The following is a 244,322-nucleotide window of genomic DNA, read 5'->3' as shown; positions in this document are numbered from 1 at the left end:
TGATTATGTAGTAAACAAAATGAGTGAATTTTGCTACGGAAACAACATAATGCTTTATGGTCAACACATGGTGGACATAAGAAGCTACTAGTACAGGCAGAGAAAACATTCCTTACCGGAAGAAGTCTGTTGGTATCAAACATAGGTTTTATGTAAATAATATAAGAATGAAGGAAACAGCTCACTGAATAGAAGAAATGTTGAGTCTTCAGCAGGCACACAAATAAGAATGGAAACTTCACTAGCTTTCAGCAGATCAATCTTTCAATGAACTATGACACACACACACACACACACACACACACACACACACACACACACACACACCTCTGTACAGCTACATAGTGCTGGGACTGCAATTTGGCAGGTAGACTGGGGTGAGGGTCCATGTCAGGTGGGGTAGGTGGAGGGAGAAAGGAGGTGGGCAGTGGCGGGAAGTGGTTCAGGAAGAGTGGCTTATGGTTTGGAGGGAGAAGCAGGTGTAAATGTGATAAGAATGCAGGATAAAGAGGCAGAAAGTGTACGGGGTAGAACTCTGACACACGAGCACTAGAGCCGATAAGTTTGTGTAGTGCCTGATGACTGGATACAGAAAGGGGAGACTGTTGGGTAGAGGATGCAATGAGTTTGTGCCAGGAGAATTCACCAGCTTTTCTGAATTACATAGGTGGAAGATACACATGAACACATCATTTATTAATCCTCCATAAACCCATCTATGTACACACTATGTACACTCTCTAGCCATCAATCTCCCATTTGTCTCTTGTCACCTCTTCCTCAATCCACTCTTTCACATCATCATCATTGTATCCAGCACAAGCTCACCAGGCTCCAGTGCCAGTGTGTGACATTCATATTTGTGCTCCTGCTGATTTTTTTTGAAAATGAATAATGATGCACTTGTTAGCCCATTGCGGAGATTACCTTCTACTCCAGTTTGTAAAGGAAGCCGGTAATCAGGATCTCATGGGAGCTCAAAACACAGGTCTGTGTTACCTGCACTCTATGCTTACAGAACATAGAGGCGGAACTTGTTATCCCCTGCACCCCACCTCTCCATGCAGCAAATCCTGTCTACTCTCCCCACTCCTGCCACTTAGGAGATGCCAGGTTACATTTCGCGACTAATGCTGTTTCCAGAAGAACTGTGTAGTGGCTCTCACCACCAGGGTAGTGCATTATCATAAGTCGTATTTCTCTTCCCTCATCCTTACAGGAGGTGGTTCTCTCTTATACTGGGGACTTAGTGATCTTTCCATTCTTTCTAATCTTCCGTAATCTATCATTGTCTCCTCCCTTAGGAAGTAAGTATTAGTTCCAAAAGCTAGGATAGTTTATATTCACTACTGGCCATTAAAATTGCTACACCATGAAGATGATGTGCTACAGACGCAAAATTTAACCGACAGGAAGATGATGCTGTGATATGCAAATGATTAGCTTTTCAGATCATTCACACAAGGTTGGCGTCTGTGGCGACACCTACAACGTGCTGACATGAGAAAAGTTTCCAACCAGTTTCTCATACACGAACAGCAGTTGACTGGCGTTGCCTGGTGAATTGTTGTTGTGATGCCTTAAGTAAGGAGGAGAAATGCGTACCATCATGTTTCCGACTTTGATAAAGGTCAGATTGTAGCCTATCGTAATTGTGGTTTATCGTATCGCAACATTGCTGCTCGCGTTGGTCGAGATCCAGTGACTGTTAGCAGAATATGGAATTGGTGGGTTCAGGAGGGTAATACGGATCGCTGTGATGGATCCCAATGGCCTCATATCACTAGCAGTCGAGATGACAGGCATCTTATCCGCATGGCTGTAATGGATTGTGCGGCCATGTCTTGATCCCTGAGTCAACTGATGGGGACATTTGCAAGACAACCACCATCTGCACGAACAGTTCGATGACGTTTGCAGCAGCATGGACTATCAGCTCGGAGACCATGGCTGTCGTTACCCTTGACGCTGCATCACAGACAGGAGCGCCTGCGATGGTGTACTCAACGACGAACCTGGGTGCACAAATGGCAAAACGTCATTTTTTCGGATGAATCCAGGTTCACTTTACAGCATCATGATGGTCGCATCCGTGTTTGGCGACATCACGGTGAAAGCACATTGGAAGCGTGTATTCATCATCGCCATACTGGCGTGACACCCAGCCTGATGGTATGGGGTGCCTTTGGTTACATGTCTCGGTCACCTCTTGTTTGCATTGACGGCACTTTGAACAGTGGACGTTACATTTCAGATGTGTTACGACCTGTGGCTCTATCCTTCATTCTGTTGTTGTTGTGGTCTTCAGTCCTGAGACTGGTTTGATGCAGCTCTCCGTGCTACTCTATCCTGTGCAAGCTTCTTCGTCTTCCAGTACCTACTGCAACCTACATCCTTCTGAATCTGTTTAGTGTATTCATCTCTTGGTCTCCCTCTACGATTTTTACCCTCCACGCTGCCCTCCAATACTAAATTGGTGATCCCTTGATGCCTCGGAACATGTTCTACCAACCAATCCCTTCTTCTAGTCAAGTTGTGCCACAAACTTCTCTTCTCCCCAATCCTATTCAATACCTCCTCATTAGTTATATGATCTATCCATCTAATCTTCAGCATTCTTCTGTAGCACCACATTTCGAAAGTTTCTATTCTCTTCTTGTCCAAACTAGTTATCGTCCATGTTTCACTTCCATACATGGCTACGCTCCTTACAAATACTTTCAGAAACGACTTCCTGACACCTAAATCAATACTTGATGTTAACAAGTTTATCTTCTTCAGAAACGCTTTCCTTGCCATTTCCAGTCTACATTTTATATCCTCTCTACTTCGACCATCATCAGTTATTTTGCTCCCCAAATAGCAAAACTCCTTTACTACTTTAAGTGTCTCATTGCCTAATCTAATTCCCTCAGCATCACCCAACTTAATTCGACTATATTCCATCCTTCATTCTATCCCTGCGAAACCCTACAGTTCACAAGGATAATGCATGACTGCATGTTGCAGGTCCTGTACGGGCCTTTCTGGATACAGAAAATGTTCAACTGCTGCCCTGGCCAGCATGTTCTCCAGATCTCTCACCAATTGAAAACGTCTGGTCAGTGGTGGCTATAGCGTCCCCAGTGCTATATTACGAAAATACTTAAAAAACAGTATTTATAAATTGAATAATATATTTTTTATCATGTAGCCATAAAGTAATAATCTCTCTGTCCAAATTTCAAATGCAAAGAAATAATTTATGACAAAATGATCTAAAGAGACGACAAGATACGCTCTTTTAATTTTTTAGTCTTCTTGACTTCCTCTTTTGTCTTGAATGTGTATAGAGGGACATCTTGCGAGTGCTGGCAAATGTAAGCATATTTGTATGAGTTAAGCATGTAATATACTGATTTAATATTATTGTGCACTTTTAATTTGTAAGAGGTGATCCCGATTTCATGTCCGCCTTCCTTGAATTAACCTGCATTCAAGTAATTTACAGTTCAACAATCGCAGCGGCCGATGCAGCCAACGATGCCATTACGTGGCGATATTAACTTATGAAAAATTAGCGGAAGCGGAAAACTCGCCCGCTGTTAACATAATATTAATTTTTCTCCACAGCTGCCCGACGTTGCAGAAAATACTTAGCTTTAAGATTCTTATTTTCAGTACCATTGCCGAGACCAAGAGCCAGGACTCTGACTACAATACAATGGTTAATGGAGGTAAGAAAAATACTCTCGTGCGTGTGTGGGCCGCAATTTTAATTAATAACTAAAGATCTTATGCTTTAAAGTGAACTGACTAGCCGAGGAAATTAATATGAAAAGTTTATTACATTGTACAACTTATATGCTCATGTTTTAAGATTCAGCGAGTCTAACATTCATTAACGTAACAAATAATTTAAGATTAATATTGCTAAAATGGAGAACTTCAGGAAAGCATTTAAGCGTAAAATCAAAATTAAATGAAATATCATTTTTATTAAGGCCCACCACGTAAGTCGGCAACAATCAAAAAATAATAATAACAATAATAATATATATATTAAATTACGACGGCCGACGGACGCGAGATGGCCAAGCAACTGGCTCGTCACAATACGCCAGTCACTACTCTTGATGAACTGTGGTATCATGTTGAAGCTGCATGGGCAGCCGTACCTGTACACGCCATCCAAGCTCTGTTTGACTCAATGCCCAGGCATATCAAGGCCGTTGCTACAGCCAGAGGTGGTTGTTCTGGTTACTGATTTCTCAGGATCTATGCACCCAAATTGCGTGAAAATGTAATCACATGTCAGTTCTAGTATAATATATTTGTCCAATGAATACCCATTTATCATCTGCATTTCTTCTTGGTGTAGCAATTTTAATGGCCATTAGTGTACATGCATGTGTGCCTATCAGCAATACTGGAATTTCACCTGTTGAAAATAAGCACTGGCCACCAATTCTGTCTCACTTTTATAGTATTCTCAAGTGAACTTTTCTGGATATTGTCATAATTCAGTATTTTTTATTAAATAAAATATTTAAAAATTCATGTAATCACATTATTTCAGTAAACACTTACCAATAAATAATCTGTCTGGGCTTAAAAATATTGTCGGACCGAGAAATGTGGGAACTGCTGCAGACTAATGAGAAATTCTGAATTACTATGTGGTGCACAATATTTAATGTTTCCCTGTTGTGAATTTAATTTTATTCCAGACATATTGTTTGCTAATGTTACCATCTTATGAACTGAACAACAAAAATAACCCTGCTGGTATATTCTGTAATCTTGCCAAGGCTTTTAACTGTATAGACCATAAGATTTTGTTAGTCAAACTAAAATGGCATGGTTTTTAAGGTCTTCCACCTACGCAGATGGAGTCACTCTTTCACCATAATCATGTAGTGATAGGTGCAATTACTCTAGCACCAAAGAATACCTACATCTCCACCCAAGTTGGTTGCCTCAACATGAAAAATGTAAGTTGATAATGGTCTGTGAAAAGTTACATAAATGCTTTGTTGGAAATATTAGGCATGAACAACAGTTTTTTAGTAAAGGAGGAGTAGCAGTGGCCTGTTTCTAAGTAGCTGTCATTCTTCTAACAAACAAATATAAAGTAATCTATAAGTAATTGCCATAATTATCAGTTTGAATATGGTAGAGCTAGTCATATTTTGTTATTAACATACTTTACAGAAATAGCTAGCACTGGTTGCTTCTGCCTGGTATGTCTGTTAATATATAGCTTGACCTTCTGCACATTTCTGATGATGATTGGATCTATGGGATGTGATGTGTAAACCAATTAATAAAAGGTAACAATCGTAATACATTTTAACTTTTCCATCAGAATGTAAGAATGTTGTTAAATAAACATGATGGCTAGGTTCACAAACAGATCTCCCATGACATTTCCCCACATATCCCCAATCCTCCCACTACCCCCAAGAATCAGCTACAAAGAAGTGCCCCACTTGTCACTCAATACCTCCTCGGACTAGATCAACTGGACCAGATCCTTCATCAGGGCTTTGATTAGATATCAGCATGGTCTGAAATGAGGGGCATCCTCTTCAGGATCCTTTCCACCTTCCTGAAGTGGTGTTCCATCACCCACCCAACCTGTACAACTTCCTAGCCCATCCCTATACCACTCTCAATCCAAACCCCTTGCCACAGGGGTCATATCCTTGTGGAAGGCCCAGGTGCAAGACCTGCCCAATCCACCCACCCAGCACTTGCTATTCCATTCCTGTCATAAGATTATCCCACCTGTCATAGGCTGGGCCACCTGAGAAAGCAGCCATGTCATGTACCAGCTCTGCTGCATTCATTGCACAGCTTTTTTATATTGGTATAACTATCAGCCAGCTGTCCATGAGCAGAGTAGATTACCCTATCCCTATAGCACAACACGCAGCTGAACATAATATGCTTGATTTCCATGGCTTCTTCACTACCCGAGCCATCTGGATTCTCCTCTCCACCAACAGCTTTTCTGAACTGCACAGATGGGAGTCACATTTACAACACATTCTTCACTCCCAAAATTATCCCAGCCTCAACCTAAAGTACCTCCACTGTCCTATCATTTCCTTCCTGTACTGATCCCCTAATTGCTTCTTTGCTCCCTGCGTATCCAAGATTTGCAAGATGGAGGTTACTTCTTCCTTTATTAGCCAGAAACGTTCAACAACTTGACCTTTACTTAACCAACAAACATTGTTGTATTACAGTAAGTCAGAATATGCTGCATCGCCTTCTGAAAGAAACTTCTTGAACTTTCAGTGTTGAAGAGAAGAATGAGACCTCATAAAATTAATCAACTGCTCCAAGCTGTCCATTACTTCTTTCAGTGTAGCACTGAGTTTTCCACAAAGGGCAGTCTGATGAATTATACACTGATACGATATTAGACCTGGATTCTGATCCCTGATTTTCTTTACTGCACCTTTTTCTTTGCCAATCATTGCTGGGTCACCGTCAGTTGAAAGTGATACTAATTTATCAAAACGAATCTTGGAGTTATTAATAAATTTGTCAATAGCTTTGAATAAATCTTCTCCTCGGGTGTTACCTTTCAAAGGCAATATTGTGAGCAATTCTTCCCTGAATATCTTATTTTCAATGTCGAAAAATCTCACGAAAATATTATTTGTTCATCATCAACAATGTCACATTATTCGTCAAGTGCAATGGCGTAACATGGTGCCTCTTCCAAAAGTTCAAGCAGAGTGCTTTTAATATCAGTAGCTAAAATTTCCATTCTTTTTGTATTACTTCTTGCCGACATTGGAATACTTTGAATTGCAGCGAAAACATCCTTTTTTTCTTCAAAAAGTGCCGAGGCTACTTCAACATACATTCTTTCATTATTTGAAAATCTGAAAATGTTTTTTGGTGTTTACTAAGTGTCCAGCACACATGTAACGCTGCTTCTGCTGATTTTTCTTGCTCACTCATTCAGTGAAAACCAGCAATTTCGTGCGCTTTTTTTGTATGAAGTGAGATATTCCTGTAATTTAAATTTAAATTTTACTGTGATAAGTTTACAGAGCACTTATACATATCACATTTATACATTATCTAATAGAATTATATTACTTGTAGTTTTTCTTTACGAGCCTCAGTGCCAAGAGGAAAGTTTTTGTGGACCTGCTGATAAGTTGTTTCATAGTGTCGCTTTAAATTGCCACTTTTTAATAACAGCGACAGTTTTATTACATATTAAGCAAACTGGAACCATTTGAGGCCTATCAGACAGTGTAAGACAATATTGTTCATTTCATTCAGTCAAAAATCTCCTATTTTCAGTGTCTACTATGTATGTACGAAAAGGTTTTTCACACGACAAATTTTAAATAAATGAATAATTGCTCTGCGGCCTGCATGTGATTGACGAAATGAAGTAAAAACCGACTGTGCTCTCTTTGACTAAAACGACAGGTTCGGACTTGTTTAACAAATGAACGAGTAAGCAGTGACGCGTGGTGGGAGGCGCTACTCGCAGAGAAAAATAGAATGAAATGGATCAACTCAACTAAATGATTTGCTAATCTAGTCGACTAAATTTTTGTTTTTCAGACATGTTTAGTTACTAAATTACTCAGTAATCGACTAAATTACTAGCCTAGTCAAACGAGGCACCGTTTATTTAGCGGTCCGTATACGAACCGCGGTCCGCCTGCTGCCGATCTCTGGTCTAGTCCCTGCATGCCCCACCAGACAGGACAGCCCTGTTATCTCCTGCCACATGCACAGGGCTACTGCTAACCCTTCCCCCCTCCCCACCTCCCAACATTTATAATATCAGAGTTAGCTATTTTCTCTTTGAAATTTCAATCTACATTATGTACCCTTGTATTGACACCTGTAATTTGCGATTGAATGACTGGCATTAATTTATTCTGCTTTCAAAGTATTCAACCCCTGCCTTACATCATTATACCTAATATTGTACACATTTTCGAAAGATCCTAAATTTTCAATAAGTTCATATTCTACATTATTACATTTGTTCTCAATGAAGTTAACCTTTTCGATAAATCTTGAAAAGTGTCATTCTGTTTCTGACTAAGATCAGTAAACATATGATTTATATGAGTGGTCAAAGACTTTGTCAACTCATTCTTTAAATCTTCTATTAAATTCTCTACTTTATTACTTATAGCGTTGAACTCAGTCTTCAAAGCATCCATGCCTGCTCATAGATTACTAAATTCTTTGCTCTGACAGCCGACTTTGGCATTTAACAAACCTAAATTTGTCATTTGAATATTTAGAGTTTCACTCTGAGCATTTAAAGCTTCACTCTGGGTATTTAATTGAGAACTTAATGAGTTTAACTAATGACTCAGAGCTTTGATTAAATTTATCAACTCAGCCCATTCAGGCACTTCCTTGCTAATTTTCATGGCCATAGCTGGGTCTTGAGTTACCCCAACTTGTTGTATATTTTCCATACTTTTATATGCCTTAGCTCTTGTAAGTATTTAAAACTAACTTTAATATGATAATTACACAATAAAAGTTCACTCAACGGTATCTTGTACCACTTCGTACTAAAGTAATCAAATTTTGTTTCATGCTCACCCAGTGCAGAATTCACATTGCGTACGTGAGCAGATGTGGAGGCAGGTCTGTACTGGTGAACAGCAGCTGGTGTCAGCGGCGTCGGATGTAAGTTGGTTTCCGCGTCTGCCCCGTGATGTGTGTGAGAGTTGTATACTCGCCGCACTGGATCTTCTTGGTTGAAGCGTTCTATGTGTATTTCTTCTTAGAAAAATACATCAAAATCTTCTTTGGTGTTTTATCATTGTGAATTTTTCATTTCTTCACCGTTTTTCCATTTAAATTTTGCTCCATTGGATACTTGAACATATTCCAATTTCTCAGAGTAATTCCCTTGTCTTATTATGTTTGGTTGCTATGGCAACTCATAACAGCTACTTCTCTCATTTTTTACTTAAAATTCTGTTTCTCGGTCCTTTCACACAGTTCGCCATATTCTAATGACTTAAAATGTGAGTATGAATCTGGGTTATATTGGTTTATTCCCCAAAACCACCTTCCATTTCTTTATGAGGTGACTTACTTGGAACTTGCAGCCGCTTTTCTTTATTGGCTAGCCGGCTGCTGGAAACCCTATTGACTTCTTCTCCATCAAATAACGCTAGGTACAGGGATTTTTAGTGGTGTAATGGTTAGCATTTCTGCCTAGCAAGCACGAAGACCTGGGTTCGAGTCCCGGCCGCAACAAAAATTGTAATTCATTCCACGTGATCTGTGTTTACATTTAGTGACTTTGCTGTTTCCACTTCGTTTACTGCTCTCATATGTCAAATGAAAAGAAAAGTGATTTCTGTGGCTGGGAGCTATCAAGTGAATTAAAATGCATTCACATAATTATGGAAGGCTACTATATGTTGTTAGTTCCAGATTATATTTTATTTCCACCTTTCTGACAGTCAAGCATTAATCATCTTGCAAACCAATGAAGTTATTTTTGTTTCTTTGCTAAAGAAATTCACCTTTTATTTATCTTTTCTGCTGAAGCAGCCAGTTTGTTTCAAACGAAGTGTTTAATTCCACACTATTGGCTAGTTTCAACTGTTCACTGCATTTAAAGTGCACGTTTTCATCTCCTAGCACATATGGCATTGTGCTATAATAAAGAACCAAACATGAGATAATACAGTACTGGTACTCCAAGAAAATTTACATCCCAAAAGCCACACTGAAAAGCTTAATATTAGATCGAGGCCTAATTCATTGGGAATCTGGACATACGAATGTGCACTTTAACATGAATTATTCATTTCAGTATGGTGCAAGAAATGCCAACTCTCTTGGAGTATCCTCTGATGTCTTGTTTCTTTTATGACAGTATAAGATGTTTTAATGTTTTACACACACAAACCTACGGGCTTCCTAGGCCATCGTAACTGCGCAAGTGCGGGAATGCCTCTTATGTGGCATTCTCTGGCAACCACTGGAACAAATCTATTTGTAACAGATCTCAGGAAAATGTTGCGAATTGTAGTTTGAAAAGCGTTATTTTCAAAGTAAATTTCCTATTGTGCAAGATGAACTATGTGCAAGAATGTACGATGAATTTCTCAAATCACAGAGCATTTGACTCTCATTTCAAAATCAACTCTTTGATGACAAGCCATTTAGAGGAATTCCAAGTCCAGAAGATCAGAGATTTGTGTTGGTCTTAAACATTTCACTGGCACATTTATGTGATGTGTCTTAAAGTGTAAAAGGCGCAAAAAAGATCAACATTATATGTGAAAGCTTAGTTTCTCTTGTAGATTATTAATCTTCAGGACAAATATTATATATGAAATGTTCGCTTTTCCTATAGCAACACTACGTATATTAATTTAAACCATTAACTTTTCCTGTTTGTGTGTTTGCTCTACTTAACAGTGATGTTGCTGTTGGCTGACAACATCACGTGTCCTATGCTATGAATAGCCGCTGTCATTGGCTGGCGAGATCACGTGACGTGAGCTATGACTGGCTTACAAAAGCGCATCACAGTCTCGATTTCAATGCTTCGGAAAGTAACATGCTGTTTTTGGTGCAATTCGAATTTGTACTTTCGTTATACAAAAATATGCAGCGTATATGTTGTTGCATATCAACGAACTTTCCAAAACTTGGATTTTCCCCCTGAGTTTCGTTTTCTAAAGTGCCAGAAAATTCTAAGCCGCCATATAAAACCATAACCATTCAAGTTATTGATAAATTTTACAGTTCTGAGGGAACGTATAATGTCACTTAACATGGAAAAAGTGTATTTTCACCTGGGAGAAAGTGTTTCCCACCCAGGAGATAGTGTATTTTTAACCGGGAGATCCAGGAAAAACCTGGGAATTTTTTTTTCTTGTCGACATATACACCTGAATAAGCACAGAGCTGCATATAAACTCCATGGTTCTTCCTTACACTCTCACTAAAACACCTGTGGATTGCCCAATAGGTACTTGTCAGTGCCGTTTGTCCGCCGCGTCTACTTTCTTCCCGCGACTGATTTTAAACCTGCACACACAAACATGTGACACGCAGTAGGTAGGATTCTACCATCACACACTCATATCCAGAATATTGTGTATTCGAGACGGTAGAAGGCTGAGTGGTCCTAGAATTTACACAAAAATTCTTGAATCACTACAACCTTTATGGTGAGTAGCAATCTTATCTTTTTCTTAATTTGTTGATATTCAAACCTGCAGTTTCCGTTGTTTGATTTTTGCCTGTTGGAATTTATTGTGATATTGCAAAGGCCTTTGATTGTGTAGATCATAAAATTCTACTAGGTAAACTAATATGGTATGGCATCAAAGATATTCCACTACATGGATGGTATTTTATATTTACGATAGAATTCAGAGGGTCACATTAGAAAATGAGACAAGACAAATAAGATTAAATGTAAAGTGATAAATCGTTAAATATTGTGTGCCACAAAGGTCAGTACTTGAGTACTTGATCTGCTTCTGTGCTTGGTACACGGAAATGACCCGTGTAAATTATTTATCTGGGTCATTGGGAGACTCTTCTACAACTGTATTGTTTGCTGATGACAATGTATTGGTGAATGGCCCAAACACAATCAAACCAGACACAGCTAGGAAAATAATGTATCTGACTTACATTTGATTCATAGAACGCATCTTAAACCTAAATCTCACAAAAAAAAAGCATTATATGGAATTGCAAACAAACAAAAATAGCTTACAGGTACCAGAAGAATAGGTCAATGGCAATACATTAAAGGAGACTATAGCCCACATAATGATACAGAAGCATGGAGGGGATGAGGTTTGTGCATGTGTGGCAGCAGAGAGGGGGCAAACAAAGTCTATGTTGCCAAACTGTATTTCTGTAGAGAACAGTCAGGTTCATTTGCCTTTGGTACATCATATTATACGTTCAAATCCATGAGGGAATTGTGCATTTTAAAACCAATTTCAATCATTCGTCTATATGAGAGAAATCTTACTTGTAAGTCTTGAGGCTGTGTCCACTGCTCCACAACAATTTCTGTGTGATGTAGGAAGGCAAGAACAGCTGATACAGCTTTGTGAAGACAACAAGTACAATTTTTCTCAAAACAATGATTGTCTAACAACAAGATCATTGAAAATAGTTGCAATAATTGCCATTTATTGCAATTTGAACTATATAATAAGTAAAAATGAAGTACTTAGCAAAATAAACCTCAAACTCAAACCGAAATCATTATATTTGTTTGAGAATTGCTTCTACTGCATATAATTTTTTAAATGTGTGTAATGTGCATATGCGGGTGTGGTCCATTGCAGTTCAATGTAAATTATTATGTGTGAAAAAGAATTACTGGTAGCAAACAGTAGTGCAAAAGACTATTGTAAAAACAATCTTCTGTGAATTAACTCAACGGAATGCTGGCTGATAATGTCAAAAACCACAGATATCTTGACAGGTAACCCTCCCTTTCTTTTAAAGCATTTTTGAATTCATGTCATGAAAATGACACAGGTTTACAAGTCAAAATACTGGAGTTTTTGATGAATTTATCCAGCCGCATTCTCGCGAGTATGACAACAAGCTGAGAAAAGCTTAACTTCTACTTGGGCAATGTATTGAACATTATAGTCTGAATACTTTTTTTTTACCCACATAGCTTGTAACTTGCATGCAGATTAATTCTATCGGATTATTATGTGGGTAAATGCGAAACCATGTGACCACATTCACATGCAAGAAAGTCAAATTTGTACATTTTGTCACATGCCTTTTATAAATTAATGAGCTGCAGGAGTTCAGCACGAGCCTGGCTTGTATCATCTTGAATATTTTTATTTTTCAACCAGAGCACAATATCCCCTTTCCTTGGTGCTCATACTTGATCATTTCTCTGTAAGAGCTGAATGATAACTGGTAAGGTAATTGCAGTGATGGACTTCGAAGCTGGGTGTGGCAAGAATTGTGCAGTGAATCACTTCTTGAAAGTGACAGTGTTTATTTCCAAATGGTAGTCACTACTGTTTTTCTTACACCTAAATACAAGTTTACTCTCAGGAACCAAATCAGAAGAAGAGACAGCATGCAGAACGAGTATCCGAGAACATTATCCTAAGGGAACTTTAAAACTGTCAGTACTATCACTCATTTTCCAGCCGATATTCATGGAATGATTCTGATTCACCCATGTTTCATCCACGTAATACGCTGTAGAAATACCTCATCCTCTCGTATTGTGGATATTTATAATGAACATGGTTTGTGCTGCTTCTATGTCACTTCTTTCAATTAAAAACTCTCTTTTTAACATATTTGAAAACAATGTATTTTAAAAATCTTTGCATTGGTGAAGCACTAACTTTTAAGCCAATTTGCTCAGGTATAATTGTAACAAGTATTTGTGATGTTGGGTATTCCCTTCTTATATACATTTCAAACACGGAGCACTTTAAAACATCATTGTCAAAAACATCTGTTTGTGTTACAGGTGTCTTGCTATTTCAATGATTTTCAGGCGACACAAAAACAAATTTTCCTGAGGTTTCTACACCTCTGGCACTTTCGTTTATTCTTGCCAACATGTGCTTCTGCAGTTCGTTCTTGAGTCCTCAAAATGTCAAAAATGGACCTATCGCTTTCAGATTCACATTTGAAGAAGTTATTAATGCGGGACATAAGCCTCCTCGACCGCTTGTGAAGCATAGTTATCTACATGATTACCCTGCAATTCACAATTAAGTCCTGGCAGAGCATTCATTCATAGAATCATTTCAAGCTATTTCTCTACCGTTCTCCTCTCGAACAGTGCACAGGAAACATGAATGCTTTAATCTTTCCATGCAACCTCTAATTTCTCTTACTTTATGATGATGATCATTTTTCCCTATGTAGGAGGGTGCGAACAAATTATTTTCACACTCTGAGGAGAAAGTTGGTGACTGAAATTTCATGAGAAGGTCCAACTGCGACGAAAAACGCCCTTTTTTTTTATTTTATTTTTTATTTTATTTTTTTTTCCCCCCTCAATGTTTGACACCCCAATTCGCTTATCATATCCATGGTAGTCTCTCCCCTATTTCACAAAAATACAAAATCGGCTGTCCTCCTTCGAACTTTTTCAATCAATCCTATCTGCTGTGGATCCCACACATACTCCATAAGAGGGCGGAAAAGCATAGTGTAAGTAGTCTCTTTAGTAGGCCTGTTGCATTTTCTAAGTGTTCTACCAATAAATTGCAGTCTTTAGTTTGCTTTCCACACAATGTTATCCTTGTGATAGCTGCATTCTAAGTTGTTCGTAACTGTAATCCCTAAGTATTTAGTTGAATTTACAGCCTTCTGAATCGTGTATTTTATCCTGTAAACCAAATTCAGCAGTTACTTTTAGTACTCATGTGGATGACTTCTGACTTTTCATTATTTAGAGTCAATTACTACTTTTCTCACCACACGGATATCTTGTCTAAGTCATTTTGTAATTTGTTTTAATCTCTGATGACACAGCAAATCGCAGCATCATCTGCAAACAGTCTAAGAGGGCTGCTCACATTCCCTTCTAAATCGTTTATTAAATCAAGAACAGACGAGCACCTATAACAACTCCTTCCAAAGACCAGATATCAGTCCTGTTTTAATGATTTTCTATTGATTACTACATACAGTGATCTTTCTGACTGGAAATCATGAATCCAGTCGCACAACTAAGATGATACTCCATAGGCATGAAAAGTTGCTTGTGAAGAACTTCACATTTATTGCCGTTACATGACATTTTCATTTGGAAATTACATTAAACAGTTTACAGATACACATTCACAGCTATATTGCTAAAAGAAAGTAATATCGACATCTGAATGAATAATTCGCTCCCTCTGTGAATGAAACTGCACTGTCGCAAAATTCAGCAGTGCTGCATGTGGGAAAGAGATTCTCACAGTCTAGTTTGTAACTTGCGGCTAACCACTCGGAAAGAGAATGAATCTTATTGGCTGCTAGCAGTTAATAGTGAGGGATGCACAGAACAGCTGAAAACATGATGTGAACTGTAGTGTGAAATTCCTAGGAATCCAAACAGATGATAAATTAGGGTATCACTAACATGTGGGCTAGTCAACCAAAAAACTCAGTTTTGCCTGATTTTCGCTTGGTAATCTCTCACACTATGTTGACCTCACATACAGAACTGCTAGCATGATACTTTGTACACTCAGTACTGTCCTATAGCATAATCTTCTGGGGCAATTCAGATTAGGTGAAAACAGTAATTGTTTTGCAGCAGCTTTCAATAAGAATATTGTGTAAAGCTGATAAAAGTACTTCTTGTAAAAACTTCTCCAGAGATATAGGGATTCTTATACTTCCATACAAATATACTCTCTGTCATGATATTTGCTGTTAATAATGAAAGTGAATTTAGGTTTAACTCTTCAATTCACAAGCACACTACTAGAAGTAAAATTAATTTCTATATGAACTCCCCATCCCTTTCTAGATTCTGGAATGGAGTTTTATGTTGGAAAGGTCTGTTGCCAGTAGACATCAAGCCAGTGTAGTGTTCTGTGTAAAGTTACAGGGGTTTGAGAAAAATATGGAAACACCATGAGAAAATCATGCTTGAACATAAATGCAGATGCTAGCCAAGTCTGCAGGTTTCACTGTTGTATTTGACCACGAACACGATCTGTGCAATGTCCTCAGTACATTGCAAATGTTAGTCATGATCAGAACAGTGATCTGTGCAGTTGTGAGTGCATAATGTTGGAGCTAAATGAATTCGAATGTAGGAAAATTGTTGGTGCTCATATGGTGGGTCCTTCTGTAACCAAGGTAGGCGAAATGTTTGGTGTTTCTAGAGGCACCATATTAAAGATATATAAAGAGGATTGTGATGAATAATAAGAGAACAACAGCTGCAAAAGTCACTGCAGAACTGAGTGTCACACTTGTGAACCATCTCAGCACAAAAACAACATGAAGGGAGATCCAAAAAATAGGAAGTCGCAGGGTGAACTGGAATTCCAAAACCCACTCATCAGTGATGCAAATGCCTGTAACAGGAAAACATGGTGGCAAGCCATAAAACCTGTAATATGGAGCATTGGAAGAAAGTCATTTGGTCAGATGGGTCTTGTTATACACTTTTTCCATCTTATGGCTGAGTTTATGTCCTGATAATGAAATGTGTTGGGGGTTTGGTGATGATTTGGACAGCCATATCACAGTAATCTATGGACCCCATTGGTACTGTACATGGTCGGATTACTGCCAAGGATTATGTCACTATTTTGGCTGATCAGGTCCATCCTGTGGTACAAAGTATTTTTCCCAGTGGGGATGCTGTGCTACAAGACAATAGGGTCCCTGTTCACATAGCACTCATAATCCAGGACTGGTTTTGTGGGCACAAGGATGAATTGTCACATCTCCTCTGACCACCAATGTTACCAGAGGTCAATATTATTGAGTCTTTGTGGTCTACTTTGGAGAGAAAGGTGTGTGATCATGATCCATCTCCATCATCATTACCTGAACTTGGCACACTGACAGTTGGTGTTCACTTTTGTTGGTGGAGCCCAGATACAAAGTTAATAAACTTTACACAGAATCATTCTCAAGTGTTTGTTATATAACCCTAATTTATGCCATACTGCTTTACTCACAATTGAAAAGTAGTTAATATGGTAATTATACAGGTATAAATATAATTTGCAAAATACTGTTGCTAATAATAAAGTATACACAGAAGTGAACTCACCATTTTTTGTGCGTATGTGTGTGTAATATTTTAGGTGGTCAGGTCCACTAGCTTCACTGGTTTTCCGTGTACTTTTGTAGGTGAATGAAATTATGCTGTGGGGAACACACTTTATTGAATAGCTTTATGGGTTTAGAGCTGTTTGGGTTCAAATTGAGGTTTGATAGCTCTCTCCTGGTGACGATCATACTTATTGTAGATGTGTTTCTGTGGCACGTTTGTGGTGCAAAAACAAAAATGGTGTAAGTGTGGGAGAAGCATGGGACTTCTTCCTCATTGTGAGTGCACCAGAGAGCAGATATGGGGACCCTCCTGGCTTTTGCCTTATGGCCAAAGGAAAAGACTGGGAAATACCTTGGCTAGCAGTGGTTTCATGGAGATTTATGTAAGTAAATTGTTAACTGATGAGGTCTCTATTCTGCAGGTTATTTATACAACAGTTGTGCATGCCTTTTCTTCTGACTGGCAAATATGTCAGTCACTCGGTTGTTGAAGTTTGGAATATCACAGATTTCCTCCTTGTGAATGGAACAAACAGCCAGTGAGTTCAACCCTTTTTGGCCCATGGTATTCCTGAGGAAGGTTTAAATTCGTTTTATAATGCTGAAGCTGTACTTTGTTTCTGCTGTTGAAACGGTTGTAGCTAGTGCAATTTGCAAAGTTTTATCCACATGAGTAAGCAGTTCCTCAATGAAAAGTTCCAAAAGGAAAGTGAACAGATTTTAAACTGATGTAATGCCTTTACTGTTATTGGCAACACTGTGCCGACGCGAACTCTTCGAGTATTTGCTGCACTAAATAATTATAAAAAGCATTGTTGTTAAGCTATTTTTAAAGGTGTACAGGTGTTAAAATATAATATGTGTGTTGTTGAATTAGTGAAAGTGTTAGTGAAGTATAAAATAAGATTAAATGGGGTAAGAAGCGTATTTTTCTTCTCGAGCCTGTAACACGAATCCTAGGCCTAATTTCACGTGCGCGAATCGTAAGTAAGCAGTGAATTAAACTTATAGATAAACGTTTCCAGTTGGTATAAATATAATATAAGTGTTGTTACATTAGTTGAAGTGTTAGTGAAGTGTTAAAGAAGATAAAACAGGGTAAGAAGTTTATTTTCCTTCTCGCGCCTATAGCACGGATTTTAGGCTTAATTTCACGCGCGCGTATCGTAAGTAAACAGTGAGTTATATGTAATCACCAGTTTTTTTATTCAGTACTCTTTCAATTTATTTATATCTGCCTGAATAGTTTCTAGGGTCCTTTGTTTACGTTTTAGTCACTACTTAAGTCAGCTTATACGATTTCTGTTTTTACCATGAGTGAGAAGTGTGTGACATGCCGTAGGATCGTTAGTTCCGGGGTATGGTGTGATGGGTGCTGTAGTTTCTTTCATTGGGGCGAATGTAGTGGCGTGGGAAATGGGGACATAAATGAGGCTCACCAGTGGTATTGTAGAATCTGTAGTAGAGATAGGAAAATACTGGAACAGGAAGGGAAAATTGCAGCTCTTCAAGCTGACCTAGACAAGGCAAGGGAGGATCTGGACAGGTTAAAGATGGAGAAGGGTGAACAGAGGTGGGAAGTGGCAACAGGTAATAGGGGGAACAGGAAAAGGAGAGCATCAGACAGCTTTGTCATAAATCTTGAAAATAGATTTGACCTGTTGCCTCAGTCAGAATCGGATGAGCCTCATGTAGCTGAAGCTGTAGAAAGGGCACAACAAGCTTTCAAGGACTTGAAAAAGGTAGGGAAATTTGTAAAGAGAAAGAAAGTTCTGTTGTTAGGTAGTTCCCATGGTAGAGGTGTTGGCCAACTACTGCAGGAAAATCTAGGTCCAGAGTACCAGGTCACAAACTTTTTCAAGCCTAGTGCAGATCTGGGTCAGGTAACAGAGGATGTAGGTGCTTTATGCAAGGATTTCACAAAGGAGGATGCCGTGGTTATAGTGGGTGGTCCGGGAAATAGCATTGGCAGGGACTCTGAATATTCCATAGAGAGTGACCTGGTGAAGATAGCATCAGCAACGAAGCATACGAGTGTGGGATTTGTGTCTGTGTTGAGACGCCATGATCGGCCTCATTTGAACTCTTCCGTAGGGAGGGTGAACTTGGAGTTGGAGTGGCTGCTTAGGACGGATATAGGGTCCCATATTGGTTTGATTCCTGTGGATGCTATCAATAGGTGGGACTACACTAGGCATGGCCTTCACCTCAATAGGAAAGGGAAGGGAAAACTGTCTGGGTTGATTGCAGAAAACTTAAGGGGGGACATTGGCACAAGTGGTAAAATACCAGTGGTCACAGGTGTCAGAGGGATGCCATTTTTAGGATAGGGAAGGGGGAAAGAAAACGAGTTTTAAGAGAGATTGGCAGACACACTCAGTTTGAGAAAACAGATGAACAGAATTCAGATTTTATCATACAGCCTCCATTTAAACAGTATTTAACAGAAAGTAATCAGAAACGGCCAGTTCATCTTCGCCAAAGCAGTTACAATCCCATTAGTATGCAGTATCAGTTATCTTTATTACACCAGAACATTCCGGGACTTAGAAATAAAGTTGATGAACTACTCATTTGTATCGATGAAATGAATTCATCTAACCAAATTGACATAATCTGCCTCTCTGAACATCAAGTGACCACTGATATAGATATGTTAGACATTTCAGGATTTAAGCTAGCTTCCTACTTCTGCAGAGTGGATATGGATGGAGGAGGAGTTGCCACATTTATCAAAAACTGTCATAAATTCAAGAACATTGACATTAATAAATCCTGTTTAGAGCAGCATCTAGAAGCATGTGCGACAGAAGTAGAGTTCCATAACAGATCCTATATAATAATAACTATTTACCAAGCACCTGCAGGAAATTATAATCTATTCTTAGATTATCTAGAAGCTCTTTTGGGTTATTTAACAGGAAGAAACAAAGACATTTTGATTGCTGGTGACTTTAATACAGATTTTCTAATGCAATCTTCCAGTAAACATTCACTGCAATTAGTAATGTTGTCTTTCAATCTAACTCACACTGTAAACTTTCCAACTAGGATCACTAAATCCTCAAGGACAGCCATTGTTAACATTTTTATAGACAAATCAAAGGAATAAAATCATATCATAAAACCTGTTATAAATGGACTATCAGATCATAACACGCAGCTCCTTGTTTTAGATTTAAATTCTAAGCAGATTATCAAGACTGCTAAATCTGAGTACAGGAGAGTAGTCAATCAACCAAAAATTGAGTGTTTTAGAAAACTGCTCAAAGATATGAACTGGAAAGATGTTTATAGTGCTCATGACATGAATGAAAAATATAACACATTCATGAACAATGTCAGTACCATGTTTGAAAACTGTTTTCCTCTAAAAGTTACTCAAATTAAACAGAAGTCTATAATAAAACCATGGATTACACAAGGAATAAAGATTTCCTGTAAGACAAAAAAGAAAATGTATCTGTCGACCAAGAATAGCTCCAATGCTGATGATTTAGCTAAATACAAGGAATACTGTAAAACATTAAAAAAAGTAATTCAGACATCTAAACAAATGCACTACGAGAAGAAGATGGCAATGTCAGGGAACAAAATAAAAACAATATGGGATATAGTGAAAGAGCAGACTGGTAGAACCAGAAAGGAACAGGAGCAAATAGCACTAAGGGTAGACGACACATTAGTAACTGATGGGCATAGTGTGGCAAATCTATTTAACAAGTACTTTATATCCGTTACTGATAGAATGGGACTTTCAGGATCAGTAAATAATGCCCTTGATTATCTGAAACTAGCCTTCACAAATAGCTTCAAGTACATGAATATATCACTCACTTCACCAAAAGAAATAACACCCATAATAAAATCTTTAAAAACAAAGCATTCTAGTGGGTACGATGAAATATCAACAAAGTTAATTAAGGCATGTTCTTGTGAGCTTAGCACAATTCTAAGTTACTTGTGTAACCAGTCAATTATAACTGGGACATTTCCTGACTGGCTAAAATATGCAGATGTTAAGCCTCTATTTAAGAAAGAGGGTAAAGAGATACCATCAAACTACAGACCGATTTCACTTTTGCCAGTATTCTCAAAAATTTTAGAAAAAGTAATGTACAGGCAGCTGCTCAACCATCTGACCACAAATAACATATTATCAAGAACACGGTTTGGATTTCTGAAGGGTTCTGATATCAAGAAGGCTATTTACACCTACAGTGAAAATGTACTTAATTCATTAAATAACAAATTACAAGCAGCAGGTATTTTCTGTGATTTGTCAAAGGCATTTGATTGTGTGAACCACAACATCCTTTTAAGTAAATTAGAATTCTATGGTGTCACGGGCAGTGCTGCAAAATGGTTCAAGTCATACCTCACTAACAGGAAACGAAGGATGTCAGTGCAAGGGACTAGTGAATTAAGTCATCAGTAAAAAAAATGGAAATGTCGTGTGGCTAGGGCCTCCCGTCGGGTAGACCGTTCGCCTGGTGCAGGTCTTTCGATTCAATGCCACTTCGGCGACCTGCGCGTCGATGGGGATGAAACAATGATGATTAGGACAACACAACACCGAGTCCCTGAGCGGAGAAAATTTCCGACCCAGCCGGGAATCGAACCCGGGCCCTTAGGATTGATGGTCTGTCACGCTGACCACTCAGCTACCGGGGCGGACAAGTCATCAGTCATCATCAGAATGAGAAGAAATTACATGTGGTGTCCCACAGGGATCCATCTTAGGGCCATTGCTTTTTTTGTGTAAATTAATGATCTCTCATCAGTTACGCTGCCAGAAGCAGAGTTCGTTTTGTTTGCAGATGACACAAGTATTGCAATGAATAGTATGTCAAGTGTAGTTCTAGAAAGATCTGCTAATGGTATTTTCATGGATATTAATAAATGGTTTAAAGCCAACTCACTGACATTAAACTTCGAAAAGACTTACTATATGCAATTCAGAACCTGTAAGAGGTTTCCACCCAGCATATGCATAAAATACAAAGAAGAGCAGATAGAAGAGGTTGACAGTCTTAAATTCCTGGGATTACAACTTGATAATAAATTCAGTTGGGAAGAGCACACCACAGAACTGCAGAAACGCCTTAACAAATCTGTATTTGCAATTCGAGTGTTAGCAGACATAGGCGACATAAAAATGAAAAAGCTTGCATACTTTGCCTACTTTCATTCCATAATGTCATATGGTATAATATTTTGGGGTAACTCTTCAAGTCAAACAAAAGTTTTCAGAGTCCAAAAGTGGGTAATACGTATTATTTGTGGAGTAAATTCACGGATGTCCTGTAGAAACCTCTTCAAAGAACTGGGTATACTAACTACTGCCTCTCAGTATATTTACTCATTAATGAAATTTGTTCTAAATAATATATCTCTTTTTCCCAACAAACAGCTCAGTTCATACATACAATACCAGGAACAAAAATGATCTGCACAAGGACTTAAAAGCACTTACTTTAGTTCAAAAAGGGGTCCACTACTCAGGAACAATCATCTTCAATAATTTGCCAGTAAACATAAAAAATTTAATTATAAATAAAGATCAGTTTAAAAGGGGCCTGAAAGACTTACTAGTGGCCAACTCTTTCTACTCCATTGACGAATTTTTTAATAGAAACAAATGATGTATTGTATATATTCCTACTATTAGTATTGTTATTTCAGCTTAAAAAAAAAAATGACATGTTCCACATCCACGAGGATCTCCTCAGCACGGATCTATGGAACAAAAACTAATCTAATCTCTAATCTAATCTAAATGCGTCATTGTGATAAATCACTGACAGTTCATTTTTCAGTTTATTGTGGTAAATAAACAGATCATAACTTGATTTGAAAATGTATTGACTAAAGGGTCTGGGAAATGTTCTCTGAATGAAGCAAACTTTTTGGCTCAATGATTTCTAAACTACTAAATAAATGAGGGTTTGGGAATCTTCCTTGCAGTTGCATTTGCTGCGATATTACGTTCAGTGCTATATTTGGAACTTTTTTTTTTAAGAAACAAAACATTCATTGTCAGAAATTTGATACCTTGCAATGTTCCTTGTATTTCTGAAACAGCTGATTCAAACTGATGTAATGTATTGGAATTTGCACTCTGCATCTGAAGTGTGTGTACAAAATAACATCATGTTTCATAATCTCTTTAAAAAAATTTAGAGGAAACAAAAAGTCTGGATTGTGAAGTAAATCCCTCAAAGCAAATGATTCTCTTATTGTAATATCATTGCAAGTATCCTCTTCCACAATATTATCAAAACATTCCAATAAGTATAATATGTTTGCTTGAACATTATTTACAAATTGAGACTGGTAATTCCATCTAGTTGAATGAACTGAAGGAAGTCTCTTTGCCAAGTGTCTGTAACAACTCACTTCACTTAGGTGATGATGAGAAAAACATTGTAAATCCAGCAATATTTGCAAAGAACAACCTGACAGACTTTATGTTTTTACTACAAGCGTTCTGAATAACCAAATTCATTTGGTGCGCGTAACAGTGAACATACTTGGCATATGGGAAAATACTCTGCACTCTGTACACTACCATGGTTGCCGTTCATTACTGGGGTGCCACTGTATGCCTGAGCAGGAGTTTCTCGTGAACATTGAAAGGTTTCAGGCTTCCTTTTAGAACCTCACTAAGCCAACATGCTTCCCCATCATCATTTTCAAAAGAAAGGAATGTTTCAATAAGTTTCTTTTCCTTAATATACCACAGTGTAACGACAAATTGACAGTTGCGTTTAATGTCTGTTGTTTTGCTGCTTCCACAGACACAAAACTGGCAGCATTGATGTCTTTAATCATTTATTCAGTGTAAACTTGATACAGTCTAAAAGTTCATTTTGTGTAATGTGTGATGTATATTTGCAGATGGAAGTACTAGAACTGTTCAAGTGGTCTAGCACACTGACAAGATTTGCTAGAAGAGATAACAGATCTAAGAAATTACCACAGTTTGTTATCTCCCATTTTTCATTGTGAGCCCTTAGCACTAACTCAAAGAGTTCCTCAAAATATTAAGTACTGTACTATTCTGTCTAATATATGCATGTTCATAACGAATTCATTATATACCTGACTTGGCACTGAATGAGTCTGAGAACAGGTGCTAATGGTGCCAAAAATTGTGTATTTACAAGCATTTTCTAATTATAGTCCACTTTCCGGACGTTTCTTAATTTGTTAACTTAAATGCTTTAGATCCTTGCATCAACATTTGTCCATTATCTTTAATCACCAAGCAACACACTTTTGAAACAATCTAACTTTTGTTTCTCCTCGCTCGCTGTTAACCACAGTTTTTTGCACAACCGTGTATTGCAGAAAGTTGTGTTCTTCTTTCTATTGAGACATCACGAAATCTTTCGATTGATAGATGTCTCACTGTATGGTTTCTAGCTTAAAAGGCGTGTTTAGCTAACAATCTGCTTTATTAATTGTAAAATCATTGTAATAACACTCAAGTTTCAACTACACAGCTTTAGAATATGGGACACTACTGAGAGGTGGCATTGTTTGCTGTTTACAACATTTCCCATTGATGTATGGCTGTGGGGGGAATGTGGTAAGGCATGTGACTGTAGCTAATGGTAGGTGCTCCAGGCTCAAGCTGGCTGGCCCTAAACGCTGTGTGGACTTGCGTGGGCAAAGACAGGAGAATGGGAATGTAGTAGAGACAGCAGGCTTCTGTGGCTGCAAGGTAAGAGGGATATGCATGAGCTGGTCCATGTATGGTCCCACCCTATGTGGCCCAGATCTATGCTAGGGTGACAGCAAGGTAGAGAAATGGAAGCAGCTTGGTCACAACATTGTGCCTGCAGTTTCAGGATCCAGGGATGTGGAGGGAGCACAGGCTACCTTAAGGTAGCCCTTGGTTTTGGGTGTGGTGGGAAAACAGGTTTGTCACTATAGAAGGATACGCTGAGGTGAGGGATGAGACTAGAGTATCAACAACACCTGTCTGGCTACTTGTAGCAGTGGAAACTGGGCTGGATTATCTCTGCTTTCTGTCACTTATATTACACCAAAATCACATAATACGCAAACTGTTTGATGTAATACTGAAAATATACACAGAGTACAGTTATAGCACAAAATTTATGGTGACGCCAGGCCCCTTGGGCCCATAAGTAGGGCTGTTGATAAAATATTGATTATCAATATTTTTTCCAAGATACTGATATATATATATATATATATATATATATATATATATCAGCGATATTTTTTCCTTGATATATTTTTTTCATAATTTTAGGTAAATATTTGAAGTTGTTCTTTTGAAATTGTAGTAGAACATAATTTTACTTTCATTGTGTGAAGGAGTTTTACTCCCCCCCCCCCCCCCCCCCCCTGCGGGTCCGGGGGTTAGAATAGGCCCGAGGTATTCCTGCCTGTCGTAAGAGGCGACTACAAGGAGTCCCTCCCCCTCAAGGGGGTAGTTAGCACCTGCATCCAGAGACGGACGGTTCCACGACCTATATTTGCGGTCATTTTGGTTTTTCACTTCTTCTGGTTGCTTCCTTCCTTTGGTTGGTTCCTTCCTTTGGTTGGTTCCTTTCTTTGGTTGGTTCCTTTCTTTGTTCTTCTCCATCTCACTGTCTTACTTACTCTTTCCCTTGCCTTCTTCTCCTTGCCTTCTTCTCCTTGCCTTCTTCTCCTTGCCTTCTCTGGTCTCCGCCTCGGCGTTTGAGACAGTCTGTCCTTCCTCTCTCCCTTCTTTTTCCTCTTCTTCCTTCCTCCCTGTGCGTGCCTGAAGGCCGACCCATGCATTCGCACGCATAGCCGGTGACGGGGTAACGCGTAATTCCCCGCCCTTGGTAGACAAGTAAGGCACGCATGTACCCCCTGGTAAAGGCCAGGCCCAGGGAGGGGTGATTGCCTGAGCTGACACCTTCCGACCATGCCAATTGGTCCCTCCGTCTGTTTCTCGGGAGGTGTGACCTGAGGTGTAAACATTCACCTAAGGCGGGAGTGCCCTCTGAGAGGGTCCCCACAAGGAAGGAGCGCGCCATCGGAGACGCTGGCAATCATGGGGGATTCCTCCGCAATGGATTTCTCTTCTTCTTCTCTCTCGACTTCTGCCCAAAAACGGAAACTTGACCAGTCACCAGTGACAAAAGTACTACCGCCTGTCCCACAGTTCCTCGTAGTTTCTTGATCTGAGGATGGAAAGGATTTTTCCTCTGTCAACCTTTTCGTTATCCAGAAGGGCGTAGATGCCATAGCCGGATCTGTCAAGTCTTGTACCAGGTTGCGTAACGGTACCTTGTTACTAGAAACTGAGAGCACCTTTCAGGCACAAAAAATACTTCGGGCCTCACTCCTGTACACGTTCCCTGTCCGGGTGGAGGCTCACCGCACTTTGAATTCGTCTCGTGGTGTGGTATAAACTAGATCACTCGACGGATTGACTGACGAGGAGATTCAGTCTTTCCTCGCTGAGCAGGGCATGACGGCTGTCCATATGGTCATGAAAAAGGTCAACAATGACCTTGTACCGACCCAGACACTTTTCTTAACCTTTGGTAGTGTTCAGCTGCCGTCGCGCATCAAAGCGGGCTATGAGGTTATTTCTGTTCACCCCTATGTCCCGACACCTACGCGCTGCTACCAGTGTCAGTGTTTTAATCACACTCACCCCTCTTGTTCCAATGCGGCTAAATGTGTCACTTGTGGCAGGGATGCCCATGAGGGTGACTGTCCACCTCCGTCTCCTCGTTGTGTGAACTGTCAGGGTGACCATGCAGCGTCCTCCCGTGACTGTCCCATCTACAAGGAAGAATGCTGTATACAGGAAATTCGGGTCAAAGAGAAAGTGTCCACCTCGGCTGCTCGCAGGCTATTTGCTAGTAGGAAGCCCACGCTGCTCCCAGCGGGGAAATACAGTACTGTCCTTGCCTCTCCTCGGACTACCAGGGAGGTGGCGATGCAGACATGCGATCTGACGTTGAGCACTACGGTCGTCCGTTCGGCCAGTGCTATGAACGCCCGGTCGACGTCTCCTCTTCCTCCCGTCACCCCTCAGACACAAGCACCTTCATCAGCTTCTGCGAAGACGAAGACCCAGAAGTCAGATGCACGGGCCTTCAAGAAGGAACCGTCCCATGCAGACTTCCTACGTACCTCGAACTCCCAGCCATCGACCAGTACTTCCACTAAACGACCTTCCAAGAAGGCTCATAGGAAGCACAGTTCTCCCTCTACGCCACGGCACATTTCTTCTCCTGCGCCACCCAGCGGTTGCAGCCCCAGGCCGTCATCCGTTTCGCCTGGCCGCATTGCTGGTAGCCGAACATCTGGCCGTTCACTGGCGGAGGAAGCTCCCCCTCCCGGCCATCTTAACAAGATGGCCGATGAACCTATAGAACCAATGGACGATGACTGTCCGCCTACTGATAGCGGCGGCAGTGCTTGCTCGAAGCCAGGCCCTCAGCGGCCTTCGAGGTGACCCCTTCTTGCATCATCTTTTTCTTCTCACGATGGCACTTATTCACTGAAATATTCACAGCATTCGTTCCAACCGAGAGGACTTGAAGTTGCTGCTCCTATTGCACCGTCTGCTCGTCGTAGACCTCCAGGAAATGAAGCTACGCCCAATGTGATCAAATTGTCTTGGCACACTACACCTCTGTGCGTTTTGACCTACCCCCTGTGGCAGGTATTCCGGCTCATGGAGGGGTTATGTTGCTGGTCCGGGATGATACTTACTACAATCCCATCACATTGCACACCGGCCTGCAGGCAGTTGCCGTCCGAATTACTCTCCCCACTTTTACATTTTCCATTTGTACCGTTTACACTCCTTCGTCGTCTGCCGTTACCAGGGCAGACATGATGCAAATTATTGCTCAGCTACCTGGACCATTTTTGTTAACTGAGACTTCAATGCCCACCATCCCCTTTGGGGCTCTCCAGCATCCTGCCAAAGGGGCTCCCTGTTAGCAGACCTTTCCAACCAGCTCAATCTTGTCTGCCTCAATACTGGCGCCCCTACTTTTCTTTCAGACACATCTCACACCTATTCCCATTTAGACGTCTCTATATGTACTACCCAACTTGCATGCCGGTTTGAGTGGTATGCACTTTCTGATACATATTCGAGCGACCACTTCCCGTGTGTTATCCATCTCCTGCGTCATACCCCCTCTCCGTGCTCAACTAGTTGGAACATCTCCAAAGTAGACTGGGGGCTCTTCTCTTCCAGGGCGACCTTTCTGTATCAAACCTTCACAAGCTGCGATAGTCAGGTCGCACACCTCACGGAAGTCATTCTCACTGCTACTGAATATTCCATCCCTCACACTACTTCTTCTCCATGTCGCGTACCGGTCCCCTGGTGGACTGCAGCATGTAGAGACGCTTTATGTGCTCGTCGACGTGCTTTACGCACCTTTAAACGCCACCCTACGGTGGCGAATTGTATCAATTATAAGTGATTACGTGCACAGTGTCGTCTTATTATTAAAGAAAGCCAGCTGGGCTGCTTTCACAAGCACCTTCAACAGTTTTACTTCTTCTTCTGTTGTCTGGGGTAGCCTGCGCTGGCTATTTGGCACTAAGGTCCATGCACAAGTTTCTGGCTTGACGGTCCTGAATGACGTCCTTGTGGCCCCTGAGGATGTCTCCAATGCCTTTGGCCGCTTTTTCGCAGAGGTTTCGAGCTCCGCTCATTACCACCCTGCCTTCCTCCCCCAAAAACAGGCAGAGGAGGCTAGGCCACCTAACTTCCGCTCCTCGAATCGTGAAAGTTATAATGCCCCATTCACCATGCGGGAACTCGAAAATGCACTTGCCCAATCACGGTCCTCCGCTCCAGGGCCTGACTCTATTCATATTCAGATGCTGAAGAACCTTTCTCCTGTGGGTAAAGGTTTCCTTCTTCGTACTTATAATCGCATCTGGATTGAGGGACATGTTCCCGCATGCTGGCGCGAGTCTATTGTTGTACCGATTCCTAAGCCGGGGAAGGACAAGCACTTGCCTTCCAGTTATTGACCCATCTCGGTTACCAGCTGTGTCTGTAAGGTGATGGAGCGAATGGTTAACTCTCGTTTGGTTTGGCTGTGAATAACTTCTTGCGGAAGCGCCCAACCGCGGCTGTGTTCTTTGATTTGGAGAAGGCTTACGACACCTGTTGGAGGGTGGGCATTCTCTGCACCATGCCTTCGCGGTCGCCTCCCTCTTTTTATTCGTTCCTTTTTAATGGATCGACAGTTCAGGGTACGTGTGGGTTCTGTCCTGTCAGACGCCTTTCGCCAGGAGAATGGGGTGCCACAGGGCTCAGTTTTGAGCGTCGCTCTCTTCGCCATAGCGATCAATCCAATAATGGATTGCCTCCCAGCTGATGTATCAGGCTCCCTTTTCGTGGACGATTTTACCATCTGTTGCAGCGCGCAGCGTACATGTTTTCTGGAGCACTGTCTTCAGCATTCTCTTGACCGTCTTTACTCCTGGAGTGTCGCCAATGGCTTTCGTTTTTCTGCCGAGAAGATGGTCTGTATTAACTTCTGGCACTACAAAGAGTTTCTCCCACCGTCCTTACGACTCAGTCCTGTTGCTCACCCATTCGTGGAGACAACAAAATTTTTAGGTCTTACATTTGACAGGAAACTTAGCTGGTCTCCACATGTGTCATATTTGGCTGCCTGTTGTACCCGTTCTCTAAATGTCCTCCGTGTTCTCAGTGGTATGTTGTGGGGAGCGGATCGAACCGTCCTACTTCGCCTGTATCGGTCGATCGTCCGCTCCAAGCTGGATTATGGGAGCTTTGTATACTCCTCTGCACAGCCGTCCATCTTACGCCGCCTCAACTCCATACAACATCGGGGTTTACGTCTTGCGATCGGAGCGTTTTATACTTGTCCCGTCGAGAGTCTTCATGCTGAAGCCGGTGAATTGCCACTCACCTACCGGCGCGATATACTGCTTTGTTGGTATGCCTGTCGGCTACTGTCAATGCCCAACCACCCGTCTTATCATTCCTTTTTTGACGACTCTCTCGACCGTCAATACGGGTTGTATGTCTCTGCCCTGCGACCCCCTGGAGTTCGCTTTCATCGCCTCCTTCAACACCTTAATTTTTCACTCCCTGCAACCTTTAGAGTGGGCGAGAGCCACATGCCACATTGGCTCCAGGCTCAGGTTCGCGTTCACCTTGACCTCAGCTCACTCCCAAAGGAGGTTACCCCCGGTTCGGTATACCACTCCCGTTTTGTCGAACTTCATTCGAAGTTCATTAATATGACCTTCATTTATACAGATGGCTCTAAGACCAATGACAGGGTCGGGTGTTCTTTTATTGTCAGGGCACAAAGTTTCAAATACTGGCTCCATGGCCATTGTTCAGTCTTCACAGCTGAGCTCTTTGCCCTCTACCAGACTGTTCTTTACATCTGCCACCACCGACATTCTGCTTATGTCATCTGCTGCAATTCCCTGAGCGCCATCCAGAGCCTCAGTGATCCGTATCCGGTTCACCCTTTCGTGTACTGGATCCAACGCTCTCTTCAGCAGCTGGTGGATGACGGTTCTCTGGTCAGCTTTATGTGGGTTCCTGGCCATGTCGGTATCCCTGGGAACGAAGCTGCAGATGCCGCGGCCAAGGCTGCGGTCCTCCAGCCTCGGACAGCTTCTTGTTGTGTCCCTTCATCAGATTGTAGCAGGGTCATTTGTCGAAGCATTTTATCGCTGTGGCATGCCGATTGGGCTGCACTTACGGACAACAAGCTTCAGGCCTTGAAACCTCTTCCGGCGGTTTGGATGTCCTCCTCACACCCTTCTCGGCGGGAGGAGGTCGACTTGGCCCGGTTACAAATTGGACACTGCCGGTTCAGCCATCGCCATCTGCTGATGGCTGCGCCGGCGCCGTTCTGCCCATGTGGGCAACTGCTGATGATCCGCCACAGTTTAACATCCTGTCCGGCTTTTAATACACTGTGTCTTGATCTTGGCCTGCTGTATACTCTGGATGCCATTTTAGCGGATGACCCAGGAGCAGCTGCTCGCGTTCTTCGTTTTATCAACTTGACAAACCTGTCTAAGGACATTTGATTATGCTGTTTTTTTTTTTTTTATCCTATCCCTGTCAATCTGTCTTTATCGTGTTTTCCCTTTTAGTTGCTGTTTTAAACTTGTGCCTCGCGATGAATTCCTAACGTAGTCTAGGCGCTAATGACCACTGTAGTTGTGCGCCCTAAAACCACAAAAATAGAGAGAGAGAGAGAGAGAGAGAGAGAGAGAGAGAGAGAGAGAGAGTCTTACTACTTTTTGAGCTTCCATCACATCCAATCTTTCATTTTGATTGTGTGAAGCAAGTATATGTGGCGTGAAAGAAGTAGTAATCCGATTGCACTGGGGGTGGCAGTGTGAATGTAATAACAAGATTTCTGACGTGAAAAAATAGCCCACCAGTGATGTAAAAAATTGTTTTTTTAACGCCACTGGTGTGCTATTTCTTCACGTCGGCAGTCTTCAAAAACAATTGCTGCAAATTATGAACAAAAATCTAAATGATAAGATTTGTCTTACAGTGGGCGGTGAGGGGAAATGCTGACGGTAATTGGTGCTCGGTGCTACCAACAGAAACTGCAATGTTTGGCTTCACCATGTAATTTTGACACAGGTCACTGACATTGGCAGTAATGAAAAAATAGGAAGTCAACATGAAGTGTTCCGGACAAATCCGATGTGTCATGAAATGAACGACGGACCCAGCAGACACCTTTTATTGAGCCATTTACATACAGTTTCCATTATTAGCAAAGTGGTTATTGCCAACCGTGAATATACATTGTTTTCCTTTCAATTCATGCTATAAGGGGGATAGGCAGCCTGCTAGCTTGATGATGTACGTAATAAATCAGTACTTAAATATACAGTTCTAAGACTGGCAGTAAATTTACAATGTACAGCAGATATTTTTATACTCAAGTTCATCAATATTTTTTCTCTTGATAAATCAATACTTTTTTTCAATATATTGAGGGTTGATAATGATAGTTTTTTAAATATCGGATTCCCGATTTTTTAAAAATCTCAGCAGTTTTACCCATAAGAATGAGCTGCCCTTGACTTACCACTATTTTGTAGGAAGAATGGTATAAGATTCCCTTGATAAACCTAAAGGACCTGTATTTATTCATTCTGAGTTGACCAGAATCTGTCTTGAATGCCAACAGTTTTCCTACACTATTAGGCATGGCAATGTGTTGCATTTTTCATGCTTCCATATTTTTGTCCACCTCATGTCCATAATGGTGCTGTTTGAAGTATTAAATATGTGCAGTAATGTGTTCATTGTACATAAGTATTATAGTAGTTGTATTACATGTTTATTACCTTATAAATAAAAAAAGTTTTTTGCTTTAAATTCAGTGCATTAGTATTTGTAAAATGACTTTCATATAGTGTTCATTAAAAAATGACGATCATTCCACTTGGGACCTGGAATGGTACATTAGCTTATTTGTTTTAGTTGTAAATATTTGTCATGTATTGTTTTTCTGACACGTTCCACATCCTGGAGGACCTCATCACTACGAATCAATTGGAATGAAAGTAAATCTAATCTAATCTAATCTAAACAGCAGCTGATAGTAAAAGAGGAGGAACAGTGGCTTTTATCAATGCAGATTTTTTACATAATAATGTATAAAGTAATACAGAAGTAATGCATATTGTTATAAGTGTAAGTAGTTGATCCTTATCATAGTATGTTGTTGGTGTGCTTTACAAAAATACTTATAGCAGGGGGAATTTTTTCATCCGGGAAAAACCCGGGTTTTTCTTTACAATTCCGAGAATTTTTCATTGTTTTAGTTTTCAGTTAAATGTTTGTAATTTTGACTGGTAAGAACTGATACTCTAACAAAGGATATTACCGTATCCCGCTACTGCAGAATAACACTTCAACAATAAAACGCAAACGAGAGAAAAAACGAAAATAACTTAAATTGCAAAGGAAATGCGCCATATACAACAACGACACACTGCTCATGCAACCGTCTGCCAACAGCAAAATGTGTCAAAGGCTTTAGGAAGACTATGCAATGGTTCATAACAAAAAAAATTGCCTTCGATGAGCGTGAAGTCACAAATATTTACATTAGATTCATTTTAGAGTTACGAGCGGGCTCGTGCGCATGCGCAGTTGAGTCGCGTTTGAGTTGTAGATTCTCCCGCTTCTGGCTAAAGGAATGTGGCATAAGCTTGAATGTGGCTGTTGGCTGTGCAAGCAGTTAGATGCTACTGGGAAAAGGGGGCGCCAAATTCATATTCTTAAGGTAAAGAACTTGTTTCACAAAGCACCTAGCATCCAGCGCACGTTCATCTATCGATTATTCATATGATTCTGAAACGCTTTCCTGTTGGTTTTTGAACACATTTTAAGTTGATTTCTGAATGAATCATAAGTTGATTTTTGAATGCGTGATGTCTGTCAGGAGAATCCTCGTCGCACCTAGAAATAAACTTTCCGCAGACAAAAGGGGACGGGGCCATACGAGCTGAACGGAGTAAAGCCGAACGGATGAATGCCAATCGCTGTCTGGTTATGTGGTTGATTGGGTTTGCAAATGATCAGCTTTGTAATAATTACTAGCGAAATCTATAAATTCAGACTACCAGAATGGAAATAGACGACGCGAAAAATGTGTAGTACGAACACGTAATATCGCCTAACCGGAAAGTAATCGCGGGATAACTAAAGCTGTGATTGTGGCAGGGTTAGTGAAGTTAATCGGCGAACAAATTTTGACAATGGCAGGAATAGCTACAGAATTGGTGATGACAATAATGTTTGTTAGAACGAGGAATGAGAAGAAACAGGGACAACACACGAATTATGGAAGAATAAGACGATTCCAAATTTATATAAAAATTTCTTAATACTACTTTTCGATCTCATGCTTGAGAAACTGATGCGTATGAATGAAATGTGAAACTATTTCCTAACATAAAGCTTTTTGCTTGTAGTAGGCCTCATGGGCATTTGATATTGATACTTCGTGAATTATATTCTGTCTTGTTATAAAAATGGCCATTTGTGCCAAAACACTCTCGTTTATTTGGTGTGTGTTACAAAATTGCTGCAATATTAGAAAGGCCTATTTTGTTTTATCTAGCAGACATCAGACTTTTCAGAAAGATATGTACTGCAAGATGAACATATTTTTGAAAATTCGATTTTTTTAAATAATGACCCGGTTCACAAATATCGTAGATCCGGGGCTGATGCACAGAGTAGTCTGAGTTATAGTGGGTTGTCTCCACATGACCCGTGTTTACATTTAGTGATTTTGCTGTTTCCCCCTCGTTTACTCTCATGTCAAATGAAAAAAAAAACGGATATATGTGACTGGGAGCTATCAAATGAATTAAAATGCATTCACATAATTACGCAAGGCTAAAATATGTCATTAGTTTCAGATTTTATTTCCACTTTTCTGACAGTCAAGCATTAGGCTAATCTCCCTGCGGAACAATGAAGTAATTTTTGTCTGTTTGCTAAAGAATTTGACTTTTATAAACTTTTTCCGCAGAGGCAATGTATTTGAAACGAAATTCCACAGTACTGGCTAGTTTCAACTGTTCGCTGCATTTCAAGTGCACGTTTTCATCTTCTAGGACATATGGCATTTTGCCGTAATAAAGAACCAGACATGACATTATACAGTACTGGTGCTCAAAGAAAATTTGTATCCCGAAAACCTGGCATTTTGCCATAATAAAGAACCAGACATGACATTATACAGTACTGGTGCTCAAAGAAAATTTGTATCCCGAAAACCACACCAAAAAACTTAGTATCAGGTCGAGGTCTACTTCATTGGGAATCTGGACATACGAATGTGCACTTTAAGTACGCACTTCAAATGTGCACATTTTAGTATGGTTCACGAAATTGCGATGCTCTTGAAGTATCCTCTGATGTCTTGTTTCTTTTATTACATAATGTATGATCTTTTAATATTTTACACGTATGTACATACGGGCTTCCAACATCATGGTTGCTCCGCAAACGTGGTGTCGCCTATTACTACGCTCTCTGGCAACTGCTGAAACGAACCTATTTCTAACAGGTAGCGGGAAAGTACTTTGAATGGTGGTTTGAAAAGCTTTACTTTCAAAGTAAATATCCTCTTACGTAAGTTGAACTATGTGCGACAATGTACCATGAATTTATTAAATCGCAGAGCGTTTGACTCTCATTTAAAAATCAACTCTTTGAAGACGAGCCTTTTAGAAGAATTTCGAACCCTGAAGATCAGACATTTATGTCATTATTAAAAATTTTACCCTGAAGATCAGACATTTATGTCATTATTAAAAATTTTACTGGCACATTTGTGTGATATATCTTAACGCGCAAAAAAGTTCGACATTGTATGCGAAAGCTTATCGTCTCTTGCAGCTTATTAACCTTAGAGACCAATATTATATGTGAAAGCTTTGCTTTTATTGTAGCAACACTATGTATATTAATTTAAACTATTAACTTTCCCTGTTTGTGTGTTAATGCTACTTAACAGTGATGTTGCTGTTGGCTGACTACATCACGTGTCCTAGACTCTAAATATCCGCTGCCCATCGGCTGGCGAGAAGACGTGACATGAGCTATGACTGGCTTACAAACGCGCACCGCAGTCTCGATTTCAGTGATTCGGAAAGTAACATGCGGTGTTTGGTGGAATTCCAATGTATACGCAGAGTACATGTTGCTGCACATCAAAGGTGCCGGGAAAATCTACGCCCGTGTATAAAACCATCACCATTGAAAGGATTGATAAGGGAAAATATACTGTCACTTAACACGGAAAACGCTTGTTTTCACCCGGGAGAAAGTGTATTTTTAACAGGAAAATCCGGGAATTTTTTTCCATGTCCGCGTATACACCCTGTTATTGCCAGCAGTGGCCTCTTTTTTTTATAATATATAATCTGACATATTCTCACCTTTGTGATGGGATTTATGGATCACAGTGTCTGATAAATGAATGAATATTACAATCTGGATTTCAAACTAAGTCTTTGAAGGCCAGGCCTCCACGTACAACTGTATTGCTTTTGTGGTTATTGAGTCTTAAGATCAGTCATTCTAGCCATTGAAGGGATATTGCAGTATTTTCTACTAGTGTGCTGTAAACGTACGATTATGAAAGGTTTTTTTTCTAGTTCTATTTTTTAGGTATAGCATTTTGGAAATTAATCATTAATATTGCGTCTTCAACCTAAGATAGATATGTTTGAAGGTGTGCTTTTGGAAGAAGGGCTTCTTACACACAGGCAGTTTAAAGTGCTCATTCCAGAAAAAAGTTTCCCTATCCACTGATATTTATACACAGTTTTAAGACATGGAACACACAACAGTTCAAAATTCAGTTCGCCACCTCATACAAGCAGGGTGAATCCATTTCATAAGCCACGGCAACAGTAGAATCCTGTTCAATATATGAACAATTTGAACAGGCCTTCTTAAACAAATATTGATCACCACATATTCAAGCACATCTAAGACATGAAGTATTCAATCCAGAGAGTTACAATGCCAAGCAAGGAAGTCTTCAAAAATATTTTGAAAAGTGCATTGGAAAGATGTAGTATTGGGATAATCCATATCAGACAAAGACGTGACCATAATTTTAAAAGGCAGATTTCCAATTAGTATTTAGGAAAAGCTAATAACATCCAAAGACACTTTGGAAAACTTTTTATCTATGGTGAATTCACTTGATTTCATTCAAGAATACATGAAAAATATGAACGATAAACCGCAGTAATGGCCCGCAACATAACACAAACAACTACTACAGTGGTAGGAATCACACTGGAAATGGCAACGGTGTCACACCTACTGGTGAGCACAGGAATGACAGCGCGCTTCCACACAACCAGAAGAGTTAAAGATTTGTGCATCAAAATAAAAATTATAACCACCGATATCACCACAGGTATCAGAATAACAGACAATCGCAAAATCAGGGGTACTGCGGGCAAAACCAAAACCAAAACGGGAATCAGTGGGAGCTTAATTTTGGGGGCCACCGCAACAAATTTTTCATAGCTGCTTCCCAGCAGGCAAGAAAAGCAGAGTCAAGCCAGATATAATAACCAACCAATACAAATAGCTGAGGTTATTGACCAGCAACCTCAACAACAAAATCAGATGTCAAACTAAAAGCGGTCCTATCACTTAAATTTCCTCCTTGTAAAGTTAGGAGCCTTGTGTCACATAATAGGCGGTGCTACACAAATCTGGGTCCTAACCTTTTACTCTCAAACTAGTTAAATATGTAAGATAATGGGGCAACAAAAAGTATCTGACTGTGGGATCATACACAGGAGAACATGAATATGTCAAAACCAGAACAGACAATTTTTTAGTTTTGTATATTGTAAAATTGTGAACATCAAAGTTTCATGGCACGGAGTAGTGCAAGGATGAGTTAAAATTCTCTGCAAACAATTCCGTATGTGAAACTGCATGGACAAAATAACCAAGAAAAATGTACCTTCAGAATGGCAGAACAGACTGTCAAGGACACTTTAATATGATGATCTGCTACCAAAAAGAAACAAGTGAGGCTAGTTTATACAGGGTAGTGCTCAGCTTTGCTAAGCTGTGACAGGAAGAGACAAATGAAACAATAAACACAATATCATGGTATTGAAGGGATACTAGAAAACACAGACACAATTCATAAAACACTTGTACATTAGCAAATGTAGCAATTCCATAAACGTTCCCATCAGTTCTGCCACTAACAACACTGTGAAGTGGTATAGAAACTAATTGTTAGTGTGCATGTTGTAAATTTAAAACTGTTGTGTTTTAAATGTGCATGAGTGACTAAATGAATATATAACAAGTCATTCGTGTGTTTACTGTAAATATTAGGTTAGTGCAATGCATGAACTGTGAAAAATGAACTCCTATGGCAGCGAACAAACTAACTTTGGCTCATGCTTTGTGCTCTAACTAGCCTTGGACACATGCTTTACCAACCTTAGAAAAATGAACAACACAGCTTCACATGAACTTCTAAATAGTGATCCATAAACTAACTTCAACTGCACTTTATGAAGATAAACAGTCAATCAGCAATTAGTGTGTGTGTACCTTAGCGTTTTGCAGTAACTATCAAACAACTGATGCAGCTATTTTATCTTTCCCATATACAGTATCAGAAGCTGCTGAACAAGTTGGCAATACTTGCAACTGCTAGTTTCTCAACGAGGCTGCCGTAAGAGACAGGTGTCACAGCAAGCTGACAGCTATGTTAGTCAAGTGCTGGCGAGTGCAGATGTAAACACTCTGTCAGAAAGGGGCGGTGTGACTCCTGTGCCTTAATGCCGTGCCCAACTCTGGGATAGTGGAGTGGCAAAACACAATAACAAACCTTTGTAATTCCACCTACCAGCATAGCAACATGTCTACATGGCATTCTATAAATTCATATCATTGAAATTCTCATGCTCCACACTTACAACCATTGATCTTCAAAACATCACTAAAACTCTGTAAATCCATCCCATGATGAATGACTCTACATAACACTTTATATAATCAAAAACATTGAAATCCACAGAAAAAAAAGAGACTATAATCAAACAACAAAAATCTTTGAAATATACCAGTTTATATAAAACCTTTATCACTCTACCATATATCCTATATACTCTGATTTACTGCATTCCGATTTGTATAACTAATTTCATGTTTTATTTACCTATATATGTGCATATGTAATTATTTTTTTGTAACTGACATTTATGCAAAAATACTAAAACAACAGTTTGTGTGTACAAACAATTTTAAATGCTGAACATGTTGCTTGAACAACTATACAGCCAAAAATATGTCATTTTAAACTTTATGAAAAAGAATATAAACATTTCTCAAGTTATGTGATGAAGCCTTGAAGACAATTTATACAAATGAAATAGCTTCAAGCTTTTATGCGGGCAAATGAAGCATTACATGGACAGACTCCAATAATTTTGTGTAAATTTAAGGCCAATTCGCACTGGCCATCACGTCACATCACATCCCAGCCTGTCAAAACATTCTGCAATGCATTTTAAATGGAAGCATCCACACTGGCCATCCCATCACATCACATTATGGCAAGGCACTGACAAGGTTTCTCTGGAGGAACGTTTTGACAGCTGACGCCATCCACCTGTTGCTGATCACATGACCCACCAGCCATTTCCTCCCAATACACAGCCATAAGCCATTATTTCGTTTCATCATAATTCTTGTGGTTGATATCAGTTGTTTGTTGTTCATTATTTGCTATAAATTGTTTTGTTTCGTTATTTCTTTTGTTAAAATTCACAATAAATGATGAAAGATTAATGGAAGCAGTGAGACAGCAATCTGAATTTTAAGACATGAGCATACTGATTTACTTGCCCCCTACTACATTTATAAAGTGGCGTTTTATAGATGCCAGTTGTGTATTTAATATTTTACTATGGAATGGACTGCAACATGGCTGCAACTTGAAGTGAAAAATGTACTGCAGGTAGAATAAGATTGATTAGCACGTGAAATTTATTTGTACATTGTAAGGAATTTTTGGTGGTGTATACATATTGAAACATTCAGAAACTGCTAGTTGTTTGTTTAAATATGTATTTGTGCCAAGCCTATTTATTGTTAAGCAGCTCTCTGAATTGTGTGTGATACAGTTTTGCAAACATCAGTGATCAATATTTATGTGGTTTCACTAGCTACCCCAGTACAAATAAGGCACTTGACTTCTACTAAGAGCCAAATACAACATGTAAAGAAAACCTATATATCTTGAAGGGAAAGGTATTGAGGGAGGTATGAATAATTCACAAAAATTTGTACTAGACTAGCAACTAAAGTTAACCTTAAACTAAATTTCCACCTCATGTGATGGGAGCTCATAACAGTGTGTTCCTTTTAGTCATTCTGGATGTAGTTTGACATAACAAATGAAAAAATTGATGCTTTCACTTTCTAAAATATAGAATGCAGATTCCTCTTCCTCAAGCTCCTTGTTTTCATATGTGAATTTCCCCTTCTATACCACATAATGAAATTTTTTGAGACCCATACACTTTCTTTGTGTTGTTTTGCACCTCTATCTCTCTTCTCTCATATACAAGCTATCCCTTCAAGCTACAAACCATTTGCGTCCAATAAATATCCATGTTGTGCACTTCGCGCATAAGAGCAGTTGAAAATCATCTTGCAAAGATCACATTTCCCGCAAAGAGAACAGTTGGGGACAGTAATGTGAGATGAGATCACGTGACTTGAAATGATTTGACATGATGGACACTGTGAATACACCTTGACGTGACATTGCCACGATGGACAGTATGAATTGGTCTTTAATGTCAAAAAACAATGGGAGACACAAAAATGTGGACTTATCTATTTATTTACTGAAAATAACTTCAAGTCTAAATAACTTATATGAATTAATTTTGGGGGGAATGCACTATAGCTGCATTTCCTGCATATAATTAATAATCCTTCTTTTGTGTAGGCAGATGTGATGTAAGTCCTTAATAGGTGTGTGATACATGAAATTTTAATGCTTTATTGTTACAGCGAAGACCAATACAAGCTTAACGGATCATGGTATGGAGATGCTATGGCCGAATGCAATTAATATTATGCCAATTATTCATTTGCTACTTCGTACACTGTCCCTGAGATTAACTGCTGATCATCATGAAGCATTTTGCAAACTTGAATACAAGCATGGAACCTTAATTGGTCTGGCCACAGTCTCCAAGCTGTGATTCTGTTTCAGCCATAAATAACAGATATTGGGTCCCCAAAACTGATGCTGGCATGAAGATATGTAGTCTTTTCTAAAATTTATAGCATTTTTCTAGAAATCAGTTTGGTTATTAACAAAGATGCATCCAGCATCAACAATGTTCATCTGTTCCAGTTAATTTTAACAGTTTATTTTCCAGTGATTAGTTTCAATTTCTATTTAAAGTCAAATTATCATTCATTTTAGTAATCTTGCAAGAGCAGATGTGTCACCCTTCTCAAACCCAACAACCACCCCAGAGCTCATCCTATAACAAAATAGCTTGGAGCTTAATACAAGCTATTTAAATCTTTTCTCAGATCTGCAGAACTTTTCAGATGAAAGAGTGCTGTGTAGTTGTGCAAGATTCCCACAAACTTGGCTTTAATGTGTACTATGAGAGTTAGTAATAAATTTTTAATTATCACCTTAAAATTATTGAGTACATGATTATTTTTTCTCTGTTTGCACAAACATGTCTTCAATCATGATACAAATTGAAATCCCTGTGGTAAAGTACCATACTATGTTGACAGACGAGGCAAAATGGTGCAGCCTGTTGATACAGTAGTTTCTGGCAGCTGTGTAAATGTTGCAACTGTGTCAGGCTAAATGATGTGGCTAAAGAAATCACAAATGTTCAATATTCCATCTACCAGATGCATAATGAACATCTAGATGACAAACTTGTCTCATATTTTCTTGAGCATATCTGGAGTTGAAGTGGCTTTATAAGAGCAAGGTTATGTTGTAATAATATACTACTGAGCGGCAAATAACACAGGAAAGAAGAGAATTTAATTACCACTCTATCTGGCTTTCATAGATTTTCAAAAAGCATTTGACAGGGTGGACAGAGTCCATGGGAAATTGTGGCAAAAGATGGATATCCAGATCACATAATAAACTGTATCAAGAGTGTGTAAAATGAAACTTGTATCATACTTGATATCCCCAGTTACACAGAGGAAAAGATTTTAATAAAGCAAGGTGTGAGATGGGGGTGTATTTCATTGCCTACTCTTTTTAATATTTATATAGACAATGTCATCCTAAAATGGAAAGAAAGGGCAGCAGAAGGGATATACGAGAATAAACATATTAACAAACTATTGTATACTGACAACATTGTATTAATAGCAAATTCCAAAGACAAACTACAAAAATCAATCCATCTTTTACACTTAATTGGAAGGGATTATAGTTTTAAGATAGTAGTAAATAAAACTGACAATGCATTTCCATGGAAAGTATCCAGTGTGAAGCAAAATAGTAATCTACGATTAGATTTTGGAATAATTGGGAATAAATTCAGCATTACAGTTACCTAGGTAGCTATATTACTTTTATTGAAGATAAGGATGTAGTTACTAAATTACAAAGATATCAGAATATATGTGCTACTACAAGATGATGGTCTGGTCTTCTGTATGGCAGTGAATCCAGGGTAATGGAGAGGAAAGATTTTAGCCATTTCCAGGTGGCTGAAATGAAATTTTTATGAGCAGTCAAAGGATGCACTTTGTTGTACAGGACTCCTAATGAAAACATTAAACAAGAGCTGAATGTTTTTGCAGTAAATCACAATACAGAACAACATAAACAAAACTGGAAGGAACATCTGGACTGAATAGAAGAAACAAGAATCGCAGAGATGGCCTTACAACACAAAGTAAAGGAAAGATGACCAGTTAAAAGATGGAGTTGAGGCCACAAAAGTTTGAAAGACCAAATCTGTGAAAGGCAGAAGACGTGGAAGATCTGGAGTTAATGCATTCACTGCTGTTGCTATGTGATAGTGTAGTACACCCGTAGTTGTTAATAGGGGAGGCATACAAATGGAGCTTTCCTTAATAATCCAGAAATAACCACATACCTGGAGAGCAGGTGACCTTGCAGGTCAATGGTTAGTGTCCAGTCCCTGAAATTGAGGGTAGCTAAGTAAAAGCTGAAATGCTTAACTCCATTTTCAAATTTTCCTTTGCAAAGGAAAACCCAATAGAAATGCCCCGTACCATTGAAAAGATGAATGAAATAAGTATTAGTGTCACTGGTGTTTAGAAACAGCTAAAATCATTAAAATTGAATAAAGCACAAGGGGCCCTGATGGAAGCCATATCAAATTCTATACTGAATTTTCAGCTGAGTTAGCCCCTCTGCTAACTACATAATATCATAGAGCCTTCAAACAAAAAACTGTGCCCAGTTCCTGGAAAGAAGCACAGGTTACACCTGTCTACAAGAAGGGTAGCAGAAGTGAACCACATAAGTACCATCCCATATTCTTGAGATCATTTTGTTGCAGAATCTTGGAACATATTCTGAGCTCAAACATAATGGGGTATCTAACAGAATGATCTCCTCCATATTAAACAGCATGGACTCCGAAAACATAGATCATTGCAACCCACCATTCTCACATGACATACTGAAAGCTTTGGATCAAGGCAGTGAGGTAGATCCAGTTTTTCTTGATTTCCGAAAAGCATTTGAATCAGTTTCACACCTATGCTTATTGTCAAAAGTGCGATTGTATGAGGTATCAAGTGAAATTTGTGACTGGACCAAGAACTTTTTGGCAGGGAGGATACAGCACAGTATCTCGGATGACGAGTCATCGTCAGATACAAGGTCTGTTCAAAAAATTCCAGAACTTTGTTCACAAAATTTTTCTCCACTTGCTTTCTACCTGTTGTGCATGATCTTCGAAATACTCTCCTCCACAACTAATACACTGCTCCCAATGCCATTTCCACTTCCTGGTATGCATCTTGCTAGAACACGCGAAGTGCTGTTGTTAATCTTCGTCCATTCAACTGCGTTTTCAACTTTGGAAATTAAAAAAAAAAAGTCCACAAGGACCAAGTCTGGAGGTACAGAGGATGAGGCAGCACAGTGACCTTCTCACATTTTCTCATTGCAACACACACTATTAACAGTTTGTCCCTGTGGCACAAATTCTTGATGAACATTTGACTTGACATGACGAGCTTTATTTGGTCTTGCAGAACCTTTCGCGACTTATTGCAAAGAATGAAACTTGACCTGATGAGCTTTATTTGGTCTGGGAGAACCTTTTGTGACCCATTGTAAAGAATGAAACTTCGACTCTATATCATAACCGTAGACACACATCTCATCTCCATTATGAATCTCTTAGAAACATCTCATTCTCATTTCCATGATCCAAAGCTCTTCACAGATTGTGATATGAAGGTCCCTATGCACAATTTTGTTGACATTCTTGACAGGAGTGTCATCGATACACCTCGAAGGGAATCCTGAACAAGGGTCATACTTGTGTCTGGCCATTTTTAAACCATGTGAACCATTCGTAACGCTGAGTACAGTTTAACCACTCATCACAGTAGCCTTCCTGTGTCATCTGGTGTGTCTCTGTAAAGATTTTTCTTGAGTTTCATGCAAAATTTAAAGCAAATGCATTGGTCTTCTAACGTTGCCATCTCGAAACTTGGAAACTGTGCGACATAACATTCTACTCAACACAGTGCTGAACAATAACTAACAGGTATACAACAACAAAACATTTGGTAGTTATACATTAAACACAGGTGTGTGCAGAGATGACAACCTCATTTCAGTCCAGCTCTCCATTGGCACAAAATTGTGTATGTTCCACAATTTTTTGAACAGACCTCCTATAGAAGTAACTTCAGATGTGCCCCAGGGAAGTGTGTTGGGAGCCTTGCTTTTCATGTTGTATATTAACTGCCTTACTGTTCATGTTGTGCATTAGTTGCCTTGCAGACAATGTTAAAAGTAACCTCAGATGTTTTGCAGATGAAGCAGTTACCTATAATGAAATACTGTTTGAAAGAGGCTGCATAAATATTCAGACAGGTCTTGATAAGATTTCAAAGTGGTGCAAAGACTGACAGTTTACTTTGAATGTTCAGAAATGTTAAATTGTGCAGTTCGCAAAATGAAAAACTGTAGTATCCTATGACTATAATGTCAATGAGTCACTATTAGAGTCGGCCAACACATACAAATATCCGGGTTAACACTTTGTAGGGATATGAAATACAATGATCACATAGGCTCAGTCGTGGGTAAAGCAGGTTGTAGAATTTGGTTTATTGGTAGAATACTGGGGAAGTGCAATCAATATACAAAGGAGATTACTTGCAAATCACTCATGCAACTGGTTCTAGAAACTGCTCATGTGTTTGGGACCAGTGCTAAATAGGACTAACAGGGGGTATTGAATGCATGCAGAGAAGGGCAGCACAAATGGTCACATGTTTGCTTCACCCATAGGAGAGTGTTACAGAGATACTGAAAGAACTGAACTGGAAGATAGATGTAATTGATCCCAAGAAAGTGTGCTAACAAAGTTTCATGAACCAGCTTGATGACTCTAGGAATATACAAAAATCCCCTGCATATCGCTCACATAGGGATTGCATGGATAAGATAAGAATAATTATTGCACACACAGAGGCATTCAAACAAACATACACTCCTGGAAATTGAAATAAGAACACCGTGAATTCATTGTCCCAGGAAGGGGAAACTTTATTGACACATTCCTGGGGTCAGATACATCACATGATCACACTGACAGAACCACAGGCACATAGACACAGGCAACAGGGCATGCACAATGTCGGCACTAGTACAGTGTATATCCACCTTTCGCAGCAATGCAGGCTGCTATTCTCCCATGGAGACGATCGTAGAGATGCTGGATGTAGTCCTGTGGAACGGCTTGCCACGCCATTTCCACCTGGCGCCTCAGTTGGACCAGCGTTCGTGCTGGACGTGCAGACCGCATGAGGCGACGCTTCATCCAGTCCCAAACATGCTCAATGGGGGACAGATCCGGAGATCTTGCTGGCCAGGGTAGTTGACTTACACCTTCTAGAGCACGTTGGGTGGCACAGGATACATGCGGACATGCATTGTCCTGTTGGAACAGCAAGTTCCCTTGCCGGTCTAGGAATGGTAGAACGATGGGTTCGATGACGGTTTGGATGTACCGTGCACTATTCAGTGTCCCCTCGACGATCACCAGTGGTGTACGGCCAGTGTAGGAGATCGCTCCCCACACCATGATGCCGGGTGTTGGCCCTGTGTGCCTCGGTCGTATGCAGTCCTGATTGTGGCGCTCACCTGCACGGCGCCAAACACGCATACGACCATCATTGGCACCAAGGCAGAAGCGACTCTCATCGCTGAAGACGACACGTCTCCATTCGTCCCTCCATTCACGCCTGTCGCGACACCACTGGAGGCGGGCTGCACGATGTTGGGGCGTGAGCGGAAGACGGCCTAACGGTGTGCGGGACCGTAGCCCAGCCTCATGGAGACGGTTGCGAATGGTCCTCGCCGATACCCCAGGAGCAACAGTGTCCCTAATTTGCTGGGAAGTGGCGGTGCGGTCCCCTACGGCACTGCGTAGGATCCTACGGTCTTGGCGTGCATCCGTGCATCGCTGCGGTCCGGTCCCAGGTCGACGGGCACGTGCACCTTCCGCCGACCACTGGCGACAACATCGATGTACTGTGGAGACCTCACGCCCCACGTGTTGAGCAATTCGGCGGTACGTCCACCCGGCCTCCCGCATGCCCACTATACGCCCTCACTCAAAGTCCGTCAACTGCACATACGGTTCACGTCCACGCTGTCGCGGCATGCTACCAGTGTTAAAGACTGCGATGGAGCTCCGTATGCCACGGCAAACTGGCTGACACTGACGGCGGCAGTGCACAAATGCTGCGCAGCTAGCGCCATTCGACGGCCAACACCGCGGTTCCTGGTGTGTCCGCTGTGCCGTGCGTGTGATCATTGCTTGTACAGCCTTCTCGCAGTGTCCGGAGCAAGTATGGTGGGTCTGACACACCGGTGTCAATGTGTTCTTTTTTCCATTTCCAGGAGTGTATTTCCTACACTTCATAGTGTAACAGTATATTGTCCTCTAGCATTACTGTTCCTCAACAATAGTTGTCAACACCAGTATAATTTTTTTTAAGTTTGGACAGCTGCTTTTCTGAAAACTTTCATATAATTTGATTATGTTATATTTCAAGCAAAAATTTATGAAGAGGAATTACTGTATTTTTGATGTTACAATCGATAAGTACTAGCTCTGAATGTACAGTTAAAATTATTTTTTAAAGAAACATTTGAAATTATGAATTATTTGAAACGGGTAACCCATTTATGAAATAATAATTGAAATTACAAGAAATTCATGTGTCATGGAAAATTGTAAACCCTTTGGAAAATGGTTTATTACCACAGAGTGAAGTAGTAGTAAGCATGCCACTGATGTGATTGGACGTATTTTTTGTATTTTGGGCGAACAATGTAATTTCGGCTTTGCTAATGTGAAACTTCAAAAGACTGTATGATATACTAAAATGTGACAAAATACATTAACATAACAACAAAAATTCTGCAGGAACAATCTTCAAATTTATTTAGATCAATTCAATCATGAGGACCTAAAATGGGAGAATTTCAGACCCCTAGACAAGAAGAACTGGAACCAACTCTAAACAAAAAGCTATGTAAACTAGAAAGCTTATTGTAATATTTCCTCCTCTCAAATTTTTCATAAAAGACATTGCTTATTGTGGGCAATAACTGGAATTAGGAAGGAGGGTAGAGATTACAATACATGAATGGAACGGGAAGAGACCCTAATAACTGATACAATGGGATGTATCCTCTGCCATCCACCTCATGGTGGTTTGCAGAGTATAGATGTTGATGTGGATGTAGATGTAGTGCAGTGGAGGATCCATTTGTAGTGTTGCCACAAGTTCTGGACATCAGGGAATTTCAAACATGTTAGGGAAAGATCAGGGAAATTTGAAAAAATCTCATTTTTGTCTCAGCAGATGAAATGTTTCTTTACTTGAGATGTCATGCATCGTTGCTGGCTGGCCGCAGCTAACGTGCACTGCTTCCCTCATTCTTACTGCTTCTCCCCTTCCTACTACTCTCCTCAGCTTGCAGTCAGTGCTGCCACCATTTCTTGTTGCTACCCTAGCAGGTGCCGATGAGAGGCGGGGAGGCGTGAGGAGTGGTTTGATTGGGTCTGATTCTCAGAGATTATTGATGCAGCGGCTGGATATGGTGGTCATGTGTGCATAAGTTGTGTCAGAGTGACTGTGTGAATGTGTGTGTGCTCTCATTTTCTGACAAAGTCTATGGCCGATAGTTTAGTTCTGAGAATGTGATCGTCTTTTGTACGTGCCTGTCTGCAGCTCAGATGAGTGGCTGACCATCCTCATTAGTACTGATTCCCAGAGTATTTGCACAAGTTACTGTTGCATGGATTGATCACAGTAGTCTCATTTGATCAACAAGGTGTCTGTGACACATGAATAGCTGGCCACATGAGAGGATTTCTGCAATGGGCCAAAAACACAGGCCATTTCTGTGGGTATCCCTAAGGAATCGGGCCTGCCAATCTGAAGCCCGTTGCTTCACACTAATATGCAGGCCCTGCCTGTCAACCGAGCGAGGTGGCGCAGTGGTTAGCACACTGGACTCGCATTCATGAGGACGACGGTTCAATCCCGTCTCCAGCCATCCTGATTTGGTTTTCCGTGATTTCCCTAAATCGTTTCAGGCAAATGCTGGGATGGTTCCTTTGAAAGGGCACGACCGATTTCCTTCCCCATCCTTGCCTAACCCGAGCTTGCGCTCCGTCTCTAATGACCTCGTTGTCGACGGGACGTTTAACAACACTAACCTAACATAACCCTGCCTGTCAGATCTAGTCTCACGATCTGCCCGCAGGTTTGGTCTGTTTGTGAGTGGCATAATGCAGTGAATTTTCGTGGTATATCCATGGACACAGGACTGAGGTGCTCCTTGGCAGGCCGGAGGCCATGGATGATAGATATCTGGAATTGTGACTGTCTGCCACAAGTACATTGTACAGCGCTGAGTTTTGTAAACATTTTATTTATAGTAGTACATTTTGGCTCTTCGAAAGTAGTTTATGTCTTAGAAAGTATGGATGACAAGAAGAAGAACATTGTGGCAGTTGCTTGTGGTTCATATGCTACGTACCGTAATCATATATTTCTCAAAAGAAAAATCACACAATACCTGTAAAATAATGGACATAGCACAGTGAGTAATAACCGACAATAATGAACATAGTAGAACCAACATGTTATTGGCAGTAAGCTAAAGTGTTGGTTTATACACAACTCTTCCCTGCCTTGTACACTTCTTTCAAGAGGCCTTCTTTTTTCTGGGGTTATTTCTGAAATCAGTGAAGGTATTTTAAATGTCTTGCAACTCCAAGGAAGTGTGTATTTTTGTCACCAGATGTGTTCACTTTATTGAAATAAAATAATGACAGTGGTCTCAATGAAACACATATACCTTTTGGCTTGCTTTCGCCATCTAAAAACAGTTCATTACAAAAGATCTTGATGTCAGTACATAAGATTTCTGCTCACATGGAGGAGAAATACAGAAGTCTTTACATTCTTTTTTTTTTTTTTTTGTCCAGTTATGTCTTTACTTACTCTTGAGATCCCAGAATTTGTCATAAAAATTTGTCTGGAAATCAAGGAAATGTCAGGAAATTTCACTTGGGGAATCTTGTGGCAACGCTGTTTTGCCTCTTATGGGTGATTTTAAGAATTGCTCTTACCTGAAGGGTCATTGCAGTGATCCTCCATTCTGTCGAAAAATGAAATTTTCACCATGTTCTCTAAATAGTGGAAAAATCTTTGTTTCCAATATGTCCAGGTACACAATTAATTTAACTATCTTTTACTGAAAAAGGAATTGGTGACAAACCTTTCCTCAGGAAATACGGTATGTGGCTGCTGTGTGCTACATATACTTGCATTGTGCCAATTCACTTTCCCATTAAATGGAATGTGGCTTCATCATTGAACCCTACACATAAAAGCAAATTATTCTTTTGCATCTTCACATCTAGAATAAAACTGTAGAACTCTACATGTTTGTTGTTCATCACCACAGTTCTAAACAATATTGCCACTGCAAAACATGCCAGACAGACACATGAGGAATGGCAAACTCTTTTGCTGACACAACATATAGGCATCTCTAGACTACATGCATAGCAACGTCAAATGTGCTGTACATTTTGAAGGAACAGATGGAGGAAATCCTCACATAAACAACGAGTGTCCTGAAACTGCTTTGAACGTAGGTGGTGTTGTGCCATACTCTTAACAAAAATTATGTCACACAGTTCTAATTGAATTTCACCTGCACCTGTTGAAACAGAGAATGAAAAATGCTTTTGCCACCTCAGATTAAGGCACATTGATTAATGAACGAGCAAGAGAAATGAATGAGACCCGTACCAGTAACCATTTGAACAGGCAATTTACAACTGCCAGCAGGGTAATCTTTTAGCTGTGATGAATAAGTTAAAATATACCCGAAGTTTTTATCTTCCTTTGTTTACAAGATAAAGTCTTGTGAAGTTGGCTGAATAATTTTAAACACCCTGTATTGTAAATCTCTCCAAGTTTTATTCATAATAACATTTATTACTCTAGCTAAATACCTGAAGGTGATATTTATACACTGCTTGCTGGCCAAAGTGAACACAAATATTACATAAAAATCAGTATTATCTAAGTATTACACTGGAAAGAAGGATAGTACACTTTGTTCCACAAAGAAAGACAGGCAGGGAAACATACAGTTACTGTCTGTTATCAACAGCAATGAAAATCCATCATAGCTCATAAATGAGATTTTATCACATGTAAGCATTAAACAAAGTTTAACAAATAGTGACAATTGTATAATATTAATGATTGCTGATTCTCAAATAAAGTAACAACTATAGTCTGTTGCCCAAAGTAATTATGTAATATTACATAACAACTTCTTACAGCATTCTGTTCTCATTCAGTCAATTAAAAAAGAATCAATACAATGAAAATAAATACATACTAATTTATAACTATTGACTGAGTATTTTTCATATGGAATTTATCAGTGAGAGCTTCAGTACACCTCTCTCCTTTTTCACATAACTGCTTGCATCCAGTTTGACTAATTCAGTTTTTAGTCTGATGATACACAGTCATCATTCTCCGGGCTCATATGCAGATTTCCATATGTCCACCAAGCATACAGAAGAGTGAAATCTATAGAACATCATTAATGGTATAGGCAAATGTCCTATAACTGTCCATGCGCTTTTCCCATAAAAATCGTATCTATGATCCTTTGTGCCACTAGATTTTATTTCAAATGTCTGCATCATCCACAATGCAATATTGCACACTATCAAAAGTGTCACAACTTCACGTCCTGGCTTTTTCTGTCGAAGTGATCTAGTATTGCTACAGCGACGAAGACCATCAATGATGAATGGTGTTTGTATTAGCACTTGTAAGACCTGTAAGAAATAATAATTATAGACTATTCCAAGATGAAAATCAGGTTGATAATAATATAAAAGTAAAAATAAGGTAACATTACTGAGGAAAAGGATATTCATCATGTAACTACAGTAAAATAAAGGTAGAAAATAGCTTTTATTTACAGTGTGACAGTAGACTTCATTACCTGCGAAGTACAATATTTTTCTATCTCCATGGAACAAAAATAAAATGGAGTAATCGTCAGCCTGGAGACAGTTTGGACAGTGCATAATCACACTGATGAGCCAAAACATGACCACCTGCTTGTTTGTCCATCTTTGGAATAAAATACATCAGTGATGCTGTATATGAGGGATCCAAAGGTTTGTTGGTAGGTTTGTGGAGGTATGTGGCATTAGATGTCTACACACAGGTCACATAATTCATGTGTATAACGGGCCTCTGATTTGTGTATGCGGTGATGGTGCCCGATAGCAACTCAGATGGGTTCCATAGGATTTACATCAGGCAAATTTGGTCACCGAGGCATCAACGTGAGTTCACTATAATGCTCCTCAAATAATTGAGCATGGTTCTGGCTCTGAGACACTTACAATGATACTGCTGAAAGATGACATCTCCGTCAACAAAGACATCAAAGCATGAAGGGATACAACTGGTTTGCAGCTATCAACGTGTCTTTGATTACTGTGACAGGTCCCAAGCAAGTGCAGAAGAATGTGTCCCACGGCATAATACTGTTTCCACCAGCTGGTGTTTGTGGCGCGCTGCGCATTTCAAGCCACCGTTCACCTTTATTACAGCATTTGCAGGGATGACCATTGACCCAGTGTAGCAAAAATGTGATTCGCCGAAAGAGCCAGAACATTTCCACTGATCGACGTCAAATCCCAATGGTCCTGGGCCCAGTGCAGTCACAAATGACAATGTCATTGGGTCAACATGTGAACACACAGGGATGGTGTGCTACAGATCATGCTGTGGAGCTCCATATTCAAGTGTGCAATGAATAGTGTGCTCTGACACACTTGCACATGCACCAGGATTGTTTTCTTTCAACAGAGATGCCACACATCACCATCTATCCTACCTTACAGAATGGACAAGCCTCTGAACCCCATGTTCCGTGAAGAGGTGTTGACATCCAACCATTTATTGTCTAATAGTAGTTTCACTATCCTCCTATCTCCTTTCCATAGATGCTCATGACAATAGCACTTGAACATTAACCAGCTGCATTGATTTCAAGACACTCATTCACAGGCTCTGCGTAATCTGTCCTTTGTCAGAGTCATTTATTTCAATGGATTTTCCCATTTGCAAACCATATATTTGCTAGAATGGTCCCCAGTCTATGTCTGCTCCACTTAGATACTTTTCTAGAGCTTCTGTGAAGTTTGGAAGGTAGGAGACGAGGTACTGGCGGAATTAAAGCCGTGAGGATGGGGCGTGAGTCGTGCTTTGGTAGCTCAGTCGGTAGAGCACTTGTCCGCGAAAGGCAAAGGTCCCGAGTTCGAGTCTCGGTCCGGCACACAGTTTTAATCTGCCAGGAAGTTTTAGATACTTTTGTTACCACATCATGTGCCCACAATACCAACTAGCGGCATCCAATGTTGTGGTGGGCAACGGTCATAATGTTTTGGCTTATCAGTGTATAGTAGGTGCGGTCCTATCAGAGCTGAGATTCCTATTTGTTCCTTTACTTTGTGAACCATCAAACACAGTTTGCTATGTGGAAACTTGCAGTTTAACATGGAATATGAGCTGCGGTGCAAAATCAGTTTTCAAATATACAAGTTAATTTCTGGATTGCTAATTTGACACTCAACAAAGAAAATAAGTAAACTATTCCACTAATTAATTTTATTTCTATAACTAAATGCTTTACTAAAATCATGGAACACACTTGTGGAACACTTTTTCTAACTTGTCAACTTAGCTTGTTGTTTGGAAGACTGAATAAGCTATAGATCATTTTCTAGAATATTCTACCGACAAATCAAACCTTGAAGAATTTAGTAAGCCTGTTGGCACACATTCATCATTCAATTGTCTTCAAAATTAAGTTTTTGAGAAAGAGAATGAGGGTTCTGGAGGGTGGCTCCTGGCAGGAGAAAGATGGATCAATTGTTTGATGTTACATGTATTTCAAAGCAGCCTGTTTGAATAGGTAAGGAATGTAGCCATTTTTTCTTTTATATTAAAAGGGTGGAGCAATACATGACTAATTAATTGTGCACATGGTTTCAAAAATACTCCATTACATAAGAAAACATGATACTTTAAAGAGTATGATAACTTTTAAAATTTCCCTGCAATCTGAGTACCAGTATTTATATTGGAGTTCTGTATTGATGTTATCAGTATTCCTTGATAGGTACTTGTTTTATCAATTTGAGCGTTCTACAGTGCCTGTGATGATATTAGTTGGCTCCTATTTTTTCACCCACTCTGAGGAAAAATCTGTTGTGAGAGGGGATGCATCTGTTTATGTCGCTTATGTTAAATGTGCCACAGGTGTCCTTAGTTTGTGTCAAATGGAACCACTTCTCGACTGTTTCGTTTTGGTAGTCAAGAGTTGGGAGGTGGTCAGTGTTAACATTCTTCTGTTTTGTAATCCTTGTCTATCCATCTACAACCAACATTAGATGGAACAATGAAACATTGTGCAGAAGAGAAAATTATCATGTTGGATTTATCATCTGGTCCCAAGGAAAATAGAAACATCAATTAAAAAAAAACTAGATGGGCAGTATGATTATAAGTAAAATGGAAATTGTCATAAAACTGTCATTAGAGTTGATCTTGCCACATCTCACTTGTTCAGGCTCACTCATGGCCCTAATTGACTGGAACTTTCTTTTGGTAGATATTTATTGGGCCACAATGACACTTTGAAACCATAAATCTGTGGAACAATGAATATTATCTACCAGCTCATTAATATAAAATACAAGGCTCTCCAAACACTTCTGTGGAGCATGCCTGAAGTTACCTCTATGCCTGAAGTTACCTCTACTTCTGTTAATGACTCACCATTGAAGGTAGCATGGTGCAAGCTCCCCACCAAGAAATCCTCAATCCAATCACACATTTTTTGGTAGATTATACTTATGTTTACAAATATTGTTGTAGTATTGAGTCAGATGCTTCTTGGAAGTCAGGAAATACTGCATCTACTTAATTCCATTGATAAATGCCTTTCAGGGCCTTGTGAAATGAAAACTGCAAACAACTGTGTGTAATGCTCTTTATTTGGAAACACAACCGGTTTCATAGCTTAAAGTCACATCTTCAGGTGGATATACAAAGTACACCATATTAGACCTAAATGTGGGGATGGACTGAAGACATAACATTCAGTGTCCAAATAATAGTAAGCTGCCAAGTGAGCATCCTGTCAAATTGTAAATAGGCTGAACGGTGCGATGATCATCCCTCTAAAATTGAGTCGGAACCAAAATTCAGGGACAAGATCTCATCACACCAGACTAGCTAAAGCAACAATATGTTAGTACTGGATTTGCCTTTGTAAAGGAACTTTTGTTAACAGAGTTAAGCATTTCTGTGTTTGATTTGCTATCCTCAATTTCAGTTCACTACTAACATCCTTTACGTGTGACCTGAATTAATTCGTTGCGTTTTGTGAGAGATCTTTTGATAATATTCTGCTTTGGTAGTCATTGAAGGGTTCATGCATTATGCTGTTGATAGCCAAGTGTGTTTCACTCAGCACCTCTCTGTCTATAACTGTATGCTTTGTTTTCCATGTGTTATACAGTAATTGCTGCTTCTTTAGAAATTTCTTTACACTGACAATATACCATGGATATTCTGCCCCGGCATGATCCCTTCTACCAGGTGCTCAATCATCTGTTACTTTGCTGCCAAGGTAACAGAATTCTTCCACTTTATCTAAAATCTGATGCTTTTGATGTTAACTTCGTGACTAATTTCATATCTGCTATTTATCATAACTTCTGTCTTTTTTCTGTCCATATTTCTCAGTCCATATTCTGTGCTCATTAGGTTCTTCATATTATTCAACAGTTCCTGTAATTCTTCTTCACTTTCATTGAGACAGCATTGTCATTAGCAAATATTATCTTTGATATCAATTACCCTGGGTTTAATCCAAATCATAGGCCTTTCTTTTATTTCTGTCATTGCTCCTTTGATGTACAGGTTGAACAGTAAGCGGAGAAAAACTGCATCCCTGCTACAACCCTTTTCAATTCGTTCTCTTCTCTTTCCTGGTACTTGTACACAATGTATACTACCCATTTTGTGTCTAGTTGATAGCAATTTTATGGAGAATTAACAAAATTTTGCACAATTTCAGATTGTTGAATGCTTTTTGTAGGTCAACAAATCTTATGAAAAAGCCGTGGTTTTTCTGACAACTTGTCTCATTAACAGTTGTCAGGAATATGGATCCATGAGCTGTTAAACTGATCCTGCTATAGTTCTTGCATTTATCTGCTTTTGCTATCTTTGTAGCTAGGTAGATAATATTTTCCTGAGCTCTTGATAGTATTCATCTAATGTAGTATATTCTACATACTAACTTGAATAATTAGCATGTTGCAGACAGTATGCAATATTGTACTGTGTATATGCTCGCAATAATTCAATTCCACATGGTAGGCCAAAGTTTTAGAAGGTAACACTCTTTGATGATCATTATTATAGTATGTATTCTAAAACATAAAACACAACAAAAAGATCCAATTTACTCATTTTGTTGCAAATATTTAAATTATGTTGTATACATTTGTACATACTGCAAAATAAAGATGTGGTTCTTTAATTGCCATATTTGATTCATTTATGAAAAATATGTTGTGTTTAGCCTTTCATATTATGTTTCCCACAGAGAACTATTTTTATAATTCTGAAGATAATTGTCATTTAGAGTATCAAACATAAAAAAACAAAATACTTTACCCGAAGCAAGATGATGATACTAAAGACTATCTCACTGTATACGACAGATGGATAAAGGCTTAATATTGCATAGAAGAAATAAGCTGGCAAGCAGACTGCAAGCAGCAAATCATCTAGGAGTGATATAGGGTGTTCATTAACATCCAAAGTTATTATTTGCCAGTATGCAAACAAGACTGTAACTGTCATGAGAATCAGAATTGCAAATTCTGTCCACATATGTACATCCACTCCAATAGTCACATAATTTCTGAAACAATACAAAATACATAAATTATAGTCTCTTTAAACAGAAGAACAGGATTGAACTGTACAAACATCTCTTTTATATGTACTGTGTGGCACTTCACCATTATGGTGGTGGTGGTGGTGGTGGTGGTGGTAGTAGTGTTAGAGATACTAGTAGTAGTAGCAGTAGTATAAATAAAAGAGTTATTAAAAGAAAAATGGCACATTAACAAAGAATAGCATGTTTTTTGTGTAAAAAAATGCTTCGCTATTCTACTGAAGAAGGTTAGTTGTTTTAGCACTTACGAATCAGTGACTGCAACAAAAAATAGTATGATGCTCACGACAGAAGTTAAAAGCACTATCATTCCAGCAAAGAGTCCTTTATTTGCTGAATGACAGTCAACATGAATGGACAAATTACTGCTTTCAGGGTTCATCAAGAGCTTGCAGTGCCCTCCTGTCACTGTGCCGCATTGCCCTATGTTCTGCCAAATGATGTACAAAACACCAGCTGAAAAAAAGTAGACACTGTTTTGTGATTCTTTTAATGATACCTCCATCAGTGGTAACATTAACATCCAAAATGTAACTACAGTTAATTTTTATTTGAACTGATGTGATATGGGCAACAAAACTCTAGACTATACAGAAGAAACCAAATGAGGTGGTGGAGTAGTTAAGGTACTGCACTCAATATCAGGAGGTGCAGAGTTCAAATTTAGGTTTCCCATATTTTTTTAACTCTGTGAAAGGCAAATGCCCTGATGGTTATTTTTAAAAGAAAGCCTACAATCTATTATTTTCACCATCCTTACCCTGTCTGTGTTTCAGCTTGGTCCCTAAAGATCCACAGTTGACAATATGATTTCTTTTAGGGTGAAGCAAAGTTGGGCTAAGAAAAGTCCTTAACTCATCCAATATGATAATCTACAGAATGCTAAAATTTATTTAAAAAAATAATGGATACTGGATGGTAATTAACAATTAAGTAGATGGTAGCCTATTTTATAATGACTGAGATACATCAAAAGATGTTCTATTTGATAAATTAATTCACTTAAAGTATAGAAAAGATCAAATTCTGTCACTTATAATAAAAATTTTCATTGATATTTAATATTAAATGTTCAATGGGCTGTAAGAAATACGAGGGCCGTTCAGAAAGTAACCTCCGGTTGATTTAAAAAAATACACCAAGTTAAATAAAAATATTTTAATATCTTACAACTACATCTTTGCACTATTTTTCTACATAGTCTCCATAGCGATTGAGGCACTTATCGTATCTCTTCACAAGCTTTGAAATTCCTTCTGCATAAAAATCACCCACTTGTGCCTGGAGCCAGCCTGTGACTGCATCTTTGAGCTCTTCGTCGTCATCAAACCGCTGTGACCCGAGCCATTTCTTCAAATGCATGAAGAGGTGATAATCACTTGGCGCCAGGTCTGGGCTGTAAGGTGGATGGTTGATAACGTCCCACTTGAAGGACTCAAGAAGGGCCGTTGTTCTGCGAGCAGAGTGAGGACGGGCGTTATCGTGCAAAAAAACGATACCGGAAGTCATCATACCACGGCGTTTGTTCTGTATAGCCCGTCGTAACTTTTTTATTATTTCACAGTACACGTCTTGAGTAATGGTCGTACCATGTTCCATGAATTCAACCAACAACACCCCTTTGGCATCCCAAAACACCGTTGCCATCAGTTTTCTGGCAGAAAAATCTTGCGAGGCTTTTCTTGGTTTGGTAGGCGAATTTGAATGTGCCCACATCTTTGATTGTTCTTTTGTCTCAGGGTTCACGTACTTAATCCAGGTTTCGTCACCGGTCACGATTCTGTTTAACAATGGTTCTCCTTCGTCCTCGTAACGTGACAGAAAGTCTAATGCAGAGGCCATTCTTTGAGTTTTGTGGTGGTCGGTAAGAATTTTGGGCACCCATCGTGCACAGAACTTATGGTAACCCAATCTTCCTGTCACTATCTCGTACAAGAGAGTCTTAGAAATCTGTGGAAAACCAGTAGACAACTCCGACATTGAGAAATGTCGATTTTCACGAACTTTTGCATCAACTGTCTGAACGAGTTCGTCAGTCACCAATGATGGTCTACCACTCCTCTCTTCATCATGAACGTTTTCTCGTCCACTTTTAAATAAACGTACCCATTCACGGACAACTCCTTCACTCATAACTCTTGGTCCGTAAACAGCACAAAGCTCACGATGAATAGCTGCTGCAGAATATCCTTTGGCTGTAAAAAACCTTATGACAGCACGCACTTCACATTTGGCGGGGTTTTCTATTGCAGCACACATTTCAAACTGCCACAAAAACTAAACTAGCGCAGGTACGACGTTCACTCGACCACGGCTTGATGCCGACTGACCTGTTGAGTGCGTGAACGCACAGATGGCGTCGCTACTCCCCCCCCACAACCCGCACTGTGACCAATCGGAGGTTACTTTCTGAACCGCCCTCGTACATATGGAATAAATTAAACTTTGTGCTGATTTCTTGGTGATGCAGAAGCTGTAACTAAACCATGAAATGAAAGATGTAATCAAATTTGAGAAACACTTTATGGGTAACAATAATATATCTCTCATGAAACTAAATGTTACAGAGACATTTGTACCAAGGCCAGGAGTCGAATCCAGGTCGCCTACTCTCTAGGCAGCTGCGCTAACCATTACGTCATCCTGCGACAGTGGCTTTGTGTAACTGCACAGACTACCATAGCTTCTTCTTCTTCTCCTTCTTCTTCTTCTTCTCTCTCTCTCTCTCTCTCTCTCTCTCTCTCTCTCTCTCTCCTTTTTTTGTGCAAGAGTACTTATCTATGGGTTCCAAATTCATCTACATCTACATCCATACTCTGAAAGCCACCTGACGGTGTGTGGCGGAGGGTACCCTGAGTACCTCTATCGGTTCTCCCTTCTATTCCAGTCTCGTATTGTTCACGGAAAGAAGGATTGTCTGTATGCTTCTGTGTGGACTCTAATCTCTCTGATTTTATCCTCATGGTCTCTTCGCAAGATATACGTAGGAGGGAGCAATATACTGCTTGACTCTTCGGAGAAGGTATGTTCTCGAAACTTTAACAAAAACCCGTACCGAGCTACTGAACGTCTCTCCTGCAGAGTCTTCCACTCGAGTTTATCTATCATATCCGTAACACTTTCGCAATTACTAAATGATCCTGTAACGAAGCAGGCTACTCTCCATTGGATCTTCTCTATCTCTTCTATCAACCCTATCTGGTACGGATCCCACACTGCTGAGCAGTATTCAAGCAGTGGGCAAATAAGTGTACTGTAACCTACTTCCTTTGTTTTCGGATTGCATTTCCTTAGGATTCTTCCAATGAATGTCAGTCTGACATCTGCTTTACCGACGATCGACTTTATATGATCATTCCATTTTAAATCACTCCTAATGCGTACTCCCAGATAATTTATGGAATTAACTGCTTCCATTTGCTGACCTGCTATTTTGTAGCTAAATGATAAGGGATCTATCTTTCCATGTATTCGCAGCACATTACACTTGTCTACATTGAGATTCAATTGCCATTCCCTGCACCATGCGTCAGTTTGCCGCAGATCCTCCTGCATTTCAGTACTATTTTCCATTGTTACAACCTCTCGATACACCACAGCATCATCTGCAAAAAGCCTCAGTGAACTTCCGATGTCATCCACCAGGTCATTTATGTATATTGTGAATAGTAACGGTCCTATGACACTCCCCTGCGGCACACCCGAAATCACTCTCACTTCGGAAGACTTCTCTCCATTGAGAATGACATGCTGCATTCTGTAATCTAGGAACTCTTCAATGCAATCACACAACTGTTCTCATAGTCCATATGCTCTCACTTTGTTCATTAAACGACTGTGGGGAACTGTATCGAATGCCTTGCGGAAGTCAAGAAACACGGCATCTACCTGTGAACCCGTGTCTATGGCCCTCTGAGTCTCATGGACAAATAGCGCGAGCTGGGTTTCACATGACCGTCTTTTTCGAAACCAACGCTGATTCCTGCAGAGTAGATTTCTAGTCTCCAGAAAAGTCATTATACTCGAACATAATACGTGTTCCAAAATTCTACAACTGATCGACATTAGAGATATAGGTCTATAGTTCTGCACATCTGTTCGACGTCCCTTCTTGAAAACGGGGATGACCTGTGCCCTTTTCCAATCCTTTGGAACGCTACGCTCTTCTAGAGACCTACGGTACACCGCTGCAAGAAGGGGGGCAAGTTCCTTCGCGTACTCTGTGTAAAATCGAACTGGTATCCCATCAGGTCCAGCGACCTTTCCTCTTTTGAGCGATTTTAATTGTTTCTCTATCCCCCTGTTGTCTATTTCGATATCTACCATTTTGTCATCTGTGCGACAATCTAGAGAAGGAACTACAGTGCAGTCTTCCTCTGTAAAACAGCTTTGGAAAAAGACATTAAGTATTTCGGCCTTTAGTCTGTCATCCTCTGTTTCAGTACCATTTTGGTCACAGAGTGTCTGGACGTTTTGTTTTGATCCACCTACCGCTTTGACATAAGACCAAAATTTCTTAGGATTTTCTGCCAAGTCAGTACATAGAACTTTACTTTCGAATTCATTGAATGCCTCTCGCATAGCCCTCCTCACACTACATTTCGCTTCGCGTAATTTTTGTTTGACTGTAAGGCTTTGGCTATGTTGATGTTTGCTGTGAAGTTCCCTTTGCTTCCGCAGCAGCTTTCTAACTCTGTTGTTGTACCACGGTGGCTCTTTTCCATCTCTTACGATCTTGCTTGGCACATACTCATCTAACGCATATTGTACGATGGTTTTGAACTTTGTCCACTGATCCTCAACACTATCTGTACTTGAGACAAAACTTTTGTGTTGAGCCATCAGGTACTCTGTAATCTGTTTTTTGTCACTTTTGCTAAACAGAAAAATCTTCCTACCTTTTTTAATATTTCTATTTACGGCTGAAATCATTGATGCCGTAACCGCTTTATGATTGCTGATTCCCTGTTCTGCGTTAACTGTTTCAAATAGTTCGGGTCTGTTTGTCACCAGAAGGTCTAATATGTTATCGCCACGAGTCGGTTCTCTGTTTAACTGCTCAAGGTAGTTTTCAGATAAAGCACTTAAAAAAATTTCACTGGATTCTTTGTCCCTGCCACCCGTTATGAACGTTTGAGTCTCCCAGTCTCTTTTATTATCTCTATATGAGCACTTAATAAACACAAACCTGAAAGATGCTTTTTGCTGTATTTTAGTCTCATGTCAGAAACATACATAGGTGCACAGTTAACACGTCACAATAGTCTTTGACCAAAATTTGGCTACTTCCAAGTCCATTTCGGCCTCTAGATGGAGGTCTTCCGTAATGCAGGAAGATGGACACAGTCGACACTGAAACAGGTGATAGACAGTGTGGACTTCTCCAAAATCAAACTTAATATTGTTTTCTGTACTGTAGCCCCATCTTGCCAGATTACACCTTGATCTACCCAATCAAGATATTAGTCTATTGAAAGATTTCCAGGTCATTCATTCCTTGCCATGTCTGGGAGGCAGAGTTTCAGAAACTCTTTTCCAACCAGAGTTGCATCATTGCATTTTTGGCAGTGGTAGTAAGTACCTTTGATGTTCAGAGGAAACTCTTCCTTCACCTCAATCACTGCAAATGAAGTTTATGCACATACAGGGAATGGGTTTGTTCTTATTCCACTATCTTTCATTCCTTATTTGCCATGAGTAGATTTCAAACAACCTGTTATAATTCTGCAGGTATGACTGAGCACTTCTTCTACCTGTTTGGTATGTGATAAATTATACAGGACAAGTGCACTCTGCACCAGAATAGACTAATTTTAGTGCAGAGGTTCGGATGGTTTCAAGTGGACTGCCCAACTGTTATTGGCCAATTTCCTTAACAGATTGTTCCTGGTGGAAACTTTCAACTTGCAATTCATGCAGTGTCTCTTGAAAGTAAGAGACCTGTCCAGCATCACTCCTACATATTTTGGAGAGTTACAATGTTGTATCTCAACTCCTGACCATACTATCATCAACATATGAATAGCTTCCCTATCTCTTAACTGGAAAGCACACACTTGACTCTTTGAGAGGTTTAGTTTAAGCTGATTTGTGCTACAGTATCTTGGTAGATCTTCAAGGGCATTTGTTAGGGTGTTCTCCACTGATTCAAAGTCTGAGCTCTGGGTGGCAAGAGCAAGGTCATCAGGATACAAGAAACTTCTGGTTTTGGGGGCTATAGATTGGTCATTTGTATACATGTTGAATAGGATTGAAGCCAATATGCTTGCTTGGGGAAGACCATTTTTCTGTAGTCTCCATCGACTGCACTGCCCTTGAAAGTCAACGAAGAACCTGCTGTTTTGCAGAATTACTGCAATGAACTGCATTGCTGCAATGAACTGCATTGCTGCAATGGTCATACCGCATACCTCGAGTAATAGTAGTTCGTGATTGGCAGTGTCATAGGCCACTGAAGACTCAACAAATATCACCCCTGCCATCTTACAAGCTTTAAACCCATCTTCTATGAACTATGTAAGATTCAGCATTTGTCCAGTGCAGCTTTTACCAGGACGAAATCCAGCTTGTTGAGATATCAGCAGGGGGGTCAACTACAGGTAGGAGGTGATTTAAGATCATTCTTTCCAGCAGTTTGTATAGATGACGGAGTAATGAAACTGGTCTAAAATTCTTTGGATTTTTCCCTTTTTTACCAGGTTTCAGCAAAGCACTCACTCAACTCCTCCACATTTTTGGGATTTAACATTGCTCACGCAATTATGAAAGAGTTGCAGAATCTGTATCTTTGTTCATATATTATCTAAGCCAGCTGATTTTCCATTCTTACTTTGTTTAATAGCCTTATCAAATTCTTCCATGCTGAATGATGTTGAATGCAGGTTGGTCTCCTCCTCTGCACTTCTCGTTGCAATTAAGGCTCTTTGGATATTTGGATTGCCTTCCCGTTCAGCAGTAACTGATGTGCTATTTTATTGGCCGCAATATTATGGTGTACAGCAGTCATAGATGGATCAATTCATTACTTAGATGTTTTAGGAGTCTCCAAGCTTTATGACTGGCTCTTTTTAGATCCAAGTTTTCTGTAGTTGTTGTATGGCATAGCCAAGTCTTCACTCATCTGACAGTGATACATGATCTTTTCAGCAGAGCACATTGTTGATGGAAGTGTTATAAATTTAGCATGACTATCTTAACAGAAAGGAAAAATGTAGTTTCTGAAAAGAGGTCACTTAACTCATACATTCATAAATTCATCCATGATGTTCCATAAATCCCTTCATGGAGAGAGTATTTAGGAATGTCGAATGAGTTAAGTTAAGAGGCATACTCAGTCATTGCAAGCTACTTCTGCAAGGTACACTAACATCAGATCTATTGATACTGATAAGTACTGAAATACTTCTAAATTACTTTATATATGTTAATGAAAGTAATCCAGTTTTGAAAATATAACTTAACTGGATTGATAAAAAATATACTCACCAAGCAGCAGCAGGAGAACACATATATAAAGGTACTGAAATTTACAAGCTTCAGGAGCCAGTGGCTACATTTTCTTGCAGTAAGATTGACCAGGAAGGAAGAGGGGTGAAGCAAAAGGACTGGTGAGGTTTAGGAAATGAGGGGAGTTTGGAAACATTGCCCCCCCCCCCCCCCCCCCCACCCAGATGAGGGAGACTTGCCAGACAGAATGAGAAGGAAAGACTGATTGTTGGGGACTGCACTGGATGAGATTTGAAAACCTGAGAGCTTAAAGTTGGAGGATAGGGTGATACAGAATACAGTTATTACTAACATCACGCACTAGTTAATAAGAGTGGAAAGCTAAGTGCATTGTTTGTGATAGTGGTGGAGGGTGGAGAAAAATAAACACGTCAGCAAATAAACGAAACAGAAAAGTAAAAGGGAGTGAAGAAAGGAATAGTTACTGAGAAAGAGACCAAAGAAATTGTGGAGAGAATCAAGGACATGCTGTAATGTCAGCTTCCACCTGCATAGTTCTGAGAAACTGGTGTCTGGGGGAAACATGCACCAAGGTCACAACTGTCATGTTGTAGAGCATGCTCCAAAACAGCATATTTTGTGTTGCCAGTATATAACCTCTGCCTATGCCCATTCATCCTAACTGATAGCTTGATTGTGGTTGTACCAGTATAAAAGGCTGAATAATGTTTATGCAACAGGTGGTACACCTCAAGTGTTGTTTCTCAGGTAGCTCTCCCTTTGATAGTATATGTTTTTACAGTAACTGGGTTGGTATAGGTGGTTGTAGGAGGCTGCATGGAGCAAGTCTTACAGTGGGAACAGTCACAGGGGTAGGAGCAGTAGGGTAGGGGAATGGGTGCAGAAGGAACATAAGAGTCTGACAAGGATATTTCAGAGTCATGAAAAGTTATTCTGGTTGTGGCGGGTAAAATGCCAGATAGAATGGAGCTCATTTCAGAGCATGATCGTAGGAGCTTTGAGCAAGCTGTGAAGATAATCAAGGAGAAATTGGAAAATGGAATTAAAGTCCAGGGGAAGAAATAAAATTTTTAAGGTTTGCCAATGGCATCGTAATTCTTTCAGAGATAGAAAGGACATGGAAGAGCAGCTGAATGGAATGAATAGTGTCTTTACAAGTGATTATAAAATTAACATCAACAAAAGCAAAACAAGGATAACGGAATGTAGTCAAATTAAATCTGGTGATACTGAGTGAATTAGATTAGAAAGTGAGACTCTAAAAGTACTGAATAGTTTTGTTATTTGGTCAGCAAAATAATAGATATGGCCGAAACAGAGAGGATGTAAAATAGTGAAAGTGAGAAAATCATCTTTCAAAAATAGAAATTTTGTTAACATCTACTGTAGATTTAAGTGTTAGGGAAGCTTTGTTGGAGGTATTAGTCCAGAGTGTAACCTTATATGTATGTAAGTGAAATATGAATGATAAGCAATTCAGAGAGGAAAAAAATATGTAGAAGGTTTTGAAATATGATCCTCCAGTAGAGTGTTGAAAATTGGATGGGTGGACTGAATAATTGATGAGGAAGTACTTTTGGGGAAAAAGAAATTTGTAGCACTAAGGGAAGATATCAGTTAGTAGGACATATACTGAGGCACCAAGGAATTTCCAGTTTGGTAATGGTAGCAGGTATGGGAAGTAAAAACTGCAGAGAGAGGACAAGTCTTGAATACAATAAGCAAGTTCAAATGGATGTAACTTGCATTAGTTACACAGTGATGAAGATGCTTTCACAGGATACACTAGCATGAATAGCTGAATCAAATTAGTCTTCAGACTGAAGACCACTACAATAATAATGATTGTGAAGTGCAAAGTTCATTCTAAATTCGACCTTGATATAAACATATCTTTGACTTTTTTCAACCTATCTCATAGTGTAAGTTATAGAGCCAGTATTGCCTTGCGTATATCTACACTTGTTTGGAACTCAAACTGATCTTCCATGAGGTCAGCATCTACCAGTTTTTCTATTCTCTTTTAAAGAATTCATGTCAGGACTCTGCAGCCATGACTTTATTAAACTGATAGTTCATAATATTTACACTTGGTAGCCCCTTCCTTCTTTTGAACAGAATTATTACATTTTTCTGAGGGTACTTCACTTGTCTGATGTATCTTTCACTTTAGGTGAAATAAGATTGTTTTGGTTGGCTTTCCCAAGGATGCCAACAACTCTGAGGAAATGTTATATACTTTGTTCGACTTAGGTCTTTCAGAGCTCTATCAAATTCTTCATGTAGTATCCCATCTCATCTTTATTTACTTCCTAATCTGCTTCCACTTTTCAGTCTTCCCTTCTTTGCGTAGCACAAGCTTACCATGTCACCTCTTAATGTCTGTCTTCTACAAATATCTCTATAATTTTCTTGTATTCTACACCTATCTTTCCCATAGGCACTCATGCTTGTACAGTCTTGCTTTTCGCATTCAGACATTCCTACTTTGCCAGGCAGTCTCATTTTTATACACCTATATTTCCTTTGGCCTGCTCCATTTGCTGCATTTTTTTTATTTTTTATTTTCTTGTGTTAACTAGATTCATTGTTAAATTTCCTGTTAAGTTAGAAGCATGTGCTAGTCTGGGACTTGAACCTGAGACCTTTGCCTTTTGTGGGTAAGTGCTGTACCATCCATACACAACTCACAACTCAACCTCACAGACTTACTTCTGCCAGTACCTCATCTCCTACCTTCAAAACTTCACAGAAGTTCTTCTGCATAACTTAAGGGACTGGCACTTCTGCAAGAAAGGCTACTGCAGAGAAATGGCTTAACCATAGCCTTGGGGATTGTTTCCAGAATGAATTTTTCATTCTGGAGTGGAGTGTCCACTTATATGAAACTTCCTGGCAGATTGAAACTGTTTGCGTGCTGGACTGGGACTTGAACCTATCATACCAGCTCAAACACTGCTGCAGAGTAAAAACTTCATCCTAGATTCAATATCTTGTGCATTTCTACTGGGTATCGTTTTTTGTTTATTTGATCATATGTTGGATTTACTATTTTGTCTCTAAATGCTATCCATTCATTCCCTGTTTTTTCCCTTATCCTCATTTAAATAAATCATTGCTTAATGCTCCCTTTGAAATTTTTAACAGCCTCTGGTTCTTTTAACTTGTCTATGTCCCAAATCCTTCATATCTTACCTATCTGCATATGCGACCCTCGTAGTATTTTGAAGTTTAAAATCTGGCTACAAAATCTCTGTTATACAGCTATGTAATCTAATTGAGACCTTCTGGTGGCTCCAGTTCTCTTCCACATATACAACCTTCTTTCATGATTTTTAAACCTAGTATCTGTGATGCTCAAATTGTGCTTGGTGCAAAATTCTACCAGGTTGCTTCCCTTTTCATTCCTCTCCCACAGTCCATGCTGTCCTACTATTTTTCCTTCTCATCCTTTCCCATTATCGAATTTCAGCCCCCATCATAGTTAAATTATCCTCTCCTTTAACTATCTGAATAATTTCTTTCACTACATCATACGTTCTTTCAATTTCTTCCTTGCTACTGAGGTAGGTGTTGGCTTCATTTCTATCTTGACTAGTATAATGCATTCACTATGCTGCTCGTAATAGCTTACTTTCATTCTTATTTTCTTAGTCAATATACAGGGTGGCGCACGAATGTATTACCAATTGTTTCTTTCACAATTTACCGCGCACATTAGATATTCTGTTGGGATCTCTACAGCAGTATCAGCAGAGCTTGGAAAAAAAAAAAATGAGTTACGAAATGATGTGTAATTCACAATACTGCTGCTAGGAGACTAGTAAGCAGCAATGGCTGACAACGGAAGACTGACGACACAGCAATGATCGGAAATTGTGTTACTTTTTCATGAAATAAAAAGCCTTGTTGTGACTCAGAGGCGTTTTTAACAACAGTTTAACACACGATGGGTCCCTTGCAAGAAGACCATCCACAGGTTGTACAATAAATTTGTACAGGAAGGAACAGTATTGGAAGCAAAGCGACCTCGGCCTAAGCCTGTTTGTTTGCTGGAGAATATTGAAGCGGTACGAGTTGCTGTACAGAGAAGTCCCGGGAAATTGTGTAGAAAGGCAGCAGTGCAACTGGGAATATCCAGACGCTCTGTTCAATGCATTCTTAAAAGTGACCTCCATATGTACCCATACAAGATGACCTGTGCACAGAAGTTCACTGAAGAACACAAGCAGCAGAGACTACTGTTTGCTCAGTGGGCGGAGGGTAGGGGAGATACTCTCAACAACGTTTGGTTTTCAGATGAGGCACATTTTCATTTAGACGGTGTGGTTAACAAACAAAATGTATGCTTTTGGGCCACTGAAAACCCACAAGTTCTTCATGACCGACAATATTATGCTCCGAGGATTACAGCGTGGGCAGCAATTTCCAGTCACGGACTTGTTGGACCCTTTTTCTTTGAAGAAACTGTCAACATCGAGCTTTATTTGAGCATGCTTCACAATATCTTCATTGAACAGCTTCTTGCTACTGCCTTGCCCTTCAACATGCAGTGGTTCTTGCAAGATGGAGCAAGGCCACATACTGCAAACACTGTGTTGGAATTTTTACACGAGCATTTCGACATGCAGATCATTTCACTCAGGTTTGCAGGTCACTTCAATGACGGACAAAATTGGCCCCCCAATAGTCCTGACCTCAAACCATGTGACTTTTTTCTTTGGGGGTACCTAAAGGAAAAAATTTTCTCGAATTGTCCACGTGATTTAATGGAGTTCAGAAGATTTATTCTTCAAGCTTGCAGTGAAATTGCGGAAGACATGTGCCGTAGGGTAATCACTAACTTCAGTGTTAGTTTAAAGGAAGTTAGGAAACGAAATGGTGGACATATTGAGCATGTGCTGAGTTAGAACAAATCTCCATGGACGGCTCTACATTGTAGTATATGTTCCTTTCAGATTGTATTGACAATAAAGTTTATATTCAAAAACAAAATGGTAACACATTTCATGCGCCACCCTGTATATCATTCTTGCAACTGCAAGTTCAAAACTTCTTTCAGAATAAGCAGCAGATAACAAAGTAAAATTAATCACCAAGAGGTAATAAATTCAAATTCATAATATCACGTATCTAACAGGTAACTCAAAACAACATATTAGTTATGCATTGACAAAAATATGTTTGTATACTGCATTCCGTTAGAGAAATTAAAATTCAGGTATTTTAAATAATTATGTGAAAAAATGCACTGTCCAATCACATTAATGTGACCAACTGACAAAATCGCGAATAATCACCTTTTGCAGCATGGACCACTATGAGACATGCAGAAAGACATCATTGAGATTCTGAAAGGTACTGACAAGAAGCCAAGCCGACAACAGTGGTGTGGCCAGCTGTGCTAGGTTTCTCAGTTGAGAGTCCATTGTGTGAACATCCTAACCAAGGTGGTCCCACAGAATCGTGATTGGGTTTAAATCTGGGAAAGTTGGTGGTCAGGAGAGTACAGTAAACTCATACTGGTGCTCTCCGAACCACGCATGTACACTGGGAGCTGTGTGAAACATTACACTGTCCTGCTGTTAGACACCATTGTGCTGGGGAAAAACAAACTGCATTTATGGGTGATCATGGTCCCCAAGAATACTTGTGTTGATTCATTGTCCCTCCCAGAAGATGAGATCACACAGGGAATGCTATGAAGACATTCCCCAGACCACAATGCACACAGGGTGTTTGCTTCCAGGCATTTCATGCTGTACACACCACTGGCCATCTGTGTGGTGGAGCATAAACCGTGATTTATCTGAAAAGGCCTCCTGTTACCTCTCAGATGATGTCCAGTTGTGATACTGGCATGCAAATTCCAGCCTTCGTTGCCAATAAACAGCAATCACTGTAGGTGCATGAACGAGGCATCTGCTGCAGAGGCCAAAGCTCAGCAATGTTCACTGAATGGTAGTTGAGGAGACACTGTTGGCAGGTCTTTGGTTCATGTGGGTGGTCAGTTGCTTGACAGTTGCACATCTATTCAGCCATAAACATCTCTGCAGCCATCATTTAGCCCTATCATCTGTGGCCTGTGGTGCACCACAGTTGCTTTGGATAGTGCCATTTTGCCATGCATGGTATGCTTTAACCACTGTGGCACACAAACGGTTTACAAACACAGCCATTTTGGAAATGCTTCCACCCTTGGCTCCAAAGGCAATGATCATGCCCATTTGGACTTTAAATAAATCCCTTAATTTCCACATTATGACACAACTGCATTATTTTCCATGTCCCCTCGTCACGCTAGTGCTGCTGCCTGCCATCTGTGAGTGTTTATTGCATGTTGACATTGAACATAGGTGATAGACACATTAATACAACTGTACCAAGTATCTATTAATGTTATGCCATTAATATTAACTACACAAATAGTACTCACCAATAAGAATACTGTACTCAATTGAGAAAGGGTATAAATACGGAGAAACATTTTGGTAAATGATTGACATTCCAGTATAATTTGAACAATAAGGGTCGATGAAAGTGTTAACACCACTGTTATTGCTGGATTCCAGAGACGCATCTGAAAAATAGCAGGTATTACAGGAAAAGTTAAAATCAACAGAAAAAGTAATAGGTAACAAATTGATTGTGTGTTCAAGGAATGTAGAGTTTACTAATTAAAGTAACATGCTTATTGAAGTCATATACCATCTTACCTTCTTTATTGTTGGACTCTCTGTTTTTGACACAATTTTTAGTACTGAAATTTAAAACCTGACAATTATTTGATATGGGGAGGAGTAAGTGTTTAACATCCTGTTGATGATGGAGTACTTACAGAATGCTGAATTAGGAGTTATTTTTGAAAAGACAAATATACGGGTCAAAAACTATACTTACAGTTTCTTCTCAATCAAATTTTTTCACCATATACAAATATAACAAATATGGGTGAGTCAAATTAAAGTTAAAATATTTTTAACCATCTCCCTCAATAAAGACTCTCCATGGCATATGAACTTCATCAATATTTGTCTCTTTTTCATGGCAACTATCCATGCACCATAAAGTTTGTCTTCATCAGAATGGAATGACTTTTCCCTTATTGCTTCTTTGAGGAACTGTTATAGTCCAATTCACAAATGATGGTGGCCCACAGAGGTCGAGACATGGACAGTGATTGCAGTGTTGTGGTTCTAAGTGAAAGTTGTGGTACTCACATATATGAGCTTTGTTCTTGAAGAGAAAAGAGTATTTCCTGCAAACTATGTTCTTTGCATACTTACATAGAATTTGTCACTTACCACCATCATCAGCTACAACAGCTCACTGAATAACTCACTACAATCACATCAAATGCTCACACTGGCTACAATGTTCACACAAGATGGGTGAAGCATTTTGAGCATAGTAACACAAGCATATATTACGAGGAGGCAGTAGTCACCATCAAATATCACTAACACATGTAATAATTTACAAGCCTCACATTCAGGCCCTGGAGCTGTGGGGTACTGACTGGTCACAGTGTCGTCACCTGCCAGTGGCATTAAGATTTGGTATGGAGGGGCAGAAGATCAGCACACCACTCTCCAAGCTCTGAGCTTGAAGTCATTTCTTATTATTCAAATAGCTCCTCTTCACAATGTTACATGCTCCCTGTTCCAGTTTTCCCACCAAGGAAATTTCCCTAATAGTATTAGGAATTGAACACGGCTCCTCTGAAAGGCACTTAAGAGGTGCCTCACTGCTCAGCTACAATGTATATACATTTAATAAGATTGCTCAAAATTACATAATTGTAAAACACTGTGATAATACATTTTTTACCATTATAATTTCCATCTATCAAGCATAGACTGCATTGAGGTGTCACAGTCTGTGGTCAGACTCTTCCAGCTTCGAGGAAACAGTTCTATTATTTCGAGGATGTTGCGGCCTTACCAAGAACTACAGACAAGGAAGGCAGTGCTGGACAGATGCTTTCTACTTTACTTCAAGCATTCAAACAAAAAACATCTCTTCCTAATTGTTCAACAATGTTGATGATAGCAGAGAGAGTAGATATCATTTCCTCCTAATTTGATTCAAATAGACATGTAGTAGAAGCTCTTTTAAGGTATACTAACCTGTTCCCTGATAGGAATGTTCCTTCTGCAACAACTTGTTGCAGTATTAATCAAAGAGTCCAACTGAATCTGGAAGATTTCAAATCTAATAAAGAGTAGAACTATGGCCTACAATGAAAGAAACTGCTGAAGGGAATGTTTTAGCTGTAGTTGCTGCAAATCCTCACATTATTTCTCAGCAAACCACATGAGCTTCAGGAGTTTTGCAAAGAAGTGTTCTGTGCATACTGCATGAATACAAATTTCATCTACATAATTTGTTGCATCAATAACTACATGGGGATGGCTTTCAGTATCAGCTGAACTTTTGCAGTTGGATACAATGACAACTAGCAGCCTTTGATGATTTTATTTCACAGATAATTTTGTCATACAAATCAGTTTTTACAATTAATAAAATATTCCTGGCTATTATGCTGTGGTCTAAGGGATTTCACACCAAAACCCGACTCTTCATCCCATCTGCGAAGGACATTTTCAAGGGGATTGCAGCTTTGTTGAATGTCCGATTCACACCCTGACTTGCTACCAACTACAGCAAAATTCCACTTCCGCGGGCTTCCGTGCAGTGCCGATTCACACCCTGACTTACTACCAACTACAGCAAAATTCCACTTCCGCGGGCTTCTGCGCAGTGACGTGACATCACATGTTTTGAATACGCAAGCGCAACTAGCCGTTGTTGACTGCTGTCATCCTTTGATACTATCATTCCATGGTGGAACACTGGTACACATCTTCTTCAGCACTGGAATTCAAATTTCATCCAATTTCACAACCTCCTTCTTTCTATTAAAATTCCTGGGATGTTTTACAATCTCTATGGCCTCACTGTATAGCCTTTTGTGGTATCTGTTTGTGGCTGCCAGGACTTGAGTCTGGTCAAAATGAATGTGGTGGTTTCCTGGCTGTAAAACATGTTCTGCAACAGCTGGTCTGCCAATCTCCCCTCTTCTGCAATTGCCCTTGTGCTCTTTGACTCGTTTTTTGACAGTCCTTTTTGTAGTACCCATGTACACCTCCCCACAACCACATGGAATCCTATAAATTCCAGCTTTTTCCAGAGGTTGGCGAGCATCCTTGGCCCATTTTAGATGATCTTGTATCTTTGGTGTGGGGGTGTAAATTAGCATGATGTTGTGCTGTCTCAAGATTATTTCTATGTGGTCAGTCACAGCCTTAATGAATGGCGGGAAAACTTTCAATTCCACCAGCGCTTGAGCATCACTGTGATTTCCAAGCAATGGTCTTAACACTCTTTTCACCTCAGCGAATGAATGACTATCGTTGAGCAATGCAGTGGTGAGATGTTTTAGTCCTGCATCAAGCAGCTCTGATTCACAAATTTTCCTTGCCCTATCCGCCAAAGTTTTTATGATGCCTTGCGTTTGCTATGGATGGTGGTTTGAGTCCCAGTGTAGGCAATGGTCTGTGTCCGTGGGTTTTTGGTAAACTGTGTGGAAAACTAGTACATCAATAAAATTTAATCTTTTACTTGCCTCCTCCTCCTTCATAAACTGAATCTTCAGATAGATCCTGTTCAGATGTTTGTGAAAACAATCCAGTTCCCCCTGGCATGCCACCACAAAACAAATGTATCTTCCATGCAACGGAACAAAATATTCAGTTTCTTGTTCGCGGTTTCCAATGCCTGCCCCTTGAATTTTTCCATAAAGAATTCCATCATAACTAGGCTAAAAGGGCTCCCCATAGGGACACCATCCATTTGTTCATAGAACTCTTCATTTCATTTGAAATATGTGGTTGTGAGGCAGTATTTAAAGTGTTCCGCAACATAGGGAGGAAAAATCTGATTCAGATGTTGCAACACTTCATTGAGTGGAACCATAGTGAATAGCGACCCACGTCAAAACTAACTATCCTCTCGCTGTGTCACTATGCCATTTAATTTAATGATAAAATGTGCCGAATTCTTGATATACAAATCGGATCAGCTCACATACAGTTGTAATAATGTTGTCAAGGACTTAACAATCGGATAGGTGGGCAAGTCAATAGCACTCACTGTAGGCCTTAAAGGAACATATTCTTTGTCATCTTTGGAAATCCATAAAGTCTTGGTGCAAGTGCAACTGAATTGAACAGACTTTTCTGAATGCTCTCTTCAACAGAGGACTTCTTTATCAACTGCATAACAGTTCTAAGAACTTTGTCAGTGGGGTCTTTACTTAGTTTCCTATATGTTTGCAGATCTAATAAGTCATTAATCTTACTGTGATAGATGGTTCACATTCAAAACAACCATTGCATTTCCCATATCAGTAGGGAGAGTAGTAACACTATCATCCACATTCAGGCATTTTAAGGCAGTCCTCTCACTCAGTTAAATTAATTTTTGGAGGCTTTGTGCGAGACAATACTCTTACAGCTTCTATATGGATTTCTTCAGTTGTAACCTTGTCCTCACTATGAATGCCTGCTTCTACACTGGCTATTATTTCTTCCATGGGCACAACTCATGGGCTAATGGCAAAATTTCCACACTTGGGAAGCACAGATCTCTCATCATCAGATAATGAACATCCGGATAAACTGATAATGGTGCAGGAAGCATCTAAATGGTGGATCCTCTTATTAGGTTGCAAGCTATCAAAGTTCTTTTTCTGTCTATTAGATGTTGTCAATATATGCTTCCTAACAGAATCATGCAACAGACTGTCAATTCTATCCCAGTCACTGCTACTCAATTTATTGCTGATAGTAATATGGAGAGACAGTAACTTACAATCTGTGCTTGCCTGGTCCCAGTGGGTCTGTTGAATCCGCTCACATAGTAAAGCCTGTGAATGGCTGCACTCTGTTCTTCTGGAGACCTCTCATGCATCACACATTTCAAAGCCTCCAAGAAAGTAATTTAACTGTGGGTGAGAGGAACGCCTTAAAATGCCTGAATGAGGATGGTAGTGTTCTCATTCTCCCAGCTGACAAGGGAAATGCAACAGTCATTTTGAATGTGACCAACTATCATAGTAAGAGTAATGACTTATTATATCTACCAACATATTCAAAACTAAGTAAAGATCCCACTGACAAAGTTCTTAGAACTGTTATGCAATTGATAAAGAAGTTCTCTGTCAAACAGAGTGATCAGAAAAGTCTGTTCAATTCAGTTGCACTTGCACCAAGGGCGGAACTGTTTAAATATTTCCTCACAATCACAGATTTCAAATGGAATGAAGAGTTCTGTGAGCAGAGGGATGGTGTCCCTATAGGGAACGCCTTTAGACCAATTATAGTGAAATCCTTTATGGAAAAATTTGAGGAGCAGGCATTGGAAGCTGTGAACAAGAAACCAAATATTTGGTTCCGTTACATGGATGATATGTTTGTTTTGTGGCATCATGGCAGGGAGGAACTGGATTGTTTTCACAAATATATGAACGGGATCAATCTGAAGGTTCAGTTTACGAAGGAGGCAGGCAGAAGATTAAATTTTCTGGGTGTACTAGATTTCAAGAAAGAAGATGGTAGCTTGAGCCACATAGTTTACCGAAAACCCATGCACACAGACCGTTACCTACACCAGAACTCCAACCACTACCCAAAACAAAAGCAAGGCATCATAAAAATCGTGGTGGATAGGGCAAAGAAAATCAGTGTATCAGAGCTGCTTGATGCAGAATTAAAATATCTCACCACTGCATTGCTCAAGGATGATTATTCATTCACTGAGGTGAAAAGAGTGTCAAGACCACCACGTACAAATCATAGTGATGCTCAAGCACTGGTGGAATTGAAAGTCTTCCTGCCATTAATTAAGGCTGTAAATGACTGCATAGGAAAAATCTTGAGACAGCGCAACATCTCGATAAATTACACACCCACACCGAAGATACAAGATCATCTAAAATCAGCCAAGGATGCTCGACAACCTCTGGAAAAAAAAGCTGGCATTTTAAGGATTCCATGTAGTTGTGGGGAGGGGTATGTGGGTAATACAAAAAAAAGTGTCAAAAATGACTCGAGGAGCACAAGGGCAATTGCAGAAGAGGGGAGATTGACAGATCAGCTGTTGTGAAATATGCTTTGCAGCCAGGAAACCACCACATCCATTTTGACTGGACACAAGTACTGGCAGCCACAAACAGATACCACAAAAGGCTATACAGAGAGGCCATAGAGATTGTGAAACACCCCAGGAATTTTAATAGGAAGGAGGACATCGTGAAATTGAATGAAATTTGGATTCCAGTGCTAAAGAACATGTGTACCAGTCTTCCACCATAGAATGATAATAACAGAGGATGACGGCAGTTGAGAACGTCCAGTTGCACCCATGTATTCAAAACATGTGACATAATGCCACTGTGTGGAAGCTCTCGGAAGTGGAATTTTGCTGCAGCCAGTAGCAAGCCAGGGTGTGAATCGGACATTCAAAAAAGCTGTGATCCCCCTTGGAAATGTCCTCCACAGATGGGGACAAAACGTTGTGTTTTGAAGTGAAATCCCTTAAACCAGGGCATAATAGCCTGGAATATTTTATTAATTGTGACAATTCCAGCTGCAAAAGTTTACATTTTACAAATCGTTTTTATGAATCATGGTCAATCAAATCAGCATAACATACATTATTGGTCAGTGGAGAATCCGCACTGACTACGGTAAGTCAAGCATCAATGCCCATGGAGTGTCAATGTGTGGTACACTGTTTTAGGTACTTGGCTAATTAGCCCATACTCACATAGACATTAATGTGAATGGTCAAACGAAAGGCAACATTTTAGATAGTAATTTGCCAATACTACTGGAAGATGGGCCATTTCAACCAAGAAATGCCATGTGGTTTCAACATTATGGATGTCCAGTGCACTATTTGCGAATATCTTGAGAATTTTTTAATCAAAGCTATCCTGGTCTGTGTATTGGAGGAGGAGGTAGTAAAAATTGTCCTGCACATTCACCTGACTTGATATGGACAATTTTTCCTGTGGAAAGCACTATAAGAAAAATGTTAAATGGAAACACCATCAACCCCAGAAAATGTCCAGCAGTGAATCATCAATGAATGTGCAAACATTAGTGAAGAGACATTTAGAGAAAAAGGACTGTCTTCCATAAATAGGGTTGCAATGTGTATTGCAGTAAATGGGCACCATTGCAAACACCTACTTCAGTAAAATCATGGATATATATGAGAGGCAAGGGAAATTACCTAATCAAGCACCCAAATGGTGAGATGAGAGGCAAGAGAACTCACCTAAAACAAGCATCCAGATGATGAGAGGCAAGTGGACAAGCATTAAAAAAGTGCTCCAAAGGGAACAGAATACTACTACATTCAAGTCATTGTTCCTGGGTATGCTAAAAGTACTTCCCTAATTGGAGAATCAATTTTTTTTGCTATAATAATCTGAGTTCTCATTAAAGATTTTAGAACAATGCCTTTATAACCACCTGAGATCTTAATCTGATGTCCATTTCTTGAGGTATTATCATTTTTCATCTGTTTTTTTAAACCATTTTCATTCTTGTCAATAACAGTGCCATCATGCAACAAAAAATGTTAAATATACAGATTGTATATTTTTTATGGTAAAAAAATGGGGGGTTCCTACTTAAGATTTCAAAGTTGACCCCTCCCTCCTGCCCCCTGGGGTAGGGCAGAGTGAGGTTGAGCTTGTCATTGAATATTACCCTTCGAGATAAACGACTTTTGCATTTTACCATACATTTCCTAAAACAGCTTTAAATGCCTCACCCTGTATAGCTATTAATGCTGAAGTTCTGTGAATGTTGTTGTTGTTGTCTTCAGTCCTGAGACTGGTTTGATGCAGCTCTCCATGCTACTCTATCCTGTGCAAGCTTCTTCATCTCCCAGTACCTACTGCAACCTACATCCCTCTGAATAATCTGCTTAGTGTATTCATCTCTTGGTCTCCCTCTACAATTTTTACCCTCTACGCTGCCCTCCAATACTAAATTGGTGATCCCTTGATGCCTCAACACATGTCCTACCAACCGATCCCTTCTTCTAGTCAAGTTGTGCCACAAACTTCTCTTCTCCCCAATCCTATTCAATACTTCCTAATTACTTATGTGATCTACCCATCTAATCTTCAGCATTCTTCTGTAGCACCACATTTCAAAAACTTCTATTCTCTTCTTGTCCAAACTATTTATCACCCATGATTCACTTCCATACATGGCTACAGTCCATACAAATACTTTCAGAAATGACTACCTGACACTTAAATCTATACTCAATGTTAACAAATTTCTCTTCTTCAGAAACACTTTCCTTGCCATTGCCAGTCTACATTTTATATCCTCTCTACTTCGATCATCATCAGTTATTTTGCTCCCCAAATAGCAAAATTCCTTTACTATTTTAAGTGTCTCATTTCCTAATCTAATTCCCTCAGCATCACCCGACTTAATTCGACTACATTCCATTATCGTCATTTTGCTTTTGTTGATGTTCATCTTATACCCTCCTTTCAAGACATTATCCATTCCATTCAACTGCTCTTCCAAGTCCTTTGCTGTCTCTGACAGAATTACAGTGCCATCGGCGAACCTCGAAGTTTTTATTTCTTCTCCATGGATTTTAATACCTACTCCAAGTTTTTCTTTTGTTTCCTTCACTGCTTGCTCAATATACAGATTGAATAACATTGGGGAGAGGCTACAACCCTGTCTCATTCCCTTCCCAACCACTGCTTCCCTTTCATACGCCTCGACTCTTATAACTGCCATCTGCTTTCTGTACAAATTGTAAATAGCCTTTCGCTCCCTGTATTTTACTCCTGCCACCTTCAGAATTTGAAAGAGAGTATTCCAGTCAACATTGTCAAAAGCTTTCTCTAAGACTACAAATGCTAGAAACGTAGGTTTGCCTTTCTTTAATCTAGCTTCTAAGATAAGTCATAGGGTCAGTATTGCCTCACGTGTTCCAACATTTCTACGGAATCCAAGCTGATCTTTCCCGAGGTCGGCTTCTACTAGTTTTTCCATTTGTCTGTAAAGAATTTGCATTAGTATTTTGCAGCCGTGACTTATTAAACTGATAGTTTGGTAATTTTCACATCTGTCAACACCTGCTTTCTTTGGGATTGGAATTATTATATTCTTCTTGAAATCTGAGGGAATTTTGCCTGTTTCATACATCTTGCTCACCAGATGGTAGAGTTTCGTCAGGACTGGCTCTCCCAAGGCTGTCAGTAGGTCTAATGGAATGTTGTCTACTCCCGGGGCCTTGTTTCGACTCGGGACTTTCAGTGCCCTGTCAAACTCTTCACGCAGTATCGTATCTCCTATTTCACCTTCATCTACATCCTCTTCCATTTCCATAATATTGTCCTCAAGTACATCGCCCTTGTATAGACCCTCTATATACTCCTTCCACCTTTCTGCTTTCCCTTCTTTGCTTAGAACTGGGTTTCCATCTGAGCTTTTGATATTCATACAAGTGGTTCTCTTTTCTCTGAAGGTCTCTTTAATTTTCCTGTAGTCTGTATCTATCTTACCCCTAGCGAGATAAGCCTCTACATCCTTACATTTGTCCTCTAGCCATGCCCGCTTAGCCATTTTGCTCTTCCTGTCGATCTCATTTTTGAGACGTTTGTATTCCTTTTTGCCTGCTTCATTTACTGCTATATTTTCTCCTTTCATCAATTAAATTCAGTATTTCTTCTGTCACCCAATGATTTCTACTAGCCCTCGTCTTTTTACCTACTTGATCCTCTGCTGCCTTGACTACTTCATCCCTCAAAACTACCCATTCTTCTTCTGCTGTATTTCTTTCCCCCATTCCTGTCAATTGTTCCCTTATGCTCTCCCTGAAACTCTGTACAACCTCAGGTTTAGTCAGTTTATCCAGGTCCCATCTCCTTAAATTCCCATCATTTTAGCAGTTTCTTCATGTTCCACATCCTGGAGGACCTTCTCACTATGGATCAATTGGAATGAAAGTAAATCTAATCTAATCTAATCCAATCTAATCTACAGGTCATAACCAATAGATTGTGGTCAGAATCCGCATCTGCCCCTAGAAATGTCGTACTATTTAAAACCTGGTTCCTAAATCTCTGTCTTACCATTATATAATCTATCTGAAACCTGTCAGTATCTCCAGGCTTCTTCCATGTATACGACCTTCTTTCATGATTCTTGAACCAAGTGTTAGCTATGATTAAGTTATGCTCTGTGCAAAATTCTACCAGGTGGCTTCCTCTTTCATTTCTTACCCCCAATCCATATTCACCCACTATGTTTCCTTCTCTCCCTTTTCCTACTGCTGAATTCCAGTCACCCATGACTATTAAATTTTCGTCTCCCTTCACAATCTGAATAATTTCTTTTATTTCGTCATACATTTCTTCAATTACTTCGTCATCTGCAGAGCTAGTTGGCATATAAACTTGTACTACTGTAGTAGGCGTGGGCTTTGTATCTATCTTGGCCACAATAATGCGTTCACTATGCTGTTTGTAGTAGCTTATCCACATTCCTATTTTCCTATTCATTATTAAACCTACTCCTGCATTGCCCCTATTTGAATTTGTGTTTATAACCCTGTAGTCACCTGACCAGAAGTCTTGTTCCTCCTTCAACCGAACTTCACTAATTCCCACTATATCTAACTCTAACCTATCCATTTCCCTTTTTAAATTTTCTAACCTACCTGCCCGTTTAAGGGATCTGACATTCCACGCGATCGGTAGAACACCAGTTTTCTTTCTCCTGATAACGACACCCTCTTGAGTAGTCCCCGCCCGGAGATCCGAATGGGGGACTATTTTACCTCCGGAATATTTTACCCAAGAGGACGCCATCATCATTTAACCATACAGTAAAGCTGCATGCCCTCGGGAAAAATTACGGCTGTATTTTCCCCTTGCTTTCAGCCGTTAGCAGTAACAGCACAGCAAGGCCGTTTTGGTTAGTGTTACAAGGCCAGATCAGTCAATCATCCAGACTGTTTCCCTTGCAACTACTGAAAAGGCTGCTGCCCCTCTTCAGGAACCGCACGTTTGTCTGGCCTCTCAACAGATACCCCTCCGTTGTGGTTGCACCTACGGTACGGCTATCTTGTATCGCTGAGGCACGCAAGCCTCCCCACCAACGGCAAGGTCCATGGTTCATGGGGGGGGAGGGGGGGGTTCTGTGAATATGAATAGCAAATTCATTGTAAACAAATATATGTCAATGGAATGGATTGTGTTGTCAAACAAACATAAAGCCAGGTGCCCACATGCAACAAAAGTGATACCACAGCTAGTGACAAGATGGCTGATACTGCATTAGTGCTGTGTGCTGCTGTTGTCACATGCTCTGCCAAAATTGTCATGGCCCTGTTTTCAATAAGACGTTCACTGGGATTATTCATACAGATATTGGTGTTGTCATTCATACTGCTGTGTTAGTTCTGAGCCAACAATACAATACGTAGAAGAGAAAGCACAAACATTGGATTTGGAGGTGCAATTTGCACACATTTAACACAGTGCCATCAAACAAAGCAATGGACATAGCACTCATAAATGAAAATCCATATGTGAAACACTTTTGGATAACAAAAGCTATTGAGTATTTGTAGAGGTGTGATTTGAGCTCTATTAAAAATCTGATATATTTAAGATGCAGTCCTGGCTCAGTTAAAACTTCAGTATTTGACATCTGATGATTACATCATTCCAATATTTAGGCCTATACCAAGTTCTCAAATGTACAACTTCAAAGTTTTTGTATACTATTTTTGATTCTATTTATGATGCCCTAAAGACTCATTTAAAAACCAATATTTTCATTCTTGCACCCCACATCAATTAAATACAGCAAAAAGTTAAATTTATTCTATACCAAATTTTGGATCTATGCTTCTTCCAAGTGCATTAAATGGCACTGCAATATAGGTGATTTCCTTTATTAAAATTGCATTCAGCCTGAAATAATACTGCCATCAGAAATCTTATTAGCTCTTATCTCAAATCTACTGGGCAAGTGTTTAAAGAACATCAAAGTTTCGGATACTATATTGTTATTATCTGAATATATTGGCAGTATTGCATTAATTTTCACCAGTTTTAGAATACAGTGAGCTGCTGTGAAACCACAAATTACCTTTCACTAATAAGCTAATAATTACTTTCTCACACACAAATTTTATCCATGCATCACAAAATAGAAACTTCAGCTACTCCCACCATGTAAATGAACCATTATGTGCTCATAACCACATTGGCTAAATCTTTATACACCAAACTTCTACAACCTACCTCTGTTACCTAATAAACAATACTCAAAACATGTGTTTTGGAGAGATTCTTAATGTGGTGCATCACTGAAACTACATATTTTCACAGCAGACATGTATAAAAATGAAAAACATTAAATATGGCATGTTAGCTTCAAAGATGGTAGTCACTTCTGACACCAATCAGTGGTGGGAGAAGAAAAATGGTGTCTCAAACTTGAAGTGTTTTCAATTTCTGTGGCATGGCTAGTATTGACGTAATTCAAGTGCTGCCACAGGAATTTATGTGTTTCTACATGCAACTCAAGTGGTGGCCAAGTGGCAACGTTTTTGTTACATGTGGAGACCTGGAATAAGTACAAATAAAAAAAGTGCACACCATACCTAGTGTTTACAAGGTAACAGGGGGTAGTGTTGCATGATAATACATATCTCAGCTGTAGCACTGTCTGCTGCAACATGAACATTGTGGGAAATTTCACCAAGAATTTTCCAACAAGAGAGAAAAGTGATATAGAAAACATAAGTGCCACGACAGGTCATCCACAATGAAACAGCTCTACTTTAATGCATATAGCTCTTGACTGTGCTTTGAATGAGAAGTTAGAAATTGGTATTAAAAAAAAATCTGAATAACGCAGTGTTGAAACAGAAGCTGTAAATACAGTAAGACTCTTGACTAGTTTATGTGGATTCCAGTGATGTAATGATCTAAAAACAAAAAAAATGTGAATTTTATAACAATTATAAATGAAATAAAATTTTAAATTTTGTGATAAATAATTTTAAAGAATATGATTTAAATGTTAAATATAAATGACCATTTGCAACCACATGAGGTTGGCCGCAGATGGAGTTTTGTCTAGGGTAGGGGTCACATGACCCACAGAGCTGAGAGCATGCAGGAACGTTTTCAGTGTCTTTTAGCGGTGGACACTGACTGGATGAGGTTGTTTACATGGAAAAGTACCACTTGGGTATGCAAGCTGAGTACGGCCTTTTGAATATTTATTTGGACCTTTGGACTGACATATATATATCTGTGCTTCTGAAATACCAGTAGCTGATTGTCTTTTGAGCACTGCATAACATCCTTTTTGGATTCACAAATACATAATTTGTCAGCAAACTGCTTTCCATGCAGGGGCAGACATGAGACCAATTCAATTTGTACTGAAATAATAATGTATTGATGACTTTTTGAATGTGAACTATTGTCTTTAAAACAAGTGTTTTTAAACTAATGATGTGTTGGTTTTCATAATTCACTGACTGAGATTGTTTCTCTCAATAGATGAGCCATCTGCTAATTTTAGGTTGTTCACTTTCCCTTCTGTGGGAAAGTAGAGTTGATTCCTGTTGTTGGAGTTTGATAGGTATGACAGGTATTTATTAGTGTATGATACATCCTCAGTACATTGCATGTTGTGGCTAACTTCAACAGCAAGGAAATTGAAAAAAATTCTGAACACAACTCCAAAACACATAAAATGTAAATACCCATATCTACCAAAATAGACATAAGATAATCTTTCAATTTTTATACTTTTGTACAAAAAACTGTATATTGCAGAATTACTTAAAAATGGCAGACTGTCAAAACAAGACTTGTCGTATATAAATAACAAGCTAACAAAATCTGTTTTCAGCAGAAAATGGAAAAATACTGAATATTAATTTTTCAGTTGTCAGCGAAAAAACATGTTACAAAGTACTCATGTCATAAATCCATTACAAATATTTAGAGCATCTTCCACTTGCTTGCACACTCTTTTTCACTTGTGAAATAATTTTATTTTCAGTCCCAGTTGCATCTATTAGTGGCCTCAAGTTGATATCATCATCAGAAAATCGGCCTTACTATGACTCTCAATCTGTCTGAGAATGTCCATCAAAATCTGTAATAGCTGTAGAAATTATTTGTGATTGTGAGTAAAAGTAAACTTATTTTGTCATAGTTGTCAATTGCTGATCTTCTGTCATCATTTGGCTAATTTAATCCCTTATGCCCTTGTCATACTGTAATCGTTGCAGTCTTTCAAATAAGTGTGCACAGCATCAACATTTTTTCACAGTCCTATAATAAACTGAAATGTTTGTGCATGAGTAATGTTTGTTTAAGAAACATTTAGGTACCCCCAAGAAGTAATAATCTAAATGACTGACTTTAGGAGAACATGGAACCAGTCCTCTGACATGTTAGACATCATTCAATGCACCTCAGTCAATATAATTAATATATGCTGGCAACCCACCTTACACAAACCACATGTTTTACTTGCAGTGGCACATCATGTAGCAAGTCCTGAAGAGTGATCTAGATAAAGTTCTTTAATCAGCATCTACAGTTCCAGCCCACAACACTATGAATTGCACCACAAGGATTGTCGTCTATCTGCAGGAATTCTTTCATGGTTGGCCATTGTACACATTGAAGATGGTACATGAACACCTTATGAAGTACTCGCTCTGATTTCACATATAACAGAAATACGATGTGTGGTGGGTGATACCCACATTTCCTTCAAGAGCCTTCCTGGTTAGATGCATAAGAACATATTGATCTCTCTGTCAGCTATTTGTGATGCTATGAAGATTTTCCCAATAACATGCTGATTAAGAACAGCATAGATGACACATTTGTCTTCTATCTGGAAACATGTTTTGATACAACCACTATCCCTTTAAATTCTTCCAGCTGTATATCAAAACTATATTTGCCTTCTGAAGAAATGAATATATGGCTGAAGTTAAATGGAACCCTTATCAGATAACTTACTACTACTTCTACAAATGTGAAATCTTCAAAACAGACTAACATCAAATGCACAAAAATGATAGTTTAGATGTAAGATAGTGTTTGAATGGCTTAATATTGCCCTGTAAAATATATACATAAATAAATAAACAGACAAATACTGTAAACATGTCTCCATATCAATACATCACCATTGAGGATACTACACTCCTGGAAATTGAAATAAGAACACCGTGAATTCATTGTCCCAGGAAGGGGAAACTTTATTGACACATTCCTGGGGTCAGATACATCACATGATCACACTGACAGAACCACAGGCACATAGACACAGGCAACAGAGCAATGCACAATGTCGGCACTAGTACAGTGTATCTCCACCTTTCGTAGCAATGCAGGCTGCTATTTTCCCATGGAGACTATCGTAGAGATGCTGGATGTAGTCCTGTGGAACGGCTTGCCATGCCATTTCCACCTGGCGCCTCAGTTGGACCAGCGTTCGTGCTGGACGTGCAGACCGCGTGAGACGACGCTTCATCCAGTCCCAAACATGCTCAATGGGGGACAGATCCGGAGATCTTGCTGGCCAGGGTAGTTGACTTACACCTTCTAGAGCACGTTGGGTGGCACGGGATACATGCGGACGTGCATTGTCCTGTTGGAACAGCAAGTTCCCTTGCCGGTCTAGGAATGGTAGAACGATGGGTTCGATGACGGTTTGGATGTACCGTGCACTATTCAGTGTCCCCTCGACGATCACCAGTGGTGTACGGCCAGTGTAGGAGATCGCTCCCCACACCATGATGCCGGGTGTTGGCCCTGTGTGCCTCGGTCGTATGCAGTCCTGATTGTGGCGCTCACCTGCACGGCGCCAAACACGCATACGACCATCATTGGCACCAAGGCAGAAGCGACTCTCATCGCTGAAGACGACACGTCTCCATTCGTCCCTCCATTCACGCCTGTCGCTACACCACTGGAGGCGGGCTGCACGATGTTGGGGCGTGAGCGGAAGACAGCCTAACGGTGTGCGGGACCGTAGCCCAGCTTCATGGAGACGGTTGCGAATGGTCCTCGCCGATACCCCAGGAGCAACAGTGTCCCTAATTTGCTGGGAAGTGGCGGTGCGGTCCCCTACAGCACTGCGTAGGATCCTACGGTCTTGGCGTGCATCCGTGCATCGCTGCGGTCCGGTCCCAGGTCGACGGGCACGTGCACCTTCCGCCGACCACTGGCGACAACATCGATGTACTGTGGAGACCTCACGCCCCACGTGTTGAGCAATTCGGCGGTACGTCCACCCGGCCTCCCGCATGCCCACTATACGCCCTCGCTCAAAGTCCGTCAACTGCACATACGGTTCACGTCCACGCTGTCGTGGCATGCTACCAGTGTTAAAGACTGCGATGGAGCTCCGTATGCCAAGGCAAACTGGCTGACACTGACGGCGGCGGTGCACAAATGCTGCGCAGCTAGCGCCATTAGACGGCCAACACCGCGGTTCCTGGTGTGTCCGCTGTGCCGTGCGTGTGATCATTGCTTATACAGCCCTCTCGCAGTGTCCGGAGCAAGTATGGTGGGTCTGACACACCGGTGTCAATGTGTTCTTTTTTCCATTTCCAGGAGTGTATAAATGCATCAGTAGATTGACTTTATCAACAACATAACTTACTTACCTAAAAAAAGTTTTAATTGTTGGCTGCAAATGTCATTCATTGGATTTTTATCCTGAATTACAATAAATGAGAACTTTCATAAATAATTCAAAATTAAAGATTTTTGGATATATGCTTATATATAATTTTTTCTTGTTTTGATGTAATGAATCTGCCTCCCAAAGTTTGTGAAACTATTACTGATACATCCTGTACAAGTATCTTACGATATGCTATGTCAAATGCTTTAATGAGGTCTAGGGAGATTTTATACCTCTGACGCTATTATTTCTTAATACTATCCCTTCATCTTCATATGAACTTCTTGGGCTCCATAACATCTTTTTTTTATAACAGTCATTTGTATCAGTTATGAAACAATGGCCTGAGAAGTTTCTTCATCTAAAATATTACTCTGTTTTTGATTTTAGGGTTAATTGCTCTGATAGTAACTGAAAAGGCAATATTAATATATCGTGAGTTCTTCATTAACGAGGGGATCTTACAGGCTCGTCCTTGTTTATTGTTTATTTGTTTATTTATTTTGATCCAACATCAACTGATTACAAAAAAAGATTGTTCCAGTCTTCTGGATAAGTCAGAGCCTTACTTACTAGGGTTACATATTATTGTCTGGCACTTTTATCTACACAACTTTTTCTAAATTTAGTTGAGAGAACAGAGTTACATGTATGAACTACACATAAAAAAATTTGTTATTGCCATACTTAGATTAAGGAATCTACAGTTTGTGACACAGTATTCATATCTGACATTCAAATATTTACAGTTTGTGACACAGTCTAAGAACTGAGGTTACATATATTTTTAGATAGGTGGTCTTCCATCATACGAGTGTACTAAATCTAGAAACTCATCTATTGAATATACAGGATTGTTTAGGAATTTGGAGATATTAGGATGGAAGCAATTCAGTAGTTTTATGTCTGCATAGTGAGGGCTTTTCTCATACAGTGTTGTTCTATGAGATGTGATGTGGGGGTCTCTCTCTACCTCTAGTGTTGTGATCGTGTATTTCTATATTAAGTCTTTTGTTACTGTTTACTGCCATAATGATTATCTTCAGTGCATACAGGTTATGAACAGTTAGTATTTTAAATTCTTTAAACAGATTTCTGCGGGACTCCCTGGCACATTTCTTTCCAATAATTCTAAGTGCCTTCTTTTGTGAGATAAGTACACTTTTCATATTACCTTTACTGCTGGATCCCCATACCTCTATCCCATAGCTTAGATGGGATTCAAATAGTGCAAAATATGAATCTTCAGGTTTTGGCGGCTCAAAGACTGTTCCATTAAGTTTCGGGTGTGCAGCCGCAAGAAATCTCCTTCTTCTTCTAATATTTCGGTCGTATAACGTTCAGCCATCTTCAGAGTGAGCCGCAAGACTGCCGTTCCAGTGCTCACTTCGTCCCTTTATACTCATGTACCGCACGACTGCGCATGCGGCCACAGATGAAAATGCACCAGAGACGTTGGTCGGCGGCAGAGACATGCATAATGCGCGAGTTGTATCTATGACTCCGCAGTCGATCTGTGTTGGCATATCGATGTATCATTGTGAGCTGCACTGTGACGACGTCTTTGTGAGCTTATTATAGCAAGTGCTGGATTCCATGATTTATCAAGATTGAAACCACTGTCTCTATTTATTAAATTCGTCGTCAAGCGAATTTCAATTGCCTCCTTCACTATCGAGTCCCAAAAGGATGGTGAAGTTGCCAAAATTTCGGCATTGTCATACAGCATACTGTGACCATTATCAATACAGTGCTCTGCCACTGCCGACTTGTTAGGTTGTAAAAGCCGTGTGTACCTCCGGTGTTCTGCACATATTTCTTGGACAGTACGAGTTGTTTGTCCGATGTAAGAAAGGCCACATTCACATGGAATTTTGTAAACTCCAGATTTTCGGAGCAGCAAATCATCTTTGACAGAGCCCACGAGTGCAGCTGTCTTGCGTGGAGGACGAAAAATCACTTTTACTTTGTGTCTGCTGAGAACCCGTCCTATTTTTGATGAGAGGCTACCCACATATGGCAGGAAGGCCATCGATTTAAAGGTTTCTTCATCTTCTTCTGCTTTCTTTGTAGCCTCTTTCGGTTTCATTTTCAGTGCCCTCTGTATTTGTTGTGGAGAGTACCCATTGTCTTCAAACACTCTTTGTAAGTGGGAAAGTTCATCTTGCAGACTGCTTTCGTCAGAAATAATATGCACTCTGTGGGTCAAAGTTTGGAGAACACTCATTGTCTGGGCAGGATGGTGGCAGCTATTTGCACGTAAATACAGGTCGGTGTGCGTCGGCTTCCTATACACTTCATGTCCCAAAGTGCCATCCTCTCTGCGCCGAACCAAAACATCCAAGAGTGGAAGGCATCCCTCCTTTTCAATTTCCATTGTGAACTTTATTTGATCGTGGAGGGAGTTCAGATGTCTTAAAAAGTCTTGCAAGTTGTCTTCACCATGGGGCCAAACTACAAAGGTGTCATCAACGTACCTCCAGAATACCGTGGGTTTCAAGTCAGCAGATTCAAGCGCCTTCTCCTCGAAGTCCTCCATGAATAAATTGGCCACCAGAGGGGATAAGGGACTACCCATGGCGACTCCGTCCATCTGTTCGAAAAATTCGTTGCTAAATAAAAAATATGTGGAGGTCAGAACATGTTTAAATAAAGCTGAAATCTCTTTGTCAAAACTTCTTTCAATAAGTTGTAGAGATTCTGGAAGGGGAACCTTTGTAAATAAAGCCACCACATCAAAACTAACTAATATATCAGACGGGTTCATTTTCAATGATTTCAGTTTACTAATGAAGTCAGCAGAGTTTCTTATGTGGTGAGTACATTTTCCCACAAGAGGTCTCAACAATGATGCCAGATGTTTGGCAACGTCATAGGTCGGAGAGCCTATGTTACTCACTATGGGGCGTAGAGGAACATCTTTCTTGTGGACCTTTGGTAGTCCATAAAGTCTAGGAGGCACCGGACCACTTGGTTTCAATCTTCGAACAACTTCTGGTGGAAAGTGAGAATCATTCAGAAGCGAAACAGTTTTCTTCGCCACTCGATTAGTGGGATCCCTGCTGATCTTCCGGTACATGCTGTCACTCAATAAATTGTACATTTTATCATAGTATTCGTCCAGGGACAATAAAACAGTAGCATTACCTTTATCTGCTGGGTGTACCACCGTCTGAGTATCCAGGCGAAGCTTGCGTAGAGCAGCCCTCTCTGCCACAGATATATTGCTCCTTTGTGGGCGAGCCTTCATAATTGCATGGCATGTTTCACGTCTTATTTCCTCTGCTGAATCCGAGGGAAGTGGTCGAACAGCTTCTTCAATGGCGCTGATAAACGAAGGCAATGGCAGAACCTGTGGCGTGGGTGCAAAATTCAGTCCCTTACTCAAGACCATCATCGTAGCATCGTCCAAATCTCTACCTGTCATATTAATAACAGGGCATCGAATAACAGTTTCTCGCTGCGATGTCATCTTCAGTCGACTAAATTTTGCAGTCTGTTGGGATGTGGCCACCTTACGAATCCAGTCTGATTTGGCCCACATAGTACCATCAATCCAATTCCAAGAATCATAGGGTATCTCCACAGACATCTTCACGTGCAGGCGATAAAGTTCTTCAGAAACCAGGTCTAATTTTCGGCGAGTAAAGTGGATCCTCTCCTTAACAATAGCAGAACCAGCTTTTTTTAAAATCTTGTTCATAGACGTCATTTTTATAAAATGTACTAATCTGGCAAACTTCGGAATTATGCCCTGATCACGGCACCTTATTAAAAAAGTCAAAGAGCTCAGTAATCTTGCTCTCAAGTGTCGAAGCTTATCCAATCGTCGAACACATAAAACCATCTCCTCCCCGCAGAGGTACTTGATGTGAATCTTCAGGTTTTGGCGGCGCAAAGACTGTTCCATTAAGTTTCAGGTGTGCAGCCGCAAGAAATCTCCTTCTTCTTCTAATATTTTGGCCGTATAACGTTCAGCCATCTTCAGAGTGAGCCGCAAGACTGCCGTTCCAGTGCTCGCTTCGTCCCTTTATACTCGTGTACCACGCGACTGCGCATGCGGCCACAGATGAAAATGCACCACAGACGTTGGTCGGCGGCAGAGACGTGCATAATGCGCGAGTTGTATCTATGACTCCGCAGTCGATCTGTGTTGGCATATCGATGTATCATTGTGAGCTGCACTGTGACGACGTCTTTGTGAGTTTATTATAGCAAATGCCGGATTCCATGATTTATCAAGATTAAAACCACTGTCTCTATTTATTAAATTCGTCGTCAAGCGAAGAGAAGGAGATTTCTTGCGGCTGCACACCCGAAACTTAATGGAACAGTGCAAAATATATTTGCCTCAGAGTGGTGATGTTACAAAAAGGTGTCAGTTTTCTTAGGCCATATATGGTAGTACATAGCTTTTTGCAAATATCATTCACATGATCAGACCAGTTTAACTCTGCATCAAGTGTCAGGCCAAGAAATGATTTGAAGCTCAGTGCCCAGACATTAATTTCCTGATGCACTACAATGCAATTTAAGAAGAAAAAAGTGGAAAAATTGCTTTTGAAAATTACAAGATTTTCAAGTGTTGCTAAGTATAAAATATTTGTAATTTATTAACATAGTCATTGGTAGCTAACCATTTAGCATAAAAGTCTATTAATCTAATGTTGCGGTATGTATTTTGCTAGTAGCAACATTTTTTAAAGAAATCATATTTATTAACAAAAATATTGAATCATAACTTTTTAATAAAAATAACATCTTTTTATTTTTAATTACCACTTATTTGAAAATGCCAGTATTCACAATAAAATACAATTTGGTGCAAAAATGCAAACCATCAAATAGATAATAAAATACTTTTTTATTTCTAGAGGTGGAATATATATAAAGATATTTTGCACATCTGTACTAATTTTTAATTTATTTTTATATGATCAGTAAATAAAAATAAAGAGATGTTTTTTAAAAAAATATGGTTCAGTATTTGTTAATTGACATTTCTGCTTGTCAACAAACATGGAATTGGTATGAAAGAAAATAAACTGTATAGCTACTAATGAGATTTTAACCAGCAACTTTATAGTTACCAGACTTCTACATTTCACACTCGGCTTACCAATGACTGAATTAATTATGAATATTTTGCACTTAATAACACTTGGAAATCTTCAAAGGTGGATTGTTTGAGTTTTTCAGAAATTAATGATCTGGCAATGGCCTTCAATTAAGTATGAATAAAGTCAAAGAGGGCCAGTCCGTAAGGCTTACTTGTAAGTAACAAAACAGACAGAGCTTATTCTAACTAATCACCTCCCTCTGTAGATATACAAAGAATTTGGTTTATACTTACCCATCAGTACTGATCTTAATTTTTTAAATAAATTAGCAACAGGAGATTCACTTTCCAACACTGATATGTAGTTTTCATTTGAACTGTTATATCCATTCAGAGCAAGCAGTGTTTCACGCATGATGGTCCACATCCAGAAGCAAATACTGGTTGCTATACAGTGCATCAACGCAAATCTTCCTAAAATCTGTAGCTTATTTATTATTACCTGTGGAATATTAATGCAACAAAATTATCACAATGTATAACCTGTATAATGAAGGAATAAATTACTGTTCTTGTTATGGAACAATATCTGAAACATCTTTTTCCAGCAAAGTTTTAAGACTATTGGTATTAATTACAAAAAATCTTATTAGAGTGAAAGGTTCAGAGCTATTTAACTCACAGACACACACTGTTAATAGTGACAACTGCTATCTACTTCAATGTCTAATCTCTGAATTCTCAGCCTAGAGTAAATATGAAAATTAATAATTTCACTGCACTATAGACTAATCTTTCACAAAAAACATCAACTTCATGCATGTGCTATGATGTTGATGATAGTGAGTATATTAATTGTAATTTTTATGAGTCATGAATAACCATGGACCTTGCCGTTGGTGGGGAGGCTTGCGTGCCTCAGTGATACAGATGGCCGTACCGTAGGTGCAACCACAATGGAGGGGTATCTGTTGAGAGGCCAGACAAACATGTGGTTCCTGAAGAGGGGCAGCAGCCTTTTCAGTAGTTGCAGGGGCAACAGTCTGGATGATGGACTGATCTGGCCTTGTAACATTAACCAAAACGGCCTTGCTGTGCTAGTACTGCGAACGGCTGAAAGCAAGGGGAAACTACAGCCGTAATTTTTCCCGAGGAAATGCAGCTTTACTGTATGATTAAATGATGATGGCGTCCTCTTGGGTAAAATATTCCGGAGGTAAAATAGTCCCCCATTTGGATCTCCGGGCGGGGACTACTCAAGAGGGTGTCGTTATCAGGAGAAAGAAAACTGGCGTTCTACGGATCGGAGTGTGGAATGTCAGATCCCTTAATCGGGCAGGTAGGTTAGAAAATTTAAAAAGGGAAATGGATAGGTTAAAGTTAGATATAGTGGGAATTAGTGAAGTTTGGTGGCAGGAGGAACAAGACTTTTGGTCAGGTGAATACAGGGTTATAAACACAAAATCAAATAGGGGTAATGCAGGAGTAGGTTTAATAATGAATAAAAAAATAGGAGTGCGGGTTAGCTACTACAAACAGCATAGTGAATGCATTATTGTGGCCAAGATAGACACAAAGCCCATGCCTACTACAGTAGTACAAGTTTATATGCCAACTAGCTCTGCAGATGATGAAGAAATTGATGAAATGTATGACGAGATAAAAGAAATTATTCAGGTAGGGAAGGGAGACGAAAATTTAATAGTCATGGGTGACTGGAATTCGTCAGTAGGAAAAGGAAGAGAAGGAAACATAGTAGGAGAATATGGATTGGGGGGAAGAAATGAAAGAGGAAGCCGCCTTGTAGAATTTTGCACAGAGCATGACTTAATCATAGCTAACACTTGGTTCAAGAATCATAAAAGAAGGTTATATACCTGGAAGAATCCTGGAGATACTAAAAGGTATCAGATAGATTATATAATGGTAAGACAGAGATTTAGGAACCAGGTTTTAAATTGTAAGACATTTCCAGGGGCAGATGTGGATTCTGACCACAATCTATTGGTTATGAACTGCAGATTGAAACTGAAGAAACTGCAAAAAGGTTGGAATTTAAGGAGTTGGGACCTGTATAAACTGAAAGAACCAGAGGTTGTAGAGAGTTTCAGGGAGAGCATAAGGGAACAATTGACAGGAATGGGGGAAAGAAATACAGTAGAAGAAGAATGGGTAGCTCTGAGGGATGAAGTAGTGAAGGCAGCAAATGATCAAGGAGGTAAAAAGACGAGAGCTGATAGATATCCTTGGGTAACAGAAGAAATATTGAATTGAATTGATGAAAGGAGAAAATATAACAATGCAGTAAATGAAGCAGGCAAAAAGGAATACAAACGTCTCAAATATGAGATCGACAGGAAGTGCAAAATGGCTAAGCAGGGATGGCTAGAGGACAAATATAAGGATGTAGAGGCTTGTCTCACTAGGGGTAAGATAGATACTGCCTACAGGAAAATTAAAGAGACCTTTGGAGAGAAGAGAACCACTTGTATGAATATCAAGAACTCAGATGGAAACCCAGTTCTAAGCAAAGAAGGGAAGGAAGAAATGTGGAAGGAGTATATAGCGGGTTTATACAAGGGCGATGTGCTTGAGGACAATATTATGGAACTGGAAGAGGATGTAGATGAAGACGAAATGGGAGATAAGATACTACGTGAAGAGTTTGACAGAGCACTGAAAGACCTGAGTCGAAACAAGGCCCCGGGAGTAGGCAACATTCCATTAGAACTACTGACGGCCTTTGGAGAGCCAGTCATGACAAAACTCTACCATCTGGTGAGCAAGATGTATGAGACAGGTGAAATACCCTCAGACTTCAAGAAGAATATAATAATTCCAATCCCAAAGAAAGCAGGTGTTGACAGATGTGAAAATTACCGAACTATCAGTTTAATAAGTCACAGCTGCAAAATACTAACGCGAATTCTTTACAGACGAATGGAAAAACTGGTAGAAGCGGACCTTGGGAAAGATCAGTTTTGATTCCGTAGAAATGTTGGAACACGTGAGGCAATACTGACCCTATGACTTATCTTAGAAGCTAGATTAAGGAAAGGCAAACCTACGTTTCTAGCATTTGTAGACTTAGAGAAAGCTTTTGACAATGTTAACTGGAATACTCTCTTTCAAATTCTGAAGGTGGTAGGGGTAAAATACAGGGAGCGAAAGGCTATTTACAATTTGTACAGAAACCAGATGGCAGTTATAAGAGTCGAGGGGCATGAAAGGGAAGCAGTGGTTGGGAAAGGAGTGAGACAGGGTTGTAGCCTCTCCCCGATGTTATTCAATCTGTATATTGAGCAAGCAGTAAAGGAAGCAAAAGAAAAATTCGGAGTAGGTATTAAAATTCATGGAGAAGAAGTAAAAACTTTGAGGTTCGCCAGTGACATTGTAATTCTGTCAGAGACAGCAAAGGACTTGGAAGAGCAGTTGAACGGAATGGACAGTGTCTTGAAAGGAGGATATAAGATGAACATCAACGAAAGCAAAATGAGGATAATGGAATGTAGTCAAATTAAATCAGGTGATGCTGAGGGAATTAGATTAGGAAATGAGACACTTAAAGTAGTAAAGGAGTTTTGCTATTTAGGGAGTAAAATAACTGATGATGGTCGAAGTAGAGATGATATAAAATGTAGGCTGGCAATGGCAAGGAAATCGTTTCTGAAGAAGAGAAATTTGTTAACGTCGAGTATAGACTTAAGTGTCAGGAAGTCGTTTCTGAAAGTATTTGTATGGAGTGTAGCCATGTATGGAAGTGAAACATGGATGATAACTAGTTTGGACAAGAAGAGAATAGAAGCTTTTGAAATGTGGTGCTACAGAAGAATGCTGAAGATTAGATGGGTAGATCACATAACTAATGAGGAGGTGTTGAATAGAATTGGGGAGAAGAGAAGTTTGTGGCACAACTTGACTAGAAGAAGGGATCGGTTGGTAGGACATGTTTTGAGGCATCAAGGGATCACAAATTTAGCATTGGAGGGCAGCGTGGAGGGTAAAAATCGTAGAGGGAGACCAACAGATCAATACACTAAGCAGATTCAGAAGGATGTAGGTTGCAGTAGGTACTGGGAGATGAAGAAGCTTGCACAGGATAGAGTAGCATGGAGAGCTGCATCAAACCAGTCTCAGGACTGAAGACCACAACAACAACACGAATAAAATAGAATTTGATCGGAAATTCATCAAAATTATCAGTACATGTCGAACAATAGAAAATCCAGGATGTAATGTAACAATACCAGAGAAGGAAAGTTGCTATTCACCATATAACGGAGATGCTGAGTCGTGATAGGCACAATAAAAATATTCATACAATTACAGCTTTCGGCCATTAAGGCCTTTGTCAGCAGTAGACACACATACACACACGCGTGCACACACACACACACACACAAACGCAAACGCAACTTGCACAGACGTCTGCAGTCTCAGAGAGCTGAAACTACACTGTGAGCAGCAGCACCAGTGCATGATGGTTGTGGCGACTGGGTGGGGGTAAGGAGGAGGCTGGGACGGGGAGGGGAAGGGATAGTATGGTGGGAGTGGCAGACAGTGAAGTGTTGCAGTTTAGACAGAGGGCAGGAGAGAAGGTGCAGAAGGGGGGGGGGGGGGGGGTAAGTAGTGGAAAGGAGAGAAACAAAAAGAAATTGAAAGACTGAGTGTGGTGGTGAAATGGTGGCTGTGTAGTGCTGGAATGGAAACAGGGAGGGGGCTGGATGGGTGAGGACAGTCACTAACGAAGGTTGAGGCCAGGAGGGTTATGGGAATGTAGGATGTATTGCAGGGAAAGTTCCCACCTGCGCAAATTCAGAAAAGCTGGTGTTGGTGGGAAGGATCCATATGGTACAGGCTGTGAAGCAGTCATTGAGATAAAAATGGAAATGTCGTGTGGCTAGGGCCTCCCGTCGGGTAGACCGTTCGCCTGGTGCAGGTCTTTGGATTTGACGCCACTTAGGCGACCTGCGCGTCGATGGGGATGAAATGATGATGATTACGACAACACAACACCCAGTCCCTGTGCGGAGAAAATCTCTGAACCAGCCGGGAATCGAACCCGGGCCCTTAGGATTGACAGTCTGTCACACTGACCACTCAGCTACCGGGGGTGGACAGTAATTGAGATGAGGGATATCATGGTTGGCAGCATGTTCACCAACAGGTTGGTCCATTTCATTTTGGCCACAGTTTGTCGGTGGCCATTCATGCAGACAGATAGCTTGTTGGTTGTCATGCCTACATGCAATGCAGCACAGTGGTTGCAGTTTAGCTTGTAAATCATGTGACTGGTTTCACAGGTAGTCCTGCCTTTGATGGGATAGGTGATGTTAGTGACCGGACTGGAGTAGGTGGTAGCAGGAGGATGTATGGGACAGGTCATGAATATAGGTCTATTACAGGGGTATGAGCCATGAGGTAAGGGATTGGGAGTAGGGGTTGTGTAAGGATGGACGAGTGTATTGTGTAGGTTTCATGGACGGCGGAATACCACGGTAGGAGGGGTGGGAAGGATAGTGGGCAGGACATTTCTCATTTCAGGGCATGACAAGAGGTAATCAAAACCCTCGTGGAGAATGTAATTCAGTTACTCCAGTCCCGGATGGTACTGAGTGACAAGGGGAATGCTCTTCTATGGCCGAACTGTGGGACTTTGGGAGTTGGTGGGAGACTGGAAAGATAAGGCACAGGAGATTTGTTTTTGTACAAGGATGGGAGGACAATAGTGATCTGTGAAGGCTTCAGTGAGACTGTCGGTATTTTTTGAGAGGGACTGATCGTCACTGCAGATGTGATGACCATGGGTGGCTAGGATGTACAGAAGGGACTTCTTGGTATGGAATGGGTGGCAGCTGTCGAGGTGGAGGTATTGCTGGTGGTTAGTAGGTTTGATATGGATGGAGGTACTAATGTAGCCATCTCTGAGGTGAAGGTTAACATCAAGGAAGGTGGCTTGTTGGGTTTAGTAGGGCCAGGTGAAGCAAATGGGGGGGGGGGGGGGGCAAGTTGTTGAGGTTCTGGAGGAATGTGAATAAGGTGTCCTTACCTTCAATCCAGATAGCAAAGATGTCATCAATGAATCTGAACCAGGTGAAGGGTTTAGGGTTCTGGGTTTTTAAGAAGGATTCCTCTAGATGGCCCATGAATAGGTGAGCATAGGATGGTGCTATGCGGGTGCCCATAGCCGTACTGTGGATTTGTTTGTAGGTAATGTCTTCAAAGGAGAAGTAATTGTGAGTGAGGATGTAGTTGGTCATGAATGTTAATGACAACCTTTTGAAACAGACACAATTGCAGAGGATGCTCCATCAGTGCTTTCCTTTGTGAGTTTCTCTCTATGCAATAACAATGGAACCTCTTCTCTAGAGGTTACAGACCACATTGACTGGATGCTGTATGTATGAGGTGAAGATTGTAGTAAATATGTATGCAGTTGACCTCAGTCTAATTTTAAATGATGAGCTAGTTTAATTTTAAGTGATGAGCAAGATGAGATCAGAGCAGCTGATACACTCAATGAATATCAAAATCCAGCAGAGCCAGAATCAACATGGACAAATTTATTTACTTGGAGCCCAGTTCCCTATATCGGCAGCACCCATGGCTGCTTGCAGTTGACAAAAAACACCATTTGGACATGGTCATCATGATGAATCCCTTGCCCATGTTAGTGCTCAGCTGGAAGGAGAAGGTGCAATCAATGAAAATTACACTAAGGAGCCAAAACCTGTGAAGTCTACACAGAATACAAATGGCTTATTACATCAATGCTTCTATATTATCCAAGTGCAATTGTGTAGTTCCAGTCTTACAAACTTCTGAAAAATATGCAAGATGCAGTGTGGCATATCTGGAGATATAGTTTGTTCAACTTGTCTTTTCTCAATACAGCAATACTGTATATCAACAAAGGTTTGTGGTTGAGAAATCTGTACCAACATTGCATGATATTTTCCTAAAACATACAAGTAATATACTCAGGGTAGGTGCATGAAGCATTGTGGAAAAGATCTTCCAAGTGTTCTGAAATTCAAATTTAAGGTCATCAATTTATATTGATACAGAATGCAAAATTAACATTTATGTCTACATCTACTACAAAGAAGCAAGGTACTCAGCAGGAGCTACACTGAAGCAGTCCTCAGCAAGAGCCTACTAACAATTAATCCAGTGCATTCCAAAGCACCCTATGGCAATCAAATATCCTTACTCAAATTGGTCATAAGTTTGGGGAAATGTCCAGGCAAAGATTTTAACCACAAATATTAGAGCTATGTAACTAGATGCCGTCACTGAAACTTACCCAACTCCTGCTAAGAAATATAACATCAAATTGACTCTCCCAGCCTTATGCATGTGCATAGGGCTGAAGTGAACATGGAGCACATATATCTATGGTAGAAAACAATTAGTATTTGGAACTGGGTGAGGAAAAATCTCTCCACTATCACTAGAACTGCCACAAATTATACAGGCACTGACCAAGTTTTGCAACAAGTTGGGAATTTTTCCAAACTGGCCTGTTAGACACTGACATTTTTTTTCACCGAACTGAAGGACACTGATATGCTGGAATTTACCAATTATTTGTCTTTGAGAAACTGAAGACTTAAATCTCATCTAGGAACCAGATATGGACTGTCAGTGCATGGTTATCTGTTTGTGACTCTCAAGATGGGTTAAGAAAGTTAAACGACAGTAAAGAGTGTACACTAGCCAATAACATAATCACCATAATGAATAAGGCCATTGAGAAAATCATTTTAAATTACAAAGAAAAAGACTAAAAAATGCAAAAGAAACAAATCATTGTCTGGCATTTTATGTTTTTTCCCTTCCCTTTAAATTTTGTTATTATTGATGAGTACAAGAGAAAAAGTAACATGTTTTGCATCTGCCTAAACATTTGTAATACCTTGTAATTCTTACTTCAGTTCAATAGATGGTAGTAGGTTTAATAGAAGGTTTAATATTGAATAAAAAAATAGTAGCACGGATAAGCTACTACCAACAGCATAATGAATGCATTATTGTAGCGAATATAGGCACAAAGCCCACACCTACCATAGTAGTACAAGTTTACATGCCAATTAATTCCACAGATGATGAAGAGATTGAAGAAATGTATGATGTGATGAAAGAAAGTATTCAGATAGTTAAGGGAGATGAAAATTTAATAGTCATGGGGGACAAATTCTATAGGAGGAAAAGGAAGAGAAGGAAAAGTAGTAGGTGAATATGGACTTGGGAGTAAGGAATGAAAGAGGAAGCCACCTGGTAGAATTTTGTGCAGAGCATAACTTAATCATAGCTAACACTTGGTTAAGAACTTAAAAAGAAGGTTGTATACATGGAAGAGGCCCAGAGACACTGGAAGATTTAAGGTAGATTATATAGTGGTAAAACATAGATTTAGGAACCAGTGTTTAAATTGTAAGACATTTCCAGGGCAGATGTGGACTCTGACCACAATCTACTGGTTATGAACTGTAGATTAAAACTGAAGAAACTGCAAAAAGGTAGTAATTTAAGGAGATGGGACCTGGATAAACTGAAAGAACTAGAGGTAAGGTAGGAATTTAAGGAGATTGGACCTGGATAAACTGAAAGAACTAGAGGTTATATAGAGTTTCAGAGAGAGCATTAGGGAACAATTGACAAATACAGGGGAAAGAAATACAATAGAAGAAGAATGGGAAGCTTGGAGAGATGAAATAGTAGAGGCGGCAGAGGATCAAGTAGGTAAAAAGACAAGGGCTAGTAGAAATCCTTGGGTAACACAAAGAGATATTGAATTTAATTGATGAATGGAAAAAATATAAAAATGCATTAAATGAAGTAGGTAAAAAGGAAAACAAATGTCTCAAAAATGAGATTGACAGGAAGAGCAAAATGGCTAAGGAAGGACGGCTAGAGGACAAATGCAAGGATGTAGAGGGCTATATCACTAGGGGTGAGATAGATACTGCCTATGGAAAAATTAAGGAGACTTTTGGCGAAAAGAGAAACACCTGTATGAATATCAAGAGTGATCATGGAAAACCAGTACCAAGCAATGGAGGGAAAGCAGAAAGAGAGGGTTTATATAAGGCCGATCTATTTGAAGATAATATTATGGAAATGGAAGAGGATGTAGATGAAGATGAAATAGGGGAGATGATACTGCGTGACAAATTTGACAGAGCACTGAAAGACCTGAGTCAAAACAAGGTTCTAGGAGAAGATAACATTCTTTAGAACTACTGATAGCCTTGGGAGAGCCTGCCTGGACAAAACTCTGCCATCTGGTGAGCAAGATGTATGAGACAGGCGAAATACCCTCAGACTGCAAGAAGAATATAATAATTCCAATTCCAGAGAAATCAGGTGTTTGACAGGTGTGAAAATTACTGAACTATCCATTTAATAAATCATGGCTGCAAAATACTAACACAAATTCTTTACAGACAAATAGAAAAACTGGTAGAAGCCGACCTTGGGGAAGAGCAGTTTGGATTCTGTAGAAATGTTAGAACACGTGAGGCAATACTGACCCTACGACTTATCTTAGAAGATAGATTAAGGAAAGGCAAACCTACATTTATAGCATTTGTGGACTTAGAGAAAGCTTTTGACAATGCTGACTGGAATACCCTCTTTCAAATTCTGAAGGTGGCAGGTGTAAAATACAGAGAGTGAAAGGCTATTTACAATTTGCACAGAAAACAGATGGCAGTTATAAGAATAGAGAGACAAAAAAGGAAAGCAGTGATTGAAGAGCAAGTGAGACAGGGTTGTAGCCTATCCCCGATGTTATTTAATCTGCATATTGAGTAAGCACTAAAGGAAACAAAAGAAAAATTTGGAGTAGGAATTAAAATTCATGGGGAAGAAAGAAAAATTTTGAGGTTTGCTGATGACATTGTAATTCTATCAGAGACAGCAAAGGATTTAGAAGAGCAGTTGAACGGAATGGACAGTATCTTGAAAGGAGGATATGAGATGCACGTCAACAAAAGCAAAATGAGGATAATGGAATAATGTAGTCAAATTAAATCAGGTGATGCTGAGTGAATTAGATTAGGAAATGAGACATTTAAAGTAGTAGATGAATTTTGCTATCTGGGGAGCAAAATAACTGATGATGGTCAAAGTAGAGAGAATACAACATGTAGACTGGCTCTGGCTTGGAAAACTTTTCTGAAGAAGAGAAATTTTTTAACATCAAGTATAGACTTAAGTGTCAGGAAGACTTATCTGAAAGTATTTGTATGGAGTGTAGCCATTTATGGAAGTGAAACATGGATGATAAATAGTTTAGACAAGAAGAGAATATAAGCTTTTGAAATGTGGTGCTACAGAAGAATGCTGAAGATTACATGGGTGGATCACGTAACTAATGAGGAGGTACTGAATAGAATTGGGGAGAGGAGGAATTTTTGGCACAACCTGACTAAAAGAAGGGATTGGTTGGTAGGACACATTCTGAAGCATCAAGGGATCACCAATTTCGTACTGGAGGGAAGTGTGGAGTGTAAATATTGTAGAGGGAGACCAAGAGATGAATACACTAAGCAGATTCAGAAGGATGTACATTTCAATAGTTACTTGGAGATGAAGAAGCTTACACATGATAGTGTAGCATGGAGAGCTGCATCAAACCAATCTCTGTACTGAAGACCACAACAACAACAATAACAGAAGATTTAGCAACAAGGAACTGATATTTTTCCATAACAGCAGAAGGAATAATGTACTGGAAAAGAACATGTTACATGAACCAAAAGATCTTGATAAGATTTCAAAGTGGTGGAAAGATTGGCAACTTGATTTAAATGTTCAGTAATGTAAAAGTTTGACTTTACAAAAATAAGTCCAATCATACAAATATCTAGGTGCAACAGTTTGTGGGTATATGAAATGGAATGATCATATAAACCTAATAGTAGGTAAAGCAAGTGGCCGGCTTCAGTTCATTGGTAAGACACTGGGAAAATAGTCAATCTACAAAGGAGATTGCTTACAAATCTCTCATGCAACCTGTCGTAGACCATTGATCCCATACATGTATGGAACCCACACTAAATAGGACTGACAGGTGATACTGAACATCCACAAAAAAAAAGAACAGTACATAAATGGTCACAATTTTGATTAATGCATGGGAGAGCATCATAGAAATGCTGAAAAACTTAAAACTGTTGCTAACTGAAGATAGGTGTCAACCATCCTACTGAAGCGTGCTCACAAAGTTCCAATAGATCAGACTAATGATTCACACAGAGGCATTTACGCAGTCATTATCCCAAGATTTTGCACATCAATGGGTTTGGAAAAAACCTTAACATGTTGTACAGTGGTAAGAAGCCTCTGATGTACACTGAACAGTCATTTGTAGATTATAGATGTAGGTGTATGGAATTACCTATAGATACATTAGTATCTGATTCTATGCTGAAAAACTCAAGATATGTTGTAAATAGCTGATATCTCAAGAGTAATTTAATTGCAGTGTGCATGAACAAAAGGTAAAATGTATTGGGAACATATAGGTAAAAGCTGTTATTGTACAAGCACTTAACACATACATTCACAATGGAAATAACACAGTGAAGGAGGAGGACCATAGAACTATGGAGAAAACATTTTGGTGATTTGATTTGTGGAATCCAGAGAGAGCAGTGAAGGAAGATATTATGTGGATAGAAGTGAAAGAGGCACTAAAGAACATGAAAGGGAGAAAGTCATCAGGATTGGGAAAAATACGTGTAATAATAATTAAGAGCAACACAAGACAGGGATGCATGTGGTTGTATATGTTGGAATTATGTAATACATTTATATCGGATATGAGAAAGTTCCAGAACATCGTTCTAGAATAAGTTATATCGAGTATGTTCGAGAAGTTTCGATTGTGGTGACAGCTATGTTTGTGTATATATGCGTGAGTGATGAGGCGCAATAGAAAGTCTTCGTGTGTCTTTTGTAAAGTGAACATATGTATATTTTAATAAAGTATTTTATAAGTAAAAGTGTGAACATGATTCAAAACATGGTTCATGATTATCAGAAAGCTTTTCATTTAAATATTCCTTCCCATTGTCACATCTTATCTTTTTAACAGTTTTCCCAGTGAGATTCTCAACTTCATTAATATACTCTACAAAACAATTATATACTTGATCTTTAGATTTTATGGTGTAAACACGAGCTGCCTTACTGTAATCATCAATGAAAGAAAGAAAATATCTTTCCCCATGCATTCCAGTAGTTGAGTGAGGCCCATTTAGATCTGTGTGAACAATTTCTAAGATTTCTTTTGCTTTGGTTCTATTATTTTTAAAAGGAGCATTATGCATTTTGTTTTCGATACAGATTTTACATTTCATAAATTCTGATTCTAGTTCTGAAGGAACCCCATCTAACAATTGATGTTTACATAAAGTATTTAGATAATTGAAATTAACATGTCCCAAAATGCGGTGCCATTTTTCCTTTGTCGTCATATTATTGTCTTTACTCATAACATTAACATTAACTTCTCCTTTATTAATAGTACTACTCATTTTATACAACCGACTCTCTTTCCATGCAATCGCAATCAATCCATTAGCTTTATCAAAAATTTAAGGCAGCTCGTGTTTACACCATAAAATCTAAAGATCAAGTATATAATTTTTTGTAGAGTATATTAATGAAGTTGAGAATCTCACTGGGAAAACTGTTAAAAAGATAAGATGTGACAATGGGAAGGAATATTTAAATGAAAATGTCTATGAATTTGTGAGACAAAAAGGAATTGTATTGAATGCTTGTCCACCTTATGTGCATGAGCTTAATGGTACTGCTGAAAGGTATAACAGATCCATCATGGACATGTCTCGGTGTCTGCTAGCCGAAGCGCGAGTAGACACGAGATTTTGGCCTGAAGTGGTTTGTGCAGCAGCGTACCTCAAAAACAGAACTTTAGCTAACACCATTGGAAAGAAAACTCATTATGAGATATTACTGGGGAAAAGACCTAATGTTAATCATTTGAAGTTGTATGGGAGTAGAGTTTTTGTAAGAGTACCTGAGCAACTAAGGAAGTTGAAATGGGATAGGAAAGCCGATTTGGGGGTTTTAATGGGTTATTGTGAAGTAGGCTACAGAGTGCTAATAAATAATAAGATAGTTGTTGCTCGACATGTGGACATTGTTGAAAGTGGTGTTAAATGTATTGGGTTTAAAGATTATGATTCAGTAAGTGAATATTCTAGTGATTCTGAACACGAAAGTATAGAAAATGAAACTGAACTAATAGAAAAACTGAAGGAAATTGAGAAAAATGAAAAGCTTTCTGATAATCATGAACCAGAGAAAGTACTTGAGTTGAGGAGATCATCTAGAGAAAGAAAACCAAAAATATTAAATGATTATGTTTACAGCAATTTTATTTATGTAAACTTTTGCAGTGCAAATAGTCCGGAAAGCTTTGAGGAGGCGATTAACAGCGCCGAATCAAATTATTGGGAAAAAGCGATGAATAAGGAAATTGATTGTTTGAACAAAAACAAAACATGGGAATTAGTAGATAAACCAGTTGATAAAGAAGCCATTGATGTAAAGTGTGTTTTCACAAAGAAATCAGAAAGTGTTTACAAAGCAAGATTAGTTGTCAGGGGGTTTCAACAAAAAGAAGTCGTTGAGGATATTTATTCTCCAGTAACCAATATGCAAACATTAAAGATTTTGTTGTCATACTGTTGTCAAGAAGGTTTGGTTATAGAACAAATGGACATAGAGACTGCGTTTCTAAATTGTAAAGTTGTACGTGAAGTTTATGTAAAGCAGCCAAGAGGATATGATGATGGTACGGATAGAGTCTGTAAATTGTATAAAGCATTGTATGGTTTGCGAGAAAGCTCACGAGCTTGGTACAATTGTCTTGACGAGTTTTTAAGAAGTTTAGGTTTTAAAAGGAGTAAATATGATTATTGTCTTTATGTATTGCGAGATGGAGATGTCTTGATTTATTTGATTATTTTTGTCGACGATTTGCTCATTTGCTGTGTGAGAAAAGAAAAAATTGTTAAGATTAAGAACTTATTGTCAAAACGATTTAATATGAAAGATTTAGGTGAGGTAAAAAGATATCTTGGCATCAATATTAATTATGATTGTGAAACAAGAGTTATGAGTTTGAGTCAAGAAAAATATATTGATTCGTTAGCTGCAAAATATAAAATTGAAGATTCGATCTTGTACAAAACTCCAATGGAAGTAAATTTAAAGTTAGAACCAGTGTATGAAGATTGTAATGACGTTAGATATAGAAACTTGATAGGTGCACTCTTGTATGTAAGTTCGGGCACTAGACCAGATATTAGCTATAGTGTGAATTACTTGAGCAGATTCCAAAGTTGTTACAGTAGTACTCATTTTAAATATGCTTTGAGAATTTTGAAATATTTATATTTAACTAAAGATTTGAAATTAAACTATTGTAGGAATGAAAGTGCTGAGATATTAGATTGTTTTGTGGATTCAGATTGGGCAGGTGATAGTGTGGATAGAAAGTCAACTTCTGGTTATGTAATTAGATTATTTGGTAATGTTGTATTTTGGAAGTCAAGAAAACAAGCGAGTGTTACAAAGGCTTCAACTTTCGCAGAATATGTAGCATTGTCTGAAGCTGTAAGCGAGGTGAAACTTGTAAATGATATTTTAGACATTTTTAATGTTAAATTTGAAAACCCTATTGTCATATATGAAGATAATTCAGGAGCATTAAATATAGCAAAGTTTGGTAATTTTACAAAGAATTCAAAATACATAGAAGTGCATTACCATTTTGTGAATGAGTATTATTTACAGGGACTCATTGATATTGTTAAAGTAGATTCAAATGAAAATGTTGCAGATATATTCACAAAGTTGTTATGTAAAGAAAAATTCATTAAAATTAGGAATATGTTAAACATCGCGATATAAATGTAAGGAGGTGTGTTGGAATTATGTAATACATTTATATCGGATATGAGAAAGTTCCAGAACATCGTTCTAGAATAAGTTGTATCGAGTATGTTCAAGAAGTTTTGATTGTGGTGACAGCTATGTTTGTGTATATACGCGTGAGTGATGAGGCGCAATAGATAGTCTTCGTGTGTCTTTTGTAAAGTGAACATATGTATATTTTAATAAAGTATTTTATAAGTAAAAGTGTGAACGTGATTCAAAACAGTATAGAGTTATAAGATGAGTATGGAAGGAAATGAGAACTACAGAAGACTGGAAGATTGCAGAATTGTGCTTGTCTTTGAGAAGGGAAGTGAAAAGGATATAAAAAGTATAGGGTTTTATTCCATGCACAAGATTCTTTGAGAAGATTCTGGAGAGGTGAAGAAGAAAAACAGTGGAAATGCACGTCACAGAAGAACAGTATGGCTTCATGCTTGGAGTTCCACAGCAGCCTAAATCTTATATTTGCAGTCAGACAGATCCAGGTAAACCATTTGGGAGATCTACATAAAGAGATTTACATAAAGCATTCAACACTGTATTCAGAAATAGTTTGGGAGGCACTGAGAAAGAAAGGAATAGAGAAGAAAACTGTACTGAGGCTAAAAGAATTGTACAGGGAGATGCAAGTTTTACATGAAAGTGAGAAGAGTGAGAACAAGACATCTGACACAGAGAAATTGTCTGAAACAAAGAAGAGCATTATCTCCATTAGTTTTCATACACAAGTGAGACAAATTGGGGAAATGATGGCAGCAATGTTATTTGCCGATAATTTGATGGTATGGGGGAACAATGAGGAAGTACAGAAGCAGTTACTTGTTTTGGAAGGAGTTATGCAAGAATATGGCCTAAAATTAAATGGAAAGAGATGTGAGCTGGTGATCATTACAAGAAGAAAAGCTAGACCTATAATAAAATGATACTGGCAAGGGAGCATTTGAAAACAGCAGAAAGTTTAAATACCTGGGAGTATGCCACAGGAAAATGGAAGGAATGATCAAGAAATACGTAAACTGGCAAGGCAATCTGATAACCTCACTGGGATTGAGGGGAGCATGATACAGAACAAAGAAGTCCCTCAGAACAGTAAGAAGATGATTTATTAAACATTCTATAATAATACCTTTTTACGTGATAAAATATGGATTATCAAGAGAAGAGAAAGAAGTAATGTGCAAGTAAATGGAAATGAAGGTTTTGAGAAGTAAGCAATAACGGAAAAGATGAGAAATGAAAGAGCAAGGAGATAATACACAAACAACCCCTATGAGATAACATGAAGGAAAGAAGATTAAAGTGGTGCGGATGAAAATGCTGGAGATTAGGATGGCTGGCAGGAGACTAAGGAGAGGCTAAGGACAATTAGATAAAAGGGATGTAAGGTAACATCCTGAAGAGATGAAAAGACTAGTCCAAAGTAGTGACAGAGAGGCAGTGGAAGACTGCAGGGAATAGAGAGGCTTGTGTTCCAAGCAGACTCTGCCAGTGAAAGGAAACTGTACAAGGTAATGATGATGATGATGATGATGACAAATCACATATATGAGGTCATAATGTGACTGATTCTAGCTTTGTCACATTAGTAAATGTCTGTGCCTGTTTCTAATAACCATTTGCTCTGAAGAGGGCAGAAGATTTTACAGATCAACAATTTTTGAAGTATAATGCTCCAAACAACTTCCCAGCTAAAAAGTTAATTATGATATGTTGTTGCATCATTACATAAAAGTATGCAGTATTGTTTTAAGAATGGAGGAAAAACAGTGAAGAATATTACAGAGGTGGACTAGCTCTAGATCTGAGGAGTATGTGTTTCATGCGTACTCAGACAACTCCAACATTGCTGTGAAGTAGTCTTCTTGGAGGATGTGAAACTAATATGAACCAGTAACAGGGAAAATTTAGGAAAGAAGGAGGAAGGAAATATTGATATTAAGTCTTCAATAAATGTAGTACTGTACCTACTTACATTTGAATATTTGAATATGAAAAACAGTTGGAAAAATGAGTACACAGGATAAATAATATCCAGGATAAGCATAGGAACATTCGTACAAGAATGAATTTCATCTGTTGCTGATGTCAACGAAATAAATTCTGATCCTATTAGAAGTCCATAGTGTGTTAGATGTCCAAAGCAGAACACTGTAAAGAAAAATTTCCATTAGTTTTGAAAAGCAGTATGATCCTTCAAAATAAAAATTGTGGTTAGTATACCTTACCTGCAGCCCCCAATTTGAGATAAAAACTCCCAGAATGTCGTCCTTGACTGAAACAGTATTGATGTACTGTTGTTTCTTCTGGCATATCTTCAACATTTTTTGCTAATTTGGCACTCGGCAGAGTCACTGAGACATTTAGGTCACCCTCTGGTGACTCCACATATTCAACATACTCCACTGACTCAGATTCTGTAAATTTAATTTGGAGATTATTTCACACTACATTTCTGGTGGTATGAGTGCAAATGGATCTACATGAATCAGTTATGTGTATGAAATGTGAAGTGCTGGTAATGATTCAGCTATTAAAATTAATAGCTGATGTTCACACTTTGAAGTGTTGTCACTTGAATTTGAAATCTCTGTGTAACAATGAAAGATATTTCCATTTAACGTTTGTCAATACAAGTATAAATTTCAAAAACTAATAAAACATTTTATTTGATGCAGAGAGTTCTGTATTATTTTGTGATGGTGAAATGGTTGCACTTGTGTTAGAAACATGTGGAAAATGTACAACATTTTAAGAACAGATGGCTTTTGAATGACTGAATTTCTTTCCTGAAAGGCGGCATGCAACATTCTGCGGAATACCTCCCTGTCATCTCATATGCTCTTATTTGCTCACAATCTTTGTGAGTTCCCTCTGCTGAATAATCCAGTTAACTCTAATGAAATAGCGTTGAACTGCAAAATTAACTGGTTTCTGTGGACATAGCCTACTAGGTACAAGAAACCTTATTTGATATCTGTGTAAACTAGGTAATGAATTCCCTGTGTTAATATGTTCCTGCTCTCTCAAAGTATTTTGAATTCTTCAACCACGGGAACTTATTGGGGCATCTAAAGTAGAATGGCAGAGATAACATAGGAAACTATCTCATTCAAAGCAAACATATGAAGAGTACCCCCTGCAAAGAGTCAAAAATCCTGTAAAAGAACATTTTTCATGGCAAAAATACAGCAACAACATTTATCAGAGTATTACTACAATACGTTTCATACTGGTACAAAATTAATCTGAGGGGCATTATGGATGACTCTGCTATGTATAAATGACTAAATTAAAAGCGAGGAAATTAAAACATGTTCGATATGTAAATGGACAACTAATAGTCTTAACAAATGTAAACAATCAAAAAGCAGCTCTGAAGCCTGTGTCAAAAGTGATGTTAGTGACCGGACTGGAGTAGGTGGTGGCAGGAGGATGTATGGGACAGGTCTTGAATTTAGGTCTATTACAGGGGTATGAGCCATGAGGAAAGGGACTGGGAGCATGGGTTGTGTAAGGATGGATGAGTGTAATGTGTAGGTTTCATGGATGGCGGAATACCACAGTAGGAGGGGTGGAAAGGATAGTGGGCAGGACATTTCTCATTTCAGGGCACGACAAGAGGTAATCAAAACCCTGGTGGAGAATGTAATTCAGTTACTCCAGTCCCGGATGGTACTGAGTGACAAGGGGAATGCTCTTCTATGGCCGAACTGTGGGACTTTGGGAGGTGGTGGGAGACTGGAAAGATAAGGCACAGGAGATTTGTTTTTGTACAAGGATGGGAGGATAATAGTGACCTGTGAAGGCTTCAGTGAGACTGTCGGTATTTTTTGAGAGGGACTGATCGTCACTGCAGATGTGATGACCATGGGTGGCTAGGATGTACAGAAGGGACTTCTTGGTATGGAATGGGTGGCAGCTGTCGAGGTGGAGGTATTGCTGGTGGTTAGTAGGTTTGATATGGATGGAGGTACTAATGTAGCCATCTCTGAGGTGAAGGTTAACATCAAGGAAGGTGGCTTGTTGGGTTTAGTAGGGCCAGGTGAAGCAAATGGGGGGGGGGGGGGGGGGCAAGTTGTTGAGGTTCTGGAGGAATGTGAATAAGGTGTCCTTACCTTCAATCCAGATAGCAAAGATGTCATCAATGAATCTGAACCAGGTGAGGGGTTTAGGATTCTGGGTTTTTAAGAAGGATTCTTCTAGATGGCCCATGAATAGGTTAGCATAGGATGGTGCCATGCGGGTGCCCATATCCGTACCGCGGATTTGTTTGTAGGTAATGCCTTCAAAGGAGAAGTACTTGTGAAAGGTAGTGTTCGATAGCAGTAAGGCCATGGGCATTAGGAATGTTAGTGTACAGGGAGGTGGCATCAATAGTGACAAGCAGGGCACCATGTGGTAAAGGGAAAGGAACTGTAGAGAGTCGGTCGAGGAAATGGTTGGTATCTTTTATATAGAATGATAGGTTCTGGGTAATAGGTTGAAGGTGTTGGTCTACGAGAGCAGAGATTCTCTCAGTGGGGGCACAATAACCGGCCACAATGGGGCATCCTGGGTGTTTGGGTTTATGGACTTTAGCAAGCATGTAGAAGGTGGGAGTGTTGGGAGTTGTAGGGGTAAGTAGGGAGATGGACTCTGTGGAGAGGTTCTGGGATGGGCCTAAGGATTTGAGTAGTGACTGGAGATCCTGCTGGTTGTCGCATCTGCAGTGACAGGCAGTCTTTCTCTAAATATACCAAGGGTCTCACTGCAGCCTTCACTAATCATAATTATCCTCCCAACCTATTACAAAAACAAATCTCCCGCGCCTTATCTTTCCAGTCTCCTAAATGCAAGACCTGTCCCACACATCCTCCTACCGCCACCTACTCCAGTCCGGTTACTAAACATCACCTATCCCATCAAAGGCTGGGCTACCTGTGAAACCAGTCATGTGATTTACAAGCTAAGCTGCAACCACTGTGCTGCATTCTATGTAGGCGTGACAATCAACAAGCTGTCTGTCCACATGAACGGCCACCGACAAACTGTGGCCAAACAACAAGTAGACCACCCTGTTGCTGAACACGCTGCCAAACATGATACCCTTCATCTCAATGACTGCTTCACAGTCTGTGCCATATGGATCCTTCCCACCAACACCAGTTTTTCTGAATTGCGCAGATGGGAGCTTTCCCTACAATACATCCTACGTTCCCGTAAACACCGTCTGGGATGGCTGAGTGGTTCTAGGCACTACAGTCTGGAACTGCACAACTGCTACGGTCGCAGGTTAAAATCCTGCCTTGGGCATGGATGTGTGTGATGTCCTCAGGTCAGTTAGGTTTCAGTAGTTCTAAGTTATAGGGGACTGATGACCTCAGAGGTTAAGTCCAATAGTGCTCACCCATTTGAACCATTTTTTTTCCTGTAACCCTCCTGGCCTCAACCTCCATTAGCAATGTCCTCACCCATAAACAGCCCCTTCCCTGTTACCATTCCAGCACTACACAGCCGTCATTTCACCGCCACACCCAGTCTTTTAATTTATTTTTATTTGTCTCCTTTCCGCTGTTTCCCCCCTTCCCCCTCCTCACCTTCTCTCCTGCCCTCCATCTAAACTGCATCACTGCACTGTCTGCCTCTCCCACCATACTATCCCTCCCCCTCCCCGCCCCAGCCTCCTCCTTACCCACACCCAGTCGCCACTCCCATCATGCACTGGTGCTGCTGCTCACAGTGTAGTTTCAGCTCTCTGAGACTGCAGAAGTGTGTGTGTGTGTGTGTGTGTGTGTGTGTGTGTGTGTGTGTGTGTGTGTGTGCATCTACTGCTCACAAAGACCTTAATGGCTGAAAGCTACGAGTATGTGAATCTTTTTATTTTGCCTATTGCGACTCAGCATCTCCGCTATATGGTGAGTAGCGACTATCCTTCTCTGGTATTGTTACATTCCATCCTAGATTTTCCATTGTTTGATTTTTGCCTGATGCCATTTCTTCAGTCCTAACCCTGTGCTGTTTTCCTTTGTAACTACTTTCTTTTGCATCGCTATACTCAATGTGCATCCTTCTTTCTTTTTTCCCTGTGTTTCTCTTGTTGCCTTCCAAGCCGCACTGCACGTTCTACTTATGAGCCACACTGTATCAACCTACTCGGCCGCGCACAACAGACGGCCTCAAGACTATGCTGATTGTTGGTGTCCCACATTACTCCCGCTGATATAATTAAGCCTATACCTTCAAAATGATCACGTTCCCTGTGTCAGTTCTCGTATTTTTGCGTGTTATCTCCCGCACTTTCCCAGTGCCACACGATCTTACATCTCTAACTACGAACCCCTCCGCACCCCCACACTTTCTCCGTTCTATTCCTGCTCACACCCACTAAATCCACCTCATCCAGTCACATCTGCCGTCCCGCTTTCTTTACGCTTATCTGCCCTAAAACCTGCTACCCACAGTAATATATATATATATATATATATATATATATATATATATATATATATATATATATATATATATATATATATATATATATATTACTGATTAGTTATCCTCTACTGTGACCTTTGTGACTTCTCGCCAATTTTAGTGAGTTTTCGCCTTCCTCTATCGTTGTCTTCCTCTGATTGCACCTCTTTTCTTCCCCCTGTGCATCCATTTCGCCCTTTTCATACTTTTCACACGTATTTGGGTGTATTTTTGCATAATTTTTCGGACGTAATACTACTTTCTTACGTAATTTTTCGCAGTTTTGCACCACCATGGATCCTTGCTCCTTCCATCTGCGTCAATACACTAAAGTTTCCTTATCCCTTGCCAAATCCCAGTCCCACATACTGTTCCTGCGTTGTTGCTTTGCTCACGAAATCCCAATTAATGGCCTTACCATCAAATTACCCATATCTGGTTGCCACCCCTCCTTCCTCAATGACATCCACCTGTTCAGATTCTGCCAATCCTTAGCCCTCACCAACATAGTCCTGAATAACCATATCAACCAAGCCCAATCCTCCGTGCAGTACCTTCTCTCCATCCAAAAAATTCTCCTGCTATGTAGTCCGAAATTCCTGGAACCCATAAGACACACTGAAACTCTTGCCCTGCAGGAACTTGAGCAACATGCACAATGCCACCTCAAAAAGCTCTCCATCCTGCTCACTTCCTACTATCGCCTCGGAGTATCACTGTCCACCACTTCTACAACAACCTCCACGACCCCTCATAGCTGACAAACCCTGTCTCACAGACCTACTACTCTTACCCCACCCTTCAAAACTCCCTCCCACCACCACACAGAACCCAAAACCTTATCAGACCCGCAACACTCTGTCATGAACCTATCCTCCAGAAGCCTTAGTCCCACAGAAATATCAGTCCTTTCCAAAGGCCTCACCTTTTGCCCCACTCCCAAATTCAACCATGCAGCACTAGTTAAAGACCTCCTTTCCTTCTCCTGGTCCCTACAGTGGAAACACTTTTTCGCCACCAATCCGACCAATCAGACTCAACGAAAGACCAATATTGAACCTTGCCTAACTCAGTTCACTCCTGCATCCAACCATGATTCAGCCCCACTGCCTCCAAACCACCACCTGTTAACTTTACAGAATTTCTTATCCTCGAACCTTGCCTCACTGTCATTCCCCAAATCATATGCATACTAACCTTACATGCGCAGAAAGAACCACAGTCTACCATCTAAAAACTAATCCCAATCTTATAATCCTACCTGCAGACAAAGGCTCCACCACCGTTGTTTTGAACCGCAAAGATTACACGGCAGAAGTACTCCGTCAGCTGTCAGACACTTCCACCTACAAACCATGCCACAGTGATCCCATTCCAGCAATCCAGCATGATCTCCAGTCACTATTCAAATCCTTAGGCCCATCCCAGAACCTCTCCCCAGAGTCAATCTCTCTACTTACCCCTCAACTCTCCACACTCCCACCTTCTACATGCTTGCTAAAGACCATAAACCCAAACACCCAGGATGCCCCATTGTAGCCGGTTAATGTGCCCCCACTGAGAGAATTTCTGCTCTTGTAGACCAACACCTTCAACCTATTACCCGGAACCAGTCCTCCTATATAAAAGATACCAACCATTTCCTCGACCGACTCTCCACAGTTCCTTTCCCTTTACCACACGGTGCCCTGCTTGTCACTATTGATGCCATGTCCCTGTACACTAACATTCCTAATGCCCATGGCCTTACTGCTATTGAACACTACCTTTCCAGATGCCCTATGGATTCCAAACCAACAACCTTCTTCCTAGTCTCCATGACCAACTATATCCTCAGCCACAATTACTTCTCCTTTGAAGGCATTACCTACACAAATCCGCAGTACGGCTATGGGCACCCACATGGCACCATCGTATGCTAACCTACTTGTGGGCCATCTAGAGGAATCCTTCTTAAAAACCCAGAATCCTAAAACCCTCACCTGGTTCAGGTTCATTGATGACATCTTTGCTATCTGAATTGAAGGGGAGGACACCTTATTCACGTTCCTCCAGAACCTCAACAACTTATCCCCCATTTGCTTCACCTGGTCATACTCAACCCAACAAGCCACCTTCCTAGATGTTGACCTCCACCTCAGAGATGGCTATATCAGTACCTCCATCCATATCAAAGAAACTAACCACTAGCAATACCTCCATTTTGACAGCTGCCACCCATTCCATACCAAGAAGTCCCTTCCGTACAGCCTACCTACCCATGGTTGTCACATCTGCAGTGATGAACAGTCCTTCTCTAAATATATCGAGGGTTTCACTGAAGCCTTCACTGACCATAATTATCTTCCCATCCTTGTACAAAAACAAATCTCCCGTGCCTTATCTTTCCAGTCTCCTACCACCTCCCAAAGTCCTACAGTCCGGCCACAGAGGTGCATTCCCCTCGTAACTCAGTACCATCTGGGACTGGAGCAACTGAATTACATTCTCTACCAGGGTTTCAGTTACCTCTTGTTGTGTCCTGAAATGAGAAATGTCCTACCCACTATCCATCCCACCCCTCATACCGTGGTATTCCACCATCCACCAAACCTACATAATATACTGGTCCATCCTTACACAACCCCTGCTCCCAATGCCTTATCTCATGGCTCATACCCCTGTAATAGACCTATACAATATTTACTCGAATCTAAGCCGCACTTTTTTCCAGTTTTCATAATCCAAGCCTGCGGCTTAGAATCGAGTGCAATGTAAGCGGAAGTTCTGAAAAATGTTGGTAGCTGCCGCCACAACTAACTTCTGCCGTCGAATATATGTAGCGCTATACAGGCTTGCTTTGCAGGCACAAAGATATATACTGCCACCAAAACCTCTGCATCAGTAAATAAATTAAAAAAAAAAAAAAGGTGGAAGACGAGCTTTTTTCTCTGCCCCGAGTTTCGACAACTGCATTTTCATACATTATCCAATGAATTAAATACAAATTCCGTATTGTTCATCTTCGAATGTAGTGGCATTTCAATGTACTACGAAAATCCGACTGGCAAGACTGTTTGGGGTTTTTGTCAATATGGCCATCTCTACATTCTGAATTTTTTCCTACCTGTGAGAAGAGCTGGTTGCTAATAGGAACTTTTATGAATTGTGAATCACATGCAGTATTCTCTTCTCCATAAGAATAATACAAATATAAACATTTTGCCATGTATTCTTTCGTGTTTGCTGTGATCTCATTTAAATCCTGTCTGCCTAATAAACTACGAAACTAGAGTGAGACAACAGCAAACGCGGAAGAATATACATATCATGTCGTGTTTATATTCGTATTATTCTTATGCCTAATAGTGATACAGTCAGAAATGAAGCACGGCAATTGACTAGATTTTAAATCTAAGATGACTCTAATTTCTGTGCAGAATGTAATGTTCTAAAGAGGCTCTGCAAAGATTTTCAAACGAAGAAAAATTTTCGCTAAACTCTCATTCAGAACATCATCTATCATACACAGTCTATTATTTGGTTCTTGTTGATCATTATCAAAGAAAGCAGCAGTGTAAGTAACAACAAATAGCAGTCTCTTGCCATTGTTTCGCTAATGAGACAATTCCTCTCTTTTTTCTTTCATTGTAAGCGGCGGAAGCGCGCACAAAAGCAAGCCATGCCGCGAGCGGCGACAGGCCGTAAACACTCATTATCAGAGTGTGACAAACAATGCATGACAGTACAGTAATGCATTTTCAGCTTAGAGTGAGATAAACACCTATAACACAGAGAACGGCACTTATGAGATCAAAGAAAAATAAGCGATCAATTCAGACCAGACGAAGCACGTGAAAAAGGAAGGGTACCCATATAAATACAGATGGGGCGCCTGACTCATACCAATGGCTACCTGGTAAAGCTTAACTGCTAAGCTTACGACTCGAACCAAACTACTCCATCTGTATCGTCATTCATTCGACCTAAATTGAGTCTCATATTAAAATGGACCAACTTTGTTTCGATTTGGAGGTGCGGCCTAAAACTTTTCTCTTCCCTTGAATTTCGAGTCTCATATTTCAGGTGCGGCTTAGATTCGAGTAAATACGGTATGCAAGATCTGTCCCATACATCCTCCTACCACCACGTACTCCAGTCCGGTCACTAACATCACCTATCCCATCAAAGACAGGGCTACCTGTGAATCTAGTCATGTGATTTTCAAGCTAAGCTGCAACCACTGTGCTGCATTCTATGTAGGCATGACAACCAACAAGCTGTCTGTCTGCATGAACGGCCACCGACAAACTGTGGCCAAAAAACAAGTGGACCACCCTGTTGCTGAACACATTGCCAAACATGATACCCCTCATCTCAATGACTGCCTCACAGCCTATGCCATATGGATCCTTCTAACACCAGCTTTTCTGAATTGTGCAGGTGGGAACTTTACCTGCAATACATCCTACTTTCCCGTAACCCTCCTGGCCTCAACCTTCATTAGTCACTGTCCTCACCCATCCAGCCCCCTCCCTGTTCCCAATCCAGCATTACACAGCCGTCATTTCACTGCCAAACCCTGTCTTTTAATTTATTTTTATTTATCTCCTTTCCGCTACTTACCACCTCCCTCCTCCGTACCTTCTCTCCTGCCCTCCATCTAAACTGCAACATTTCACTGTCCGCCACTCCCACTGTACTATCCCTCCCCCTCCCTGCCCCAGCCTCCTCCTTACCCCCACCCAGTCGCCACTCCCATGATGCACTGGTGCTGCTGTTCGCAGTGTAGTTTCAGCTCTCTGAGACTCTGTGTGTGTGTGTGTGTGTGTGTGTGTGTGTGTGTGTGTGTGTGTGTGTGTGTGTATATATATATATATATATATATATATATATCTAAAAAGAAAGATGATGAGACTTACCAAACAAAAGCGCTGGCAGGTCGATAGACACACAAACAAACACAAATATACACACAAAATTCAAGCTTTCGCAACAAACTGTTGCCTCATCAGGAAAGAGGGAAGGAGAGGGAAAGACGAAAGGATGTGGGTTTTAAGGGAGAGGGTAAGGAGTCATTCCAATCCCGGGAGCGGAAAGACTTACCTTGGGGGGGAAAAAGGACAGGTATACACTCGCACACACACACATATCCATCCACACATACAGACACAAGCAGACATATGTCTGCTTGTGTCTGTATGTGTGGATGGATATGTGTGTGTGTGCGAGTGTATACCTGTCCTTTTTCCCCCCCAAGGTAAGTCTTTCCGCTCCCGGGATTGGAATGACTCCTTACCCTCTCCCTTAAAACCCACATCCTTTCGTCTTTCCCTCTCCTTCCCTCTTTCCTGATGAGGCAACAGTTTGTTGCGAAAGCTTGAATTTTGTGTGTATATTTGTGTTTGTTTGTGTGTCTATCGACCTGCCAGCGCTTTTGTTTGGTAAGTCTCATCATCTTTCTTTTTAGATATATTTTTTCCACGTGGAATGTTTCCCTCTGTTATATATATATATATATATATATATATATATATATATATATATATATATATATATATACTGCTGACAAAGGCCTTAATGGCCAAAAGCTATGAGTATGTGAATCTTTTTATTGTGCCTATCGCTACTCAGCATCTCCGCTATATGGTGAATAGCAATTCTCCTTCTCTGGTATTATCCAGCAGTGCTATAGACTTGGTCGCTCCATGGATATTATTTGGGGAGACTTTCTGTGTGTTTACAACAGATCTACATCTATACATACATCTACACTCTGCAAACCATCGTGAACTGCATGGCAGAGGGTATGTCCAATTATACCATGTTATTAGGATTTCTTCCTGTTTCATTCACTTATAGAGCACAGGAAGAATGATTGTTTGAATGCCTCTATGCATGCAGTAATCATTCTAATATTATCCTCATGATCCCTATGCCAGCAATACATAGAGTAATCATTTTAAGCCAGTTCTTGAAACTTTGTTAATGGACTTTCATGGGATAGTTTATGTCTGTCTTCAAGAGTCTGTCAGTTCAGTTCCTTCAATATCTCTATGACACTTTCCCATGGATTAAACAAACCTGTGACCATTTGTGCTGCCCTTCTCTGTATACATTCAATATGGCCTGTTAGACCTATCTCGTTTGGGTCCTGCATACTTGAGCAATATTCTGGAACTAGGCACACGAGTGATTTGTAAGCAAGTTACTGCACTTCCCTAATATTCTACAAATAAACCAGAGTCTAGCATCTGCTTTTCCACCATTGAGCCTACATGATCATTCCATTTCATATCCATGCAAAGTGTTACACCCAGATTTTTGTATGAGTTGGCCGATTCCAGCAGTGACTCATTAATATTATAGTCAAAGATATAACAGTATGTCATTTTGTGAAGTGCAAATTTTACATTTCTGAACATGTAGAGCAAGCTACCTATCTCCGTACCATGTTGGAATTGTATCAAGATCTGACTGAATATTTATGCAGCTTGTTTCAGATAGTACTTCATCAGAGATAACTGAATTTCAGCTGTTTCTCAACAACACTGACACTAATACTTATTTCATTCATGTTTTCAGAGGTACGAGGGTTAAATTGGGGCAATTCTCCCGGGTTTTCCTTTGTAAAAGAATGTATGAAAATGGAGTTAAGCATTTCACCTTTTGCTTTGCTACCCTCAGCTTCCGTTCCTGTCTCATTTGCTAAGGACTGGACACTAACTTTGGTGCCACTAACAACCTTTACATATGTCCAGAATTTCTTTGGCGTTTGTGAAATGTCATTTGACAATATTCTGCTATGTTATTCATTGAAGGCATCACGCACTGCTCTCTTGACAGACAAACACATTTCATTCAGCATCTCTCTATCTATACTCTTATGCTTTGTTTTACACTTATTATGCTGTAATCTCTGTTCCTTTAGAAGTTTCTTTACAGTGACTGTATACCATAGAGGTCCCCTCTGATTATGAACTGTTCTACTGGGTACATACATATCCAGTGTGTGGTCAATTATTCTTTTAAACTTCAGCCAGAGATCCTCTACATGCTCCTGACCTGTGCTGAAAGTTTCAAGTTCCTCTTTGAGATATGACACTATTGTTTTTTTTATCTAGTTTACTGAACATAAATATCTTTCTGTCTGTTTTAGTTGTCATTTGTACTTTGGTATACATTGTTGTCACAACAATACCAGTTTCAATGCAGACATCATCAAAGAGATCAGGTCTATTTGTTGCCATTAGATCCAATATATTTCCATTATGAGTGGTGTTCCTAACTATCTGTTGTACAGAGTATTCAGAGAAGATATTTAATAAAGTTTCACAGGATGTCTTATCATGTGAACCACTAACAAAACTGTAATAGTCCCAATTAATTGTTGGATGATTAAAGTCTCCACTGATAATTACAGTATGATCAGGAGGCTGGGTCTGGTGGGCGACAGAAGAAGCCAGTTATCATTTTATGCCCACTCCCAAGACTGCATCTTGCCCAAACAATCTCACATGTAGCTTCAGTTTCTATCTTGATTGATTGGAGTTTCTTGTCTGCTGTGGCAAATGCACCACCTCAGTTTCCCATTTGCCTATCCTTTTGATATACACTTATATTTTCCCCAAAAATCTGACTGCTCTCAATTTCAGTTTTCAACCAGCTTGATTTGGCCTCTCATTCCGGTTTCAATTTGGCTCATGATTTTAAAACATCTTTCTTCCATCCATGACTACTCAGCAGTTACTGGATGCATTTTTTACTGTTTAGCTGCATCAGCCATACACATTCCTATTGAGCAAATAATGTGGGTGTTGACCCCCTCACTGAAGTGATGATGAGAACTCTTCAGAAATAATTTGAAAATATCACCATCACAGTGGGTCTCAAAATCTCCTAAAACTTTGTTGGCAACAATTGGCAATGCAATCCCAGAATTTGCAGGATCAGCAACAGCAGCATAAAAATGATGCAACAAAATCAATAACTTCATCAACAAATCAACAAAGTGCAACAACAATTCAAAGTATTATAACAATGACACAACAACAAGTGTAATGGTTAATTCAGAAAGACAGCATAGCAAACATTTCCACCTTCATTTCCTGCATTTCATGGAACAAACAAAGATTGAGAAACTTCATAAGTTTCAATTAATTCTACATTTCAAGGCATGAAACATTTGTGATTTTATGGTGAAATAAATCTTGTTGGTATCCTCTAGTTAACATATGTACAAACTGATTCATGCTCTAGTATCAACATCATTGCATGAGGAAGACTCAAATATAGTTATAGGACAACTGATATAAAATGCCTTAGCTGATGACGTACTCTTGATGAACAGTGTAAAAGATGGTATATCAGTTTCTTCAAAAGAAATGTAGTAATTCACTTACTTTCAGACCAATATTACATGATACCTTAGGATCTAGCATATGCGAAAATAAATTCAGTTCATGTAATGCTAAAAATATCAACCTTTATTTATGCAGGGCTCACCATATTTGTTTCCTCCTGAGACAAGATTCAAAAGCAAAGACAGGGCAACTGCAGAAGCAAAACAAGGCAGGCATAAAGAAACCTGACAGTACATTGTGCCTATGAGGTGATCACATTGTGCCTGTCATGTGATCTCAAGATGACAAATTATCCTAATCTGAATTAGATACATGCCCATTCCCAGGACCAGAATAACTAATGGAAAATCTCTCTAGCAGTCAGTACATTACCAAAATAGATCTTGTGGAGTCATGTCTACAGATAGCATTAACATGCTGACTACCATTTTTTTCAGAATGAAATACGTTAACGTATGGATATTTTAATTAATGTCACAGCCAGAAGTAACAATATGAAAAAAGATATTTTGTGCTGTTTCATTTTCCAATCCTAGGAGAGAGGACAGGGGGGATGGGACAAACAGGGTTATTCATAGATACCTTCAGGATTTCAGAAGACGACTGCACAAAAATTACAAGAGATACACTAAATGGACAATCAGTGGATACACCATCCCTCCACATTTTTAATTCACTTTACAGGTGCTCATTATGGGGAGCATTTGTGATGCAACAACTATCAATACATGTGTGCAATTCATTGACATGAATTGGTTGGGAATGTGCAACTGCAACGGAAGCTGCAAATATATTAACTGAGTTGCCAGCAACAGGTGCAAATTAATTCATGAGCAGAGGTTATTAAAAAAAAAAAAAAAAAAAAAAAAAAAAGACCCTTGAAGATGGCACAACCTACAAGTGCAATCTGAAGTTACAAGAAGTCTGTTATCAGGCTTCCTTCTACTGGTGGGACATTAATGCCCAACAGTAAGATGGAGCAAATTCTTACTGGATCTCTGATAACCTATTGTGAGACCCTCAAGTCCCAATGGTAGTCATCATCATCACCATTATTTTCCATATCTAGTTTCCCAGGTGTGGTGTACAAGTGCATCTCCTTCTATCTTCATACATATTCTGTTCCTGGATAACTTCCTATTTGTGTCCTTTCTCCCCACATCTGATCTTACAGTCTCTATCCAGCATTTTCTTGGTCCTCCCCATGGTCTTCTTCCTACAGGGTTCTGATTGAAACACTTTTTGGCTGGTCTTTCACTGTTCCTTCTCATTATGTGGACATACCACTGAAGCCTGCATTTATTTATGACACTGGTAACAGAAATCTCAATACCAGCTACTTTTCTATTCACCTCATTTCTGATTTTGTCCTTTCTAGTTGTTTGATTCATAGTCCTAATGAATCTCATTTCTGTTGCCTGAATTCTATTCAGCTCTTTGTTTAGTAGGGTGCATGTTTCTAACTATATGTAAGGACAGGTATGAAACAGTCATGGTAGTCATAGGGTTAAATGAGGAATCACGTCCACCAAGAAAAATTTTCAGTTTTGGGTAGAGATGTAACTCTGACAGAGCCATATCAGGTGTATAAGGTGGATGTGGCAACAATTAATACCTTAGTTCATGTAATTTTGTCATGGCGACAGCACTGAGTGCGGGCGTGTGTCAAGAGTTGTGGCACCCATCTTGCAGATAATTTTTTCATTTATAATTCTTCATATAAAATGTGATACAACCCTTCAGGTGATACCTGGCAAGTGTGAGCAATTTTGGCACTTTCAAGTGGTGATCCTCCATGACCATTTTGTGCACTTTTGCAATGATTTCTGGAGTAGTGACACATCTTGGCCGACCACTGCGAGGATCATCACCTAAGCTCTCCCGACCAAATTAAAATTCATTTGTCCACTTGGCAACAGTTGAATATGAAGGAGCAGAGTCCCCCAGTGTACTCTGGAAGTCCTTAGCTTTCATACCTCTCTTTATCACTGCTCAAATCTCAATTTTTTTCCATCTTCTCAAATCACTATGCAGGAACAAAAACAGAGCCATGTCACCGCCACAGCTCTCTTCCAAGGACACTGATGTGGCATGTGTTCACAGGCAACAGTCCAATCAATATCATGTGAACGACTCGCTGCGCTAGCGCTGACCTCTCATAGTTATTCAGAGAACTTTTCAAACTATCCTCATAAAACTGCTATTCATTGAAGGTTCAAGAGAGGCTATTGGAAATTCATCCAGTTATGTCAAAAGTGCTTGAAAAAGATGCTGTAATCTAGATGCAAAGCTTTATTGAGAAATATAAGATTATTTTGGAAAAAAAAAAAAAAAAACAGTTCGATTTCAACATGGAAGAAGCACTATACATACAATTAACAAGTTTGTTGAGAAGATTGGCACATCAATGGACACTACGAATAAAACTGCAGGAATCCTTATGGTTTATCCATAAACTTCCAAATGGAAGAAAGTAACACAAGGTGTTCCTCAAGGCTCTGTTACTGGACTTATTTTGTTTATGTTCTACATTAATGATTTACGCTTAATGTGAATGCCATATTGGTTTTATTTGCTGGTGATACATCTGTATTAATTGAAGACCATGAGTCAGAAAACACCCATGTGTGCATTTTCAATGCAATAAGCCATCTTAAGACTAGTTCTCCATTCTACTAAGCTGTATAGCAATAGTGTTAAGTGTATGGTAATCAAACTCTACAACCACCTCCCAAAAGAAGTATAAAGTATTCAATAATCAACAAAATTTAAAAAGAACCTTGAGGCACTCCTGAAAAAGCATTGCTTTTACAGATTACAAGATTGTTATGAATATGATCTATCACAATAAAATTATATATTTTTATTATGTTTCAGAAATCAAACTGTTTCATAAAAGATAACCTATTGTCCATTAATGACCTTTTGCTGTTTCATAATAACCAGCACTATTATTTGAAATAAAACTCTTTCATTAGAAATAACCTACTGTCCATTAATGAACTTTTCTTGTTTGATTATAACCAGCATTATTATTTGAGCTTATTCTTACTTTGGTATTATTATGAATAAATTTGTAATATATCTTCAATGAGATGTACACTATAAGAAATGGTGTTATGCCTATATATGTTCTCATATCATTTGTTTGACTTGTCCCATATCATGTTGTACACTTCTGTACATTGAATGATCGAGTGGATCAATAAATATACAAATACAAATACAATCTAAAAACAAGGTTTCAACTCTATGGATTAACCCTGGCCATCCCAAAAATCCATGTGATCCATTTCAGAAGGAAATTAAAATAAGTCATAAAAATTAAAATCTAGAAGAAGTGGATTCCGTGAAACTTTTAGAGTTAAACCTAGATAAGAACTTAAATTTGAATAAACATGTTGATTAACTAGTCTGCAAATTATGCAGATCTGCATTTGCAATGGAAATATTAGCTATTACCATTGACATGCACACAAGAAAAATCACGTACCATTGTTACTTATAAATTATAAGGTACAGTACTGTCTTTTAGAGAAATTCAAGCAACATATTATACTGAAACTATAGAAAATAATCATTAGAAATGTGTGCTGTATAGCCAAAGAATTTAAAATCTAACACTGGACATTTTTATATTAATTTGTGGTATAAGACGCACCTGAATTTTGGAGACAATTTTTCAAAGAAAAAAGTGCATCTTATAGTCCATAAAATATGATACTTCTGTGATGTTACTACTCATCTGAAGTTATCATGAAGGATGAACTGAATATCTGAGCAGAATGTGGTTTATTAATAGTATTGTTGTGCAAATGTAGTTGTCTTTTCACGAAAAAGTTAAATTAATGTTAAAATACTGCTCTTTTCTATTAATATTAGTGAAGTTGTATTACCCATTTTTTATGTGTTTTCTGATCACTGAGCTTCAAGAATTATCTGTCAATCTCAGAACTCACAAGAACACCTTGCAAAAACTAGCTGGCACTTCATTGGGAATTCAGGCACCATACAATGCATGTCAGCTGTAGGTCTAGACTGATGAACTATTGTACACTGATTTGGGACAACAGTACTCACACTAGTCACATCGACATCCAACTAAATCAAACTATGCACCAAATAAAAGGCACAGTAAAGGTGACCCCAATCTACTGGCTACCCACACTAAGCAATGAAGCTCCTCTCCATCTTTATGAGAGAAATCGGTCATCAGAGAACTCAAAACGATCAAAAACAACCTTCTTCTACAAATCCATCAAGACATCCCTGAGAAATATAGAATTGTACAGCCCTCTAGACATCCATCCATAAGGAATGCAACAATTTTGGTTGAAAATGGGTTCACCCTAATTTATTGGTGGAAAGAGGAGTGGACCAAACAAGCACCACTGCCTATCATAAAGTGCTTTGCCTCACAACCACACCACCTGGCTTCGACAACCCTCACAAAATCTGGGCTACTCTACATAGGTTATGAACAAACCGTGGTAGACATGCTGACATTGTATAGATGTGGAACAGTACGTTCTCCTGAGTCCAACTGTGTTGCTTATAGGCAAACTGTAAAACATAAAGTTGAAGATTTTCCAATGAGAACCTTCACCTTCAACCACTCCAAATCTTGGACACAATCAAAAGACATTAGAATACATCAGCAACAGGGACATTTGACTATAGATGTGTTCCCATATATTTTGTGGCTGTATATATATTTTATTTATTTTTATGCCTATCCTTTTTTTTTCTATGTGACCTGTGCGCCTTATACGAGGTGTGGCTAGAAAAAAACCAGACTAGTACTGGTGAAACAATAAAACGAATGCAATAAGGCTGAAAGTTGCGTGGCCTGTCACGTGACTCTCGCTCCGCCTACTGCTCGAGTTTCATCTGCCTCCTGCACTCAGTCTGCCCGTGGCGTCTGTTTTAAGTAGTTGACGTTTTGTCTGTGCATCGGAAAATGTTGAGTGTACAGAAAGAACAGCGTGTTAACATCAAATTTTGTTTCAAACTAGGAAAATCTGCAAGTGAAACGTTTGTAATGTTACAACAAGTGTACGGCGATGATTGTTTATCGCGAACACAAGTGTTTGAGTGGTTTAAACGATTTAAAGATGGCCGCGAAGACACCAGTGATGACACTCGCACTGGCAGAACATTGTCAGCAAAAACTGATGCAAACATTGAAAAAATCGGTAAACTTGTTCGACAAGATCGCCGTTTAACAATCAGAGCAGTGTCTGAGTTAACAGGAGTTGACAAGGAAAGTGTCGAACAAGTTTACCGATTTGCTGACAATGGTCTGCCAGTGCGAGTGTCATCACTGGTGTCTTCGCGGCCATCTTTAAATCGTTTAAACCACTCAAACACTTGTGTTCGCGATAAACAATCATCGCCGTACACTTGTTGTAACATTACAAATGTTTCACTTGCAGATTTTCCTAGTTTGAAACAAAATTTGATGTTAACACGCTGTTCTTTCTGTACACTCAACATTTTCCGACGCACAGACAAAACGTCAACTACTTAAAACAGACGCCACGGGCAGACTGAGTGCAGGAGGCAGATGAAACTCGAGCAGTAGGCGGAGCAAGAGTCACGTGACAGGCCACGTGACTTTCAGCCTTATTGCATTCATTTTATTGTTTCACCAGTACTAGTCCGGTTTTTTTCTAGCCACACCTCGTATGCTTTCTTAATGTCCCTATTGTAGACTACTTACATGTAATTATTTTGTGTGATGTTCTATACCATTGCACTAAATAAATAAATAAATGATGTGTCTCTTTTACTCTAATGAAATGATTAACATCTGTATGTTATAAGGAAAATAAACACTTATGAGGCACAGTGTTTCCAACTGAATAACAGCTTTCAACACATGCTGGACAATTTTTCTCTTACAGTACTGTATGAAGTAGGAAAAGCCACACAATAAGACCTATTACCACAAACAGCGATAAAAAATATTTAACTTGAATGGCCAAAGTGCCTACCAGCAGACACATCTCTAGTATTGAATACATATCTCTTGCTTTACCATTATCAAATGTTAAATGCAGTGTCATCCTGCCACAGAGAGAAAATTTTGAATCCATGGATGATCTTTGTAAATGGCTTCCATCCGTAAATACCTCAGTATCTCCATCTATCCCATTGGGGAAAGTGATGAATTAAGACTCTGGCCAAGTAATGTGTTTAATGGCTGGGAGTAGATATCATCAGAATGCCCAGTATGGGATGCATCATTTAGACCTGCAACCTCTGTAACAGCACTATTGTAGATCACATTAGAGCACCCATGGGAGTGGCTGGATACAGCCTCCAAAATGCCATTTATGAGTGCAGTGTGGTTCATTACTGAAGACACACACCACAACTTTCCTTATGTCATGAAGATGACAGTCATCACATCACAGATCATAATATAGTCTCTGGTGAAGATCTGTGCCATAAACAGGGTTCCGCTTGAGAGTTTCTCTAGCAAAAACATGTAGTCCTGCTTCACAACATTCACAAATTTTGAAGGAGGAACACCATACAGAACCCGCTGCACACAGAGGAATGTCAGCCAATTAGGACTCAAAGAGATGGAAAGTGATAAAATATTCCACGGAAGATCTCAATCATTCCCTTGCAACTTAGTGCTCCATCCCCATCTACAGCTGACTCCTGGAACTGTTCACCTGTCACAACAGTCTTCAGGAACACTACAATACCAAGCAGGGTACTCTCTTTCTCACAGCTTCCATTAACCACTGGTGCCTGAGAAGCTGTATAATGGTGTATGGGCACTTATGGATGTGGATCCAGCAACACCTGGCATGGAGGCTCCAGCCTCATATTATTTCAGGCAGATACAAGCTCTGCACCACAGTTGCCATCAGTAGATCAAGCCAGTCTTCTTATGCTGCCAGTGCTACACACTGTTCCAGAGCCACTGATTCTGACAAGTGCAGAAATGTCCTTTTTATCAATCTAGATAACATTTGGTCCACTACTGACTCTAAGGGTTGGTTAAAGGGAGCGTTCCAAATACCTGCGAAATGTTGGTATGGTTTCTGATAAGGGTACATCAATCCCATTCAAGAGTCACTCTTTCAGGCAGCACAAGACTATGTCTTCATCATCACCTTTGACCAGGTTTGTTCCATAGGGCAAGAGGCTACTGTGCAGAGAGACAGTACTCTGTTTACACTCATCAGGATTGCCAACACAAACGTTGGGACAGGTGCAATACACTCGGCTGTTGCAGTTTGATTTGACTTAGGGTCTTATTCACTTGTTAATGATGATTCAGTAATTATTGTACTTTGTGCTGCTCATAGTGTACCTACACCAAGGGTGCACATTCCCATTGTTCACATAGATTTGATGTTGACCAAAACATTAAAATATGTACTCAATCTTAAATGTACACATCATGAGTGCCTTGAAGAAGCCTGAAACGTGTGCAATTTCCAGATCCAGAGATCACTCTCTCAGTTCACTTCTGCTATAGAAAAACTGTTTCAGTTCGTCCATATTTTCTCAAGTATATTATTGTGTCCGACAGTAGAGTATGGGCATATTGAGTGGTTGTGGCAGCCATTCATTTGGGGGGACAGCTGGTTGGCAGTCATGTGCTTATAAAATGCTTTGTAGAAATTACACCAGAATTGGTAAATAAAATGACTGCTTTCACAGTGGATCCTGCATTTGATAGGGTAGGGCAAATCAATGACAGGACTGAAACAGGGTGTTCTGGGTTGCTGCATATGCCATGTCTTGGGTTTTCACCAGGTGTGTGGCCAATGTTGCATGGGCCTGGGGGTAGGCATAGCATAATAATGGGCAAAGGTTTTTTGTAGATGGATAGGCAGTGGAATACCACTGTGTCAGAGGTGGGAAAGATGTTCCTAGTTCTATGACACTGCTAAAGGTGCTCAAAGCCATGGCAGCAGATGTGGTTAAGGTGTTCCAGATCCGGATGATATTGGGCAATGAAAGGAAAATGGGGTGGCATGCTCCTTTGTAGTAGTCATGAACATGATTGAAGGTTTAGGGGCATGCATGGATAGGGTAAGAAAACCTGTTTGTGAACTATGTTTGGTTGGTAGTATCTGTATGTGAAAATGCTAACAATAGCTTTAGCATACTGGACAAGGGAAAAATCATATGCATGCAAAAAATTAAAACATCTATTATTATTATTTTCAAATATTCCCTTAAAGGAGAACATGTGAACTTAATTAGTAATAATTTTTCTGTATTCCTTCATTATTCTCAAATTCCCTTCATACACTCACTGTGTTCTCTCTTGCATTCCTCAACCGTTTATTTCATTTTTTATTTTCTGCATGTTTCTCTTTAAGTCTATCATTTTTTATGATGTTTATGAACTGTTCTTGATTGTTTATATTATCTTGTGTGAGTCTAACTTTTTAAATATCTCATTTTGTTTAAAAGATCCCTTTTGCCTTGTTCTATAAAATTTCATCCTTCTTTTTCTAAAGTTGTCCATTATTGTTTCTGCCTGAAACTTCCTGGCAGATTAAAACTGTGTGCCCGACTGAGACTCGAACTCGGGACCTTTGCCTTTCGCGGGCAAGTGCTTTACCATCTGAGCTACCGAAGCACGACTCACGCCCGGTACTCACAGCTTTACTTCTGCCAGTATCTCGTCTCCTACCTTCCAAACTTTACAGAAGCTCTCCTGCGAACCATGCAGAACTAGCACTTCTGAAAGAAAGGATATAGCAGAGACATGGCTTAGCCACAGCCTGGGCAATGTTTCCAGAATGAGATTTTCACTCTGCAGCGGAGTGTGCACTGATATGAAACTTCCTGGCAGATTAAAACTGTGTGCCCGACTGAGACTTGAACTCGGGACCTTTGCCTTTCGTGGGCATTCTGCAAACATCGCCCAGGCTGTGGCTTAGCCATGTCTCCGCTATATCCTTTCTTTCAGGAGTGCTAGTTCTGCAAGGTTCGCAGGAGAGCTTCTGTAAAGTTTGGAAGGTAGGAGACGAGATACTGGCAGAAGTAAAGCTGTGAGTACCGGGCATGAGTCGTGCCTTGGTAGCTCAGATGGTAGAGCACTTGCCCGCGAAAGGCAAAGGTCCCGAGTTCGAGTCTCAGTCGGGCACACAGTTTTAATCTGCCAGGAAGTTTCATATCAGCGCACACTCCGCTGCAGAGTGAAAATCTCATTCTGGAAACATCGCCCAGGCTGTGGCTAAGCCATGTCTCCGCTATATCCTTTCTTTCAGGAGTGCTAGTTCTGCAAGGTTCGCAGGAGAGCTTCTGTAAAGTTTGGAAGGTAGGAGACGAGATACTGGCAGAAGTAAAGCTGTGAGTACCAGGCGTGAGTCGTGCTTTGGTAGCTCAGATGGTAGGGCACTTGCCTGCGAAAGGCAAAGGTCCCGAGTTCGAGTCTCGGTTGGGCACACAGTTTTAATCTGCCAGGAAGTTTCGTATCAGCACACAGTCCACTGCAGAGTGAAAATCTCATTCTGGAAACATCGCCCAGGCTGTAGCTAAGCCATGTCTCCGCTATATCCTTTCTTTCAGGAGTGCTAGTTCTGCAAGGTTCGCAGGAGAGCTTCTTTAAAGTTTGGAAGGTAGGAGACGAGATACTGGCAGAAGTAAAGCTGTGAGTACCGGGCGTGAGTCGTGCTTCGGTAGCTTAGATGATAGACCACTTGTCCGCGAAAGGCAAAGGTCCCGAGTTCGAGTCTCGGTTGGGCACACAGTTTTAATCTGCCAGGAAGTTTCATATCAGCGCACACTCCGCTGCAGAGTGAAAATCTCATTCTGGATTGTTTCTGCCTGTTTGTAGATCTCTCATAGTGACCTCTTTACCCTAATTCCTTCATGAAAAACTGGTCTGAATATTTTTATGAGAATTTTCCTTTCCTGCTTTTCAATTGCTCGTATTTTTGTTTGTTTTGAGTCAACATAAATTTTACAGCACAGAATGCCTCTGGAAGAAATACTGTGTTGTTATGCCTTAGTTTTGCATCGACAAAGAGAGATTTTTTTATTGTTATGACTCTATATGAGTTTATGTACCTTTTTTTTTTTCCCCGTAGTAAATTCCCTTAATTTCACACACAGAGGATGTTGGACACCACCAGGTGGCATTGCGGGAATGTAATACGGTAACAAAAGTATGTAAGCAGAGCAGACATGGATGGTGGATCACTGTTGTGAAGATGTGGGCTGCAACTGGGGAAATCCATTGAGATAAGAACTTTTACAAAGGGCACATTATTATTATGCAGAGCCTGTGAACAAGTATCTTGAAAACAGTGAAGCTGATTGACTGATCATGTGCTACTGTTGTGAGCATCTACAGAAAGATGTACAGGGACAGTGAAACTATCACTAGGCACTAAATGGTTGGACACCCATGACTCTTCGCAGAACGTGGGGCTCAGAGGCATGTCTGTTCAGTAAAGTATGATAGATGGTGATCTGTGGCATCTCTGATGAAAGAGCACAATGTTGGTGCATGCACAAGTGTTTCAGAGCACACCGTTCACCATACTTTGTTGAAGATGGAACTCCACAGCATACCAACCCCACAAGTTCATATGTTGACTCAATGACATTGTCAATTATGATTGCACTTGGCATGTGACCATTGGGATTCGACTGCTGGGCAATGGAAACATGTTGGCTCTTCAGGTGTATCATAATTTTGCTACACTTGGTCAATGGATGTCTCCACAAAGACCGTCATCGAGGTAAACCGTAGCTCAAAACATGCAACGCACCACCAGGGATGCAGGCTGGTCAGTGCAGTATTATTCTAAGGGAGACATTCTCCTGTGTTTGCATGGGACCTGTGGTAGTAATTGAAGACACATTGATAGCTGTGAACCACCTGCATCCCTTCATGCTTGATGTGTTCCCCAATGGCAATGTCATCTTTCAGCAGTATAATTGTCCCTGTCTCAGAGCCAGAACTGTGCTGCAGTGGATTGAGAAGCATTATAGTGAAGTCATGTTGATGTCTTGTTGACCAAATTCGCCCAATGTAAGTCTTATGGAACTCATGTGTGTCACTATCAGCTGCCATCACCGCGTACACAAATCAGTGCCCCATTATTTACACAAATTGCATAGACATCTAATACGACATACCTGCACAAACCTACTAACGAACTGTCAGATTCCTTATACACAGAATTAGTGATCTATTTCATTCCAAAGACAGACAGACAAGCCATTAACCAGGTGCTCATAATGTTTTGGCTCATCAATGTGTGTGTGTGTGTGTGTGTGTGTGTGTGTGTGTGTGTGTGTGTGTTGTGTGTGTGAGAGAGAGAGAGAGAGAGAGAGAGAGAGAGAGAGAGAGAAATTATGTTAATGGTAAACAGCATATAAATTGGATGGATATATATCTATTGATCTGACTTATGTAACCAACCGACATTTACCTACATATTTACCTACATGAATTAGACACATATTAGATGTTTGGCAGAAAATTTATTACATAAATCTAATTATATGTTTCACTCAAGCCTTGCTAATACATTAAAAGTTGTATTACCACTTACCAGGACTTACACATGTTTTTGCCTTTTCTTTCCTTGTGTAGCATGTTATGTCAATATATAAGAAGACAAAATACAGTAGACCAACACATACTAGATAGATGTTGAAAATCTGAAAATGAAGCAGAAGCAACCTATCTTGTGGATTACTGCTTTGTAGTAAATCATTTACTTAAGTAACAAATGAAACTGACTGTGTATAAAACTGCCTCAGTACTACAATTTACATGTGTATTATATTTATAAGGTAATTATTTCCAAGATAAAAATTCAATCACATAAAATGTAAATAATAGTAAATGATAAAGGCAGAAACAAAAAAATCTTAGAATTGCTAATCTTTGGAACCAAAGGTTGCTTCATCTGGTAGAAGGGAGGAAATGGTTGGAGAAAGCAAGACTAATCTGAGATTATATAGGAAAGTCACATAAATTCCCTTGTTCATGGTGACACAAGAGCACTGGATAAGATAGAAATTGTAAGTTTTGCATATATTTTTGTCATTGTTGGTCCCTCTCACCGAACCATATTCTCCCCCTCTGTCCTGAGATTCTACGTGTTTGTTCCACTTCATTTTTACATTCATTAAAACATTTTTCCCACCCCCCTTTTTTTCTCAAAAAGAAAAGTAAGGAACATTAGGGTACAATGTTGCATCCACAATGAGCTCTTTAGAGATGGAGCACAAAGAAGGAAGGACAGGGAAGGAAATATACTGTGTCTTTTTCAAAGAAACAATCCTGGAATTTTTCTTTTATATGGAAAGTATGGTAAACCAAAATGGACAAGGATCTGGACTGCTGTCCTCCCAAATATGAGTCCAGTGTCACATCACTCATTTCTTTTGGTGGAGAAAGTAATATCCAGTTATAAAAGTTGTAATTTAAGAGACTTTCAAAATGTATGTTTGTTGGTATATACAGTAAAATACATTCTATAGGCTGTGTGTTCAAAAGTAAAATAATAATATGTAGAGACAGGAATATTATCACAAGTGTTGAGGATACAATTAGTACTGATTTCCTAATAATTTTGATCACTTTTGGTGTGCCACAAGTATTAAATGCTGCTACTGGTTATCAGAAAGTTTACTGTCAGTCTTCGACCGTGTACCTTACAGATATCAACAGTGAAAGCTGTAAAGTATTTATGGAAGATCTTGGCTCAAAATAAACTTCATGAAGCCTACAAAACAGCAGGCCTACAAGAGAATGTCGTACTCACAGTTTGTCTAGGGTATTAGCAAATCAAACTTGGGATGCAGTATATATGGAAAGCAATGTAGATGATGAGTTACCTAAATTCTCCATGTTGTTTAAATTAATTTTTGAGGAGCCAAAAATAGCCACTTCAACAGCAGCAGCTAAGGAGAATAAACAGATAATAGCAGATACTAGAAAGTTGCCCCAGGGACTTACATTTCTCACTTTGTTTCAAAAGCACTACAATAATACACAGACCTTAGATTACAATCATAGGTACAAAAAGATATACAGAACGGTATGGATTGCTGCCAAAAAATAATTTAATGACGAATTAATATGTAATGCAGAAAATAAAATATAGTTAGTTTGTGATATCACAGGAAAAGATAACACAAGAATAATAACAGACAAATCAACGATGGGGATAGAATAATTAAAAAATCCACAGAAATTGACAAATGAGTGGTTCCAGTTTTACACGGAAAACAGGGTGCAAAAGGTAGAGATATTTCATCTGTCTGTTGATGATAAATTTTTAGTAAAGCAATTGTCAGACAAGAATTATATAAACAAGCTGTGCCTCAGGATAGTGTGTTCATTTCAGTTCTGTTCTTAACACAGGCACTGACTCCATGGGGCCTGAGGGAATCCAAGTTCCCTCAAAAGTTCGTTTCGGGTGGGGGGAGGGTGGTGGTGGGGGGGGGGGGGACAGAGCCCCACCAATAGTTTATGAAAATTATTAGTAACATTATACTTTGTAATATCACAAAATTATGTTGGAATTTTTTATTTTTCTTGTTTGACAATTGTTACCTTTTAAAATACATTCAGTAATGAGTTAAAACAAATAATTATTATGGTAGTAAGCAGGTTAACTGAAAATGAGTGGTGTGAATCATGATAGTGTTACAGTGCTGTGGGCACACTTAGAATTTGTCCCGGTGTGCAAACCTTTGGATAAAGTCTGGTGCCGGCGGGCCAGCGCTGCGGCCGCGGTGACATCAAATGGACTGGAACAGAAGAACCTGCGACCCTCCACCTCGCATCACCCTGACTCTTCAAGACATTATGACACTGCAGCTATAAAATCCCACCCTGCTGTCACAGTCATTCAGTGTGGATGGTTTCATTCAGTGAATACTGCAGATGTGTTTAGTGTTCCAACTTCAGTGTCTAGTGGACTATTTGATATGACTATATTTTATTTGTTTGCTTTAGTCTCTTAGTGTATTGTGAATTAAGTTTGAAATGGATAAATTTGTTACAAAAAAGGCATGCTTGGAAGTTGAAGATACTGCAAGTCAAACTCTAACAATTATTGTGTCGTCAATTGCTTCATCATCTTCAGGCGAGAACCATTCACAGCCAAAAGTTGGACAATCCGGTAAGGGAAGACCATTTCAGAAGTCTTGGTTGATCAGATATACATGGATAGAATGTGAAGCATCTACTGAAAAAGTTTTTTGCAAAACCTGCAAAGAGGCAGATGCTAAAAATCTTTTACAATTTTCCTCAAGAAAAGAAGATACATTTACTTCGGTAGGGTTTTCTAAATGGAAAAAGGCTTTAGAAAAATTCTGTCTTCATGAAAATACATTTATGCATAAAGAAAGTGGTCTGAAACTAAATTCTATCACTCACCGAAGAGTGGCCTCCCAACTCAATGAACAGTTAGATAGTAATATGGAGAAAGGCTTTTTAGCTCTTGAGACAATTTTTACTGCCGTGCAATTTCTATACTGACAAAGACTAGCAATTAGAGGGCATGAAGAGTTTCAATAGTTGGAACTCTGAAAGAATGACATACCTGAGTTTAAAAATTGGTTAGGACATTCAGGGTATAAGTAGACATCCCACGATATTCAAATCGAGATCATTGATCTACTAGGAAAGTCTGTGTTGAGAAAGGTATTGGTGTCAATCAATAAGACTGAACATTTTTCTATTGTGGTTGACAAAACAAGTGATTCTCCGATTCACAAACAAGTGTCATTTTGTATTCGTACTGTCAATGATTTCTTAATCATCAACAAAGACGTAATTGGCTTGTACAAGACCCCCAACACTGAATCACAAACTCTGTTTAGTATTTTAAAAGACATTTTTGCTCATCTTGATTTGTCAATGGATAACTTAGGAGGACAGTGCTATGATGGTGCCTTGAATATGAGAGATAACTTCAAAGGACTAAAAAAGTTAGTTTTGGATTTTCAACCAAAAGCCCGTTATGTGCACTGCACTGCTCGCAGTTTAGACTCAGCAGTTGTAGTCAGTCTCTGCCATCTTACATCTATGAGCGGATATTATGGTTTTAGCCAAGGACCATAAGGGAATCCAACAAAACGATGGGACTTTTCAGAAGCATACGCTGTGAGAACGCCAACGACCGAGCTGGTCTACGACCCCTTTGCCCAACTCGATGGACTATGTGAGCTTCTAGTATGTTGAGAATACTGAAAAACTTTGAAGAACTTCTAGAGTTTTTTGAAATATTTTCTGCAGAGGACAAAACAGAAGCAGGTTACTAATGTGCAGGCTACCCTAAGTCAAAGTTACAATTCAAGACTTATTTCTTTTTACAGGATAATTGTCATGCGATGAACCCAGCTGAGGATGTCAATGAAAAAAATTCAATGCCCTCATCTAAGTGTTGCTAATCAGGAAAAAATATATGAGGGCTTGATTTGTATATTGAATGGAAGCTGTGTTAGTTTTGAACACTTTTGGGAACTGTGTTTAAAAGAAAAACCTTCACAAGTTGATTATCCTTTGCTTCCTCAGAATCGTAGTATACCAAGTAGTATGAAAACAATGAAGCCAGTTCACCACACACTTTCAAAACCCCAAAGGTATACTACAAAGCTACTTACAATTTAAGTTTGTGAAATGGTGCAATCTTGCATTATTGAGCGCTTTGCTTCAACTGGACTCACACCGGTCATTGCAGTTGAACAAGAGTTCTTGCTTTTAGTAGACAGAGGTGAAACAAATTTGAAAAATCAACTGAGTTTTTGAAAAATGACCTATACATTGAGAGACTGTGCTTACACTTGAATATGTTAGCCAATATCGCTAATAAAAAAACTACTGGTCTTAAAAAACACGCATGATGTAAGAAAGTACATTACACAAGAGCCTGCAGTTATAGAAGCATTAAGCTTCTCCAAATAGCTCCAATCATGACTGCAACAGAAGAATGGTCATCTAGTCTTCTTAGACATCTGCAGTCATACCTCCTATCAACAATGGGACAGAAGCGATTGAACAACTTGGCTGTTCTTCGTGCCCTCTGAGATGTTTTGGATGAATAGGGTATCTGACCAGTCATCAATGACTTCATATTCAGTAATCCAGTCAGATGGTTGACATTTGGACCTTTCTAAAGACACTCTAGCCCTGATAATGGCATTTAGACCAATATTATTTTTTTTTATAAAATAGTGAATGAAATACATACATAATGTTAAATTTTCAGTTTTGAAATATTAGTACTAGTTTAGTACCTTATTACTATATTACTATAGTACTGTATTAGTTATTTTCAAATACTTAAATATTTTTAGGGTGTAAGACCCAATTAAATCCCGCTTTTTACATACTTTTTGATTGGAACTATTAGGCATACTGTATTAACTTCATTAACTGTATTAAAGCATTGGCTTTGAGATATTATTTTTATTTAATGAACCCTGAGCCTCATTCAAAGTAAGCTTACATTAGCTATTTCAGTTATTAATCAAAGTGCTATTACTGTGCAACAGCAATGTTTTATGTTTCATTCTTTTAATGACAGTTTAGGATTTGTTTAAATATAATTTCAGTCTTTTCAGAGCTATATATTCACTGCTCTGCAATAGTGTATAAGCATGATTATTACTGTAAATTAAATTAGCTTTTTATGAAAATACCATGCGTGTTTATGTTTTGTTTCTTTTTTCAAAACTAAAAAATGTGTCAGGCTTGTCGAGTTTCCTGGAGTGTTGAGTTATCAGGAGTACAGTTTTTGGGGTTCTAATGTTGATCATATGACTCTAAAATGCCTTAAAAAACTTTAAAACTCACTATTTTTCATCTAAAATTTAAAAAATTTTACCAGGGCAAGACCCCCAGTATGGGCCTCCCCAATATTTTTTATAAGTTGGCACCCCTGGTTCTTAATATGTATCAATACCTTTACACATAGTGTATGACATGGAGAAAAAATTCTTTTTGCTGATGACAGAAAAATCATATTCACTGATAAAACACAGATTCTCCAAATAGAAAATGCAGATAAAACTTCCAAGGATGTTTACAAGATGACAAAAAAAAGACAAAATTTTTAGGAATGAATACTGATCATCAGTTAGCATGGAATGAACACTCAAAGGCACTGGCAAAAAGAATGTAACCAGCATATAATGTTATTCTGTCACCAGTTTGTAACAGCCAGTGTCTTGTGGTGACATACTATTCAAATTTACATTCGCTTCTTAGCTATGGTATTCTTTTCTGAGTATCAAACGCACGAAACATGGATACAGTTTTTGAAACTGTAGAAGAAAACAATAAGATTAATAACTAGAAATAGCAGGCAGGCTCATTCTAGGGAACTATTTAAAAAACTGGGTATCCTTTCCACACAAAGTGAGTACAACTGCCAATCTATTGTTCCAATCAGGAAAAATGTTACTAAGTCTTTCACTAATAGTTCTATATAGAAATGTGGAACAAGAACCAGTTTGCACTTGCACAGGAAAAACAAACAGAAAACTCAAAACTGCAGTTTCTTTAAGGGAATAAAATTGTATAACAAGTTGCCCAAGTATATGAAAAAGATTACTAAAATACATCCATTTAAAAAGACAGCTAAAACAGTATTCATGAGTTATGCACACTATACAACTAATGATTACTTGGCGGACTTGCAGCAGTGGCTAATAATGTATGGGGACAACTACAACACCCTGTCAAATTTCAGTACATGATCACAATGTACTGCATTTATAAGAAAATCATGTGCTAAGATCTATAGTGCATGATACCAATGCTTCGTCATTCTCCTGAGTTCAAAACCTCACTCATTATGAGGGAGATGCTGACTCAGTTTTTCAGGCAGACTGAGGGCAGGACATGAAGATGTGCATGGTGTGTAGTTGCAAGTTTATGGTCCTGGAGTCAGTTCTCCAAACACAGGGACTAATCAAATGAGACACTACAGTTGTTAAGACACTGATCTCATATTCAAGAGGATTGAGTTTGCTATGTTAATCCACCTTCTTTACATTTTCTGTGATTTCTATAAATCAATTCAAGAAAATGCCAGGATGCTTCCTTCAGCAAGGCCATGGCTGAGCATCTGCGCCATCCCCGTAAAATCCTACTTATATATTCCATGTGTATGTGTATTTTGAGCTATTTGTTTTTATTATCTTATGATGAGAAATTCTGTATCATTATGAGATGATCCCTGGATGAATAAATAAATCAGATCAAATCAAATATCCCAGTTTTATGTTTTCACTCAGCACTGCAATAAAGACATTCTAAAACTGAGTTTGTCCCTCTGCTCCTCTACCCTTTCAGAAACTGCTACATGGGAAATGGTTAATGATTTACACTCCAGTAACTCTTTCCTCATATGAGGAAAAGGGTAGATTGCTACACACTGTAAAGATGACACACTGAGTTGCAAACACGCACAATGGAGAGACTATTACATTTGAGCTTTCAGCCTAAGCCTTCTTCAGAAAAGGAAAATGCATACACATTCTCACAAGCAAGTATACACCTCACAGTCACATGACTGCTATCTCTAGCTGCTCCATCCAGAAACATGCCAAACGAGCAGCATTCTGGAGTGGGGCGAGGAAAGGGGAGGGACTGCAGGGTATGTGTAGAAGAGGAATTGGTGCTCACTGGTGGAGCATGCATTGATTAGAGATGGCAGGACAGGCCTGAAAGACATAATGTCAGGAGGAGGGAGAGGGGGAGAAAATAAGATGTGGAAAGGAGCAGAGAAGGGCAAAAGACTGGTGAGTGCACCAGCAGAGAACAGTGAACAGTGAGGGTGAGGGGGAGGCTAATTGTAAGGATGTGACAGGACAGAGGGGGTGGAAACAGTTAGGGAGAGGGTGTACAGATAGTAAGTTACTGTATGTTGAGGCCAGGATGATTTCAAGAGTGGAGAATGTATTGTAAGTATAACTCGCATCTGCAAAGTTCACAAAAGCTGGTGGTGGACAGGAGGTCCAGATGGTCAGTGTTGTGATAGAAATGGGACTACATTCACATCCATATCTGAAATTCCTTCCTCATGTCAACATTCTCTGAAGAGATCAATTTAGCTTGAATTTTTAACTTTGTGGACTTTATACTGGTATGTCTATACCCAGTTCCAGAAGTAAACTGTCCTTTAAAAAAATAGTACAAATGAGTTTACTACCTCAGATTAAATTTCACATTAATATGTTACCTGATTGATATTAGCAACCAAGGGGAGTAATCCATTTGTTTGTAATCTAACTTTGAAAGTTTCGTGATATGAACTGTGCAGCCATGTTGCACCACATATTCTTGAAAATTTACTTCTCCCCTATTTCTGAAAATCTATGATGTTTATTCATTTGATTACTTAAAAGGATAGCTCTACTTGAGAGCTATCCATCATACCCTTAACAATATTTTATTCAAAGTGATTTGTTCATGATGGACTAAAATGTAATTTAAAATGCTGTACCGTAAAACTCATTGAAATTGTATATGAAATCAAGTAAACCTTTCCAAACTGAATATCAGAACATGTAGGGCAATATGTGGACCATTTTTTAATGTAAGTAACGAAATTCACCTAAAGGCTTTTAATTGTTATCTTGTAAATCTTACTTTTAACAATGTATTCAATTGTTTAGTTTTATACAGCAGGAAATGGTGCATGAGCCACGGAGGTAGTAAGTCAAAGAGTAGTGAGAGATAGTGAGTACTAGGGAGAGAAAGAGTCAGCCAGTGAGTCTGCATTATTGTCTTTCAGAAACTGTTTGTGTGAGACTCTTTCGTAGACCGTCTGGCAAGAGATGTATACATCATCAAAGTACATCGATATCAGGCATAATACAAAACAAGAAAAGTGATTTACTCCATGTTTTATTTAAAAAATTAATACATCAGCAATGTTGAACACTGGGACTTTCTGAAGCAACAGCCCCTGAGGCTAAAACAGCTGAGTATCTCATCATATGGAGCAGCTAAGTTATTATGTGAACTTCTATTAACTGTAATTGAAATTTTCTAGTTTTCACTCATCTTCGTACTAGTGAATGGTGGAGTCCTAAACTATTAAGTTGTTCCATTAGTATGGTTGAGAATTCACTACTACCACTGTCCAATTATAGATTGATCTCACCAGCTGTTCTGAACTGCAAACATGGGAGTTATTCTTACAGCACGTTTTTCATTTCTGAAGTCATCCCAGCTTCAACCTGCAGTTACTTACCGCCCCACACCCTCCACCCAACTCTTCCCGCCCCCCTCTGACCTGTCACCTTCTTACAGTTTGTCTCCCCTCACCCTCATTGTGCGCTGCTCTCTGCCGGCACACCCACCGGTCTTTTTCCCCTTCTCTGCCCCTTTCCTTTCTGCTCCACCCCCCCCCCCCCCACTCCCACTTCTAGCCACTGGATGCTCTGTCAGGCAGTGCTGATTGCTCTTCCTCCACTAGTAGCCTGCTATCCCACGCCTTGCCCTGTCCTGCTCCAGATTATTGCTCTCATTCAATGTAGTTCTATTTCAGTCTGGCTGGAGTGTCCAGAGATGATGGTCATGTGTTTATGTGGTGTGCTCACATGTGTGAATGTGTGTGCAGTTTTCTTTTTGGAACAAGGCATTGGCCAAAAGCTTATATGAAACAGTCTTTTCAATATGCCTGTCTGCAACTCATTTTTATAATGAGTAGCAGTGCATCCTTTTCATAATATTGTTGCTGTCCCACACTGTTTGATCTTTCCTAATATCGATCCACGTAACAGGTAGAGCAGGCTCTGAAAGAAATCTAGTTAATTATGAATAAAATTATTTCAACAGTTGCTTTCTCAGTTATCTCAAACAACAACTTTCAATATCCTTCTTATGGAAGCTCAATATTTATGTGAATACATGGCTATTTTTCATAGAAAATAGTTACCTACATCAGTAACAACAGGGGCCTGTTTACAAAATGCTATTACTTTTCATGCAGCAATGCAATAAGATTGCTACTTGCCATCTAACTAACAGGAATTTTCACTTCTTGAACCTAGATAATCAGATAGTTTGTAGAAGAGTGGTTGATGAGGCAAACTTTCAGTTTTCTTTTGAACTGGAAGGGATTCCTAATTTGTTGCTTCATGTTAGATGGGAACTTGTTGAAGACAATTGCACTAGTGTACGTAACTCCACCATTGCACCAGTGTACATAACTTCACTCTAATCCCTCAACAAGGAGGCAAAGTCTGTATGGAAAAGTACTTGAATAACTTGTACTGTGACTGTGCATATGACAGATCAGGTGAAATTGATTTTATTATCAACAAATACCATTAATGAGTAACTGTACTAGGAGGGGGGGGGGGGGGGGGATTTCAAGATCCTTACACAGAGCTCTACAAGATATTGGGTTACCTACTGTACATAATATTCTTATGCTTGCTTATGCTGAATAAATACTAATAATGCTATAAGAGAATCAGGAGTGAAAATATGCAAAACAAAAAAAAAAAAAAAAAAAACAAAAAAGGAAATATCCTTGCTTTAGGTCGACACTGTGAAAGAAGCTCTTAATTGAAAAACACGGCAAACTGAGTTGTCATTTCCTCTAATAATTGCTCAGAAGTAAGGGAAATAATTAGGAAGATTTCTTGCCAACATAATAACAACTGAACAGAAGTAAGGGAAATCATTAGGAAAATTTCTTGTGAACGTAGCAAACCATCAGTAACTGCTGTATTCAGACAAGGATATTCCCAAACAAATCCAAACACATCAGCTAGGCAATAGTGAATATTTTTTTGAATCTCTGCCATAGAAGACAGAATCCAGCTTCTTACTGTCACCGAGCATTCTTAGAAGATAGTTAGGCTTCTGTTTCAACAAAAGAAAACAATACATCTGCTTTTTCTCACTGAGCAAGCTGAGTTTAGCTCTGAGACTCATGAAACTGCTCCTGGTTACAAGCAAATCCTGTAAAACATATTGTGGCATCTAAGGAATAAGACAACAGGAATTCTCCTATCAGTTCCTATTAAAATCAAACCAATAAAATCAGACTTTCCTGACTCATGGAGGTAGGAAATCTTGAACCATCTCCTGAGGCTAGCAAAGCATCGTATATTTTCGAGAATTTTGCAATTTTGTTGTTCTCACTAAGTCTGGAGGAAAGACCATGCCTCCAGAGCCCCTCACTGCATGGGTTGTTGCATCTCACTTGACTCCTAGCATCCAGGAAGCACTCACTCACAACCAACCATTCTACCCTTGATAAACACTGGAGCCAGTAATTTCAGTCACTGAAATGACTTTCCTATACAAATAACATCCTAAGATATATTTTTTGATCTTGAGAAGGGCTACAATACTGAAACTTCCTGGCAGGTTTAAACTATGTGCCAGATGAGGACTTAGCACTGTAGCTGTTACCTAAAAACATGTGAAGCTTCCTACAGGCAAGCAGCCTAGCAGTCAATGGTGCCTGTTTGGAAGCTGTCACATAAATCATCAAAGTCTTACTTGGTGTGACATGGATTTATGTCAATTGGAGGAGTAAGTAGAAACATGGACTTCAAATGTTCCTAGACAAGTTGGTTTGTGTTTGAGTGCATTTTAACCAGTAGCCACAGCAAAAGGATTTATAGGCCAATGGTTGAAGAACCTGATTCCTGAAGTGTTTTCACTGTAGGTTCTGCAGAGATGAAATAATTTTTGTGCAATTCCACGAGGACTGTTGGTGCCATTGCAACTTACTAAGCAGATTCATTTGGATAGTTTGGAGAACATTCAATCACTTCACAAGTACCATCATTCATCAACAAAATAACCATACATGTTGTGATACTCACTGCAGGCTTTACCAGAATTTTACACGTTAACTAAACACTTTAAATAAAAAATCTACATAGGTGTTTACCTTTTGAGTAGTGGATATTCACTAACCAAGGGTTTGTAGATGATGCCTGTTTATAAATACACATATTACAGCAATTACAAACTGGTAAAATACTGAACTATTTGATTCTATATATTAGCACAATATTAATGACAATTAAAAGGAACAAAAATACAATAGGCAGTGAAGTAAGTTCCTTTACATAATAGCCATATAATAGAAAATTGTGAAAGTATAGACACTATACAGTTTAAACAGTTTAAACTGCATTGTGATTCTGAAAGTTTCTACAAAATGAATTATTCTAAGTGGAATAATTAACAAACTACTGTACTAGGATATGTAAGTAAAGGTATATATTTTTGGAAATAAATATTGGATCTACAAAACTATGACAACTGAATTTTAGAAAGAATTATATTTTGAGATTGGAACTTTCTGGAACACAAAAGCTTTGAATATGAATATAAAGTTTTTGGAAAAAATAAGATGTTTGCTGAAAGGTGGAGAACGAGGTCTTTTAAAGAAACTGTGCCAATCTAAAAAAAAATTCTAGCATCATTGACTATTTACGTTCATAGTATCTGTAGATACTGCAAATCATTAATATTTCTCAAAATAAAATATTTTCATACAAACCAAATGCACTGTTATCTTCAGGAGTCATTCAAATACTGGGATAATGAAGTTTAATGAAATACTTCTTGAATAAAAAATAAGGTATTCCATATAACTATCATATGTGCACTGTGGTGTCACTGCCAGACGCCACACTTGCTAGGTGGTAGCTTAAATCGGCCGCGGTCCATTAGTACATGTCGGACCCGCGTGTCGCCACTGTGTGATCGCAGACCGAGCGCCACCACACGGCAGGTCTCGAGAGACGTACGAGAACTCGCCCCAGTTGTACGACGACGTTGCTAGCGACTATACTGACGAAGCCTTTTCTCTCATTTGCGGAGAGACAGTTAGAATAGCCTTCAGCTAAGTTAATGGCTACGACTTAGCAAGGCGCCATTAGCCTTAAATAGCTTGTATATAAAGAGTCACTTGTATCGCCACAATCTCCAGATGTCTCATCAAGAACGATGTATACAAGGATGTATTAAAAGTTAAGTATATTCCAAAGATACGTATTTTCTTTATCACATTCATTAAGTCTCCTGTTTCAGACCTCACTCCATCCTTCATGAGTTAGCGCATGCATCTTGGCCGCCTCTTTCAATTAGTGTGCGTAGTGTTGGCAAGTCTGCCGACACTACATGCACTATTAATGAAGAGAGATCAGAAAAGGGAAAAAAACACTGACATTAGGAGCGGTACAAGAATGAGTATGATAATCCTATCTTGTTCTTTTATGACATTTTTACGGACACACAATGAGTAGATTATGATGGCCACAGGTATATACAAGAACAGTCATATAGTCAGTTTGCATTCTGAGACTAATGAGCTGCCAGTGTCCACAAGACAACTCCCCATACTGCATAAGGCATACAGGGTTTTGTCTGCAAACTATGATTCACTGAAAATGGACTAATTGGACTGAGTTTCATCCAGCTGTCAGTGGAGGCAACTTGTCAACCTGATAGGCCTAGAATTATTTTACATCCACTCAACAGAGAAGAAAATAGTGCCCACTATTTTGTTTTCAAACTGTTATTTTACAGTATTTCATATCAGCACTGAAACTGTAAACTGGTGGCAAAACTTTGGTTGCTCTGTCCTTTCATTTGATTGTGTTCTGGAGATACATTTACCCAACAAGTATGCCATTTATAAGATGAACTGACAAGCATCTTGGCTGCACTGGAGCAGATGTGATCTATTTGAGCTGCAAAATTCATCACCTCCTCTGACTCCTTGAGAAAACTTCTGACAATACACTGCACCAAGCAGAGAAATCAGTTCAGTCCACTCAGAACATAATGTCCACCTTTATCTAGGGAAAGAGACACTGTGTTGCAGTTTATGACAATGAATGTGGAAATTATGGTAATCCATTTCAGATATGAATACATAGTAGGCAGAGAAGCAAACCCAGCACCAACAGTAGCACAATGTGCTGTCCATTTACATTCATATACTCAGTCTTAAGTATAATATATTGCAGGGAGGAAGGAAGTGAAGAATAACAAACTGCATCCAATAAAATCTACTACCACTCCTTGACATAGCTGCTTCCACTGAAATGCTCTTATGTACCTCTTAACAGGACATTGCTCTTTGATACATAGTTATCTCATCCAATGAGAGGGCCCACCAACAGGCAATGCTTGTGCAAACTGTAACTCTTACTTAAGATTCATATAACACAGCTGCAAATACAGAAATTATTTACAGGTACCAGAAGTAGAAATCAATGGATACACACTGGATGAGACCCTATTTGTGAAATTCATAGCTATTGAGAGGGATAACAAAGAGAGGTGACACCAGTACACAGTGAGGTTAACCAAAAGTTTACTTTCCATTTAGAAATCTCTAGCAGTTTGTTGGCTTGCAGACATGATTGCTCACATACATTCATTCAATACTCTCATGTGGCATAAAACTTTGGGCACTGTAGCTAAGGTCAAAAAGTATTTATTTTGCAAAAGCATGCAGTAAGAGTATTAAGTAAAGTTGGCAACCAAATATCTTGCAGAAATCTCTTCACTGACTTTGGGATTCTTACACTCACTAATGGTTGGATCGTTGGTTGGTTGCTTGGACAGTTTAAGAGCACAAACTTTTAGTTCATTGTGAGAGGGGATTTAGGAAGAACTAAATAATGCACAAAATCAGTTACATAGAGGAATGTTGAGTGACAGATAAAAATATTAATAAAAGACAGCTACATATTATTTTAGCTATCAGACTAAGTTATTCGTCAGATGTGGACAGAAACACACATATTCGCACAGGCGCAATTCAAACATGAATGGCCAGTGTTGCTGAGGTGCCTGAAGACAACAGTGGCCATGTGTCTGTGAGTTATGCATGTGTGAATGTATGTGTGTGTGTGTGTGTGTGTGTGTGTGTGTGCGTATGTGTGTTCTATATATGCTATGTGAAGTGTTTAGTCTCACAGCTAAAGTAATACCTATCAGTCTTTTATCAGATTGTCTGTCTGCCACTAAAAGCCTCCTCTATGCAGTGAGTAGCAAACTATCCTTTTCATATTATTGTCATTACATCTCAGATCTTCCACTGTTTCATTTTGTCATCCATTGCTGGATATAGCCCTTTCCCAGTCTCCTTCCTACAGTATGATCTTCAGATTATCACATCCAAGCTTGTTCTGTGTGTTTCTTGCATCTTCCATTAGTTTGTTCTCCAGGTCTTTCCTCGTCACAAGGAACCCAACACAGAATATCCTTGATCCATCTTCCATCATTTCATTTTGTTATTGCCCACCCCATCTCCATTTAAGTTTTATAAAACTCAGCATCATGTACTGAACACACAGCTCTTCACTTATCCATTTGTTTCTACAAATGAATGTTTGTTTTTCTATCCTATGCAACTGTTTTAAATTATTTTAAGCATTAAAGCAGTATGGATAAATGTAATGGTGTATAACAATGTCTGAGTAATTCTAACAGAGGTAAAATTGGGAAATATGTTGAGTTGTGTTGGGAAGGTCACAGATTTGCAGACGTGACATATACACTGACAAGCCAAAACATTATGACCACTTGCTTAACAGCCTGTTGGACCACCTCTGTAATGCAATATATAACCAATTCCGTGTATCATTGAATCTAAAATTTGTTGGTAGGTTTGTGGAGGTATATGGCATTAGATATCTACGCGTGATGTGTACGCGTTGATGGCACTCAATAGTGACCCAGATGGGACCCATTGGATTCACATCAGGTGAATTTGGAGGCCAAGATATGAATGTGATTTAACTGCCATGCTCCTCAAACCACTGGAGCATGATTCTTGTTTCGAGACACAGACAATTATACTGCTGAAAGATGACATTATTGTCAGGAAAGAAATCGAGCAAGAAGAGATGAAATGGTCCACAGCTGACCTGGTGTCTTTGATTACTACCACAGGTCCCATCAAAGTGCTGGAAATGTCTATCATAACATAATACATTTCCCACTAGTGTGCGTTTGTGGCATGATACACATTTTGAGCAGATGTTCACGTGGATGACAGCACTTGTGGAGATGACCATCGACCTGGTGTAGCAAAAATTTGATTCATCTGATGAGTCAACACATTTCCAGTGATACATGGTCCAATCTCAATAATCCCAAGTCCCCTACAACTGCAATAGATGATGTTGTCAGGCCAACATATGAACACACAGGGGTCATCTGCTGTGGGGTCCCTTGTTCAACAATGTGAGCTGAATGGTGTACTCTGAAACACATGTGCATCCACAGGCATTGTGCTCTTTTGCCAGAGGTGCCACAGATCACCATCAATCCTACTTTACCAACAGACATGCCTCCAAACCCCAAGTTCTGTCAAGAGCTATGGATGTCCAACCACTTGGCCCAAAGAGGTAGTTTCACTGTGTTTTTACCACTTTCTGTAGATGCTCACAACAGTAGCATGTGAACATTTGACCAGTTTCGCTGTTTTGAAGATATTTGTTCACAGGCTTTCTATAATAATAATAATTGGCCATTTGGCAAATAGCTGCTTATTTCAGTGGATTACTCCATTTGCAGTGCATATCTTCACTAGGGTAATCTCCCATCTATCTTTGCTCAGCTTACATATTTTTCTTACTGCATCACATACCCACAACACCACCAGGAGGCATCGAACCTTGCAATGAGTGGGCAGTGGTCATCACGTTTTGGTTTGTCAGTGTATTTGTGGAATAACTTTACTATATTTGTTTATTATGTAAAAGTCTATGTGGATCTGACTAAAAGCTCACACTGTAAACAATAACAGAAGGCAAAAAAGAAAGCACATGCCAGTAATAATTTAAATATTTAGAGGTATTATAGTGTCTCGCGCAGGATAGAGGTCTCATTTAATTGAAGTCAAGACATCACATTTTATAGACACATATAAAAGTGAATTACCAATAGCGTTTATGAGTACTTACCTCAGACACTGGACTAACATCTATGAAAATGTCAGAAATATAAATTAGGAGACCCACACTGACAATGAACACAGCATAGATGCTGCTTAAGACTATTGTCAACAAATACCTGAAACAATAAAAAATCATAATACTCATTCATAATATAACACTGCACATGAGCAACAGTGAGAAAAGTGGTAGGTCCCCACAGTTCAATGTAAATGAATTAATGTTGGATAAATATGCAATGTACTTCAAGCATCCTTGTAAGAATTGTAATGGATTTTAGCTCCACAACTATTTTGATCCTGCAAAAGCTAAAGAACATGAGACATGAATAGTTGTTTTACTTGCTTAGAGTTTCTGTTACAAGAAACTGACCTAAAAGAAAACTGAGTCTGATAGCATCAGATAGCTGTCTCCAGTAATTTGAATGTTTTGGAGACTAAGGACAAAAATAATCATGCAACTCAAGGAGTTCAAAGCACTCTTACACTACAGGCCATAAGCTGCATCCTAAGCACAGCAAGAAAACTTTTATAAAGGCAGGTAAAGAATTTTGGGAAATGGTTACCAGGTAACTAGTACTTTTAATCCAAATGCAGGTTTCAGCACTGTCACCTGTGAATTTGGTACTTGAGGAAGGATCTTGGAAAAGATAACAGAAGGGGGAGCAGTAACAGTTTGACTGTAATCTTAATAATACAATTCAACATGACATCACCTACATTAGCTGAAAATGCTTTTCACACTAATGTGAGGATTGTGCTGTTCTTTGAGTGGCATGATAAGCCTGGATAGAGCATTCTAGGGAAATTCTTAATCCAGAACTTGGAAAACCACTCACAGGAGAGGAAAATATTCACACAGGGATGTGATTAATGCAGTACCCCTTACTTGGTCACATCATAAACAGCATGGTTTGCATCTGAATGCTTCAGGTACTAGGCTACTTGTGTAGCTAATTGCCAGAAGCATGCAGCTTGACCAAAGCAATACCAGTATCCATTATATCCTAGTGATATCCAATGTGTTCCTTAGGTGTTTTTAGGGTGAATTCGCCTAAAAACCAGAGCTACAAAACATATTAATTATAGGTGGTACAGCTACTACGAAAATGAAATACTGCATCTTGGACAAATTTACAGAAATAAAAGAAAATCCATTTTGTCTTCCATCAAAACATCATAAATCCAACAAAAAGGATGAGTTTCTCATATTCATACCAGAAAGTGAAAGAATATATGGAATTTTAGCAGACTTGTAATGCACACGAAGATCACTGAAATGTAACAGCTTCACCTAGATTGACAAAAACTAATATCATACTACAGTAGAATCAACAAGGAAAAATTAGAAGTGGCTCTATGTGTAAAATATAAAATTATGTCCCAGTTCCTTCTAGTTAATGAATATTGCATTGAACAGCTTTTTGAATGCTGTGCCACAATAGTGTAACAGGAAACATTCAAGTATATAGTACTGACAGTTTATAGAACACCAGCAGGAATTATCTTAAGTTTCATAAAACAGCTGGAAACAGCTTATGCAGACTTAAATTTTGAATCATACTTTGTGGATACTTTAATAATGACCGAGAGCACCTAGAGCTGTTGATTTCCAATTTTAGATTATTTTCCACAGTAGAAGTCTGTATGAGGCACTAAATGTGTAGTGTAAGTTTTAGTGACAGTTTGTTCTTAGACCCAATAACCTGCAGTGATTATGCTGCAAAACCAATACTCAATAGTTCCTGATCAAAAAGATGGGTCAAATGTTCAAACATAAAATGTACTGACCAGTTATGTACAGATCACAGAAAAAAAAGGGAAGAACCATAAACAGTGCCTTGATGACAAAATTTCCCCAAAAAAACAGTAATATTTACAATTTCCTATTTTTTTACAACAAATATTAGGTGAAAAAAGAATCTGCCATCCTGTCAAATACAGTGGAATTAAATAATGTATCTAAAATAAGACAGATGCATAATAAATGACAGAAATTGAGTTAAAACTTTTCATTTTGCATGTGCAAAGTCACAGTTGTCACACAGCAGCCATCTATCAAACAAGTTTCTGAGCAGGTCTGCTACATCTTTAGGTTCTTTCACATAATTTACTTTTGTAAATTTGCAATTTCATCAGCAACCCAACAGCTGTTATATCATCTCAGACTTATTCATTCATCATTTTCTGTAGAACCCATCAAGAAGAGAACCCTCAGGGATATGGGATGAGTGAAAGTATATGTTAACAAAAGACAAGCAAATCATAGAAACTTAATCTGTATATTCTATTAACAATAAACTATTGCTATACTGCTTAATACTACTCATGCTTGTGTGAGCCAAATTTAGTCAAGTAAATTAGAAATGCAGCTGCTACTATGAAATTGCTGCTGCCTCCCCATTAATGTGCTGTTTATCTACTGTTGGTAGCTTATTATTTATTTGATTGGAATGCTATCTTTCAAGAAAATATTTATCTACATCCTTAAGTACAGAGTAATATTTACAATATATCACTATTTGTTTTACAGTGAACAAAGCTACCTGCCATGTAGCTAACAGAAATCTTCAATCCATGAATCCAGATATTCGCAGAATTTGTAGAAATAGTGGCAAAAAATGTATTTTTGTAATTTCCTTTTGAACTGGTGGGGAATTTCAGTTTCTTAAAGACCACAACAACAACCTAACGTGAGGTGGATAGATTACATTAGAAAATATGCAGGAATGACACGGATGCAAAAGAATACATCTTGTGCTGTGGTACTTTTGGACTTCCTGCCACTAGAGCCAAGAGTTTGGCAGATTTTTGATGGCGCACTTCACCACAGAACTTATGCTATGCACAGGACTTGACACAAGTGTCTCTGAGAGCCATCCTCTTGTGAAGGAGCAGAGTGGAGAGCAGTTGGTTGATGGCCAGCAAGCAAATGGAAGTTCATCTGGAACGTAGGGTGCTGTGGAGCTGAGCAGCCTGCACAGTCAACACTCAACACACAGCATGACCAGGCTGTTGTTGACATTGTCTACCTGGAGAGCAGACTATATTTTCCTGAGGGCCAGAGAAGAGGGCAACCACAACCAGGTAAGGAGAATATTTGTTTTAACATTGGTGTAATATACGGAGCACTAGTAGTGTGCTTTAGTGGCCTGCAGTGGTTGACGGGTAGCTAATACCGTGTACAGTGAACACAACCAATGTCTGAAATATGTGCTATGAACACAAAGTGTTCATTGCAAGTTCCAGTATTGCATGACGTGGCCGTGGGGGTGTACATGTGTGGTTTCTGTATAGCATCTTATATCCATGCCAAGGATGTGTTCTATCATTGTACAAGAGAGAGTTCTGTATTCTGTTTATGGCAATGCAGAAGACACGTTCAACTATTGTACATAGATATAAGTATTCTGATTCTTATGCTGGTGTTGTCCATAGACTAGGTAGTTTTGGTAGCCCTGTTGTGGGTAATAGTAGTAAATTGTTTGGATGTGCTTAATAGTAGAGGTAGATCCCGTTGTGATTTTATTAACTTATTTACTCTGTTTATATGGTTGCCCAATTGTAATGTACTATGTCAATAGTTAGTTACATGTTCCGTACAACAAGTACTATGTTAGTTGGTTATATGTTCCATACAACATTTGAATGATTCTTTTATCAAAATGATGTGAAGTGAGTTTGTTTATAGGGTGTGTACAGGCTATCTGTTTCTAAACAGAAATTAATCCATGTGTTAGAAGGAGTAGTCCAAAAGAAATACTTTTAGGTTAGATTAAAATTTGCTTTGCTATCTGTCAGATATCTCATGTTATTGGGCAAATGATCATAACTTTTTGTTGCTGCATATTAACTCTTTCCTGAACTATTGACAGATTTAGTGATAGGTAATAAAGGTCATTTTTTCCTCTAGGATTGTAGGTGTGGATATCACTATTCTTTTAATATTGTCATGGATTATTTATGATGAATTCCATAAGTGAATATATGTTTTGTGATCATGCAGTTAAAATGCCTAACTCTTTGAAGAGGTACCTATGTGATGAGTGCAGATAAACTCCACATACTGTTCTTATTGCTCACTTTTGTGCAATCAATGCTTTCTTGCCAAGTGATGAGTTACCCCAAAGAATTATTGTCTAAGACATTACTGAGTGGAAATATACAAAATGGAATATATTAAAGCAGGCTGATTGATTTGGTTCCAAGACTAGCAATTACACAAAGAGAAAAAGGGGCTGAACTTAGTTGTTTGAGAAGCTCAATAATATGCTTCTTCAAGTTCAAGTTTTCATCAGTATGTGCATCTAAAAGTTTGGAGCATTCTACCCTGTTCATGTTGCACATCAATTGTTGATATGACTCTCTTTGTTGTACAGAATTGAATATGGTGCGTTGTCTCAAAATTAAGGGAGAGTCCATTTTCAGGGAACCACATAAAAATTCCTTGAAAAACATCATTAACATTCTCTTCTAGTGATTTCTCTCAAATGATGTTTATTATCACACTAGTATCATCTGCAAAAAGTACTAATTCTGCCTGTTGAATGCTAGGTGGAAGATTATTCACATGTACAGTGTATTAGGGCTGTGATTGCAGGTTCCCCCCCCCCCCCCCCCCTCCCCCAACTGAGGACAGTATACTGAATGACATTACATCAGTATTTACTTCATTTGCACGCTAATCATTATAGCTATTATGAGTAGCATGTTTTTAGGTTTGTTTATACCTTCAAATGTGTGTTGCACAAACAAGCCATTAATGTTTATTTTCCCTTGGACAGAAATTCAGAAGTTGAAGTGTGGACACAATATAGTTAGTAATGTACTTCATGGTGTGGTTATGACTGTGCAGAAAGCATCAGGTAGTAAATTATGTGATGTGTCTGCAAGAAGACTGTTAGATGCATACAAAAAGCAACTAACACATTGAAGTGAGTACATATTAACGTACCAGTTATCATAATATATGTATCTATACCACTAACACCTTGTATAAGGAATAGAAGTGCACCCAAAATTAAACCTGGTGGGACTCCCTTTGTGATTTCTTCCCAGTCACTAAAATTTTCTACCTTTACAACATTGTTTGAATTATTCAGGATAACATTTTGTATACTGTTTGTTAAGTATGATTCAAACCAGTTGTGCATTAAGTCATCAGTTCCATAAAACTTAAGTTTTTCTGAGAGTGTAACATAACTGATGCAGTCAAACACCTTGGGAAGATCGCAAAGGACACCAACTGGTGGTATTTTATTATTTAAGGCTTTCTAATATTTGGCGGGTGAATGTATAAACATCACTCTCAATTGAGCCACCATTTTATTGGTGGAGAGTATGTATACTGTGCTTTCTATGCTATCATTTTTGGTTGGTGTCCACTTGTTTGTCTGTGTATTGCTTTCCCTTGTGGTGTTGCAGACGTGGACACTGGGGAGATACCATTTGCACAGTGGTTTCAAAAGGACTAGTTAGCCTATGAGCCTATTCGATCAAGGGCAATACCTGTGAACACTGTGGTCAGTTTCTCCCAGCACTTTTCACATTAGGTTGGCCCTTGCAGAGACAGAATTAGAAATGTAATTTTCCAAAAATGAGACACTTTCCCATGGGCAGTTGCATAGGTTACATGCTAGGCTCTACATCTACAATACATGCTACACAACCCACTGTACAGTGTTTGGCGGAAGGTACGCTGTATCACTACTAGTCATTTCCTTTCTTGTTCCACATGCAAACAGAGTGAAGGAAAAACAACAGTCTGTATGCCTCTGCATCGGTCCTTCTTTCTCGTATCTTAAATCCTTGGTCCTTACACAAAATTGTTCCGCAGTCAGCTTCAAATGCGTTCTCCTAATTTTCTCAATAGTGATCTTCAAAAAGAACTTTGCCTTGCCTCCAGTGATTCCCATTTGAGTTCCCAAAGCATCTCATTAACACTTGTATCAACCACACTTTCCTACAATTCTCCCAATGAACTTAAGTCGACAATCACCCTCCATACCACAATCCTCAAACACTCATTGAGTTTCATATCACTTTGCAACATTATGCCAAGATATTTAAACAATGTGACTGTGTCAAGCAGGACACTACTAATGCTTTATCTGAACATTATGAGTTTGTTTTTCCTGTTGATGAAAAATTATGGTACGTTTGTACAATTCTCCTGCATGAATGATTTCTTATACTCAAAATTTAATACTTCGGCTTTTCTTTTGCTATCTTCAGCTGCCACACCAGACTGGTCAATTAGTGACTGGATGGAACCATTAGACCTGCTTAACAATTTTACATAGGACCACAATTTTCTTGGGTTCTCTGCTGGCTCTTTTGCTAACGTAGATGGTGGTAGTTGTTGTATGCATCACACATAGATCTGTACTAATCTTTGCTTTTCATCATTAGCACACTCTCTTTTGAACTGAGAATGCACCAGCGTCTCCTTCCTCAGAACCTTCCAAATTTGATAATTAAACCATGAACCACCATGATAGTTAAACCATGAAACCACACTCCCTAAGAATGGAAACAAAAGAGAAGATGGTTTTGTGAAAAATAAAATATATTGTAATCTCGAATGTCATGTTGAGTCCTTGAGGCATGTGACATATGAAAAGTTGTGTCCTGCTCTAATTCATAAGTCACTCTAATGATCTTTACATCCATTCAAGGAAGTATATGTTTGTAAAAGGAAAGCAGTAGATGTACTTTATCATGATATGAGTAGAAGTTACCTTCTTTTGCTTCAGTAGCAGCTGAGAACATGAAGAAGTTTAGCCTTCCATAGGCTACACATAGGATTTCAGAGGCACTGATTAGCAGCACCTCTACTTCTAGAAAATCAACTATGGTGACTGGATTTAAAAAAAAAAGGGTAAATACATTGGATACTGTGTCAGATGAAAGATCTCATGCAAGTGTTCTGATTCAGCTTCAACTACAAGGAACAAGCCAGCAGCTACATAATAGCCTAAACCAATAGGAAAAACACTTCAATGCTTTACCACCTTCCACTCACCTGGCTGTGAGGGAGGATCCACCATTTCGGGTACACTAGGAGGTGTCTTGGCAGCAGAACCCATTGGCAAAACAAGTGACAGCTGGGGTGCCTATGCAATGTGCCAGATTCTTTGCCATAACTAAACCCCAAAGCAGCAGCTTGAATGTGACTGATCATAGCCAATAGTACATTCAGCTTTTCGCGAACTGCAGCCAGCTCTTTCTGCATCCACATGCAGCATGTGCACATCCTACCCAACCTAGCAAGACTAACTGAAGAAGTAAATGATACAAGCAGACAGAACCAATACTGTGAAAAGGAAAGCTGCTACTCACCTGATTCGCAGATAGGCACAACAAAAAGGCTGTCACGAGTAAAGCTTTTGGCCAGTAAGGCCTTTGTCAAAATTAAATGGCAAACACACACGTGCACACTCATACATCTCCACTATATGGTGAGTAGCAACTTTCCTTTTCACAATATTGTTACATTTCATCCTGGATTTTCTAAAGCAGATAGGAACCAAGATACACAATTTGCTACCCTCCTGATGTGTCACCAATGGACGCTGATGTCTTAATGAACTATTTAGCTGGCTGCTCAGGAGAAATGAAAACTGTGCTACAGACTGCCTGAATTTACACTTACAAAACACTAGCATAAATCTCTTACGAAGAAAATCATGCACAAATTTAAGAAATATACTGTGAGGAAAACAGAGGATAAAATAGCTATTTAATTTGCCTCTCTGGAGGTCTGCATCAGCCAGGAGCTAAGGCCTGACCGACTGGCTTAGTAAATAACACTTGTCTTCAAAACACAACAAATGAGCCACTATGCATTATGTCAATAGAGCTAATGATTTGTTGTTTTCAGTGAAGGAAGGTGGAAGTAGGCAGGCAGTGATTGTACTACATGGTAGGGCACAATGTGTAGAAGTTGTAATTAGTGAACTATTGACTGAGTCAATATAGCAGGGTAGCAGGATGGATTTAAATTTGGTACTGGGAGAGATGTCAGGCCAATAAAAAACAATTCACTAGTTCATGCTACCTGTTAGCAGGAATCAAGAATTCTTGGTAAATTTGATACCCGAGACAGTGAAATGTTTATATTAACTGCCATCATCAGGAAACAGAAGCAAGTGTTTGAGTTAAGAGATGTGGAAATATTGCAGATGTTGTAACCCCATTCTAGAGATAGTTTGGTAAGAAGAATAGCTAATGTGATGATTGGTGAGGAAACAATGGCCATCTTCCACCAAGAGTTTTGCAAGAAGTTAGTTCCAGTTAGGACAATGTAGTAATTAATTGGCCTGCATTATGATTGTGAACAAGGAGTAAGAGGGCTATGTGGTGAGTATGTTAATTAAGTATGCACATCTGCACAAATTCCGTCTTCTGGGAAGAGAAACCGAAGTATTAGCTAATATTCTGGAAGGGATCAAGCCACCTGATCGTTCACAGCTAATGTTTGCTCAGCCTCCTCATACATTCAAAGATTTAGAGGAATTAGCATATCAGGTCAATGGGTTTAGGTATGTTGATCAAGGGAGGGGCGCCAAACAGGATGTAGCTATGATACCTGAAAGGAGTGTGCAGTGAAACCAAAGTTCAATTCCTTATGATGGTTTTCTCTCTGGCCCCATAGGACACTTTAGATGGGATGTTCCACAGCAGAAGGAGGGGCTGAACACAAGCAGCTGATGATGTTCTAAGAGTGCAGCAAGAGGTTTCAGCTCAATTGCTGCTGCTAATGGTAGTGGGGCTGGGCTAACACATTAACAGCATAGGACCCCACCCATTTGTTGGGAAATTAATAATGAGCCTGAATGTGGTCTTCTTGATACTGGCTGCTCAGTCACAGTTGTGGGGAAGGGTGGTTTCACACTCACGGGTGATGTGTGGCTGACCAGGGTAGAGCACGGTTGAAAAGTCCTTTGTTACAGTCATTTCAAGCTCTGTGCATATGCTGGAATGGGCATGTGCAAAGTTGAGAATTTGTGAGTTCACATGGAAGATTAAACTGAGGATTGTGCAGGGGCTTTGCACCAATTTCGTTTTGAGTCTGATGTAACAAGATGACAAGACTGAGTCCTAAATGGGGTCAAGATCACTTCTCCTACCTCTTCTTCCTCTGCCACTCCAGGGTGAGGCCTAGGGCCTTTATGGTCTCACCATCTGTTCCTTAGTCTTCCCACTTATCACTTGCCTCACATTTTATAATGAATTGCTAGTTTTTAGATGTATATGTGGTGGAGTACAAAGTATACATTCTCTCAATTTTTTTTTTGTGTTGTACTGCCTTTTGGGTTACTGGTTGCATCACTACTTCTTCCCATATTACTTTATTGCTAATTCTGTATTCCATAGAGCAACCTTTCACAGGTTTTAGAAATTTCATTTATGATGCTTCTCATTGCTGCAGATCTTTCTCAGCATCCTACTTTCTGCTCCATACAATAATGAGGGAACAGGAATAACTTTACAGAATTTCAGTAGTGTCTCACTCCTTGTTTTGCTCTTAACCCTAAAGTAAGCACACCTACGTATAAAATGCACCAATCACGAATAATGTTATTTTGCACCATTCCATTGTTGTTTCACAATTTCAAGCCCATGCCTACTTCTTTATTACTGTTTCAGCTAAAACAATGATAAATTATCTTGTCATTCATCCAAGTGAGCAGTAGTAACATAAAGTAATCAGCAAGCTGGGTGAGGAGAAAAAAATTAGATGTATGCAAGAAAATGACACAGATTACAAGCTAGCAGCACAATCCCACAATGAGGCAGTTGTCTACAAGATAATCTGTAACTGAACAAGTAGTTGGCTGGGATCTGACGGCACTGTACTTTTTAATGCTATTAGTGGGTCATTCCTGTGGGGTGACAGCTGTCTGTAGCAACAGAATGATGTAATGAAATTTTATTTCATTATTTTTTAATTAAACAGTGATTTAGTTTATGTTGTGTTTTATTGTTTTTTAATTAAATTAAGATTAAACTATGATTTTGCTCTTATTTGTTTACCTTGATAACATAAAGACAGCTATGCTTTTATGTATACACATATATTGCACATCCACTCATGTTATGAAAAATGACATGTCCACTTGAGGGTTAAGTGTTATCTTTATTGTGCTACATATATGCTGGTAAGCATTACCAAAAAATAGGGTGAACAGAAATAACCCTCACTTTCAAAACTGATAATGTTAAAAAGAAAAACAAGAATCAAAATTACATGGGGTTATAGAGCTTGTGCCCATCTTTAAACTTGTAATTAAATTTGGGACCTAGCTCATGCTTTTGTGACATAAAGAAATGAAAACTTGGTGTTTCTATTCATGCTGCAGATGTAGGTGAATAGAAACAGCAAGCTTATTAATTTTTCTATTTATTGGTCTTTCGGGTGAATAGGGGCATCTCAAAATCTGTTTGGCTCGAGGAGAATAATAAACCAAATTTACCTGGTTTCAAAAATGTTTTGTTCAAATGAATATTAAAAATATTGCATTAATTGTGGCTTCTTATATTCTGTTTTCCAAATAAAAATCATTATATTTCTAATTGCTGTATTGTAACATTAATTGATGACCTTGGTTTGCTTGTTAATACATTAAGTCACTGGCATCATGTTTAAAAATGATGTATTTAAACATATGAGTCACACCACAAGAAGTAACTAAAAGTTTTCAAATAACATCTCCTTATACTTTAATCACAGCATAATCTTCTTGGTTGAGAACAGTACCAGATGACTCATTTCTCTCAAATTCTTTGTCTTCTTGTGATAAAACACTAACTAATGCTGTTTCTATTCACCCCACAAATCCAAAAAACACAACCCTACATTTTCAATTAGCCTAAACAGAACTGAACTTACATTACAACAATATAATTTAGATTTGTTACTTACAAAATAAACTCAGCAATACATCCAATGTTTGTCATAGAAAGAATTAAACATCAATTGAAAGAGGTGTCAAATTTGAAATTCATAATTGCCCTGTTAGGTTAATTTACTACCAACTTAGACATACAGACCCTCTAATGATATTCCCATTTGTCTTCCGACATGATAGCATAGAACCTTTTTGGAAGTCTTGTTTCCATTCACCCTGCTGTTTCTATAAATCCCATTTTATGGTAGTTTTTTTTCTGTGTATCCATATCTTGATCACTTTTATAGGAAGAAGACGGTCTCATTTTACCTACATTTTCGATCTCCATAAGCTGCCTTACAACTATGGGAAGGTGGAGATGATGTATCGCAACTTGGTAATTTACTAACAAGCCAGAGAGAACAATTAAACCAATTATGTAGAGAATTTTATGATGCACTGAGTGATAAACTGAGACTTACCAACTATATCAAACATCACACTGAGTTGAGTCATATGGTACCAGTGAGACAACCACCGTAATGGCTGTCACTGCCCTGCATGAAAGAGTTAAAGGAATTAGCAGAAGAGATGTTACAGCAATGGGTCATTTTCCTTTCTCAATGCTGTGTTCAGTGCCCAAGTTTCTTGTCCAAAGCCCATCAGACAAATCCAGACTGGTAGTAAATTATAATGAATTTAGTAAGAAGGTGGTCTTCTAGTCCATACTGTTAAAATATTTGTATTTATGTTTTGGTTTGTTCATGAGCACCTGTGAGTTAATTTCATCAGATCTTAATGAGGCATATTATAAAATTCCATTAGACAAGGGATCAAAGTACATGACAGCATTTGCCATGGATTGGAAGCTGTTTGAATTTAGTAGAGTGCCCTTTGGTCTCACCACTGCGGGCAGACATTTTATCGCTTCTGTTAGACATGTTGTTTCCTGATATTAAAATCAGGTGTGTATATCAATACCTGGACAATTTAACGATTTTTTAAAAATCAGGTCTGGGAGGAACATATGGGACACTTATGAGAGGTGCTCAAACAACTTAGAAACGTGAGACTGGCCATTAAAGACAAGTAGGTGAAGGTTGGATTTCCTACAATGTCATTTCTGGGACATATTTTGTCAATTGGAGAAGTAAGAGTGGATCTCAAATGGACTAAGGGAATGTCCCTGCCAATGAATGCCAAGTGGATGGCAATGTTCGTGACCAAGATTAATTTGTTTAGGAAGTTTGTTACAAATTTCACACAAATGGCTAGGCCATTGAAAGAATGACATAAAAAAGGTTGTAAATTTGAGTCAAGTGAGTCTCAACAAGCTGTATTTGAGAGATTGAAGGAGTGTCTAGCTGGAGGTCTTCTCCTTTCAATAAAGGATTTATTGTTCAAACAGATGCATCCATGGTGTTAGTAGTGGCTTGCTGCTTCAGGAATATCCAGAGGGGAGATGGGCAGTCTTGTATGCCTAAAGAGGACTGTCCCTTGGAGAAAAAATACTTCGTTTATGAGCTTGAGGCTTGGGCAATTTTGTTTGCATTGGAGAAATTCAGGTTCTACCTAGACCAAAAATTCGTTCTGACAATCAGGTTCCTAGTTGGGTGTTGGCACCCCACAGACAGATAATGTCACAGCACACTGTTTGAGCCACATGTCTCAAGGAGATTTGGAAGAAAATGAGGTAAGTGGAGATGAACAGGGTAATAAACTCCAAGGGAGTAAGTCCAATATTGGGTGGCTTACTGACACTATTTAAAGGGACTGCCAAACATGAGGAAGAGGATGAAGTCTTAAGAGCTATTAAGCAGAGAATATAAAAAGGTAGTGCCCAGGCTGCATACACTTAAAATGGTATAATCTATTTAATAACCATGTCTGCAATTGGCTTGGAATTGTGGTGTTCACAGAATTAGTACCTAAGTTATTTGCTCATTATCACCAGTCATCAGTGGATAGAAATTTGGTAGTCCACAAAATTTGTATCGAAACTCGGGAGGAATTTATGTGGAAAGGAATGGGGATCAGGACAATGGTGGAGGTGTGTAAGACATGAAAATTCTACATGATATGAAATGAGGTTTGTTGCCATTGAAACTGGTGTAAAGGCAGATGGAAAAGTTGCATATCAATTTTGAAGGTCCATTTCCAAGGCTGTGGATGGAAAGCTTTTTCAAGGTTCTCCTGGTTGTTTCCTAAAAGGACTGTGACAATACAAACAGCAATGTATTGGTTGAAGTGACTTTTTGGTACTTTCATCCCTGTCAAGTTTTAGCACCTGCATTGCTTTTACCTCCAGAGCCTTCAAGGAGTTTTCTTTCCAACTGGGAATTAAACATTCGATCAGCACACCATTCTACCGAAACCCATTGTTCATAGAGAGAGTTGCCTGTAATCTGCAGACTGCCTTAATTGCAGATCATCATTAAGACCACATATTTTGGGCTGAGACCTTCAAATATTAATCTACACATTTAATACGGCTAAGCATAAGCCACACAAAGAGGCTCCAGTAAGACTAATATTTACTTTTAGGGCCAACCCCCAATGGCTACCAGTGGTCTGTTGAACTATTGCCCAGTAAAATATCTCCAAAGGAGGTCTGGGAGAGGTGGTAGAGAGACCAGAAAAACATATTGGCCATCTGTGAGCAGAGTTCTGAGAGTTACTACCAGGTAAGGTGTCCCAATTCATTTACAGTTGGATATTGTGTACCTCAGAAATTTTGGCAAAATGAGTATAATAGGGGAGAAGCTGATGGGACAACTGTTACCATGCTTTAAGGGATCCTATGAAACTGTCCATTTTGTGACTCTGATCACATTCTTAATTAAAGATTTTGCAATGGGAGGGTGCTTTGTTACCTCATTTTTAAAGTTTTGTTATGGTTATAAGCCAGTGATAATCCTTCTGCCATGTAGTGAGAGAGAAGGTGAGGGGGAGAGGAAGGGGGGGGGGGGGAGGAGATTTTAAATTATGCTTTGTGAAGTGGCACTTTTGAACTTCCATCCACTGGGGGTGAGAGTCTGCCAGATTTTGGATGTGTCACTGGGGACCAGTCTCTAGTGAAAGAGCAGAACGGAGAGCAACTGATACGTTTCCAAGACAAAAGTTCAACTGGAACATGGTGTGCCCCAGAGCTAGGCAGCTTGTACAATCAACAGTCAACACAAGGAATGATCAACCTGTTATGTCATGGACATCACCTATCTGGAGGGCAGACATGTCTTTTCTCAATGGCCAGATGAGACGGCAACCACAACTGGACATGAATAAGAATGGTTTTGGTTATTGCTGTAATACACAGAGCTCTAGGAGTGTGCTTTAGTGGCTCACAGTGGTTGTTGGGTAGCTCACATGTTGTCAGATTGACATTATTGTATGGTGGGCATTGTGTACAGGAAGACAGCCAGTGTCTAGATACGTGTTTTGGATACAAAGTGTTTGTTTCAAATTCCAATATTGCATGCCATGGTCATGAGGGTCCAAGAGTGTGCCTTTTGTATTGTTTCTTACCTTCACACAGAGGGTTTTTTCTATTGTTGTACTAGAGACTTTTGTATTGTGTTTATGATAATGCTGATGTACACAGCTGCAAGTTTTCTGAATGTTATGTTGCTCTTATCGTCTGCAGAGTAGGTAGCCTTGGTAGCAATGTTGTACATAGAAGTGGTAAGTTGCTGGTGAAGGTCCTTGGTAGTAGATGTAGATCCTGTTGTGGTTTTATTCATTTGTTGTACAGTGTTTATATGACTGCCTGATTGTAGCATACTATGTGTAAAAAAAAAAAAAATGAGTATGGCACTTGCTATTCTATTGTTTTTGTTTGGTGCCTGCTTGTGTGTCATAGAGACTGAATCACATTTGCTTTGCCTAGGAAGTTTTTTATTTATTTTATTATTGTGTTATGCCCATTTCTACATGATGATTAATTCCAGGCAGAATATTGTTGATTACTTATTAAGTCCCCCCCCCCCCCAAGAACCATGGACCTTGCCGTTTGTGGGGAGGCTTGCGTGCCTCAGCGATACAGATAGCCGTACTGTAGGTGCAACCACAATGGAGGGGTATCTGTTGAGAGGCCAGACAAACATGTGGTTCCTGAAGAGGGGCAGCAGCCTTTTCAGTAGTTGCAGGGGCAACAGTCTGGATGATTGATGGATCTGGCCTTGTAACACTAACCAAAACGGCCTTGCTGTGCTGGTACTGTGAGTGGCTGACAGCAAGGGGAAACTACAGCCGTAATTTTTCCCGAGGGCATGCAGCTTTACTGTATGGTTAAATGGTGATGGTATCCTCTTGGGTAAAATATTCCGGAGGTAAAATAGTCCCCCATTCAGATCTCCGGGCTGGGACTACTCAGGAGGATGTCGTTATCAGGAGAAAGAAAACTGGCGTTCTACGGATTGGAGCGTGGAATGTCAGATCCCTTAATCGGGCAGGTAGGTTAGAAAATTTAAAAAGGGAAATGGATAGGTTAAAGTTACATATAGTGGGAATTAGTGAAGTTCGGTGGCAGGAGGAACAAGGCTTTTGGTCAGGTGAATACAGGGTTATAAATACAAAATCAAATAGGGGTAATGCAGGAGTAGGTTTGATAATGAATAAAAAAATAGGAGCGCAGGTAAGCTACTACCAACAGCATAGTGAACGCATTATTGTGGCCAAGATAGACACGAAGCCCATGCCTACTACAGTAGTACAAGTTTATATGCCAACTAGCTCTGCAGATGATGAAGAAATAGATGAAATGTATGACGAGATAAAAGAAATTATTCAGGTAGTGAAGGGAGACGAAAATTTAATAGTCATGGGTGACTGGAATTCGGTAGTAGGAAAAGGGAGAGAAGGAAACGTAGTAGGTGAATATGGATTGGGGGTAAGAAATGAAAGATTAAGCCGACTGGTAGATTTTTGCACAGAGCACAACTTTATCATAGCTAACACGTGGTTCAAGAATCATAAAAGGTTGTATACATGGAAGAAGCCTGGAGATACTGACAGGTTTCAGATAGATTATATAATGGTAAGACAGAAATTTAGGAAACAGGTTTTAAATTGTAAGACATTTCCAGGGGCAGATGTGGACTCCGACCACAATCTATTGGTTATGAACTGTAGAGTAAAACTGAAGAAACTGCAAAAAGGTGGGAATTTAAGGAGATGGGATCTGGATAAACTGACTAAACCAGAGGTTGTACATTCAGGGAGAGCATAAGGGAACAATTGACAGGAATGGGGGACAGAAATACAGTAGAAGAAGAATGGGTAGCTTTGAGAGATGAAGTAGTGAAGGCAGCAGATGATCTAATAGGAAAAACTATGAGGGCTCGTAGAAATCCTTGGGTAACAGAAGGAATATTGAATTTAATCGATGAAAGGAGAAAATATAAAAATGCAGTAAATGAAGCAGGCAAAAAGGAATACAAACGTCTCAAAAATGAGATCGACAGGAAGTGCAAAATGGCTAAGCAGGGATGGCTAGAGGACAAATGTAAGGATGTAGACGCTTGTCTCACTAGGGGTAAGATAGATACTGCCTACAGGAAAATTAAAGAGACCTTTGGAGAAAAGAGAACCATTTGTATGAATATCAAGAGGTCAGATGGAAACCCAGTTCTAAGCAAAGAAGGGAAAGCAGAAAGGTGGAAGGAGTATATAGAGGGTCTATACAAGGGCAATGTACTTGAGGACAATATTATGGAAATGGAAGAGGATGTAGATGAAGATGAAATGGGAGATACGATACTGTGTGAAGAGTTTGACAGAGCACTGAAACACCTGAGTCGAAACAAGGCCCCGGGAGTAGACAACATTCCATTAGACCTACTGACAGCCTTGGGAGAGCCAGTCCTGACAAAACTCTACCATCTGGTTGTCAAGATGTATGAGACAGATGAAATTCCCTCAGACTTCAAGAAGAATACAGGTATAATAGTTCCAATCCCAAAGAAAGCAGGTGCTGACAGATGTGAAAATTACCGAACTATCAGTTTAATAAGACACGGATGCAAAATACTAATGCAAATTCTTTACAGGCGAATGGAAAAACTGGGAGAAGCTGACCTCGGGGAAGATCAGTTTGGATTCCGTAGAAATATTGGGACATGTGAGGCAATACTGACTCTACAACTTATCTTAGAAGCTGGATTAAGGAAAGGCAGACCTACATTTCTAGCATTTGTAGACTTAGAGAAAGCTTTTGACAATGTTGACTGGAATACTCTCTTTCAAATTCTGAAAGTGGCAGGGGTAAAATACAGGGAGCGAAAGGCTATTTACAATTTGTACAGAAACCAGATGGCAGTTATAAGACTTGAGGGGCATGAAAGGGAAGCAGTGATTGGGAAGGGAGTGAGACAGGGTTATAGCCTATCCCCAATGTTATTCAATCTGTATATTGAGCAAGCAGTGAAGGAAACAAAAGAAAAGTTTGGAGTAGGTATTAAAATCTATGGAGAAGAAATAAAAACTTTAAGGTTCGCCAATGACATTGTAATTCTGTCAGAGACAGCAAACGACTTAGATGAGCAGTTGAACGGAATGGATAGTTTCTTGAAAGGAGGATACAAGGTGAACATCAACAAAAGCAAAACGAGGATAATGGAATGTACTTGAATTAAGTTGGGTGACGCTGAGGGAATTAGATTAGGAAATGAGACACTGAAAGTAGTAAAGGAGTTTTGCTGTTTGGGGAGCAAATGACTGATGATGGTCGAAGTAGAGAGGATATCAAATCCTGACTGGCAATGGCAAGGAAATCGTTTCTGAAGAAGAGAAATTTGTTAACATCAAGTGTAGATTTAAGTGTCAGAAAGTCGTTTCTGAATGTATGGAAGTGAAACATGGACGATAACTAGTTTGGACAATAAGAGAATAGAAGGTTTCGAAATGTGGTGCTATAGAAGAATGTTGAAGATTAGATGGGTAGATCACATAACTAATGAGGAGGTATTGAACAGGATTGGGGAGAAGAGAAGTTTGTGGCACAACTTGACTAGAAGAATGGATCGATTGGTAGGACATGTTCTGAGGCATCAAGGGATCACCAATTTAGTATTGGAGGGCAGCATGGAGGGTAAAAATCGTAGAGGGAGACCAAGAGATGAATACACTAAACAGATTCAGAAGGATGTAGGTTGCAGTAGGTACTGGGAGATGAAGAAGCTTGCACAGGATAGTGTAGCATGGAGAGCTGCATCAAACTAGTCTCAGGACTGAAGACCACAACAACAACAACTTATTAAGTGCCTAACATTCTACTGATGTCAGTGTGTTTGTGTGAATATACATATATTGTTAATAAATGCTTTTATAAAATAAGCCCGTGTCTGCACAAACCCTCATCCCAAACAGCACTCCACCAAAATCCTCTGCTATAATCTATGTGGCAGAGAATATGAAAGGGCTGATGATTATTTTGGTGGTAATGACTAATAACTCAGTAATGCATTCTATGTATCAAAATAAGAATGTGTTTTTCTACACACGCTGACATATGTCATTCCTATACATCTCTGTAAGAAATTTATGAATGCAGGTATTAATAATTATTGATAAGCTTCATTGTTAACTTTCTTCTGTGAAGTTCAGAGAAAGATAATGTAAGAAGAATGCTGGAGTACATTTCCAAAAATAAGATTCTGAGTATGTCATTAACCAGATTCCAGGTGGTTCAGTCCATTGAACATGGCATTTATCAATGCACTGTTGTTGTTGTTGTGGTCTTCAGTCCCGAGACTGGTTTGATGCAGCTCTCCATGCTACTCTATCCTGCGCAGGTTTCTTCATCTCCCAGTACCTACTGCAACCTACATCCTTCTGAATCTGCTTGGTGTATTCATCTCTTGGTCTCCCTCTACGATTTTTATCCTCCACGCTGCCCTCCAATACTAAACTGGTGATCCCTTGATGCCTCAGAACATGTCCTACCAACCGATCCCTTCTTCTAGTCAAGTTGTGCCACAAACTTCTCTTCTCCCCAATCCTATTCAACAATTCTTCATTAGTTATGTGATCTACCCATCCAATCTTCAGCATTCTTCTGTAGCACCACATTTCGTAAGCTTCTATTCTCTTCTTGTCCAAACTAGTTATCGTCCATGTTTCACTTCCATACATGGCTACACTCCGTATGAATACTTTCAGAAACGACTTCCTGACACTTAAATCTATACTCGATGTTAACAAATTTCTCTTCTTCAGAAACACTTTCCTTGCCATTGCCAGTCTACATTTTATATCCTCTCTACTTTGAACAACATCAGCTATTTTGCTCCCCAAATAGCAAAACTCCTTTACAACTTTAAGTGTCTCATTTCCTAATCTAATACCCTCAACATCACCCGACTTAATTTGACTACATTCCATTATCCTCGTTTTGCTTATATCCTCCCTTCAAGACACTATCCATTCCGTTCAACTGCCCTTCCAAGTCCTTTGCTGTCTCTGACAGAATTACAATGTCATCGGCAAACCTCAAAGTATTTATTTCTTCTCCATGAATTTTAATACCTACTCCAAATTTTTCTTTTGTTTCCTTCACTGCTTGCTCAATATACAGATTGAATAACATCGGGGAGAGGCTACAACCCTGTCTCACTCCCTTCCCAACCACTGCTTCCCTTTCATGCCCCTCAACTCTTATAACTGCCATTTGGTTTCTATACAAATTGTAAATAGTCTTTCGCTCCCTGTATTTTACCCCTGCCACCTTCAGAATTTGAAAGAGAGTATTCCAGTTGACATTGCCAAAAGCTTTCTCTAAGTCTACAAATGCTAGAAACGTGGGTTTGCCTTTCCTTAATCTAGCTTTTAAGATAAGCCGTAGGGTCATTATTGCCTCACGTGTTCCAATATTTCTACGGAATCCAAACTGATCTTCCCCAATATCAGCTTCTACTAGTTCTGTAAAGAATTTGCGTTAGTATTTTGCAGCCGTGACTTATTAAACTGATAGTTCGGTAATTTTCACATATGTCAACACCTGTTTTCTTTGGGATTGGAATTATTATATTCTTCTTGAAGTCTGAGGGTATTTCACCTGTCTCATACATCTTGCTCACCAGAAGGTAGTTTTGTCAGGACTGGCTCTCCCAAGGCTGTCAGTAGGTCTAATGGAATGTTGTCTACTCCCGGGGCCTTGTTTTGTCTCAGGTCTTTCAGTGCTCTGTCAAACTCTTCACGCAGTATCATATCTCCCATTTCATCTTCATCTACATCCTCTTCCATTTCCATAATATTGTCCTCAAGTACATTGCCCTTGTATAGACCCTCTATATACTCCTTCCACCTTTCTGCTTTCCCTTCTTTGCTTAGAACTGGGTTTCCATCTGAGCTCTTGATATTCATACAAGTGGTTCTCTTTTCTCCAAAGGTCTCTTTAATTTTCCTGTAGGCAGTATCTATCTTACCCCTAGTGAGATAAGCCTCTACATCCTTACATTTATCCTCTAGCCATCCCTGCTTAGCCATTTTGCACGTCCTGTCAATCTCATTTTTGAGACGTTTGTATTCCTTTTTGACTGCTTCATTTACTGCATTTTTATATTTTCTCCTTTCATCAATTAAATTCAATATTTCTTCTGTTACCCAGGGATTTCAACTAGCCCTCGTCTTTTTACCTACTTGATCCTCTGCTGCCTTCACTACTTCATCCCTCAAAGCTACCCATTCTTCTTCTACTGTATTTCTTTCCCCCATTCCGCTCTCCCCGAAACTCTGTACAACCTCTGGTTTAGTCAGTTTATCCACATCCCATCTCCTTAAATTCCCACCTTTTTGCAGTTTCTTCAGTTTTAATTTACAGTTCATACCCAATAGATTGTGGTCAGAGTCCACATCTGCCCCTGGAAATGTCTTACAATTTAAAACCTGGTTCCTAAATCTCTGTCTTACCATTATATAATCTATCTGAAACCTGTCAGTATCTCCAGGCTTCTTCCACGCATACATTTATTATGATTCTTGAACCAAGTGTTAGCTATGATTAAGTTGTGCTCTGTGCAAAATTCTACCAGGCGGCTTCCTCTTTCATTTCTTAGCCCCAATCCATATTCACCTACTACATTTCCTTCTCTCCCTTTTCCTATTACCGAATTCCAGTCACCCATGACTATTAAATTTTTGTCTCCCTTCACTATCTGAATAATTTCTTTTATTTAGTCATACATTTCTTCAATTTCTTTGTCATCTGCAGAGCTAGTTGGCATATAAACTTGTACTACTGTAGTAGGCGTGGACTTCATGTCTATCTTGGCCACAATAATGCGTTCACTATGCTGTTGGTAGTAGCTTACCTGCATTCCTATTTTTTTATTCATTATTAAACTTACTCCTGCATTACTCCTATTTGACTTTGTATTTATAACGCTGTATTCGCCTGACCAAAAGTCTTGTTCCTCCTGCCACCGAACTTCATTAATTCCCACTATATCTAACTTTAACCTATCCATTTCCCTTTTTAAATTTTCTAACCTATCTGCCCGATTAAGGGATCTGACATTCCACGCTCCAATCCGTAGAACGCCAGTTTTCTTTCTCCTGATAACGACACCCTCTTGAGTAGTCCCTGCCGTGAGATCCAAATGGGGGACTATTTTACCTCCGGAATATTTTACCCAAGAGGACGCCATCATCATTAAACATACAGTAAAGCTGCATGCTCTCGGGAAAAATTACGGCTGTAGTTTCCCCTTGCTTTCAACCGTTCGCAGTACCAGCACAGCAAGGTCGTTTTGGTTAGTGTTATAAGGCCAGATCAGTCAATCATCCAGACTGTTGCCCCTGCAACTACTGAAAAGGCTGCTGCCCCTCTTCAGGAACCACACATTTGTCTGGCCTCTCAACAGATACTCCTCCATTGTGGTTGCACCTACGGTACGGCTATCTGTATCGCTGAGGCACACAAGCCCTCCCACCAACGGCAAGGTCCATGGTTCTATCCACAACTAAATTCAGTTCACAATGGAGGAAGAGCAAAATTGTCAGCTGCCATATCAGGATGTTCTGGTATGGAGAAAACCAAATGGAACAACAGGACACAGCGTCTATCAGAAGAAAACCTACACGGACCAGAATCTTCACGCCTCTAGTTGACACCACCCATCATAAAGGGAAGGAGCACTAAACACGCAGGTCCACAGAGATCGTGTGATTTCTGATGAACAAAGCTTGAAACCTAAACTGGACCACCTGAAGGACATGTTCCAGAAAAACTGCTATAGCAACTGACAAAATCAGTGCACCTTCAGGCAAAAGACTACACCAACCGAAAAAGATAGCCTACATTCCAAATGTGGGCAAGACATCTCAAAAAACTGATATTGTTTTACCATCAAAAATATTAAATGCATGTACCACTCACCAGCAAAGACAAAATTCCTTTTTAGAGACAGTAAAAGATGACCTGGGACACCGGAAATCTGGAGTGTATTACATACAATGTGAGTGTGAGAATGCATATGTTGGACAAACCATTCACAAATTGAAGAAAGGTGCACAGAACATAAACGACACAATGACCTCCAACAGTCCACAAAATCAGCAGTTTCTGAACACTACCTTGAAAGGAACCACAAAATGATATACGAAGATACAAAAGTTCTTCAAAACACATCCCACTATTGGGACTGTACACAAGGAGGCTGTCTAAATCCAGCTACCTGAGAGATTCATCAACAAGGACAATGGATTTCAGCTTATTCAAGTGCAGGCTACAGCATTTAAAATGCTCCAAATGCAGCAGAAACTGAACACTGAGTGAAGCACAGATTGAGGTCCGCCACTCAATTCCCAAGTACATGAGACCCCACCACGCTGGCACAGTGCACATTCCATAAAAGCATTTGAGGGGGGGAGATGACTGATACATACACTGAAGGGAAAAAAATTTGCAACAACAACAAATAATTAATTTAGAGTAATAAAATTTCAGAAATACATTTGTCTAGGTAACATATTTAAGTGATTAACATTGCAAGATCACATGTCAATGCAAGTGCAAGATAAGCTATTGCAGATTTGAAATGCCGGTACATTACTGCTAATAACTGATCTAAGTTTGGGTTACAACAATGGTATGTTGGTGAGCGTAATCCTGTTTGCCCTAGACATTGATAAAATTGGTACTATTCTCCTGGCTGGAAACAAATTACTACAGGCAAGGCATATACCATGGGTTTACATTTTGGATCTACTACTACTTTCTCTTATGACTGAATGCTTAAAATATATATAAGCACCAGTACTTTGTATAGTAATTATGCCACCAGCAAAGGAAGAAACATGATTATTTATTATTTGTGTTGACTGGAAGAGTCTGTGATACATCAACATTTTGCAGTTCAAAGAGCTAAATGAAGTCTTACACTTTAATGGATACATGCTGTATATAATTCTTTACTTAAGAACACTTCATATTTATGCAAGTACACCAGCATTGCCCTATGATGACAAATATTTACATTGTGCTTCATGAATATCTCTTCCTACTGGAAGGTTAAGGACATTATGTGGCTCATGTGACAGAAAGCATAATTTTTATGACATTGGGAATATGAATGCAAAACACAGTCAGCAGCTTATCTGAAGGTTTATGCACACTTGAGATGAACCCTCTAATATTGGTATGTATCTTCATAGGAGACATAGTAACAAATGTGTTCAGACAAGTGGATATTATTCAGGCTGTTGAAGGTTCTACACACATCAAAAAAAGTTTTGCATACCCCAGTTCCCAGAACTCCTGAAGGTAGACGTTGACTGTGGATTTTGTATCACAGACACAGTTCCTTTGACTCTTCAGAGATGTCACTAAACCTACCCAAAGATGTAAACAACCATGCATGAGCAGTGCCTATTAGACGGAGGGGTCTGGCAGCCGATCAGTTCCAGTCATTCCACCAGGAAGGAGGTACACAGCTCATGTTGTCTGCAGTTCAACCATGCCTAGACAGTCAATACCACAGTTCGATCATGTCTGCATTGTTATTTTGTGCCAGGAAGGGCTCTCAACAAGGGAAGTGTCCAGGCGTCTCAGAGTTAAACAAAGCGATGTTTGTTCAAACAATTAAAATTCACAAAGCGATGTTGTTCAGACATGGAGGAGATACAGAGAGACAGGAACTGTTGATGACATGCCTTGCCCAAGCCACCCAAGTGCTACTACCACAGTGGATGGCTGCTACCTGTGGATTATGGCTCAGAGGAACCCGGACAGCAATGCCACCACATCGAATAATGCTTTTTGTGCAGCCACAGGAAGTCGTGTTACTACTCAAACTGTGTACAATAGGCTGCATGATGCACAACTTCACTCCCGACGTCCATGGTGAGATCCATCTTCGCAACCATGACACCATGCAGCAAGGTACAGATGGGCCCAACAACATGCCAAATGGACCGCTCAGAATTGGCATCACATTCTCTTCACCGATGAGTGTCGCATATGCCTTCAACCAGACAATCATCGGAGACATGTCTGGAGGCAACTCGGTCAGGCTGAACACCTTAGACACACTGTCCAGCAAGTGCAGCAAGGTGGAGGTTCCCTGCTGTTTTGGGATGGCATTATGTGGGACCGACGTGCACCGCTGATGGTCATGGAAGGCACGATGGGGGCGCGAATTGTCATCCACGAAGACGAATGCCTCGCCAATATGCTGCCCATATGGATGCACTATCGGTCAGAGGATTGCATTCACGTATCGTACAGGGGTTACGGCGCCTTCCATGACCACCAGCGGCGTACGTCGGCTCCACATAATGCCACCCCAAAACAGCAGGGAACCTCCACCTTGCTGCACTCGCTGAACAGTGTCACTAAGGCGTTCAGCCTGACCGGGTTGCCTCCAAACACGTCTCCAACGGCTGTACGATACGTGAATGCCATCCTCCGACCAATAGGGCAACCATATCAGCAGCATATTGGTAAGGCATTCGTCTTCATGGACAACAATTCGCATCCACATCATGCACATGTAGTGAATGACTTCCTTCAGGATAATGACATCACTCGACTAGAGTGGCCAGCATGTTCTCCAGACATGAACCCTATTGAACATGCCTGGGATAGATTGAAAAGAGCTGTTTATGGATGATGTGACCCACCAACCACTCTGAGGGATCTATGCCAAATTGCCATTGAGGGGTGGGACAATGTGGACCAACAGTGCCTTGATGAACTTGTGGATAGTATGCCAGGACGAATACAGGCATGCATCAACGCAAGAGGATGTGCTACTGAGTATTAGAGGTACCAGTGTGTACAGAAATCTGGACCACCACCTCTGAAGGTCTCGCTATATGGTGGTACAACATGCAATGTGTGGTTTTCATGAGCAATAAAAAGGGTGGAAATGACGTTTATGTTGATCTCTATTCCAATTTTCTGTACAGATTCTGGAACTCTCAGAACCAAGGTGATGCAAAACTTTTTTTTTGATATGTGTAGTTACAGCACAGAGTTGGGAAGTGTTTGTTTATCTGTAGAGTTCTTGTACTTGAAGAAACATAATGTTACTGCTGATCATCTCAACTTGACTGATGCTTTCAAACAGAGTGTGGAATACTTAACACACAGCATTTTGCTTAGGTGCCACACTACCAGGAAAATATATAAAAGTTGTTTTTACCAGAAAGACCTAATCTTCTCCCGTTGCTCAGTTGGTGCAAGATCTGTAGTTGATACTAAGGATCCAAGAAATGCCGAGTCATTCGACTGACGGCTCGCTGACCTAGGCAGCAGATCTTGTCGACTACTTGAAGCACTAATGGTTCGTCTTTGTGAGGCGGAATCTGAAAAACAGACGTCTTTAGTTTGTATCAAACTAAGTGATTAAAAATTTTGCCACAAACAAGTTATCTGTCTGATTCTTCAAAACAATCTGTCAGGCAGTGCAATATGTTATGATGAATTTCCTTAAGCACACAAATATTTTGATCAAAACTTTAAATCCACAGTGTCCAAATAAAATAGTTTATCATTAGTGTAATATTTCCTATTTCAGTGCATAGTTTCACATGAAGTCATAACAGAGTCCTTGATAAATGATAAGTTTGTAATATCTTTATTTATCAGGTTGCACATATGAGACATATTAGAAATCAGGTTGTGTGCCAGACATGAAATCATACTATTGACAAGATACTTAAAATAACTCAGTTCAGCTCTGCACTTGGAAATACCTCTCAGCATATCTGAATGAATTCATAAACACTATAATATTTGATTATTTTCTGTTTACTTGTGTTCACATTCTTTCAGTATCTACTGTCACTAAACATATTCATTTACATTCATGATTCTGACTATTGTGCCATTCTGAAGCAATAGCTCACATTGAAGTGACCTATTTTTTTCCTCCTAAGGGGACATCATCCTCGTGTCTTGTAATGTGACTATGTAGGTAACCTTTCTAGATATTTCTTGTTTTATTCATAATGAATACAGGAAACAAAAACTAACATGAGTAAAAATATAGTGTAATAGAAGTAAAAATGTTTCCGTAAACATGGGTCCACAAATGAGCCATTTGTGAGATAACTGCAAATGTGTGGTTATGAACTGCCACTGAGTGTGGAATACTGCTCTGATTAATATAAACTTAGCTGAAATATAACTTTTTGATGACATTCTTAAGAAATATAACAGTGCTTCAGAGTATTACACCTTACAACTCACTGTACACTCACACCTATTAAAAGATTTGTTTTACATGTTGTTCTCACATTTCAATGCAAAATGGTCTCTTCTCAGCAGTTGAGTTATGAATTCTTTCACACATTTCTGGATCATATTGTAAATGTTGACAAGGCTGCACAGATCGCAATTCCAGTTCTTCAATTTATCAACAGGAGTAATGTAAACTTCACTTTTGAGATGACCCCAAACAGAAAAATTCTGAGGATTGAAGTCAGGTAATCTTGGAGACCAAGGACAGGCACTCTCCTCCTATCCCTCTTGGACAATATAGGTGGTTACATCAGAAGCAAAATGTTCCCCATCATATATGTACGACACTCCCTAGCATTGCACCAGGGGCATATTCTCCAGCAATCTCCGAAGATTCCACAGCAAAGTGAAGATACCCTCATCAATCACTTAAATTTTTTTATTTGTTTTTTATAGGTGGCTGAGTGAGAAGACCATCTGTGATCCTCATCTACACCTTCAGTGACAAACATTGTTCATGTGATGATGCGTGAATAGCATGTGTAACATTAAATTTATAATTAGATGAGAACTTAATCAGGAGGTTAAATTTCTAATACTTTTGTAGTAAATAAGACAATATTTCTTGCTGAAGGCAGTAATGGCTCATAATCACACATTCACAATCATCTCACGAATGATTCATTTGCAGATTCATGTTCACTGGAAAGTTTTTGCTTATATTATCATATAACTTCACCCATGCCAGTTTTCACTATTAATTATATAGATTTTGTAAAAGATCATCGCACTTCACACAATAATACCTTTTGAATTCACATCATTACCAAACTCTTATTTGTCACTGTACATACACCATGTGAAAGATTTGACAACTAAGTTCAGCACTTGTACTAGGCAAGTACTACTAACATAACATTTTTGTTATTTCTATATTTGTTATAGATCCAGTACTCTTCTATTTACAGGATAGCTACAATAATGCATCAAAAAGAATGAACATAATATAAGGAACAAAATCAACTGTTACAAAAACTTTGTGAATTAAGAGTTGTACGAAAATTAATCAGGTACACATTTTTTCAACAACTTGCCACGTTACCTTGTGGATAATGAGTACTGGTATGTCATCAAAATCTCTTAAAATTAGTTGTTTGGATGCTTTTGCAATTAACAGTTACATTGAAAAACAATAACATTAAGTCACTTAATTTTATTGCCCTTAAATAAAATGCATGGTACACTACATGAAGAAAATAATCAAAATATATGTCCTTCACTTCTTTCCGTACCCCAAACACTCCTCTACATGAGATTCACTATACAACAAATGTAATCAATATCAATAAAAATATTGATATTATGAAAGCTAGGACAAAATGTTTAGTACACTTGACAATACATGTGACACAGAATTTTTTCAACAAATTAGGTACAGTATTTTGTTTCAATAGTTTAGGCATGATTTTCATATGTAATATTTATGATGAAAATAATGAAAAGAAAGTGTCACAGTAATCAAATTAAGAACCACAAAATTATGCTATAAGATGTAAAAATAATTTATGCTTATCTTTTTAATTCTACCCAAATTCTCAGGGAGGAATGCTGTACTATGACCAAAACTTTTAAACAGGAGTGTCTAGACATGAGGAGAAAACTGTGTACCATGGGCAAAAAATCTGAAGTATTGGTTATCAGATATTCCTTTCATAATATACATTGCCTGACAGAAAAATTGAAGATCCAGAAGGGGAGGAAGAAATGAAATGAAACTTAGTAGTTTGAAAGGATATGTGACGTTATTTCAGACATTACAAAACTGTGTCAAATTTACAAAGAACTTCGTAGTATGAGCCCACTTAGCAGTAACATGCTGCGACTGCCACGGCACTGATTCAGTTGGGATGGGTGCCATAAAACAATTGTACCTCTCCTGAGTAAAGCTGGCCACAACTGTAGTAACTGGTCCTTGATATCCCACATACTGCCACTGGGAAGGAGTTGATATCCGAGCTGATCCCTCATGTTCTTTCAGGAACAGATCTGAGGACCTTCCTGACCACAGAAGTACCTCGTCAACATGCAAGCAGTTTATAGAGATGCAACTACTATTCGTAGATGAGCACTGTCCTGCTGAAAATTGGCACTATGATACTGTTGCATGAGAGGGAACACATGAGGATGGCAGGCGTAAATGCGAAAGGGTTACAATGTGCTTGGAGCACTGTGTGGCAGTCTTCCTTTGTAGTGGCCAGATGTGGTCAACCAGGATGTTGATGGTGAGTATGCCTGCTCTCATGTTTCAATGCAGTCCAACAATGGGCCACTATCATATCCAGATGCCCCAGAAATCTGGATATAGTATGATTCAACCTTCTGTCTGAATAGAGATCCATAATGAAGCTCCTGTCGAACTCTGTCAGGACCTGATAACGCTGTTTCATATAAGTATGCGACATCTCTGTGTGTACTTCACAATGATCACTCAACACCTGATACTGTTCACACTCCCTATACTCCCCAGCAGGCCTGGTAACATCAATATGCACAAACAACACTAATTCACTCTGATTGTTATTCTACCTGTCACAGACAACTGCAGTTCTAATCATTTACATATCTGCTGGTGGTGTGAATGTGCATGAAGTTACATTGACATCTAACCATGTCTTCTGGGTGCTTTTTTTGGGGGAGGGAGATTGGAAAGTAATGCACAAAAATTTTTGTCTCCTCTGGTACTGCAGCAGGGATATTGAAATTACATGATGACATAGATTGAAGTTTGCACTACAGGTGGTATTTTGTTTTCATGTGCAGCTCTAGTGAGAGAAGCCTGAACTATGAAACAAACATGGGACACATTTTACAGTCATCAACCTGTGTAGAGCAGCAAAGCACAGTTCGATATCTGTGGGCCAAAGGACATAAACTGACTGAAATTCACAGGGACACACATGGTGTGTATGGGGACAACTCTATGGACTGTAGCAATGTCCTTCTTCCAAGAAGGCCATGTGAACCTTTGCATTTCACCAGTAACAGCTGCAGCCCCATATAATGTTGGAGCCATTGAGGTGGCAATTTTGAACAACTGGCATGTGCAACTATGAACCTTATCACAGCAGTTCAACACTTCTTATGTTGCGGTGTATGATATTGTTCATGATACATTGAAATTTTGTAGAGATATTGCTTGCTAGGTGCCTAAAAATCTGACAGAAAACCAAAAGGGCTAGCAAGTGATGACAAACTTGGATCACATAATGCATTAAGCCACAGAAGGGCATGACTTTCTGAAAGGAATCGTCACTGGTGATGAGTCATGGGTATACCACTACACCCTCAAGACCAAAAAGGCCTCTGCAGACTGGAAACACGTTGGTTCCTCAGTAGGAAAAAATTCAGAGTAACTCAATCTGCTAGGAAAGTGCTTGTGACAATGTTCTGGGATATGCATCATGTGTTAGTGGTGGACTTGGCTGAACACAGAACCACTGTGAATGCTGCAGCCTACATTAAAACTTTGGTCAAGTTGCATCATGCCCTTCATGACAAATGCCACAACATTAATGCTGATAGTGTCAAACTTCTTCATGACAATGCTTGCCCTCATGCTGCTGTTTCTGTGGGAAGTACTCCAGCATCCACCATACAGTCTGGACCTTGCACCATCAGACATTCAACTGTTTGGCCCCTTGAAGAAATTTCTGGCTGTCCAACACTCTGTGACCGATGTGGAATGAAATCAGAAGTCCACAGGGGTCTATACTCCCACCAAATGGACTTCTATGAACAGGGCATACTGAAACGGGTACCATGTTGGGAGAAATGTATTGAGGACATTGTTGATTATGTAGAAAAGTAGGTAAAAGATATATGTTCATTTGTGATTTTGTTTTTTTTATGTTCATATTAAACATTTTGGTATTCAAATTATTGTGCATTAATTTCCGAATTTCGCTCATACATAAAATAAAGGAACAGCAAACATCACCCACAGCTGACTGATGTGTGGACGTATGATGCACAGGAATGCACAACAGAAATATATTTTTATACTATTTCTTTCTTTAGTAGATGTACACACGTATACACACATACACAACAATACAAATGCCAAAACACACATGCCAGTGGCCACAGCAAGACTGGCTGTTGATTATCGATAGCAGTTATCTGGGCAGATGGAGGTGGGGAGGAACTAGGGAAGGACACACAAGACGAGGAGGGGATAGTGTGAGGGACGTCTTTCCACAGATGAATCAGTGGATGCACAACAAGACAAAAGTGTTCAGAAGGTAGAGAATATATGGGGTAGGAAGAAGGTGTGGGAGAGAGCAGGGAAAGGGAGGTAAATGTAGGGGAGACAAGGAGAGGAAGATAGATTTGAGATGGGAGACATGGAGGGAAGAGAAAAAGGGAGAGGGGTGGAAAAGGGAGAGAGAGAGGGAGAGAATGAGAGAGAGAGAGATAGAGAGAGAGAGACACAGAGAGACAGAGAGGAAGGGGAGGAGAGGGAGGGAGGGAGAGGGGAGGGAGAGAGAGAGAGAGAGAGAGAGAGAGAGAGAGAGAGAGAATGCCTGCATGTTGGGAGGGGGGGGAGTAGAGGCAAGATGGTGGGAGATGGCAGTACATAATCTGGATGGGGGAAACACTGGTGTGAACAGAAGAGAGAAGGGATAAGGTAATACGTGGCAGTAGAAAACAGATCAGTGGTGGTTTAGGCCAGGAGCATTGTTAGAGTGCAGGATATGCTGGAGAAACAATTTCTATCTGCATACTTCAGATAAACTGCTTCTGGAAGTACCTAAATGGCTCACATAGTGAAGCAGCTGTTGAAGTCATTAGTGTGGTGGTGCGCAGCATGTTCAGCACACATATGGTCGAGTTTGTGGTTTGCCACGGTCTGGAAGTGACCATTCATGCACGTAGACAGTTGACTTCTGGTCCATCCTGCCTTTTATATGGCAGAAAATATCACTGAGTGGACTGGGGTCGAGCTTTTCAAGGCCAGGGTGAAAAGTTCTCCCACATCCTTCACCAAGGCTTCAAGTAACTCTCGTCGCGTCCTGAGATGAGGAATATTCTACCCACATAATCCAACATAATGTTCTGCCACCCAACCCATCTACAGAATATCCTTGTCCATCCCTGTTCATATCCTGCTCCCAATCAGGGACTCCATGGGTCATTCCCTTGTGGTCAAACCAGATGTAATACCTATCTTGTGTACCCACTAAGTACCTTCTACCTCCTCCCCTGCAGTCCAGCCACTGTCATTTCCTATTTTGGAAGAGACAGGGCCACATGTGAAAGCATTCATGTTATATATCAGCAACACTGCAATTACTGTACAGCATTTTATGTGGACATAACAAGTAACCAACTGTCTACTCACTTGAATGGTCACCACCAAACAGTAGCAAACTGCAAACTTGACCACCTACTTGTCAAACATGCTGCGCACCACAATGCAAATGACTTCAACAGTTGCTTCACTATGTGAGCCATTCAGATTCTCCCTTCCAGCTCTAGTTTCTTTGAACTATATATGTGGAAATTATATCTCTAACAGTATGCCCTGTGCTCTCGCAATCCCCCTGGCCTAAGCCTCCACTAACTGATTTCCCACTGCCTCACCTTACCTTTTCCCTTCTCTCTTCTGTCTACACCACTCCTTCCCCATCCAGATGATGTACAGCCTTCTCCCACCACTCTATCTCTCACTCTCCTATTTGAACAACCCCCCCCCCCCCGCTCCCCTACAGTCTCTCTATCTCTGCCATATATCATCAGTTTTATACAACAGAGGCCAGTGCATAACAATTTTCTTGGTTAGTGTGTTTATCATGGAATAATCACTCTAGAATAGTATAACTGAAAAAAGCACAGTTCTCTTTGAACACTGCAGCTGCTCAGACACAGAACAATATTTCCATTTATTATCATACTTAATACTGAATATCTGATTAGTTTTAGATAGAATTGTCAATACAAAAATTATAAATAATTAATAATAAACTCTGTCAATCACTGTTAATCTTTTTGTACATATAAAGTTGGGTCCCAGTAGGTTGTTTGAATTTTGTGTGAACAGTGGGAAAAAATGTGAATGAGAATCCAGATTTGGGGTTAGGCCCTGCAAATATTGTGATAAAACACAAGTTTTTTTTTTACGGTGGGTGGAAGAAAGTGCATCCCTATGGGACAATGAGCATCATGAAAGCTTACAGGCCTTCAGAATCCATACTAAAATAGAATGTTCTATGCTATCCTGAAGAAAAATACTTCTGAAATTGTAGAATCACTAACACTGTAACAAATACTTTTCTTCTGACATTTTCACAGACTTTTAAAATGCTCTGTCACTTTGAAGATAAGAACAGATTTTGAAAAGTGTTGTCCACAGCTATGACAGTGTCTGTTCTAGTATCAAAGATAATGAATGCACATAAATAGTAGAAATCCATAACACTTTGTAAGACAGTTAAAGCATTTGACTACATATCACACTAGACCTTGGTGAGCAAATTGAAGTGCTATGATTTTATAGTGTCGCCCTCACTATCTTATGGTCCAAGTTAGATGACAAATGGTATCTATCCAAGGATTAATGACATGTGGACAGATGCTAGAATACAATTTGCCTCAGTAATACCGAAGGTTTTTCATCAATTGCTTTGAAATTTTGACACAAATGTTCCATTAAAATACTTAGGTGTTTTATATACCTACTGGAGCGTTATCTTATAATATATAAATAGATATTTAATATAGAAAGGGGAAACATTGTTGCCAAAAATCTCAAAAAGTACTTGACCAATTTATTTCAAACTTTTACTTGCTACTCTAATGAACACACATGCACACACACAGACATATAAATAAAGGGGAAACATTGTTACCAAGCATCTTGAAAAGTTCTTGATCAATTTACTTCATATTTTCACATGTACCCTAATGAACATTTGGATGGCCATAATATATATATTATATATATATAATCTCTCTCTTTGTGTGTGTGTGTGTGTGTGTGTGTGTGTGTGTGTGTGTAAAAATATGAAACATTCATATGGATACAGGGTACACGTGTTTTTAAATGACAATGTACAGGTTTTCTGTTAAAACCAATCATGAGAAAGTAAATGCTGCCTTTTGCTCTGCTGTGAATATATGCAGTTATGTTTTCTTTCTCACAATAGTTATTGTGAGAAAGGCATTTAAACCCTTAGAAGAACTGTTTCTTCCTGACACATTATTTCTTATTATATATGTTTTTAAACAAAAGTTGTGCACACAAAAATGTTCTGTTTTGTTTGCTTCCTTGCAGCTGGTTTTCACAGAAAACAGAAAAGATGTATTTATGGCTTGTCAGCTTATGACTAGAACAGCCCTACTACTACAGAACCTGAAATTGTTATAACAATAAACAAGTGTCAAGATCAGAGAGAGGTACTGGAGTAGATGGTCGGAGAACAGGGAGAGCAAATAGGCATAAAGAGGGGGGAGGAGGAGCACGGCCAGCTCTAGGGGAGGAGGGGGCGACCGTGCCACTGCCCAGGATGGAAGATTTTTAGGGGCAGCAAGATCTTTTAAATTTTTATATATCTCCAAACGGATGTATTAAATAAGACAATGAAAGTTGTGCTTAAATGAAGAAGTGTGGGAATAAGCTGGAAATACAATTGCTTTCACAAAATCTAGTGACTTACTGGAAATTATCTGTGGCACTATGAAACAGATGACAAATGAAGCACTGCAGTTTTTGTACTTCCTTCTTATGTCAATCAATACTATAATAAATAAATACATAATTAGTAAAATATGTCCCTCCCATTACGTGCCACAGTCTTTTGAGTCCAGACTAGGTATCTCTACCCTTCCTATTCACTTCATTGTAAGTGACTTGTTTTGTGATATTCCTGTCTTTTCCTGAACATTTTTGTACTTCCTTCTCTTGTCAATTAACACTATAGCCTGTTTACTTGTCTTGTTACCTGAGATCCTTTTTCTGCTCAGAACTCTTTGACACGATTTGAAAAATTCCATCCTTCTGCAATTTCTAACAACATAAGCAAGCTGCCACTGTGCAGTGCTGTAGTGAACAGTCATTCAGTATGCAGTGAACTTGGTGGATTTGTGTCTTTGTCTTTGTTGTGTGTTATGAATATATTCTGCATGTGAAGATAAATGTCTACAAAAATAAGGGCTTTCTGAAACCTGTTTCTCCAATGCATTATTTATGCCACTAAAAGTAATCAGTAATGAGCACAATCTGTGAGCTTTGTAAGTACTGCAAGAACTTCACTCCCTACTTGTCACACTCCCTGCAGCATTCATGAAGCTCCTCTCTCAACATCACATGATCCACTCTGTTCTGATAACAAGAGAAATTGAACAGATTTCAGTTTTATACTCTGTGAGTGGTATAATTTAATTTTGGCTGACATAATTAGTTTTGGTGTAGTAACTCAAGATGCATCACACTGTAAACATTTCACTTATGCTTCACTGACTGGTGGCTCACACCTGGCTATGGTCTTAAAGACACATTCACATCAAAAAGACAGATGAGTAAGTGTGATATATGAAAATAAGACATCATTGATGAATGACATTGTGAAAAAAGTTGACAATGTCTGAAAATGCATAGACGAGAAGGGGTGGGGGTGGGGGGTAGAATTTGAAATTTTCACATGGGGTGACAGAAATCCTTAAGCAGGCCCTGAGAAAGAGATAGGCAGACAGAGAGGGAATGGAGGAGGAGGAGAAGGAGGAGGAGATGGGCTGAGAGAGGGGAGAGGAGGTGATAGAGAGAGGTGGGAGGATAAGCAGACTGACAAAGAGAGGGGAAGGGGGAGATGGACAGAGAGAGGGGTAGAAGGAGATTAGGACATGTATCCAATTCCCATACATATTGAGCAACTGCAAACCATTGCCAGTTTCACTACTTCCTGATATTCATACATGAATTGGACAGATCTTATTGTTTACAGATGACACAATCTTATTAGATATTGGGGGGAAGTCCCCATTCGGGCAATGTGCTATTCAGTATGGCCAGAAAAATTATTCAAAAATAGGAATTCTCAATGAGCTGTGGAGAGATTCACGACAGGAATTACTAGAAGAGACAGAAAATCAAATAAATGGATCATGGAACAAATAGATGATGTAATTATGACTGTTGTAAAGATGAAATGAAGGTGAGTAGAATATGTAACAGTGTTAATGGACGCTAAATACACTCCTGGAAATGGAAAAAAGAACACGTTGACACCGGTGTGTCAGACCCACCATACTTGCTCCGGACACTGCGAGAGGGCTGTACAAGCAATGATCACACGCACGGCACAGCGGACACACCAGGAACCGCGGTGTTGGCCGTCGAATGGCGCTAGCTGCGCAGCATTTGTGCACCACTGCCGTCAGTGTCAGCCAGTTTGCCGTGGCATACGGAGCTCCATCGCAGTCTTTAACACTGGTAGCATGCCGCGACAGCGTGGACGTGAACCGTATGTGCAGTTGACGGACTTTGAGCGAGGGCGTATAGTGGGCATGCGGGAGGCCGAGTGGACATACCGCCGAATTGCTCAACACGTGGGGCGTGAGGTCTCCACAGTACATCGATGTTGTCGTCAGTGGTCGGCGGAAGGTGCACGTGCCCGTCGACCTGGGACCGGACCGCAGCGATGCACGGATGCACGCCAAGACCGTAGGATCCTACGCAGTGCCGTAGGGGACTGCACCGCCACTTCCCAGCAAATTAGGGACACTGTTGCTCCTGGGGTATCGGCGAGGACCATTCGCAACCGTCTCCATGAAGCTGGGCTACGGTCCCGCACACCGTTAGGCCATCTTCCGCTCACGCCCCAACATCGTGCAGCCCGCCTCCAGTGGTGTCGCGACAGGCGTGAATGGAGGGGCGAATGGAGACGGTCGTCTTCAGCAATGAGAGTCGCTTCTGCCTTGGTGCCAATGATGGTCGTATGCGTGTTTGGCGTGGTGCAGGTGAGCGCCACAATCAGGACTGCATACAACCGAGGCACACAGGGCCAACACCCGGCATCATGGTGTGGGGAGCGATCTCCTACACTGGCCGTACACCACTGGTGATCGTCGAGGGGACACTGAATAGTGCACGGTACATCCAAACCGTCATCAAACCCATCGTTCTACCATTCCTAGACCGGCAAGGGAACTTGCTGTTCCAACAGGACAATGCACGTCCGCATGTATCCCGTGCCACCCAACGTGCTCTAGAAGGTGTAAGTCAACTACCCTGGCCAGCAAGATCTCCGGATCTGTCCCCCATTGAACATGTTTGGGACTGGATGAAGCGTCGTCTCACGCGGTCTGCACGTCCAGCACGAATGCTGGTTCAACTGAGGCGCCAGGTGGAAATGGCATGGCAAGCCGCTCCACAGGACTACATCCAGCATCTCTACGATCGTCTCCATGGGAGAATAGCAGCCTGCATTGCTGCGAAAGGTGGATATACACTGTACTAGTGCCGACATTGTGCATGCTCTGTTGCCTGTGTCTATGTGCCTGTGGTTCTGTCAGTGTGATCATGTGATGTATCTGACCCCAGGAATGTGTCAATAAAGTTTCCCCTTCCTGGGACAATGAATTCACGGTGTTCTTATTTCAATTTCCAGGAGTGTACAATAAAAAAACATTTTGCTGGTTTCCAACAGATTGAAAGACTGAGGCAATGATTAGGGGAAAGGCGGACAGATGGCATGAAATATGTAGGAGCAACATGGATGTGTATAGCTAAAGATTGTAATGCATGGAGAAGCCCAGAAGTGACTTTTATCCAGCAGTGGATGTTAAATATGCTGCTTCTGCTGCTGCTGCTGCTGCTGCTGCTGATGATGATGATGATACATATGGCTAAAAGTCTGATAGTTATTTCAATCTTTTATCATTAATCCTTGAAGGTAAAATGGACAAGCTAATTGGGTGATCTTTCCATACTTACAAGAATCAACAGAGACGGGCAGACTGTTGGGTCGTGACTGTTGTGTGATTCTTTGTGGCAGTGCCATTTGCAGCACCATCTTGTCACCAATGCTAGAGACCTGCAAAGTAAATGACAAACACATAAAAACAATTATGTGAATGGACTAATCAATGTGATTTATTCTAATAAAATGACAGAACCTATTTGGATAGCTAATATCTTATCACTAAGAGAAAGTAGATCAAAAAGGAAAATGCCTGTTAAGTTTGCACTGCAGCATATTTTCTTTCAGACTAGAACCATCAGAGAGCCATTATTGTTTTCAAGCAAACAAGATATGAAATCTATGGTGCCTTTCAAAGGGACATCACAGTGCGCAGATCTTCCCATAAATCACATAACATTCAACAGGATGAGAAGAAATGAAATTTAGGCAGATTTGCATTGCATGGCCTGTTTAGCTCAGTGTGTCATGGGTCTTTCTTCTGAAGCAATATTTTCTGCACAGTTTCATAAGTAGTGTTACTGATTGCCCATAGAGATGACAATGATATACCAGAAATATCAATATTTTATAGAAATAATATCATTATTCATATGTTGATATTACAGTATTTATACATCAATAACATCAGTACATTTCACTGACATATTGGAGTTTAATAATTTATTTCATTAGTACCGTACTTGTACTGGATACTAAATATATAAGCAATCACTGTTTTTCACTCATCTCATCAAATAAACTTACCAAAATGAATGTTAATTAAATATTTTAAGTATCACATTGACATATGATACCTCAATTCCTCTACATATATAGTTATTACTTAATCATCTCTTAATGAATTGCTTTTACTTCATAGTGTTCTAAATAGTTCACACATATTTTTCAAATCACTGTGTAAATGCTGAATAACTTCATTAATTCTCAGTGTATCTGGAGCCACACACCTGATGGGAGCCAGTGACTGCACTGACCATTCAACATGACTTGTTTCAATCGAAAAAAGAAGGTTTCAGTCATTAGGTTTTCACAGACCTTAATATTAAAATGGGACAGTACACTGTCATGTTGCACCAACTTCATCTAATAGACAAGAGATACATTTCCAATGACTGCATCGGAACCTCTTGAATTAATACCAGGTAATGTTGCATATTAATGACCTTGTAGACAATATTAATAATAATCTCAGACTTTTTACAGAAGATACAGCTATCTGTAATGAAGTACTGTCTGAAAGAAGCAGCATAAATATTTAGCCAGATCTTGATATAGCAAAGATTGGCAACTCGCTTTAAATGCTCAAAACTGTAAAATTGTGGACTTCACAAAATGAAGAAACATAGTGAATCACTGTTGGACTCGACCATCGCATACAAATACCTGGGTTTAACACTTTGTAAGAATATGAAATTGAATGATCACATAGGCTTAACCATGGGTAAAGCAGATTGTAGACTTCAGTTTATTGGTAGAATAGTGGGTGAAGTGCAGTCAGTATGTTGTTGTTGTTGTGGTCTTCAGTCCTGAGACTGGTTTGATGCAGCTCTCCATGCTACTCTATCCTGTGCAAGCTTCTTCATCTCACAGTACCTACTGCAACCTACATCCTTCTGAATCTGCTTAGTGTATTGATCTCTTGGTCTCCCTCTACGATTTTTACCCTCCACGCTGCCCTCCAATGCTAAATTTGTGATCCCTTGATGCCTCAAAACATGTCCTACCAATCGATCCCTTCTTCTAGTCAAGTTGTGCCACAAACTTCTCTTCTCCCCAATCCTATTCAATACCTCCTCATTAGTTACGTGATCTACCCACCTTATCTTCAGCATTCTTCTGTAGCACCACATTTCGAAAGCTTCTATTCTCTTCTTGTCCAAACTGGTTATCGTCCATGATTCACTTCCATACATGGCTACACTCCATACAAATACTTTCAGAAACGACTTCCTCACACTTAAATCTATACTCGATGTTAACAAATTTCTCTTCTTCAGAAACGATTTCCTTGCCATTGCCAGTCTACATTTTATATCCTCTCTACATCGACCATCATCAGTTATTTTACTCCCTAAATAGCAAAACTCCTTTACTACTTTAAGTGTCTCATTTCCTAATCTAATCCCCTCAGCATCACCCGATTTAATTTGACTACATTCCATTATCCTCGTTTTGCTTTTGTTGATGTTCATCTTATATCCTCCTTTCAAGACACTGTCCATTCCGTTCAACTGCTCTTCCAAGTCCTTTGCTGTCTCTGACAGAATTACGATGTCATCGGCGAACCTCAAAGTTTTTAATTCTTCTCCGTGAATTTTAATACCTACTCCGAATTTTTCTTTTGTTTCCTTTACTGCTTGCTCAATATACAGATTGAATAACATCGGGGAGAGGCTACAACCCTGTCTCACTCCTTTCCCAACCACTGCTTCCCTTTCATGCCCCTCGACTCTTATAACTGCCATCTGGTTTCGGTACAAATTGTAAATAGCCTTTCGCTCCCTGTATTTTACCCCTGCCACCTTCAGAATTTGATAGAGAGTATTCCAGTTAACGTTGTCAAAAGCTTTCTCTAAGTCTACAAATGCTAGAAACGTAGGTTTGCCTTTTCTTAATCTTTCTTCTAAGATAAGTCATAAGGTTAGTATTGCCTCACGTGTTCCAACATTTCTACGGAATCCAAACTGATCTTCCCCGAGATCCGCTTCTACCAGTTTTTCCATTCGTGTGTAAAGAATTCGCGTTAGTATTTTGCAGCTGTGACTTATTAAACTGATAGTTCGGTAATTTTCACATCTGTCAACACCTGCTTTCTTTGGTATTGGAATTATTATATTCTTCTTGAAGTCTGAGGGTATTTCGCCTGTCTCATACATTTTGCTCACCAGATGGTAGAGTTTTGTCAGGACTGGCTCTCCCAAGGCCATCAGTAGTTCTAATGGAATGTTGTCTACTCCCGGGGCCTTGTTTCGACTCAGGTCTTTCAGTGCTCTGTCAAACTCTTCACGCAGTATCTTATCTCCCATTTCATCTTCATTTACATCCTCTTCCATTTCCATAATATTGTCCTCAAGTACATCGCCCTTGTATAAACCCTCTATATACTCCTTCTACCTTTCTGCCTTCCCTTCTTTGCTTAGAACTGGGTTGCCATCTGAGCTCTTGATATTCATACAAGTGGTTTTCTTCTCTCCAAAGGTCTCTTTAATTTTCCTGTAGGCAGTATCTATCTTACCCCTAGTGAGACAAGCCTCTACATCCTTACATTTGTCCTCTAGCCATCCCTGCTTAGCCATTTTGCACTTTCTGTCGATCTCATTTTTGAGACGTTTGTATTCCCTTTTGCCTGCTTCATTTACTGCATTTTTATATTTTCTCCTTTCATCAATTAAATTCAATATTTCTTCTGTTACCCAAGGATTTCTATTAGCCCTCGTCTTTTTACCTACTTGATCCTCTGCTGCCTTCACTACTGCATCCCTCAGAGCTACCCAATCTTCTTCTACTGTATTTCTTTCCCCCATTCCTGTCAATTGTTCCCTTATGCTCTCCCTGAAACTCTGTACAACCTCTGGTTCTTTCAGTTTATCCAGGTCCCATCTCCTTAAATTCCCACCTTTTTGCAATGTCTTCAGTTTCAATCTGCAGTTCATAACCAATAGATTGTGGTCAGAATCCACATCTGCCCCTGGAAATGTCTTACAATTTAAAACCTGGTTCCTAAATCTCTGTCTTACCATTATATAATCTATTTGATACCTATTAGTATCTCCAGGATTCTTCCAGGTATACAACCTTCTTTTATGATTCTTGAACCAAGTGTTAGCTATGATTAAGTTATGCTCTGTGCAAAATTCTACAAGGCGGCTTCCTCTTTCATTTCTTCCCCCCAATCCATATTCACCTACTATGTTTCCTTCTCTCCCTTTTCCTACTGACGAATTCCAGTCACCCGTGACTATTAAATTTTCGTCGCCCTTCACTACCTGAATAATTTCTTTTATCTCATCATACATTTCATCAATTTCTTCATCATCTGCAGAGCTAGTTGGCATATAAACTTGTACTACTGTAGTAGGCATGGGCTTTGTGTCTATCTTGGCCACAATAATGCGTTCACTATGCTGTTTGTAGTAGCTAACCCGCACTCCTATTTTTTTATTCATTATTAAACCTACTCCTACATTACCCCTATTTGATTTTGTATTTATAACCCTGTAATCACCTGACCAAAAGTCTTCTTCCTCCTGCCACCGAACTTCACTAATTCCCACTATATCTAACTTTAACCTATCCATTTCCCTTTTTAAATTTTCTAACCTACCTGCCCGATTAAGGGATCTGACATTCCACGCTCCGATCCGTAGAATGCCAGTTTTCTTTCTCCTGATAACGACGTCCTCATGAGTAGTCCCCGCCCGGAGATCCGAATGGGGGACTATTTTACCTCCGGAATATTTTACCCAAGAGGACGCCATCATCATTTAATCATACAGTAAAGCTGCATGTCCTCGGGAAAAATTATAAAATTATATAAAGGAGATTGCTTGAAAATCACTTGAATGACTTCCATTCTAGAATACTGCTCAAGTATGTGGGACCCATACCAAATAGGACTGAAAGGGGATAAATATACAGAGAAGGGCAGCACAAATGGTCACAGGTTTATTTGAGCCACGGGAAAATGTCACTGACATGTTGAAAGAACTGAACTGGCAGGCTCTTGAAGATAGATATAAACTATTCTGAGAAAGTCTACTAACAAAGTTCCAAGAACCAGCTGCAAATGATGGCTCTAGGAATATAATACAATCCCCTACGTATCTCTCACATAGGAATTGTAAGGATAAGATTAGAATAGTTACAGTAGGCACAGAGGCACTCAAACAATCACTCTTCTCCCACTCCATATGTGAATGGAATGGGAAGAAATCCTAATAACTGGTACAATGGGGCACACCCTCTGCCTTGCACTTCATGGTGGTCTGCAGAGTGTAGGTGTAGATGTAAATGTAGATGTAATGTGCACAAGAACTCGTGTACCCTGAGGCAAGTGGAGAGGGGGCAAAGGGAAAAATACGGTGTAGTCAGGTGTTTTTCTTCCACGAAAATGATTTAAAAGTTGATATTACACAGGTTTTACATGGTCAGAACTGGAACTTTTTATGGCTAACACGTGCCATTCACCTTCCAAAATATTAAAAATACTCCATAGCCGCAAGATCACCAACAAACTGTTGTATGAGTGCCCTTGAATGTGCACCTTTCAAACAGAATGGCAGAAAATAAGGTCCTGTTAGCTGATCTTGTACAATCACCACCCAAAAATTTATAGAGACTAAATGATAGTGAGCCAAGATGACAATAACATAAGATATTGCAGTTGCAATAGTCGAAGATGCCATCAAGACTGAAACAGATCTAATTTATGAACAATACAAACTGTTCTAAGTTCCACACTCTAGTAATGCACTAGTTACTGTCCAATGGTACAACTGAATTCTATGTTCAAAATCTTTTGGTTCCCCTGTTTGCACACATTGTTTATGACATAGCTGCAGCTACTGTTTCAACAGTACTCTTCACACTGTGTTCTTCAAAATGTGGATTTCACTGGCATGTTGGCAGGTAGTTACTGAAAAATCTTCTCCTACATGTCCCGAGATGGCTCCTCAAATCCTACTATGTGAATAATTCTTCATCATGAACGTTGTTTAGGTCTCTGTAGCATTAATGATTTAGTTTTTCGTAAATATTGACCTGAATTTCTTTTAATGAAGATGGCACTTGATGGGAAAACTTTTTCCTGTACACTCATTTGGCTTTCTCAGTATGGTATTACATGCTGCTTCATCATAGTTATATTAAGCAGATGTCTGCAAGTTCCTGTAATGAATAATGCTACATCTTTGATAAGCCATTTCCTGGCCCAGTATCTTGTTTTCTTCTTCTTTAAACACAGTACCAGAGGCAGTGCTAGAAATGCACTATCTGCATTTGCAGCCATTCTCACTAATGCCAAAATACAGCTTGCACAAAAAATGTCTGCTTCAAAAGTAAAGTTAAATCAATAAGCTTTCTTGTATCATATGAATGCAGATCTGAGTTGGTTTTGAAATTTTCAGTGCACGTTTTTACACACAAAAAAGTGTAATTAACATAAGAAGGTGCACTGAAAATCGAAAAACTGCTCAAATCTGCAGTCATATAATACAAGAATGTGCAATGATATATTCGTGTAAAAAGAGTAATCATGGCTATTGCATACAAACAAAAAAAAACATTCAAGATGCAAAATTGTGTAGCAAACTTCTGGCACAAATAAAAAAAAATAAAAAAATATCTACATATAAAGAAACAATAAATAAGCTCTTCTTCTTTAAACATAGTGCCAATGTCAATGCCAGGAGTACTTTACTGCATTTGTGGCCATTCTTATTACTGTCAAAATATTCATAAACATGAACAGCAACTGCTTCAGTGTGAGATTAAACTGATGAATGTAGTCTCAACATGTATGGGCTTGCTCGGTAAATTCGTGGGTAGATAAGAGTGATTTTATCAAACATGTTTGATCATTTACGGAGCCTCTAAACACACCTTGTACAAAGGTTTGTACTACAAAAATATTATTGGGATTGGAACAGATAATGCTAGTGCTATGATGAGAGTAAATAATGATGTACATGGAAAACTGAAAAAAAAGACACTCCAAGGCTCATGTTCGACGTGGGTGTCATCCCAATCAGCTTGCCATCTCTCACACTGCAGAAGGGACAATGCCAAGGAATATACAATTTATGGCTTCCAAAACATATAAGAGGTTCGTTCAATCATCAGTTTGGCATTTGGGTATAAAGAACTGTACAGAATGATTAATGAACTTCATGACTGATGAAACATCGGTAGAGCTTGTGAACCGCAGTGGCTGTCAGTATATTCCACTGTAGACAGGGTATTAAACCAGTGGAATGAACTGAAGACACATTTTGAGATACCACACCAAAACTGTACCACTGCATTATTATATAATACACTGAGGAGACAAAAGTCATGGGATAGCGATTTTCACAAATATAGATGGCAGTAGTATCATGTACATGAGGTATAAAAGGGCAGTGCATTGATGCAGCTATCATTTTCACTTAAATGATTCATGTGAAAAAGTTTCCAACATGATTATACTGCACAAGGGGTATTAACAGACTTTGAACATGAAATGGTAGCTGGAACCAGACATATGGGACATTCAATTGCAGAAATCATTAGGGAATTCAGTATTCTGAGGCCCACTGTGTCAAGAGTGTGCTGAAAACACCAATTCAGGCAATATCTCTCACCATGGACAATGCAGTGGCTGACATCCTTCACTTAATGACCGAAAGTAGCTATGTAGCATTGTCAGTGCAGCAACACTGCATGAAACAACCACAGAAATCAATATGTGACATACGACGAATGTATCTGTCAGGACAGTGTGGCAAAATTTGACGTTAATGGGCTCTGGCAGTAGACAACCAATGTATGTGCTTTTTCTAACAGCACAACATCGCTTGCAGTGCTCTCCTGAGCTCATGACCTTTTCAGTTGGAGCTTACACGACTAGAAAACTGAGGCCTGGTCAGATGAGTCCCGATTTTAGTTGGCAAGAGCTGATGGTAGGGTTTGAGTGTGGTGCAGACCCCACAAAGCTATGGGCCCAAGTTGTCAACAAGGCATGTGCAAGCTAGTGGTGGCTGTGTTTATATGGAATGGACCAGGTCCTCTGGCCCACCTGACCAATTGTTGACCTGAAATGTTTGTGTTCGTCTACTTGGAGACCATCTGTAGCCATTCATGAACTTATTGCTCCTAAATAATAATGGAATTTTTATGGATGACAATGCACCATGTCACTGGCCACAATTTTTCTCAATTGGTTTGAAGAGCATTCTGGACAATTTTCCACCCAGATCGACCAACATGAAGCCCGTGCCATATAATCGAGAGGTCAGTTCATTCACAAAATCCTGCACTGGCGACAATTTCGCAATTATGAATGGCAATAGAGGTAGCATGACTCAATACTTCTGCAGGGGACTTCCAACGACTTGTTGAGCCCATGCCACATCGAGTTGCTGCATTACACTGGGCAAAAGGAGGTCCAACACAATATTAGGAGGTATATCATGACTTTAGTCACCTCAGTGTATGAACAAAGGAGAAAGCGATTTGACTTTATTTTCATTTTTATGCCCTACGCCTTGGTCTCTGGAGTGGTCATACCACATCTGGACACTGATCCCCTAACAATAAGGTTACAGATTTGAATAGAAGATAAGACAACTGAAAAGAAGAAATTTGATAACTGAGCAAGCTGTACGTGAACTTCATCAACAACACATTAAATTTATAATAAATGCAATACATCAGCTCCATTTGAGTTAAAATAGTATAGCACTTGCAATCAATAATATAAACCAAATGCATTTTCAGCATCATTTGATAATGACAATATAATTTTTGTGGTTGTTCCAGAGTTCAGTACCTGATAATATTGAAGTGCTTCAGAAAAAATAATTTGCTGTCTTATAAAAATGTGCTGAAGGTTCACAAATAATCTTTAATTCCCCTAGTATCCCATTTCCAATACTCAAATAACGAAATATCAGTTATAGAAATGCAATGGAACATTGTAAACTTTATACAGTAGGGAGCGAGTTAGAGAACTCTTTAGAATTTTGGTCACAGATTACACAGTATGAAGATGCAACTGGTAAAAATTCATTCACAGAATTGTGTGATTTTGCTTTTTTCATTTTGTTATGACCTTATTTGAATGCTGAAGTCGCAAGGTTATTACTGTCATGAATGTAACAAAATATAAAAGTGCATTATTATCAGAGTCCATCAAAATGTATCAATCATTGTCAGAATTAGGGGATGTTAGGGCAGGTGAGGACAGTAACAGATAATTTGCAATGATGAATTGTTTGTTTTGTTGCTCAGAAAATACAGCGAATAGCCATAAAGGAAGGTGTTTTTAAAACAATTTAATTAATGTAGATTTATGAATAAAGTTATATGTAGATATTTATCTCTGTGTATACATTACTTGCCTGAATGTAATCCTTTAGAACATGTATTATTGCAAGATACATTTCCACAATTATGTCTCAAATACTGCTCTTTTAAATTTCATGTCTTCACAATAATTGCCAGTAGCAAGGTATCATAGCATAATAGATAACCATCGGTGGAATTGCGTCTCTAATTGCATTATTTTGTCTTTTTAATCATGGGGCTATGAGTGTCCTCAGAAATCTATCAAAGAGGTGGATGGGAAGGGGGGGGGGTGTTGGCAAGGACCTATGTATGACGATATCAACATGGGGTGAATATTTTCCAGTAATGTGTCAAATGTTGGACCTTCATCATATAAAAAGTTACGATAGTCATTTTTGTTTCCATCATAAAGTTTTCGTGAGTTAATTTTGACACTTCCTGAACCATTTTTTTCCTTCTTGCAACAGATTAGAACTATTATTGCACAGTAATATTAAGCAGTCTAGGGAGAAGATCAATAATATTGCACAATATTATGCATTATTATTGAATGTCTTGGCACCCTGTAATGGAATGATAAAATTAGACACAATTGGCAATACTGATACTAACGCGCAATGCTCTGTTACTTTTCCACACACTGCTACCCTCAGGGACTCAGCATTCATTTGCATCATATTGGACTGGCGATTCCGGAGTTCCTGAGCTGGAGACTTGTAAGTGCTGTCAGTCCTCTGTCACTGTAAGCTCTGGGGGCAGGCACAGCAGTGGAACATTGTCGCAAGGAACGGAGCTCTTGGCTTGACTGCCCAGATCGTGAGGAAGGTAAAAGCCTCTAAAAAAAAGTAAGTAAAAAAAAAAACCTGAATCTCTAGGTGTGCTGCATGCCAATGAGATGCATGACAGTTGAGGTGAAACAGTCATTAGTGGGTAACTTCTGCAGAAACTGCCGTGCTTCAGTTGTAAAAGGATTACTCAGACAAATGGGGTTCTACCTGAGTGGACTCTTATTTCCCTAACTGCCCATAGAAGCAAGGTGGAACTCTCGAAATTTTCTCCTCATCCCCCCAGCGGAATGGGAGGCCCACTGGTAGGAACCCTCGACAGGCGTCAAGTGACAAGTCCTCCTGACTGGATTTTTTCAGGTTAGACAAGTCCTCCTGACTGTGGATTTTTTCAGATTAGTTCGGTTTTTATTAACAGAATGCATGCTTAAGATCAGAAGGCGTATTTGATAAAAGAAGAGAGGGAAGCTCTGAGAAAGTGTCACCTTTTTAAATTCGAAACGGTTTAGAGGGCATAGCAGGTACATTAAGCTCTGTCAAGTCATTGTGCAGTGGGGTGCTGTTGGTCGATCCCTCTAGTTCCCAATAAGTGACAAATCTGCAGAAAAAATGGTTCAAATGGCTCTGAGCACTATGGGACTTAACTTCTTTGGTCATCAGTCTTCTAGAACTTAGAACTACTTAAACCTAACTAACCTAGGACATCACACACATCCATGCCCGAGGCAGGATTCGAACCTGCGACCGTAACGGTCGCGCGGTTCCAGACTGAAGCGCCAAGAACCGCTCGGCCACTTCTGCCGGCCAATCTGCAGAAAGCGAAAAGCCTTGGGGAGCATTGTGTTGAGACTTCGTTACACACCACTATGACGTGCAGGCATCTGGTGGACATTCCCAAAGAAGAAGTTGAGTCGGCCCAAGAAGGCATTTTTAATGCGCAGAATATTACGAAAAAGGTGGAAGGCGATGTGGTCAACACTGAATAGATCCTGGGTGGCAGACAGGGCTCATTTGCTCCAGTTTTGTAGGTCCTTCGTGCTGTCACTAATCGACTATTGGTGGACAGTGTATAGGTCAGTGAAGCCTTCTTAACTGATGATCATTGATGTTATAACGAGATCAGGTTGCCCATGGGCGCTTACAGGACCAGCCCATAGCCATTCTCTGTGCTGAGGCTGGTGAAGTGCCACTTACCATCCGGTGACAACTCCTCGTGGTGCATCAGCTGTGTAAGTTCCTCACTACTCCTAGTTCTCCAGCATACCACACCATTGCTCGTCGAGCTATGAAACGCCTCTTTAGCAATCGTCCACAGGCAATGAGGCCATTTGGGATCCTATGAAGTGTGTACTGGAATTTCCTGGTGTGGGTCATGTACAGGCTCAAATACCTAGTTCTAACCGTCGCCCTTGTTACTGCAGAGGCCATGCGTGATTTTAGATTTAGTGCAGTACAGGAGAGATTGCACTCCTGCTTATGCTGTTAAGACGACATTTTCCGACATTTTAAATTACCCCACAACTATGTAGCTGTATCCAGGGATGGGTCTGCCGAATTATTTGCGATCTTGACGATGTTGGAGCAGATGAGATGCACCACGCCTGCTAAAGTCCTCGTCTTTTCCAACTCCCAGAGTAACCTTCAGTCTTTGCAAAGCATGTATGCAACCGATAAAGTAGTTCAGGATATCCAGGACGCCCTTCTCCACTTACAAAGGCTGGGGATGGAGGTATCTTTCTGCTGGTTGCCACAGGACATGGTTACTGCAGGGAACAAAATGGCGGATGTAGTAGCCAAGGAGGCATGTCGTGATTCTCAGTAGTTCAATGTGTCATCTGCCTGCATGCCATCAACAGCGAGTTGAGGTACAGAGTCACTCGTCCATGGGAAAGAGAGTGGCTGGATGTGCAGATGATAAGCTGTGTCTATTGAAGTCCACAACATGGCCATAGCATACCTTCTTCCAGCCCTCAGGTGCGGTCCTCCTTACTTTTGAAAGGACACAGCCCTATGACATATGGCTTCTTGCTCTGGCGAGAGGACCCTGCAATGTGCGGTGCTTGTGGTGTACAGATCATTGTGTGCCATATTTTAACAGACTGTTTTATTTTCAGACTAGAGGGCAGCAGCAGATTTGCCACTATATCTGTCCCGTATTTTAAATGACATTGAAACAAATGTGGTTAGAGTTTTAAGGTTTTGTGATATGTCCAACTTGTTTCCAAAATTTTTGGGATATGTTCTTAAACTATGAACAGGGTGACTGACTCACCCATGTTTCTTGTAAGTGGTCAGCCAGTCATATTTCTCTGTGCTGTTATTTTAGCTCCGCTGTAGGTTTCTTATGTTTTAATCCTATATGTAGCACCTTTAACTCTTTCTCCGCTGCCTTTGATGTGTGTGCTGGAGTGATTGCGTGTGTCAACGAGAGTGAGGTGGGAGTGAGTGAGTGTCATTTAGTGGGTTACTCCTCGCGTTGACCCAACATTCGACTTTTTCAGTATTCGTAAGGGCTCTGATAACCTCACCGTTGAGTGCCCGTGAATTCCAAACACACACACATACTTGCACGCTGCTCCCTTTGTAACTGAGAAACATCTTGCATATTCAAACACACAAAACTATTTTGATGCTTTGTCGCCTTTTGTCGAGGAACTGCGCTCGTAACGCCAACTGGTGATCATAGTGCAAACTCTCTGAGCATACGGTTCTATTTACGCATCAGTCATATTTGTACACTTAATACTTTGGAAAATACCTCGATAACAAATGAATCATTTATAGTAACCATGTGGTTTGGCTCACCGGTGTTTTTAACAATGTATCTGGTAAATCGTAAGAATCAGTTGGATAGGCATTCAACATGATATTAAAGATGTCATTGTAAAGAAGAGAAATGGCAGAGTACTAAGTGAACTCCGAGTACTGAATCTACTTCATAAAAAAGAGTCAACGTTTCACTTTTCCGGAATTCTTGATAAATCGAAATATGTGAAGAAACCAAGTGGAAAGAATGGCTATCGCTTTCTGCTTCGTTTATATTGCTCGACAGTTGTACAGACGTGCGTACCATTTAATCTCCTGAAGTAGATAATACCTAAACTTTAAATTCCATGTGTCTACACACAGAGAAGGATTAGATGACACCACGTAAAGAAAAATAATAAGTTAGATCATTCACGACAGCGTACGGGCAACAAAGTACCACGCGTCAGCTGTCAGCATGTTTATAGAAGAAAATCGGATGTCATCCCCAAGAACTAAATTTGTAAAACTGAGCCATTGGCGTGCACGCTAATGTAAATCTATTGTAGTTCACCTATCTCACGCGAGAATAATAACAAAATACATCTTTAAACTGGGCCGCATTTATGTCGTTCCTCATCTCCGTAACCTGAGCGACTGTATAGGAATTGTAGCTATAACATTTTAAAAATGAAGAAGTGACAGAGCTGAAAAAAGGAGCTCATATTTTAGTCGAAAACCCAGAGTCTTAGGACGGTAAGTTATCCTTGTACATTTGTGGATGACATGGACACCTCACGAATACGCAGTCTCTTGACTCAGCTCCTTCCAACAGTCAGCAATGTAGATTACAAACAGTTTTATCGCAGCTGCTCAAGTGACGTTGTACCTGTCTGGTCAAACGACACAGAGTGAGGAATCGGAAGGTACCACACTGGTTTCCAGAGAATAATGCGCACAGGAGGCAGAAGCGGGAGCAACATGTCCTATGTCTGATACTGCGTCCTGATATCACCGCGTCGTGTGTATCACTGATAGACGTCACCCATCGGTGCGGGTGTACTTCCGCGTGCACGTCCATGGCGAAATTTTATGTGTGGCAGAAATCTTAGCTTATTCGCTCCCTTTACTTTAGTTTTTATCGAGGCGTTATGTCCCTATGATAGACGGCTAATTACAGCAATCAATAGACTAATCAAGTCTAAAAAGCATAATTTCGACGGAAAGACGGGAAGTAATTTCGGATATACGTGTTCCGGAAATGAATGGCCAAGATGAAAGAAACTGTTTATTTTGCTGCCATTACTGTTAACATTTCACGTTATCATCAAAGTCAATTAGAAATTTGGTACGTAGCTCGGAATAATCAGCTACTAGCCGTTGATTTATTACGCAATCCATAACTGGGTAACAGCGACGAAAAGCTAAGAAGCACACTTCGGAAAAAATAAAAGTTTTCACGTCACTGACTATAGAAAACTAGAAATGTTAGGGAAACAGCATTTAGTAGCACCTGGTTAGAATCTGCGTTCTTCGTAGTCTTCTTACCTATGTCTCCTGTCTTTCCCCTTGATTGTTTCACATACCTATGAAGGGGGGTTGGGGAGGCAGGTGGAGGGGCTGACGGGTAGGATGTGAAGGGAGGGGCGCTTAGCCCCTCCTAGAATCTGCGTACACACTTTTATTCGTTACAGAATTCTCTCGAATTCATAGCAACCACTGTCTGCGACGCTAACAAACTGCAGATTATATAGCCTGGTGTGACTGGAAACACTGACTTTAGCGATGACTACCAGTCTTGGGATTTTTTTTTTGTTTTCACGCCGTTCACGAGAAATTGTGATGATTGCTTTTCGTGGTGACAGATTCGGCGCTATTCCGTAGTCACGAAGTATATGAACCTTTACAGAACAATGCTGAAATAGTTTCACCAATCTTTCCTCTGTTTCTTCCTCGTACAGCTCTTTTCCATCCGCAGAAAGGGACCGTTCCATTACCTTGCAGCGCGGTTTCCATCAAAACAAACGTCCCCAGCTTCCTTAAAAACGCCCTGTCCTCTTGCGACCCAATGGAATCCCAACGGCGGTTTACCGTTTGTCTGAGTACTAAGGAGATCCGTGAAGGTATGCAAATTCTACACTTAGTTTCACATGGCAGAGCTAGTGCGGTAGACTGTGAAGAACACAGACGCCTGTGCTTAACCTGTAAGTCCACAAGCTTCAGCCGAAACAGAAAATCCCATTTAATGCTCTAGAAGAGAGGAAAAAAAGTGTACATTGTCAAGGTAGTAAAGATGTCCTCTCCAGGAAATGGAAGCTGGTCAATTCTATGGAGTATTACACAGGGCCAGTTGCTTTCCCAGAGCTACGAATTACGCCGTTCAGTGTGTGGGCCCTAGTTAGAATTACGTCAACAAGCCAAAAATATGTAATTTTCAAAATACAGTTCCGTTTTAGTAATACTAGTCAGTATTAAAAAACGGAAATCGTGAAAGTGATGAAGTAAAGCCATTAATGTGTTCAGATGTGTTTTGTAAGCAAAGAAAGTGTCGAAGATGATATCAAATCTAAGAAAGTTTGTTTTTCAGTTTACAACCTGTCCCTCCAGTTCGAGGAGTATTAATATTGGTTATGTTTATTGATATTTAACAGGATTTTCTCAATCGTTCTGACTCTTTTTCTGCTTCAGATTTTTAATTTTCATTTAATACCACAGTATAGGACTGCAAGTGAATTGTTTGTAAATATTTTCAAGCTGTATTTCGTAATTCGATGGACATGCGGGGTTGAATCATGAGGATGCAATTTGAGATCGTTGAATTAAAAATGTGGAATCCATATTCATGTTAATACCATGACAGTTGTACGTTGCTTATAAAATTGTTTACGCTTACCTTTAAAATATCAAAGTAGCTAATATATCTTTAAAATATTAATTGGATAACTATGAATCGTTAAAAGTATTATAAGTTTTGTGTTTTTCTTATCAAATACAGTTCCTCCAGCATAACACGTTTTCCAGCTCATCGAATCGATTACATAAAAAATTGTGTTTCAGAATTTCCCCCCCTCATGAAAAAATTTCTGCAGACGCCCATGTTTCCCACTGATTACCGAGATCATTTTTTCACAAGCTTTGCAATCCTGAGTCCAGTTTTTTGATGTCGCCAATACATTCCATAAAAAAAAAAAACTGCTCAAGTCGCGCTTCGTCTGTGTCGACTATATCGTTACGCCGCTTACTAACCCAAAAATGTTTTGTGGCAGTCTATTTGCTAATATTATTTTACAGCAGTATTACCAGGATCGTATATTTTATGATGCGGGAAAAAAAGAGAATTTGGAAAGAAATTAATATTGGGGTTGAGCGCTCTGTGGACAACGAAGTGTTTAATGGAGTACGAGATAGGATTAGTGAAGGATGAGGCAGCAAATTGGATGCGGCTATTTTAACGGAATTATTCCGATATTCACTGAAAGTGATTTAAGGACACTGACAAACACTTAAATCAGTATGGCCGAAGAAGCTCTTCCAGAAAACGAGTCCAGTGTGTTATCAGCTGCTGATTTCCAGAGAACTCATTGTCTGGTTTTAGATTTCTGGCGAGTAAGTAAATGCTGCATACTGTCTTTTCTATTCATAACCTTCCTGAGCATCAGAATTTATAGCATAAATTTCGTTCAGATCTCCACGTTGGTAAGTTGGCAGGAAGCCAGTATCCAAGTATAGAAAGGCACTAAATTGGTGGCAAGGGACGCAGACAAAGTCTTAAGGTCTGCTCGACTAAAAAATGTTACGTCGTTGCACTCCAGGCCTTTCTACAGTGACTGCAATGCTTCCAGCAAGTGAATTTAGACAAACGGTTGTTAACTTTCTTACTTCATCACTTTTATACATTGGTTGCTGCCTCACCTCAACAAGAAATCAACTTCCAATAGGAAACCAACTTAATGGAGTCTAGATGATGAACATGTGAACGACAACCTGGCACCTAAATCATGAGTGCATGATCACTGCTCTCTACTCTAGAATCAAACATCAGTTCCAGAACCCTGTTCCGCCCTCGTCAGTATTTATTCCTACAGCTGAAACTTATCCAGGAGAGTATACAAAGTGAAACTGTGAATGAGTTCAACATTCTTCAAATACACTCCTGGAAATTGAAATAAGAACACCGTGAATTCATTGTCCCAGGAAGGGGAAACTTTATTGACACATTCCTGGGGTCAGATACATCACATGATCACACTGACGTAACCACAGGCACATAGACACAGGCAACAGAGCATGCACAATGTCGGCACTAGTACAGTTTATATCCACCTTTCGCAGCAATGCAGGCTGCTATTCTCCCATGGAGACGATCGTAGAGATGCTGGATGTAGTCCTGTGGAACGGCTTGCCATGCCATTTCTACCTGGCGCCTCAGTTGGACCAGCGTTCGTGCTGGACGTGCAGACCGCGTGAGACGACGCTTCATCCAGTCCCAAACATGCTCAATGGGGGACAGATCCGGAGATCTTGCTGGCCAGGGTAGTTGACTTACACCTTCTAGAGCACGTTGGGTGGCACGGGATACATGCGGACGTGCATTGTCCTGTTGGAACAGCAAGTTCTCTTGCCGGTCTAGGAATGGTAGAACGATGGGTTCGATGACGGTTTGGATGTACCGTGCACTATTCAGTGTCCCCTCGACGATCACCAGTGGTGTACGGCCAGTGTAGGAGATCGCTCCCCACACCATGATGCCGGGTGTTGGCCCTGTGTGCCTCGGTCGTATGCAGTCCTGATTGTGGCGCTCACCTGCACGGCGTCAAACACGCATACGACCATCATTGGCACCAAGGCAGAAGCGACTCTCATCGCTGAAGACGACACGTCTCCATTCGTCCCTCCATTCACGCCTGTCGCGACACCACTGGAGGCGGGCTGCACGATGTTGGGGCGTGAGCGGAAGACGGCCTAACGGTGTGCGGGACCGTAGCCCAGCTTCATGGAGACGGTTGCGAATGGTCCTCGCCGATACCCCAGGAGCAACAGTGTCCCTAATTTGCTGGGAAGTGGCGGTGCGGTCCCCTACGGCACTGCGTAGGATCCTACGGTCTTGGCGTGCATCCGTGCGTCGCTGCGGTCCGGTCCCAGGTCGACGGGCACGTGCACCTTCCGCCGACCACTGGCGACAACATCGATGTACTGTGGAGACCTCACGCCCCACGTGTTGAGCAATTCGGCGGTACGTCCACCCGGCCTCCCGCATGCCCACTATACGCCCTCGCTCAAAGTCCGTCAACTGCACATACGGTTCACGTCCACGCTGTCGCGGCATGCTACCAGTGTTAAAGACTGCGATGGAGCTCCGTATGCCACGGCAAACTGGCTGACACTGACGGCGGCGGTGCACAAATGCTGCGCAGCTAGCGCCATTCGACGGCCAACACCGCGGTTCCTGGTGTGTCCGCTGTGCCGTGCGTGTGATCATTGCTTGTACAGCCCTCTCGCAGTGTCCGGAGCAAGTATGGTGGGTCTGACACACCGGTGTCAATGTGTTCTTTTTTCCATTTCCAGGAGTGTAGATATAGAAGATTATCGTGAGATATATAGATCTATAAATAAGATGGAAACATTCAGTGAGCTCCGAATGAAAGTTTTAGCGAAATTTCAAGTTATCATCCACGGAAACTTTGTCGTAACCTAAATGAATTTAGTTCCCGAGTGCAACGCGAACCTGACATCGGTAGTTCATCGCACCAAGCTGAGTAAAAGCGTTTACCTTGAGAGGGTACTGTTTCGGAAATGGTTTTTGTCTGGTACATACATTTAGACTGCGACTGTGTGTAAGAAAGAAAGTAACATAGCACTTTGTATTGAAAGTCTGTAGTGGAGCACAGCGGAAGCTTTTTGTGGATCGAATCAGAGGATTAACCAGTACAAAAAACACCTTTCTGTTCGAAGAGCGTGCGTTCCTGTTTTGATTCACGGAGAGGCGGCGACGGAAAAAGAATTTATTTTATGTGAATGTCGTCGAAATCTTTTGGCTCCTATTCACGAAAAATGGCTAATTAAGTGCATAAATTTGATATTGTTTATAACACAACATAGTACATAGTTTTAAAGCTTTAAACGTAGAAAAAGCAAGAATCTTGTCTCAGATAGGAGCGGTTCTGATGGTCTCAGTTACTCCTTTCTTCTCCTTCTTTTCCTTGGCCTTTTTCCCGCACCTACGAGGCGTGAACATGTTCATTTACGGATTTGGCAACATTAGTAGTAGAGGGCGGCCGGATGTCCTTTATGTCGACCCCTCACGCACCTTATTCTCGTCGAAGTCATTAGAGACAGAGACTACGTCAGTTAAGGGAGACTGAAGCAAACGTGGCCAGATTAAGTAACGATCCCCGCCTTTGCCTGGAGCGCATAGGAATCCCCCAGAAATGTATCCAGGAGAGCCAATATTCCAAAACTGCCAAATTTAGGGTTCTGCGCCTCAGTCGGTGAAAACGGAACTCTTATAAGATCACTTTGTTGTCTCTCTGTCTGTCAGACTGTTCAAAAACCTCTTTTCTCAGTAACGGGTAGACGCAGCGTGTAGTCGTCTATATGATCCCTTGGTGGTGTAAAAAACTGAAGCTTCTCAGTCAATGCAGTCAAAATGTGCAGCCATTTATGTCATATTTTTTTTATACTTGGAAACTCACTCATCAAAATCTATAGGGTATTTCCCGTTAGGCTAGAATCGTGAAATTTGGTGGAAAAAAAAAGAAAGGTTATCCAGTGCCAAACTTGAAATTAAAACAAATCAGCAGTTCTGCATTCGGGCTAACTGAATCACAATCACAATGATAAAAGTCAGACATCATGCAGGGAATGACTTTGTTGCTCATATGAAATGTTTCGCAATTTATCCATCATCCACCCAGGAGCGATTACTGCACGCAGATACGGCGTTTCAAGTTGTATGTAAAACAAACAATCACAGACTAGTCTACGTGCAGTACTTACTCAACCGTGCGACTGCTACGGTCGCAGGTTCGAATCCTGCCTCGGGCATGGCTGTGTGTGATGTCCTTAGGTTAGTTAGGTTTAAGTAGTTCTAAGTTCTAGGGGACTGATGACCACAGCAGTTGAGTCCCATAGTGCTCAGAGCCATTTTTTAGTACTTACTCCTGGATATCTGATGATGGATAAATTCCGAAACACGTCATACGAGGAATAAAGGCATTCCTTGCCTGATGTTTGTTTGACTCTCGTCATTGCGACCCAGTCAGCTTGAATGTAGAACTGGTGATTATAATAATGTATGATTTTATGTCACATTTACATTATTGCAATGAAAACATTCTCAAAAATCTTGGAATCCTTGGGACTGATATCTTGCCAGTATCGATGTCGTTAACAAGCAAAAGTGGTCGAGATTCTCGATTCCAAGAATGAGTAACTATCTAAACATAGTAAAGCTTGTACAGAACTCTCAGTGCGCTAGCCCTGCTCGCATCTGGCCAGTTTTTATATAAGTGATTGGATGAGTTTGAGAAAGTGTACCCCAGATCCAGAGGCGGTTTAATGCCCAAGCGACACAAGCCACTGCTTGGTGTGTCTAGTTCAGAGTGATTCCACAGGAGCGTAAACTGTTATTCCTGTACAGGACGTATCACAACTAGTAGCGGCCGCTTAGGGCACCAAGCTCAGAGGAATGTTGGGGGAGGCCAGGTGCGTATTACAATTAGTAGCGAAAACAGACATGGGTGGTTTAGGGGGGGAGGAGGCACTAAATGATAAGTCTCTATGTTGAAAAAAGTTCTCCAGGCGGTCCTATCCAGAACTAAATGTGACAGGAAGTACAACAAACGTATTTCATAGCAAACGACTGCTAGTAGTCTTAAGGAAGATTACTTTCATGCCTAAAAGGTAAGCGTACTTCATTCATATATCCAAAGTATATCTTTTGCTGTTATTAATATAAATATAAATTCCACCTTTTCGATTTAAGCCGGCCGAAGTGGCCGTGCGGTTAAAGGCGCTGCAGTCTGGAACCGCAAGACCGCTACGGTCGCAGGTTCGAATCCTGCCTCGGGCATGGATGTTTGTGATGTCCTTAGGTTAGTTAGGTTTAACTAGTTCTAAGTTCTAGGGGACTAATGACCTCAGCAGTTGAGTCCCATAGTGCTCAGAGCCATTTGAACCATTTTTCGATTTAACTATCTGAAATTAACCCCCCCCCCCCCCCCTGTGATCGTATCCAGAACAACCAGTGAGTTCTAAAATAAACCTGCAAATATCCACAAAACATATTTTGTTCACATTGTAAGTGTGTGGGTGTTAAGTTGACGAGTTGCGCAACGGATTGATCTGACAAGTACCCTTTGGCTCCTGCAAGGAGCAATTTCCACCCCACACTGCTACAGAAGTCAGACAGACGCTCCTAACGTACCAAAAAGAAATGCCTGAAAAACTTTCAGCAATAAATATCTTCTGGAGTCGTCCGCTGAAAGGAAAAGACACAAAAATATTCTATTTTCTTATGTAACTAGTGGGATACTTGGGTACTGGAGTATTGCTAGTTAGTGTAAGAAAAACATTAAATGAACGTAAAATATTATTTATTGCAAAATCTGAGAAAATCAAGTGAAACTTTTATTTATAAACTGATACACAAATTTCCGGTTTTTTTCAGAATAGGAGGTTACCTCTTATGGATAGGAATCCTGTTCATGAAATTTATATACAAAGTGTGCGAAAGCTCTTGTATCCCTTTTCGTTAAGAATGTTATTTACTCGGCAGAATGGCTGGGAGCCGCGCCTACTCAACTTGAATAATTATCCGATTGAATTTTTCTAGGTACGGTCGAGGCTGTCACGTGACAAATGTAATGGAGTGACCTTAATGAAGTATGTTATTTCTAATGGAGGAAAGATGGGGCTTGCCTACACTGTAGTGCACAATAGCGTGAGCTGCGACGACTGCTGCCTGCGTCGTTCACCACTGAAAAATAACAAAACTATCTCTTTCTATCTGGATTGACCTTCCTCAATAGAACTCTCACTAAGCCTTGATGAAGTCAAAGACTCCTATCTGCTCCTAGTCTAACTATTGGCGTGGTACACCGGTCAGATAACCAGTACACAGTGATGCCACTCAATGTTTGATCGCAGATGCTGACTAATACTCTGTATGTGTTCACACCGCACATAAAGTGTTGCGGCCAACACAGTGTACAAATGCTTAATCATGAGTGACTCAAAATAGAGTATCACTCCGATTCGCTTGCGACAGAGGTGTTCTCTCAGAGCAGTACTGAGTAGAGACTTTGTTCCTTGCTCTCTGCGTACACGCACAAGCGCACTCGCTCCCGCTACGTGTTCCCGCTTCAAGAGCGTCACTGGAACGACCCCTCTCGACGCAAAAAGCGAAAGGGTATATCATCTGCTTTCTTTCCCTCACTCCTCTGGCTCACTGCGTCAAAAATAATCCGCCAATCAGCGTTACTCTTACAAATGGGAGAATGGCGCTCCGTTTAAGCCGACCAATCCAGAAATATATAGCATCTGCGTTAGGCGTTTACTGTCCACCTGTGAGAACCCTGAAACTGCACACTAGGTCTGTCAAAAAATGCGTATGCTGGGCCTCTCCCGAACAATACAGCAGGTTTTTCTTTTAAGGTGAACACGCAGGCCATTATCCCTTTTCTCTGGCAAGAAAAAGTTAAAGGAACCTATACTACCCTGAAAACACTTTGTGGAGAATTCTTCCAACTCAGCACATGCTCAATATGTTCACCATTTTGATTCCTCATTTCCTTCACTTGAGCACTGATATTAGCGATAATTTTGTGATTTCACTGAAGAATAAGGCGTCTAAGTTGCATTAAATCATGTGGACGTTTCTGGGAGGTTGTTTCCCATAGGTATCCCCAGAGAAAAAAGTCACATGGGTTGAGGTCTGAACTATTTGGGGGGGGGGGGGGAGGGGGGAAATTGTCTGTCATAGAAGCGCCATGGAAATTTGACAAGGGAAACTCCCCATTGCACCTCCCTCAACCCACCCCCACTCTCTCAGATTAGTGGTAAGAAGTCCCATTGGACAACCCATCAAAAACTGAACACAGATCAAGCATGAAAATAGGAAGAAGGTGTACTGAAGTGTGAAAAAAAAGCAAAATAGAAACAGTGAACGATCCAAGTTCAAGAAGTGTAACACTGAGCGAAGGTGGAAGAGCAATGACGGCGTGGTTGAGTGGTCACCATGTTGGGTGGCTGAGCGGGCGAGCGGTGTCAAAGTTCCCTCGTGGCACTTCGTTTTCCCCACAAATTTATGAACTGTCCGTCCAGCCATTGCCGTGTCTGTTCTCTGTATTCAAATTTTTGCCTGTGTCGTGATGTATTGTCCGTTTGCAACAGCAAAGCGTAAGGAAGGGACCTACAATGAATGTTGATTCTGTACAACTATTCTATTAGCAGCCGAAAGGAAGAGGCTTTCGAATGGGAACCGCAAACGTTTGATGACAAGGCGACAGGCCAACCGAATCCACCACCGTCACACACGACGTTAGTGACAGTACGTGTTATCATAGGAATCTCTTATCGACGCACCTAACTTTTACGCCTACTGAGTGAGTGAGCTAAGCCTCCTTGCCTGATTTAGGCATTTGTATGACAGTGAATGTGATCACTCCCAAAGAAATGATGTAAATTAATACAGAGTGACACAGAATAACGGGAATGTTTGAAATGAGTAGCGGTAGCCACGAGCAGGAGGCAGCACTGGGGGTTCGTGAGAGCGAGTAAACAGTCCGCCATTTCGGTAGGCCCTAATCATGGATCAGTGGAACGGACAACAGCGTGCATTAGCCATAAAAATGTTTCGACGATTGTATAATTTAGGACGTCATGATGCCGTTCCGTTGAAACACGCGATAAATGTTGGATTAATAACTTTGAAGAGACTGGATCTGCCCTCAAGAAGAAACCAGCAGGACAACCGAGAAGTGTGCGTTCTCCAGCGAACAGTGATGTACGCGAGTCTGTCTTACGGAGCCCACGGCGTTCAGTTCGTAAGCAAGCAGGAGTGGTTAGAATGTCCCGGGAGAGTTCGTAGAATTCTTCATCTTGATTTAAAATTTCATTCTTACAAACTACAGATGGTGCAACAATTGAAGGACAACGATTACCGGTTACTATTTGGATTATGCCAACAACGATAACAAAAAAATAAACAGGAACGATGAATTTATAAACAAGTTGTGGATATCAGATGAGGCACATTTTCATCTCACAGGTTATGAGAATAAACAGAACTACGTTACTGGGCAAACAGAAATACTAATGACGTTCATGAGCGCGCTTTACACGCTAGCAAAGTGACAGTATGGTGTGGTGTTTCATTACATCGGATTATCGGACCGTATTTTTCGCGGATCAACAGGGAAACACAATAACTGTCAATGCCGATCGTTACATGGAGATGTTATGAACTTCCGTTACACTTGCGTTGAACAACTTTCCAAACGTTCAAGAAGCTTGGTTTCAACAGGCCGGAGGGACATCACACACTCCACGGCAGTCAATGACATATGTGCGAGAATTGTTTGGCAACCGTGTGATCTCACGATTCCGTAATATTCCCTGGCCCCTAGATCACCATATTTATCCGTTTGTGTTTTTTTCTTGTGGGGCTGCCTCAAGAGCAAAGTCTATACGACTCGACCCAGAACCATGTATGAGTTAAAACAGAGAATTCGGGATGCAATTTACAGTATCCCAGCTGAGATGTTGCGGCGGTCAATGAGGAATCTCAACAGCAGATTTCACGAATATATTCGTACAGAAGGACGTCATCTAAAGGACGTAATTTTTAAAAAGTAGTTAATTCCACCAATGTTTCGTAAGTTGCAAAGTTGTAAGGTTTCCATTACTATGAATGCAATTTCTTTCTTTGATCACTTATTGGGTTGTGGAAATGTTCCCGTTTTTCTGTGTCAACCTGTAGTTTGTTACATAAGCTGCAACAAATGAGCGCAACAGTTTCACATCACAGTCTTCCTTATGCTCTATCAAAACATATGTTTTTAACATTTTCAAATTGCGTTCCGTTTTGGAACTTTTGACTCTCGAATTCCTTTGTTGTAACATAGTTCACAGCGGTTTATTTATTGGGTTCATTTCTGTGAGATGGCTTTGTGATATCTCGCCTGCTGTCACTATTCATTACATTTATTTGCGACGGTACCGTATTCTTAACACGTGACTCATATTCTATAACCAACGTATAGTATGACAATTGCCAGAACTACAGAAAGAGAACAAGCATTTCAATAACCTAACGGACAGTTCATAATTTTGTGAAAAAGAAGTTGGCACGAGGGAGTTTTGAACACCGCTTGTCCTCTTTTTTTTATCTCATTTTGTTCATTAATGTTCGTAGCATTTGTTCGGGGTGGACGTTCCATGACTCCCGTTCAACTTCATCGTTGATCCATTCATTTTGTTGCCGGCCGGAGTGGCCGAGCGGTTCTAGGCGCTACAGTCTGGAGCTGCGCGACCGCTACGGTCACAGATTCGAATCCTGCCTCGGGCATGGATGTGTGTGATGTCCTTAGGTTAGTTAGGTTTACGTAGTTCTAAGTTCTAGGGGACTGATGACCTCAGAAGTTAAGTCCCATAGTGCTCAGAGCCATTTTTTTTAACCATTCATTTCGTTAACCCATTCGCCGAAAACACTGAGTTACCGCACCAGCCTAACCACGATACCATTGCTCAGCCACGTAGCTCGATGTTGCACTCCTTAAGCTTGGACCATTCACTGTTTCTATTTTGCTTTTTTTTTTCACAGTCCAATATCCCTTCTTCCTATTTTCATGCTTGATTTGTGTTCAGTTTTTGATGAGCAATCCACTGGGCCATTTTCACTAATTCTGAGAGTGGGGTGCGATGGGGTTTGCCTTGGAAGTGAAGTGATCCTTATGTCGAAACACACGTACATGAAACCCTACACCGTGTTTGAAGTACGGGATGTTCAAAAAGTCTCTCAGTAGTGCCGTATGATTGTTAGCCTCGCATGCCGTATCATTGTTCGCCTGCCTGGGTTACTTCCCTTCAAGTGGACTCTCCCAACATTCCACTGTTTTTCGTTTATCTCAGCCAGCGTCAGTAGTATCGTTGGTGTGTGTCGTTAGCCGTTGACGTGAACGTTTAAGTTTAGTTCCTTTGTTCGTTTGTTTCGTTTTTGTCTCTGTTAAAATGCTAACCATTGAAGAACGTGTGTTTTTAGTCGAACAAGTGTTCAAAGCTGGCGGTAAATACACAGTTTCAGTTCGTCAAACATTTAATTCAGTTTTCCCAAAGACAACACTTCCACATCGCGATACTGTGCGAGATTTGATTAACAAATTTCGAAGTACGGGTTCAGTGACAGATGCACCGAGAAGTGGTCGTCCTAGCGTTTGGCCTGAGGATAAACTACTCGATATTTCCGATAAAATATCCATGAGTCCGCACAAGTCAGTAAGAAAACTCTCCCAGGAAATCAATGTTACTGGCGGAACGGCCCACACAGCTGTAAGGCAAAAATTAGAACTTTTCCTATACAAAGTGACAGTCGTGCAAGAACTGAAAAATACTGGTCATGGCAAGAGACTGCATTGTATTCAACAACAGGGGGGACACTTTCAACATTTAAAGTGAAAATTTGGAAGTAAAAATGAATATTCAATAAATTAATACCTTGTATTTCACTGAGCTTCATTTCGGTATATTCACTGCGGCATACGGCACGCGCGGGTAACAATCATACAGCACTACGGAGAGACTTTTTGAACACCCCGTATATGGCCTTGCTCCATCTTGCAAGAACTACCGCGTGTTGAAGGGAACGCCATAGCAAGGAGCTGTGGAACGAAGTTATTGCGGAGCATGCTCAAATAACGCGCACTATTCAGTATTTTAAAAGAAAAAAGGTCGAATAATACCGTGACTGGAAATTCCTACCTACACTGTAATCCTCGGAGCATGATGTTGTCGTTCATGAAGCACTTCCGAATTTTCAGCTTTTTCAGTTTTTTAAAAGAAAGAAGGTCGAATAATACCGTGACTGGAAATTCCTACCTACACTGTAATCCTCGGAGCATGATGTTGTCGTTCATGAAGCACTTCCGGATTTTCAGTAGCCCACAAACGTACATATTGTTTGTTCACCACACCTCGTCTGAAAACCAAACCTTGTTGAGAGTTTGTTGTCTATTCTCTGCCCTTGGCCAAACAGTAGCCTCTGCCCTGTTTGTTCTGCAATGAGCTTCTGAACAGAGGTCAACTTGTACATGTGCAAACGTAGGTCACTTTTGAGAATCCATTGAACACAGCGTCTGGATATGCCTAGTTGCACTGCCGCCTTTCTGCGCGATTTTCCGAAAGGTTCTCTGTAGAGCACTTTGTACCGCTTCAGTTTTCTCCCGCGAACAGACTTCGACAGAGGTCGCTTCGCTTCTAATATTGATCCTTCGCGTACAAATTGATTATACAGCATGAGAATGATTCTCTTGCAAGGGGCCCACCGTGTGTTAAAACTGTTTGCGAAACCACTTCTGACTAGGTTTGTCAAAACTGGACAACTGAAAAATGTATTATTATTATTACTATTACTATTATAGTACTGTTATTATTATTATTCACAACACTTTACACAATACATACATTATAGCTGCTACAATAGGAAGCATGCACTTATTGAACAAGTTACTCACTGTTAATACTGCGAATCCAGCCATTTCTGCGAGCCTCTAGTTTCTTTGCTAGTCATATTTTGAAGTTATACTACTTTCCTGACTTCACAGCTTTAACAAGTTCTTTCCCGTTTCGGATTTGACAAATTTAACAAATTCAGCGCATTTCATACGGTAGCTAAAATTCACAAATAGTTCGGCTTTCACCGTTTCCACTTTCAGTCTTTTCCTTTCATTGCTCCATATATTTAGCATCCACTCTACAAACGCAATGGACGGTGACACTGCTAGCACATGTTGAACAACTATCAGCAAATTATGTCCTTTGTACCTCTTAAAAAATGTCATCCATTTGTTTGAAATGTTTGGGTCTGGTAAATTCTTAATGAATAGCAAGATGTTATATAGTGCACGTATCTCGTGAAATAGCTCGCGACAGTTTATATTTATGTTGAAATAATATATAAATCGCATCAAGTTCTCCATTATAAGTGGCTCTTCAAGATTTAACTGAGAGCTAAGTTCGAAACTTGAATATTCACCAAAGTCAAACCATTATTCTAGATATTCCAGAATCCTAATACAGGCTTTCTGAGCTTCTCTGACAAATTTTGCTTGTTCATATTTCGGATATTATTTCAGCTCTTGTAATATCTTGAATCAGAAGACATTATTTCTTTGTCTATTGATATTTTCTGTATGTAACGTCAGGAATACAGAATACATTTCAATTATCTGTATATAATCACTTTCCACGTGTTTTGTGGCTGTATTAAATAAATGCACAACACTGTTGAAAAAAATGTAAATTTTTGAGAGTGTTACTTCATCGTCCACTTCAGTGTCGTTTTCATGTGCTACGAATTTCCAAGTAAGTTAGGCAGTATTGTCTTCATCCTGGCTTAGAAAATAACACCTCGACAATGACTAGTTCTGGAGCAATCAATCTACAGCAGAAAAAAAAGAGTCAAAAAGCGTATAGGGACATGCTGTAGTAGTGTGGCGTACTCTTACTGCAGGAACAAAAAACAGTTCTTCAGCTCACTCACCTTCTTCGCGCTTGAAGAAAACTCATTAAATATCTTAACCACCAACGATTCAACATCATATGACAGTAGTTTTAGTCCATATTTCTCACAATGTCCTGCAATAAGCTGCGGTGCTTCAAACATTTTTTTCAACTAGCCACGAAAACAGATTCGTTTTTCTCGTAATTAAAGGAACAGTGATCCGCACCGTACGCAACTAGTTGCGATCCTGAAACACCAGTCCGACGTTTCGTCAGCGTCTTCGTAAGAATCTATAACAGCTGAAGTCGCTTCCATTTCTTGGTCGAAGTACCGGATAGCACCTGGAAATAATTTCATGTTTCCTTTATTCGAAGCATCACATGCAGTCGAGTACTAACTTTTTACAGAATTTGTTGGAGAGAATATGGAATCAATACATTCTCTGCTATAACTTGCTATAACTTCAGCTTTAGTCCGTCCACTGTGAATTATGAATGATCGCTTCGAATCTTGAAACAAAAAGTAAGATAGGAGAACATGCCCCACAGTCTTGTGAAAGGTAACTGTGATGATGTTCCAGTCCATGATATGTCAACACTAGTTCCGTTGCTGACACTTCCTTTTCTTGACTAGGTCCCGCTGGCACGAAATACCTCTGAACAGCGCGGTTTTTTAACAAATACCGGACCTTATCAATATGAGTCGTGCTACTGGCATGATGCTTTATCTCTTTCACTGAGTCGTATTTCACTGTAATGCTTATCACAGCATGTTTTACAATGTCCGGTATATTGATCTTGTTTCGAAAGTTACCCGGAGAAGTCTGTTTATTGTAGCCATTTATCAATGAAATAACACTCTAGGCGCTGTTTTATTTTTTTTATTCTTATTATTTTTTTTTAGCCTGCTACATTTGAGGAGCTTACTCTATACGATGTTATACACGTACACTCAGCCATTACGATGCCATTCTTAGACACATCAATTTTAAACTAAATGTATGCTGTGTACGGTTCACGTAGTACAACCACAACAAAATAGGAGGTGCGACAATAAAGTAATGAGACTGATTTTCTTTGCAAGATGTGGCAGCCCTGCAGGCAGTGTCTTTGACCTTGGTCTGTAAGCTGCTTCTAGTCCAAGTGGCACGTGGATGCAACTGCTCAGTCATGAGTTGTGCTGTAAAAAGTTAACAAGTGTTTGTATCTCTCGTCACGGAAATGGAACCACATAATATTGCGCAACGGTATGCCATTTCTTTTTGCGTTAAATTGGGTGAAAACGCGACAACTTACGGTAAGCTTCAGAAGGCTTTTGGAGAGGAGGCTACGAGGTGCATTCAAGTTCTAAGGCCTCCGATTTTTTTGCTAATTAACTACTCACCCGTATCGATGAAACTGGCGTTACTTCTCGACGTAATCGCCCTGCAGACGTACACATTTTTCACAATGCTGACGCCATGATTCCATGGCAGCCGCGAGGGCTTCTTTAGGAGTCTGTTTTGACCACTGGAAAATCGCTGAGGCAATAGCAGCACGGCTGGTGAATGTGCGGCCATGGAGAGTGTCTTTCATTGTTGGAAAAAGCCAAAAGTCACTAGGAGCCAGGTCAGGTGAGTAGGGAGCATGAGGAATCACTTCAAAGTTATTATCACGAAGAAACTGTTGCGTAATGTTAGCTCGATGTGCGGGTGCGTTGTCTTGGTGAAACAGCACACGCGCAGCCCTTCCCGGACGTTTTTGTTGCAGTGCAGGAAGGAATTTGTTCTTCAAAACATTTTCGTAGGATGCACCTGTTACAGTAGTACCCTTTGGAACGCAATGGGTAAGGATTACGCCCTCGCTGTCCCAGAACATGGACACCATCATTTTTTCAGCACTGGCGGTTACCCGAAATTTTTTTGGTGGCGGTGAATCCGTGTGCTTCCATTGAGCTGACTGGCGCTTTGTTTCAGGATTGAAAAATGGCATCCACGTCTCATCCATTGTCACAACCGACGAAAAGAAAGTCCCATTCATGCTGTCGTTGCGTGTCAACATTGCTTGGCAACATGCCACACGGGCAGCCATGTGGTCGTCCGTCAGCATTCGTGGCACCCACCTGGATGACACTTTTCGCATTTTCAGGTCGTCATGCAGGATTGTGTGCACAGAACCCACAGAAATGCCAACTCTGGAGGCGATCTGTTCAACAATTCTCTCCACTTTCTTGATCATGTCGTCAGGCCAGCTTGTGCGAGCCCGAGGTGGTTTCGGTTTGTTGTCACATGATGTTCTGCCTTCATTAAACTGTCGCACCCACGAGCGCACTTTCGACACATCCATAACTCCATCACCACATGTCTCCTTCAACTGTCGATGAATTTCAATTGGTTTCACACCACGCAAATTCAGAAAACGAATGATTGCACGCTGTTCAAGTAAGGAAAACGTCGCCATTTTAAGTATTTAAAACAGTTCTCATTCTCACCACTGGCGGTAAAATTCCACCTGCCGTACGGTGCTGCCATCTCTGGGACGTATTGACAATGAACGCGGCCTCATTTTAAAACAATGCGCACGTTTCTATCTCTTTCCAGTCCGGAGAAAAAAAAATTGGAGGCCTTAGAACTTAAATGCACCTCGTATGTCAAGAGCTCAAGTTTTTCATTGGCATAAAATGTTTAGTGAAGGCAGAACCAATGTTGAAGACGACCATCAACCTCACGGACGGATGTCAACTTGGCCAGGGTGCGTGACTTGTACGATCTGATCGAAGATTATCCGTGAAAGTGATTGCAGAAGAACTGAACATCAATCGAGAAATGGTTTGTCTAATAATAATTGGATTCTGCATCACGATAATGCGCCATCCCATACAGCTCTGTCACTATAGCAATTTTTTTTTAACCTCAAAACAAATTTCAGTACTACCACAGCCACCTTATTCACCAGATATCGCTCCATACGACTTTTTTCTATTTCCAAGAGGCAAAACGGCGGTCAAGGGACACCATTTTCAAACAACACAAGATGTTCAAAAAGCTGTGACGAGGGTCTTGGAGGATATTACAGAAGATGAGTTACAGAAATGTTACCATCTGATGTGTTGGTGAATGTGCCAACACCTTGTAGATAGAGGAGGCCGAAATGCACGCTATCTGACGCAGACGGGCGTGAATTCTGGAACAGGATAAGTAGTGAATTCTAATAAGAAAAGTATGCAGATCCTCTAATACTTAACTTTTATTTATCCTTGTTGTGAATACAGCATTCTTGATGAGACATTTCATACGATAACTATCAAACTATGTAAGGCTAATGGCGCCTTGCTAAGTCGTAGCCATTAACTTAGCTGAAGGCTATTCTGTCTCTCGGCAAATGAGAGCAAAGGCTTCGTCCGTATAGTTGCTAGCAACGTCGTCGTACAACTGGGCGAGTTCTCGTACGTCTCTCGAGACCTGCCGTGTGGTGGCGCTCGGTCTGCGATCACACAGTGGCGACACGCGGGTCCGACAAGTACTAATGGACCGCGGCCGATTTAAGCTACCACCTAGCAAGTGTGGTGTCTGGCTGTGACACCACACCATCAATGACAAAAGCGCTGGAAAAAGTATGTACAATCAGAAGGGAACTACTTTGAAGGAGACAACACTTAACTTGACTAAAATGGTACGCAACTTTTTTTCACATCAGTCTCATTACTTCATCGTCGCACCCCGTACTTCACTGCACCAATCAGCTGCATGCAACAATGGCGCGTACATTTGTTCAACGGCAGTATTCGTTTTAAAATTAGTAAGTCTTTACTGCAATTACAGATAATAAAATGAAAATGCGACATGTCACGGCTTGTTTCGTTTTTTTCCCTCTATACGTATAATATAACCATGCAGAAGAACAAATAGACATAAACTGATATTGTAAATCTGCTTTATTATCCACGTGGAAGCGACATGAGCTGTCATAAGAAAATACAAGCCATAATAGGCTTGTCTTCCTGGTTCGTTCTTATTGGGATGGTCTTCAAATGGCATGACGACAATGGATACCACGGTGTATTAAAAATACAAAGCCTCTTTGACACGATATTTCGAACAAATGACAGCACCAACTTATATTAAAATATATTGGAATTCGTTGCGACAAATCCACAATGCTTCCAGCTTGTGAAACAATCGGATACAACGTATTGAAACTAAAGAATAATAAAATTGAAAAACTCCATTTTCATTATTTGGCTTCTGTAAAAAATTTTAAAAATGAATGTGTAAATACAAATTTAGTCTAATTTAAAGGGGCCCGAAAACTGGACGTTTGACGTCTAGTGGGGTCGTTCGACCAGACACCACAGTTTTTATTTAAAAACCGGACTGTTCGGTCTAAAACCGGACAGTTGGTAACCCTGACTCTGACTCGCAACGGGTCTTTTCGTTCTGTTAAAAAGTTAAAACAACAGTCGATCACTGCTGCTGCATTGTTACTCGTTCATTGTCGGCCATGTTTTAAACACTAGCGACGGTGTCGTGAATTACGAATCATTTCGTAACTCATTTGTTTCTCCAAGCTCTACTGCTACTGCTGTTGAGATGCTCAAAAGGATATCTATTGTATGAAACAAATGGTGACACATGTCATGCACCATTCAGTATTTTTGGAAATTTGTGGTAAGGACTATGGGACCAAACTGCTGTGGTTATCGGTCCCTAGGATTACGCACTACTTAATCTAACTTACGCTAGTGACAACACACACACAACCATGCCCGAGGGAGGACTCGAATCTCCGACGGGGGGGGGGGGGGGGGGGTGAGCTCCGCGAACCGTGACAAGGCACCTGAGACCGCACGGCTACCCTGCGCGGCTGCCATTCTGTAGTTACCTCGCACTCAGCAAAGCTAGCTCTATGGGAGTGATATATGCACAGATAATTATATCTACAAATGTGTGACACTTCTGTAATGGATAAAATGTATGTATCCCAGTTCCAGGAGGAGGCGATTGCCTCTGTCGTGGATTTGAAGTGCACTTTTCCCAAATTGGAGTCTAGTTTCTTATTCGCAACGCTACCTCTCTAGGTTTTGGCAGGAACGACCAAAAGTTGCGTTCTATGCACTACTCAAGTGTGTTTCGAACGATCTCGTTTGAACAGAGTTTCGACTCAAGCTACTCCACTCTAAGTTCCTCTTTATTCAGGAAAACTGTGTACAGTACCCAGAGAAAAACAGGTAACAGGAGTGAGCTGACAGATTCTCGAGTCTTTACTCCTTATCACCGTATCCCGGAAAGTAAGTTAATGATTCTTGATGAAAATCCATATTGTTGGATGAGACAATGTCCCTGTTTACAAAAGGATATTTTTGCAGTTATTTTTGATAGTGTTCGGTATCTATATCCCTGAATGACTCACGTTTGCTTATCTAATGATATCACAAGTTGCATTGTGTCAGATTTTGAGACCGTACTTCCTCTTTTCGACGTTAAAGTAGTACATCACACTTACTTGGCAAGTAATCGGTATCACACCTGGAATACAGGTTCGTAAAGCAATTCAAAGCTCTACAGGAAATGTCAAATGGTTCAAATGGCTCTGAGCACTATGGGACTTAACTTCTGAGGTCATCAGTCCCCTAGAACTTAGAACTACTTAAACCTAACTAACCTAAGGACATCACACACATCCATGCCCGAGGCAGGATTCGAACCTGCGACCGTAGCGGCCGCGCGGTTCCAAACTGTAGCGCCTAGAACCGATCGGCGACACCGGCCGGCCGGGAAATGTCCACTATGCTCATCGAGTATTCTGATTGAATAACTTACTGTCATTGACAGCGAATTTTTGATAAAACGAAAGTTCGTCTAGTTGCTCAGTGTTGGCAATGAACGTCACAACGAAGACAGTTTTCATTAAAAGCACACGGAGCTGTATGCTTCGTTTCACCTGACTCTTAATCGCCGAAGTGTGACGTAAAAGCTGCTGCATGATAATTTGATATAATTGTTAATCAACAATGAAAGACATGCTCTTTGTAACGATGTTTTGCATCTACCGTATTAGCTGTAACTCAAGGGAAGGTTAGCGGCTAGTATTAATTTCGAGTATAATGACTTTTCTGGAGACTAGAAATCTACTCTGCAGGAATCAGCATGGGTTTCGAAAAAGACGACCGTGTGAAAGCCAGCTCGCGCTATTCGTCCACGAGACTCAGAGGGCCTTAGATACGGGTTCCCAGGTAGATGCTGTGTTTCTTGACATCCGCAAGGCGTTCGATAAAGTTCCCCACAGTCGTTTAATGAACGAAGTAAGATCATATGGACTATCAGACCAATTGTGTGATTGGATTGAAGAGTTCCTAGATAACAGAACGCAGCATGTCATTCTCAATGGAGAGAAGTCTTTCGAAGTAAGAGTGATTTCAGGTGTGCCGCAGGGGAGTGTCGTAGGACAGAGGTTGTAACAATGGAAAATTGTACTGAAATGCAGGAGGATCTGCAACGAATTGACGCATGGTGCAGGGAATGGCAATTGAATCTCAATGTAGACAAGTGTAATGTGCTGCAAATACATAGAACGAAAGATCCCTTATCATTTAGCTACAATAAAGCAGGTCAGCAACTGGAAGCAGTTAATTCCATAAATTATCTGGGAGTACACATTAGGAGTGATTTAAAATGGAATGATCACATAAGGTTGATCGCCGGTAAAGCAGATGCCAGACTGAGATTCATTGGAAGAATCCTAAGGAAATGCAATCTGAAGACAAAGGAAGTAGGTTACAGTACACTTGTTCGCCCACTGCTTGAATATTGCTCACCAGTGTGGGATCCGTACTCGATAGGGTTGATAGAAGAGATAGAGAAGATTCAACGGAGAGCAGTGCACTTCGTTACAGGATCATTTAGTAATCGCGAAAGCGTTACGGAGATGATAGATAAACTCCAGTGGAAGACTCTGCAGGAGAGACGCTCAGTAGCTCGGTACGGACTTTTATTGAAGCTTCGAGAACGTACCTTAAAAGAGGAGTCAAGCAGTATATTGCTCCCTCCTACGTATATCTCGCGAAGAGACCGTGAGGACCAAATCAGAGAGATTAGAGCCCACACAGAGGCATACCGACAATCTTTCTTTCCACGAACAATACGAGACTGGAACAGAAGGGAGAACCGATAGAGGTACTCAAACTACCCTCAGCCACACACCGTCAGGTGGCTTGCGGAGTATGGATGTAGATGTAGATGATACATGTCTAGTCGGTTCCGGTAACACGACCTTTGTTGTAACTCTTCAGGCTTTCCCGGCGAGATCTTGACATGTGGAAAAATCGGGTCTACTGCCGGATGTTTGTGTCGCTCTGGCACAATATTTCGGCCACGTAACTCGTTGCCTTCTTCAGGTGCTACCTGAGACTGCCGTGTTGGAGGATCTTGTCCAGTATTTATGCCCAGAGGGCGCTGGGTGCTCTCTTTGCCGTCCGCGCCCGCCTGGCGCTGCTTGTAATGTGTTCTCTCTTCCCCGGTGTTCCCTCGGACGTCCGCGCCCGACTTGGGCGCCATCTGTGGCAGCTCCTTGAGGCCTGTCCTGTGTCGGGCGTTCCGTTCGCGGTCCGCGCCCGCCAGGTGCTGCTCTTGAGGTTTTTACCCCTCCCTGGTGCTCCCACGGACGTCCGCGCCCGGCTCGTCCACCATCTGTGGTCGTAGCAGTTGTCTGGGGCCGGACCCGCATGTGGCGTTCCGTTCGTGGTCCGCGCCCGCTTGGCGCTGCTCCCGAAGTGTTGGCACTTCCCTGGTGCTCCGACGGACGTCCGGGCCCGCCTAGTCCACCATCTGCAGTTGTGGCAGCTGCCTGAGGCCCGTCTCGCGTCGGGGGCTCTGTTCGCGGTCCGCGCCCGCCTGGCGCTGATCCTGCGATGTTGGCACTTCCCTGGTGCTCCGACGGTCGTCCGTGCTCGGCTTGTCCATCATCTGCGGTCGTGGCGGCTGTCAGAGGCCCGTCCTGCGTCGGGAGTTGCATTCGCGGTCCGCACCCGCCTGGCGCTACTCCTGCAGTGTTACTACTTCTTGAGGAGTTTGTTGGTTCATTTCGTTGAGCCCTGATAAACTCCAGAGCCGGACTCCACGCCGGTCTGAGCTGGTAACCGCTGTCTCGGTTTATTAGGTTGTCTGTGACCTTGATCTCGATTGCCTCCTTTATGACACTGTCCCAAAATCTTGGCGTCTGTGTCACAATTTTGGTGTTGTTATAGTCCATTGAGTGGCCGAGCTCCAGACAGTGCTCCGCTATGGCAGATTTTGTTGCCTGTCCGAGTCTGGTGTGCCTCTGGTGTTCTTTGCACCTGACGTCCACCATCCTGGTTGTCTGGCGAATGTATGACTTTCAACACTGGCACGGAATGTTGTAAATGCCTGGTTTACGTAGTCCCAGGTAGTCCTTCACACTCCCTAGCATGGTCCCAATTTTGGAGGGTGGACAGAAGATACTCTTTATATCATATTTTGAAAGAATTCTGCTGATCTTTGCAGAAATAGGTCCAGCATATGGCAGGTATGCCACCTTCTTCACCTCCTCTGGCTCCTCTTGTGTACCCTGTGGTTGACTGGTAGTACAAAGTGCCCTTTGGATGTCTATGGAGGAGTATCCATTTCTGCTGAACACCAGCTGTAGATGTTCTATCTCTGTGGCCAGACTTTCCGTATCTGACAGAGCTCGAGCCCTGTGAACTAATGTTTTCAAGACTCCATTCTTGTGTGCCGGGTGGTGGCAGCTACTGGCTTGAAGATATAAGTCAGTGTGGGTGGGCTTACGATACACACTGTGCCCCAAGGTGCTATCTGCCTTCCTCTTGACCAGGACCTCCAGGAATGGGAGTTGTCCATCCTTCTCTAGCTCCATAGTAAGTTTTATACTTGGATGGCGTGAATTTAGATGTTCCAAAAAGTCATCTAGCTTCTCCCTACCATGGGGCCAAATGACAAAAGTTTCATCAACATACCTAAGAAAGCACTTGGGTTGGTAAGTGGCTGATGCAAGTGCCTCCTCTTCGTACCTTTCCATGAAAAGGTTGGCTACCACTGGTGATACAGGGTTGCCCATTGCCACTCCTTCCGTTTGCTCATAAAATTGACCCCCATAAAGAAAATATGTTGAGGTCAGTACATGCTTGAACAGGTCGAGCAGGGCACCATCGAACTTCTCTCCAATGATATTGAGTGAATCGGTGAGTGGCACTCGTGTGAAGAGCGACACCACATCGAAACTGACCATGATGTCAGAGTCCACGATGTGTAGCTGCCTTAGCCATTGCAGGAAGTCCTCCAAGTTCCGAATGTGGTGCGCACATTTGTCCACATATGGTGCCAATATCTTCTTCAGGTATTGTGCAGTGAGGTATGTCGCTGCGCCGATGTTACTGACAATAGGTCGAAGAGGGACCCCTTCCTTATGGACCTTGGGGAGTCCATAGAGTCTGGGTGGTACAGGTGCTTTCGGATAAAGCTTCTTGGTGACCTATTCAGGTAGACTTGTCTCCTTCAGCAACTTCCGGGGCTTCTTGTCCACCTTGTCAGTGGGGTCACCATCTAGTGGTTTGTAAGCAGTGTCTTCCAGAAGTTGTTGCACCTTCCTATCATACTCCAACTTGTTTAAGATGACCGTGGAGTTACCCTTATCAGCTGGCATAACTACAATGGCACACTGGACTCGCATTCGGGAGGACGACGGTTCAATCCCGCGTCGGGCCATCCTGATTTAGGTTTTCCGCGATTTCCCTAAATCACTCCAGGCAAAAGCCAGGATGGTTCTTTTCAAAGGGCACGGCCGACTTCCTTCCCAGTCATTCCCTAAACCGATGAGACCGATGGCCTCGCTGTCTGGTCTCCTTCCCCAAACAATCCAACCCAACCCAACAGGATAATGTTTTCACTCCTCAAGTACGCGGAATCCCTTACAGTACCCATGACAGCCACAATCGTCTTCGATGGAAACTGGTTACCCTCGTTGGGTCTGAGTTTGAACTTTAGCTCCAGAACACATTTCGCTCAGCGGCAAAGACGATGTTTAGTAAGAAAAATTTAGCAAGAAACGTGCAGCTCTTTTACGTCTGGTATTTTCACCGCAAATCGAATCCGAACGTCCCATTAACTAGCAATGGGCAAACGTGGCTACATTTTCTGCCCTTCTACAATCGCTAAGGTGAACGTCTGTTTCTTCTTTCGAGATCGAAAACAACGATATATCACGCAATCTACACACACGTCAAAACTCAAGTCCCTCGTCCCCTAACAGGAGGACACGTTGAATTTGGAATGGTCATTGGCAACGGAAATCATTCCCAAATTATACCAAGAGCGAACACATGTCCCAAAGAATTTGGAAAAGCGCTCAAGTTACTCCTGTACTTAATAAGAGCAACCTTAACATCGGTTTGTTGCATGATTGTTGAGCATATTGTAAGTTCTACTATAGTCAATTTCTTTGAGACAGGAAATCGGCTGCCACTAAATCAGATCGGTTCTAGAAAGCATTGCGCGTGAGAAACTCAGATTGATGTTTTTTTTCCACACTATATCCTGCGAACCATGGATGAAGGGCAGCTGGCAGTTTTCAAATTTTCGGGAAGCGTTTGACACTGCCGTACTGCAGACTGTTAATGAAGATCCGAGCCTAAGGTTAGGTTCCCAGGTATATGAGTGGTTCGAAGACTTCTTAAATAATAAACCCCGTACGTTGTCCTGGACGGCGAGATTTGATCAGAGACAAACGATGGAGTGTATGGGAAAGTATCGTCGTCGTGTGACTGTAGGAGGTTAAATGACGATTTAGACAGAATTTCTAGTTGGTGTAATGAATGGCAGTTGCTCTAAACGTAGAAAAATTTAAGGTAATGCCGATGAGTAGGAAAAACAACCCTGTGATGTCTAAATAGTTGGCGGTGTGCTGCTTGACACAGCCATGACGATTAAATATCTGGCATAACGTTACAAAGCGATATGAAATGGAACGAGAATGTAGGGGCAGTTAGTTTATTGGGACAATTTTTGGAAAATGTAACTCATCTATGAAGGAGATTGCGTATACAACACTAGTATTGACCATTTTTGATTACTGCTCGAGTGTTTGGAATCAAAGTAGTTCTGTTCAAAATTGATGGTGTAGTCAATTCTCCTTGCTTAGTACACACTACGTTTTTCCATAAAATCTTCCTCGTTGTGTTAGGTACTGTAGTATGGGCTGCAATGATATGGTAGCGTCGTTACCGATTCCAGAAGGAGCTTGTGCAAAATATTTTGTGTATTAAATTGCAACAACCAATTGGAAATAGAAGAGCTTTAGAGCAATTGACTTTAGATTCTGTAAGCAGAAGTTTGTTCGTAAAACAGATTAAATGCTGTTCACGTAATATATTCAGACTCCGAGGCCGCTTTCAATTTAGATCTCAAATCTGTATTTAAAATAAGATTACGTAAGCTTATCTGATTCAGTGACAAACATCTGCAACATCTCGGACAGAAGAATTCTACAGAAAAAGGAAAATAAGTGCTTTAAGTCGTCAATGGACTTGAAGAATATCTGCAGCCACTTTATTCTGTTGTGGTATTAAGGATCGCGAATTCATTATTAGGCCTGTCAGTTAAGCACGACGTGAGAGAGAGCAGTATAAACATAAAGCTATCAATCAAGTGTTCTTCGAGGTCACTAAACTGTATACAGCCCGCACCAATCAATCAAAATTCAGAAATCAGAGTTGCACTTTGTGTTATTAAGGATTAGTTCAAGAGAAGAAGCTTTCTTTCCTTCATTTCTTTGATGTATTGCAGCACAAGGCGGCTTTGCAAAACAAACGCAATGGTAACAAAAACCATTAGAGGTCAAGGTTTCGAGCTTTCCCTATCACTCTTCATGGTATCGCAATTTGACAAACATTGTGGTCTCGATGAGCTAGGCTATCCTAGGGACTAATTAAAAAACGTTATCCACAGTAATATATCCACGGTATCGACAACACGAAAATCCATAAATATTAAAAAAATGTATGTATGTGTGTATGTTCCACATCTCTTTCCAAACTAGGGGATAGATTTGAAGCAAACTTGGTACACATATTATTTACTGTCTGGAAATATGTACTACGGAGGTAAGAGCCACCTACCTGTCACAGGGGCGGGAATGAAAAAGAATTGTAATCCACGACGCGCAAACAGCCAGACTTTATTCATCCAGTATTTGAGAATGAGAGCACTTAGTCCCTTCCAACAAACTTGACACCTAATTTCAAACCTTTATGAAAATTTGTGTCGCTTACATCCCCCCTCGAAATGATGAAACGATGCTGTACATGCAGTAAAACCGTCGCATCAGATATTACTTTTTTATTTTTTACTTCTTTACCAGTAACTGTATTCTCAACACATTTCTCAGACAGTATTCGCTTATGCTGCTGAATGCATCACCAAAATTATGTCATTGTATGACTCGTACTTCGGAAGATGTGACGTCATAAACAATGGGATGAGTGAAAAAACTGCCGCATTATCCATGACGCTTTAATTTATTACTTCTTTTCTATTAACTCTATTCTCAATACATTTCGTAGACAGTATTCACATGTGTCGCTGAATGAACCTGCAAAATCGTATTACTATACGACGCGTAGTTCAGGAGATATAACATCATAAACATCGAGCTGCGTGAAAACGAAACTGCAGGGCGAAATAAACTAGAGACACAGATGAAATATGTGTACAAATATGAGTGAAATATGTAAATATGTATGAAATACACTATGTGATCGAAAGTATCGGGACTTCTGACTGAAAGCAACTTACAAGTTCGTGGCGCCCTCCATCGATAATGCTGGAATTCAATATGGTGTTGGCCCAACCTTAGTCTTGATGAGAGCTTCCACTCTCGCAGGAATACGTTCACTCAAGTGCTGGAAGGTTTCTTGTGGAATGGCAGCCCATTCTTCACGGAGTGCTGCACTGAGGAGAGGTATCGATGTCGGTCGGTGAGGCCTGGTACGAAGTCGGCGTCCCAAAACATCCCGAAGGTGTTCTATAGGATTCAGGTCAGGACTCAGTGCAGGCCAGCCAATTACAGGGATGTTATTGTCATGTAACCACTCCGTCACAGGCTGTGCATTATGAACAGGTGTTCGATTGTGTTGAAAGATGCAATCGCCATCCCCGAATTGTTCTTCAACAGTGGAAAGCAAGAAGGTGCTTAAAACATCAATGTAGGCCTGTGCTGTGATAGTGCCACGCAAAACAACAAGCCCCCTCCATGAAATACACGACCAAATGGTTCAAATGGCTCTGAGCACTATGTTACTTAACTTCTGAGGTCATCAGTCCCCTAGAACTTAGAACTACTTAAACCTAACTAACCTAAGGACATCACACACATCCATGCCCGAGGCAGGATTCGAACCTGCGACCGTAACGGTGTTAGGTTTAAGTAGTTCTAAGTTCTAGGCGACTAATGATCTCAGAAGTTAAGTCGCATAGTGCTCAGAGCCATTTGAACCATTTGTAGCGCCTAGAACCGCTCTGCCACCCCGGCCGGCGAAATACACGACCACACCATAACACTACCGCCTAATGCATGTTATGCAAATTAACATTTCCATGGTTCATGAATTTATACTCGTCAGTAAATAAAATCAAATTAATAAATGTGTCGTCCCTCTGAATCTGAAGTTGAGCCCATTGGTAGAATTCAATGCGACGCATGCAAACCGTACCATTTAGTTCTTGGTGGAGACTGATATGGTAAGGATGATATTTATGGCGGTGCAGAACATGAACAACACTACTCTGGCTCATGCCAGATTCTCTTGCGATGTGACGCGAACTAAGACAAGGATCTCGAACCACATTGGCAAGAGTACCAATTTCCGTTTCCTCGTTAGTAACTTTCCTTTGCTGGATATGTTTCCGATGCGTTACAGATCCAATTGTTCTCAATTTATCATACACATATTTAAATGTACGACGTGTAGGGTGAGTACGCTGAGGACCTTTCAGCGTATAGGTCTCTAGCTCTCACTGTGTTTCGTCGGCAATCTCTGTAAATGAAAAGCATATCGACTTGTTCTTCGAAGGAATACATCATTCACATTCACTTGATTTGACGATACTAGTCTTACAGTTCCTATTCGTGTTGGGTTGCGAAACCATCGAATGATGTTTACATGTCAACGGCACGTTAGATAGATACGCCGTATTCGGCGAATATTTACTGTTTGCACTATATACGAGAGAGAATTGGCAGAGTATGTGCTTCGATAAGTGCCGAAGTGATAAGGAATACCACTCAGTCCATGATAAGAAGATTGTAGCACTGCATTGATACCAATGGTCATCACCTTTGTGACCTTGGTTGACCTTCAAAGACCTTACTGTTACACGTCATTGGATTCGTCTCCATAGCCGCTATCAGCAAATAAGTACCCAAATATAGCATCCCATTAAAAAAAAAAGTTCACCTTCATATCTCTGAATCGACCCCACCCAGCAACAAAAAACCAACATCATATTACGGCCCCCGTTGTCCCAAGCAATATTTGCCCCACAAACTTTTCAGCTCCTATCATACTTTCGGAGTTATTCTTGGTGGTAATACACTACTGGCCATTAAAATTGCTACACCACGAAGATGACGTGCTACAGACACGAAATTTAACCTCAGGAAGAAGATGCTGTGATATGCAAATGATTAGCTTTTCAGAGCATTCACACAAGTTTGGCGCCGGTGGCGACACCTACAACGTGCTGACACGAGGAACGTTTCCAACCGATTTCTCATACACAAACAGCAGTCGACCGGCGTTGCCGGGTGAAACGTTGTTGTGATGCCTCGTGTAAGGAGGAGAAATGCGTACCATCACGTTTCCGACTTTGATAAAACTCGGATTGTAGCCTATCGCGATTGCCGCTTATCCTATCGCGATATTGCTGCTCGCGTTGGTCGAGATCCAATAACTGTTAGCAGAATATTTCCGGAATCGGTGGGTTCAGGAGGGTAATACGGAACGCCGTGCTGGATCCCAACGGCTTCGTATCACTAGCAGTCGAGATGACAGGCATCTTATCCGCATGCCTGTAACGGATCGTGTAGCCACGTCTCGATTCCTGACTCAACAGATGGGGACATTCACAAGACAACAACCATCTGCACGAACAGTTCGACGACGTTTGCAGCAGCATGGACCATCGGCTCAGAGAACATGGCTGCGGTTACCCTTGACGCTGCATCACAGGCAGAAGCGCCTGCGATGGTGTACTCAACGACGAACCTGGGTGCACGAATGGCAAAACGTCATTTTTTCGGACGAATCCAGGTTCTGTTTACAGCATCATTATGGTCGCATCCGTGTTTGGTGACATCGCGGTGAACGCACATTGGAAGCGTGTATTCGTCATCGCCATACTGGCGTATCACCCGGCGTGATGGTATGGGGTGCCATTGGTTACACGTCTCGGTCAACTCTTGTTCGCATTGACGGCACTTTGAACAGTGGGCGTTACATTTCAGATGTATTACGACCCGTGGCTTTATCCTTCATTCGATCCCTGCGAAACCTTACATTTAAGCATGATAATGCACGACTGCATGTTGCAGGTCCTGCACGGGCCTTTCTGGACACAGAAAATGTTCGAATGCTGCTCTGGCCAGCATATTCACCACATCTCTCACCAATTGAAAACGTCTGGTCAATGGTGGCCGAGCAACTGGCTCGTCACAATACGCCAGTCACTACTCTTGATGAACTGTGGTATCGTGTTGAAGCTGCATGGCAGCTGTACCTGTACACGCCATCCAAGCTATGTTTGACTCAATGCCCAGGCGTATCGGGGCCGTTATTACGGCCAGAGATGGTTGTTTTGGGTACTGATTTCTCAGTATCTATGCACCCAAATTGCGTGAAAATGTGATCACATGTCAGTTCTAGTATAATATATTTGTCCAATGAATACCCGTTTATCATCTGCATTTCTTCTTGGTGTAGTAATTTTAATGGCCAGTAGTGTAGTTAGTGACACACCCTGTATAACGTAATGCAGATGAATCAGAAGATTGCTTATCTGGGTTTCATGGAAGTATGTTGGTGAACGGAGAGTTGGCTAGTTTAATTCAGTGACGAACGACAAAGAAGAAAAACTGGGTTGAATAATTATAACCATCCTTCTCCTTCCGTGACGCCCCCCCCCCCCACCAAACCAGTAAAAGGTTGCACCATCTGTGCGAGGTACGCGTGCTTGGTTGGTTCAGTCACTCACCCTGGATGACGAAGTTCGCTGCGGAGGAAGACTGCCACGGTAGCCGTTGACGTTTCGCGAGAGTGAAGACGTCCGTTCCAGCTGCTCAGCCTGCCGCAATTTTCGCCTCAGTTGTACCACGGGCTGCGGCAGAGAGAAACAACGAAATTAACAATAACGGTAAAACGTTGTAGATGGTGATACATGTTTTCATGGTCGTGTGACCTTGGCAGCGAGCTGGTGTGTTTGTTCCAGTAGTTTGTATGCCATCAGCGCAGTGAGATGGATCAAATGGTTCAAATGTCTCTGAGCACTATGGGACTTAACATCTGAGGTCATCAGTCCCCTAGAACTTAGTACTACTTAAACCTAACTAACCTAAGGACATCACACACATCCATGCCCGAGGCAGGATTCGAACGGTCGGCGGTTCCAGACTGAAGCGCCTAGAACCACTCGGTCACAACGGCCGGCTGAGATGGAACGACATGAAAATGTGACAGAGTGGCAGATAGTAGCTATCACTCTTGGACTTGCCCATGACCACATCGTGAATGAAGCTGTCCGATTTGGTGTTTTATTATCGCGGACTGTCCAGAGTTTCTACAAAGAACGGTGTATCACTCCAGACATGTAAACTACACTCTTGATGCGTCAGATACGTTCGATTGACCCGTCTAGTGAGCGGTATATGTGATTCTTTTCATTTATCTCTCCGCCACAAAGTAATTATCTTCATCTGTAACCAGTAAATCACACAGAAAATAACGGTTTTCGTCCAGCTTCTGTGTCATCCATTCTACAAAGTAACTCGACGATCTGATTCGCCCTCAGTGGGATGTTGTTCTGTTTGGATTTTGTAAGGGTGACATTAATGTGTGGCCAATGTTCTCATCACTGATGTATGGTGATCCAGTTTCCAGCGAGACGCGGCGAGTACTGTGCTGTGGACTCTTACTGAATGATGCCAGCACAACAGATTGTGTTGCTTCTCCCGTAGCTAGTCTCGCGGAATTTCTAGAGCAGTTTCACCGCGACACTGTGGGTAATGGGTGGTCTGGCTGGCTGGCGTTGCTCGAAATTCTCTACAGTAACACGTGTACTCCTCTCTCCTGATACCAGAATGATCTCAATTCATTTGGCTTGTGTTAACGCCTTCAGCTCTCGTGTCAGCTGAGAGGAAGATGAGCCCCTCTCCATCTAAAAATTATTAGCTACATCCAAGATGGTGGCTTCCAAAAATGGCCAACATGCTGGAAACAGCCTCATATCTTTTCCCCTTCTCCAGTCTCTTACTGCTTGACTTTAAACATCTGTTTATCCTGCTGGTTCTGTTTTGGAGACTACCCTGCATTTTGAAGTACTTTCTTATAAAAAACTATGTACCCAGCGGATCTGTATGTACACCATCGAGCCTTACACAGAGGTCTAAGGGGTCTCCATGTCCTCCTTTGCAACTTGCGGAGCATCTCAGAAATTATGTTTCGAATAGCTCCGTTCTTAGTCTTGTTCCGACGTTGAGCCACATGGGACCTGATTTCACCCCGTAATCGGTTGTCTGTCGTGGTAAGGTCCGGGCTTCGTGGCGGCCGTTTCATTGGGGGTAACGATGTTACTCAACCATGCCCAATCCAACGGCCTTGAAATTTTAAACCATGGAACTCAAGCACCAGAATGGCAAAGTGTGCTGGACTTCTTCGAGCTGAGCTATTAACCACGTTTGCAACATGTCCATATAAGAATTTCCATTCATGTTCCCTTCAAAAAGATATAGCCCCAAGAGATTTCGTAGTGACACTCTGGCCGTAATCATAACATGGAAACAGATTCCTTTCCAGCTCTTGCACATGCTGGGGATTTTCTTAAGACCAGAAAACTCAATTTCTCCTGTGTGTAATGAAAATAACACTCTCAAGCGAGACATGATATTTGGGCAGGCTGCAACTCGCTGCTCCATGCCGTAGTCACACAATTCATTCACAAACATTTAAGTAAATGCTTTCATTTTCAATTTTTATTTTTTAATGTGGTCATGAATTACTGACAGCGCTACTTGACGTCTAGCTGATCTCTTACGAATGAATTGCACTGGAGATTGCTCAGTCGGTTGAGCGAAGGCGACAGAGTTTGCCCTTGCATACACTTATATCCGCTACGCAGCCTGTCTTTGTCACTGCCTGAAACAGAAGCACGTTACTGCCAATCAAGCAGGTTTGCTTTACGAGGTGGGGACTTCCCAAAGCGATCTTTAAACGCACTCATTACCTGTCTGTGGACGGCCGTACACCAGACATACGCTACTAATTGCTTTCCACAAGTGTTACTGTGTTCACTCACATCAGCCATGGCTTCACAACTGAAGCAACTCAGTACTGGAAGTACCAATGCAAAACTGGTCAGTTACAAAGAAGGGATATCAATGAAACAACTTTAGTTCACCAACAATGCAGTGTCAGAGGGATACAAGGACTTCTTCAACACTCTGTAGAAGTAGCGATGTGCGAAAGACGACCTAATTCATAACAAAGATAGCTCGTTTCAGTCACTCACCTCTTCTTCGAGGATATCGCCCGCGCTGTGGAAGCGATGGTGTCTAGCTGCGTCCAGTCTCTCCGGGAGGTGGTACACCACCTGTAGCAACCAGACAGCGTTCAGGCAACCACGTACCGCCCATTGTTGTCTTATATAACATGTGCCGTGTAGATTCACAATTTAGGTAGGTAATGCATTAAATTTCTGCTAATTGTCAATAAACTCTGTAACTACCAAAATATTTGGGAGAGAGGAACAAAAATTTCTTTAGACATATCACAATTTTCCCCCGACAATTGATATGAAATTCAACCATACGTTTCAACGAAAACTTATGGTTATCGGCGATCATAAGCCTAAGGATACAGTATGTACAAGTGGAAAGACCGACATTAAATCGCCGATAATGATAACAGCTACCAATCATCGCCGAGAAGATGTTAAAAGTAAATTTTAAAATGAGCTCCGTGATGCTGTCGTCATACCGTATATAAGCCTGCTCGTCATCCACTGGTTCGCCTTCTGCCTAAGGTACACTGGTGTCCAAAATTAAAGCAACAAACCGCTATTTCCTCGTCCCGTGTCTAATTCACGTTATAATAGTACAAACCGTCAACCAGATGTCGGTACGATCGTGTTTTGCACGGAAGATGGCATTCCGGTTAACGGACAACCACACCAACTATGACGTCAGGTCACCTATGAAACGCGATAGGGTTTGCCGTCTAGCCCCCCTATTCACAATTGTTGTGTACGCTGTCACAAATGGTTCAAATGGTTCTGAGCACTATGGGACTTAACATCTGAGGTCATCAGTCCCTAGACTTAGAACTACTTAAACCTAACTAACCTAAGGACATCATACACATCCATGCCCTAGGCAGGATTCGAACCTGCGTACGTAGCACCAGCGCGGTTCCGGACTGAATCGCCTACAACCGCTCGGCCGCAACGGCCGGCTCGCAGTCACAGACGATGCGGTATGGCACAGAGAAGATGCCTACCAAAGTCTCTGCGGTGGAGGGCCATAGAAAGAAAGGAAGCAGGACAGTCGCAAACTGATGTGGTCCGATGGCTTAATGTGAATCGTTCTGTTGTTTCTTGGATATGGCGACAGTTTATAAAGACCAAAAGTGTATCCCGAAGACCAGGGCAGGGACGATCACGTGTGACAACAGAAAGGAAGGACTGTTATTTGGCTGTAAGGGCACGACAATACCACCTTAGTAACGCACGGCAACTGGCATCTGAGCTCGCAGCATCCAATGGATGTGTTGTATCGAGGCAAACGACGTGCAGAAAGCTTCGGCAGAGTGGCCTTTACTGTCGGAGTCCTGCTGTATGTCTACCTCTGACGCGTCTTCACAGAAGGGAACGTCTAGAGTGGGGTCATGAACACACCACCTGGGCGTTCGAACAGTGAACCAATGTTGTTTCCACAGATGAGTGTCGATTTCGTGTGGAGAGTGATTCTCTGTGGATTCGTATGTGGAGGGAACATGGGACACGATTATGGGAACCAAAATTGTAGAAAGACACCGATATCGAAGAGGATCTCTAATGGTGTGGGCAGGGATTATGTTGACCACTCGAACCCCTCTTCATGAAATTGTACGAGTGAATCGACACGGTTTAACTGCTGTCAGGTATTGTGACGAGGACTTGGGGCCTCATTTGCGGTTGTTGCGAGATGCTGTGGCCCCAGACTTCGTACTGATGCTCGATAATGCTCGACCTCATAGAACACAGGTGATTGATGATTTCTTGGAAACGGAAGATACTGCACGCATGACATGGCTTGCTCGCTCTCCCTATTTGAATCCCATAGGGTATGTCTGGGATGCACTAGGGAGATGGCTTACATCACGTCAGCATCCAACAACCACTCTCCAAGACCGACCAGCTCTGTAGGAAGAATGGGCGTTATTGTCTCAACGTGAGACCGATGAAATCATTCACGCCATGCCCCGTCGTTATCAGGCCTATATTGTAATGCGTGTGTAAATCCGTTAAGTTAAAAAAAACGAAGAACATTTTTATTTACTTTTGAATACATTGTGGGAGCAGACAGTGATCAATGTTATTACTAATAGTTACTATTAAAATCAGTCTTGATCACAGATTTATTTATTCAGAATAAATAAATCTGTGATCAAGATTGATTTTAATAGTAACTATAAGAACATTTTTGTCTAACGTTACGCATGTTGCAGCTATTTAGGTTCTGTATGCTTTACATTCTTTCTACTTTACTATCACGTGTTTATACTGTTTTGTGGCAAAATAAACACAGCCTTGCAAAAAGTCCGTTTATTGCTTTAGTTTTCGACATCGGTTTATTTACGTCAGCTGTGGCATCTGATAAGCATACTCCTTTCCTGGCCATTAATTTTAGCTGCGCTTCATGTAACTGACTATGTACCCATGGATGAGTACTTTATAATTAAATACAGTGCTAAGGGGAAGACATGGATGTCAAAGTAAGTTCATGCACGTATGCACCATTGTCCGGTATTTAAATGATCAGAATTGTTAGTCTCTGCGACAGGTAGAACGGCCACGAGAGTGCATTAGTATGATTCGTGTTTAGTGCTATTCCCAGGACTCGTAGGCTATACAAGGAGCGTGAATAGCGTCAGATGTTGAATCATCACTGTGAAGGACACGGTGAGGCCGCGAATCCGTGTGAGACAGCGTTATCAGCATCTGACATGGTTCGAAATGGACCTCATTGTGAGTTTCAATTATGCTGGCTGGTCGAGTCGTGTAATATCCAGAGTTGTGGGGCATTCGGATGTGACACTGGCCTGATGCTGGGCAGCATACATACTCGTCGTCAAGGTTCTGGTTGGCCACATTTGACCACCACAGGGAAGGATCGCTGTATGGTGCACCAAGCACATCATAACCCCTTCACATCTGCGCTTGTCTCACGAGAACGAGTAATGTACTCCCTGCAACGTTCTGTATCATTCTTTCTCATTAGTCGGAAAGTAGTATCAGCCACACGGACGAATTACCGTTCTATCTATATGCTGACGCTAACACCTCAACACTAAACCGCTGCTTGTGGTATGGTGGTGTGAACAGGAAGCACGGACTGCTGATGAATGACGTCGCATTGTGTTCGGCAATGTATCGTGGTACTACTTTACTCCGCATGACCACTGTTGGCGAGTATGTTGGCGACCTGGGGAGAGGTCCTGGTCTTCTGATACCTTGGAGGGCCATGGCGTTGTTTCTCCAGGCGTGCGGAGCCGTCGAGGATGACTTCATGTCACGGCTGGTGGTGACTGAGAGAACTATAACGGACATCCTGCATCCTTATGTGTTACTTTCATACGACAGTATCGTTGTACCATTTTTCAAGAGGATAATGTTGCTCCACGTATGACATGTGTGTATATGAACTCTCTGCGTGACATTGAGCTGTTCCCGTGGGCAAGCAGTTTCCCATATGTGTTTCCGATGGAACACGTATGAGACTACTCGGATGTCGACTCCGTCGCAGTGCCAGTATCCTGGATATCAAGAACAAAGTCCAACACTACTGGTTCAGCTTGCCCAAGGAGAGGATATAATGGCTTCATGAGAGCTTTCCCAACCGAAGCAGAACACGCATTCATGCATCAATAATACTGATTAGTGGGCAGGTACTTCCGAGTTTTTTGTAAATTTGACTCGCTTTTGTAGTAACTGAAATAACATAATTGACTGGATTTTAGAAAAGATGAGTAGTCGCAAAGAAACAGGTACTAGATGTTTTTTGGTACATTTATTCCAAGTGACATTTTTCGGGCTCTGCCCATTATCAGATTTCCTGGTGTAAACAATATAACAAATTATTAGTTATACATCTTTTGAAACCCAAACATTAACTAGAATGCAGGGGCGGTGGCAAGAGGGGGGGGGGGGGGGGGGGGAGGGGCTATGGGTCTGTAGCCTCCTCCCCCCAAATGGAGTGTCATATTACACTGGACAAAATGACTTCAGAACTCAATGAATATATTACTCCAACAGATTCAATCATTTTAATAATTATGTAGCAATATAGGTTGCAATGAGCGGAAAATACCTTACTATCCAAACCAATAAATATCATTTAACTTAAAATGGACGTCTTATTATTTATTAATACACATTTCTTACCCTGAACTCCATAACAGTTACCAAAAACTACTTTAAGCAAAACCAAATTTTACCGATTTGTCAGTGGAGGACCCCAACTCTCCTTTTGGTAAGCGATATTCCATTCCCCAACCTCCCCCCCCCCCCCCCCCCCGTTCGACCGACTTCAAGAACCGCCCCTGCTAGAAAATGCAAAATCGAACTATCAGAACCAATACATGCCATTTCATAGCAAAAACAGCTTTGACAGCTTGTTTCTTACTCATACATTCACGAATCAAAAGGTGTGACATATAATTGAAACTTGGAAAATGGGAATGTTGGTCGTGAGTAGGAGTATGAAAAACTGCTACCTCGGTGCGCTCGCACTTGCTTGGTAAACCACGTTCGCCTTTTAAGATAAAGAAATATCTACCACATATAAGAACCTATAAGAACACGTAGTATGTTGCATTTAATTTAGTTATTCATCCAGCAAACTATTGCGCGTTTTTCTGTTTAATATAAAGCTCTTTTCCTGCGTCGGGAATTCACGAATCTGTCACGGGTTGTAAAATAGTTTTAAGATCTGCCTTCTGAGGTTGACAAATTCTACAAAAACTTAAATAAATGTGTGTGCTGGATACACCATTTGAGTCAATGACCAATAAAGCGGTTTTGAAACTGTGCAACGGATGGCTTTCGAAAACAGTTATCTGCTTTACCACTATGTTAATACGATGAAAACGATAGATCCTGTAAATAGGCGCCTGTAGAATTTGTCTGAGAAATATCTGCAACCTAACTAGAGAGAAAGAATGAGTACTTGGGGAAAAATTGTCACAAAAAACAACAGTGCCTTGTGAAACTCGATACAAATGCAGGAAATCTAGCCTGAAACGAACATGTACGAAGTCACACAATGAAATTGCAATGAAGATGAAGATATTGTGGGTAGGAGGAATTGGTAATAATAAAAAATTCGATATCTGAAGTTATAAAAATATGATGGACCATGAAATTAAAATGAAATCGAAGTACTTGGGTCCTACGTACCCACATTTTGATGGTGGAAGACGATTGCTTCAAAAATTGTGAGATTGTTAAAGGCATAAACAAACCTTCTTTTGCCGCAGTTGTTCGTCGTCAGGAAACGGTTGATTGCTGTTTGATTGGGGGTCCCTGTAGCACCTGGCACACAGCATGTCCTCGCTCATTTGTCGTTGTAAGGGTGGTGGTTGGTAACCCTCCGTTGCGCTTCTAGACAGCGCGCCGTATCGAAGCTGCAACCAAGATGATGATCAGCTAATTCTCTCGATAACAACTTCCTTTCATATGACTAACATTTTTTATAACAAAGGGAAAACTGACACCAGATAATGAAGGTACGAATAGAAGTCGGTGGTGGGCTGAGGGGTACAGAGAGAAGAATGGAAAAGGTGGCGGTGCTGGAGGGAGGGAGGGGGGAGAAGTGGTTGGGAGGAAAAGTGATGGCTATCACGATCTCTTAATGAAAATTTGGAAGATCAGTAAGTCCAGCTCTTACAGTTGCTAACGATTACGTACTTATGGAAAACGAAAAAAGAACACACCTACACTCATGCTCGTAAATTAAGGATAATGCTGGTACATGGTCGGGGTATGACCATGCGGTGCATTTGACCTGCGGTCGGTCGCACGGTGACGCTGACAGCAGTCCACATACGCAGAGGTGTGTTGGTGCAGTTCAGAGTACGGTGCAGGGAGTAAGTGTGCAGACGTTTTCAGGCGTGCTAATGGTGACTGTGTGTTGAAAATGGCTCAAAGAACACATATTGTTGACGTTATGAGGGGTAGAATACTAGGGCGACAGGAGGCTGGTCAAACACAGCAAGTCGTAGCACGGACCCTCCGTGTGCCACAAAGTGTGATCTCAATCTTGACAACGATTCCAGCAGACAGGAAACGTGTCCTGTCGCTACAGTACGGGACGTTCACAGTGTACAACACTACAAGAGACCGATATCTCACCATCACTGCCCGCAGACGGCCACGGAGTACTGCAGGAAGCCTTGCTCTGGATCTTACCGCAGTCACTGGAACAGTTGTCTCCAGGCACACAGTCTACAGACGACTGAACAGACATGGTTTATTCGCCCGGAGACCTGCAAGGTGCATTCCACTGATCTCTGGTCACAGGAGAGCCCGTAAAGCCTGGTGTCAAAAACACGGTACATGGTCATTGGAACAGTGGTCACAGGTTACGTTCATAGACGAGTCCAGGTATAGTCTGAACAGTGATTCTCTCCGGGTTTTCATCTGGCGTGAACGAGGAACAAGATACCAACCCCTTCATGTCCACCTGCGTGGAGGTCATAGTTTGATGGTGTGGGGTGGGATTATGATTGGTGCACGTTGTAAGAGGTGAGGTATGCGCAATATGCGCTGCCTGCAATATGCAAGGCATCAGAGAGCAGTATGCCGTTAGTTGTTGCTTGTCGCTAGTCTGCGCTTGTCTGCGCGTGTCGACAGTAGTCTTGAGTAGTCCGCGTGAGTCGGCGGTAGTCGGCACGTGTCGGCTGTCTGCTCTGCTCGGGACTCTGGTCAGGACTCTGGAGGATGAGTATTGTTGTAGAAGGTAAAGAAGCAGCCTTGCGCATATCTAGTAATGTATATTAATTGTCATTTAATTTCTTTAAAAAAATGCCCCAATAATAATTTCATAATATAAAGTATTTTTTTTTTAAAAAAAAAGCATTCATTTCAATTTAAAGATTTTATCCAATGAATAATTAATTCCTTTCACGAGTCACAAAGCAAAGGCCAGCATTGCACGGAGCTGTGCCGAAAATTTTTATGTAAGAGCAGATATACTTGCAGTTTTTATTGAGGTAAGAATTTTTGCCTTTTTTTTATTCAGAATACAGGGCCGAGGCGCAGCGTGGCTGTAGTCATGAAATTTACCAGGTTACTAAATTTTTTTATTATTTTGGTGTTTAGGAATTTTTCTGTTTCGAACTTAACATTAAATGAGAAAAGAATTTTGTGGGAACATTGAATGTGAATGCATTTCCGCACACAGATTATAAATGGGAGCCAATTTTGTTCAGAGGTTACAATATTAAAAAATTCATTTAATTATTATTTTTGTAGGGAGTTTACGCTTGGTTCATTTTCATTTAATTATAATAATTTTGTTGGGAGGTTACGCATGGTTCATATTATAAACATATAAAAAAAATTCTGTGGTGAGGTTACACGTGGCGACCTCCTGCCAGGATCGTATTTCTTTGTGAATCTTCTGATAAGTAGTCATATATCTGCTCTTATTTACTTAAATGTAGTTTGCATCTGGCGCAACGCATTTACTAATTTGTCACTCTTTCTTTCACAGATCATCGGCAATTTGTTGCTCTTTGTTGTAATTGTGTTTGTTGCATTTTGCATTGTCCTTGTTTCATTTGTGCTTAATTCTGATTTGTGAAAAACGCCGCGAAAAACTGTTAACAGTACATCGCGATGTGTAATGAGTGAAATACCCGACTCTAATAATTTGACCCATAATATTTGCGACACTCAGTGTAATGATGACAATCCTTCATTTACAGACAATCAGTGCGTACCGACCACTAGTAATGATTTTAATGCTAATGATGAGCAAACAAATTCAGTTGTGTCCTCTGTTAATTTAACGACAATTGATGAGGCGGGACGTTCTGTTACAATGAACGCAGCCCAGTTTAACACACCCGATTTGCAAAATTTGAATTGTGAACAGATAAATTTCTCTAACGAAAATGAACAGTGTACTCAAAGTACGATAGATTTATTTGATTCCGAGGTAGTGACTAACAGTGCACATCCGCTTGGGAAACCTTTTCGAGAATCACAGAATGACCAAATGGTTACAGAAAACGTGACAAATGCAGATACACCAGCACACAGCATAGAAAATAGAGTCGCTAATTTTGGCTTGGATCAAATTATGGCAGTATTGCTACAAATTAATGAAAAACAAGACAACAATTCCAAACAGTTGAATGAAAAATTAGACAACAATTCCAGACAGCTTAGTGAACAGATTACAGCCGTTGCCGCGCAATGTCATGATACTAAAGAACAAGTACGTGAGGAAATTAAGGCTTGTGCTAGGAAAAGTAGTGAAGAAATTATATCTGTTGCTCAAGAATTAAGGAATACGCAAGCAGCTACAACAGAATCACTTAGAGAGGAAATTAGTGCAGTCGGTAAACAATGCTCTGAAAACGCAACACAGTTACGCGACGAGTTTAAATTAATGTCAGCAGAACTTTCGCGCGCACTAGATGCAAAGGTAGACGCGAAATTTGAACAACAGAACAGCCAAATTGACGAACGTTTTAATCACCACCTACAAAACAGTGAAACGCGTTACCGTAAATTCATACAGGAACAAAATAAAGTAAAACGACAAGTCATGGGAACAATTACTGCACAGAGACAGGAAGATAAACGTAAATTGTTTACGAAAGCAAAAACATACGTAGACAACAATATTGCTACAGTAGCAGACGAAATTAATACTATCAAACAGTTGAACACCGAATTGCGTGATGAAATTTCCGATCTTAAATCAAAAACAGATACACACACAGTAGACTTTCAGACAGTGACCGACAGACTTGAACAATTAGAACTAATACAGGATCCCGATGTCATCAAAGCAGACATTAAAAAATTGAACGAAAGCACACGTAAAATACAAAAACAAATTAATGATTGTGACACTAGAAACGATGAACAGGTAAAAATACTGACTGAAAAATATGATGAATTGGCCAGTCGTATTGATGTTATCGAAAGTAATAATGACAGCAAATCAGACGATACTTCACCGATTTCGTTTAGTCAAACACCTGAATTCCAAAATTTACAGCAGACGATCAGTGAGATAGATTCGTCCAATAATACATTACGTAGAAAATTGTCAACTTTACAGCAAGAAGTGACAGAGATAAAAAATATTTCAGTCAATAACACGTCACAGCATACGGCACATTCCGAGCATTTGTCACACTCACACAGCCAGTATAATTTAGGTAATTTACAGAGAGTACGTGAGTTAGATTCCGAACAGACACAGATTCTCATGCAATCCTGAACCTGTTCACACATTCAGAGACGATAACGTTGATTACGAGCAATTTTTATCCGTAAAAAAATCTAAGGTATTTAAAAATGACAGAGCACAGATACACGCTTTAAACTGGATACGACAATTTATTTTTGTACTTTCACCGGCATTACCTGTGACGCAGAAACTAAAATTTATTTGTAGCGCGTAATAGACCTCAGGGGATTCATTACGCTTTGATGAATATGTGCCGTAGCGTGCACAGGGCCCCGAGCCATAGTAGTGCTATTTCATCTTTAGTTTTCTGCACTGCTGCCTTCTCTTCTACTATCCTTTATATCTATTAAAGCAGCTCTTCAACTATCGGTCTATCTAGAATTAAGAATGAGTAAAGAAAACCTGATATGACAAATTTTACCGAAAGTGACAGTTCTCTTTAGACATTCCCGAAGTGACAACTACCAGCGTAATTTTAATATCAGAGAAAATTTTAATCATCAGTATGTACAAAATTTTCAGCAGTCGCAAACACAATTTGGTAACAATAGACGTTTTTCTCCGCAACAGCATGAAAGCCAACCGGTTAGCATACATAACCAACAATGCAATGTACAAGGTCAACCAAGCGTTAATGTTTCGCCGCGTGCACGTATAGCATCAGCTCCAACAAATAGTAACGCACAGCAACAAGGGAATCAGTACGTACAGAAAACACATCATTTCAATTCCTATCGCATCACGCTATATAGCAATGACTATCATGACAGACGTAAAAGTAATGAGCACAATTTTCAGCGTACGTTTAATAACAGTCGGTCTTACCAGCAGCAGAATCATCCGCAACAGCAAATTATCATAAATGAACCAGACAGTAGATACACTCCTGGAAATGGAAAAAAGAACACATTGACATCGGTGTGTCAGACCCACCATACTTGCTCCGGACACTGCGAGAGGGCTGTACAAGCAATGATCACACGCACGGCACAGCGGACACACCAGGATCCGCGGTGTTGGCCGTCGAATGGCGCTAGCTGCGCAGCATTTGTGCACCGCCGCCGTCAGTGTCAGCCAGTTTGCCGTGGCATACGGAGCTCCATCGCAGTCTTTAACACTGGTAGCATGCCGCGACAGCGTGGACGTGAACCGTATGTGCAGTTGACGGACTTTGAGCGAGGGCGTATAGTGGGCATGCGGGAGGCTGGGTGGACGTACCGCCGAATTGCTCAACACGTGGGGCGTGAAGTCTCCACACTACATCGATGTTGTCGCCAGT

At 40.3% G+C, this 244,322-nt stretch overlaps 1 protein-coding gene across 1 annotated transcript; it reads right to left on the bottom strand.

Annotated features, from left to right (window-relative positions):
* Positions 1–50,499: 50,499 nt before the first annotated feature.
* On the bottom strand, positions 50,500–239,016 carry LOC126252222 (proton channel OtopLc-like). The gene is made up of 14 exons (XM_049953093.1): positions 239,011–239,016; positions 233,866–233,946; positions 231,337–231,459; positions 186,800–186,899; positions 174,770–174,932; positions 149,246–149,354; positions 132,865–132,973; positions 108,746–108,934; positions 108,493–108,668; positions 91,833–92,040; positions 70,117–70,260; positions 56,462–56,669; positions 55,928–56,177; positions 50,500–50,994 (listed from the first exon to the last, which is right to left on the bottom strand). Exons 1-14 carry the CDS (start codon positions 239,014–239,016, stop codon positions 50,680–50,682), a joined length of 2,181 nt encoding a protein of 726 aa, XP_049809050.1. The 3' UTR covers positions 50,500–50,679.
* Between the last annotated feature and the right edge of the window lie 5,306 nt (positions 239,017–244,322).

This window comes from Schistocerca nitens, chromosome 4 (assembly GCF_023898315.1).
Source record: "Schistocerca nitens isolate TAMUIC-IGC-003100 chromosome 4, iqSchNite1.1, whole genome shotgun sequence".
Taxonomy (NCBI): Eukaryota; Metazoa; Arthropoda; class Insecta; order Orthoptera; family Acrididae; genus Schistocerca; species Schistocerca nitens.
This window is presented reverse-complemented; position numbering and strand designations above follow the sequence as displayed.

Coding starts and splice junctions, on each gene's coding strand:
- LOC126252222 (XM_049953093.1), bottom strand. Junction 149,355..174,769: donor GAGAAGATTAGGTCTTTCTG/GTAAAAACAACT, acceptor TTATTGTTTCAG/GTATTTGTTGACAATAGTCT. Junction 56,670..70,116: donor TGAGTACAGTATTCTTATTG/GTGAGTACTATT, acceptor ACTTTTTTTCAG/CTGGTGTTTTGTACATCATT.